Here is a 288,358-nt window from a genome sequence, read left to right on the forward strand (position 1 = left end):
TATGTGTGCAGGGACATCATGGTAATGCATGTGCGACCAGTGATGTGTGATGCACATGGTTGTTGCATGTGTTGAAATGCCGCATGGGGAGCCCTATTCAGATTTTGAACATGAGAGCATGCCAGTCTCTGTACCTGGACATGGGTGGGGGTGAGGGATGGGTGCTGATGCCAGGTACATATATGGTAGCCATGTCTGTGTGCCTGACCTGCGTGTCTGTGACTTGTGCATGCCATGGATGCATGACACATGTGTGTGACAATGCAGAGATTCAGTAAAGCAGCCAAATTACCCTTGTATCCGCTGTGTTTGGTGTGTTTGGGGCCAGATGGATGTGACTGAGGTGAAGTGTGTGCATGTGATGGGCATGAGGCATGATGCATGTGAGTTACATATCATTGAATGTTTCTAGAGTCCATTGGACATGCATGGAAATGTCCATGGCATGCACCATGCCTGTTACTGTGTGTGTTTTGCCTGGACTGACCCATGTGTTGTGGAGGGACATGATGGAAGTGTACTTTGACAGTGGTGCTCATCTGCTATTGCTTCCTGTCTAGGGGACCATTGTACAGTGCCCTGATGCTTGTGTTCTTTGTCTCCCTCTACGCAGCGGCTAGTGAAGAAGAGGGCGGAGACGGCGCTGTGGAGCAAGGCGGCGGGGATGCCCCCACGGCTGCAGCGGAAGGGGTGGGTGAGCCCCCACAGGGGCCTGCTACGGTGGGAGACGGTGAGGAGCCATCCAGGTTGGTGGTTTGCACAGAGGAGGAGGAGGCCGCCACTGGGGCACACATGGGGCCTGGTCGGGGCATCCCTGCTGGTGCAAGTGGTGCAGTCCAGGGCCAGGGGCAGGAGGCAGCACAGGTCACCGTGGAGGGGCCTGTGCATGTCGCTGTCCCTGACCCTGTGAGTGCACCACCATGCACCAGCAGGGATGCCCCGTCCCAGGCCTGTCCGCAGGTAGAGGGGATGTCCATGTCACCTGACTCCCCTCCACCTGCGGACGTGGGAACCCCTGGCCGTGCGGAGAAGGTCCTGATTGGGGTCGCGATGTGCACGGCTGTGATTCGTGATGCCGTGCGTGCTTCCCGGGAGGAGCACGCACGTCATCACGAAGTGCACCGTGCCGACGTGGCCCAATTGGGATCGGCCATGTTCGGGGGTTTCCTGCATGTGTTGGCCAATGTGGCGGCCCTCTCCTCCTCTGTGCAGGCTATCCACCAGTCGTTCTCCTTGCCGTCTTCCAGCCCAGATGCCACCAGGGCCCCCTGTGGACCTGCCCCGACCAATGCAGCCAGCTCGGTGGGGATCCCATCCCTGCCACAGTCGGGAGTCAGAGATCCAGCAGGGGTGGACACCAGAGCAACTGGACCCCAGCAGATGGAGGATGTGACGGCATCATCGGGCAGGGCACGTGCACGACGGCGTCGGTGGTTTCCATCAGCCTGGATGCCGTCGTGCTGGCACAGGCAGTTGCGTTGGAGGCAGCAGCAGGCTCAACGTGGGAGGCATCATGGCTCGGGGCCATCAACATCAGGGGTGCAGGCATCGGCCGGAGGGCAGGAGAACCCTGGAATGGGAGTGGCTTCCGTGTGGGAGAGGTTGTGCCAGCGGATAGGTGCGGAGCGGCAGCGGGCAGAGGAGGAACGGCTCACGATGGTCAGGGGGGAGGACTCCATGCGGAGGGCGCTGAGGCGGGCTGAGTGCCTCGAGGGTCTTCGCACGGAGTTTGAGCTTGACACTGCGTTATCCCTGCGGGACCTCGGGGCCAGGGAACATGCCCGCCTCCAAGCCATTGACCAGGAGTTCGATGATGCCCTGGCCCATGACAACAACCAGTGAGCCGTCCGAATAGCCCGCTGCCTTTGTATATAGTTGTATAGTTAGGGTTAGGTTTCCTTTGTTTTTTTGATTTTTTTTTGGTTGCGATTGGACAATGCACCACTTTTTTGTATATAGTTCACTTTTTAGTTAGTAGTCAGTTAGGTTTAATTTGGTAGGGCTCATGGACCCAGGATGATCTTCTTAATTGGCTTATTTTAATTTTTCACAATTTTTTCTTGGACATTCATCTTGTTTTGTTTGATTTGCTTTGTGTTTTTTCTTATTTCATTTCCATTCTACTTGCTGTTAAATACATATTATTTTTTTAATCTTCAATGTGTCGTATCATCTCATTGCTTTCAGGCATGTCATGTTGGGTGTTTTGTCATTCACTTGCAGCCATTGTGTGTGACAGACATGTGTTAAATTGCATTATTTAAATTGGGGGTGTAACATGTAATTGCCTTTGATATGTGGGTGGGTGTGATAGTTGGTTGGGCCTTTTGGCAGGGGAGGATGGGCATTACGGACATGATTGGGGAATGTTGGGACCCAGGTGCAGGGGGGCATGGATTGGACATGGGTGGGGGCCTGGTGGAGGGTGCCCCTGGTGGCTGGGGCGTGGGGGTGGTGGTAGACATGAGTGGGGGCCTGGTGGAGGGTGACCCTGCACTGCTGGGGTGTGGGGGTGGTGGGTGACATGAGTGGGGGCCTGGTGGAGGGTGACCCTGCACTGCTGGGGTGTGGGGGTGGTGGGTGACATGAGTGGGGGCCTGGTGGAGGGTGACCCTGCACTGCTGGGGTGTGGGGGTGGTGGGTGACATGAGTGGGGGCCTGGTGGAGGGTGCCCCTGGTGGCTGGGGTTTGGGGGTGGTGGGAGACATGAGTGGGGGCCTGGTGGAGGGTGACCCTGCACTGCTGGGGTGTGGGGGTGGTGGGAGACATGAGTGGGGGCCTGGTGGAGGCTGACCCTGGTGGCTGGGGGGTGGGGGTGGTGGGAGACATGAGTGGGGGCCTGGTGGAGGGTGACCCTGCACTGCTGGGGGGTGGGGGGGGTGGGGGACATGAGTTGGACATGGGTGGGGGCCTGCTGGCAGGTGCCCCACAGTGCTGGGGGGTGGGGGTGGTGGGGGACATGAGTTGGACATGGGTGGGGGCCTGCTGGCAGGTGCCCCACAGTGCTGGGGGGTGGGGGTGGTGGGGGACATGAGTTGGACATGGGTGGGGGCCTGCTGGCAGGTGCCCCACAGTGCTGGGGGGTGGGGGTGGTGGGAGACATGAGTTGGACATGGGTGGGGGCCTGCTGGCAGGTGCCCCACAGTGCTGGGGGGTGGGGGTGGTGGGAGACATGAGTGGGGGCCTGGTGGAGGGTGACCCTGCACTGCTGGGGGGTGGGGGTGGTGGGTGACATGAGTGGGGGCCTGGTGGAGGGTGACCCTGCACTGCTGGGGTGTGGGGGTGGTGGGTGACATGAGTGGGGGCCTGGTGGAGGGTGACCCTGCACTGCTGGGGTGTGGGGGTGGTGGGTGACATGAGTGGGGGCCTAGTGGAGGGTGACCCTGCACTGCTGGGGTGTGGGGGTGGTGGGTGACATGAGTGGGGGCCTGGTGGAGGGTGACCCTGCACTGCTGGGGTGTGGGGGTGGTGGGTGACATGAGTGGGGGCCTGGCGAGGGTGACCCACTGCTGGGGTGTGGGGGTGGTGGGTGACATGAGTGGGGGCCTGGTGGAGGGTGACCCTGCACTGCTGGGGTGTGGGGGTGGTGGGTGACATGAGTGGGGGCCTGGTGGAGGGTGCCCCTGGTGGCTGGGGTTTGGGGGTGGTGGGAGACATGAGTGGGGGCCTGGTGGAGGGTGACCCTGCACTGCTGGGGTGTGGGGGTGGTGGGAGACATGAGTGGGGGCCTGGTGGAGGCTGACCCTGGTGGCTGGGGGGTGGGGGTGGTGGGAGACATGAGTGGGGGCCTGGTGGAGGGTGACCCTGCACTGCTGGGGGGTGGGGGGGGTGGGGGACATGAGTTGGACATGGGTGGGGGCCTGCTGGCAGGTGCCCCACAGTGCTGGGGGGTGGGGGGGGTGGGGGACATGAGTTGGACATGGGTGGGGGCCTGCTGGCAGGTGCCCCACAGTGCTGGGGGGTGGGGGTGGTGGGGGACATGAGTTGGACATGGGTGGGGGCCTGCTGGCAGGTGCCCCACAGTGCTGGGGGGTGGGGGTGGTGGGAGACATGAGTTGGACATGGGTGGGGGCCTGCTGGCAGGTGCCCCACAGTGCTGGGGGGTGGGGGTGGTGGGAGACATGAGTGGGGGCCTGGTGGAGGGTGACCCTGCACTGCTGGGGGGTGGGGGTGGTGGGTGACATGAGTGGGGGCCTGGTGGAGGCTGACCCTGCACTGCTGGGGTGTGGGGGTGGTGGGTCACATGAGTGGGGGCCTGGTGGAGGGTGACCCTGCACTGCTGGGGTGTGGGGGTGGTGGGTGACATGAGTGGGGGCCTAGTGGAGGGTGACCCTGCACTGCTGGGGTGTGGGGGTGGTGGGTGACATGAGTGGGGGCCTGGTGGAGGGTGACCCTGCACTGCTGGGGTGTGGGGGTGGTGGGTGACATGAGTGGGGGCCTGGTGGAGGGTGCCCCTGGTGGCTGGGGGGTGGGGGTGGTGGTAGACATGAGTGGGGGCCTGGTGGAGGGTGACCCTGCACTGCTGGGGTGTGGGGGTGGTGGGTGACATGAGTGGGGGCCTGGTGGAGGGTGACCCTGCACTGCTGGGGTGTGGGGGTGGTGGGTGACATGAGTGGGGGCCTGGTGGAGGGTGACCCTGCACTGCTGGGGTGTGGGGGTGGTGGGTGACATGAGTGGGGGCCTGGTGGAGGGTGCCCCTGGTGGCTGGGGTTTGGGGGTGGTGGGAGACATGAGTGGGGGCCTGGTGGAGGGTGACCCTGCACTGCTGGGGTGTGGGGGTGGTGGGAGACATGAGTGGGGGCCTGGTGGAGGCTGACCCTGGTGGCTGGGGGGTGGGGGTGGTGGGAGACATGAGTTGGACATGGGTGGGGGCCTGCTGGCAGGTGCCCCACAGTGCTGGGGGGTGTGGGGGGGGGTGGGGGACATGAGTTGGACATGGGTGGGGGCCTGCTGGCAGGTGCCCCACAGTGCTGGGGGGTGTGGGGGGGGGTGGGGGACATGAGTTGGACATGGGTGGGGGCCTGCTGGCAGGTGCCCCACAGTGCTGGGGGTGGGGGTGCAAGGGGACATGAGTTGGTGTTCATTAGTTCAAGGAGACATGTGCCTTTGCTGGGGGGCATGCCCATGGTGGGTGGGCTGCCTGCGGGACATGACCAGGGATGCAGGGTAGTCCCCTGTGGTGTGGGCTGCCTGCAGGGGCCGTGGAGGGTGTACAGGGTACACCTGGGAGGACCCACACTGTCAAATCACATGTGGAACTTCACGCGCACCCCTGATATACACGCGCCCAGGCTATTCGCGTGTGGAACTTCCCGCGCACCCCTGAAATACACGCGCCCAGGCTATTCGCGTGTGGAACTTCCCGCGCACCCCTGAAATACACGCGCCCAGGCTGTTCGCGTGTGGAACTTCCCGCGCACCCCTGAAATACACGCGCCCAGGCTATTCGCGTGTGGAACTTCCCGCGCACCCCTGAAATACACGCGCCCAGGCTATTCGCGTGTGGAACTTCCCGCGCACCCCTGAAATACACGCGCCCAGGCTGTTCGCGTGTGGAACTTCCCCCGCACCCCTGAAATACACGCGCCGAGGCTATTCGCGTGTGGAACTTCCCGCGCACCCCTGAAATACACGCGCCCAGGCTGTTCGCGTGTGGTACTTCCCGCGCACCCCTGAAATACACGCGCCCAGGCTATTCGCGTGTGGAACTTCCCGCGCACCCCTGAAATACACGCGCCCAGGCTATTCGCGTGTGGAACTTCCCGCGCACCCCTGAAATACACGCGCCCAGGCTATTCGCGTGTGGAACTTCCCGCGCACCCCTGAAATACACGCGCCCAGGCTGTTCGCGTGTGGAACTTCCCCCGCACCCCTGAAATACACGCGCCTAGGCTATTCGCGTGTGGAACTTCCCGCGCACCCCTGAAATACACGCGCCCAGGCTGTTCGCGTGTGGAACTTCACGCGAACCCCTGATATACACGTACCCTGCTGAAATCGCGTGTTAGACTTCCCGCGCACCCCGGTATACACGCACACGTATTTTTTGTCAGCGGGTGTCCGTGTTTGTGGGTACCCCTTTGCACGTCATTTTTCCTGGAGGGCCACAGTATGGGACATTCATCATGGCAGTATATAGGTGCGATTTGTTGGCGCACCTTTTGGCGCACATTTCTTACAGCCGCAGAGACGCTACCGCCTGCTTTCTTGTGGCGGTCGTGTTTGTGCCTGTGCGCTGGTTTGAGCGTGCGCTTTTTTCCCCTATTCTATTCCATGAATACGTGTTGTAGGCGAGCGTGTGGGCGTTCCGCGCACTTGTGCCCTGTACTTCCCCCGTGACGCCCACGTTTTGGCAAGTTGTTCCCCATTCCGAGTGTTACGCCGCGCTATGTGCGATTTTCGCTGTGGCCTGTGCGATTTTCGCAGTGACCTGGCGCACGCTGTTAGATGGCCTGTGCGCCAACGTGCGCCGCGCACTTTTTATCGCACATCCGCTGGTTTTCTCGCGCACGGCCTTCCATGAATCGACGTGCGCTGCTTTTCGTGCGATTTTCGCAATTGCACTGCGATTTTCGCTATTCCACTGCGATTCGCACGTTTTTGCCCACTTGCGCCGCGCTAATTATTCCATGAATCGGCCTCTTAGAGTCTTTAGTCTGGGATTGCACTAATTAATTTCAATCTTCTAGCCCATGCCCTGCTTAAATGTGAGCCAAGGGCAAAGGCAACTCTCACTTCCGAACATATAAGTAGGAAGGTAAGAGTGGGTCTAAAGTGCCTTAACCCACTATCCCAGAGAAGGTTCACCAGCCAGTTCTTTCTGATGTCTGCATATAAGAGACAAAACATAATAAAATGTGCCAGATTTTCTATCGCAGCACAGGGACATCGTTGAGTGGCTCTGCACTTACATCTGCAGGTGTGCAATGCCAACGGCAATACATTTAACTTCATTCTAGTGAGTAGATTCTTATGATATTGGTAAGTCACAAAAGTAAGGTACCCTGGTAGTCCCCTCATGGGTCTGAATGGGAGGGACAATCTGACCTGTGTGCTGACTACCATCTTGTCTTCCCTTTTATCAGATAGATACTGCTTGATCCTTTGCTTTAAGATACTTTTGGTAATCCCAGCCAGCATCTTATGGTTAATAACACAGCTTCTTATGGTTAATGACACAGCTTTCCAGGCCAAACCTATGCAAAAATGACTTGACATAAGTGAGCCAGTCAACCTAACTGAAGCTGCTCAAAGACAGTACATGTGTGACAAGGGACGTGGTTAGGTTTTTCCCACTGTCCGACCAGAGACTATGCCAGAATAAAATAGGAGTGGATTAAATCATGTTTATTAAATGGACCAATCCTATCTCCAGATAGGATGCATAGACTGAGGTGGGCTATGGGACAAAGAGTAATCTTCTTAAGAAGTCATTTTCTGCCATCTGAAGAGGTTTAGACTAGTGTAGCCCCATAGTCTGCAGCCGTATGTCCCGGCCGCCACTGCTTTACCTCTGTAAATGCTCACATTATGTTCATTTGACCGGTACATGATGTTTTTAGCTAATCTAAAAATATCCCCAGTAATCTATATGAGTTTTGTAGCTTATTATGCTACATGGTCCTGCCATGTCAAGTTTGTGTTAAATCTTAGGCCCATGTAGTCGAAATGTGTTGCAGACCTCAAGTGGGTACCTATTTAAACAAATTCTTGGATTGGGCTTCCTGTTTGAGGATACACACATAATTAGGCACTTTCCGGAATGTACTCTTAGCCCTCTAGCGTTCATATATGCCTTTCTATCAAGACAGACATCAATTCTTGTGCATTAGATGGCTGTTCTGTCAAAACTAGAAAAGGGAAAGGTATTAAGAGCACTGTTGGGAACACCAATGGAAATGTAAAGTGTTCCGTTTTCCCCTACCATCCTCTAGTGAGTGATTGGTTTTGTGATGTTTACTGCACTTTTCTTTGCACATGTATAATAACTGTTTGTGTTGATTTACACATACATCATGTTTACTCAGGCAGGGTGCTAATGATTTATCTGCCCTTTATTTGCACAGGTAGCATTTGTCCTGAGACTACATTTTAACAATCCTTTTCATGTTTCATAATGAATAGTACATGAATTTGTTGAGTTTGAATGTGATCCCTCTTCTTCCACTTCTCATTTGTTCTATCTGTTTCCCAGTAGATGAATGGTTTATCAATATTACATTTGATACAATTATACTGAAGTGGTTCTTTCACGTTAGACACCATGTTGTCGTTGTATCATATGTTGTATATACATCAACCAACAGTTGAAGTGATTTTGGTGTGGTTGCCATTAGAACTGCATCATCTGCCTAGTTTAAGACTGGTACTTTCCTGCCATCACACCTCACTGGTGCTAAGACTGCAGTGGAAGAATCTTGTCATTCGTGGTTTTTCTTCCAGAGTATCTTACCGACCAGTGTCAGTGTTTCTCCAAGAGATGTCTGAACATTTCGTGTTTTCTTCCCCTTACCACCACCCCTCCTTTCTCGTCTATCGCTTTGTGTTTGATCATCCCAGCACGTGTAATTTAGGTGGGGTGAATCTAGTATTGATGACCAGCCCAACACTTAGAGAGGAACACAATATGGGCTGGGATGTTCTCGGGTTTTGAGAAGCTGTGGGTAGAGAATACTAACTATGAACCTGAACCTGAGCAATAAATAGTCATATATAGCAAAATGATGAGGCTAACTATTTAAAATAATGAACGTCAATGGTAAAAACAATAATAATCCCGGAAAAAATATCATATCAAGTTAGTCTATCAATTGAATCAGTACAAAGTTATTGCAAAGGAGTGTATCTAAAATACAGTCCTTTTAATGGTCAGCGCACACATAACAAGTTTATGAATTATTAGGTGGGCGGTCAGTCTTGTGGCTTCCCCAGACATGCTTGGCAGTTCTAGATTGCTCTAGTTATTCAGTGTCCCCAAGTCTGATTAATAAATCTATGAAATTAAAGATGAAAATGTCTTGGGCAACCCTGAGGTCCAATTGCATGGAAGGAGTATATTTGGTTTTGTCTCGGGCACAGAATACTTGCTCTTCAAACACACACTTGGGTATGAACCCTGTTTGGATATGATTGCTCCAACTTATGCCCAGGCTCCGTGTATTGCGTTTAGAACTGGTTATTTGAGGGTACTGGCATGGTTGGGAGCGGTGCTCCTCCACTCTTTTAAATTAAGTTTTACTGCTCCTATACTTTTATTTAAAAAATAAACCGTTCCAGAATGGTTTCGTTTTAAAATAACAGTGTAGGAAGAAGTTGAAACTTGGCCATCAGTGCACTGTACTGAACGTTCCCTTAAACAGCAGGCACATATGTTTGGGGGTTTGTATTGTGTGTGGGAGGCGGTGTGCTGGTGGAGTTTGTGGGGAGTGGGTTCAGGCCAGCAGGGGACATAGTTCCACTACTTCTTTTCGTACACTTCCACCACTGAGGACAACTTACTTAAAGTGCTTTGTCCTTGTCCATCCCTCTCCTTTGCTAGCCATGTTACCTTGGCTTATTGTCTTCTCTGTCCTCATCCCTAGCAGCCAACTCCTCATTCTGTAATCATCCTTTGTGGTGGTGCATGGCCCCCAAAACCTGCAGGGTGAAAGAGAGGATCCAAAATAGTTTACTCGTAGCCCCCACCTTGGAAGGAAGACACATTGTTTTCAGAGGAAGAATAAAACTCAGACCAACTAAATATCATAGACATTATTATGAGACAAAACATTTTTTTACGCAAACAATAATACATAATGTGCTCCCAAAGGTGGACAAAATAAGAAAAATCACACATCACATTATATTAATACACACATGAAACAAAATAAAAAGCCCATGCAATGGCTAACACAGCACTAATATTGACAATCACGCTATGGAGATAAAAAACTTCATGATGTATTGCATAAAAACCATAAAATTTTTCAGACCCCTGGGCAGTGAGGTAATTTCTTCAGGGGGAACCAAAGGCAGGCAAGTTTATCTCTGAAAAAAAGGGGGAAAGTTGATTCTTGGAGGACTATGTCATGGTACATTTCTGCCCAGCACGCACCACATTAACACGTAAGTGGGAGTGAAACTAATTTCTCAAAACACCCACTGCATTTGCATGCAGGACTCAGAAAGATACATGGTGTTAAGTATCCAACAGTAGACCATTATTGAAGACATCTACCATTAGTCCATTTAGTTTCCAGTCTTTGTTCCATTTAGCCTTTATGACTATGATATATCCATATGAGAACTTCAAATTTCATATCTCTCTTGGCCATGCACCCAACTCAATTGGTGTTTTGAGAAATTCATTTCTTCATACATTTCTTTCTCATAGAATTCCTCAATCCAAAGGTAAGAGTGTATCTACAAAGTGTTCAGTCCCACTTGTATGTTAATTTAGTGTGTGCTATGCAGGGATGAACCTTTTCATGGTTCCTGATGGATTATTAGCAACATAGCATATCCAAATGCCATATTAACTTGTGTATCCATCGTGGCAATTAGATATGAGCTTGTTTAATCTAAAAAAAGGTGTGTGCCCAGTGGAATCAAATGATGTTATGACATAAAATATTGTTTCTGCCCTGCTTCTCTATGTTCGGAGACTTAAACAGTTTGATTTCAAATGCCTTATGGAGCCATGTGAAGCTATTTTAAATCGCCTTTTTATCACTAGGGAGACTTTCCAAGTTGATCCAACTCTACTTCAAATCATATTGTGGGAACTTGACATGGTTGATACTAGTACTGAATTGAGTACATATTGATTATACAAGGAATTGGGATCCATTGAGAAAAAAATCAGAATGATCTTCATAAATATCTTGTACAGTTCCCCAATGCAAGATACAGAAATAAACACTTTTTGGAACAGAATATTGACTGTTAATTCCCCATCATGGGTGTTCATAGTAGTGAGATTGTTATATGCGGTCTTAGCAAAATATAATTAAACTTGAAGGAAATGGTAAGCACAACAATATATTAATGCAGGATTAACTCTTTTTGTATTCTTCTTTCTAATTTGGGGTAAACGTTTGTGTATTTTAACAAAGGATGCAAAAGTTTTGAACATAATAGAATAGACTAGGGGCCTCATTATAAGGCATGCGCTCCCGTAATGAAGGGGGCTGGTATGGTCCCGTGAGGGGAAGAGGGAGGCAATAACGGGCCAGATGTGGGGGCTGAAATGGGAATGGGGATGTGTTCCTGCAAGGAGATACTACCGGGTCCTCCTATGTCGAAGTAACACGGTAAGTACCTATTGCAGGAACCCAGTAATGGAGCCCGGAACAGAGGCAGCCATGGAGCTGATAGCTCCATGGCTACCTCCATTCCCGTAATGAGGCCCTAAATGTTTTTGTATGTTTATTTTCTCTTTATAAAAAATGGTTTCCTTTTTCGTTTATTTTAATTGTGAAAGGTTTTTAATTGACCATACCACAAATAAATAATTAAAAACGATTACCTTTATATTTGTTTGAGCACACTTACTCGACAAGGGCTCTTTGTGTTTCAGTTAGTCATGTTTTCAAAATTGAAATACATTGGCCCTTTTTCACCATCCATTTAATGATACAATGAATCAATGGACCAGCCTTAGCCAATAAACAACTACTCTCCCACCTTCCTATCACTCAATATGTAGGCTTACATGATAGAATTTGATTTCCTATATCTTAAGAACAACATTTCAACGTGCTCATGAACAGCATAATGGGGGCTGGAAATGTTGGGATAGTTCACAAGATTGAAAAAAAAAAAACTGTCTGAAGTTGAAATGATATTTATGTGTTTAACCACGTAGATTGTATTAATAGCATGAATTTTTTGCCCAGACAAATGTATGTGATATGAAAGAATTGTTGTAATAAGTAGGAGTACGATGAAATATATACTGTATTGCTTCTGTGTTGTTTCATCTACACTGTGATGGAGGAGATGCACAAGAAGTGATTCGCAAGGCCACACCCCTACCTTATCCTAGATGAGAGTGAACATATAGAATAAGAAAAGTTAAAATAGATGTAATTGTGCGCATGACACTGCCATGTAGAATGTAACACAAGCAGGATAGAGTTAGTTTTGCTACACTGTAGGGAGTTAGTTTGCCACATTATATGGAGGGTCAGCTTGCTGAATACACAGGGACAGAAGGTTGTAAATGGTGGTATGCATGCTTAGGTTGGATGCATACATATACTCCCACAGGAACACCTCAAAAGTCTATCATTAAGAATTTTATGTTTGAGTAATGGATTAGACTGACATTTCGAAAGTGATTGCATACCTGTGTCCTCCCAGACTGCAAAGTTTCATAAAGTTTTGTTAAAAAATTTGAAATAATTAAGCATAAAAAAAACATTTTTTTCAAAATTCCGGCCTACTTCCCATTCATTTTCCCATAGACAAACATGGTAAATGTTTGCCAAAGTGCACAGCCCAAACCGCTGCACTGATTTGGACAAGGTCCGAAACAACTTGGGCACTAAGCATTGACTCGCAATCCTTTTATGGTATAGGGTTATTCCATGCAGTAGTTTGTTAAATATTTGATGGAAATGGGAGTGCCCTCTTCCCAAAAATAGGAGATTTACCCAAAACAGGGTGTTTTTAGAAATGAAATGACCACCATGTTGTTTTTCTCTTGATGCAATAGATATTCAAGGTTATAGTCGAGGATATGGGAAAATGGAACGTGGAAAAAAAGCTATTTGCAGGTAAAAAAGATAAAATGCCATCAGGCTAGAGGTGGGGGGTGGGGAGACGACTGGCTAAAGGGCACCAAGTGATATTTGGAGGGGCTCTATGGATTGAGTTTGCACAACAAAGCTTTATGTAGCCTCGGCTATAGCCACGAATAGCCGATACCTCAAAGCAAACTGTGTCTCAAAAACAGCATGTGTTGTGGGGGAAGGGGAGAGGGTAGGGAGAGGGTAGGGGAGTTAAAGAGGCCACTGGGGAGCAGGGGGAGCTGCCACAGATGAGGGGGAACTTGACGAGGCTCTGGGGGCAGGAAAGCATTTTATTTCTGACTGTTTCGCTGATATTCATGGCTGTATCTGAGGCTATTAAGGACTACAAATATCTGCAGGTAGCAGTAGTTCCGTGCCCACGGCTATGTGTGAGTCTTTTTTTTATTTTGGGTGTGTGTTTTTGAAGTTTTGTGTATGTGAGACTTTGGAGAAAAAGAGAAGTAAATAGTTTGACAACATTAATCTAAAATGGAGGAATAATACTCTAATTTTAGATGCCCCATACAATGTATTTTAGGTAGTGTACTCTCACTCATTATATTACATTGTATGGCTGTAAAATGTTTGTTTACCTAGTTTACTGTTATGTATTAGTCTCTGCTTTCTTTATCTTTAACTACTTTACATAAATACATGAGTAGTGTTGTTCTGTATTGATATTTTAAATTGCATTGTAGTATTAACCCTGAAGTGAGCCCCCTTTTAAACCAATTTACGTAACAACAGTTATGATAAAAGTCAATGAAATGTAACTGTGGGTATTATAAAAACACATGTTTTTATTTATGTTATTGCATTTGTGTATTTATATGTCATAAGTGTCCTTAAAAGGACTGTTTTGGGGTACAGTGGGTGTAGTATTTTGCACATCTGGAGTACTATTTTGATGTTCTGAAGGAACACCACATTTCCTTCATCAGTTAGGTGTTTTCTGTCATATCTATAGAAATTGGTCACGTAGAACTGTATGTTGTTGTTCGAAATCCATAATTCGTTGTTGTCTGTCATGAATGCTGAAACTGCTTCATTAACATTTCTGCAGGATTTCTCAATTTTACCATTAAATCTTGTGGTCCATCTCCATTTTTGCCTCTGAGTCAGACTGGAAAATATACCAATGGCGTGAGGTAATAGTTCCATTAATTTATCTGCGGCTATCCAGCAGCCGATCAATGCGCAGCATTGCTACCCGCAGGTAGATCTGATACCCCGTGAAGCCGCGACTATATTGTGGCAAATGGCATGCTGTGTGTTTGTGGACATTTGGTTGCAGCAACTATCTGACATTTTGAGTGGAGTATCATCATAGATGCATTGAGTGTTTTGGGGAATTGGGAGAGACTTACTTCGAGTTTGGAGGAGTGGAAATATATTTTGTAAATCAGAGGCCGCCATTCCGAGATTGGAGGCAGCCATGGCGCTATTAGCGCCATGGCTGCCTCCAATACCAGGTCCGGGTCCGGTCTGGTTCAATGGGGACTTACCGGGTCATTCCGACCCTGGAGGACCCGGTAAATCCCCATTCAACCACCCATTCCCCATTCCCATTGAGCGCCTATAGGGCTCAATGGGAATGGGGAAGGCGCTAATAATGGGCCCGCGAATAGCAGGCCCGTTATTAGCCCCCTGGTCCCTTAGCGGGACGCGTAAAGGATGTGTGGTCAGACGTCCTTTACTGTTCCTGGTAAGGGACCTCAGAATTGGGCAGTAAGGGATTACCGGCACCAGTCTCCTTACCGGTTCCCGGTATCCCTTACCACCCAACTCAGAATGACCCCCATAGTTTTTGTAACTAGCCGTGGCTATGAGTTTTCTATAACCACTTCTATAAAAAAACATGTAATATTTATAGCTACGTATATAAACATACATTTTCTGTACAATAATCATATTGTTATGTGAATGACATAGCACATAATTGTATCTGTGTGTGTGTTGTTTTGTGTGCTTAGGTGTTGTCTTGTCTTATTTGAGGTTTTAAAGGCTGGCTTAGTTGGTTTTTTTAGTTTGTATAAAATGTACGTGTAGCCGCATCTGCAAGTATGCTTTGTAGCTGCATTCAATATCTGCGGCTACTAGTAATGCTGGGCAGGGTTTTGTATTTGTTTCAGTGTTTCTAATTGGCTGGTGTTAATGTTTTAAATGTGTACTTCTTTGTGATAGGTTGCAGTGAATATGTGTCAACCATGTCATTAGTTCTCTTGGAAAATAGACCTCTTTTTCTGGTTTTGATTTTGGAAAGTATGAAACTCCACATTTTGTCTACTTTTCTCATTTTGACTGCAGAACTCACACTGTGCAGTTCACGTTACGTGTGATCAAATATGATTGGCATTAATCAGTTGTTTGTCATAGTTTTGTTGAAAGGTTGTTGATAATGGGGTTCTTGATGTCTTTAGTCTTTTTACTTTTTTCGGCCGAAACATGTTGGGGATGCTTGTGGTCTCGTGCTGGAGGGATGTGACCAAGCAGTTCTGTTGGACTGCCCCTTTTGGGGTTGGACCAACCCTGATTTGCATATGGTCGTTCCCCTTTTGTAATGGCTTCTCAAGCACAAACCAATGGTCTGGAAGTTTGCCCAAAGCAATGCCAGAGGATATGATTAATTCCCAACCTTCCAGCCACCACATCTTTTGTTTTGTGTAAGTCACCACGAGTGGGAGGGGGATGCCCAGACATGGGTCCCGTGCCTTCTGAGCCTAGATACCCAAGCTAATCCTCACTGATGAGGCCCAACTAGGCAGAAACATGTTTGGGGAGGATTGTGGTCTCGTGCAGTAAGGATGTAACCAAGCAGTTTGGGCTTGACTTCCCCTTTTGGGGTGGGACCAACTCTGATTTGCATATGGTCTTTCCTCTTTTGAAATGGCTTGGCAGGTGAAGAACGATGGTCCGGTAGGTTGCCCAGAGCAATGCCAGAGTTTAGCATGAATTCCAAACCATCCAGCCATCACCTCTTTTGTTTTGCGTAAGTCACCCCGAGTGAGATGCGTGTGCCCAGATGTGGGTCCCGTGCCTGCTGAGCCTAGGAACCCAAGCTACTCCTCACTGATGAGGCCCAACTAGGCCGAAACATATTTGGGGATGCTTGTGGTCTTGTGCAGAAGGCAAGTGACCAAGCACTTCAGGGTGGACTGCCCCTTTTGTGGTGGGACAAACCCTGATTTGCATATGAACTCGAGAGCTGCACACATCTCTTGGTCATATTGAAAATAAATGTATTAATGGCCCTTTTTTGATAACACGTGTTTCGGCACACTCCGAGTGCCTTCCTCAGATCAGGGCAATGTCTGTTTACTAAGTATTGATGATACAACATAAAATTAAAAATTGACAAATAGAAAAACATTAACACAGACGACAAAATTACAGAGGAGCACAAGTCATATTGAGTTCATATGTTTCGCAAATTCCCCAAAAACAAAAATAAATAACAGTTAAGACATTCATTTATACACATAAACAACGTAAATTAAGAGCATGGATCCATTTGTAAACCAAAGTAGTTAACACATACCAGTCAGACGTCGGAAAATCATTTGAGGGAGTGTGGAGGTGGGAGTGAAGGGTGGTTGAAAATATAAAAAAGAGAAAAAGAAATAGAAATGTTTGAGTCAATAGTTGAGATCAGGGGATTACATTGATTAACTTATTGGGGAAATCCCAAATGGGTAAATCTAGCTTACCCATCCACTGGTCTGTTCGCTACAGATAACGTGATTGGTAACTGAGTCCCATCAAACTCCAAATGTTTTCTAAAGAAACCGAGGTAGGACATCAGAATCACTCCACTGTATTCATACGTTAATGTTCTATTTAAACATCCTGACATTATCATTAGTTTCCCTTCAACACATTTAAAAATGCTCACATTACGCTACGTTTAAAGTGTTCAATTCTGTGACCTAGGTTAGATCCATATCTTGAGCACATGACCTTGGCAATCAGTGTTTAGCATTTCTGCACGGCAATGGGATTTAAACAGTCCTCATGTCATTTCCCCATAAATCAGCATTTTATCATTGTGTGTCATGGCAATAAAGACCTTATACGCGTGAGGGTGTCGACTACAGGTTTGAACGCGGACCCTTTGTTAATTGGTGCGTTGTTGTGGGGGCTTGACAGCCCCCTAGGGCTTACCTGAAAAGTTCAGTTTTACTGCATCACGCGTCGGGATTCTAAAATGGCAGAAGTCATTCCATGTCATTTGTTTGTTTGTTTGTTTGTTTGTTTATTTATTTATATAGCGCTCTTGACCCAGGGGTATATATGCGCTTTGAACATCAGGTTACAGGTAAAAGACAATAGTACAGTATTGATAGGGCATAGATAATAGTATTCAAACAATATACATAAAATTGGACATTCGGAGTGCATACCTATGTGGTAGGACAGTTATTTGTTGGTTAACCAGGAAATGACCTTGGTTCTGAAGGGTTGGAAAGTAGGTGTAGATTTAATATCCAGTGGGATGGAATTCCAGAGTTGTGATGCCAAAGTTGGGAAGCTGGATCCTCCAGCTCTTTTGAGGGAGTATTTGGGAACTGTTAGTTGTAATGAGTTGGACGATCTGGTGGTTCTAGTGTTCTGTCTTAGTGTAAATTTGTTCGAGAGGTAGGGTGGGGCAAGATGATTGAGGGCTTTGTAAGTAAGGCATATGGTTTTCAAGTCAATTTTCTGTTGGATGGACAACCATTTGCAGGCAGTTCTGGTGGCGGAGATGTGTTCCCTTCTAGGAATATTGAGGGCGGCACGGAGTGCGTTATTTTGTAAAACTTGCAATTTATTGATTACTGTTTTGTTGGCACCTACATAGAGGCTATTACAGTAATCCAGTTTAGATTGAATGAGTGCTCTGGCTAGGATGAGACAGTTGCTAGGGGAGATCAGTGGTCTGCAGGCCCTGATTAGTTTACCGGTGTAGGCAGTGGCTGAGGCGGTCATGTTGATTTGTTTAGCTAGGTTGATGTTCGTGTCTAGGTAGAAACCGAGGGTTTTTACGCTCTTGGCAATGGGTATGGTGTTACCGTCAATAGTGAAGCTAGTGTAGCCGGGACAGAGTTTACTGATAGTGTTTGGTGAGCCGACAAGAAGCAATTCAGTCTTGTCATCATTCAGGCATAGGCCATGTGTGGCCATCCATGCCTGAATGATGGAAAAGACTTCATTGATCCATTTGGCGTCCTTGTTGTAGTTGCCTGATAGGGTGAGGAGTATCTGGGTGTCATCTGCGTAGTTAGTATAGGTGACACCCAGATTGTCCAGCTTGTCGAATAAGGGCTTGGTGAAAATATTGTAAAGGGTAGGTGAGACACAGGATCCTTGTGGGACACCGCAGGTGATGGGATGGGGTCAGCCGCTGCTAGGGGGGAGAAGACCCGCATGGTTCTGTTGTCCAGGAAAGATTGGATCCATGTGACTGCAGAGTGGGAGAAGTGTGCTGCCAGAGACAAATGGTTGCACAGGATTTTATGGTCGACCAGGTCAAAGGCAGCGGAGAGGTCAAGGAGTAGAAGGATGGCAGCCTTGTTTTTGTCTTTGAGTTCGTCTATCTGGCATTTGAGATCAACAAGGGCCGTTTCTGTCCCGTGTTGTGGTCGAAAGCCAGATTGGCGAGTTCCTAGTAGGTGATTGGCCTCAAGGTAGTCCTGGATTTGTAAATAAGCCACTCTATCCAAGATTTTTAGTAGGAATGGGACGGTGGTAATGGGTCTGTAATTCGTGGGGATGTCAGGGTTGAGAGTAGTTTTTTTTAGTAGCGGTAGGACCCAGGACTGTTTCAGATTACTGGGGACCATGTTGTTGGCGAAGGACAGGTTTATTAATTTGGTGATAAATGGGGAGAGATCCCTAGCTGCATCTTTTATGATCTGTGCGGGGCAGCTGTCCCCCTTGCAATTCGATGGTTTAAGGGATGCTATAATTTTCTGAACCTCCAATATGGATACCTTTTTGAAGGTGAAGCCTGAACTAGTGGCAGTAGGTGGAGGGGGCGTGGGGAAGGAGGTGGGATCGAGAGTGAGTTGTTGTCGTTTGTTGTTGATTTTAGTTTGGAGCCCTGAGATTTTGTTAGCTAGGGCATTCTGGATCCCTGTGCACCAGGGTTTATCCTTAGTGCAAGAGTCAGTGGGGGTAATGGGGTTTTCTAATTCCTTTAGTATGTTAAAGAGCTCCTTAGTACTGGAGCTTGCCTGGGAGATCCTAGTATTGAGAGATTCTTTCTTGGCCCGTATAATCTCCTTTTTGTAGAGGGTGGAGATGTTGGTGAGATTGGTTCTGTTATTTATAGAAGGCACTGATTTCCAGAGTGCTTCAAGTTTGTTTTTTTGTTGACGCAGGGTTTTGAGCTCCGGGGTGAACCATGTGTTCAGGTGCGCTTTGGGTATTCCTTTGCGCAGTTTCAGTGGGGCAATGATGTCAATGGCTTTGGCCATGGACTCATTGTAGGCGTTGACCAGTTGGTTCAAGTCCGTTGTGGCGGGTAGTGCGTTTAAAGTAGGGATCACCAGAGGTATTAGGGCTTCCGCTGTGATATTGCTCTTTTTCCTAGTAGGGCAGGCAGGTGCCATGATAGGCCTTTTATGTGCTGAGTTGCTGGTAAGAATGTCAAACGGGAGGAGGTGGTGGTCAGTCCAGATAAGTTGTGTGGGATCTTTCGTAGTAATGTTGCAGTTAAGGGTAGTTATCCAGTCAAGGATTCTGCCTTTCGAGTGGGTGGGTTTGGAGCAAAGTTGTTGGAGGCCATGCTCCTCTAATGCCATGGCCAGGGCAGTGGCTGGGGTGTCTAGGGGGTCGTTAAACCCAAGGTTAAAGTCTCCGAGTATAATCAATTGTGCTGATGGTTTGGAGCTTTCAGCAACTAGTGAAGTGATGTCTTCCTCAAATGAGCCAGGAGGGCCCGGGGGTCGGTAAATTAAGTGCAGCGTAATAGTACTTTTAGGGGAGGTTTGAAATTTGACTGTAATGTGTTCACAGGATTTGAGTGGGGGAGCAGAGGATAGTCTGATGTCAAGCGTGGACTTAAAGATGATAGCTACACCGCCACCTCGAGCGTTCGGTCTATCTGCTCTAAGGATGGTGTAGTTATCAGGTATGGCTAGGGTAAGAGATGGACCTGCAGCATCGTGCAGCCATGTTTCGGTTACCGCAAGGAAGTCCAGGTTGTTTGTTAGAATAATGTCAGCGACTTCTGTGGCATGGGCGACTAATGATCTGACATTTAGGAGAGCTCCTTTAAGACTGGGATGGATAGTGTTGATGGGTGTTACAGTGTGAGGGTTGATCTTATTGAGTGATTTGGTAGGGCCTTTGCTAGGTCTGTGGTGGGTTCTGGCGCCAAGTCTAGAATTCCGATCGGAGGGGATGAGGGTAGTGTTACGGGAGTTGGTTGGGTTAGCTAATGTAGAGGTGTTGTAGTCAATGGTAGGGCAAGATGCTCTCGTGTTGATGGGGTTCTGCTTATAGACAGCTAGGTGTGTGTTAGCTGCGACATGCGGAACGTGTGCATGTCTATGGGTGGGAAGGGCGGACTTGGTATCCGGGGGGAAGGCTGGTGTGGTGGGCAGGAATGGTGTAGGGCAGGTGATCGGGTGGTGTCTTGGGCAGGCGGGTCTGACTAAACCATTATTATAGGCTAGGTAACTGTTGCCAGTGCAGGGTATGTTACTTTGCATGACACAGAAAGGGAACATGATCGCAGTCAGGCAGAGTAGCATGCTGGGGCTAAGGTAATGTACAGGGGAGTGGCGTGAAGGGGGCATAGGCGTTATAGGTAGGGCACAACACAATGCGAATGAGGTCTAGGCGACCATAGGGCACAACACAATGCAAGTGGGGTCTAGGCGACCATAGGGCACAACACAATGCGAATGAGGTCTAAGCGACCATAGGGCACAACACAATGCGAATGAGGTCTAGGCGACCATAGGGCACAACACAATGCGAGTGGGGTCTGGGCGACCATAGGGCACAACACAATGCAAGTGGGGTCTAGGCGACCATAGGGCACAACACAATGCGAATGAGGTCTAAGCGACCATAGGGCACAACACAATGCAAGTGGGGTCTGGGCGACCATAGGGCACAACACAATGCAAGTGGGGTCTAGGCGACCATAGGGCACAACACAATGCAAGTGGGGTCTAGGCGACCATAGGGCACAACACAATGCAAGTGGGGTCTAGGCGACCATAGGGCACAACACAATGCAAGTATGGTCTAAGCGACCATAGGGCACAACACAATGCGAATGAGGTCTGGGCGACCATAGGGCACAACACAGTTGCAGTGGTACGTTGGCGACCATAGGGCACGGCCAAATAGCAGTCATGAGGCATGGAGCACTAAGGGCTAAGGATGCCTGTACTATTAAAGAGGTGGCAGCAGTAATGCATAGAGGCGGCGGCGTTGGAAGCATGAGCGTATGTAGCAAACAGTTAAAGAAACCGAGTTCAAATGTTTATGGGTGCGGAGTAGCAGAGGGCATACCAGAAAGCACAATAGTATAGACTGAGGGTATTCCCACTACTCACAAAAGATTAAAGGTCCGTGGCCCCTGGCTCCTGATGCTCCCAACAGGCTCTCAACAGGCCTTTGTATGGCCTTCGTAGGGCCGCCGGCGCATCCGCCTGCCGGCGGATGTAATGGGCGGGATAAGCGAGGCTTAGCCTCGATGTGGCGCCGCGATGCGCCCGGCATGCGGGGGTCAGGCAGGAAGTTGGACAAGGCCAGGCAGGCCTTCGTTGCAGCTTACCAGCTGTTATGGCGTTGCAGCGATGGGGAAAGGGCTCCTGCCCTCTTCCCTTGGATGGGGCGATGTAGTGAGGCCCAACAGGCTCTCAACAGGCCTTTGTATGGCCTTCGTAGGGCCGCCGGCGCATCCGCCTGCCGGCGGATGTAATGGGCGGGATAAGCGAGGCTTAGCCTCGATGTGGCGCCGCGATGCGCCCGGCATGCGGGGGTCAGGCAGGAAGTTGGACAAGGCCAGGCAGGCCTTCGTTGCAGCTTACCATTAATATTTGTATATAAGATGTTGCCATGGTAATGTTACTTAGTCCTACCTCTGTTTCCGTACTAAGAAAACTGTCGGCCATGTTTTAGTGGTGAGGACTTTGTTATCTGTGGCGGGTTCGTGCGTGTTCTTGGGCCGTTTTAAATTCAAATGAAAACAGTCCTATGCTGCAGTATGAGCTCCATTAGTTAAAGTCTCTCTCCAAACTAGTTTGCATGTGGACCTAGTCCGATGTCCCACCCTGAGGAGTGTTAACTCCTTCAGGTGCATGCTGGGAGATGTAGTCCCTATGACATTCTAAGGGCAGGGCAGGCCTGGGGAAGCCACCCACAAACCCTCTTGCTTTTAAGTCTTGTTTTGGGAGGCAAATCTATTCCTACCTGAAACTTGCATACACTATAAATTAGGGTACATAATGCCAATCTAGGTTTTGAAGATAATCCAACTATATTATGGCCTGCTTCTCAAGCGCTTTTTTCAACACCAATTACAATTTACAAAAGTTCATAAAAAATTCAAGTATGACATTTCCTTGTCTGTATTGAGGCCGTCTTCCACACTCCTGAAGAAATTTATGAGTTTGGCCTCCTCCTGACGTAGCAACAGTTCCTGGTTGCCTCCTCTGCACCCAAATGTCACTTTTTTTAGACCTGGTTAAAAGAATCCAGTCCAGGCTTCAGAAAGTGTGGCACATGTACAATGTGCAAACATGCCACACCTATGACAAACAATTTCAAGGCAGACAATGGACTTCAAATCAAGATACGAGAACAGATAAACTGTAAAAGCAAGCATGTCATATACGCTATCATCTGCACTTGCAAGAAAATCTATATTGGCAGTACGATTCGTGAACTCCGCTTCAGGATCAGGGAACACCTGGCAGTGATTGGAAGCCAGGAAAAGAATCTGCCTCTAGCGGACCACTGGCAGCGCGTCCACCAGATGGACAATAAACAATACATCAAATTCATCGGTCTAAAAAAAGTGACATTGGGGTGCAGAGGAGGCAACCAGGAACTGTTGCTACGTCAGGAGGAGGCCAAACTCATAAATTTCTTCAGGAGTGTAGAAGACGGCCTCAATACAGACAAGGAAATGTCATACTTTTTATGAATTTTTTATGAACTTTTGTAAATTGTAATTGGTGTTGAAAAAAGCGCCTGAGATATAATATAGTTGGATTATCTTCAAAACCTAGATTGGCATTATGTACCCTAATTTATAGTGTATGCAAGTTTCAGGTAGGAATAGATTTGCCTCCCAAAACAAGACTTAAAAGCAAGAGGGTTTGTGGGTGGCTTCCCCAGGCCTGCCCTGCCCTTAGAATGTCATAGGGACTACATCTCCCAGCATGCACCTGAAGGAGTTAACACTCCTCAGGGTGGGACATCGGACTAGGTCCACATGCAAACTAGTTTGGAGAGAGACTTTAACTAATGGAGCTCATACTGCAGCATAGGACTGTTTTCATTTGAATTTAAAACGGCCCAAGAACACGCACGAACCCGCCACAGATAACAAAGTCCTCACCACTAAAACATGGCCGACAGTTTTCTTAGTACGGAAACAGAGGTAGGACTAAGTAACATTACCATGGCAACATCTTATATACAAATGACATGGAATGACTTCTGCCATTTTAGAATCCCGACGCGTGATGCAGTAAAACTGAACTCTTCAGGTAAGCCCTAGGGGGCTGTTAAGCCCCCACAACAACGCACCAATTAACAAAGGGTCCGCGTTCAAACCTGTAGTCGACACCCTCACGCGTATAAGGTCTTTATTGCCATGACACACAATGATAAAATGCTGATTTATGGGGAAATGACATGAGGACTGTTTAAATCCCATTGCCGTGCAGAAATGCTAAACACTGATTGCCAAGGTCATGTGCTCAAGATATGGATCTAACCTAGGTCACAGAATTGAACACTTTAAACGTAGCGTAATGTGAGCATTTTTAAATGTGTTGAAGGGAAACTAATGATAATGTCAGGATGTTTAAATAGAACATTAACGTATGAATACAGTGGAGTGATTCTGATGTCCTACCTCGGTTTCTTTAGAAAACATTTGGAGTCTGATGGGACTCAGTTACCAATCACGTTATCTGTAGCGAACAGACCAGTGGATGGGTAAGCTAGATTTACCCATTTGGGATTTCCCCAATAAGTTAATCAATGTAATCCCCTGATCTCAACTATTGACTCAAACATTTCTATTTCTTTTTCTCTTTTTTATATTTTCAACCACCCTTCACTCCCACCTCCACACTCCCTCAAATGATTTTCCGACGTCTGACTGGTATGTGTTAACTACTTTGGTTTACAAATGGATCCATGCTCTTAATTTACGTTGTTTATGTGTATAAATGAATGTCTTAACTGTTATTTATTTTTGTTTTTGGGGAATTTGCGAAACATATGAACTCAATATGACTTGTGCTCCTCTGTAATTTTGTTGTCTGTGTTAATGTTTTTCTATTTGTCAATTTTTAATTTTATGTTGTATCATCAATACTTAGTAAACAGACATTGCCCTGATCTGAGGAAGGCACTCGGAGTGTGCCGAAACACGTGTTATCAAAAAAGGGCCATTAATAAATTTATTTTCAATATGACCAAGAGTCCGAATTATTGAAATCCACTTGTGGCGCAGTAAAGAGATGTGTGCAGCCCTCGAGTTCATTTTTACAATCGGAGTGGGGGAACTCATTGTCTCCGTTCCTTCTGCACACACCATTGCGACACCAACAAACTTTGGTGTATAGATCTTAAGTCGCGGAGGTCTAAGAGTGGTTTGCCCCAAAAAGTTCCCTATAAATAAACTATACCTCTATTAATCACTCACCACGCAGACTACGGAACTGGCTTCAGAGAACCCAATGGCGGAATACCTACAAAATCGAGAGGAGGAAGCCAACAACTTGTTCACACCGAGAGGGAACAATGCCCATGCATTTGGATCAAGTACACCCAAACGGGAAGACTTGAGATACAAATTCATAAAACTGGAGCGGGTCTCGCGCAAAGAGATAGACAAGTACTGGGAAATTATTTCATTGAAGAACTACCTAAGCAAGAAACAAATTCCTCGAGGCCTAAGAATCCTGATCTTCCCAGACTTCAACAAAGATGATGATAAGGACCTTGCGGAAGATTGGGAAAAAAATGTGGAATCCTGCTCCACGAGAATGCTGGAGATGTTGGTTGAACATGCCACTCGGGAACAGAAGAGAGCCATTGAACAAATAGACATAATAAAAAAAGAAATTGCAGATGCTAAAGCAGTGGAGGCAACCAAGGAAAAAAACTACTTGAAGATGTATGAGGTATTAAAAGAATACCAAGACGAGATTAAACTACGGAAATTATGGAAATTTTTCAGGGATGAGAGAGACTACAGGGAAGACAGGATATATACCTTTCAGGAGAAATATAACAAGTTTACTACCTCTTCATCCAAGGAAAGCACACCTAATACATCACCTGCAAGCTCGGATGCAGAAGAAGTATCGGAAGGAGAACTACTTGTATCAGAAGATGACATCAGAGCAGGAAAAGGCTTCCTCAACCAGATAAGGAGATACAAAAAGGGCAATAGGACCCAAACACCCAACCAAGTCCGTTTTCAGTTAACGAATCTTCCAAACAAGAAACAACCTTTACTCGGAGGAGAGGAAGGAGGGGGTCAGGTAGACACAGGCAACCCAGATGCCTTAGAAGATTATCAGAGATTGACAAGAGCAGGAGCCAGGGCAGTAGCCAAACAGAGCCAATGAATACCCTTGTGATGAACCTATCAGACACAGATTTATCTCAGGATGAAATCTCTCTCCTTAATAAAGGACTATCATTTGCACCAACTGCCTATATGGAACCCGTGCAAGTGCATATCGACCTGTTTAAATTCGTGAGAAAATTAAAACTTAAGAAATTCTTCGCCACTCAAGTAGAGCAAGGGAAACGAACTTCAGATCCAGTAAGAAGAAGCGAAGTTACGATAGAGGAATTGGGCAATATTCATCTATTAAGATCATTACAAGAATCAGATAACTCTCCTATTCATCAAACCATGCAAGAACTATCAATTACACCTATTGGTCTAATCAACAAAGAACTTAAACCTACATCTAAATTCTTACCACAACTACCGCCGGACAATATGATAGATGCCTTCTACAAATCAGTCACAAAAGACCTGTATAATACCCAAGACAGATTGAGGTACAACCGCAGACAGACAGAACGGGGAAATCTTACACTGCAAGAGAAGAATGCACTTCGGAAACTCAAAACCAATCGTCAGTTGGTTATCAAAGAAGCTGATAAAGGTGGAAATATAGTTGTCTTGAACCGCATGGATTACATAAAAATGGCACAAAATCATCTCGACACACCAAACTGTTACCAAACTCTGACAAGTAACCCGATGAACAGAATAGTCCAAGATCTTAAGGATTTAATTGAGGGATGGCACCGACAGGGCCTCATCACAGACAAGGAAAAAAGATTTTTGTTCATCCCCAAACCGACATTACCAACTATTTATTTTCTTCCCAAGGTGCACAAAGATTTTTCCACTATCCCGGAAGGAAGGCCAATCCTGAGTGGAATAGGTTGGGCTACAGAACCACTATCGGAATACATTGATCACATATTAAGACCCAAAGTGAAATTGGTAAAAGCCTACTTAAAAGACACAACTTCTGCAATACATATCATTGAAAACATCCGATGGCAGCCTACATACCATCTTGCTACGTGGGATGTTAAGGCCCTTTCTACGTCCATTGGGCATGATTTGGCACTTGATACTGTTGACTACATCTTTAAGGACGAATCGGCATCACATTTCCCGTTCGTTTGTATGTTAAAAGAAATGCTCATGGCCAGCCTAGACAATAGTATCTTTACCTTTAACAACACCATATACAAACAGAAACGGGGGGTAGCCATGGGGGTAAAATATGCACCAGCATTAGCGAACCTGGTAATGGGCATGTTTGAGGACCTATTAATCTATACCACAGAGGTTTACAACAGACACGTCATCAAATGTACCCGGTACATTGATGACGTTTTGTTAGTATGGAATGGCACACCACAGCAACTAGAAATGTTTAGACTCCAAATTAATAGCAACCAGCTAGGCATTGAGTTCACAGGAATCAGCAGTGAGACAGAGATCAATTTTTTGGATCTGAATGTTTATGTTTCAGGAGAACATCTCAAAACCAGAACATACCGGAAAGAGACAGAAGTAAACTCCACTTTATATGCAACGAGTTGCCACTATGGACCGGTAATTAGGAATATCCCTAAAGGGGAGTACATTAGGGCCAAGAGGAACTGCAATGAACTATCTCACTTTAATGAAGAATGTGAAACACTGTCCAGGAGATTTCAAGCCAGGGGCTACCCAAGGAAGAGTATTGAAACTGCCTATAACAAAGCACAAAAAATCCCGAGGATACAGACTCTGACACAACAGGTTAAACCTAATCCGTCAGACAAGGTGCAATTTATTACCACATACTGTGCAAACAACCATGTTATCAGGAGATCTCTCAGAAAATACTGGCATCCACTTAAATTGGATCCCCATAATGGGTCATATATACATGACCACCCGTCATAGATCTACAGACGAGCCAAAACCTTGAAACAGAGCCTCAGCCCGTCATTACTACCAGAAGAAAAGGAGGAGATAGCAGGGACCTGGTTAAAAGAATCCAGTCCAGGCTTCAGAAAGATGCCACACCTATGACAAACAATTTCAAGGCAGACAATGGACTTCAAATCAAGATACGAGAACAGATAAACTGTAAAAGCAAGCGTGTCATATACGCTATCATCTGCACTTGCAAGAAAATCTATATTGGCAGTACGATTCGTGAACTCCGCTTCAGGATCAGGGAACACCTGGCAGTGATTGGAAGCCAGGACAAGAATCTGCCTCTAGCGGACCACTGGCAGCGCGTCCACCAGATGGACAATAAACAATACATCAAATTCATCGGTCTAAAAAAAGTGACATTGGGGTGCAGAGGAGGCAACCAGGAACTGTTGCTACGTCAGGAGGAGGCCAAACTCATAAATTTCTTCAGGAGTGTAGAAGACGGCCTCAATACAGACAAGGAAATGTCATACTTTTTATGAATTTTTTATGAACTTTTGTAAATTGTAATTGGTGTTGAAAAAAGCGCCTGAGAAGCAGGCCATAATATAGTTGGATTATCTTCAAAACCTAGATTGGCATTATGTACCCTAATTTATAGTGTATGCAAGTTTCAGGTAGGAATAGATTTGCCTCCCAAAACAAGACTTCAAAGCAAGAGGGTTTGTGGGTGGCTTCCCCAGGCCTGCCCTGCCCTTAGAATGTCATAGGGACTACATCTCCCAGCATACACCTGAAGGAGTTAACACTCCTCAGGGTGGGACATCGGACTAGGTCCACATGCAAACTAGTTTGGAGAGAGACTTTAACTAATGGAGCTCATACTGCAGCATAGGACTGTTTTCATTTGAATTTAAAACGGCCCAAGAACACGCACGAACCCGCCACAGATAACAAAGTCCTCACCACTAAAACATGGCCGACAGTTTTCTTAGTACGGAAACAGAGGTAGGACTAAGTAACATTACCATGGCAACATCTTATATACAAATGACATGGAATGACTTCTGCCATTTTAGAATCCCGACGCGTGATGCAGTAAAACTGAACTTTTCAGGTAAGCCCTAGGGGGCTGTTAAGCCCCCACAACAACGCACCAATTAACAAAGGGTCCGCGTTCAAACCTGTAGTCGACACCCTCACGCGTATAAGGTCTTTATTGCCATGACACACAATGATAAAATGCTGATTTATGGGGAAATGACATGAGGACTGTTTAAATCCCATTGCCGTGCAGAAATGCTAAACACTGATTGCCAAGGTCATGTGCTCAAGATATGGATCTAACCTAGGTCACAGAATTGAACACTTTAAACGTAGCGTAATGTGAGCATTTTTAAATGTGTTGAAGGGAAACTAATGATAATGTCAGGATGTTTAAATAGAACATTAACGTATGAATACAGTGGAGTGATTCTGATGTCCTACCTCGGTTTCTTTAGAAAACATTTGGAGTCTGATGGGACTCAGTTACCAATCACGTTATCTGTAGCGAACAGACCAGTGGATGGGTAAGCTAGATTTACCCATTTGGGATTTCCCCAATAAGTTAATCAATGTAATCCCCTGATCTCAACTATTGACTCAAACATTTCTATTTCTTTTTCTCTTTTTTATATTTTCAACCACCCTTCACTCCCACCTCCACACTCCCTCAAATGATTTTCCGACGTCTGACTGGTATGTGTTAACTACTTTGGTTTACAAATGGATCCATGCTCTTAATTTACGTTGTTTATGTGTATAAATGAATGTCTTAACTGTTATTTATTTTTGTTTTTGGGGAATTTGCGAAACATATGAACTCAATATGACTTGTGCTCCTCTGTAATTTTGTCGTCTGTGTTAATGTTTTTCTATTTGTCAATTTTTAATTTTATGTTGTATCATCAATACTTAGTAAACAGACATTGCCCTGATCTGAGGAAGGCACTCGGAGTGTGCCGAAACACGTGTTATCTAAAAAGGGCCATTAATACATTTATTTTCAATATGACCAAGAGTCCGAATTCTTGAAATCCACTTGTGGCGCAGTAAAGAGGTGTGTGCAGCCCTTGAGTTCATTTTTACAATCGGAGTGGGGGAACTCATTGTCTCCGTTCCTTCTGCACACACCATTGCGACACCAACAAACTTTGGTGTATAGATCTTAAGTCGCGGAGGTCTAAGAGTGGTTTGCCCCAAAAAGTTCCCTATAAATAAACTATACCTGATTTGCATATGATCTGTCCCCTTTTGCAATGGATTGGCAGGCGAAGAACGATGGTCTGGAAGGTTGTCCAGAGCAATGCCAGAGTTTAGGAATAATTCAAAACCTTCCAGCCATCACCTCTTTTATTTTTCATAAGTCACCCCGAGTGGGAAAGGTATGCACAGACATGGGTCCCGTGCCTGCTGAGCCTAGCGACCCAACCTACTCCTCCCTGATAAGGCTGAATTTGGACAAAACATGTTTGGGGATGCATGTGGTCTCATGCAGGAGGGATGAGACCAAGCAGTTCGGGCTGGACTGCCTCTTTTTGGGTGGGACCAACCCTGATTTGCACATGGTCTTTCCCGTTTTGGCTTGGCATGTGAAGAACGATGGTCCGGAAGGTTGCCCAGAGCAATGCCAGAGGTTAGGATTAATTCCAAACCTTCCAGCCATCACCTCTTATGCTTAGAAATGAAATGGTCCTGCTGTATATGTAGAACATTGATGGGAACAATTGATTAAAGTTGTTTTTTTAGGAAAGAACATTTATTTAAATGAAATGCATCATGTAGAATCATTAAGCATACTACCTGCACTGAAAATAAAAGAATTATCACAGACTAACTATCTGCTGTATGTACTTGGGAGCAGCCCATGTAACAGGATTTTACACTGAAGGAGAGATGGAAGAACTCTTTGATAAACCCTCTTCATAAGGTATTATACAACTACAGAACAAAAGAAGCAGTATGCGCTCACAGGTTCAATCCCGTGTGTGTGTGGGGGGGGTGTTGGGGGAGTACAGGTTTAATTACACGTGTGTGTGTGCTCTTCAAGATAAGGGAAAGACATGCTAGTGGAGTGTTTAACTCCATGGAAGGAGGTTCTGCTTCCATGCTGTATTGTGCTGGAACTCCTGGTGGGATTTTGATAATGGTACACTGGCATGCAAGCAAAGAATAGCCTGTGAGGCACCCAGAGACTGAAGGAAGACCTTAAGGATCAGAAATCCGTAACCATATAAATGTTTGCTTGATCTTGGTAACAGGCAATGCACAAACCAAAACATTTTCAAATGGTCTGACCCTTAACTGCCTCATTGGGTTCAGTGTTTATACTGTAAAGTCAAGCGCATCACAACATTGAGTGAACTAACAGTTGGCTTGTAAACATTTGTGGTTATATTCTGGCGAGCTGCAGTACCATGCTGTGTTTATACCTGTTTTCAATGGCCACCTACAAAGGCCATTTTGGGCTATTCTTTTATTTTACTTTGAGACAGCTACTATTTAACTTCTTAAGATGTAGAGAGTTTCATCAGAAATAAAAATAGGAGTGCATGTTTAAAGAAGAGTATTAAATGTGTATGGGGCGTTTTCATTCCCCAACATGAAGTTAAAACTGTTCCAGATACACATTTATTTTCCCTTAGGACCTGTTTGTAAAATTCACTTATCTGATTTGCTGATAATGTTTTCAGGAGTTTTAGCAATGCATTGAAAGGGCTCATATAGACTATTGGAGGGCCAGTTGCCAAATCTTGCCTGGTCTATTATAGATGGAAACATGACATTTGGAGTGCGAAAGCTTTGAAGCATCCAACTTAAATCATTATAATATTGTTCTGATTCCTTTTGAACCATTCAAACCCCTAAGGACATGACTTAGCAAAAGATTCAAATGGAGCATTACAATACTTGATTGACCTTGCCTGTGGTTCAAAGTAGTTTATTGCAATTTAAATCATAGACACCTATTGGTAGAAATGCGATTCAGATTAGATTCAAATTGAACAGGCCTTATTATAGAATATAAATAATTAAACATAACTATAAACACAATGAAAGACATGAAGGGAAAACAGAAAGAAGTTGCAAAAGGACTAAGCCGGCCCTCACTGACAGGTTTACTTTTCTATTAGACCTGCTCAAAGTCTGATTCAAATCTTTCAAAACATTCCGGTTTTTCCGCTCCAAATGGTTTACCTTTCAAATTGAATTGAATCCTCATTCTTTAGATATGTTAAATTTGAGCTGGTTCGAACATCCGCACAATTTACTCACTCTGGCTGCCTGTTTCACTCTGGAGATATTTAAGTTTTAAGTTGATATTGATGCAGAGGAAGGTGGGGTGAACCACTGAAGACAACCCCACAACTCTTACCTTCCTTTAACTTCTATTTGAAGAGGGAGAGACATCATACATTTATTCACTTGTGTTCGGTCTGAAATAAGAGAAGGCACCTGAGCCTGTATGATGAAGCATCTGCTTGGGATATTGATTGAGAAAAGATGGAGGGTTATGGAGAATAATCTTTGTACCCCACACTCCCTCCTCGCTAGAGGACTTCGGCAAGACACTGAATTTTGGAAATCAGTAACTGTGTAGAATGTTGGAATCAACTAGAGAATAGATAATGTGAAAATGTGCACAATGTTCGAATATGCCACTTGGAGAGTGGGCACAACACTTAAACTCATAATATAGGTACACCACTTAAACCCATAATACAGTTTGGAGGGCCTACAATTTGGGAGCTGCTGCATACATGTGAAGACCCCAAACCGCTTTTCCAGAGTTCAGCCTCCCTTCTAGAAAGGACACGCTTGCGGAACGATAGGGTAACCAATCGATCAATGCCATTTTATATTGTTCTTGAGGTCACAGTGCAGCACTTTTGACTACAAGTCATGAGCATTAGTTCTGCCTCTGGGAATATGATTGTCCTGTGAGCTGAAGCACACTCCTCGCTTCAATGTTTGCAGTATTCATGTTTTAAACTGTCATTTCCCAACACCATCAGGATCACAATATAGCAAGCAAAGAAGTAGAAGGACCAGCCACCTTCACCAACAGGAAAATGTAGTAAAAACAGACACGCTGACATTTCATGATTATATTTATACAAAGCGATGGTGCCCAAGATCCATAGTCACACCTGGACCCTGCAGATTTCTGCTATGGAGAATTTCAACTTAAACTACAATTCTTTTTGTAATGGGTTAGGGGTCATCCCAGTCCACATGTGCTCTTCACATGTCCTCACATAGCCCTACTCCTAAAATCTGTCGTGCAGGCTTCTATTTAGGCCAAGGCAGAGATTTTGCATAATAATTCACAGTTGTGTTTTTGGAAGTGGGGGAAGCAGTAGAAACTGTGTGACCGTTTTGTCACAGATTGCTCTTTGAAATACCTGTCTGGGCAAACTGGCACCTCTAACTGGCACCTCTAACTGGCACCTCTAACTATGACTGCAACCACGTACCTGATGCTGAGGATGCACATTCCATACTGGGTTACATTGAAATGTGAACATCAAAGGGTTGCATATTTTCACTCGCAAGAAATATTCAAAGAAACATCAGAAAAAAATTCAAATTGACTGCACATTTTGCCCACTTTGCAAACCTTGTTGCTGGATAGCAGGTTTGATTCAGTGCAGACATGCAATGCTCTGGCTTAGTCATGTTTTCACACAAAGGATACATGAAAGGGAACCCAAATGAACAAACTGAACAAGGTCATACCCAGAGTTATACAACTAAAACCAAAGGACCCTTATCAAGTAAGCGTGCTAAAACAAGAATAAGGATAGCACAGCATTTAGCTCTAGCCTATACTATCTTGTTATCAACAATTGAGAAACTTGGAAATAGTCCCTTCATATATTTCTTTTGTCAATCTATCAGTCAGTATTTATTTCGACACCACCATAAACGATTCACAATTTACATTGATACAGTACTTATCATATATACATTTCCAGGAAAATTGTTACACATTTTCTGTCAGTTATAACCTCCTCAGCAAGTTAAAATAACGGATAGAAATTTGCAATTGAATCATAAAATATAACCTTGAAAAGTACAAGAAAGAAGTATATAAGTCATTGATTAAAAATTAATATATACATGAATCAGTACAAGACTCTACATGTTCGTATCTTTATCCCCAAAGTGACTACATGCAGTTCTACCCATCATTGTTCCAAAAGTGACATCAACAGGTTGACTTTTCTTTAGCTATTCATGAGGGGGCTGTCTGCAAATGTTTTCCATTATTCATGGAATAAGATATTATTCATGGAATAAGTGCCACGATTGTCCTCGGGCTGTTGTGCGCTATATAAATACGAATAAAACAAAACAGACAAAACAAATAAAATGACTGCAAATATTAAAGTACCCATTACTATACTATGCAAATGTGTCAAAAGTATAAGGGTTCCATGGGGGGTCTTTCATAGTTAAAAAACTTCAGACAGATAGACTCATTATATGTTTTCCAGTATCCTGCCACCATTACCGGAAGGATAGTGGCAAACTGTACTTACTGTTTCTGCCGCCTGATATCCCAGTATTACTGGGAAATTGCAGGTGGCAGAGAGCTGCTAAGTTTCTATTCTCATGGATTCCAAATGGGACCCCGTGGGATGGGATTCCCTGAATCAACAGCACTGGAATTACCAGTGCCAGTGATTCAGGCATTTCTTTTCCGGTAGGGGTCTTCTCTACAAACAGGTCAAGCCTACAGGAAGATGCGTGGCCCCACCAGCAAACTTAAAGTTTGCCAGTCCAAAGAAATGCCAGAGGCAGAATGAACAGCATTTTTTCCATCATTTTGTCTGTACCAGAAACCCTTAGAGTCTTTAGTCTCGGATTGCACTAATTAATTTCAATCTTCTAGCCCATGCCCTGCTTAAATGTGTGCCAAGGGCAAAGGCAACTCTCACTTCCGAACATATAAGTAGGAAGGTAAGAGTGGGTCTAAAGTGCCTTAACCCACTATCCCAGAGAAGGATCACCAGCCAGTTCTTTCTGATGTCTGCATATAAGAGACAAAACATAATAAAATGTGCCAGATTTTCTATCGCACCACAGGGACATCGTTGAGTGGCTCTGCACTTACATCTGCAGGTGTGCAATGCCAACGGCAATACATTTAACTTCATTCTAGTGAGTAGATTCCTGTGATATTGGTAAGTCACAAAAGTAAGGTACCCTGGTAGTCCCCTCATGGGTCTGAATGGGAGGGACAATCTGACCTGTGTGCTGACTACCATCTTGTCTTCCCTTTTATCAGACAGATACTGCTTGATCCTTTGCTTTAAGATACTTTTGGGAATCCCAGCCAGCATCTTATGGTTAATGACACAGCTTTCCAGGCCAAACTTATGCAAAAATGACTTGACATAAGTGAGCCAGTCAACCTAACTGAAGCTGCTCAAAGACAGTACATGTGTGACAAGGAACGTGGTTAGGTTTTTCCCACTGTCCGACCAGAGACTATGCCAGAATAAAATAGGAGTGGATTAAATCATATTTATTAAATGGACCAATCCTATCTCCAGATAGGATGCATAGACTGAGGTGGGCTATGGGACAAAGAGTAATATTCTTAAGAAGTCATTTTCTGCCATCTGAAGAGGTTTAGACTAGTGTAGCCCCATAGTCTGCAGCCGTATGTCCCGGCCGCCACTGCTTTATCTCTGTAAATGCTCACATTATGTTCATTTGACCGGTACATGATGTTTTTAGCTAATCTAAAAATATCCCCAGTAATCTATATGAGTTTTGTAGCTTATTATGCTACATGGTCCTGCCATGTCAAGTTTGTGTTAAATCTTAGGCCCATGTAGTCGAAATGTGTTGCAGACCTCAAGTGGGTGCCTATTTAAACAAATTCTTGGATTGGGCTTCCTGTTTGAGGAAACACACACAATTAGGCACTTTCTGGAATGTACTCTTAGCCCTCTAGCTTTCATATATGCCTTTCTATCAAGACAGACATCAATTCTTGTGCATTAGATGGCTGTTCTGTCAAAACTAGAAAAGGGAAAGGTATTAAGAGCACTGTTGGGAACACCAATGGGAATGTAAAGTGCTCTGTTTTCCCCTACCATCCTCTAGTGAGTGATTGGTATTGTGATGTTTACTGCACTTTTCTTTGCACATGTATAATAACTGTTTGTGTTGATTTACACATACATCATGTTTACTCAGGCAGGGTGCTAATGATTTATCTGCCCTTTATTTGCACAGGTAGCATTTGTTCTGAGACTACATTTTAACAATCCTTTTCATGTTTCATATTGAATAGTACATGAATTTGTTGAGTTTGAATGTGATCCCTCTTCTTCCACTTCTCATTTGTTCTATCTGTTTCCCAGTAGATGAATGGTTTATCCATATTACATTTGATACAATTATACTGAAGTAGTTCTTTCACGTGCGACACCACGTCGTTGTATCATATGTTGTATATACATCAACCAACAATTGAAGTGATTTTGGTGTGGTTGCCGTTAGAACTGCATCATCTGCCTAGTTTAAGACTGGTACTTTCCTGCCATCACAGCTCAGTGGTGCTAAGACTACAGTGGTAGAATCTTGTCATTCGTGGTTTTTCTTCCAGAGTATCTTACTGACCAGTGTCAGTGTTTCTCCAAGAGATGTCTGAACATTTCGTGTTTTCTTCCCCTTACCACCACCCCTCCTTTCTCGTCTATCGCTTTGTGTTTGACCATCCCAGCACGTGTAATTTAGGTGGGGTGAATCTAGTATTGATGACCAGCCCAACACTTAGAGAGGAACAACATATGGGCTGGGATGTTCTCGGGTTACTGAGAAGCTGTGGGCAGAGAATACTAACTATGAACTTGAACCTAAGTAATAAATAGTCATAGATAGCAACATGATGAGAAAAACTATTTAAAATACTGAACTTAATGGTAAAAACAAGACAAATCCTGGAAACATATCATATCAAGTTAGTCTATCAATTGAATCAGTACAAAGTTATTGCAAAGGAGTGTATCTAAAATACAGTCCTTTCAATGGTCCGCTCACACATAACAAGTTTATGAATTATTAGGTGGGCGGTCAGTCCTGTGGCTTCTCCATACTAAGACATGCTTAGCAGCTCTATATTGCTCTAGTTATTCAGTGTCCCCAAGTCTGATGATCAAATCTATGAAATTAAAGATGAAAAAGGCTTGGGCAACCTTGAGGTCCAATAGCATGGAAGGAGCATATTTGGTTTTGTCTCGGGCACAGAATGCTTGCTCTTCAAACACACTCTTGGGTATGAACCCTGTTTGGATATGATTGCTCCAAATTATGGCCGTGTATTGCATTTAGAACTGGTTATTTGAGTGTACTGGCACATACAGCCAAGTAGAAAAACTAATTTCCCACACGGGCCAGTCTACATGTGCTGCAGTACATCAAACACTGGTAGCCTCAGTGTCTGTGGCACCAAAGGCAAGAGGACAATCAGTGGTCGAAGTGAGCGGGAGCTGTTAAGAGCGGTGCTCCTCTACTTTTTTAAATTAAGTTTTACTGCTCCTATACTTTTATTTAAAAAAGAAACCGTTCCAGAACGGTTTCTTTTTAAAATAACAGTGTAGGAAGCAGTTGAAAGTTAGCCATCAGTGCACTGTACTGAACGTTCCCTTAAACAGCAGGCACATATGTTTTCGGGGTTGTATTGTGTGTGGGAGGCGGTGTGCTGGTGGAGTTTTGGGGAGTGTGTGCAGGCCAGCAGGGAACATAGTTCCACTACCGTACACTTCCACCACTGAGAACAACTGACTTAAAGTGCTTTGCCCTTGTCCATCCCCCTCCTTTGCTAGCCATGTTACCTTGGCTTATTGTCTTCTCTGTCCTCATCCCTAGCAGCCAACTCTTCATTCTGTAATCATCCTTTGTGGTGGTGCATGGCCCCCAAAACCTGCAGGGTGAAAGAGAGGATCCAAAATAGTTTACTCGTAGCCCCCACCTTGGAAGGAAGACACATTGTTTTCAGAGGAAGGAGAAAACTCAGACCACCTAAATATCATAGACATTATTATGATACAAAACATTTTTTTACACAAACAATAATACGCAATGTGCTCCCAAAGGTGGACAAAATAAGAAAAATCACACATCACATTATATTAATACACACATGAAACAAAAAAAAAAGTTCATGCAATGGCTAACACAGCACTAATATTGACAATCACGCTATTGAGATAAAAAACTTCATGATGTATTGCATAAAAACCACAACATTTTTCAGACCCCTGGGCAATGAGGTAATTTCTTCAGGGTGAACCAAAGGCAGACATGTTGATCTCTGAAAAAAGGGGGAAAGTAGATTCTTGGAGGACTATGTCATGGTACATTCCTTCACAGCACACACCCCATTAACAAGAAAGTGGGAGTGAAACTAATTTCTAAAAACACCCACTGCATTTGCATGCAGGTCCTAGAAAGATACATGATGTTAAGTATCCAACAGTAGACCAGTATTGAAGACATCTACCAATAACTTGCTATAGGAATGAGTCCATTCAGTTTTCCAGTCTTTGTTCCATTTAGCATTTATGACTTTGGCATATACTTATGAGAACTTCAAATTTCATATCTCTCTTGGCCATGCACCCAACTCAATTGGTGTTTTGAGAAATTAATTTCTTCATACATTTCTTTCTCATAAAATTCCCCAATCCAAAAGTAAGAATGTATCTACAAAGTGATCAGTCCCACTTCCATGTTAATTTAGTGTGTGCTATGCAGGGATGAACCTTTTTATGGTTCCTGATGGAGTATTTGCAACATAGCATATCCAAATGCCATATTAACTTGTGTATCCATCGTGGCAATTAGATATGAGCTTGTTTAATCTCATAAAAAAAAGTGTGTGCCCAGTGGAATCAAATGATGTTATGACATAAAATATTGTTTCTGCCCTGCTTCTCTATGTTCGGAGACTTAAACAGTTTGATTTCAAACGCCTTATGGAGCACGTGAAGCTATTTTAATTCGCCTTTTTATCACTAGGGAGACTTTCCAAATCATATTGTGGGAACTTGACATGGTCGATACTAGTACTGAATTGAGTAAATATTGATTATACAAGGAATTGGGATCCATTGAGAAAAAAAACTGAATTATCTCCATAAATATCTTGCAAAGTTCCCCAATGCAAGATACAGAAATAGACATTTTTTGGAACAGAATATTGACTGTTAATTCCCCATCATGGGTGTTCATAGTAGTGAGATTGTTATATGCGGTTTTAGCAAAATATAATTAAACTTGAAGGAAATGATAAGCACAACAATATATTAATGCAGGATTAACTCTTGTTGTATTCTTCTTTCTAATTTGGGGTAAACGTCTGTGTTATTTTAACAAAGGATGCAAAAGTTTTGAACGTAATAGAATAGACTAAATGTTTTTGTATGTTTATTTTCTCTTTTATAAAAATGGTTTCCTTTTTCGTTTATATTAATTATGAAAGGTTTTTAATTGACCGTACCACAAAGAAATAATTAAGAACTATTACCTTTATTTTTGTTTAAGCACACTTACTCTCCAAGGGCCCTTTGTGTTTCAGTTCAGTCACAATTGAAATACATTGGCCCTTTTTCACCATCAATCTAATAATACAATGAATCATTGGACCAGCCTTAGCCTATAAACAACTACTCTCCCACCTTCCTATCACTCAATATGTAGGCTTCGTTTTCTCTGATGAGGAAACATTGATATGTACATGATAGAATTTGATTTCCTATATCTTAAGAACAACTTATCAACGTGCTCATGAACAGCATAATGGGGGCTGGAAATGTTCACAAGATTAAAAAAAACATGTCTCATGTTGAAATTATATTTCTGTGTGTAACCACGTAGTTTGTATTAATATAATGAATGTTTTGCCCAGATAAATGTATGTGATATGAAAGAATTGTTTTAATAAGTAGGAGTATGATGAAATATATATTGCAAATAAAGGTAGCAGGCGCTCCTCATATGATGAAATATATATTGTATTGCTTCTGTGTTGTTTCATCTACATTGTGATGGAGGAGATGCACAACCACTGATATGCAAGGCCACACACCTGCCTGATCCCACATGAGAGTGAACATATAGAATAGGAAAAGTTGAAATAGGTGTCATTTTGTGCATGCCACTGCCATGTAGAATGTAACACAAGCAGGATAGAGTTAGTTTTGATACACTGTAGGGAGTTAATTTGCCACATTATAGGGAGGGTCAGCTTGCTGAATACACACAGAGAGAATCTAGTAAATGGTGGTATGCACACTTAGGTTGGATGTATACATATACTCCCATAGTAACATGGCAGTTGGAGGGGATCTAGAGATTGAGTTTGCAAAAAAAAACTTTATGTAGCCTTGGCTATAGCCGCGAATAGCCAATATCTCAAAGCAAATTGTGTCACAAAAACAGTGTGTGTTGTGGGGGCAAGGGAGAGGGTAGGGGAGTTAAGGAGGCCATCTGGGGAGCGGGGGGAGCTGCCACAGATGAGGGGGAACTTGACGAGAGTCTGGAGGCAGGAAAGCATTTTATTTCTGACTGTTTTGCTGATATTCACAGCTATATCTGAGGCTATTAAGGACTACAGATATTTGCAGGTTGCAGCAGTTCCATGCCCACGGCTATTTGTGAGTCTTTTTTATTTTGGATGTGCATTTTTAAAGTTTTGTATATGTGAGACTTTGGAGAAAAAGAGAAGACAATAGTTTGACAACATTAATATAAAATGGAGAAATCATACTCTAGTTTTAAATGCCTCATACAATTTAGTTTAGGTAGTGTACTCTCACTCATTATATTATATTGTGTGGCTATAAAATGTTTGCCTATCTAGTTTACTGTTATGTATTAGTCATTAACTGCTTTACATAAGTACATGAGTAGTGTTGTTCTGCATTGATCTTTTAAGTTGCATTGTAGTATAAAACCTGAAGTGAGCCCCCTTTTTAACCAATTTATGTAACCACAGTTATGATCATTAAATGTAACTGTTGGTATTATAAAAACAAATGTTTTTATTTATGTTATTGCATTTGTGTATTTATATGTCATAAATGTCATCAAAAGGACTGTTTTGGGGAACACCGATTGTAGTATTTTAGCACATCTGGAGTACTATTTCAATGTTTTGAAGGAACAACACATTTCCTTTATCAGTAAGGTGTTCTCTGTCATGTCTATAGAAATTGGCCATGTAGAACTGTGTGTTGTTGTTTGAAATCCATAATTCATTGTGATCTGTCATGAATGCTGAAACTGCTTTATTAACATTTCGCCGGGATTTCTCACTTTTACCATTAAATCTGGTGGTCCATCTCCATTTTTACCTCTGAGTCAGACTGGAAAATGTACCAATGGCGTGAGGTAATAGTTCCATTAGTTCATCTGCAGCTATCCAGCAGACACTCAGTGTGCAGCGTTGCTACCACAAACACAGATCTGATACCCTGTGAAGCCGCAGCTATATTGTGGCTAATGGCACACAGTGTGTTTGTGGACATATGGTAGCCGCTGCTATCCGACATTTTGAGTGGAGTAGCATCATAGATGCAGTTAGTGTTTTGGTGGTTTAGGGGAGACCAGGGGAGTGTAGGAGGCAATGGGAGTGGGGGGGAAGGGGCGGCTGATATGTGTGTTAGGGACACTTGCTTGGAGTTTGGAGGAGTGGAAATACATTTTTAAGTTGTAGATTTTGTGAATATCCGCGGCTATCAGTAAAACGCTAATTTATGGGTTTTCTTTAACCACGTCTATAAAAAACACATGCTTAAACACGTTGACTTTTATTTTTAATTGGTTGTGTCCATAGGTGCAGTTATATTTATAGATGTGTATATAAACATACATTTTCTGTGAAATAATCATATTGTTATGTGAATGGCATAGCACATAATTGTATCTGTGTGTGTGTTGTTTTGTGTGCTTAGGTGTTGTCTTGCCTTATTTGAAGTTTTAAAGGCTGGCTTAGTTGTTTTTTTTTAGTTTAAATAAAAAGTGCGTGTAGCCGCGGCTACAAGTAAGCTTTGTAGGTGCGTTCAATATCCGCGGCTACTAGTAATGCTCAGCAGGGTTTTGTATTTGTTTCAGTGTTTCTAATTTACTGATGTTAATGTTTTAAATGTGTACTTCCTTGTGATAGGTTGCAGTGAATGTGTCAACCATTTTATTAGTTTTCTTAGAATATAGACCTCTTTTTCTGGTTTTGATTTTGGAAAGTATGAAACTCCCTATTTTGTCTACGTTTCTCATTTTGACTGCAGAACTCACACTGTGCAGTTCACGTTACATGTGATAAACTATGATTGCATTAATTGAAGGGATGTGACCAAGCAGTTCGGGCTGGACTGCCCCTTTTGGGTTGGGGCCAACCCTGATTTGCATATGGTCTTTCCCATATTGTAATGGCTTGGCAGGCGAAGAGCGATGGTCTGGAAGGTTGCCCAGAGCAATGCCACAGGTTAGGATTAATTTGAAACCTTCCAGCCAACACTCTTTTGTTTTGTGTAAGTCAACCCGAGTGGGACGAGTATGCCCAGACGTGGGACCCGTGCCTGCTGAGCTAGAGCCCCAAGTCACTCCTCACTGATGATCCCCAATTAGGGCGAAACATGCTTAGGAATGCTTGTGGGCTCATGCAGAAAGAATGTGCCCTTGCACTTCCGGCTGGACTGCCCCTTTTTCCTCTTTTGTAATGGTTTGGCAGGCAAAGAATGATGGTCCAGAAAGTTGCCCAGAGCAATGCCAGAGGTTAGGACTAATTCCAAATATTCCAGCCATCACCTCTTTTGTTTTGTGTAAGTCACCCCGAGTGGGACGGGTATGCCTAGACGTGGTTCCTGTGTCTGCTGAGCCTAGGAACCCAAGCTACTCCTCACTGATGAGGCCCAACTAGGCCGAAACAAGTTTGGGGATGCATGTGGTCTCATGCAGAAGGGAAGTGACCAAGCACTTTGGGGTGACTGCACCTTTTGTGGTTGACCAACCCTGATTTGCATATGATCTTTCCCCTTTTTTAATGGCTTGGCAGGCAAAGAACGATGGTCTGGAAGGTTGCCCAGAGCAATGCAAGAGTTTATGAATAATTCCAAACCTTCCAGCCATCACCTCTTTTGTTTTGCATAAGTCACCCCAGTGGGACAGGTATGCCCAGAAGTGGGTCCCATGCCTGCTAAGCCTAGAGACCCAAGATACTCCTCATTGATGAGGCTCAACTAGGCTGAAACATGTTTGGGGATGCTTGTGGTCTTGTGCAGAAGGGATGTGACCAAACTGTTTGGGCTGGACTGCCGGTTTTAGGGATGGACCAACCCTGATTTGCATATGGTCTTTCCCCTTTTGTAATGGCATGACAGGTGAAGAACATTGGTCTGCAAGGTAGCTCAGAGCAATGAAAGAGGTTAAGATTAATTCCAAACCTTCCAGCCAACACCTCTTTTTTTTGCGTAATCACCACGAGTGGATGGGTATGCCCAGACGAGGGTCCCGTGCCTGCTGAGCCTATAGACCCAAGCTACTCCTCACTGATAAGGCCCAGATAGGCTGAAAAATGTTTGGGGATGCTTGTGGCCTCATGCAGAAGGGAAGTGACCGAGCAGTTCAGGCTGGACAGCCCATTTTGCAGTGGGACCAACCCTGATTTGCATATGGTCTTTCGACTTTTGGCTTGGCAGGTGAAGAACGATGGTCTGGAAGGTTTCCCAGAGCAATGCCAGAGGTTAGGATTAATTCTAAACCTTCCAGCCATCACCTCTTTTGTTTTGCTTAAAAATGAAATGGTCCTGTTGTATATGTAGAAATTGATGGGAATAATTGCTTAAAGTTGTTTATTAGGAAAGAAAATGAATTTAAATGAGATGTGCGATATAGAATCATTAAGTATTCTACCTGCAATGAACAGAAAAAAATGTTTACGGAGCAGTAGAAATGTGATTATATCTACAATGCTTTTATAATCACTTATGGTGTGCGTTGAAGTGCTTTTTGGGGTGATATGTGCTCTTTGTTTTAAAAAGATGTATTGGGTATTCAGTGTTTTGAAAATGTGTGTTCTTTGAAAAAGATTTAGTTTGCTGAAGTGTGTTACTGTGTGGTCATCTATAAGAGAAAATGCATTGTCTTCATCTGTTTATTGCCTTGTGAAACCTAATGTTTAACTTCATGAAAATATATGTGAATGGTTTCATTTTTAAATATGTATCCATAAAGAATATAGGACTGCTATTAGTTGTGCAAAGTGCTATTATGTAATATAGAAATTGATTGGAGTTTCTGGTGCAAATTGCCCTAACAATATGTAGGTGCAGTATGTGCTTAGAAATCCAATTTTACTACACAAATTAGGTTGCAAATTAAGTGTGAGTCTTCTGGAATGATGTGGGAAATTGCACAAGATGGTCTGGCCCATAGTGGTCTGCAGTCTTTTTTGGCTTATATGTGGTCTCATATCTTCACTGTAGCTATGAGCAGCAGTTGTGCATATTCAACCTCCACCATTAAAGTTGCTGCTAGCAACAGCCAGAGTCTTTAAACACTGGCAGCATTGGAACACTCTGTTTGAAGAGTCATTAGAAATGCTAGAGAGGTTCCGATTGGAGGCTTTTTTGTGGTATTGTCTTGTTAGCGTTGTCATTTCTGTTAGTTTAAGTTTTGCTCACCAATTGGACATATGAACATGTCTAACATTGTGCAAGGAAACAGTATGATTATCCCCTTATCATTTTACTTCAGAAAGCATAGGAACATCAATTATGATAAACCATTTGGTTCAGGTTTCCTGGGATGATGTAGATGATGTGTATTGACAACTTCATGAGATGGTCTGGACCATAGTGGGCTGCAGCATTTTTTGGCTTATATGTGGTCCTATATCTTCAGTGTAGCTGTGAGCCCTGGTTGTGCTGAATCAACCTCCATCCATTAAAGGTGCTGCTAGCAATGGCTAGAGTTTTCAAACATATGAAGCATTGGAATGCTCTAGAGTTATTGGAAATGCTAGAAAGGTTCAGAGAGGCTGCTTCATTGTTTGTGGCATTGTCTTATTAGAGTTGTCATTATTGTTATTTCATGTTTGTCACCAGTATGTCATTTGAATATGTCTAACATTGTGTAAGAAAACACTAAGATGTGGCCCTTCTAATGTTCCCTATTTCATTGTTTGAGGCAATGGACCTCATTACGATACCGGCGGTAGCCATGCTGGTAAAACGGGCATGGCTGCCGCGGTATCATTTTTTTTCTGGGACTCAGGAATGGGTAATTACTAGGCCATTATGGCTCCCTCTGACCCAGTAATTGCCCATTCCTGGGCGCCAGAAAGAAATGCTCCCCATTCCCATTTGAGCCCCATAAGGCTCAATGGGAATGGGGAGGCTGGATGCACCGGCACCATTCTTAATGGTGCCGGTGCATCCGACATGGTCTGCTTGCAGGTTCCCGGTCAACTGCCAGGTCAAACCTGGCGGGCGAAAAGGCACCCACAAGCAGAACTCGTAGTTTGCTGGTACAGTAACAATGGTACCAGCAAACTTATTGGTACCGTTGGTAGTGAATCGGCAAACTTCGAATGAGGCCCATTGTCTTTTTTGTGTTGTCATTTTTATACATATTCCTTTTGGTTGGACAGTCCAACATGCCTGATCATAAGAGCACCAGCAGTGATGACATTATCATTTGGTTTCCGAATCCTTCGCCACTGAGGAACAAGGCAACTGGGATGAAAACCACATCTCACAGTTGGCGCTTCTTTAAAGTTAAAAACACTGTTCCAGAAAAAAGGCTGAGGAGGTACTTTGCACATTCTGCAACAAAACTCTACTCTGTGGCCCGTCTCAAAGCCTGGGAACATCTTTCATGATTAATCATCTGAGTCCACTGGGATGACGTTGATGACTGTCGGAAATTGCACAAAAATCACAAAAAAAAAATGCATGGGTCCCATTCCTTGCATATATGGAGATCAGCACCAGCTGCAGTGAACACGTCATTGCGTTTGGGCATACCCGTGTGTATGGGCAGCAGTCTTGAAAAGAGTTATTTTATGATATATTGTGTGTGGTCTTTGTAAACAGTTATGGTAACACTTAAATAACTTTCTATTAATTAACATTACATATAAATATAAACACTTAAAAAAGTTAAGCAAACAAAGGTTTATTTGGGGTGAATGCGGTTACACAATTCTTTTTATATTACTTTGTAGGCATGACACATCGTTTTCATTAGCCCAATTGTCTGTATTATTGATGTCAATTATGTATGGAATAACAAAACCCTTGAAATTCAAGGAAAGAACTTTAATTGCTGGGCCGTTAAGATGAGCACCTAATGCAGCAAAACCCCTGAAATTCAGCTAAATCCACCTTAACTTCTCACCCCCTAACGCTGATCAAAAAAACTCTGCTTATGGTAATCCTCCAGTGTTGATTCCAGAATCCGTCTGTTGCACTGGAAGCTGTGACACGGGCAAGACGGTACAAAGTATCTGCGAACAAAACACAATAAAAATACATTTCAGTAGCCGTTCTTTATTTTAATATAACAAGTTATTGTATAACTCATAACTGTTGGAAACCTAATCGTAAGCACAACACAACCAATATTTAACACACAAATGAAAACAAGGTTTACTACTTCAGACCACGAGTTGCGTTCAATTTGAGTGCTGTGAAGTAGGTATCAATCACAGTGCACACGGACAACGTTTACACCACTGTCAATTATTTATTATGCATACAGCACTCCATCCTATTTGTTTTTAATCCCAATAAAAATGTTATGTAAACTTCGATTTACATAATTTCTGGGAATTCCATGGTTAGATTGTTTCCACGAGCAACCGCTCTGTACGATCTGTCACACACTTTCACACTTGGCAGTATATGTCCAGTCTCAATATAGTCAAAGTTATCTTGTCTTTTTTTCTATTCCTCACAATGTATGTCCTTCGAGCAATTGATGCCTAGTGCTGAAGGCCAAATTACAATATGTCAATTGTCCTATTCAAAGGCAGAGACGTTTAGCTTCAGATTTCGGAAAAGAATGCAGAGGAAATAAAATACATTGAGGTGGGACAGTGTTAGCATATTATTGTGTCTTTCGCAATGTAATTTGTGTGAGTTAGATAGACCTTAGCATCATCTACATGGACAGATGATCCTAGCTTACACATGCTGTAATGAATAGAAAAAAACAATTGTAGACTTCCTCCCCCTATTTAATATTGTTATGTACAGTTTCTTACCAATCAACGGTGCATGTTCAGACACTGTGCGGCTGAACATACCTGGTTGGCAGGGCCATCATAAGCGCTTTTAGGGCCCTGGGCACGGACATCTTTGGTCCCCTCTCCACCAAACCAAATTACTTTAAAACCTTTAAAAAGATTGTAAGTGTGTGTTAGGCAGAATCACGTGCAGTACCCCTTGGGAACACTACATGCAATTAAGACTACAAGTGTCTGTACAAGTTCACCTTTGGTACAAGCCTGTACTACACAGTTATGTGGTAGCAGTGGCTGAGCAGCCAGACTTATCTCAAGAGTTTAGTGAGCAGTACAACAAGTTACACAAATACAGTGGTTCAAACAAACACTTACTCAAGGGTTCTCGGTAAAAGAATATACATTTATTTTCACAGTCAGTTTGAAAACATTACACTAGTAAGAGCAGCTCAATATCATATTCTTAATACACCACAAATACACAACCAATAACTAACTGAACAAGTTCAGTTCACCTGAAATGGGAGCAAAATGGCACTTCAGATACTTTTAAAAGGGGTACAAAGACAAAGTTAGAAGAATCAGTAGCACAAATATTTTAATAGGCAGGGCAAAGGGTTTCAGTAAACTACAACCGGCAATTTGGTTCATAGGCCTGGGCCAAAGTCAATGGTTCAGAGTCTTTGTATAGGATAGCACAGTTCTGGCATTAAACGGTTAAGTCTTTGCCACAGAGTTTAGAAGAATTTGGCTAGGCAAAAAGTTAGACGAATGTTTAGGGAAGGACAAGCCTTCAAAGTTGGGAAAGTTTCACGAACATTTGCGATGGCCGAAAAGATTACCGGACCGCGTGTGCACAGTACCTTTAGATTGAAGAAGAGCTGTAGCTGAGGCAGTTGTTCCTGGCAGTTCGAGCAGATCTTGCAGTTCCTGAGTTTTAGTCATGAGGACAAGAAGGAGGACGTTGGGAGGTTCCTGCACTGCCCAGGGACGAGGCCACAAGCTTAGCAAAACATTGGTTTAAGGTGTGAGTGCCTTAAAGTCCGCAAACTGGTATCCTTCCCACTGGCTATCTGGTTCGACTAGGAGGGGACGTGTCCAGCCGGCTTACGACTCGGTTGTTCCCAACAAACTCAAGGGAAGAAGTTAACCTTGAAGGGCTTCTCTGTTGATGGAGTTTCAGGCAATACAGACCTGCAGCAGGGCTTCACCAGTCATCCAGGAGTTGCAGCAGTCCTCTTCCTTCAGCTCGTCTTCAATTCTTTCATTACAGTGGTCGACTCTGCTTTCCAAGTCCCAGATACCTGCTTTTAAACAGTTTTTCCCCATTCATTCCAGCCTGGCTGTCACTCACACAGCAGGGTGGCTGTCCTTGCCGGACAGCCAGCCGGCCAATCACGCCAGAGTGCATTCAGGTCTCCTAGGAGACTAAGCACACGGAATTTCGGGCACCTCGCTCACATCCTGTCCACTCACGTGCCCAAGGAGGGCTTCAGCACTCAAGCCCGCCAAAGGCCAACGAACAAAGGAACCAAACCTGGTTTGGCACGCAGAGACAAACACAAGAAGGACCTTTCCTAAAAGAAATGGCAAAAAAGTTGACCAGAGTCTGTTTTTACAGATAGGTCTTGGGTGACATATTGAAAAACATGGCTGGCCCGATGTTTAGCTACCGTTGTTCGCGGTTGGGAAAAATCATGGTAGTTTGATCTAAACCACTGCCACCAGCCATTTAAAGCAGGAAAGGGTAACATTTGACTGTTACATGAGTGTTTTGACTAAGGGGAAGCTAGACTACCCCTCTAGCACTCTATAGGAAGATAGTGTGTGCTGGGTCTGTAAATTTAAAGAGACTAGTAAAGTCAATTTAACTTTACATGCTCTGGAAGACAGTAGTCAGTCCCAGAGAATGTGTTTAAACCTTGGGAAGTCTGAAAGACATCCCTGTGCCACTGCACTGCAGGTGCTGTGTGACAAGATGATGCCTATGGAGTATTTTTAAAACTCCATAACCAAAGAACACAATAGTAGAACACACTGAAAATGAAAAGTTCAAAGTCCCAAAATATAGCAAAAGAGCTGGATGGCTCCAAGGTAGAGGTAATTTAGCACTTGTATGAGAATTCTCCCTAACAGTGGGCCATTGTTTTCAAATAGTGTTTCCATTAGAGATCAAGAGCAAAGAAGAACTTTAAAGAGTAGAGCAGACTTTAAAATATGCTTGCCCGAGTCCTGCAGCATCTCGTCCACTTTGTCTCCCACCCCTTCCACTCAAATGGCCTACATAAGAAGAACGATCAAGTAATGGGCTAAACTATGCCCCAGCATGCGAGGAGGCAAACCTTACAGAAGACAATACTGTTATGTACGAGATATTAGATGAAGAGACCAGGAACACTTTATTGTCTGCTGGCAAAGCCAGGATACAATGACAAATGCTCTGGTTCCAAATTTGGATACTACATCAACTCTTGAAGTAACTGTTTATGGTCATCGTTGGAGGTGATTACCTAGGTTTTACAACACTCCATCTGAACAAACCAATTTCTAGATCTTCACCATAAGGATGATATGTTTGTTTTTATCGCAACCCCTATCTGCTGCAGATACATTGCTGTTAATAGCACCTGTTGTGCTGCAAGACCAAGTACATATGCAGGCAGGTTTATAAACATCAGACATAGGAAAGGCTCAGCCAGCCTTACAGGAATGTGCTATTCTAATCTTGCATAGGAACACACATCTCTACAATGAATGCTTAACACACTGAGCTAACTTCTGCACCATTGTGGTGCTCAATTTACCAACAATCATTTCTAAATTGGCTATTGCATATGATCAACATAATCCCCAATATCCCACAGAGAACACACAAAGAATTACATGATGAATTGATGGAGGCAGAATGTACTTGCCAAAACAGACAGGCAAAAGGTTTAGAGCCTCAACGCCATGCCATAAAATATCTCGATGTGTGCTATTTAAGTCTGGTGAACAAAGGAATCTTACTTCTTTAGATCAGGCTGCCTTGTGGGACTCCCCTCCCACATTCAATTCAAATTCACATTGAATTCACCTTGAATTCACATTCAATTCAATATTCAATTCAAGTTTCTTTTGCATTCAAATTAGATTTTTTGGCATTTATGATTTAGCATTGATAACACCTCCAGATGTGAATGTAAACAAATTTTACAGAGAGCTACAAATCATTTAAACCAAGAACTACTCTTTACGACAAGTTCAGATTTTGGAGGACAAGGCTTGTTTGCAATGTTTTGTGTCATTATATGGGTCCTGGAAACAAAATCAGCTTCCAGTCCACGAGTATGCATAGCCAACACAGTCAATGTCAGACCTTTGACAAATTCAAAATCCACTTCCTCATATTTTCTCTTGACCACCCAGTGTTTGCTTCGTTTTGTCAAAGGATTTGTAGTAATGTGGCACCCCTAATTTTCCTGAAGTTCTCGCTTGATCCCTACTGACGTTATTGTTATGGGCCAGTATAGCTAATCTTGTTGTTCGCCTCCATACTGTCTATGCCGAAGTGCAACTTTTTGGGCCTGTACTTTAGGCACATATTATGGAACACCTTCAAATCTCCAGTGTGATAGAAACCGGTGAGTCCCTTCAGGTCCTTGGAAAGTGTTTTATTGTACACAATCTTTTCAAGTGCTTTGTGTGGAGGTGAACATGGCACCAACCACTTCTTCTTCTGTTCCTCTTACCTTGCCAAAGGTCCATGTGCGCATTCATGGAAATCTTGGTTTTCTGTCCATGAGTGTATGTTGGTATAACGGTGCATCAATGAACGCCATTTCTCAAGTAGAATTTCCACAGATCCATCACAAGTTTTGGAGCTCCACCAAAGGTGGTTGCTGATGGACTGACTTTTGTAAGGTTTTCAGAACCTGTCTTTTTCCCAGTAGCTGTAATTTTTTTGATTGATTTAGCAGCGTGCCATACATCAAATTAATGCTGAATATGGGGAAACTGCTCTTGCATGGCCTTCTCTATAGAAACGCGCCTGTTGGTGGCTATCACGTGTATTTGCATTACCCTGGATTGCAGAAGTTGAATGGATTTGATGAAGCCATGTTTTTCCATGGCAACAGACGATGAACATTCAGACACCTTCACCGTGACAGAACTCACAATTTCTTTACTTTCCATGTGGTAAGTGCAGTACTTTACAGAAAATCCTGGACTGTCACACTGTCCATCGCAAGCTAGCCAGAAACGTTTGCCAGAGAATATACTGTCTATTGACATCTGTTCCACATTCCAAGCTTGAATAATAGCAGGGAATAAGAATTCCCTTTGGTATTTGTACTAATCAGATTTAGCAAGGAACTCAAGACCCACAAACTGACAAAAACTGGAAATCTAGCTGAAAATCGATCCACTGAACAGTACAGCTGTTGAACAAAGTAGATTCCCAGCTGGCACTTTGGCGATTCTCGGTTGAGCAGACCATGTGAATGTATTATGGCGGTGGACACAGGTTGCTTGGATTTTCAGGTTGGTGCCTTGTAATACACGAGACACATTGAACAATGGCTCCCTACATATATTGGCCCCAATTGTATGTTCACATTTGAGCATGTGTACAATGTCTATCAGGCAGCAGTCGAACACAATGTACAGGGCCTGAGGGGGCTGGGTTATGTTTGTGGGTTGTGGCCAGTCTACTGATTGTTGGGTGCATGGGTGTGTTATGCTGTGGTAATTGTGAACAACTACTAGAGTCTTAGGTGCATGGCTGGAGTCTATGCAATCTAGAGTTGAAGAGTGTGCTCATAGATTGAAGTACTGTAATGGTATGTGTAGAGAAGTGGATAGGGCCTTAGGTGGCTGGCTTATTGGAGTGATGAATGTGCTGGTGGGTTGCACGTACTGGAATACTGTATGCATAGAAGTGGACAGGCCTTTAGGTGGGTAGCTTATTTCTGTGGGTTGTGGCCAGTGTACTGATTGTTGGGTGTATGGCTGTGTTATGCTGTGGTGATTGTGACCAGGCAGTAGAGTATTGGGTGCATGGCAGAGGTGATGTACTGAAGAGTACATGAGTGTTATCACTGGTTAAAGTACTGTAATGGTATGTGTAGAAAAGTGGACAGGCCCCCGCCGGCTTGCTTATTGGACTCAAGAGTGTGTTGCATGTATTGTAATACTATGGGCCTCATTATGACCCTTGCGGAATGGGTTTACCGGCACCGGTAATGGTGCCGGTGCCAGTAAACCCATTCTGCCCTTTTACGAGGTTCCCTCGTGGGACCCGGAACAGACATCTGGTAAAACCAGTCGTCCTTTCCGGATCCCCTGAGGGGCCCAAGGAGCTAATAACAGGCCCGTTATTAGGTCCATCCCCATTCCCATTGAGCCCTGGGAGGGCTCAATGGGAATGGGGAATGGTTTTGTGAATGAGTGGTTACCGGGTCCTCCAAGGTTGGAATGACCCGGTAATTCCTCATTCGCAGACCACGGACCCGGACACGATTTTGGAGGCAGCAATGGCGCTAATAGCACCATGGCTACCTCCAAAACTCGTAATGAGGCCCTATGTGTACAAAAGTGGACAGGGTCAGAAGTGGATGCATTCGATGTTTGGATTGTGGCCACTGGGCAGATTATTTAGTAGCTTACTGTATTTTGATGCATTGGTTGTGGGCAGTTAGTAGAGTCTTGGTTGCAGAGGCCATGCATCAAAGAGTTTGTCCATTGGCTGGAAGTACCGCAATAATATGCAAACTGAAGTGGATAGCGGCTCAGATGGCTGTGTTATGTATGGGGTTTCTGGTAAGTGGGTAGATGTGTGCATGCATGGCTGTATTATGCTGTAGTGGTTGTGGCCAGGGTCTAGGGTATTGGGTGTATAGCTGGAGGCTGTAGACCGTAGGCTATGCAATCAACAGCGTAGGGCCTGGGTACAAGCACCACAGTATAATATACCCATGCATTCAGCATTGCGATACTGGTATATAGATTGCAGAAATATGTGTACAGATTTCAATTTGCAGATTATAAAGAAGTGTGAAACCAATAATTTTATATTTACTGTTTGTATTGTTGAAGGCCTGTGCAGTTTAAGTGCATGGAAATGTAGGAGTAATCGTTGTTTCATTCTTTGTGATAAAAGAAAACATAACAGGTTAGGGTTGGTACTTTGTGATGTTGTATTGCATTACATTGCAGACATTTGTATACTTTGTGGACCCTCATAATTAGTAATTCATAATTACCATGCTTTAAACAAGTGTACTACGGAAAGTGTGCAGTTCCTGTGCTTCTTTGCATAATCATTGTGTCTGTGAAAAAAAAAGATCCATGCAGGATTTAAAAAGAACTTCTATGTTCATTTGTTGTTATGTTGCACAGTCTGTTTTAGTGACGTGTGTGCTAGTTACAGCAATGTTTAAGGTGCACTGTTGGAGTAGGAGGGATTGCAATGGTGTATGATTTTTCTTTTGGAAGTGGTGGTAGTATGGTTGCAGTTAGATACCAGTTGGCGTATTCTAACTGTTTATCCGTTTCCTCTTTTTAGCAGTATTTCGTTATGCGTTTGGTTGCTGTTGATGTTTTGTAAGTAATGTGGTATTGCACAGTAATATTGCAGAATTGTGGGCGGAGTTAGATACCTGTTGGCGTATTTTAACTGTTGATAGTTTGGAAGTTGTTGAGGATATGTTTGTAGCACTGTGGTTGCTGAAGGTTGAGTTTGGCAGTTTGACTGCTCCAAATAATATCAAAGTATTATGGTTGCAGTTAGATACCAGTTGGCATATTCTAACTGTTTACAGGTTCTCATTTTTGCAAGGTATGTTTTAAAGCATTTTTCACTATTGTGAAATGCCTTTGCAGCACTATGTGTGTAGTTACTAATATATGCATATTTCTTGCATTGGTATGGGCATTGTTAGACAGCTGTTTCCTTATTGTACTAGTTGGTGGTTTCAGAGGTTACTGAGGACAGTTAGTAAACCATCATACTCAGTACTTTTTTTGAAAGTACTATGTAGGAAACAATATTTGTGTGTCTTTTCTAAACTTATTGTTTCTGTGACTATAATCATTGGGTCTTTGGGGAAAACAATTGTATAGTTGGCAAACTGATGTATTTGTTGGACAGTTGCTGTATGCTAAGTTGTTCCAGTTCCACAAAGTAGAAGGTATTTTTTGTTGTTGCAATTATATATATACTGGTGGGTGTTGGGCAGTAGGTTATTCTAATTTTGGAGATCAGTGAGTATATTTTGGTTTCAAGAATATTAAGTAGGCATTTGCAAGATTTGCTGGTAATCTCTGCTTTAGAGTAATGGAAGTATCATTGCATTCAAAACATTCACATTGCTTTGTAATGTTTGCAGTTTAGTAACCTGCACTGGTTGTGGCGCCTGTGTGGTAGATTATGCCTACTGTTGTCAAGGTTTTCATGCCAAGTGATAATTGCCCGGATGTGAAGCTATTAAGCTTTCAGTTGTTTTTGTTACCATATGCATTGTATCTTAAAAGCATTACTATTACATATTGGCTATGTAACGATTATCGGAATTGCAGGAATTGCAAGTAGTACATAATATGCCATGATTTGCATTTTGTACGAGCTACTGAAATGGAATAGATTCACAGTTAGGGATAGGTACATAGACAAAACGCTTGTTAGGGACTTATTCCTGCATCACATGGTTGCAGTGAGTGCATATATGTTTCAACATGTATGAAATCTGGAAGATTTCATTCATAGGTATGTTTTTGCTTTCCAGTACTTGTAGTAAGTACATTAGAAATTCCTGTGGATCTTCTTTTGCGTGTATAGTGAATCTCACCATTACAGCACAGTAGCCCAATTCCTGCCTTATTCCTGAGACACTGAGCCTCAATACAAAGTGGGCGGTATGTGGTTAACGGCGCCGGTAATGGTGCCGGAGCCATTAACCCCTTATCACCCTACTATGAGGTCTCCTCGCGGGACCCGCAAAGGGCACCTGGTAAAACCAGGCGTCCTTAGCGGGTCCCGCGAGGAGACCAGGGAGCTAACAACGGGCCCGTTATTAATGGGCCCGTTGTTAGCTCCCTCCCCATTCCCATTGAGCCCTATGGGGGCTTGAATGGGAATTGGGATGTATCGGGTCCAGGTTCCTCGAATGAGGAATTACCAGGTCCTCCAAGGTTGGAATGGCCCGGTAAATCCTCATTCGAGGAACCCGGACCCGGTATGCGGTAAGGAGGCAACCATGCCACAAATTGCAGGATGGTTACCTCCAACCTCGTAATGAGGCCCACTGTAAGTGTTTGCATGATTGTTTGTTGCATTTCTGTGAAGGAGTAGAAATTGTGAATACAACTAGTCTGAGCCATTTAAGTAAATGTTTTCAACAATTCATGGTAATTGGAATAGAACATTTATTGCTACATTTGCATAGCAACATATATGTGTCAAGACGGAAAAAATCAAAAACAAGTCAGGGGGTGCGGCAAGGGCAGAGGGAGAGGAAGAGGACAAAGAACTCCGGCAGGAAGAAAACCCACCAAGGACAGCGTGGGAGACGGCTTAAAAGTGGATCAACAGAGACAAATGAGCTCTGGGGCCAAACTTTAAAAAATAACACCATGAAACTTTGCCAAATTATTACCCTTTCCTCGCATGTGCTCACAAAACCACAACAATCGCTCCTGTCATTAGGACTTAAATTCTGCCCGACTATGAGTTTTGACGATGTCCAATCACGCCTTGACTTTGATCAATTCTTTCACAAAATAAAGTTTAAAAAGTGTTTTTGCCTCCAATCCAGCTGTAACAAAACCATCAGAAGTACGAACAGGCCGCACTGATCTATGCATTTCAGATGTTCCATCATTAGTGGACTTGGCTTGCCTGGATGATGTTTCCTTTGATCCTTCCTACCTTGACCTATCTGATTTCGACATCAATCCAAACTGGGATGTCTGTACAAAATTAAAAAACAAATCCAGATTTAACCCACAATTTTCTATGGGGGGCTGTATTGAGGCCTTTCATGATCTGTGTGTTGATGATTTAAGATCATTACGTAAGCGATCTGTTTGACTCAAACAAACTCTAACTGCTGCCCAACGTTTAGCGATTGTTGAATTACAAAACTTGTCCAATGTTGTAATTAAACCAGCGATAAAGGCTCTAACAATGTGATTCAAAATCGGAGTGACTATGTATCTGAAGCAAATAGACAACTATGAGATTGTTTGTGTTATTGTGAGCTGCCAACGAATCCATTCTCTGAAATGCAATCTGAATTGGTTTCTCTTTGTGCTAAGTGGGTGGACAATGGCTAACTTGAGGATTATTTAGTTATATTTTTGGCTCCCTATAGCTATGTTATACACACTATCTAGTTTTTACCAAAGACACATAAATCATTGACTCATCCTCCCGGGAGACCAATCGTGACTCTATGTGGCTCACTGTTAGAGCATTTGGCACAGTTCATCAATGAGACTATAATTTAATTTGTTTCAGTGTTACCTTCCTACCTGCGGGATACTAAAGATTTTTTACAGCATATTACTGACACAGCATGGGAGGATGGCTTTATTTTGGCCACACTTGATGTGGTTTCTCTGTATGCTTCGATTGATCACAACATAAGCATGGCAGCTTGTAATCATTTCTTGGGTACCCGATCATCGAATATATTGGGCCATAGTACCATGATCCTTGAAATGTTGTGGTTTTATTTGACCAATAATATTTTCTTGTTTGAATGTTCTTTTTTTCAACAGGTTTGAGGCACTGCTATGGGCAGTACCTTTGCTCCATCTTATGCTAATTTGACCATGGGGCGGTGGGAGGAAACCTTTTTATCTGATTTAATTTCTTTTAGTTTTCCAACACAGATTGTTTCATGGTGGTGGTACATCAATGATATTTTTATAATTTGGAAGGGCACTGAACTTGACTGGTCATCATTTGTCACAAGTATCAACAATATTTGGTTAATCTGTAGTTTATGGAATGCCATAGTTATCATGAAATTGTATATCTTGATGTCATTGTCACTCTTGATACTCTGGGTATCCATACATCTCTGTATAAAAAATCCTCAAACGCTAGCCTTCCATTGTATGCCAGTAGCTGCCTTCCACCATCTTGCAAAAAGATTATTCCGTATGGAAAATTTATTCACATTCGTCGCAATTGCACTCATTAAACAATATGACATGTACTGTGCTCTGGCTGCCATGGACTTTCTAATACAAGGCTATGACAAAAAAAGCCTTGAATCTGCCTATATGAGGGCATGTGGTTTTTCCAGGGATAAACTTTTATATGGCACAGGTCCCAACATATTAACCAACAATGATGATCCTCGTTTGATTGTGACTTATGTCAATGCCTATTCTAAAGTCAGCAGAATTGTGCAGAAACATTGGCGTGTACTCACTTTGGACAAGGATCTGTGTCCTTTACTTTCTTCACGTCCAACATTAACTTTTAAGCAAGTACCCTCTCTCAAGGACAGATTGTTTTCAAGTTTCTTGCCTCCCTTACAAAATAATTCCTTTTCTAACTGGCTGTCTGGTGCACCGTCAGGTTTTACTAAGTGTTATAAATGTAAGGTCTGTGCTCATGCAATGGTGCAAAAGTCTTTTAAACATCCAATTACTGATGTTAACTATGAGATCAAATATTCTATTAATTGCGAAACTACATTTGTAGTTTATGTTCTCTCATGCCCGTGCTTGAAATGGTACGCATGTAGTACCACCTGTAAACTCAAACTGAGAATTCTCCAGCATTTGAGAGCTATAAAAAATTCTGACCCTATGTATTCCATGGCAAAACACTTCAAGCAGGATCATGGCAATGAATTCCGTCTTTAAACCTTTTTTTCGGAGTGGCACATGTTCCCATACACCAAAGAGGCGGCAACCAAATTTTGAATCTAATGCAGTTAGAAAGCAAGTTAATTCTTTATTTTGACACCAAAACTCCTATACCATCCTTGGAGTATAAAGATCTGCTCTCGTCTCACTGTCCTCCTATGCAATAGGCTTATTTTTTAGGTTTATCCTGTGCTTTATGCCCTTTATATTGTTTTTTTTTCTTTTCCTTTTTTGTTTTTTTTTTGGCCTTTTTTTTCCAAAAGGGAAAGACCACATTTCTTTGGGTTGCCATTCCTGGTCAGATATGTGTGGGATCTTTTTTTTATTTTTAATTTTTTGTTGGTTGAAGTTTAGATTGTTACCTTTTTTTCCTTTGGGTTTCCTATATAGTTCTTTTGTGCTTGAGTGCTTAGATGCATATGTTTTGTTACTATAGTATTTCTGTGATGCATTGCTCAAATTGTGCATGACAGGGTTTGTTTTTAAAATCATGAATCACTCCGTAATCCTTAGTGAAGATTGTGAATTCTGTTCAGTTGCTACAGCATCTCAATGAACTACCTTGATGCACTCATGAGATTTTACTGACAGGTACTTATAACGGTTTGCACTTGCATGTCAGTCTGCCTTATTTTAACATGGTTATATATCATTTTAAATATTTTTTTATTGTGATAACTTGCATTTGATTATGGAACTTCTCAATTGTGATGCGCTTGCATTTTATTTTAAAGTCATATGCTTGTGATTTCCCGTTTCCCTTAATTGTGCAATAATTTAATATGCTGCTGTTTTTACTTCTATGCTGCTATACATTAATTCTGATTGTATATTGATTTAGCATCTCATTTTGAATGCTGTCTGTGGTGTGATGTTACTATGCACTATGCACTTTATTATGCTACACTTCTAAAATAATACTATGCGGTCTTTTTAAAAGCAATGATTGCACTGATGCACTATACTGCACTTTATCATGTATGCTGTTAGTCTCAAAACACTAACAAATTTGCACTTTATTTTGAAATGCTGCTCTCCACAATTTATACAAGCTTGTGGATGTATTTGGAAACCCGTATGGATTTGATGCTGTGTTGTAACTGTTTTGGGCTCTGGGAAATGACTAACATTTTTGGACAATTGTGGGTGTTTAGCCAGTCAACACATTGCAAAGAAGGGTTTTGTTTGAATACATTTTGTATTCTATGTATATTATTACTCAAATAGAATATTGAATTGCCTTTATTCTACTCTGCACTGTGTTATCAATTGGTATTATACTATACTGGCGTCTCCAGTTCCAAGATCTCAGCTGAATTGTCCACATTGAAACTTCTTTGCTGTTGTCTTCTGTGGATACAGTAGTAGGACTACTGCTGGGCTTTTTAACACGGCTCTCTATCCTGATCCCTCACACATGAACAAGCGCCTAGTGTAGCGCGTAACACATTTTGTGCAGGAAGATATGCCCCATAGCTTCCTGCCTCTGTTGTTATTGTTGCTGTCCAACTGTTTGACAAATATTTTTTAACAATAAAAGTTTGTAATTTATTACGACGTGAGTCAGGTTTTTTTATTTTCTGACTCAATACAGTGAAGATTGCTCCTCGCCTGGAGTGCGGTTTGGATTTCTTCCTTTTTTGTATATATATATATATATATCAAAAGGCAAGAGGAGAAGGTGAACCGCACTCCCGCGGGCCAGGCGTGAAAAACGCACTCCAAAATACCAGACAAAACTTACAAAGACACTGCCTAGAAAACAGATGTCTTTAATGTTTTTTTTATAAAATTTGCATTGTGCAAAATGATTGACAACACATAAACAGCAGCAAGCAGACAGACAAAAAGCAGGACACCAAGGTAAGCAGCCTGCAAAACAACGCGTTTCGCGCTAACTCAGCGCTTGATCACGTAAGGGGAGAAGGGATGAGCCGGTACATATAAACAATGGAAAAGCAGTCCTACAACTATGTCTGTGACATTGCAAAGTAAAGGATATAGGAGGAAAAGAAGGCGGCCATTATAGAAAGGAGTAGAATACATGGAGAAATATAGTGCAGATGAATATAAGCACTTAAACACACCCCTGATATATATATTCACTACAAAAAAAAACTTTGTTGAGGGGGCGTTATGGTTAAGTTGCCCTAACAAAAACCTGTACACTTCACTAAAAAAAAAACGTTCCACCTCCCCTTTATGCTTCAAATTAAAACTGAAAAACCCCTGAAATTTGACAGTCATGGTCAACTAAGCCCCCAACCCTGCCACCACCCCTGTGCACTGCTAACACTGACACCCAGATCATGAAAGATGTCATCTCACATGTCAATGATGCCATCAATGACAACATCACTTGTTTAGCCCCTTTTTTTCCCTTCCCTGCCATAATTATATATGTACATTCAGTAAAATGATTTCACTAAAGGAATGTTACACTTCACAGTGCAACCAAACACCACTGCACATTCCCGCTTTATAGTAAGCTAAGCAACCATACCTCGCACCATCTACATGCATTGCTAAGACTAACACCCAGGACATCAAAGAGGACATCACAAATAACATTGATTATGTTCGACCTATCCGCAAGCAATGGAATGTGGGTGCTGTCTAATGCCAAGTAAGACAGATGTGATGTGTGACTGCACCATCTTTTCAAAAAGTGCGTACATAAACAGAAAGGGGTGTCCAAAGGATATACTACCTTGGCGTACCTCTTGGAAACGAGATAATACATGGTTGTAGAACACACAAGATGTCCGGAATGGGTGTAAATGAGTAAAAAGGGAGCCTGTGAAGGACAGTATAGTGGTCCATATTGGGCGCAGTCAAAATGGCGCCTTCTGTAGAACAGGCACGGTGGCCGGCAAGTTCGTAGGCAAACAAAATGGAGTTTTCCTAAGGACACTGGAACTGTCCGTACAGTGAACATAGCATGCGTGCACATGCGCAGTACAAAGGAAAGGATTGCCAACATTGCACCAGTTCCTAACTGCCCGTCTCACTTGTGTCGCACTTTGTAGTAGTTTTGAGAACCCGAACACTGTCCGTAAGACACTTGTGTGCATGCGCATGTTTGATTCTTTGCATTTGCTATCCAGGGGACTTTCATTAAGGGGGCGGATGTGTTGAGGACGTCATCTTGTGACCGCACCTACGCTGCGCGTGGGGACTAGTTTCCGCGGTTTGTGTGCTTCCACAACACTAATAATGAACTTGTAGACACAAGGCAAAGTATTGAGGAGTGTAAAAATGTAATTTCAGACATCCCAAAGAATAGGCCACCTCAGGAGTTGCTGTGTAAAATGTGTGTACCGCTTTGTAGGGATGAAGACGGTCGAGGCACACCCCTGCACCCCTTCAAAAGGCCACATCCCCGAGTGCATCTTCATTGTCCTTCTAGCTATAGCAGATAGAGGTGCATTGACTTTACTGCTGTAGTGACGAAAAGGAAACTAATCGGTATGGCTTCCATGGCTGCTGTTGGGTTATTAGCCTCTGCACCACCCCCAAACCCGCCACCATCACCACCTCACCAAGGGCCTGCAGAGAGATATATGGGTGAGGATGTAGAGATTGAGGAAGAAGAAGAGGAAGAGAATGAAGTAGAGGAACTCCGCACTAGGAGCACTCGGCAGGAGTCGTGGGTGTGGCAGTTGTTTTCCATTCATGGGAACGAACCAAAAGCACGTACGAACCTGGTGAAGTGTAACCAGTGCAATGTGGTGTTGAGTCGCGGGAGATTTGGAGCGTACAGTTTTGGTACGACAACCATGAAGCGACACCTCACTTTGTTCCACACTGCGGACATTCGCAAGGTGGTGCCATGTGAAGAGCGTAGTCGTTTGAGTTCCTCCACAGCATCCTCGGAATCCGCTCCTCCCACCACAAAAGACACTCCTGTGGGGAAGCGCCTCCCTCCAGCTGCTTCACAAGCCATTCGCAATGCTGTGGAACCTTACCTTTCAAAGGTGACAGTAGTGTGCGCATATTGTGAAGCAGTACTCTGCAGGGGGGAGAGTCTTCGCAGTGCTTTTGAGGCTGCAGTCACCTAGCACCAGAAGATTTACTCCTTACCTAAATAAATCACCCGTAATATTTGTCTGTTGAGTTGCCCTTTCTTATCCCCGTGGCTGGTGTCCCTTCCTTACCCTCCTTTCGCCTCTTCTCCTAGTGTGTCGAGTGCTGTTAATTAATGAACGTAAAAACAACAAAAATGACAGAAAAGGCTCTTTTCCTTTTCAGAGCCGCCTTTCTCAGTCTAAAAATAGAACTATGAAGTGAAGGCCGTAGACCCCTGCGGAGTACAGCAAAAGTTTGCAGACAGTCGTAGAGGGGGAAAAGGGAGGGTGCAAGCGGCGCAAATGCAATAAAGTGTACGTTGGGAATAAGTAAGTGACGGCTCTGAAAAGAGCCTTTTGTTGGTGTATTGTGTGGGTCAAAAACAGTGGATTGGGGAAAACGGATTGTCAGATAGGTTAGTGTGATTGCAAAAGAGGGCGCAATGCATTTTGTAAATTGTGAAGAAACATCTGATTACTAGCATATGTGAGGTGAACTCCACCTCTGTGGAAAATTGAATTGCTACGAAACAAAATGTTTTCATTGTGGAAAGAGGACATGCCAACATCTCTTAAAAAGGCACACCCCGCCTTATTCACAATGCATCTCGCTTTGTCCATTTGTGGGCCAAATGCAGAAGAACGCAACAATTTTTGTCTTTGGGCAATACGGTAAAAAGTAAAAAAGTATTTGACAATTTGGAAACATGTCCATGAGCTTCGGGAGTCCTTCCTTCATGGCAAATTGTAAAGAAATGCCAGATACATGGCCTAAACTATTTCCTCCACAATGAATGATGAGTATATCTGGAGGACGCTCTGTCTGTAAAGTAACACAAACAGGTACCAAGTCCACCCATCTCATGCCACGCACGCCATGCAAGTGCACTTCTGCATGTGGAAATCCGAGACTTGTAGATAAACTGCAGCTTTCTTCATGCTTCTTCAACCAATGTATCCATGAATCTCCCACAATCCAGATAATCTGTTTTCGAGCATGGAAAGCCATGGCTGTGTGGTGTCCTGTGAGGGAGAAGACAGTCTTACTAAAGTACGTCAGTCAGAACACACCTACTGAACTTTATGGACCAATCCCTAGTTCCACTCATTCTCATTTACATGCGGCTCCACTCTTCAATCCCTGGTGATGATATGTGCTGGCTGCTAACTACCGCCATGTTTGCGGACATGTACAAGATCAGAGCGTGACAAAGGTACATTAAAGTACTATTCCCCTTTTTCCCCTTTAAGGTAGGCTCTGACAAGAGCCGTTTTTTTTTAATTTTGGGCCACATATCGTACAGACATGTGGTATTTTATGTATTTTATTGTATTTTTTGTACTTGCTTTACTCGTGCAAACATTACATAACGTTCTCTAAAGCAAGTCTTATGTTCCAAAAAAACATTGCATTTCCCAAAGAGGATAGCGCAACACCATCTCCTTCAAAGTACTGTGCATTGCTTGGAGCAATGTTATCATGGCTACAAAAAAACATACTAACTCATAGCATGAATGCACGCATGCTGCGATTGATGATGCACCTCCAGATGCTTTGATCTGGACAGAAAACAGAAGTGTTGTTCCATTGCACTCTCGCGAGCAAAGCAGAAAAAATAACTTTCGATGTTGGGAAGATGGCCATGAGTGCTTCAACCAACTGTGCCAAATCTGCCAACAAAGTACGTGAAGTCGGGTATCCCAAGTGGCAAGCACCGTAGTGCAAAATTAACGCATGAGGAGTGGTCAGTCAACGCATGTCTCTGCAAACTTGCAGAATTGCCACAGCATTGGCATCAGTGTTAGCACTCCAAACCACCTCCACTCCTCGCACATCAAAATGGTGTGCCACATGCATACTCTCGGCATAGTGTCGTAAGCCTTGCACAAAAAATTCTCCAAGCAGCAAAACCTTGACCCTCTGCACCTCTGTCATTGTCAGTGTGCACACCGTCTTTCGACGCAAAATACTAATGTGAACATCTGATTGGCTGATGCCTACAGTCGTCTTTCCATGCAGGATTTGCTGTAGAAACCTGTATGTGACACGCCCTACCAGCGGACAAGCGGTGCCTACGTGCGGCCCGTAACTCTTACCCAGTCCTTCCACCCTTTCTACAGTGGTACCAAAGCGAGTCCCTCATTGGGCACAACTAAGCGGGTGCACAATCATCCACCAATCACATAGAACATCGCTAATTTTAACTCCGTCATCAACATTGCACACTTCAAAATTACTGTTGATGATTCTTAATTAAAATCGCATACCAATGCAAAGCACCTACTTCACAAGTGACTGTGCAAGGTTGCGAATTTCTACGTACAGCTACATGCATGTGCACATGCATCAGTATAGAGTACAGGTATGTACATTTTAATCAGAGTACATGTGGAACCCTTATGATTTAAAATAGACAAAATAATGGCGGTAAATTTCCATAGGGAACACATAACAGCGCTCACCCTTTTAAAGTGCAACAATGCCGATTTGTCATTAACAAAGGGCCCGACCGCTTACTGGCCCTCATTACGACCCTTGCGGAAATCGACTGACCGGAGCGCCACAGCGTAAATAGCGTTTCCGCCATTGCACGAAGGAGCAAAGTGCGGCCCATTCCGACCCATCGGGCACGAGCACCACGGCATGGCGGAAGTGCAAAGTCCGCGATGGCGGAAATGACCCCAAAACGGCCCACACCGCCGCCGTACGGCGCCCCAGGTGCAATACCGCCACCCCTCTTAGCGGTCACCGCAGTGTGCGCCTACCGGAAAGTACGGTGGCCGGAAATATACGGAAACGGAAGTTAAAACACGGGCCCGGAACGGGAAACATCCCGGCGTACACCTATAAATACACTAAAACCACACAACCACTAAAAACACTACCCTGAGACACACCCCACCCCGTCAACCACCCTAGCGAAACCAAGAAAAATGGGAAAAGTAGCGAAGAAAGCGTGCGACCGCAAGCGGCAGGTCCACTTCTCCCGTGAGGAACTCACCGTGCTAACAGAGACCCTCCAGGAGAATGCTACCGTGGTCTTCTCCACGCAAATGACCAGGACGGCACTTGCAAACAAGAAGGCCATATGGGCTCTGGTGGCACAGCGGGTAAGTGCGGTGGGGACCGCACCCCGCACCCCACAGCAATGCCGCAAGCGATGGGACGACCTGCGGATACGCGTCCGCAGCATACTCTCTGCCAACCGCAACATTGCCACAGCCACCGGGGGAGGTCCTGAATCACCCATCAAGTTGACCCCCTGGGAAGAAATCTGTGCCTCCACCATCGGAATGGAGAGCATTGAGGGAGTCGGAGGGATGGAGAAAGGAGTGCAGACATCCGAAGATTCAGGTAGGTGGGCCAGATAAAACAATCCACACAGTCCATCCATGTGAAGTACCATGCGTCCACATAGTGCAACAGAAACACATGTCCAGGAGAACGTCCACACACATCGGCCTGATAGCGCACGTTAAAAACCACAATAAATACATAAATAATTAAAAACCCCTAAAACACGCACTACACGTGCAGCAGGCACACCCTAACTGCAGGCTGCCAAACAACTGCACCCTCACTCCACACACAAATCAAAGCACCTCCAAGGCCCCGACCCAAAACACCCTCAGGTACCACCCCAAAGCATGTGATACAATGCCATTCCAATTCCCACAGACCCATCAATAACCCTCGCTCTCCTTTACTCCACCACAGGGTCCGATCCAAACGACCAGCAACAGGACACCCCTACCAGCACACCTGCAAAGAGGGCCAAGACCAACGGCCAGAGACCCTCCACCTCAGCTGCACGCATCAAGACACGGCAGCAGCACAAATCAGGTGGCAGCACACAGGAGGGAACATCAACAGGCACCCCAGCAGCCAGCATGCCCACAACACCACCACCACAGGTCCCCCCAATGGATGCCACAGAAGGCACTGCCTCTGGTGGCAGCAGCACCATAGGTGACACCCCATTGATGGCAGCATGCTCGGACACAGAAAACGGGGATGCCGAAGTCAGATCCATCCATGACCTGTCCCAATCCCCCTGTCTGTCCCATCCCGTACAACATGAGGATACCACGCAGGGGCACCCACAAGACGACGACTGGCCATCCCCCCCAAGCCCTGTGGGAAGGCAACATGAGGTCAACAGCCCCTCTGCGACACCCCCGCAAATGGCCATGGCCCAGCAGAGGCAACAGTCCCTCGACCAGTTGATCGAACAACAGCAGCAACTGGCCACACTCCTCAAGGACCATGCCGATGAATGTGGGGGCACCAAGGCAGACATAGAAACATCAACTGAGACACTTAGGGCAGAAATGGAGAGAGGCACAGAGACGCTAAGGTCACAAATTGAGAGAAGCACCGAGAGCCTGAGGGGGGAACTGCATGCGACGTCCAAAGACGTATGTGCCGAACTTGCCGCAGTGCGCCGTGTGCTCACTGAGCTCTCGCAAACCCTTAGGGACATGCATGGACGTGAGCAGGCAGACACATCATCCGTTGCAAGTTCCGTCCAGGGCAGCCCCCAACGTAGATCTGGGAGGACCCGGCGCTCCACAGGCAGGGGTGCCCCTGATACCCGCAGAGGGGGCATGCAATAGCGACAGCCCACTGACAATGAGCATCTTTGGACACTGGTGTTCGGGGGGGAGGTAGGAGGGTGGAGGGGGTGTGTTGGGCTCACTTGGGTGGCGGGTCGATAGGGTGTACAACATGATATCACATATGCCATAAACAGTGCACGGTCAACCAATGAGATGTGTGGACATTGATCTTTGTGTACTAGGCCATCATAGGCGTACAGTCCATTTTGTGCATGTTCCAGACACACACAGTGCCACGTGTCCCGTGTCCATGTATCAGCCACCAGGCATGAGTGCTAGAAGCATACATCAATGAGATGCTGACGAATGTCACGGGCCTCCGGTGCCTCGCAGACTCCTTGAGGTGCTGCCACATCCCCACCCTCATCATGACCATCATCCGGTGCTTGCAGTTCTGCGTCAGGGGGCATGGGCACATTTCTACGTACGCACATGTTGTGGAGCATGACACATGCCATCACCATCTTTGCAACCTTCTCATGGCGGTACAGGAGTGCCCCGCCAGACCTGCTGAGGCAGCGGAAACGGCCCTTCAGTAGGCCGAATGCCTGCTCAATGACTACACGGGTACGTGAGTGGGCATGGTTGTAGTCCTCCTCATGCTGGTCCCGTGGGTTCCGGACTGGTGTGAGGAGCCATCTCTTCAGTGGATATCCAGCATCACCTGTATGTGGACGAGAAACGTAGGATGTGGAATGCCATTGATACGTACGCACACCCCCCCCCCTTCCTGCCAGTACATTGCCAAATCACATGCCCCACATCATCATGCATGCAATGAGACTCACCGAGTAGCCAGGATCTGTTCCCTGCGTGTCGCTCCATGTAGCGTGGTATGGTAGAGTTCCTCAAGACCATGGAATCATGGGTTGATCCAGGGAATCGGGCACAACAATGCGTAAAGATCCTGTTGGAGTCACACACCATTTGTACATTCAGGGAATGAAATTGTTTTCGGTTGCGGTACTGGGCCTCCATGGCATGTGGCACGACCAATTCAACATGGGTGCAGTCGATGGCACCAATGCAACCCGGTATGCCGGCAAGTGCATGGAATCCCACTTTTGTGTTGGTTATTTCCTGCTCCGAGCGTGGTAGGGAGATGTAGTCGTCTGCGTGCTGCAGGAGGGCATCGAGCACTTGGAATAGTGTCCGTGAGAACAGTGGCTGAGAAATGCCATGCAACTGTCCGACTGTGTGCTGGTAGGTGCCTGTGGCCAGGAAGTGGAGTACAGACACCACCTTCAGTAGGGGTGGGATGGCGGTTGGGCTATCTATCATGCTGACTAGGTCAGCCTGTGTCATGTCCACAATGGCGGCTATGGTGTCCCGGTCCAGACGGTAGAGGGTGTGGATCTGCTCATCAGTGAGGTTGAACGGATGTGCTCGGAGGCGTGGGATTGCGGGCTGCCTGCGTGGTGGTAGTGGCTGTGCTGCTGGGCCTTGCTGGCCCTGCCTTGGCCTCCTCCTCCTCCTGCGTCTCCTCCGTGCGGCTGGTTGTAGTTGTTGTTCGTCTTCTTCTTGGAGTCGGAGCACTTGCAGTGCTCTCAGGTCCCCCAGGGCCAACATCGCGAGTCCTGCCGGTAGCATTTCGCTGTGGTTGTGGGAGGAGACTGGCTGTGCAATTTATGTGTTTTCAGGCTGTATGGCCTCCACCTGTGGTGATTGATTCCACCTGTGCAAACTGCTCTCCCCTTTGGCCGAGCACGTCCCGCGCACAACGCTGCAATTCGGGGAATGGTATCTTGCTATTGCAATCATGTATTTGTACCCGATGGGCGTGTAAGATTGGTTGATATGTTCATTCTGCTGTGGTCCCATTGTTTCCCATACTATCTGTGCAGTCGCGAACGGACTTGTGAAGGGTCAGTGGAACGTAGTACTCGAGTAACGGTGGGCCCTCATGCATCACTGTACCGAGTTGCAACGACGGGCGGGGCGTCCCATTTGTGGGTGAAGGCAGTTGCCATTTTCACACACAGCCGCACTCGATGGAATAATTAGTGATTTCAAACGGCCACAGATGCCTTTTCGACGTGATGTTGCAAATGAGGAATTCGAAGGGCGGCGCTTTCGGTTTCCAGCTAGCGGCGAGGAGATGCCCACAGGTCTGACTGCAAATATAACGTTCTATTGTTCTATGTCCTTGAGACAGGGCCCATGGCGAGGGAGCAATGATTGATATGAATAGTTTGGGATGCGCAATAGCTACGTGGGCGATGAGGCCGGCCATTCCCAAATACATGTTACTTCACAACACTGGATTTACGGGCTGGGGCACTGTGGATTTAGCAGGCTGCATTACGCACAGACTCAATGGACGTTTCTAATGTCATGTGAGTAATTATTCAGGCGTTTTGATCCCGGGATGAGGGAATGATGGATGGATGCATGGGCAGGTGATTTGATGCAGAGTTTGCCATGTACAGGGCTTCTTGGGATCTATCCGCCTCCCCTACGCTATGTGATGCAGGGCTGCCATAGTGGGACCATCGTCTATCTGGCCTTGTTGAGCCCTCCCTGTCTCGACGCGCCCTCAGACACTTGTGTCCATGCACGTTAACATTCCCATCTGATGGATTCTGTTTTGGCAGACGCATGCACAGGTACACTCGTTCGTGATGGTGTTTACACCTAGGTATAGATGGTTATGAGTCGCAAGTGGCTTTGGGGTGGTGATGATCCTTTGGAGTGGGCTAGCATGCATATGGCTGTGGATTTCGTGTGCTCATTGGAGTGAGTTGTTCGAATGTAGTTCTGATGGCCATTCTGTTCTTGTTCTTTTCTTTTGGTTGACAGGTATCTCCTCCCCTTTTGCCACTGCCATCTGTATGCCACTCCTGCAGATGGATTTTACTCCCGACACCTGCTGCTTCGTGTTAATCGGTGGAGCAGCATTACGATCTTATGGGACGATCGCCAGTGGCCCACATGCCCTTACGCAGTACTGGTGGCTCGGAGCAACATTTCAGCCTTTCAGCTGGACTAGTGCCTCCCCATTGGGACGGCCCTGCGGTTGTGTGCGCTTCCTTGTTGCCTTTTCGTACGTGATTGTGGCTCTGTGTACCATGATGGGACAGGGCGTCACACAAGTAGTGGCTGGTCATTTCTTGCGGATGCAGCCCACAATGGTGAAATGTGTTTTGGAGTTCATGGCCTGATGGCTGTATGGGCTTGGTGATTTTGTTGTGCATTAAATTTCTATTCTGATTTGGCCCGTGTAGCGTTTTTCTTTGCAAGTGATGTGGCATGTGCCTATTTGTGGGGCGATGTATTGTGAGGAGATCTGCATTGGGTTCCTGCTTCGGGGTTTAGTTGCGTGGTACTGTGCTGGGCGCGTTTGCCTACTGAGCCCGTGAGGTCAGGGATGGGGGCTGCCTATATGACAGTTTGGATGTTGTCATGCTCAGGGGCGGGGGATTGGGTTTTGTGTAACAGATGGCGGTCAGCCAGGTGGACTGGTGGAATGATGTGATTTTCGGAATGTTGCTGGGCACAGGTGCCTGTGTTTGCGTGCGTTTCTTGGTGGGGGACTGTGGTCATGTCCATTGGGATGGCTTCTGTATTCGTGCCATCTGTGCCCTGCAGCTCCCATTGGCCCCTCTTGTGTTGCTTTTGTTCGTTGGCATGCATGGGTGCTTTGTACATTTCAATGGTTGCATTGTGACTTCATTGCACCTACAGGGAGTTGTACTTTGTGGGCAGGGAGCGGTGTACTGGCACTCAGTGGGGCCGTTTACGGTTGATTCGCGATGCCGTACTTCTCGCCATGGCGGAATGGTCCATTCCGCCATGCCTGATGGCGTTAGGTACATGTCCGCTAGGGTCGGAATTGGCGTACCGTTGCACCATGGTGGTGTTTGCGGTTTGGCATGGAGCGCGCGCGCGTGCTTAGTGCAGTTAGCGTTGGCGTTCACTACGGTGTCGCTAATGGCTTCGTACTTTGCGGTGACGGGTCATAGTCGCACCGAGCGCTATTCGATGGCGGTATTGCATTTCCGCCATCGTTTTCCCCTTTCCGCCAGGGTCGTAATGAGGGCCACTGTCTTCTGCATAACCTGTACATACGTTGCAAGCATGCCTATTTAGGCATAGCTCTCAACAATTTTTGTCTTAAAGGCGGGTGAAATCAGCCGATTTTGTTTTTGGCGGGTGTGACGCCCATTGGATTGAATGGCCGTGCAGGAGTCTTGGCGGGTGAGTCTGCCCTTTACAAGGCGGGTAACACCCGCCAAAAGCGTGTGAGTTGAGAAGTAGAATTTAGGGCAGACCTCAATTTTGTATGTGAAAATGTCAGAGTTCTGTACTCTGTACTGCCTACAGTAATACTACTTGCAATGTGATCATATGAGAATAGTAATCGCTCCCGATTGTGGTGCTCACATGTCCTTCGGAGGGTCTCCCGATTTTGGACATCATGCTTTTCATTAACACGTACAAAATGTTTGCCCATGTAGTACTTTCCCCTATCGCTTACAAACCTCTCTCCTATGCATACTACACTTTGTAAAGAACAAGGCATTTCCAAACCCTTAAAAATATAGCTATTTTGAAGGACTTTCAAGTACCATATTGAAAGTAGTATGGAAAGACTGCACAGAAATAAGTGAAATGTGTACGTGGTCTGGGTTGAAATATGAAAGTTAAATCCTCTGACGAAAGGAATGCAAGTAAAGTCTGCAGTATCATGACGGCTGCAAACACACAAAGTAATTGATATTGTTTTTTAATTCACAGTGAAGACTACTGTCCTGAGAATCAACAGCATTTACACTGCAGACGACATATCCGAAGAAACCTGGTCATCTTGTACAAAAAAGTAAGAACCGTACAACCTTCATATTGTAACTACTCCTTAAAGAGGCTGCGTGGGTTATTTGTTTATTTTGGGCACCAAAGCAAGCATTCATTGGTAAACCATTCTACCTACAAATATCCATTTATTGAACAAAGATTAACAGTTGGAATGGCTGACAAATCCCTGTGTGTTTGGTACTGAAATAACATAGGGAATCCTTAGAAGGTTAGATTGTGAAAGTAAGTTGTGGTAGCAATTTTTTGGCATTTCGGTTATTAATAATGGTTCTTGTCACAAGTAGGGCACTTTGTACTCTCATCTAAAGCACATTGTACTAGTATACAAACAGTAAAGTAGCCTTACCAAATGATAGTTAGAGGTCACTGTGCGTTGACCATGGCAAAGAGCTTCCCCATCACACTTATGAACACATGCACACAGCACACATACATTGGACAACAGACAAAAGTATACTTTTTTTTCTCAACAGACACCAAAGAATGCCTACCAAAAAGCAGCTCCATAGAAAGGAATGCAGAATTAGAGCAAATAAAAATAAAGGTGCCCAATGTAAGCATCCACCTGTTGTAGAGTTAGTGGAGAATCTTGGTACAAACCACCTAATGCAGTTGGGTAACATATAGTAACATAATAAAAGAAGCCTCAACTACCAAAACTGTACCTCCTCCATTAAAGTGTCACAAAACACAGAAATGTTGTAAAAAAAAAAAACGGATGCCAGTACAGCTAACAATGTTCCTAATAATCCTGATAGTGTAAGAAGAACCCATAGTAAAAAAAGAATTTTAGCAAACATGTTTCATCACATAGTCCTTCAGAATCTACTAAGAAGACGACCAAAATCATCCTCGCCCCTTAAAATGTACCATAGAAAGTTAATTCTACAAGCACTTGTGGACAATGCAATCCTTCTCAAAAGGAAGTTGTTCATATTAGTGTTGAAAAGGATGAAAGCATTAACAAAACAAAACTAAGCACCAAACTACAAACGAAACTCAGCAATAAACGGAATGTGAACAAAAATAATTGTTTGCATGTTTGTGGTGGTGAATGGAGTCACACAACAACCACAGAGCCATATTTTAATGAAGAAGCATACAAACAAAATCAAACAAACACAATTGTCATCCATAGCAGTGGATGAGGGTATGAGAAAATCAATACTACCATCATGAAACAAGAAACACTGCTTCCAAAACTGTCTTCTGAAAACTCAGAATTACCTCTTGATTTAGCAGAAACACACAGTCCAGTATACACATGGCCGTGAACATCAATGTGTGCCATTGCAAACAAAGCTTTCAAATCTTTACGTCAGTTCCTCAATCAATATGTAAAAGGTAAAGACAAAAGCAAAATGAAAGTGCTGCAAAATATGGATATTTGTGTAGTGCGGAAAATCACAGGACTAAAAGGACATTCATTAGCCTGCATTTCTGGCCCTATTTGCAAAAATACCTTCCATGATATCAAAAGAATAGCAGTACATCATTCCAAAGTAATAAATACATTTAGTGTATATAATATACTGTGCAAAAAGTCCAGCTTCAGAATTAGGCAATTTAAATACCACTCTTCTGCATGGTACACCCAAATACTTACAAGAAGAAATGGACCGTATTCAGAAAAAGTATTTTGGAAGTGAAAGCCACATAGAAAATGCAACAGTTTTAGAGCAAAGTAGCAACAATTCTGCACATAGCACCTTCTATTACACACATACAGAAAAGAAATACTAAAATTTAAAAGGTCATCGGCTGAAGTACCAAACCATGTGTGTGTATGTTGCTACTTTTTACAAAAGGAACACACAAAATGTTGACATAGCACATAAAATAGAAAACAATGAAGACTCTAAATGGTTTGAATTAGCTTTGTACCTTTTAGCTGAAAGCAAATGTGAAATAACTGAACGCCTAATATGTTGCAGTTACTGTACTGCAAAGTTAGATAACAACCACACTCCTTCACGTGCAATTACAAATAATTTGGAATTGTTTCCATTACCAAAAATCCTGCAACAGCTCAATTTGTATGAGAGCATAATAATTCAAACAGTTCACCCATTTCAAGCAATTAAACACCTTCATCCAAAAACAGCAAATGTACCTTCCTCTGAATTGGTGAAAGGCATTCGTGGCAAAGTAGTTTACTTGCCATTAGATCTAACGGAAAATGTGCACACTCTAGGAGTGGAACGTTCAATAGAGCATTCTTTAATAGTCTTGGTAAATGGAGTACCAACAAAGGACAAAAAATGTTGGCAACAATTAGTGGACTTACACAAAGTTAGACAAGCATTGCAATATCTAAAAGACAACAATGAGAGCTACAAGGAAATAAATATTGATGAAAGCTTAAGGCAAACAACTGAAATAATTCAAAAGCCATCAGAAACTGGACAATTCGAACTTCTGGATCCAGCTACAGTATCCACTCTTTTGGACCATTACACAATTCATCCATTGCATTCCAATGAAAGCATAGATGATGCACTAGAAACTTACCAAATGCTACAAACCAAAGGGTCACCAATGAGTGTTTGGGAAAAAAGTATAGAAGCACATGCTTTTCCACTGCTATTTCCTACTGGCAAAGGTGGGAGATACGATGATAGACCCACTGAGATTGGGGCATCAGAATACCGCTCATTATGAATGTATTCCAGATTTAGAGAAAATGTGGAATACATATTCCACCTACTCTATGAAAGTGAAGTAGCAACACTATGTTATGGAGTTGCACACATTCTTAAATCTGGAACGCACTTTAAAAATATGTCAGCTACGCAGTTAATACAAAAAGTACAAGAAAAAGTTGAGGTTTTACAATCAAGTATAACAAATTTGTTTGCAAACATGCGTGGTACAAAGGAATACGGGTTTCGACGGCACATAGACGTGCGTTGCATGATCAGAAACCTTAGACCACCAACTTGGTTTGCTACGCTAAGCTGTGCAGAATATGCATAGGAAGATTTACATGAGTTCCTACGCATAGCAAACAGCAACAAAAACAACATAGATATATTAACACCTGGAGAACTTTGCTCTCTAGATCCAGTTAATATCTCAAGATATTTCCATCATCATTTCATTGCAATGCTACACTTTATTTGCAATAAAACTGTTCCTCCCCTTGGAGAAGTGCAACACTTCTTTTGGAGAAAAGAATATCAAGCGAGAGGAGCACCACATATTCACATGCTGTTATGGTTCAAAGGAGCACCGAAATTTGGGCACGACAGTGATAGCACTGTTTTGCAGTTTATCCAAAAATATGTCACATGTGAAATCCCTTCACAACAGACACATAGTGAGCTGCATGGGCATATTTTACAATTTCAAAGACACAAATGTGGCAAATATTGTCGCCGTAAATACAAAAACAAAGATAAATACTACACCAAATGATGCTTTGGTTTCCCTAGACCAGTTACAGAAATAGGTGAAGTAAACAACTTCATGTCTTTAGTTCGACATAGTGTTAAAGGTAAATCACCTAAAAACACGTATTACATAAAAAGAAGGGAAGAATCAAAATATATCAATGATTACAATGCAATCATTGCCCTATTATGGAATGCAAACATAGATGTGCAGTACATTGCAGACAATTCAACTGCTGTTGCACGATATGTTACAGCCTACATAACAAAAGCAGAGAAAACAGAGCTTCAAGACCTCTGGGATGACCTTGCATCAGACAAAACATTATCACAGAAATTCTACAGACTAGGCATAAAAATGCACTCTCGTAGAGAATGTGGGGCCTATGAAGCAGCAGATCGTTTAACCAGCACTGCTTTGTCTGGAAAATCAGACAACATAGTATGGCTCAGTCTTGGTCCTGCAAAATCAAGAAAAAGAGTGCTAAAATCAAATGAGGACATAGAAACAATTGCCAGAAATGATCCCAACAGCCAAGACATTCTAAAAAACAATGTACTGGACACATACTATCGAACAGGAGTACCACTCTGGAAAGCATGTGTCTATACCACATAGCTCAAAACTTTGCATACAAAAATAATGTAAAACCCGATGAAAGCAAACGTAGATATAGAGTGACCGATTGTGAAGGGAGCGTAGTGAAACTTAACAAACAAAGCTTAATTAATCGTGTGAAATTGTCATTATAAACTCCTTAACAGAATGAACTATATTACATGTCTCTGTTACAACTTTTCAAACCATGGAGAAAAGAGGAAGACATACTAGATAATTATGTGTGCTATGAAGATGCTTTCAATGCAAATGAAGGCACTGTCACCGATGTTAACTTTACGCAGTACACAACAATGTTACGCAATGAGCAGCAACAGGAAGAAGAAATTCAGGCCCAACTAGATAAAGACTCTTCAGACAGTAGTCATCTTTCTGTAACAGGAAGTCAAGAACCAATCGGACAACTACTAATAAGAAATGAGGCTGAAGATGCGATGGTAGAAGTAGAAAATACCATGTATCAGTATCAAGAAGATACAGAAGACTTAACTGTACAACAAGCAAAACTTAACAACGATCAACGCACCATTTTTGAAGACATAACAAAACAAATTGTGCATGGCATACAACACGAAAATAAAGAATGTACCTGCCAAAATTACAAACCTATACTGCTGTATGTCAGTGGTGAAGCTGGATCAGGGAAAACATTCTTAATCAAAATGATCAGCAAGTTCCTTCAACAATTGACAAACAACAAACTGGCAGCTGTTGTATCAGCCCCCACAGGTTTAGCTGCCTACAACAGAGGCGGTGTGACTTTACACCGATTACTACTGCTTCCAGTAGAGCATCAAAATAAATTAGACTACTACAAACTTTCTGCAGAAGCTGCAATGGACTTATGTAGAGTAATGAAACAAATGAAAATGCTACTAATAGATGAAGTGAGTATGGTCTCCAATCTTATGTTAGCTTTGATTCATCTCAGATTGCAAGAAGTACTTAAAAGTAATAACGAAGAACTCTTTGCAGGGAAAACACATAATCGTTTTCGGAGATCTTCTACAATTGACAACAGAAAAAACGGAAAATGCACTCAGATACAGAACTTGCTGGCCCATTCAAATTTACAAATTAAAGTGGGGTAAGTTGCTATGCAAATGTAGCAATGAATATTCTATTTCAATTCCCACCAATTGTTAACAATATTTACCTGCACAGCACAGACCAATTGTGTTTGCAATGTTAGTGCTGCATAGAAATGCAACAAGCAATCCTGACAACACATACAATGTTCATGGAGTAAGGCAACAATTAGACAACTGTGCTGGAATGGTGAGATTCACTATGAACTCACAAGAAGATCCACAAGAATTTCTAATGTACATACTATTAGTATTGGAAAACAAAAGTATACCTGTAAATTAAATCTTCCAAATTTTGTACATGTGGAAACATACATGCACTCTCTGTAACAAAGTGATACAGGAAGAAATCACAAATGCGCGTTTTGTGTATATTTCCATAACAAATTGTGAGAGAATTCCTTTTCAGCAAATTGTACAAAATGCAAACCATGGCAGATTATGCAGTATTTGCAATTCAGACAATCGCTCTACCTTACTTATACAATCACAGAGTGCCTACATAATTGTTATGCTTCTATGTTATAATGCAGATGGCACCAAAAACAACTGCAAACTAACTGGATTTACACAAGGTCAAGTGTCACTTGGAAAGAAAATCTTTACAACAGTAGGATTAATCTACCATGCAGGAGCTACAACCAATGCAGGTCACTACACTGCATACATTAAAAAAGAATTCTGGATGGTTTGAATGTAATGATAGCACCATTACTCTAAAGCAGAGGTTGCCAGCTAACCTAACAAATGCATATTTAATGTTCTTGAAGCCAAAATTTACGTAATAAGATGTACTTCAAAATTGTCAACAAAGTATGTAAAAGACTACAAACTGTTAGAATACACCCACAGGTATCTAACTACCCAACAGGATGGAAGAATGACACAAATAAATGATTATCAAATATCGTTGGAAACAAATGCACAGGCAGAATACACCTATCTGGGGGTGGGGGTGCTGTTGTTAAAAATCGGCAGAAAGGCAACAAAGAAAACATTAATGGGAAAGATAAAGGAAACAAGATATGTCAACGACCCAAAATGAATGAGTAGCACAAATCTGTACGAACAAATGCACAGTTAGAGTACGCCTACAGGTATCTAACTACCCAACAGGATGGAAGAATGACACAAATAAATGATAATCACAGATCGTTGGAAACAAATGCACAGGTAGAATATGCCTATAGGTATCTAGGTGTTGGTAAATATCGGCAGGAAGGCAACAAAGAAAAAATTAATGGGAAAGATGATGGAAACAGGATGTAACAACAACGCAAGTGAATGAGTATCAAAAATCTGTAGGAACAAATGCTCAGTTAGAATACACCTACAGGTATCTAACTTTTGTTAAAAATGGGCAGGAAGGCAACAAACAATAACATTGATTAGAAAAATGAAGAAAACACTGAAACGAAAAAATGAAGTACTTAGTTGCATAAGAAATGAAGGGTTTTTTAAAACCGACAAGGATTTTTTTCCCCAGACCCAAGGATTTGAAAAGAAAACACAGAAACTGCAAACTTTCTGCAGAAGCTGCAATGGAATTATGTAGAGTATTGAAACAAATGAAAATGCTACTAATAGATGAAGTGAGCATGGTCTCCAATCTAATGTTAGGTTTGATTCATCTCAGATTGCAAGAAGTACTTAAAAGTAATAACGAAGAACTCTTTGCAGAGAAACACATTATCGTTTTCGGAGATCTTCTACAATTGACACCAGTGAAAGGTGAACCGATTTTTAAAAGCTTAGGCCACAAACTCTGTTAACCTTTGGCAACATTTCCAATACAGAACATTAACTGAGAACAGGCAGCAATCTGCAGGTCTCACTTATGCCAACATCATAAAAAGTATTAGAGTTGGTGTATTATCGCAAGAAGCACAAGCTGTATTGAAAAAGCGACATATACATGCACTTTATGGTGATAATGCATGTGCAACTGATGTTATGGAACAAATAGCGCACAAAAATGTCAATTGTATGGCCGTAATGCCAACTCTTGCAAGCTGTTTCAAATTCAATGAAACAATGTTAAAGAAAGAACTGCAAGCAATAATAGAAATTAGCGCCACAGACAAACTAGACGTACATGGTTTGACAGTACCCATGTGTGAGCAAGCCACAACAAGACTAACTGGCTGATTCATGGAATTAATGTGCGCTGTAAATTCTGGCGCAGAGGTGCCAAAACGTGGGAATCGCAGAGCAAGTGCGAAAATGGCAGGGAAACCAGTGCACATCGATTCATGGAAGTCCGTGCGCGAGAAAAATATTAGATGTGTGCTGAAAAAGTGCGCGGCGCACACCAGCGCACAGGTCATCCAACGGCGTGCGCCACGGCCACAGCAAAATCGCACATAGCGCGGCGCACATAACAATAGTAGGCGTAACACGGGGCGTAACACTGTAATGGGGAACAATGCGTAAAAATATGGGCGTCACGGGGGAAGTACAGGAGGCAAGTGCGCGGAACGCCCACATGCTCGCCTACAACTCGTATTCATGGAATCGAATAGGGCAAACCAGCGCACAGGCAAAGACGCGCACAGGGCCAAACAAGTCGGCCACAAGTAAGCAGGCGGTAGCGTCCCTGCGCCTGAAATAAATGTGCGCTAACAAAAAGCACCTATATACAGCTATGATGAATGATCCATACTGTGGCCCTCTAGGACAAATGAGGTGCAAAGGGGTACGCGACAAACACGGACACCCGCTGTGTGAAAAATAGCGGGTGCGTGTATTTCGGGGTACGCGGGAAGTTCCACACACAATTGACCTTGGTACGTGTATTCCGGGGTGCCCGTGAAGTTTCACACGATTTCAGCAGGGTACGTGTATTCCAAGGTGCGTTTGCAGGGTACGTGTATTTCGGGGTGCGCGTGATGTTCCACACGCGATTTCAGCAGGGTACGTGCACTTTGGGTGCGCGGGAAGTTCCACACGCGAATCCAGCAGCCTACGTGTATTTCGGGGGTGCCGGGGAGTACTACACGTGAATTGGCCGTGTGGGTCCTCCCAGGTGTTCCCTCTACACCCTCCACGGCCCCTGCAGGCAGCCCACACCACAGGGGACTACCCTGCACCCCTGCACATGTCCCACAGAGAGCCCATCCACCATGGCCATGTCCCCCAGCCAACCCACATGTCACCTTGCACTACTGCCCACCAACGCATGTCTCCCAGCACCCCCACCCCCCAGCAGTCAGGGGCACCCTCCACCAGGCCCCCACTCATGTCCCCCTGCACCCCCACCCCCCAGCATACAGGGGCACCCTCCACCAGGCCCCCACTCATGTCTCCCAGCATCCCCACCATTCAGGGGCACCCTCCACCAGGCCCCCACTCATGTCTCCCAGCACCCCCACCCCCAGCATCCAGGGGCACCTTCCACCAGGCCCCCACACATGTCTCCCAGCACCCCCCCAGCATCCAGGGGCACCCTCCACCAGGCCTCCACACATGTTTCCCAGCACCCCCACCCCCCAGCATCCAGGGGCACCCTCCACCAGGCCCCCACTCATGTCTCCCTGCACCCCCACCCCTCAGCATCCAGGGGCACCCTCCACCATGCCCCCACTCATGTCCAACGCATTTCCCCCTGCACCCCCACCCCCCAGCATCCAGGGACACCCTCCACCAGGCCCCCACTCATGTCCCCCCGCACCCCCACCCCCCAGCATCCAGGGGCACCCTCCACCAGGCCCCCACTCATGTCCCCTGCACCCCCATCCCCCAGCATCCAGGGGCACCCTCCACCAGGCCCCCACTCATGTCCAACTCATGTCGCCCTGCACCCCCACCCCCCAGCAGTCAGGGGCACCCTCCACCAGGCCCCCACTCATGTCCAACTCATGTCTCCCTGCACCCCCACCCCCCCAGCAGTCAGGGGCACCCTCCACCAGGCCCCCACTCATGTCTCCCTGCACCCCCACCCCCCAGCAGTCAGGGTCACCCTCCACCAGGCCCCCACGCATGTCTCCCTGCACCCCCAGCCCCCAGCATCCAGGGGCACCCTCCACCAGGCCCCCACTCATGTCCAACTCATGTCCCCCTGCACCCCCACCCCCCAGCATCCAGGGGCACCCTCCACCAGGCCCCCACTCATGTCCCCCTGCACCCCCACCCCCCAACATCCAGGGGCACCCTCCACCAGGCCCCCTCTCATGTCCCCCTGCACCCCCACCCCCCAGCATCCAGGGGCACCCTCCACCAGGCCCCCACTCATGTCCAACTCATGTCTCCCTGCACCCCCACCCCCAGCAGTCAGGGGCACCCTCCACCAGGCCCCCACTCATGTCCAACTCATGTCTCCCTGCACCCCCACCCCCCAGCAGTCAGGGGCACCCTCCACCAGGCCCCCACCCATGTCCCCCTGCACCCCCATCCCCCAGCATCCAGGGGCACCTGCCAGCAGGCCCCCACTCATGTCCAACTCATGTCCCCCTGCACCCCCACCCCCCAGCAGTCAGGGGCACCCTCCACCAGGTCCCCACTCATGTCTCCCAGCACCCCCACCACCCAGCACTGCGATTGGCCTGGGTACGTGTATTTCAGGGGTGTGCCGGTAGTTTCACACGCGATTACAGCAGGGTACATGTATTACGGGTTCGCGGGAACTTCCACACGCGATATCAGCAGGGTATGTGTATTTCGGGGTGCGCGTGAAGTTCCACACGCGATTCCAGCAGCCTACGTTTATTTCGGGGGTGCCGGGAGTACTACACGTGAATTGGCCATGTGGGTCCTCCCAGGTGTTCCCTCTACACCCTCCACGGCCCCTGCAGGCAGCCCACACCACAGGGGACTACCCTGCACCTCTGCACATGTCCCGCAGGCAGCCCATCCACAATGGCCATGCCCTCCAGCCAACCCACATGTCACCTTGCACTACTGCCCACCAACGCATGTCTCCCAGCACCCCCACCCCCAGCAGTCAGGGGCACCCTCCACCAGGCTCCCACTCATGTCCCCCTGCACCCCCACCCCCCAGCATCCAGGGGCACCCTCCACCAGGCCCTCTCATGTCCCCCTGTACCCCCACCCCCCAGCATCCAGGAGCACCCTCCACCAGGCCCCCATTCATGTCTCCCAGCACCCCCACCCCCCAGCAGTCAGGGGCACCCTCCACCAGGCTCCCACTCATGTCCCCCTGCACCCCCACCCCCCAGCATCCAGGGGCACCCTCCACCAGGCCCCCACTCATGTCTCCCAGCACCCCCAACCCCCAGCATCCAGGGGCACCCTCCACCAGGCCCCCACTCATGTCCCCCTGCACCCCCACCCCCCAGCATCCAGGGGCACCCTCCACCAGGCCCCCACTCATGTCCCCCTGCACCCCCACCCCCCAGCATCCAGGGGCACCCTCCACCAGGCCCCCACTCATGTCTCCCAGCACCCCCAACCCCCAGCATCCAGGGGCACCCTCCACCAGGCCCCCACTCATGTCCCCCTGCACCCCCACCCCCCCAGCATCCAGGGGCACCCTCCACCAGGCCCCCACTCATGTCCCCCTGCACCCCCGAACCCCAGCGGTCAGGGGCACCCTCCACCAGGCCCCCACTCATGTCTCCCAGCACCCCCACCCCCCAGCAGTGCGATTGGCCTGGGTACGTGTATTTCAGGGGTGCGTGGGTATTTTTACATGCGATTACAGCAGGGTACGTGTATTACGGGTTCGCGTGAACTTCCACACGCGATATCAGCAGGGTACGTGTATCACGGGGTTCACGTGAACTTCCACACGCGACATCAGCAGGGTACGTGTATTACGGGGTTCGCGTGAACTTCCACACACGATATCAGCAGGGTACATGTATTACGGGGTTCACGTGAACTTCCACACGTGACTGGGCCTGGGAGAGTGGGGTACGTGTATTCCTGGGGTGGGCGGGAAGATTTACACGTGACTGGGCCTGGGAGAGCGTGTTACGTGTATTCCTGGGGTGGGCGGGAAGATTTACATGGTCGCCTACAACGCGCCAAAAAAGACGGTCTAATCCGGAAACACGTACGGCAGCATGAAGCAGGCGTACGTCGACCCGTGCTGCATAAAAGTGTACACAAACAACAAACAAGCTCAGACGCCAGGATGAATATACCGTTCCTAGCAGCAGTGGCCGTGGGATACCGCAGGAGGAGGAGGAGGATAGTCATGGCCAGAATCTTTACACCCAGAACCAGCCTTTTTTTTTTTTTTTTTTTTTTTTTACGAGTGTATAATCACCATGGTGATTTTTACAAGAAGATGAACGAAAAACAAAAAAAAACACTCCCCAGTTCTAACAATTGTCTGTCAGACTGTCTAACTGTGGCCAGGCCCGTTAAGACGGGGGTACATGTGCGAAGATCTGATCCAAAATTTTTGTGGCTGCAATAGACCAAGATGTTCTCAAGCCTCCTATTAGGCGCTCCCACCAGAGCTCTTCCTCCCTGAGATAGGAGTTTTTTAAGTGATGAAGAATGTATGGTGATCTATATTTGTCAGTACCTGGACATAGTAGTAAAAGGTGCCGTAATGTTTCGCTTTGTTCGATGTTATTACAAAAGCGGCAAGTATTTGTTGTTGAAAGGCCCCTTGTGTACAGAATCTCATTTGTAGGTAGCAAATTTAGCCTCGCACGGAGTAGAGTGTTCCTAGTTTTTTTATCTGGGTGCTTTGTCAGGAAGGGTTGGAGTACATTCAGTTTTCTGTTTGTTGGTGGAAGGTGGCTAGTTAACTTGTACTCAGATGCCTTTTCCAATGTATTTATCCAGTCCCATTCTTCTAGTCGGGTTTTAGTTCTTGTCGGGTTCCCCAGAAGTTCTTCAATCAAGCTGCCGCAGATATCAAGTTGCTGTAAACACATTTGCTCCCATTTGGACGATAACATGGATTTGCTTGAATTCATCTCTTCATGGACCATCTGGAAAATTGCAGAGGAAGAAGGATCTATTATTTTCCGATATAACATAACTGACGCTCTTTTCACGATTGACTCTAAGGAGGAGAGGGAAAGTTCACGTCTAATCAGAGCAATCGGAGTAGAAGATGGCATGTTCAGTACTGAGCGCCAGAACTGACTCTCCAGTCTGGCCCATATGAAGTGAGGTAAAGATGGCATGGCCTCCGCTCCATAGGTGATGGCCGGGATAACTTTGTCCCTGTAGAATTTAGGTAGAGGCAACAATGAAAAACGTCCGTATTTGTTGTCCAGTATTTTTGCTTGCGAGGCTAGAGTTTTCATTTTTCCAGAAAGATGGTGCTGCATCGCTGAGTCATTGGCCGTGGAGTCAATGAGGACTCCAAGATATTTAAATTCAGCCACTTGTTCGATTTTGTTAGTGGCCAGATACCACGAAATATTCTTCATCTTTATCTTTTTTTGATTCTTTCCAATTACCATTATCTTCGTTTTCTGTTTGTTTACCTCTAGGTCGTTGGCGGCTGTATATGTGGTCAATGCAGACAGCTGCCGTTGTAAACCAATTGGAGTCTGGTCCAATTGAATGAGGTCGTCTGCATACAGGAGTCTCGGGATCTTCTCTTTACCCAGTTCTGGGGGGAATACTCGTTTGCTGATTAGAGAATCTTTATAGTCCCCAAAATAGGACAGAAAAAGGGCTGGTGCTAGTGGGCAGCCTTGTTTGACCCCTCTGTCTGTTGTTATGGATGTCGAGAGTAGGCCACTGGTGTTCAGTCGTACCTGCATTGATGTGGCAGCGTGCAGGGCCTTGATGGGGTTCAGGATCTCCTGAGGGCAGTCCCAACTGGAAAGTTTTCCCCAGAGCTTCCTTCGGTTGACCAAGTCGAAGGCCTGGGACAGATCTATAAATGCCAAAAACAGGTTCCGATTTTTTTCGCGAGCTTTTGCTTTTAAGAGGCTGAGTATAAAGATGTTTATACTAGTTCCTACTCCTTTTTTAAACCCCGATTGGAGAGGGTCATTACAGGGCGCACTTTTTGCCCACTGATTAAAGTGATCCAACAGAAGGGAACCATAAACTTTCCCTATCACATCTAGGAGGGCCACCGGGCGAAAATTTCTAGGGTCGTCCTTCCTTCCTTTTTTGAATATAGGAATAATGACTCCTGAGGTCCAAGTGGGCGGGATTGAGCGGGAGGTAGTGCATTTGTAGAAAATTATGCTCAGCAGGTTTGCCCATTCTTCTGGCGCGGATTTCAAGTTCTCGTTTGACAGACCGTCAGGCCCTGGAGCCCTTGATTTCTTTAGCTTGAGTATTTTGTCCAGGATTTCAGCTCTGTCCGAAAGGTCGACCCACCGAGCTGTCGTCTGGGGATATAAAGGTCCTTCCTCAGAGTCTGGAGATTTGAAAAGTGATGAGTAGAACCCAGTCCATGCTGGTTCCGATATACTGTTTAGCATCATTGTAGATGCCTCCTTAGCTCGTGGGTTAACCAGACTCCAAAAATCTCTAGAGTTGGATTTTCCAATTTGTTCCAGCATGTTTTCAGAGTCTTGTTGGTGTAGTTTTAAACGGTAGCCCCGTAGCCAGTTTTTATAGGCTCTTGTTGTCTCCTTCATGTAAGCCCTAGTAGCGGGCGAGTTATTTCTTGCAGCCATTCTTTTAGCTCTGCGGAGGATGTTTCGCTGTGCCACCAAAAGTGAGTCAAAAGTATGTGCATGGTAGGTCTGGGTTGTATTGGGCCCCTTCGATCTTTTTAACGAGGCTCTATAAGGTTCCAAAAATGGTCTGTAATCCACCTTTGCGGCCTCCTTGCTGCTTCCATACAAACAAGTAATTTCTTGAATGTTGATCCGTGAGATCCTTACCCGGTTGCCTTTTCCTACCGGTTCGATTCTTTCAGAGTAATGATCTGTATCTGGTTTTGTGGAGGCCCATTTAATGGCCAGCAGGTTGTGGTCGCTTTGCTGTGACTGGCAAATGTTGAAATCTATCAACCGGGCTAACAGCAATTCAGAGACGAATATGTAGTCTATTGTTGAGCTAGTCAAACCTCTTTTCCATGTTGGTAGAGAGATAGAATCAAGAAATGTAGTTGCAGAGTTGAAAAGATGTCTGGCCGTCATCAGCTTCTGCCAGGCTAAGCCTTGTTTACAAGGCTTACTCTGTGCGGGGTCTGTGGTGCTATTATTAACCAATGGGCACTTGATGTTTAAGTCTCCACATATTATAACATCGCATACCCCAAACTCTAAGTAGACTGAGTCCAATGTGGAGGTTACTATATCAAACAGTGAGGTCTGTTGAATCCCTTTGTGGTTCCAATAAATCGACATCACCAACAGGGGGGTGCATGTTTGATGTTCTTCCCCAGCCTCCTTTCGTTGCCACGAGATGAGTACCGCGATGGCGTATGGGTCTTCAAGACGGTTTTAATTATTTCTAAACCCACACCCATCCGGACTGCGACGATTAGGCCTGATGATGGTCTTCCTTTCGGGCCCGCTAATGCTTCTGAAAAGGCAATCTCAAAACCATCCAATGTTGGTTTGGTTTGTAACCAGACTTCTTGGAGGCATAAGATGTCATAGTCCCCTAAGTTGATGTCTCCAGAAGTTGTCAAATGTAAAAACCCTCTTGTGTTCCATGTTGCCAGAGTCAGTTGATGTTGGTCTTGGTCAGTTTTTGAAGATTCTGATGGCTATTTCTGGAGGCGTGTGGATAAAGCTTTTGGTAGCCAGGCCCATGAAGACGATTCAAAGGACGATCTGGTCTGAGTCACTTTTTGGGTCTCTTCTAAGGTTGTGGGAGCCTTTGTGTTAGAAGAGCTACTAGGGGAATTTGCTTTCCCCTGAGGAATAGAGTCGATCGTATTGGACTTGAGAGTAGCTGCTGGTTTCTTTACGGAATTTTCCTTTGAGTTAGTGGACTGACATTCTTCGTTTGATCTTTCCTCCATTGTACAATCCTTTGTCTTGTCATTATCTGTTCTAGATGGTCTGGTTATTGTTAGCTCAAACCCTTGTTTGAATAGTACTTCCTCTGCTGCTAATAGTGCTGTAGTCACATCAGCTGATGATGTGTATAGCAGACAATATGCAGTATGGTCCTTGTGGAAAGGTTCCACCGTTGTAAGGTCCTCTGATTTTAAATTTCTTAAAGAGGAGATACTATGTAGCAGTCTCAACACCGTACGTCTATTTAGTACCAGATATTTTTGGTTCCCAGACCGTTGTCGTATTTTGACCGCTGGATTCTTGTTGTGATGTTTCAAGTCTTGGTGCGACTTCTTCGTATGATGGAATCTACGATCCCCATTCTCATGTTGTTTATATTCTTGAGGTCCCTTTCTCTTGTGAAAATACGTCAAGTCTTTAGAATTATCCGGTAGATCAGGTTTTGTTTGAGTGTGAACTCTTGATCTATACGTCACTTGAGGCCGATGAGAAGGTGAGACCACTTCACAATTTTGTTCAGGACACTTTTCAGTAAGTTTCCTGAATTGATCCCCTTGAGTGCTACGTAGAGATTTGAAGCGCTCATCCAGTGAACTGAAGCCTGAAAGGTTTCTCGTGACTGACTGCTGGTTGTATGTCATCTTAGTTAGATGAGAGTTCGCCCCTTTCTGTGTGTCCGGGGAGTCGTCAAAGTGTTGACTTATGTCCATCAAGTCTTTTTGCATAAGAAAATCTTCTAGTGTTTTTGGTGACTGCGATGGGACTTCTGGATGTGCCTCTGTGTCTGTCACTTTTGTTGTCACTGGTTTCATCCCTCCCCAGTTTTGGGGCGTCTTTGGTAAGGGATCTTTTTGTTGGAGATCACATTGCGGCGTTACTGGAGATGCTTTAAACAAAGGAGCCGTCTTGAGGCATGTGTGCGTTTTGAGAGTCTGTTGCTTTGGTCTCATGTCCAAATTCCCCTCACAACACGGCCCTGGGTTTATTGGTTTGTGGCCTGGGCCTTGGGTGAGTTTCGATCCTAAGTGGTCTTTCTGTGGGAGGATGGCGTCTAAACAAATTACATCGTTTACGCTCAGATTGTTAGATGTCAGATTTGCTCTGATTGGCAGTGTGTTGAGAGAGCCTGACATGGAGGTTGAGCCCGTTTTTGGCCTTGTCCCACAATTAGTGGAGGATACGTCGCTGCACGGAGTGACTGGTGCTGTTGTTTGGGTACTTACATCCATCCCCAGGCTATCTTTGTTGGTTTTTCTTAAGCTTGATAGGGCTTCCATGAACTCAACTTGTTGGGGCTGCAAAACACCAATTGGGTCAGTTTTTCTTTTCTCTAAAGCGTTGATGTAACCTTCTAAGTAAATGAGCTTAGAGTTCATCATCGCGAAGATAGAAGTATGGTCTTTCAAAGAGTCGTTTATTGCCTCATAGAGTTTGCAAAAAGGTGCTAGAGCGATGGTTACAGCAGACATGATGTACATGAAATCCGCTTTTTTTGACGGAGTCTCCTTAGGGATAGTGTAAGAAGCCTCACTTGATCTTCTATTAGATGCGGAACTCACAGGTGTTGAAGGCGGCCATAGCCGCGGCAGTTCCTTTGATTTCTGTTGGGAGGTCGTCAACCTTGGGATGGAGCCCTCTCGGGGGTCCAGCAGGACCTCTTTGTTTCCATTTTCCTCGTGTGCTTCCCTGGCCGGAGGAGCCACCGAAGGGGTGGGCTTGTGTCCCGAGTTGCTTTTCTCAAAAGGGTACTCCGTCAGACTTGGACTGTCAACTAGCCCCAAACTGTTTAAATCCGGTGACACTGGTAAAGGTGGTATTGATCCTGTACTGTCTGACTGGGGTAAGAAATTCTTACTTCCCAGTAGAGGTTCAATTAAAGGCTCAGCCTCCAAGACAGTTGGGGCTTCCCTGTGAGACTCCTGGACTTCACCACAAGGCTCATTATGCACTAGTGATGGTGGTGGAGTTACCGATTTCTCTATCCCAGTTTTTTGTAGTTCCAAGATAGTTGGTGAGCCTGATGGTCCAAAGTTAGGAGTATCTATTGGATGCGCCTTTGTATGAGTTGATGGAGCCATAAACCCACTGCTGGAGGAATTCTTCTGAGAGCCCGATGATACAGTGAGTAGAGGTTCTAGGAGAGCTTCCAAAAGATCTGCGTCAGAAATTTCCCCAAGCCCTGCATGGTGCAATTTCTTTATGGCTTGTCTGTGAAAAAGCGTTTTTAGTGAGTTTTCCAAACGCTGACTCGCCATTGGTGTTGCTAATCTCGAAGGTTTTTTTGCAGCTGTTCGCTTGGTAGACTTTGGAAGGTCAAAATTTTTCTTAGAAAGTAGTCTAAATGGGATTCCATGTAATTGGCGAGTTGGATCCCCCTGTTTGCTACCCCTCCTCAAGTCTATAGATTTGACAACCTCAGGTTCGATGGGCTCAAGACTTATGGGGGCCAAAGGAGAGAAGGTTAGTGCGGGCGAGGTTGAAATCGTCTCAACTGAGTGTTCAAGGGTCTTGTCCCCTCCCTCTGGCGATTTTAGGCCATTTCTTTCATAAATGGACAATTCCGCACGTTCTGCTGGTGGTGAAGGAAGTTTGTTGTGGACTTGAGCCTTTGTTAGAAATTGTAGTGGGGGCTCTGTCACAATATCCGTGTCCGCCTGGTGGCGCTGTGGGGCAGCTAAACCAGGAGAAGTCAAGTTTAAGGGCTTCTCTGCCCCACAGACTCTGGTTTCCTCATCCGGATGCTGGAGTGTGCACGAAGCTCCCTTAAGTGCAACAGGACCTGTGCAGCCCAGCCGCGGCTCCCCCCGGTCCACGACCCGGGAGGCCTCCCCTCCTCCGAGGGACGGCTCCTCCGAGTCATCCACCGGGACCGGACACCGGGCCTCAGCCTGGCCAGCTCCTGTGCGAATCCGTCCGCGCTCGGCCCCAGCCTCAAACAGCTGTTCAAACGAGGCTCTCCCGCAGCTCCGCTGATCCGGGGAGCCGCGGGCAGCCCCGCCGCCAGCCCTGCTCGTGAGCTCCTCGCCGACGCCATCCGACCCCAGCCCCACCCGGTCTCCAGCCCGGGAGGCCTCCCCTCCTACGAGGGGGGGACCCCCCACGCCGTCCACCGATGCAGCCGGGGGTCACGGCACCGCGGCTCCTCTGGGGCTGGAGCCCATCACCGGCTCCAAGGTGAAAATGCTACATTGCTCCAGTCGCCTCGATCCGCCAGCGGCGTCCCCAGCCGTGGGGAAACCAGAGGTATGTTCGATCCACTCCTCTGGTAGTCGTTGTTGTTCGTGCTTCTGTATGGAGATGTTGTTTTTAATGGCATGCTGTTGCACAGTTGATTGCACATTTGGTTTGAGTAACTTCTTTGATGGGACGTTTTGTAGTTTGCCTCCTGATCTTTTCAAAGAGCCTGCACAGGCTAGAGTGTTAGAAAGCAGGGTAGAGTGAATTTCTCTAGAAGGTGAGGGAGCCAACAAAAGGGCAGACGAACTGTTGGCACTCCGCAGTCTTCGTGGAGCATCCTCCTCTTCAGAGATGTTGTGTCTCAGGTCCAGGGTCTCTCCCCCATCCGCCCTAGACGCCATTAGACTGCCGCAGACTGCCCACTCTCACACCACTCCGCTCCGCTTCGCTGCTGCCTTCTGGTTTTGAAGGAAAAAAGGCGCCAAAAATGTCTCTGTAGCCACTGTAGAAAGACTGAGAGGGACTGCCGCAGACTGCCCACTCTCACAAACCAGCCTTTTAGGTATGCCTGATGACCAGGTGTATGGGAGGTACAGGTTTCCACCTCACATAATACTCGACCTGGTCAGTGAGTGGGAGGATGACCTCACATCACCCACCCTGTACTCCCAAGCACTCAGCCCCCTGGAGAAGGTCCTCAATGTACTGCACTTCTTGGCTACCGGGTCATTTCAGCGGACAAGTGCCATAGTGGGGGGGGTGTCACAGGCCACGCAGTCACGGTGCCTACACCAGGTGTTGGCCATCATCACTGCACGCCCATCAGTCCGCAGGCACATATACCTGCCCAGAACACCTGCAGAAAGGCAGGCTGTCATCCAGGATTTCTACGGGGTGGCACAATTCCCCAAAGTGCTAGGTGCCATTGATTGCACCCATGTGGCTCTCCGTCCCCCCAGGGCATCTAAACACATCTATAGAAACCGCAAGCACTGGCATTCCATCAACGTCCAGGTAGTATGTGATGCCAAGGGAATCATCACCTCAGTATATGCCAACTATCCAGGGTCCACCCACGACAGCTTCATTTATAGGATGTCAACCCTAAACCGGGACATGGAAGCTGGGCAGCATGGCGATGCATGGCTGCTTGGTGAGTATAAATGCCACAGCACACACATGCATGTCAGATACAGAGTAATGTCACTACCCCAGTAATGATACCCATCACCACATCCCCAGGGGACAGTGCCTACCCTCTGAGCACCCACATGATGACGCCAATTCGGAACCCCATCATGCCTCCCGAGGTAAGATACAACACAGCCCATATTGCAACCCGGGGCATAGTGGAGCGCACATTCGGAGTGCTCAAGTCATGCTTTCGCTCCCTTGACCGTTCTGGCGGGCAGCTGCTATACGCTCCCCCAGTAGTGTGCAGGATCATAGTGGCAGCATGTGTCCTGCACAATGTTGCAACACGCCGGGGCCTGGCCGTGGACATGGTGGTGCCCCCACATCCCCAACCACATGCACGCCCGCTGCGCATGGGAAGGGAAAGGGCACGGGGTGAGGCAGCCCGTACGCAGCTGGTGGCTAATTACTTCACATAGAAATCACACCCCTGTGGAGTGCACACAGCCCTGGCACATACCATCTTACAATCAATGATGACTCAATCCGACAATTATGATGAATGAAGGGACAGTCAACTGTCAGAACCATAGAAGCCTGAGATTGTTAACCTGGAAGTGTCACAATGTGTGCATCCCTACCTACACAAACACCACCAATGCAGTGTCATCAAAAGACACACTTCTATGCAGCAGAAATTAATACCCACTTGCAAAATACAACATGAGAACACCGCACCGCCACACAACACACCATGGCATGTCATGCTATGTGAGAGCAAACAAAGTAATCCCCACAACATGACACAAGTGTCACAAAGTACAGTGTCTCTAATGGAAACTGGCCACACATTAAATGCTCACAGTAATGCAGGACCAACAACACACATTACGAAATATTTAGCAATAATACAAATCACCTACACAACCTCAAACCTACCATAAACATGGCAATACGGATTAAAAAAATTGGTAGTCTCACTACCTGATAATGCCAGCACTTCGACCACTTCAAACTGTACAGTGTTAGCGCCACGCAAATGTGTAGGTGCACTGCTTACAACATGGACTCCATTTCCAAAGTAGACCGCCTTGTGAAGACATGAGGAATGGACCTGCAAATTAGGAGGATGAGATGGATCCAGAAGGCACATATCAATACACCATGCAGTGTACAATACAACAACAATATGCACTAGGAATGTATACACAGTATTGACTACAGACTGCCCACACATCAAATGGGAGTGCAACGACACTGTGTAAGTCAATGTCACTTGGGCACACCCTTTGCAAGCCCATGGAAGCGGGAAGCAGGAGGGGTGTGTGTCACACAAACCCAAGCATCTAACCCAAATTCAGGACAAGCCTGCATGTGCCCAGCCACAATACAGCGTATGCCCACGGGAGCCACACAAGGCAACACACTGTAAAAAAAAATCAAAAATCAAAAATCAGAAATGGTCATGTATGCATGTATGTGCCAGGGGGGTGGGGGAGGCCACCCAGGAGGTCCGAGGACAAAAAAACACCTCCATGGGCTCATGGCCTGCACGGCTACTCTTTTGTGAGAGAATCGCTGCTGTCGCTCTCCTTACCCTCTGCAGCTGCATCAGGAGGTGGTGGTACTATGGGAGGCAGCCCACGCCAAGCCCTAGTCTGGTCCTTCATGGCAGCAAGCATGCGGGTGTGGAAGGTCTGGTTCTGGAGGATAATCGTGCGGAGGTCCCCATACAACAACTCACAGGATGCCCGGACCTCCTCCCGAGTTGCCTGCATCTCAGCTGAGAGCGTACGTGTGAGCCGCTCCAGCTGCTGTTCTGTCCTCGTGTCAGTTGAAGCCGCAAGCTCAACAAGAGTCACCCTGAGCTGACGGAGTTCCACCCTCAGGGCTTCCCTGTGGCCCTGGGACTCAATATAAATGGCTTCCCGCAGAGTCTCCAGTGCCGCCCGTCTGTCCATGTTGGATGCCAACATGTCCTCCCTGTATGACTGGCAAATGGAGTCTGTTGCCTGCTGTAGTTGTTCCATCAGCCTTTCTTGGGGGACAATGGAAGTGTCCACCCTATCCATGGCCTGAGCCATCATCTCAGATGATGCTGCCTGTTGGTTTGCCATACCGTATATGGATTGCTCCCATGCGGTATTGCCAGGTGGCGTACAGCCACCGCGTCGGCGGGCACCATACCTGTCTGGGGCAAGGCGAACTGCGCCTTGCTGTGCCGGCACTGCCTGGGGCTGCAGAACTGCATTCCCCCTCTGATCTGCTGGCCCAGGAACAGGATCAGATGTTGCGGAGTGTGACCCTGCATCCGTAACCACCAAAGGCAGACCTACCAACACTGACATCCCCATTGAGGGTTCTACCCCTGGTGCAGGTGGGTTGGACTGTACAGAATCCCTCCCAGAAACACTTACCTGTGACGGCACATAGGTCTCATCATCCGAATCAACACCTGAATAGAGCTCGGGGGAGGTGCACCCAGAGACACCCCTTGAGAGAAGGGTCTGCAGCAAGTGTGGGTTCTCACCCACCACCACACCATGTCCCTCACTGGTGCCCGGTCGGGCCTGAGACCCCTGCTGGGTCTGCACCATCTCCACAACCCCAGCAGTATCAAGTGCGTCATCCCCTGCAAAGACATGAAAGAAAAGAAATGGGAACAGGCATTAGCACCATGGCACACAATTAGGGATGAGAAGCAACAGAACCAGTACTTCATTGACACATGTCCCACATGACTATAACCCTCCCATGCATGCACAGTCACTGCGTATGAAGGGGAGGCAAATGGCACACATTGATGACACCAAGATGGAAGACCAACACATTTGCTGCATGCTGGCTAGCAGTGCCATCACACATTGGCCTGTGATTGGCAAGTCCGATACACATACATGACACATGCCATCACACAGATGGCATGTACCATAGCCATTTCACACATGTGACAATAGGACTGAGAAATGCCTAGTGAAAGTGGTGCTATGCAAACAATCAGCCTGAATGAACACAGACTAATACGCAACAATGTTGTGGCAAAATGACACTTCAAGGGCAACTGGCGTGAGGTTGGGCTAAATGTCTACTGTTGCCAGAAGGGATACTGCAATACCCAAATCCTGGTGCGCAGAATGTATTGGATGAAGCACATGGGTGACCCAAACCACTCAGGCACACACACCCTCACCTGGCACTCAATCAGAAGCCCTCACACACACACCATGCACATGCACTCACCAGACAATGCCTCGTAATCTGGCAGGTCTCACACGCCTTGGATCTGTCCCTCGTGACGTAGGTCCCAGCAACATACTCATGTGGAGTGAGTTCAATGTCCTCTGCTGGAGGCCCACCTCCAGTCACTAGAGTAGCGGCATGACTTGAGGCCAGCTTTTTCTTTGCCCTGCGCTTCAGGTCATTCCAGCGCTTGTAGCAATCATTAGCTGTGCGCCTCACGAATCCAAGGGCACTTATGATGTCCGCGATGGTCTGCCAGTGTGCCAGACGTTGTGCAGGTGTGGTCTTGCATCCTGCAGTAATCACCATTTCGCTGTCATGTGTGGACACATACTCCACAAGTGCATCAAGTTCGGCCTGATTGAAGCTGGGCTTCCTTGGCGGGCCGGACTGTGTAGCCGTGTCTGGGGCATCAGCCTGTACCGGACGTGCACTCTTCCTCTTCCGCTTGGAAGGTGGTCGGGATCCTGAGTGTCTACGCCGCTCTGACACTAGGGGCAGGAGCCTTGGTGGACTGTGGACTAGGAGTGTGGGAATGAACACTCACCATGGGACTTGGTGCAGGCATTAGCTGAAGTGTGATGTAGTCAGGGGGAACGTCAGCAGGATGGACTGGGACCGACACTGTCCTGGCTGGGAGACTCAGAGCTGGGGTGGATGGAGCTGCAGCTGCCCCTGCAGCCTCCCCACCCTGCCTACTCGGGGCAGCAGATGACCTAGCTGCCGCTGATCCACGTGGCCTGGTGACACCAACGTGCACCGCCACACGTGGCCTAGACCTGCTGACCTCGAAGTCAGCCATGGAGTCACCCTGTGCAAGGTCTGGTGCCACAATGGGCTGGTCCAACAAGGGCTGAGCAGGGATGGTGTCAGCCACGTTACCCTCAAACAGGGGGGGCATGGGTGTCCCTGACTGGTCACCCACACATGGGGGTCTAGGGGCACCCAGCAAGTCCCGGCCACGTCCCCTACCGTATCCACCACGCCCACCTCTTGAGGCTCGGCCACCTTTGCCACCCTTACCGTGTGCTCACCTCCCAACCATGGCACTGATGTTGTTGTGCGTATGGGAGTTGCAGTAAACTATTGTCCTGGGCAATTGGGGGTCAAAGGGGTAGGGTACTAGATGGAATTCGTAACCTAGTGCTATAGCAAGGCTGTATGTGACCCCTGGGAGAGGATGACGGGTCACGCAACGCACAGGCACCCCAGAAAAGGGAGATAATGTGCATGCAACCCCTCCTAGACCACGTGCATGGAAAAATAAACCTGCACTATGCTGTGGCACCCAGAAACACAAAAATGAACGTATGCGTGTCACACGCAGCCTAGAATGACCTCTGAAGGGGTACGCGACACACGGGGCAAGCACAGAGTTTAAATACGTGCGCGACTCACCGTCTGCCTGGAAAAATAGCGTGAAAAAGACGCGCGTGTGCGCGTTGGCAACGCCCCCGCCAAAAGAAGAATTGTACTCTGTCTGAGGAGACAGGACAACAGAAGAAGTGAACGCTGTTTGAGGAAACAGGCCCAGGAAAAAGACAAAAAGAGAAAAAGCTGTCAGAGGTAACAGGGAGTACGAACTTGGAACGCCGTGAAGTAACGCCGTGTGAACTGATAAGAAGTACAGATTTCACCCACTTGCTCTCCACGAAAAGCACGTACAAGGAAATGGCGTTCTACATGTACCTTTTAAACATGCCCACATGTCCAGCGTCACTTCCGCGTGTACGCGCTAAGGCCCTATCCTCCAATTACACAAGCTGACACTCTGACGTGCAATCATTGGACGTGTAACATGCACCCGTGTACAGGGAAATACCTGCGCATGCACGTCACAGACGTGCATATGTGCAGAGGCCCTTTCCACCAATTACATGCTATGACACTCTGACGTGCTTATTTTTTCTACGCGCCATGGAAAACACACATGCGCGTAACGTCATAGATGCGCCTACACGCTGGGGGCCTTTGGGCCAATGAATTCACGTACGTGTGCTGACACGCTGACGCGCTAAGGCCCTTTCCTCGAATTACTCGCAGATGTGCTGGATTTTCACGTGCCAAATCACTCTGTATCAAGCTGGCCACGCGTAATCACATGGAAGAACACGCTCCTGCCCAGAAGGCCGAATTACTGCCCCCAGAGCCCCGAGCACGCTCCCACCTGCCATCTGCTGCTTCCTGACTGCCTGCTGCCCACGTGCCCTGCCATTTGCTGCCTGCACATCAGCCAGGGGTGCTGTTGCTGTGACCACCCTTGCTGGAACCGAAGACTCCCGACTGGGATCCCATCGCTCCACAGACCAGCCCCAGGACCCAGTTGCCCACCCACTCCTGCCTCTGGGGTTGCCATGTCGGGCACTGCAACATCTGGCACCACTGGCAACCCCCGGCCAGAGAGGCAGAGGGGCACCAGCTTCACTGCCACCGAAGTTGGTGTCCTGGTGGAGCAAGTCCTGGGGCAGTATGATGCCCTCTTCGGAAGTTTGCGCGCCGACAAGGAAGGACGGACTCGGATCTAGACAGACATGGTGACTGCCATCAACGCGGAGGGGGTGGCAGTCTGACTATTCCATCATGTCACGAAGCGCTGGGAGGACTTCAGGTCCAGGACCCTCAACAAGGCCCGGCGCCTCTTGAAGGCAGCGGATGCCAAAGGGCGCCGGGGCCACTTGTCGGAAGATCAGATAAGGGTCCTGGAACACATATCCCCAGCGCTCCACGTCCAGGTCCTTGAGAGGCAGACCCGTCTGGAGTCGAGCGGTAAGTGTACATGCATCCTTATTGTAAGCTGTGCATGTGGTGGTGTGCCAGTAGTGTGCAGGTTGCACATGTGTTTTTATAGGGCCAAGTATGGGGGGGTGTACAGGGCCGTGAGGCTAACACATGCGAGGGCTCTCATGTGTGAGACATGGATGGTGCTTGTGTGTGTAGGCTTGCATGCCAAATGCAGATGTGTGGGCACACATGTTTGAATGAATGTGTATGTAAGTAGGCATGTTCGTGATGTCACACATGGATGTTGGTTTCATCTGCATGTATCTGCACTGTGTGCATGTGCATGTGTGTGTATTTGACAAGGGGGCAACAGTGATGCAACATGGACGCATGTGACACCGGGATGTGGAAGACTGATTGGCAGATGTGACATGGATGCCGATCTCAACACTGCAACAGTTGGCAGAGGTGTACACATGCATGCAAGTGTGGTGGTGTGTGTGCATGTGTAGTGCACTCCCTGTGTTGCATGTGATGTCTGGCTCACCTTTGCCTGCTCATGCTGTTATATGTATATGGATGGTGCTGGCTGTTGCAATATGGCTGTGGTATGTGTGCGAGTTGAAATGACATGTGTGTTGGGGATTGTGATGCCATGTCTGAGGTTTGACAATGCCACTCATGTACAACTGTCATGTGTGTATGTGTCCATTGTACAGTTCCCTGATGAGTGTGTTTTATTTCTCCCTGTCTGCAGCGTCAACTGATGAAGAGGGCGGAGAAGGTGCTGTGGAGCACAGCGGCAGCGATCGCACCGCCAGCTGGAGACGCAAGGCCCGGCTCCCCTCCCGGGCTGTCATCTCGTCTGGGATTGAGGAGTCCATTGCCGCATCCCAGGCCGCAGCTGGCGGGGGGAGGTCCAAGAGGCAGAGGTCGGAGTTGGACTCCTCGGCAGCAGGAGGGGCAGCTGGGACCCCACAGGGCCCAACGGGGGAAGATGGCACGGAGTCATCCAGGTTGGTGGGGGGTTTGGTGGAGGAGGAGGCCGTGCAAGTGACAGAGACGGGATCTGGAGGTGGGGATTCCACTGGTGCTAGTTAGTGGTGCAGTGCAGGACCAGGGACAGCAGGCAGCACAGGCCGCCGCGGAGGTGTCTGTGTGCAATCCTGTCCCTGATCCTGTCACTGCATCATCTTGCACCAGCAGGGATGCCTACATCCAGACCTGTTTTCAGGCAGGGGATGAGCTTACAACAACTGGCCTTCCTCTGCCTGCGGATGTGGCTATCCAGGTACAGGTTGAGCCTGTCCTGACTGGTGTGGCGTTGCGTCAACGGGCCATGCGTGGTGACCTGCAGTCTTTTCATGAGGAGACTGCACGTCATCTAGAATAGCTCGTTGACTGCATCGGCCTACTGGGACAGGTCACCCAGGCCGGATTCCTCCGTTTGCTGGAGCTTGTTCCGACCCCCTCCTCAACTGAACACCCTATGCGCCAGTCGTCCTCCGTGTCATCTTTCCACCCATTTGTCACCTGGGTGCCCTGTGGAGCTGCCTCTGACGGTGCGGCCAGGCTGGTGGAGGACACATCCCTGCCACAGTCGGGAGTCGGACGTCCAGCAGGGGTGGCCACATCAACGACTACACCCCGGCCGGTGGAGGATGTGCAGGCAGCAGGAGCCAGAGCATGGGCACAGGCACAGCAGCAGCAGCAATGAGGTGGGAGCCATGATGGCTCGGGGCCTTTGACATCGGAGGGGCAGGCATCGGCCGGAGGGCAGGAGGACCCAGGACGGGAAGTGTCTTCCATATAGCAGCGGTTGGGCCATGCCATAGATGCGGAGCGGCAGCGGGCGGAAGAGGCACGGCTCACGATGGTCAGGGCGGAGAACTCCATGCAGAGGGCCCTGAGGCGGGCCGAGTGCCTCGAGGCAATCCGCAGGGAGTTGGAGGAGAACATGTCGTCATCCCTGCGGACCCAAGAGGACCGCCTCTGGGACATTGAGCAGGAGTTCGATGATGCCCTGGCCCGGAACATCCAGAAGTGAGCCGTTGGACTAGCCCGCTGCCCTTGTAAATAGTTCTTTAGTGTTAAGTTTCCTTTCGGTTTTGTTTTGTTTTGGGGCACTTGGACGATGCCCCACCTTTTTGTATATAGTTCTTCATTAGGTAGGATTTTATTTTATAGGTTTCATTTAAAGTATTGGGCACATGGACCCTGGATGTTCACTTTGTACATAGTTTGACAATGGATTATTGATTTTTTTTTCCCCATGGATCAATGTTTTTTATTATTGTTGCACCTTGGATTTATTTTCTCAGACTGACACTTTGGAGACTTGCTTTTGAATTGCTTTTCATTTGGATTTCATGCGTCTTTTTCATTTATTGGACATGCTGGATTTCATTTATTATTTCCATTTTCTTCTGTTCCATTTCATTGCTTTGCTTTTCTGTTCAATACATTATCATTTGGTACTTCAATGTGTGGTATTCTCTCTTTGGTTTCATGCATGTCGCAATGTGTGTTTTATCACTCACATGCTTTCATTGTGTGGGTTTGACGGTTATATGTTGATGTGCAGACTAGCCATTTGGGATGCATCATGTGCTGGTGATTTCTTTGTGGGGTGGATGTCATACCTGGTTGTGTGTTCGGACTGGGGTGGCGTAGGTAGTGTATTGAGGGGGTGTGGGGGCCATGATTATGGATCGCGATGAGGTGTTGGGGGCACGTGTATGGGGGCCTGCTGGCAGGTGCCCTGCACTGCTGGGGGTGGTGGTGCAGGGGGACATGTGTGGGCCCTGGTGGAGGGTGCCCTGCACTGCTGGGGGCTGGGGGTGCAGGGGCACATGAGTGGGAGCCAGGTGGAGGGTGCCCTGCACTGCTGGGGGTTAGGGGTGCAGGGAGACATGTGTGGGGGCCTGGTGGAGGGTGCCCCTGACTGCTGGGGGTTGGGGATGCTGGGGGACATGAGTTGGACATGAGTGGGGGCCTGGTGGAGGGTGCCCCTGACTGCTCGGGGGTGGGGATGACGCGGGACATGAGTTGGACATGAGTGGGGGCTGGTGGAGGGTGCCCCTGGATGCTGGGGGTGGTGGTGCAGGGGGACATGAGTGGGGGCCTGGTGGAGGGTGCCCTGCACTCCTGGGGGGTGGGGGTGCAGGGAGACATGAGTGGGGGCCTGGTGGAGGGTGCCCCTGCACTGCTGGGGGGTGGGGGTGCTGGGAGACATGTGTGGGGGCCTGGTGGAGGGTGCCCCTGACTGCTGGGGGGTGGAGATGCAGGAGGACATGAGTTGGACCTGAGTGGGGGCCTGGTGGAGGGTGCCCCTGACTGCTGGGGGGTGGGGGTGCTGTGAGACATGTGTGGGGGCCTGGTGGAGGGTGCCCCTGACTGCTGGGGGGTGGGGATGCAGAGGGGCATGAGTTGGACATGAGTGGAGGCCTGGTGGAGGGTGCCCCTGGATGCTGGGGGGTGGGGGTGCAGGGAGACATGAGTGGGGGCCTGGTGGAGGGTTCCCCTGCACCGCTGGGGGTTGGGGTGCTGGGAGACATGTGTGGGGGCCTGGTGGAGGGTGCCCCTGACTGCTGGGGGGTGGAGATGCAGGGGGACATGAGTTGGACATGAGTGGGGGCCTGGTGGAGGGTGCCCTTGACTGCTGGGGGTGGGGGTGCTGGGAGATATGTGTGGGGGCCTGGTGGAGGGTGCCCCTGACTGCTGGGGGGTGGGGATGCAGGGGGACATGAGTTGGACATGAGTGGGGGCCTGGTGGAGGGTGCCCCTGACTGCTGGGGGGTGGGGGTGCTGTGTGACATGTGTGGGGGCCTGGTGGAGGGTGCCCCTGACTGCTGGGGGGTGGGGATGCAGGGGGACATGAGTTGGACATGAGTGGGGGCCTGGTGGAGGGTGCCCCTGGATGCTGGGTGGTGGGGGTGCAGGGAGACATGAGTGGGGGCCTGGTGGACGGTGTCCCTGCACTGCTGGGGGGTGGGGGTGCTGGGAGACATGTGTGGGGGCCTGGTGGAGGGTGCCCCTGACTACTGGGGGATGGTGATGCAGGGGGACATGAGTTGGACATGAGTGGGGGCCTGGTGGAGGGTGCACCTGACTGCTGGGGGGTGGGGGTGCTGTGTGACATGTGTGGGGGCCTGGTGGAGGGTGCCCCTGACTGCTGGGGGGTGGGGATGCAGGGGGACATGAGTTGGACATGAGTGGGGTCCTGGTGGAGGGTGCCCCTGGATGCTCGGGGTGGTGGTGCAAGGGGACATGAGTGGCGGCCTGCTGGCAGGTGCCCTGCACTGCTGGGACGTGGGGGTGCAGGGGGACATGAGTGGGGGCCTGGTGGAGGGTGCCCCTGGATGCTGGGGGGTGGGGGTGCAGGGGGACATGAGTTGGACATGAGTGGGGGCCTGCTGGCAGGTGCCCCACAGTGCTGGGAGGTGGGGGTGCTGGGAGACATGCGTTGTTGATCAGTAGTGCAAGGTGACATGTGGCTAGGCTGGGGGGCATGCCTATGGTGGATGGGCTACCTGCGGGACATGAGCAGGGGTGCAGGGTAGTCCCCTGTGGTGTGGGCTGCCTGCAGGTGCCGTGGAGGGTGTAGAGGGAACACCTGGGAGGACCCACACGGCCAATTCACGTGTAGTACTCCCCAGAACCCCTGAAATACACGTACCCTGCTGAAATCGCGTGTGAGACTTCCCGCGCACCCCGAAATACACATACCCAGGGCAATCGCGTGTGGAACTTCCCGCGCACCCCTGAAATACATGTGCCCTGATGAAATCGCGTCTGAAACTTCACGCACACCCCTGAAATACACCTACCCAGGACAATCACGTGTGGAACTTCCCGCGCACCCCTGAAATACACGTACCTTGCTGAATTTGCATGTGAAACTTCCCGCGCACCCCGAAATACACGTACCCTGCAGGATTCGCGTGTGGAACTTCATGCGCACCCAGAAATACAAGTACCCAGGGCAAACGCGTGTGGAACTTCCCGCGCACCCCTGAAATACACATACCCTGCTGAATTTGCGTGTGAAACTTCCCGTGCACCCCGAAATACACGTACCCTGCAGGATTCACGTGTGAAACTTCACAAGCACCCCGAAATACACGTACCCAGGCCAATCGCATGTGGAACTTTCCGCACGCCCCTGAAATACATGTACCCTGCTGAATTCACATATGGAAATTCCCATGCACCTTGAGATACACGTACCCTGCTGGAATCGTGTGTGAAAATTCACGCGCACCCCGAAATACATGTACCCAGGCCAATCGCGTGTGGATCTTCACGCGCACCCCTGAAATACACGTACCCTGTTGGGATCGCGTGTGTAACTTCCCGCAAACCCCTGAAATACACGTTCCCTGCTTGGCGTTTGCTGTTTGGCAGCCCTGTAAACTGGTCCAGGGTTAGCGCAGACATTTGCGATGAATTGGGGATTTTGATGGATTTTCCTTGCGCAAGGGCGTTCTTGGGGACGTAACTGGCGCTGCTGCAGGGTCGCTGCGCCACTCTGCGCCACGTCTGGTTTTGTAGGCTAAAATCCATGAATACGCTGTGCCATGAAATGGATTTCACTGTGCGCCAGCCGCGTGCGCCACTTTTGTGCGAAATTCTATGAATTACCCTGTGTATAGTTTAAAAATTCAATCTCCAACTCAGCTGGGTTGGAAAAAATATTTAAATTATCATTAAATTGTAGAGTAATGCTTAAATGTAACCTTGACGTAGAGCAAGGGCTAGTTAATGGAGCACTGGGCACAGTTGTTGGCTTTCAATCATACCCACGTGATAGCAGCATTCAGTTTGTAAATATTCACTTTGATAAAGTTTCAGAAGTGAAAAGGATAGGGCGCTCAATGGCTCGATTTCTTCTCTTCAAAGACATGTATGTACGTAGAGAGCAATTTTCTCTAACTCTTGCATATGCAGTTACCATTCATAAATCCCAAGGTCTTACCCTAGAGAAAGCATTGATAGATATAGGAAAGACAGGAAGGCATGAGCTACGTAGCATTTTCACACTTACGTACACTTGACGGTCTATTGCTAATAAACTTTGATTCAAGTCAAGTCAAAGCTGATATTCCTTGCATTCTAGAATACAGTAGATTGTGTTCGCTGTACACCCCTCATCCGAAACAAAACCCTGTTCCAGATAAAGTGAAATGTGGTAAAAGAAAAGTAAATAAAACAGAAATTCAACAGAATGCAACAGGAAATTCCAAAAAAAAAGAAAAGAAGCTAAAGTTTCATCAATTGCCGCAAACATAGAAGAACCTATTAGGGAATGTAAACCCGGCACGTCGGCAAAGAAGCAACAGAAAAAACGGAAAATGCACTCAGATACAGAACTTGCTGGCCCATTCAAATTTACAAATTAAAGTGGGGTAAGTTGCTATGCAAATGTAGCAATGAATATTCTATTTCAATTGCCACCAATTGTTAACAATATTTACCTGCACAGCACAGACCAATTGTGTTTGCAAATGTTAGTGCTGCATAGAAATGCAACAAGCAATCCTAACAACACATACCGTGTTCATGGAGTAAGGCAACAATTGGACGACTGTGCTGGAATGGTGAGATTCACTATGAACTCTCAAGAAGATCCACAAGAATTTCTAATGTACATACTATTAGTATTGGAAAACAAAAGCATACCTGTAAATGACATTTTCCAAATTTTGTACATGTGGAAACATACATGCACTCTCTGTAACAAAGTGATACAGGTAGAAATCACAAATGAGCGATTTGTGTATATTTCCATACCAAATTGTGAGAGAATTCAATTTCAGCAACTTGTACAAAATGCAAACCATGGCAGATTTTGTAGTATTTGCAATTCAGACAATCGCTCTACCTTACGTATACAATCACATAGTGCCTACATAATAGTTATGCTTCTATGTTATAATGCAGATGGCACCAAAAACAACTGCAAACTAACTGGATTTACACAAGGTCAAGTGTCACTTTGAAAGAAAATCTTTACAACAGTAGGAATAATCTACCATGCAGGAGCTACAACCAATGCAGGTCACTACACTGCATACATTAAAAAAGAATTCTGGGTGGTTTGAATGTAATGATAGCACCATTACTCTAAAGCAGAGGTTGCCAGCTAACCTAACAAATGCGTATTTAATGCTCTTGAAGCCAAAATCTACGTAATAAACTGTACTTCAAAATTGCCAACAAAGTATGTGAAAGACTACAAACAGTTAGAATCTAACTACCCAAAAGGATGGAAGAATGACACAAATAAATGATTATCACAGATCGTTGGAAACGAAAGCACAGGCAGAATACGCCTAAACATATCTGTTGTTAAAAATCAGCAGAAAGGCAACAAATAAAACATTAATGGGAAAGATAAAGGAAACAGGATATGCCAATGACACAAATGAATGAGTAGCACAAATCTGTAGGAACAAATGCACAGTTAGAATACACCTACAGGTATCTAACTATCCAACAGGATGGAAGAATGACACAAATAAATGATGATCACAGATCGTTGGAAACAAATGCACAGGTAGAATATGCCTATATGTATCTGTTGTTAAAAATCAGCAGAAAGGCAACAAATAAAACATTAATGGGAAAGATGAAGGAAACAGGATGTAACAACAACACAAGTGAATGAGTATCAAAAATCTGTAGGAACAAATGCTCAGTTAGAATACGCCTACAGGTATGTAACTTTTGTTAAAAATGGGCAGAAAGGCAACAAGCATAACATTGATTAGAAAAATCAAGAAAACACTGAAAGGAAAGAATGAAGTACTTAGTTGCATAAGAAATGAAGGGTTTTTTAAATCTGACAAGGATTTCTTTCCCCAGACCCAAGGATTAGAAAAGCAAACACCGAAACTGAGCGCAATGCACAGTACACTGGTTTGTAAACTAAATATGAGGCTCTTAAAAAAAGTTAACTGTCTACTATGCAATGTTTCAAATGTGGAAAAACTGCAAACATTAACACACCTTTTTCTTTCATCACAGAAATGGAAAAAGTAATACTTCCGCCAAGTACGATAACCAATTTAAAAAAAATGTATGGATTCTGAACAAAGTAAGGAGTAAGTATATTGGCAGGCATTTTGTACACATGTGAATCAACTCGTCTAATCTATGGTAGTAATATGCTGCAGTGCCCGTAGGCTGGCCTTTCGTCTGCGGTAAGTAACCTACCACCTACGCCTTACAACCAAGTTTCAAGGAGTACAGTTCCTATACACAACCATCGCTGCATATGTAAAACATGGTCCTTGTAAATTAGCTGCTTCTAAATGTACTTTGCGGACCATCGTCTGCAGCCATGAAGTGAAGAAACTAGGGCATTAACACAACGACCACAATCCACCACACCCATATTAACTTGTAACTCCACTGCTTATGACTTCAGTCTTGCGTGCATGGGGTTTAGCCATGCACCCAAGACTCCAAGGTCTCCCCACAACTACCTCAGTGATGTGTGGTAGTGGGGGTTATTCTATTTGTGTGTTATCGTTAAGTACCTCTACCCAGAGGCTTCCCTCCTAGGTGTGTGTCTGTAGATCTTACATGGGATGGGTGTGCAGTGTCTCTAGTACTTACCACTTTGTTCTTGGTTGCATGGCAACCAAGAACAATGCAACACAAGGGGTGTATGCATGGGTGCCACATGCGGCACTGGTTGTGGCCAGGGCCTACAGCCTTCGGCCGACGGCCATGCGTCCAAGACTCTAGACCATGGCCACAACCACCTTAGGATGAGCCAACCATGGCAGCGTACAAATGAATATAATAATAGCCATTGGAAACAGTAATGTACCTGTCCTTACAAATCTAAGAACTCCCCAGTGCACTGCACGGGCTGAAATACTGGCCTTATTGGACCCCTCATTTTCTGTGCGTACAAGGAAGCCACAGAAAATACGTCATGAAGTAGGTATAAGTGCAGGATCTCCCCACAACTTGCCAATGAAAATGCAACACAAGGGGTGTATGCATGGGTGCCACATGCAACGGTGGTTGTGGCCAGGGCCTAGAGTTTTGGAAGTAAGGCCTTCGGCCTTCGGCCGACAGCCATGCACCCAAGACTCTATGCCCCGGCCACAACCACCGTAGCATGTGCCAACAATGGGAGCGTACTAATGAATATAATAATAGCCATTGTAAATCATAATGTATTCACATCATGTAGGCAATTTCAATGTTCCCTAACACCACACGGGCCCTTACAAATGTAACAACTCCCCCATGCAGTGCACGGGCTCAAATACTGCCATTATTGGACCTCTCCTTTTCTGTTTGTACAAGGAGGCCATAGAACATACGTCATTAAGTAGGTATAAGAGTACTGTGGGTACAAGATGTCCATACACATTACATCATGACGACCGACCCCCAGAACCAGTGCATTAATTACCATATGTTAAGACTGTAGCCCCTGGCCAGTACCACTGTAGCATGTGCCACCCATGGCGGTGTGCTAATGAATATTAGGAGAAATAATACGTTCCCAGCATGTTGTCAATTTCAATGTTGCCTACCTATACCTGTGTGCTTTCATGTGTTACAAATTTCCTGTCTAATAAATGGATTGAAGTGTTACAAATTTCCTACCCACTACATGGACTGAAGTGCTATTGTTATTACCCCCCACATTTACTGTACGTACAAGGTGTCCATAGACATTACATCATGACGGCCGAAGAACAAATGCATAGATCACCCATTTCTTACTGTCTGAACCTTTCCCAATGCTCTGTGACACAGCAAAATAGGTTAATGAAAAAAGCATGTGCACGCTGGTTGTTGCTCCGCTTTCCGCGGAACCAAGATGTCGGGCGCATCCAAACCATCTGATGCAGAACACGTCTCGCAGCAGCCAATGGGCAGAGACATTGCATGTACGCGATCATGACGGCAGCCCCTTAGTCAATCGTTTTCTTGTTCGTCGACCAAACAGGGAAGTGTGACCGTGGAGCGAACATACATATCACTAATTATTTCAGACCTACTTTTTCATAATTATAAATAAACGTACTGCACGTATGGTGACAAAATTTACAAAAGCACGCTTTCTGGACCAAGCCCTTGTACCTGCCACAGATTTCGTCAAAATCTGTCCAGCGGTTTCACCTGTAGCCATGTGCAAAGTTTTGCCCCCATTCAGTGTATGGGAAAAAAAGACATTTTGGGACCCCCCCTATAACTCCGCTCCCCCTGAACGAATTCTCACCAAAGATTACAAAAACATTCAGAGTGGCCCATATACTTTGTTTGCAAGTTATAAGCCGCCCAAAAAGTGCTCTTCCTATGGAAACAGCAACTTAACCATAACTACATGGCCACTAGCGTGGCCATGTAATATATATATATATCTCCAAGGGAAGGAGGATAAGGCGAACCGCACTCCCGCGGGCCAGGCACTAGTAGCAGCTCCAAAATCACGGACAAAAACAGAGAAACACCGTGTAGTAAACACGGATGTTTTTAATGTTTTAAAAAAAGATTGTACAAAAACAATTATTAGGCACAACAAGCAGCAACAAAAAGACAAACAGAGGCAGAACGCCATGGTACACGACCTGCAAAACAATGCGTTTCGCGCTACACTGAGCGCTTGATCACGTAATGGGAGAAATGGTTGGCTGGTAGAAATACAAACAGTAAGGACAGTCCTATTACTCTGTCAGTTGACTCTGTAAGCCATGGCTATAGGTGGAAACACTGGCGGCCATGATGGAATGGGGTCATGAGCATGTATAAGCAAAGGAAGCTGAAATACAGTCTAAGCAAATATAACATAAGGTGCAGAACCACAGACAAAGCGCATAGTGCACATAGACTGCTATATGTGTACAACAATACGGCAAAATATAAATTAATAAATCGGTATAAAGTCAACTAACATGTCTGAATGCAATATATTCATAAATATATATACACAATCAGCAATAAAAGCAGATATAAAACAGAATGTGGCAAAAAAAAAAACAACATATATCAGCATTATGAATGGCAAGAGAAGCACAATGGTTAAGAAAGCACAGTATTGTGGTTTAAATAGACCGATAGGGATTTCTTGTTGGTTTATGGGGATGTCCAGATAGCCGAAAGTGCCAAGGCTGAGAAAAAGAGAGGATAGCTGACATTTCACTAGCAGGCCTTTTTCATGGTTCCAGTTTAGATAAGTAACAATTAAGTTAGTTTTGTAGCTAGCACACAGAAATATGTAAAGTTTAATTGCCAGGTGCACGCAGTAACATTCCCAATAACACACTAGCAAGAAATACCCAGAGCACCTCCAAATGGTGAAAGCAGCTTAACGCACACTCGAAGAACACATTAACAGGTTGAATAAATTGAAGGCAAAGGGTCTCGTTCACTGGCTTCAAAGTGCAATGAATACGCTGTGCACATCATGACCCAATTAGATCCAACACCTGCAAGCAGAGGTATGTATCAGAAGGGAGTACAGAACAAGCTGTCCAAGGTTGAGCAGAATGTTTGGGAGATTGGGGCCTGGTGTGGAAAGTGAGATGGAAGTGAGTTTTTGGCCAGGGAAATTTTTCAATCGCTCCTTTCCCACCAGAAGTGAATTGGACTTTTGTGGATAAGTATAACATCCAAGGCCACATCAGTAAAAGACACCCGAATTGTAACAATGTCTGCATGTTGTGGTTCCAACCAATTAGAGCACTTTCCGATTATGCTGGAACATGATGTCTTATATAGTAGGTGGGACCCTGGGGAGGCTCAAAGATAATGGTTATCCAATAAGAAGTGATGTACAGAAAAATATAGGTGATTCTATACTAACAACCAATGGTAGCTTGTGAATATTGTTTTTTATGAATATGATGATGCAACTTGTATAGTTTATAACCCCTGGGTTACCAAGAATTAATTGAGAATGTCTGTGGCCCTTTTACCAACCGAAAGGAGTAAATAAAGCTGGTTTCCTCATACACCTTGGTTTGCTCCCTTATTTTGGTTGGTGTGGTTGATTGGGAGCTCATTTACATCCATAATATGCATCATATACACTTTGGTCATGGCACATTCACAAGGGCTTTCAAATTGTTTTGCCCTCACTTTTAATGAGTGGTCCCAGCCTCCCCCTATAACCGTTTCCATTGGACCTGTCATACCCCATTCCTGGCCAATGCATACTCTTTCCCCCATATCTATCTATATATCCAATATGTATCAGCAATCCTTTTACCACAACCATACTTTATACTATAAATATAGGCGCAGTGCAAAATCATATGTTTGCAATTTCTTTTTTTTAAATTGTATTTGGTTTATACAAATCTTTACAAAGCACAAACAAATGTAAATTACTTTCTTAAATTACACTTAAATCAGACCTCTAAATATAAAACATTTGCATAAAAATGCACAGGTTTCTAAAGAAACAAAATAAAAAATAAAAATGTCATGTGTATCAAAGTATTATGATAAAAATCCATTTAACATTTAACCATGTCACCAAACCATACCTAAAATTCATAAATAAGTACACACAAATAGAAGCTGACCAATCTAACAGTAAATACAATAGATTAATTTAAAGTGCAACAGTGCAAAGCTTATAGAATCCTGCCAGGTTATATTCCATGAGGAAATAGCAACCAGTTAAGATCGGGTTCCTGCTGATAGCTCCCTTCCCTCAATGTATTAAATTCCAAATGTTTTACAAAGCCTGCGACAGCAAGACCAATGGAGGTAGAGCTAACACTGCAGTATTATCTACAAATAAAATCACTATCCACACATCTTAGATCCATACCCAATTTCTTAATATAACTCATTCTCAATATTTACAGTGCCGGACACTCCATTAACAAATGTGTCAGTGTTCCAACTCCGTCCACTGCTTGACAAAATGGGAGGCTCTACTTGAAAAAACAGACAAAGAACCAAGAGAAGTGGGGAAAGTCTTTGTTAACACTTTTTCTAATTTGTCGTATAAAATCAAGACCATTATCAGTAAAACGTGGAAAAAAGTGTATACCAATAAAGATATACTACCCCCTTTGGTGGCCTATAAGAAGAATCAGAACTTGCGAAATATTCTTATCAGAAATGATGTAACTATAAAACCAAGTGTACCTGTGAAAACAAACTACTTGGTGGGGTTTACCTTCGGTTATAGGACATTTTCCTTGTGGCCAATGTGTTATGTGTGAATTCACAAACGCAACCAAGTCAGTACAGATCAAATCCACAGCTTTGTTCAGAATGAGACTTAAGACTCTCCTGTTCAGATAGATTGGATGGATTAAGCTTCGATCTCTGACCTTGGCGTTGGGTAGCCTTCTGTAATAATTTCTGTAACCCTCTGATCTCCTAGTCTTTCTGTTTGTCCATTTGGTGTGCCCTTAAGCCTCTGGTCAGTGGTGCCTGATATAAATATACATACATACATCCAGACCCTGGGGATTGATCTGTGCAGGAGGATCACCTGTGGGAGGGGTCTTCAAGAAGTGGGGGTGAGGCAACCAATGGTGAGACACGGTATTCCCTCATATTTTGTATATCCAACCCATCCTATTTTTTAGGATTCACAAAGTCCCAATTGCCCTCCACCTTTGTACACAAACACCAGACCGACAAAGAGGGTGACTGAGAGTAACAACACTAACTTTCACACATCATATTGGAACTGTCCCACTAATTGGTTCAGGCAAAGTCAGGCACTTGATTCTAGGTGCATTCGACTGATTCTAATTAGCTCTCCTGAAATGAGTAGCATGCAGAACCCCGAGACACGCTCTGAGCAAAGCAGAACACGAGTATGAGCAGAACTTCCAAGATTAGGGCAAATCTACTGGAGCAGATCGATGGACCAAGGGGCAAGAGCAGCGGGTGGAAAACCCCAAGAGTTCCCTACCAGAGGTCATTGTCTCCAACAGGACATGGAAAACACATGGAGAAGTTCAGGTCCCACAAGTGAACACTACATTGTGTTTCAAGGATGCCAGAGACCCTCCCAGGTGAATGGCAGCATTGGGGAGGTGAGGTTAAGACTGTGGTACTAACCTTGACTCGTGAAGTGGATATCACAAAACCAAGAAAGAGATGCACACAACCGGTGTCTTGGCAAGTGACCTGAGAGACCAGTGTTTGTTGAAGTGGAAGTAGCAACATTATATTGCAAGTGAAGGCTGCACGCTTGTAAATGAGAAGCGAGGAAAGGCAGACCTGTGAATGGACTTTGAACTACAAGACGGTGGTGAAATCAGCGGTACTGATTAACGGAGTGATCCAGTGAAAGCAAGTAGCTCACTCGAAAGTCTCTGTGAAAGGTACATTGTTAGAAGAGATAAAGCGAATGAACAGCAAGAGTGAAATAAAGATGTTTAGCTGCTAGAGAAGGGGAAAGTGACATTTGAATTATAAACTTTGAGTTGAAGTGGTCCTGCTGTGGTCTGAAAAGTAAACCACGCACATTCAAAAGTCTTTGACATCCAAAAGTGGTTCAAGTCCGACAGAGGGAGACCCAAAATGAAATAAGCTTAGGGAAGGGAGCTCCCCTTGCAAGTTTGTGTTGAACTTTATTTTGAGAGGTCTGAGCCCGGCAGAGGGGGAGCTACAAGAACTGTTTAGTGAAAAATCTGAGACTGACTGAGGGGGACCTTTGTGAACTTTTTGGTTGAACTATTATCTTGGGAACTAGAGAAAAGAGACTTAAATGTGGAAGGCCAGACGGGCCTCTATCCATGCTCTGGAACTGTTTATTGTATTGGAAGTGAAGCCAGAATGTGTCATCCTGCCTACAGGGACAGCCCTACTCTGTAAGGTCTAACGTGGGGAGGGGAGTGGGTTCAACCACACTTCTTTATTTTGAACACTAATTTTTCGTTTGCGTACATTTCTCCTTTTTATAGTTTTTTTGTACAAGGGATAGGCCAAGCATTAGGTTTTGAAAGCATAGGTCATTTTGATTTGACAGATTTCACTAGAACTGCATTAGTTATTATTTGATGGTCGAGACTACTCCCACCTTAGTTATAGGGCAAAATAGGAGTTTCTCCAATTCCAATGATTTCAATAATGGTTTTACAAAACCTTTATTGTGTCAATGTCATACTGTTGATACCATGCCTCCCCTACATATGGTGTCAGTAGTGGAATGCGACTCAATTGAGAGAAATTGGGGGACCCTAAAATTCTAAAAACTTATTCACAGAGCCTCAGACCCCTCTACCACCATGAACAAATCCATAGGCTTTGATATGTGTAGCAGCAGAGAAGGCAATATCCTACCTGGGAAAAGGGGGATGATCCCCACAGACTTAGTCCTAATACCTCCTGTGGCTTGTAATATAGGATTGGCCCAAAATCTGGCCTGGCCTGTAAGTTTGGTCTAGATGTCCTAGCAGGCATCATAGATCAAGACTTTCAGGGAGACATAAAGGTTCTACCACAGACCATGGCAAAACTCCATTTGAAATACACCTTGGGGAAAAGCTTGCAGAGGGAATTCTTAAGACGGCTCTGTTTCCCCCATTTTAAGGAAGAAAGTGAACCAGAGGAAACTGAGAGAGGTTGCTTAGTCTTTGGAGAGGCTGATGAAATACAAAGAGGGAAGAAGAAACTACCATCCTTCCTGATCTAGCCTTCACCCAGTGAAATGATCCAGCACTCATAGAGGCTCTCTTACAAGTTATTCCTGAGGGAGAAGGATAAGAAAAGGGGAGACCCTGTCTTCCTGAAACAGGGATTACTATATAGAAAGGAAACCTCCAAAGAAGGCCTAAGTAAAACTCAGTAATATCCAAAACCAATCGCAAGATTGATTAACGTCCAACTACGTGCCACATTGCACAATGGTTTACTGCCATACATTCTATTTTCATTGTCTTAAACGCTGTCCTAAGAAATCTCTCACATCATGGTAGATAGCATAGAAGGGCACTTAAAAAATGCAGCGTAACAACACGCACATAGGCTGTTGCTTCAGAAAAGGCATTGGCATTGAAGTAAGCACAATGCAAAAGCCGACATGACTCTAACCCTAAAGTTAATAAACGATGCATCTACAAACCGTGGCGGCGCCGTAACACACAAGGTATCTGATGACACTTACCATCAGTAAAGTGAATCGCCGACTGCATCTGTAGAAAAACACACACGCGAGTAGCAAGCGCGAGCAATGAAGAGAGTCTCAGGCTTCCTGAATAAACAATAGCTAGCGGTATAGAAAGAGGACTGTGACCATAGAGGAAACAAACCAAAGTCTTGATCCAAATGCAGTGCCATATTGGATGTAACAATGACGGCGCTGTAACAGTGTGAAGTACACTGTAAGCAAATGTGGCATCCTACGGTGCTCAATATTGAAGGAATCTCACCAGCATCTTATTAAGAAATATTAAATAATTCAGAATTCTGCAAGTGAATTCTTCTTCAAATAAATTTCCAAAAATATTTTCATTTCACAATGCATAGTCAAATATTCATTCATTGGTATGTCAAAATATTTGATACTGGAAAAGAGGAATGACAACAGTTGAAATTCTAAACAAATACAAGAGTGATATAATCTATCCTTTGACAAATTCTTCTTCAAATGAATTTTCAAAAAAATACATTTTCATGTCACAATTCATAGTCAAATATTCATTCATTGGTATGTCGAAATTTTTGATACAAGAAAAGAGGAGTGACAAAAGTTGAAATTCTAAACAGATTCAAGGGAAATATAGTCTATCCTTTGACAAGACTTCAAAGCCGTTCACATAGGACCCCCTCTCTCTCTTCTTGGAGTTCACATACTGGTTAGGGAGGTCATTGCAACCAAGCCATCTCAAAGATGAACTTGGTACCAGTCCACACTCTCATTAAGGCCCACAATATGGCTTTGTAGTTTAAAATGTAACTACTTCTGGTCAATTTCATTTTTACTGTTACCTTCAATTATTTTCAAAATCACCCAGCTGAAGTTAGTATAATCATGTTCCTTGTCTATAAAATGTTTCTCCATAGGGGCTGTCAGAACCTTATTTTTGATACAGCTATGATGTTCAACCAAACTAATCTGACATTTTAAATTGGTTTTACAAATGTAATGTAACCCACATGGGCATGTGATCATATAGACAACATTCTGTATATTGCAGTTGCTCATTCCACTCATTTTCCACAACACATCAGAATTGATCTGTGCTGACTTGGTTGCTTTTGTGAATTCACACATAACACATTGGCCACAAGGAAAATGTCCTATAACCGAAGGTAAACCCCACAAAATAGTTTTTTTCACAGGTACACTTTGTTTTATAGTTACATCATTTCTGATAAGAATATTTCGCAAGTTCTGACTCTTCTTATAGGCCACCAAAGGGGGTAGTATATATTTATTGTTATACACTTTTTTCCACGTTTTACTGATAATGGTCTTGATTTTATATGACAAATTGGAAATAGTGTTAACAAAGACTGTCCCCACTTCTCTTCGTTCTTTGTCTGTTTTTTCAAGTAGAGCCTCACTGTTAATGTTATAGGCCCTTTCTGAAGAGTTTTTACCAGCTTGGAAGGATAGCCCTTGGCTAACAGTTTTTGAGAAAGGACATTAGCACTTTGACTAAAATCTTCTTTTAGACTGCTATTTCGTTTTAACCTTAGGAACTGTCCGAAGGGTAAATTGGATTTCAGATGGTTGGCATGATGGCTGTTAAAGTGTAGCAAGGCATTCTTGTCGGTCTTCTTACTAAAAGGTTTCACTTTTAGGACCCCCAAATGATGAAATATAGTGAAGTCCAAAAAGTTGATTTGTTGTTCTTCTATTACCCGAGTGAAATTGAGAAACCCGTTTTGTTGGTTCAGCCAATTGACAAAATCATTCGCCAGTTCTAGTGATCCGTCCCAAATTATAAGGACATCATCTACGTACCTTAGCCATTTTCTCAAGAACTGTTTGAACAGATTATTTGTGAAATAGATCACACTTTTCTCAAAGAATTCCACATATAAATTGACAAGGTAAGGTGCCATTGCTGCACCCATAGCGGTACCTTCTATTTGTTGATAGAAGGTACCTTGAAATTGGAAAGAATTCTTGGTCAAAGCCAATTCCATGCACCATAGGATAAATCCATTACTTACTGGGTGGCCATCTCCTCTGTTAAGTAGTATTTCTAACACCACTTCTAAGGTCGCTCGCTGTGGAATCATTATGTATAGAGATTGAGGGGCCGATTCATGGAACAAATGTGGCCGAAACTCTCAGGGCAAGCTGGCACAAGTGTGAAAAAGCAAGCGCACGCGTGCGGTTCAAGGAAGGGCCTGCGTGTGTTTTCCCCAGAATGTGTGCCAAATCCGTGCATGGCGCACACGGGCGCACACACCATTGCAACATCCTGAACGCTGTACACGACGCACACAGGTAATGTGCACAACGTCGGCGCACAAACCAAAAAGGGGGCGGGACACAGGGTGTAACACGCAGAATGGGGAACAACGCTCTGAAAAAGAAGGCGTAACTGGGGAAGTACTTCAGGGAAATACACGGAGCGCCCACACGCACACGAACAACACATATTCATGGAATCGAGTATGGGAAACCCGCGCACGCCAAAAGACGCGCATAGGCGTCAACACGTCCGCCACACGAAGGCAGGCAGAAGTGTCTCCACGCACAGTATAAAAGTGCGCGCAAACAACAAACACGTATATCCAGCTACGAAGAATGCCCCATCTGTCACAGCACTGATCGTGGGGCACCCCAGGAATACATGTACCTCTCTTGCGGCAGCAAAACGCATGTAAAACTCCCCACGCACCCCCGAAATACAAGTATCCTGCTCGCACAAGGCCTATCGCGTGTGATACTTCACGCGCACCCCCCAAATACACACAGGCACCCCATCCAGCCCACGCCACAGGGGGGGTGCTTTTTCTACGCTATTTACCTGGCGCGAGCAGGGTACGTGTATTCAGAGGGGTGCGCAGGGAGTTTTACATGTGTTTTCACTGCCGCAGGAGGGGTACGTGTATTCTGGGGCATGCGCGGGAAGTTTTACACGGGTTTTCATGGTTGGGGGGCTGTATGCTGGTCCACTGGCCTTTGCGCCATGTACAGGATTGTGTGCTGGTCATGGCGTACAGGGCGGGGTTGGGGGCTTAACTGGAGCTGCTGCAGGGTCGCTGTGCCACTCTGCGCCACGGCTGCTTATGGATGTTGAAATCCATGAATACGCTGTGCACTGAAATGGGTTTTGGTGCACGCGGCTGGCGCAGACTGTGCGCCACTTGTGCGCCGAATTCTATGAATTACCCGTGAATGTCTAAACTAATAAGCAATGTTTCTCCTGATTTGAAAGGTAGATTTTCTATTTTGTTTATAGCGTCCATGGTGTCTCTAAGATAGCTTGCCATTTTGAGAACAAAAGGTCTGAGATAGAAATCTGCAAACTTGGAAAGTGGCTCTAAAATTGAGCTCACCCCTGATACGATGGGACTGCCAGGGGGATTAGTGGTATGATTGTGTACTTTCGGAAGTATGTAAAATACAGGAAGTCTTCCATGTTCCCTAATTAGAAAATCCAATTCTTTTTTGCATATCATCTCAGATTCAAATGCTCTCAAAACTTTCTCTTTGATTACTTGAATCAATTCGGGAGTAGGATCACACTGTAAGCATGCATAACCATTACAACGTGTGTGTTTTTCGACCGATGCAGTCGGCTATTCACTTTAATTATGGTAAGTGTCATCAGATACCTTGTGTGTTATGGCGCCGCCGTGGTTTGTGGATGCATGGTTTATTAACTTTAGGGTTAGAGCCCGGTCGGCTGTTGCATTGTGCTTAATTCAATGCCAATGCCTTTTCAGAAGCAACAGCCTATGCGCGTGTTGTTACGCGCCATTTTTTAAGTGTCCTTCTATGCTATCTACCATGATGTGAGAGATTTCCGATGACAGCGTTTAAGACAAGGAAAATAGAATGTATGGCAGTAAACAATTGTGCAATGTGGCACATAGTTGGACGTGAATCCGTGATATTGTGCAACATCTGCGAGTGTATCTGTGCCTTTATCCCCCTTTTTTTGACAACTTTGTTGTGTCATTACAGATAGTGCTTTATAAACAATGGAGTATTAAGCTGGCAGCGTTTTTTTGAACACCTTACCTTTGGGATTCCAATTTATGGTGCACAACAGGTATTTTTTTACATTAAACTGAAAGTTAGTGATGTAAAATGATTTTATTCCATGTATAGGTGACCAGTGATGTGTCTATTTCCCTATAGATTATTGCATTTTGGACCCCTGTCCAGGTGATAAAGAAGGATTATGAATATGTTGATGAAATTATTGCTGTATTGAAATACACGTTTCTGAGAGTCTACACTTTTTTGGAGATTACTCGGGTATCTAGTATTTTGAGATATGTACAATTTTAGATGTGACTTTGAGATTGTGTTTTGTATGTGGTTTCCACTTTCTTTAATTCCTCTGGTGACTCATGCACCCATTAGATGAATACGACCTTGATTAAAGGGGTTATGCAAACCTACTTATTGATGGATCGCAGTATATGAAGTAGCAATTAATGGCTCTTTATTTTCTGAAATTGATTTGCAGTTCAAGGGTGATTTACTAGACGCTTGATTTTTCTGTCGTGGTGACGGGTGGTGGCTTCTTCTCACTGTTTAGGCCTTTGTCCTTTACAGGTGGTGAAGGTAGTAACTTGTGTACTTAATGGTACTTCTGGGAACTTAAGGTTTGCCGTTTCTTTGCTTTACATGCTTTTACGACATCCGTTGGTGGATGTTCTTAGGACCCCTACCGCACGATGTTGAAGGAATTTTAAAAGAATACGATTTGTTTCCTCTGAAGAAAGTTCAGCCACACAAGGGCATAGAAAACTGAAACATGTTACATGTAGGGAATATATGTTTTTGTGACACATTTGTTTTGTGATGTTGTGATATGTTGCCATTTTGTGTCTATGTATTTACTTGAGTTTGGATTTTTATGAAAATATAGCAATATATATGTATTGAACATAATCAATTTCCGTGTTAGTTTAGGGTCTGAAAAATTTAAAATGTCAGTATATTTATAATAAATTATATTTTTGGATACATTTTGTTATGTGTTGCACTATATCTATTCTTTCTATCCTTATTAAGGGCATGGCTACCGCCAAATTCGCTACCGGCCCTGGCACCCACAAATGGATCATTACTGGCCCATTACTAGATGAATGGGCCGGTAATTGCCCATTTGCAGGTGCCGGTATCGCCAGCCTCCCGATACCCATTCTGCCCTATAGGGCAGAATGGGGGTCGGGAGCATGGTTGCACCAGCACCGTTCATAACGGTGCCGGTGCAATCACGAGTTCTGCTCGCGGGTGCCGGTCCGCATGCCTGGTCAGACCACGGGTGCAGTCTGGCACCGGCAAGTAGAACTCGTAATGTGGCGGAGAGGGAACAATGGTGCCGGTAGCACTACCGGCGCAGTTGTTGCCTTTCCGTCACATTCGTAATGAGGCCCAGTGTCTTTGCTGCAGGAAAGCTGATTTTTTGGTGCAGAGCCAAAGATCACCACCTGTCTTTTGCTTCCAGTTGAAAATGCCTAATTAAAATTGAATCGCTGCAAGAGGAATACAATTGGGTACTCTGTACACTTTCCTCCAAATAATTGCTTCAGTTTTGTCCAAATATTCATACAGTCAGTATCCCCACAGCTCTGTCCCATACAGCAATTTCTGTCAAACTTTTCCTTCATAGTACTAACACAGGCATGACAGAAAACCAACCATATTTACGATTGATTGCCAACATTTTACAAACTAAGAACAGAGCTTCATGCTTAAACTGGAGATGAACTGTTTCTTCTGCGCTGACTAAAAACCATAACACTCAAGTATAGAATGCTCTTTTCATGACTCAAGGGTTCATCGTTAATCCATTTTCGTTTGCAAAGACTTCAAAGGCCAGCAGTAAACGTTGCAAACCAATTTGTGTCTTATCAAAAAGAAAAATGTCATCTGCATACACTACACACAGTGTACACATAGTTCCAATTTTTATCACAATAAAAGCAGAATGGGCTAGATAGACATTTACATCCAACAAGCAAAGATTAAAAAGCCAGGGGTCTAAGACACAGCCGTGCCTAAAACCAGTCACATGTTCTATCCTCCTGAAATTTCACCTTCTATATTCAACCATGTATTTTGTGTTTTTAGGCACCCAGCACTTGTGTTCAGCCTTGTCCCTGAGCCTCGCTTTTGCCATGTATTTTCGTCTTTTAGACCCGCCAGCCCCCATATGCAGCCTTGTCCCTGAGCCTCATTTTTGCCACGTATTTTGTGTTTTTAGGCCCCTCGAGCCCCCATGTGCATCCTTGTCCCTGAGCCTCGTTTTTGCCACGTATTTTGTGTTTTAGCCCCCCCCCAACCCCTGTGTGCAGCCTCGTCCCTGAGCCTCGTTTTTGCCAAGTAAGTTCCCCTGCTCCCTCTTCCCGACTCCCGGCCCTCCACCCACCCCTGATAGGGCAAATCCGTCTTGATTGCCGGTGTAGTCTCTGGCAACTCTACCTGTGCACCTCTTTGGTCCCAGGCGCTGCAGGTGAACTGGCCCTTGCTCCGACCCCATAGCCTCATTTTTGCTTGTATTTTGTGTTTTTAGGCCCCCCGTGTGCAGCCTCGTCCCTGGCCTCATTTTTGCCAAGTATTTTGTGTTTTTAGGCACCTCCTGCCCCTGTGTGCAGCCTCGTCCCTTCGCTTCCCCCTGCTCCCTCTTCCCACCTTTTTTTCCTTCCTGGTACCCCTGAGCCCTCCTCCCCACCCGCCTACCGTTACTGATTGGCTAGACCACCAGCCTTAAGCAACCCTCCCTGGGCAGCCCTCTGCCCAGCAGCCCCTTCGTCCAAGGTCCCCAAGGCAAAGGGTGGCTCCTAACGAGGCGGATGCAGAAAGTGTCACCAGGTGGACACACCAGGAGAAGCCAGTGGCCAGCAGTCAACCAGCACCAACCCAAAGGTAAGTGTGGCATGGGTGGGGAGTAGAGCAAGTACTCTACTACCGAAAACCATGCCACTCAACATTAGCTTACCTCAGAAATGTGAATGTTAGCAATGCCATTAGATTTGTTAAACACCTAGTTAGATTTGTAAACAGTAGCCTGCATCACCTCCGAATAGGATTGTGAATGTTAGCAATGCACACTTAGTTAGAACTGTGAATATTAGCCTGAATCACCACCAGATAATAATGTGAATGTTAGCAATGCCACACTTAGTTAGAACTGTAAAGAGTAGCCTGCATCACCTCCAGGTAGGATTGTGAATGTTAGCAATACCACACTTAGTTAGAACTGTGAATATTAGCCTGCATCACCTCCAGATAGGATAGTGAATGTTAGCAATGCCACACTTAGTTAGAACTGTGAATATTAGTCTACATCACCTCCAGATAAGATTGTGAATGTTAGCAATGCCACACTCAGTTAGAATTGTGAACTTTAGCCAGCGCTGGACTCTAAAGGGATTGTGAATATTGGCAATGCCACACTTCATTACAGTTGTGAACATTAGCCTGTGCCAGCCCCATACATATGATATTATATGGCATTTATAACGCGCCTATACACAGGTGTATCAAGGCACGACGAGGCAAGAGAGGGGGAGCAAAGGGAGGACAGACAACAATCTTACTAGGCCAGGTGCATTCAGATCGCGCAAGTGCATGGGATGGGGGAAGGGGAAAAGTGCGTGGGGAAGGGACAGTACAGTACATGGGAATAGAATAATAACAACAAGTAAAGTAACGGCCAGCAGGTGCCAAGTGCAAGGTAAGTGCAGACATCAGGTGTCAAGTGCTGATAGTGGGACTGTAGGGATACAGAAACAGTCTCCGAGTGTGTAGATTGCCAGACAGGCAGTGCAGGTGTGCGTGACTGGCAATGGAGGGACCTGGCCCCGAGATCAGAGGGTGGCCAGGTAACCAGTGCAGTTTCAATTTCAACCAGGAGGTCAGCAGGGGAAAGGAGGAGAAAAAGCAGCAGAAGCAAAGAGAAAGGTTTTGAGGTGTCTCCGGAACCGGAGATGGTTCTCCTCAAGTTTCAGGGAGGCAGGGAGGCTGTTCCAGAGGGAGGCCCCAGCCGAAGAAAGAGATCTACCACCAACTCGTTGCTTGGAGAAGCGACTGACCCTGAGGGAGTTGGAGGCAGATGAGCGAAGAGCTTGAGAAGAAAGATATTTAGGAAGAGAGAGTTGAAGGTATTGAGGCCCCAGACCCCAGAAGGACTTGGGACAATGCAAAGGGTTTTGAACTTAATCCTCGTAGCCACTGGGAGCGAGTGCAGAGAATTCAGTCCTGGAGAGATACGATCCCTGTCCTTGAGGCCAAGGACAAGTCTTGCAGTCCTGTTTTGGATGAGTTGCAGAGGGCGGAGAGTAGAAGCAGGCAGATTTAGAAAGAGGCTGTTGCAATAGTCCAGCCTAGAGAGAACCAGAGCCCTGGAGACAGTGAGCTTCTGGGGAAAGGAGAGGAAAAGAAGAATACGGAGAGAAGTAAAGTGTGTAGTCGACCCTGAGGTTTTCAGCCTCACAGGTCACAGGTCGGAGCAGGAGGAGGGCCAAGAGAGGCCAGCCAGCCAGAGAGTGACAGGAAAGGAGGGAGCGGGTGTGCCGATGAGGAGAATCTCAGTCTTACTGGCATTAAGGCAGAGGTCATTGGCAACACGCCAATCCTGGATAGCAGACAGACAGTCAGTGATGAGGGACGCAGAAGAGGTGGCTGAGGGAGCATGAAAATGAGCTTAGTGTTGTCCGCATAGCACTGAAAGTTGGGGCAGAGAGCGGCAATGGGGTAGGAAAGAAGTGACAGGTATTGTTTGAACAGCCAGGGTGAGAGGTTAGACCCCTGGGGGACACCACAGGTAGATAAAAAGGTAGCAGAGAGGAAGGACCCAAGTTGGACCTGGGAGGGTCGGTCGGAGAGGAAAGAGGTCAGCCAAGTCAGGGCCTGACCGGTGGTACCCAAGTTATCACAGAGACATTTGAGCAGGATGACATGGTTCACTCTGTCAAAGGCAGAGGAGAGATCAAGCAAGATGAGGACACAGGGGGTGTTAGAAACAAGGTTGGAGAGCAGGTCTTCAGGGATGTTCAGGAGAGCAGTTTCCATGCTTCTGGCAGCTCTGATGCCAGACTTATGGTTATGAAGACAACCAACAGATTCAGGGGTCGATTCATGGAACAAATGTGCGCTGAAAATCCCAGCGCAAGCAGGCGCAAGGAGGCGCAAGCATGAGAAATCAAGCGCACGTGTGCGATACAAGGAAGGCGCTGCGCTAGTTTCCCACTGGTCGTGCGCCAAATCCATGCATGTCGCACACGGGCTCACACATCATCAAACAGCGTGCGCTACGCGCATGCAAAAGCACACATAGCGTGGCGCACACAACAAAAGTGGGTGGAACAGTGGGCGTAACACAAGGAATGGGGAACAACGCGTGAAAAAGAAGGCGTAACTGGGGAAGTACTGCAGGGAACTACACGGAACGCCCACACGCACGCGAACAACCCGTATTCATGGATTCGAATACGGGAAACCCGTGCATGGCAAAAGACACGCAAAGGCGTCAACGCGTCCGCCACACGAAGGCAGGCGGAAGCGTCCCCGTGCACAATACAAAAGTGCGTGCAAACAACAAACACGCATATACAGCTACGATGAATGCCCCATTTGTCGCAGCACTGATCGTGGGACACCGCAGGAGCAGGAGACTAGCCAGGGCACGCATATTCTCACCACGGACAAGCCTTTCTGGGATGCCTGATGACCAGGTCTACGGCAGGTATAGGTTTCCACCCCACATCATCCTAGACCTGGTCAGGGAGTGGGAAGATGACCTTACATCACCCACCCTTTGCTCCCAAGCATTGAGCCCCTTGGAGAAGGTGCTCAATGCCCTGCATTCTTTGGCCATTTCAGTGGACCACTGCCATAGTGGGGGGGGGGTCTCACAGGCCACGCAGTCACACTGCCTACACCAGGTCTTGGCAATCATGACAGCGTGCCCCTCAGTCCGTAGGCACATATACATGCCCAGAACACCTGCAGAAAGGCAGGCCGTGGTCTTGGATTTTTACAGGGTGGCACACTTCCCTAAAGTGCTCGGTGCCATAGATTGTACCCATGTGGCCCTACGTCCACCTAGGGCCACTGAGCACATCTACCGAAACCGCAAGCACTGGCATTCCATCAACGTACAGGTGGTATGCGATGCAAAGGGAATCATCACCTCTGTCTATGCAAACTACCCTGGCTCCACCCATGACAGTTTCATATACAGAATGTCCGCCCTGAGCTGGGCCCTTGAAGCTGGGCGGCATGGTGACACATGGCTCCTAGGCTCCTAGGTGAGTACAAATGCCTGTGCACATGCATGCAAGTCACACACAGACAAATAGGGGAAGGGGAGGGGGGAGTGCAGTACAGGGTAAGCAGAATAAAAATTAAATAGGCCAGCTGGTGGCAAGTGCAAAGGTAAGTGCAGACAAGTGCTGTGAAGGGGGGGCTGTAGGGATACAGAGACAGTCCCGCAGTGCAGGGGTTGCCAGGGAGGCAGTGCAAGTGGAGAGAGCCTGGGCCAGGGACCGAGGTCGGTGAGAGTGGCCCAGTTGCAGATTCAGTGCAGTTTCAGTGAAGAAATTAGCAAGGGAGAGGGAGAGAGAAAGCAGAAGCAAAGAGGAAGGTGTTGAGGTGCTTCCTGAAGTGGAGATGGTTCTCCTCAAGTTACAGGGAGGCAGGAAGGCCGTTCCAGAGGGTGGCCCCTGCCGCGGAGAGAGATCTACCCCCAGCTTGTTGCTCCCAGAAGCGGCTGACCCTGACATGCAAGGTGTGAATCACACACACCTGCAAAACAGGCCATGACCATCACTGTTATGTCACTCAAACCCTCTCAAACCACAACATGACATGGCAAGCAATAGCCATACACCAACACAGTACCAATAAGGTACACATTTCCATGTGAAAAATGTAAATTGGCATCAGACAATGATGCCTGACATGGAATCAGATGAAATGACTGACCAACAACCTCCCACCCAAAATAAGTAATTCCCAAATGCATCACAAAAGTAGTAGCCGCAACATAACAAAGAATGCCTGTCTACATGCACATTGTGCATTGCAAAATCAACACTGCAGCTTCTGTGTGCTGTGTCCAACTCCTGCAACACACTGCTCAGCGCACAGCACAGTGAACAGCCATTGTGTGTGATGCACACCCTGAGCATCACATCTAAGTGACAAACCATATCAAAAAGCAAAATAGGCATGTACAGGATCCATAATTGGTCACAGAACATGTGCTACAGGGACACAGTGGGCAGCAGAAGGCAAACAGAGTGTACATGTGGATATCGAAGGGTGGTTGTACATGTAGTGCATCATAGTGCGAGTGTGCCGGTCAGCAAGGACATGCACTCAACATATGCATGTGCTATCAATTGACCATCAGTGTCCTCTACACATCACATGTGAACATTCACCATGTGTACACCCCAGCATGTCAAACCACAACGATTCACTCACACCTGAAAGGTAAATACAACACATGAACATGCATTGATCAGCAGAACACATCATGTACATAGGATACCACAATTACAATGTCAGGGTTCCCATCACACTGCAGGGCAAGGCAACTATCAACAACAAAACACCCCCTATCCCTCACAAATGACCATGACCCACTGAACAACTGCACCTGGGTCATGGAGCCTTCAACCCTCAATTTCACCTGGCCACAGGATCACCATTCCCCTTCATCACCATCTCCCACCTTGTGTGTCAAAAGTTGCTTGCACCCTCAGAGTTCACCTTCATTTGCAAAGACACAAAATCCAAGGCAGAAAAACGAACCTGAACAGCCTCCAGTAGATGACTTGAAGTAGAAGTACCTCACAAAGTCCAAGTACTTCCACAATGATGTAACAACCAAGATAGCACAGCAAAACAATGTCACAACAGGATGTGAGCCATGTGTGGTACATAACATACAATGATGCACCACGAATGGATGTGTACTGTCACAGCTCCCTTGTACAGGCACAGGGGTGGCACGAAACAACCAACCCCACCGTGGCCTGGGTGCCTGCAAGGTCAAACTCACACAGGCCATCGAGACCCTGGTGGGGAAGGAGGGTCAGGGATATGCAGTTGGGACAGCCGTTGGCATACTAGATAACTGGAATGAGGGGCAGGAGAGTGGAGTATGAATGACACGTGAAAGTAGGGAATACACTAAAATGGAGTACTTGCATCAAACATACACAATCATAACAAACTTGTACATCATTGTCTGGGCCTTCCGGAGTCCAGGCGCAGGAGTGGCACGAACCACCACCCCCTCTAGGGTTTTGGCACCTGCAAGCTTGGGGCTTACACAGGCATCCGCAACCCCAGCGGGGAAAGAGGGTTAGGGAACGTTGGTTGGATAGGTACGGGAAGCAGGAACACCGGGTAAAGGGTACAGGGTTTAGAATTGGATAGGACTCGAGGTGATTATGGAAAAAAAAACATACCAAATTGAATTACACATTCATCCATGCAACAGTGCACCCCCCAGCAGGCCTATGTAGAGAAGTTTGAAAGAAAAACAACAAGACACTCAGCTCTGGTTTTGAGTGCTGGCCTCCTGCCTGCGCACTCTCAGGTCCGGTTACAGGAGGACTTCAATGCTGCAAAGAGAGCCACAGTTAATAATCTGTGCGTGCCCATAACACACAAACACACCACCAAATATGCCCCATTGCAACAAACTACTCTACAAACAGACAATCTGGTGTGGATGCTTCGTACCCATACGTAACATTCCCCCTGTGATGGTCCATACACAGTCAATGCAGTAAGCCAGGCGCCGGTGGGTGCGTGGCAAATGGAACACCAATGTGTCACGATTCACACAACATACAATGTTCCCTGGGTAAGAACACAGACGCATATAGCAAGGTATGACTTCTGAAAAAGACGTGTCCCACCATGACGGTACCCGAGTCTGTCCCTTGCTGTATGTCCCTGTGAGCTGCTCCTTTCCATGTCTCGGAAGGCAGCATGGGTGATACGAGTGCATCAATGGGCCATGGTGGACCAGAGGGTATGTGCCACTGCCCCTGCAGGTGCCCCAGACATCCTTACAATCAACTAGCCATCAGTCCACCAACACATCTGAGCTGTATTGTGTGCTTCAACACCAATATTCCTCCAAGCTCACCCTCAGTCCCTGTGCCTCTGCTTGCACACACATGTGCATGTGGACACCAACAAATGTTTCTAGAATCCAGAAGTCCAATGGGCCATGTCTGCTGGCAAAGGTGGTCTGGAGGCTCAAACCCCTGCAGAAAGGGCATGAAACACATGATTAATGCTTTATAGTCATCTGTGTGTGTCTCTTCAGGCATCTCATTACTGGACCATGTCAGAGACGTACAGCAGAAATCACACCATCAGTCCGTCTTTCACATCCAAAGTGTGGAACACACTATCTATGGCATGAATTGCAACAAGCATGTGTACAGTAAAGATAAGAAACATACTACACAATGCATAGCAATGAATGTACACATTAATCATGAAACACCCCATCTACCAAAAGCAGAACAGTGTTCAATAACACTGCAATCATCCCCACTAGGGGTGTTAACACAAGTTACACAGCACCAGACATGCCACAGATATGACAGTCCAAAGTCCTTGTGTAATAGGCTGTTACACGGAACCATCCTTGCGAGCCCATGGATAAGGGAGGCAGGAGTGGCATATGTGAGTCAAGGACCCCAAGCAGCAAACACATACACAAGATAAGCCTGAAGGGCCCAGCTGGAACAGACAGTGGATGCTTTCAAAAGCCACAAAGCACCGCACCATCACATGAAAGCACAATAGACAAGCAATTTTAAACTATATTAACTAATTACACTAACTATGAAAAACCTACATTACCTAATTAAACTAACTATCAAACAGAAACTTAACTAACTAAACTAAAAGAAAAATCAAAAATGGCCACATACGACCCGGGGCGGAGGGGAGGCACCCAGGAGGGGGGAGGTACAGGGTGCTGCTCAACACCCACATGCGATGATGCTGAGCCAAATAAAAACCTCCATGGGCTCAACGCCTTCACAGCACGACCTATGTGGGAGATAGATGGTCGTCCAAGTCTGGCTCATCCTGGAAAGGAGGACGTGGCACAGTAGCCTGGCCACGCCTAGCCGCAGCTTGCCCCTCGACTGCAGCAAGCCTGCCAGACGGGTGAGCCTGGTTCTATGTGGCAATGTGACGTAGGTCTGCATGCAGAACCTCACGTGATACACGTGCTTCCTCTTGCAAGGTATCACGTGTAACACAGAGTTCCTCCTGCAAGGCCTGGCTGGACAACCGCTGCACCTCCCGGCAAGCCTGTAGCTCAGCCGAGATGGTACGCTCAAGCTGTGCAAACCTCTCCTCTGCCCGCTGCCTCTGGGACATCAAAGGGACACCCAGAGTGGATTTGAGGGAAGCATACTCCTCCCTCAGGGCATCCATGTGTGCCTCTGCGTGAGCAGCAATTGCTTGATGCAGAGACGACATTTCAGCCTGGCGTGCCCTGTCTGAGTCCGCCATGCCCAGCCTGAGCGAGCGGGCCATGGACCGTGCCACCTGCTGCTGGAGAAGCACCTGCCTAGCAGGGGGGAGCACAGATCGGGCCACACGCTCCATGCTCTCAGCGATGTTCTCCATTGCTGCCCTCTGCCATTCTGAATTGGCAGTCTAGTCTTGCTCCAACTCAGTATACTGTGGTTGCGCGCGGGCGACCGCGTTGCTGGGCTTGACCCCTGCGGGACCCAAGGACCGGGTGTCCTCGCAGTGTTGGCACCGCCCGCGGCTGCATGACTACATGCACCCGTCGACGTGATGGCCCAGGCACATCAGTGACTGGTGTGGAGGGTGACCCTGCGTATCGATCCACCGCGGGCGGAGGAACCAAGATTGTCTGACTCCTCAGTGCAGGTGTCGCGGACAGAGGAGTGTCCACATCAGAATCACTCACCCCTGACACATGGACTTGATGCTTATCCAACTCGACATGGACGTCAGAGTCGTCATCAGGGCTGGACTCATAGGCAGCCAGAGACAAGATGGACTGTAGCACTTGGGGGTTTTCGTGGCCTACCACCCCACGACCCCCACTTGTGCCGGGTTGATGTAGTGGTAACAACCCTGTGTCTGGCATGACAACACCATCCTCCGCCTCCATTGCATCATCACCTGAAAAATAGAGAGAAAAAAGGTCACTACACATGTCAGAAGCACACAACACACACACACACCGACAACAAACACATCATGCAGACATGTGACACACAAAATAGAACCTGGCATGCATGCTGGGTCAACTTTGAATTGCTTCTGTGATCAGACCTGTTGAAAGGTGGCAGTTTGCATAGAAGTGGGTCTATGCAGTGCAGCAAATGTGTATGTCACTCACTACCTACATGTACAAGGACTCCATGGGGTGTGTCAGGAAATGTGAAGGCATTGCAAGGTCAAATTCAGGCATCACGTGCACTGTGCATTCAATGGGTAGCATATCTACAAGCAAAGCACCCCTCCACCCAAGTACAAAGCAGGGATGCCTAGCATGGTATCAAAAGGCAGACCATAGACCTGTGTATTGACAGGCAGTGTTGACTGGCATCAACAGCTTAATGTGATTCAAGTGACAACACTGCAATTGATGATGGGACAGTAAGCAGGACACATGATGAAAACTCTGGAGGCTGCCCACGTGTGAAGAAGACACTACAACAGTCGGACAGAGTCATTGGCCATTAAACAGGCTGAGGCCTGTGACCCACACATATTGTCAGACCTTAAACATGTGTGCAACGGAGTACTGAGCCACAGTTGACATGGGAAGGCTGATGAGATGCCATGCAATGTATGTCACCCAGGACTTGTATTACAGTGATCATCCAGTCAAGGACACATAGGGGCATGCGTGCACTGCACATGGAGCATGAATCGGCACTCATGTCCCTGCGGGGCATCTGACCTATGCACAGTACAAGTGAGATACCCTGCATCAAGTACTAAGGCTGTACCACACAGCATATGTCTGGCAGATTGTACGCTGGACGTTAGCATGTACACAGGACGCATGAACTGGAAAGTACACAATGGCAAGATTGAAGCAGACCAGTGCAAAGGTGGAACTGGGGTGCAGAGTGGCGGAGGAGGGGCAAGGGAGCATGCCTACATGGAGTACCCGCATGCAGGCAGAGGATACATGCACGTCAGTCATGCTATGACATTGTGCCTGGGCTGAGAGGAAGGTCACCCCACGCCACATGCAGAAGGGCCAGTGAGCTGGAACATGGACCGGAGTGGTATACTGGTAACCAGCTTGTGAGTAGGGTGCAATAGTGGTGATGCGGACAGTCCCTGTCTGCTCCACATGTCCACCATCCAGCAGAGCCGACATGCATCACGGAAGCATTGCATTACTTACACATCAGAACCATGTACACGTCACATGTAGTGGCAATCATGCACAACACATCCCACAAGTAAAACGCACACGTCCTCAACAAACACGCATCAACACTCACTGGACTGGGCATCAAAGTCCAGCATCTCTCCCACTCCTTCGACCGATTCAGGTGGTATGAACTCCGCAACGAGTGACTCATGCGGAGTGAGCTCTTCCTCCTCTGGTGCAGGCCCACCGCCAGTCACCAGAGTCAAGTTGTAATTTGAGGCACGCTTAGCCTTAGCGCTGCGTATGAGGTCATTCCAATGCTTTTTGCACTCTTGCGCCGTTCGCACCTCATGGCCGAAAGAACTGACATGTTCTGCAACATGCTTCCAGTGGGTATCACGGTGGGCAGCCGTAGTCTGACTATTGGCACCCACTATCATGTCACGGCTGTGGCCCGCACGTAGTCCAGGAGGAAGTCCAGTTCCTGCTTGCAGAAAGGCTTCTTCCTCGACGTGCAGGAGGTCGTGGCTGTGTGTGGGGTCCCAGTCTGTGCTGCAGGTGCAACCTTCCTCTTCTTGGACTGTGGCGCAGACCCTGGCTGGCTAATGCCGCCCTGACCAGTATAGCCAGTGGGTTCGGTGGATTGAGCCAAGGGAATGGCAGGTGGAGGGATGACCAAAGGCTTGACTTGTGTCAGTGGCAGCTGGGTGCCCTCTAATGGACCCTGCACAGCAACATCCGCTGTGGCAGGGTCATTGACCGCAACGGTCCTGGTTGGCAGACTCACAACCGGGGTGTTGTTGGGTGAATCTGCCCCTGCACTATCCAACACCCGTCTGTTCGGAGCAGCAGATGACATAACTGCCCCAGGGACACCTGTCTTGGTCAGAGCAGCTCTGCATGCCCCTACGGTATCCCTCCAGACCTCTTGTAAATCTTCCAAGGGCTCCTCAAGTGCCAACGCAGCCTGCGCTGGCAGACCCTGAGCCTGGGTGGCGGTGTCCACAGCTGCACCTGCAGCTACCACTACCCTTGGGCCCGTGGCAGTCGATGGAATGGACTGCCGGGACACACGGGCATCAGTGCCAGATGCAGAAGCTGCATCTCTGGGAACCACAGGGGGTGGTGGCATGACTGCACCGACACATGGCACAACATTGTGCTCAAGTGGCGCACCCCTGCCTTTTCCCCCTCTGTGGCCGCCCTGGACATCCTGGAGTCCCCCTACTCCCTGGTCACCACGGCCACATCCCCGACCACGCCCACCACGAGGAGTATGCCCAGCTGAGGCGCCCCTCACCTTTGCTGGCCTCCCAACCATAGCACAGATGGAGTAGTGCCGGCACAGATGGAGTAGTGCCAATGGGAGGTGTACAGCACAATTGACCTGGGCAATTGGGGTGAAGGGGGTGGGAATCAAGATGTTAACAGCCCCCCTGCACCTGCAAGGCTGTATGTGACCCCGGTGATGTAGTGACGGGTCACGCAACGCTCAGGCACCCCAAAAGTGCAGTAAAATCGTGCACGCAACACTGCAGCCTACGTGCGTGGAATCAACCTCCCGCAGTAACACGAATAACGCGTACGCGTGGGACACGCAGGCTACTATGACCTCGAAAATGGGTGCGATACACAGGGGCACCCATAGTGGGAAAAATAACGTGTGCGACTCACCATCTGACTAGCGTGATGCAGAAAAACACGCGTAGCCAATACCTCCGCCAAAAGAAGAGATACGTCCTTGATAGCTGTGAAGTTGTGATGGCGCGCGAAACAACAGGAAGCAGCAACACACGTCGGTCTCCACGAAAGGCACGTACAGCGAACTGCTGGCCCCGCTCACCTTTAACCCGTGCTGAGGGAAACGCCTACGCGCATCACGTCACTTACGCGCATGGGCCCTTTCCTCGGATTACACGCATTCACACGCGGACGTGCAGTTTTTCATGCGCGAAACAGCCACGCACGCCCACGCGCATCAAGTCACACAGGCGCTTACGCTTGAAGGGCCTTTGGTCCAATGAAAGTGCGTGCGAGTGCTGACGCGCTTACACACTAGGGGCCTTTCCTCGAATCACACGCTGACGTGCACATTTTTCATGTGCCAAATCACTCTGTATCAAGCTGGCCAGGCGTTCACACACGGAAGACCACGCTCCTGCCCAAAAGGCCAAATCACTGCCCCTCAGAGCCTGGAGCACGCTCCCACCTGCCATCTGCTGCTGCCTGACTGCCTGCTGCCCACGTGCCCTGCTATTTGCTGCCTGCACATCAGCCAGGGGTGCAGTTGCTGTGACCACCCCTGCAGGAACAAAAGACTCCCGACTGGGATACCATCGCTCCACAGCCCAGCCCCAGGACCCAGTTGCCCACCCACTCCTGCCTCTGGGGTTGCCATGTCTGGCACTACACCATCTGGCACCACTGGCAACCCCCAGCCAGAGAGGCAGAGGGGCACCAGCTTAACTGCCACCGAAGTTGGTGTCCTGGTGGAGCAAGTCCTGGGGCAGTATGATGCCCTCTTCGGAAGTTCCCGCGCCGACAAGGAAGGACGGACTCGGATCTGGACGGACATCGTGACTGCCATCAATGCGGAGGGGGTGGCAGTCCGTGACTTCCAACATATCAAGAAGCGCTGGGAGGACTTCAGGTCCAGGACCCTCAACAAGCCCCGGCGCCTCTTGAAGGCAGTGGATGCTAAGGGGCGCCGGGGCCACCTGTCGGAACATCAGATGAGGGTCCTGGAACGCATATGCCCAGCGCTCCACATCCAGGTCCTTGAGAGGCAGACCCGTCTGGAGTCGAGCGGTAAGTGTACATGCATACTGATTGGAAGCTGTGCGGGTGGTGGTGTGCCAGTAGTGTGCAGGTTGTACATGTGTTATTCTAGGGCCATGTATGGATGTGTATGTACAGGGCTGTGAGGCAGACACATGTAAGTCCTTTCATGTGTGAGACACATGGATGGTGTATGTGTGGGTAAGCATGCAAGTCAAATGCAGATGTGTGAGCACACATGTTTGGATTACTGTGTATGTCAGTTGGCATGGTTGTGGTGTCACACATGGATGTTGGTTCCAGCTGCATGTATGTGCACCGTGTACATGTGCATGTGTGTCTATGCAACATGGATGCATGTGACCCTATGTGGAAAACTGATTTGCAGATGTGACATGAATGCCGATCTCAACACTGCGACAGTTGGCGGAGGTGTACACATGCATGTAAGTTTGGTGTTGTGTGTGCATGTGTAGTGTGCTCCCTGTGTTTCATGTGGCTGCTCATGCTGTTGTATGTGTATGGATGGTGCTGGCTGTTGCAATATGGCTGTGGAATAGCTCATGTGTGTGAGTCAAAATGACATGTGTGTTGGGGATTGTGATGCCATGTCTGAAGTTTGACAATGCCACTCATGTGGAACTGCCATGTGTGTATGAGTCCATTGTACAGTGCCCTGATGCCTGTGTTTTATTTCTCCCTGTCTGCAGCGTCAACTGATGAAGAGGGCGGAGAAGGTGCTGTGGAGCACAGCGGCAGGGATCGCACTGCCAGCAGGAGACGCAAGGCCCAGCTCCCCTCCCAGGTAGTCATCTCATCGGGGAATGAGGAGTCCGGTGCCGCGTCTCAGGCCACAGCTGCCGAGGGGAGGTCCAAGAGGCGGAGGTCGGAGTTGGACTCCTCGGCAGCAAAAGTGGCAGCTGAGACCACACAGGGCCCAACGGCGGAAGATGGCATGGAGTCATCCAGGTTGGTGGGGGGTTTGGTGGAGGAGGAGGCTGTGCAAGGGACAGAGACAGGGTCTGGAGGTGGGGATTCCACTGGTGCTTGTGGTGCAGTGCAGGACCAGGGACAGGAGGCAGCACAGGCCGCCGCAGAGGTGCCTGTGTGCAATCCTGTCCCTGATCCTGTCACTGCATCATCTTGCACCAGCAGGGATGCCTACGTCCAGACCCGTTCTCAGGGAGGGGATTGGCTTACACAAACTGGCCTTCCTCTCCCTGCGGATGTGGCTATCCGGCACCAGGTTAAGCCTGTCCTGGGTGGGGTGGCGTTGCGTCAACATGCCATGCGAGGTGACCTGCAGTCTTTTCATGAGGAGACTGCACGTCTTCTCGCATGGCTCGTTGACCATGGTAACCCACTGGGACAGCTCACCAGGGCCGGATTCCTCCGTTTCCTGGACCTTGTTCTGACCCCCTCCTCAACTGAACCCCCTATGCCCCAGTCTTCCTCCATGCCATCTTCCCACCCATGTATCACCTGGGTGCCCTGTGGAGCTGCCTCTGACCCTGCGGCCAGGCTGGTGGACAACAGATCCCTGCCACAGTCGGGAGTCGGACGTCCAGCAGGGGTGGCCACCTCCACAACTGCACCGCAGCTGGAGGAGGATGTGCAGGCAGCAGGAGCAAGGGCACAGGCAGCAGCACACAGCAGCAGCAACAAGGTGGGAGCCATGATGGCTCGGGGCCTTCATCATCGGAGGGACAGGCGTCGGCCAGAGGGCAGGAGGACCCACGACGGAAAGTGTCTTCCGTGTGGCAGCAGTTAGGCCATGTGATAGATGCGGAGCGGCAGCAGGCGGAAGAGGCACGGCTCACGATGGTCAGGGTGGAGAACTCCATGCGTAGGGCCCTGAGGCGGGCCGAGTGCCTCGAGGCCATTCGCAGGGACCTGGAGTTCCAGATGTCATCATCCCTGCAAACCCTCAGGGCCGTGGAAGAGGACCCCCTTCGGGACATTGAGCAGGAGTTCGATGATGCCCTGGCCCGGGACATCCAAAAGTGAGCCGTCAGACTAGCCCACTGCCCTTGTAAATAGTTAGATAGTGTTAGGTTTCCTTTGGTTTTTTCTTTATTTTGGACCTTTAGGACAATGGACCACATTTTGTATATAGTTTTTTTTATTAGGTAGGAGTTTTTGATATGTTTCATTTCTTCAGTTGGGATCATGGACCCTGGATTGTTCATCTGTATATAGTTGACTGTTGGATTCTACTTTTTTCTTTGGATTTCCCCATGGAGCAATGGTTGTCACTTTTGCTTTGCCCTTGGATTTCATTTTTGGAACTGTGACTTTGGACACCTTTCCTTTGGATTTTGTTGTTTTTCATTATTTTACAGACATACAGCTTTTCTTTTTTAATTTCCATTGACGTTTGTTTGATTTTAATTCCATTCATGTTGCTTTTAATACATTTTTTTCATCAAACTTCGATGTGTGGTATCATCTCATTGGTTTCATGCATTTCATGATATGGGTTTTGACATTCACTTGCACCCCTTGTGTGTATGTGACGGACATGTGTTCATTTAGATACTTGCCATTGGGGTTGTATCATGTATTTGGCATTTCTAAGTGGGTGAATGCAATACTTGGATGGGTGTTTGGCATGTGGAGGCTGCCCATAAGGGCCAGGGATCTAGATTGTGATGACGTGTTGGCTGGGGGACATGTGTCGGGGCCTGCTGGCAGGTGCTCTGCACTGCTGGGGGGTGGGGTTGCAAGGGGACATGAGTGGGACATGAGTGGGGGCCTGCTGGCAGGTGCCCTGCACTGCTGGGGGGTGGGGGTGCAAGGGTACATGAGTGGGGGCCTGCTGGCAGGTGCCCCGCACTGCTGGGGGGGTGGGGGTGCAAGGGGACATGAGTGGGACATGAGTGTGGGCCTGCTGGCAGGTGCCCTGCACTGCTGGGGGGTGGGTGTGCAAGGGGACATGAGTGGGGGCCTGCTGGCAGGTGCCCTGCACTGCAGAGGGGTGGGTGTGCAAGGGGACATGAGTGGGGGCTTGCTGGCAGGTGCCCCGCACTGTTGGGGGGTGGGGGTGCAAGGGGACATGAGTGGGGGCCTGCTGGCAGGTGCCCTGCACTGCTGGGGGGTGGGGGTGCATGGGGACATGAGTGGGGGCATGCTGGCAGGTGCCCCGCACTGCTGGGGGGTGGGGGTGCAAGGGGACATGAGTGGGATATGAGTGGGGGCCTGCTGGCAGGTGCCCTACACTGCTGGGGGGTGGGTGTGCAAGGGGACATGAGTGGAGGGCTGCTGGCAGGTGCCCTGCACTGCTGGGGGGTGGGGGTGCAAGGGGACATGAGTGGGGGCCTGCTGGCAGGTACCCCGCACTGCTGGGGGGTGGGGGTGCAAGGGGACATGAGTGGGGGCCTGCTGGAAGGTGCCCTGCACTGCTGGGGGGTGAGGGTGCAAGGGGACATGAGTGGGGGCCTGCTGGCAGGTGCCCCGCACTGCTGGTGGGTGGGGGTGCAAGGGGACATGAGTGGGACAGGAGTGGGGGCCTGCTGGCAGGTGCCCTGCACTGCTGGGGGGTGGGTGTGCAAGGGGACATGAGTGGGGGCCTGCTGGCAGGTGCCCTGCACTGCTGGGGGTGCAAGGGGACATGAGTGGTGGCCTGCTGGCAGGTGCCCCGCACTGCTGGTGGAGTGGGGGTGCAAGGGGACATGAGTGGGACCTGAGTGGGGGCCTGCTGGGAGGTGCCCTGCACTGCTGGGGGTGGGGGTGCAAGGGGACATGAGTGGGACATGAGTGGGGGCCTGCTGGCAGGTGCCCTGCACTGCTGGGGGTGTGCAAGGGGACATGAGTGGGGGCCTGCTGGCAGGTGCCCCACACTGCTGGGGTGTGGGGGTGCAAGGGGACATGAGTGGGGGCCTGCTGGCAGGTGCCCTGCACTGCTGGGGGGTGGGGGTGCAAGGGGATATGAGTGGGGGCCTGCTGGCAGGTGCCCCGCACTGCTGGGGGTGGGGGTGCAAGGGGACATGAGTGGGACATGAGTGGGGGCCTGCTGGCAGGTGCCCTGCACTGCTGGGGGGTCTGCAAGGGGACATGAGTGGGGGCCTGCTGGCAGGTGCCCGACACTGCTGGGGTGTTTGGGTGCAAGGGGACATGAGTGGGGGCCTGCTGGCAGGTGCCCTGCACTGCTGGGGGGTGGGGGTGCAAGGGGACATGAGTGGGGGCCTGCTGGCAGGTGCCCCGCACTGCTGGGGGGTGGGGGTGCAAGGGGACATGAGTGGGACATGAGTGGGGGCCTGCTGGCAGGTGCCCTGCACTGCTGGGGGTGGGTGTGCAAGGGGACATGAGTGGGGGCCTGCTGGCAGGTGCCGTGCACTGCTGGGGAGTGGGGGTGCAAGGGGACATGAGTGGGGGCCTGCTGGCAGGTGCCCTGCACTGCTGGGGGGTGGGGGTGCAAGGGGACATGAGTGGGACATGAGTGGGGGCCTGCTGGCAGGTGCCCTGCACAACTGGGGGGTGGGTGTGCAAGGGGACATGAGTTGGGGCCTGCTGGCAGGTGCCCTGCACTGCTGGGGGTTGGGGGTGCAAGGAGACATGAGTGGGCGCCTGCTGGCAGTTGCCCTGCACTGCTGGGGGTGCAAGGGGACATGAGTGGGGGCCTGCTGGCAGGTGCCGCACACTGCTGGGCATTGGGGGTGCAAGGGGACATGAGTGGGACATGAGTGGGGGCCTGCAGGCAGGTGCCCTGCACTGCGGGGGTGTGGGTGTGAAAGGGGACATGAGTGGGGGCCTGCTGGCAGGTGCCCCGCACTGCTGGGGGGTGGGGGTGCAAGGGGACATGAGTGGGACATGAGTGGGGGCCTGCTGGCAGGTGCCCTGCACTGCTGGGGGGTGGGGGTGTAAGGGGACATGAGTGGGGGCCTGCTGGCAGGTGCCCCACACTGCTGGGGGGTGAGGGTGCAAGGGGACATGAGTGGGGGCCTGCTGGCAGGTGCCCTGCACTGCTGGGGGGTGGGGGTGCAAAGGGACATGAGTGGGGGCCTGTTGGCAGGTGCCCCACACTGCTGGGGGTGGGGGTGCAAGGGGACATGGGTGGGACATGAGTGGGGGCCTGCTGGCAGGTGCCCTGCACTGCTGGGGGGTGGGGGTGCAAAGGGACATGAGTGGGGGCCTGTTGGCAGGTGCCCCACACTGCTGGGGGGTGGGGGTATAAGGGGACATGAGTGGGGGCCTGCTGGCAGGTGCCCCGCACTGCTGGGGGGTGGGGGTGCAAGGGGACATGAGTGGGACATGAGTGGGGGCCTGCTGGCAGGTGCCCTGCACTGCTGGGGGGTGGGGACGCAAGGGGACATGAGTGGGGGCCTGCTGGCAGGTGCCGCGCACTGCTGGGTGGTGGGGTGCAAGGGGACATGAGTGGGACATGAGTGGGGGCCTGCTGGCAGGTGCCCTGCACTGCTGGGGGGTGGGTGTGCAAGGGAACATTAGTGGGGGCCTGCTGGTAGGTGCCTCGCACTGCTGGGGGTGGGAGTGCAAGGGGACATGAGTGGGACATGAGTGGGGGCCTGCTGGCAGGTGTCCTGCACTGCTGGGGGGTGGGGGTGCAAGGGGACATGAGTTGGTGATCAGTAGTGCATGGAGACATGTGTCTTTGCTGGGGGGCATGCCCATGTTGGGTGGGCTACCTGCGGGACATGACCAGGGGTGCAGGGTAGTCCCCTGGGATGTGGGCTGCCTGCAGGGGCCATGGAGGGTGGACAGGGAACACCTGGGAGGACCCACACTGCCAAATCACGTGTAGGACTCCCCGGCACCCCTGAAATACACGTACCCTGCTGAAATCACGTGTGATATGTCCTGCGCACCCCTGTAATACACGTACCCTGCTGAAATTGCGTGTGAAACTTCCTGCGCACCCCTGTAATACACGTACCCTGCTGAAATCGCATGTGAAACTTCCTGCGCACCCATGATATACACGTACCCTGCTCGCACAGGGCCAATCGTGTGTGAAACTTCCCCCGAACCCCTGACATACATGTACCCCACTCGCACAGGGCCAATCGCGTGTGAAACTTCCCGTGAACCCCTGAAATACACGTACCCCGCTCGCACAGGGCCAATCGCGTGTGAAACTTCCCGCGAATCCCAGTAATACGCGTACCCTGCTGATATCGCGTGTGAAACTTGCCGCGCACCCCTGAAATACACGTACCCTGCTGAAATCGCGTGTGAAACTTCCCGCGCACCCCTGAAATACACGTACCCTGCTGAAATCGCATGTGAAACTTCCCGCGCACCCCTGAAATACACGTACCCTGCTGAAATCGCGTGTGAAACTTCCCACGCACCCCTGAAATACACGTACCCTGCTGAAATCGCGTGTGAAACTTCCCGCGCACCCCTGAAATACATGTACCCTGCTGAAATCGCGTGCAAAACTTCCCGCGCACCCCTGAAATACACGTACCCTGCTGAAATTGCGTGTGAAACTTCCCGCAAACCCCAGTAATACACGTACCCTGCTGAAATAGCGTGTGAAACTTCCCGGCACCCCTGAAATACACGTACCCTGCTGAAATCGCGTGTGATACTTCCCGCGCACCCCTTTAATACACGTACCCCGATCGCACAGGGCCAGTCGCGTGTGAAACTTCCCGCGAACCCCTGATATACACGTACCCCGCTCACACAGGGCCAATCGTGTGTGAAACTTCCCGCGAACCCCAGTAATACACGTACCCCACTTGCCGTGCTGGTACAGGGTTAGCGCAGCCCTTCGCGCTGGATTGGGGATTTTGATGGTTTTTGCCTGTGCGAGTGGCGTTCTTGGGGGTGTAACTGGCGCTGCTGGAGGGTCGCTGCGCCACTGTGCGCCACGGCTGGTTTTGGCAGCTGAAATCCATGAATACGCTGTGCGCGGAAATGGATTTTAGCACACGCGGCTGGCGCAGAGATTCACTTGCGCACACTGTGCGCCAGCCGCGTGCGCCACTTGTGCGCTAAATTCTATGAATTACCCCCTGTGTGTGGAGATTAAGCTGGGAGATGTCTAGCTTTTCTAGGAGTTTGCCCAGGAAGGGAGTGATCGAGATTGGGCGATAGTTAGCTGGGAAGGAGGGGTCGGCAGAGGGTTTCTTAAGAAGAGGGTGCACAAGGGAGTGCTTCAGGGGGATGGAAAGACTCCTGTGGCGAAGGAGTGGTTGCAGAAGTTAGCCAGGGCAGGGTCCAGGGAGTCGATGTGTTCCTTGATGGTTTTGGAGGAACAGGGGTGAATCTGTTTAGACGAGACTTTCATAGATCAGACCTGTCTAGAAACCTCATCTGCCGAGAACAGGGGAAAGGCAGAGAAGGGGGTAGGAGAGGTGGCTGCAGAAGGGCCTGAGGAAGAGCAGGCAGTAGAGGGAGCGGAGAGGAGGAGAGTGAGGACAGGATGTCCTGAGTTTTAGAGATGAAGTGAGAAGCCAGTGCCGTACAGAGGGCATGGGAAGGGACAGGTGAGGTAGAGACTGCGGCAGGATTGGCCAGTTCCTTGCAAATTTTAAAGAGTTCAGCCGAGTTGTTAGATGCTGCAGAGATGCGGGCTTGGATATGAGCTCTCTTCTTGGAGAGGACAGAGAGCCAGTATTGCCTTTGGTGCCGGCAGCAGGCCAGTTTGTCAGAGGATGTACGTGAAGCACACCATTTCCTCTCGGCAACCCTGCACTTGCCTTGGGGGGGTGAGAAAGTGGCGGTGAAAGGCTCAACTGACACGCGCTCATTGGGTCGGATGACCGAGAAGGTGGGTGGCAGTAATGGAAGTGGCTTGGCCTGGGGGGTAGAGAGGGAGAGATGGGAGAAAAGGAGAAGTGATCACTTCAGGAGAGAGGTGTGGTGAGAGAGACAGAAATGGGAAGGTCTGGTGAGATCATAACATCCAGAGTGTGCCCTGCAGAGTGTGTTGGGCCAGAGAAAGAATAGATTGAGTGCTAGCAATGCCGCACTTGGTTGGAATTGTGAACATTAGCCTATGCCAAACCTGGACAGGATTATGATTGTTAGCAATGCTGCACTTAGTTGGAACTGTGAACTTTGGCCTACGCTAGACCTGGACAGGATTGTGAATGTTAACAATGCCATACTTCCGCACTTAGTTCGAATTTTGAACATTAAACTGCCCCAGACAATACTAGATTGTGAAAGTTGGCCACACTTGCTGAATTGTGAACATTAACCGACGCCGAACCTGGACAGGACTGTGAATGGTGGCAACATCGCACTCGGTTAGAAGTGTGAACATTAGCCTGCGCCAGACACTGACAGGATTGTGAACGTTAGCCTGAGTCGCTTCTTGATAGAAATGCAAATGTTGGCATGTCCCACATTTTGGTGGATACTGTGAACATTAGTCTGAATTGCATCTGGATAGAAATGGGAATGTAAATGGTAACATGCCCCACATGTGTACAACTGTTTACCCTGCTTTCCTGCTTCCCATGCTGTTGCTATATATCCGTACCCCCCCTCCTGTGACTGTAAACTCAGCCCCATGTCTCTATGTGTGCATGTGTCGCCCTGTTCCCTGCCATCCTGTTCACGTGCCTGGTCTTGGGCGCTTTAAAGATAACCATCATATCACATCACTATACTTACTCTCTACTTTACACCATCATTCATCTAGAACACAGCTATACCCCTGACCAATTCGGCCTAGCTGTTCACATACGAATACGACCCCACTAAAACACTGTTAGCCGAGCACATTCCGGCCTAGTTGCTCACATATGCGTCCGTCAGGCCTAACGCAGCCAGAGCCCAGTTTGGGTGTCCACACACCAGAGTGCACACATCCAACTGATATCTTCAACACCACACCTAACACTAGGATGCAGCTACCATCCAGCAATTACATCATCTGCACAAATATTTGGTGCACCCATGCACCCTACGTCACTATCTCACTCTACTGACCAGAACTAGGGTTCCCGAGGGCGTTCAGCCTACCAGCTCTTTGAGGTCATACCAATGAAATATAGAGCACTATATACATGCCAAGTAACATAACATAACATAACAACATAACATAACTAATCCTTATTCCGGATCCATTATGGATGACTATAATTAATTTCAGAAGACCTTACGAAACTCCCCAATTCACTAGATTAGCCCACAATCAAGGTTGTGCTACAAAATTGAAGCCTGCAGAAAGATCAGTCAAGGCAGCAAATGTCTGACCCTGTATCTCCACCTAAGCCTGTTCCTGTATGTAATGTACAACAAAAACCATTTACATTTGTAACATGCCCTTTATGAAATCCAGTTTGGAACACATTTAGCCTATCATTTGTCTTCACCCACTCTTCGAAATGTAACAATAAAAGGGACATAAAGACTTTACTATCCGCATCCATTATTATTATGGTGCAATATTTTCTGAGGTCAGTATTCACGCACCTTATAAAAATGGGCACCACAAAAGCTGTACGCCAAGAATCAGAAAATTATTCAGTCAGTATAATGTCATTGAACAGAATTGTTAATAGACAGCTCAACCACCTGTATTACTCTTAAATATACTGTTAGTAAGTTTATTAGGCACCGCTTCCCTAGAGCTACTGCATTTTTTATTCTATGACAAGACCAGAGGCGAGCATTATGCTTTTACTCCTTTAATACTGCCAATCACAGCGTTTCAAAACTTATAAAATCAAAACATATCTTTCTCATTTTTTTTTTAACTCTACAAAAAAAATTGAACTTAAACCAGTAGTGTTGTACATAAGTCGTTCTGTAGTCAACCTACAACTCCCAAGAGGCTCCAGGGGTTCAGTAGTCCTAGCCTCGTTCTCATCCTCCAATGAGTAAGCCCCTGAAAGTATAAGACAGTCTAAACTCCCTCTTCTTTTTTGCTGCCATACATAGCTAAGTACCTCACATTTATAGTGCTTTTTTAGGCTTAATAGCGTTATGTTTCACTGTGTTTTCGGTAGTTTATAAGATATATAGATATATTTTATACAATATCTGAAGTAACATGCAAGCGCATTGTGTAAAATAAGCGCGTAGGTGAACGGCGCGCGTGCACTCATAGTATCATTTATTAGAATCCCAACATGTTTAGTATGTAGTAAAAAGGACCCGCTAGCGTTATCGCTCGCATTTGGGTTCCGTGTAGATAGGACGTTTTATATTATTTACGGCCTGTCAGCAGCATCTGAAGACGGCTGTGGCTACAGGGGCACATCGATATGAGCATGCGCGCACATGCACATTGGATTTGGAGTCTCCTAACGGTCGCGAGTGGAATAGAAGTTACAGAGCTTTACAGAGGCACTAAAGACTGCAGAAGCGTCGTTTTCAGGCGATTTCTGCACATAAAGACGGGCGAAACATTTTTTGTTCTTACCTTCCCATTGCGCGCGGGGGAAACAGCTTGAGGACACTTGCCCCTTGTCTGGACAGCATAGGCTTTTAAGCGCAAATGTTTCTGCTTGGGATATACAGTTCTCCTGACAAAGACAGAAATGGCCTCAGACAGAGGTGAGAAATACTGGGAAGAATATGAGGAACAGGATGCAGAGTTCCAAGAAGAAGAGAGGGCCCTCTCTCTTAGTTTTAAGAAAGTCTTAGGGGACTCCCTGGTTAAAGCTGTGGCACAGGGGGTTCAACCAATTCAAGAGAGACTGCAAGTTCTCGAGAACCTTTTGGGCAGAAGGGCTGGCTTACTTGACGACCCAGGTGAGGGGACCTCCACCAACACTATTGAAAAAATTAATAGGGGGTGTAAAGCTGCCTGAAAGCACTCTTCTACCCCCCCAGGCTCTATAAAGGGGATAAGAGAGAAGCCCCAGGAGGCAGCTGATGCGTTCCTGAGACTGAAGGAAGCTTTCTTATCCAAATCAGCAGTGCCCAGCCTCCCACACCCGACCCCAGGGGCGAATAATATGGGGGAAACAGTCTCATCATCAGATGAGTTTTATCAAGAGGAGGAGGATTATGAGAGTTTAAGTATTGATAATGTTCCTAATAAACGAACATGTACAGAAAAAGCCAGCATAGTGGAGAGTACCCCTGAAGATGACGATATGTCAGATATGTTCGAGCTGGAGGCGATCAGACATCCTCGGTACATGGAGTGGATACCATCACCAAGAGTTGCGGCGTATATGGCTCAAAGAATTAGGAAACCCTTAGAGAAAGGCCAGAGCTCAATGGCAAAGTATCTGAGACTCCGGACCTGGACCCAAAGATGTTATCATTAATTTCCAAAGCAAGCAAAGACTTACGGAAAGGCATGGACGCTCTTGGCGATCTTGCCAAGATAAGGTACTTGTTGTGACAGGTCCTATAGCGAAAATAATGCTAATTCAGCCATTTCAGCAGAGCGGAGGAGGTCAATGCTCCTCAAGATTGACGCCAAACTAAGCGATCTAGCCTGTTATGAGGCGGGAGAGGGTGCCCAAGGTCTACTCTTCGGGGACACCTTCGTAAAGGAAATGAGCAGATTTGTGGGAACGTATACAGCTTTGGAGAAGGCTCAAGCCTCAATCAAGAAAGTGTTTCCCGGGCGAGTTTTTCCGGGGCCGGTCGATTCAAAAGCCGTTCGACCGGCTTCTTCAATATAAATAGAAGGCCACAAGGACCTAGAGCTCAGTATTGGGAGTCGCGCTTACAAGATGCATTTTTCCCGAACAGAGGCAGGAACTTCAGAGGGAGAAGAGGAAGAGGCTACTTCAGGCATCAGAAAACCAATGCAGGGGAGAGAGTGCAGTGTGTTATATCCACCAGTGGGGGGCAGAACCTTACAATTCATAGACAATTGGCGTGAGCTTTCATCAGATGTTGGGTACTTCAGACAGCCCAGGGCTGTCAGCTAGACTTTCTAGGGCCTCCTTCACAGATAAAACCGCCCCCAAGCATGTGTTGTTCAGAGGAAGAGAGGAGTCTCTTAGACAATGAAATGCAGGCGTTAGCAGACAAGCAGACGATAGAGAGAGCGCACCCGCATTCAATAGGTTTCTTGAGCAACATGTTTTTAGTGCACAGGAAAGGAAAAGTGCGACCAGTGATAAACTTGAAAGAGTTGAATAGCTGGGTAATATACAGACACTTCAAGATGGAAGGAATCCATCTACTAGCGGATCTTCTCAGGAAAGAGGACTGGCTAGCTCGATTAGACGTGGAGGATGCCTATCTGACAATACCCATTGCCCAACAATATCGTCATTTCCTACAATTCAATTGGAAAGGACAAAGATGGCAATTCAAGACCCTACCTTTCGGTCTAACATCAGCCCCGTGGGTATTTACCAAGCTAATGAGACCGCTGGCAGCAGTCTTAAGAGAAGAAGGTTGCAGGATGATCATATACCTAGACGATATCCTGCTTATGGCAGAAGACTGGGACAGGTTGCAGCAACAAATACAACGAGCAGTGTCACTGATAGTAGGACTAGGATTTTTAATCAACACAGAGAAGTCAGCTCTAATACCATGCAAGAGAATAGAATTCCTAGGTTTTATAATAGACACAAAGAAAGCCACGTTAGAACTTCCCATGTGGAAAATCAGAGCGATAAAAAGAGACCTGAAACCAGCCCTGAAGAGACCAGTTATATCGCTTCGGAATCTAGCCAGGATATTTGGCCTGCTAGCAGCATCGATTCAGGTGATATTTCCAGGTCCCCTTCATTATTGAGCACTACAAAGGCTCAAGGTACAATATTTACAAAAGGGATGGAGATATCACCACCAAGTTCCGCTAGATCAGGAGAGCAGATCGGAGATCGAATGGTAGCTCAGCAATATGGAAGCCTGGAACGGCTGCACCATATTTGGGGACTCACCAGAGATCGTCATAGAGTCAGACGCCAGCAGATCAGGCTGGGCAGCGAGATGTGGGCTCATAGAGACAGGGGGAAAATGGCTGCAAGAGGAGCTGGAATTGCATATCAACTGTCTAGAGCTCTTAGCAGGATCTTTTGCAGTTCAGGCATTTACCAAGGATCGAGCGAAATGTTGCATCCTGCTAAGGATGGACAACATTTCAGCAGTGAAATATATCAACAAACTGGGAGGCACTCGATCCAAGATGTTAGCGGAGTTAGCCAAAGATTTCTAGCACGATTGCTTGTCGAAAGAAATAACAGTAAAATCGGAATATCTTCCGGGAATGAGCAACTCAGTAGCGGATTGGAACTCCAGGTATCTGACAGACTCGAGCGACTGGATGCTGCATGCATCTGTATTCGAGAAGTTACAGCAGAAGTGGGGTCCGTTCGACACGGATCTTTTCGCTTCGAGACTAAACACCCAACTGCCAAAGTACTTCAGTTGGAGACAGGATCCAGGAGCAGCAGGAACAGATGCGTTTCTCCACAGTTGGGAAGCCCACACTCATTACGCTTTTCCCCCATTCGCGATGCTGGCGAGGGCACTAGCAAAGGTCCACAGAGAGAAAGCAGACATAGTCTTAGTGACACCAGAGTGGAAATCTCAAGCCTGGTTTCCAGTTCTGCTGGAACTTTCTATGGATTTTCCTCAGAGGATTGAGAACAGACCAGACCTGCTAGTAGATCCGAAAGGCAATCCTCACCCTCTGATTCAGAGCAACACCCTGAACCTGATAGCTTGCAGAATTTCAGGTGCAGATTGTGTCTGCCAGGCCTTTCAGAGGAAACTACAGAACTCATTAAAGTATCATGGGCCCCATCTACAGTCAGGAGCTATAATTCCACTTGGCAAGCCTGGGAGCTGGGTGCAGAGAGAGGGGTGTTTCTTCCATTTCAGCACCTATAGAGCACATATTGAATTTCTTGGCATCCCTAACTTCGAGCGGGAAAGCATTCAGAACAGTGGGAGTGTATAGGTCAGCCATTTCAGCCGGGCATGAACTTGTAGAGTGAGTTCCAGTAGGAGAGCACCCAGCAGTCTCCAGACTGCTTAAAGGGATCAAAGTCACAAAACCCCCACTTCCTAAATATTTAGTCCTCTGGGACGTAAACAAGATATTACAACTTTTCAAACAATGGCCTAGGAACGACCTATTGTCAGGAAAACAATTATCAGGGAAACTGGCGACTTTACTCTGCTTAGTTTCATGTAGAAGAGTGTCAGATGTGAAAGCGCTAGAAATCAACAGAAAGATTGTCTACCCAGAAGGTGTAGCATTTAACATTGCGCAGCATACTAAAACAAATTCCAAAGTGATTTCTTATCCCTACTTCCAAGATAATGACAACCTATGTGTAGCGAAATGTATTAAATGTTATGAAGCAGCTACAGCAGGTGTTCAACCTCATAATGTAACACAATTGCTTATAGTGCGCAGGAGACCTTTTAAAGCGGTCGCATCTGCCACCATAGCAAGATGGGTGAAAGAGATCATGGAACAAGCTGGCATAGATAATTCTGTTTTTGGAGCTCACTCACCCAGAGGATCTATTGCTTCTGGAGCTTTTGCAGACGGTTTTCCGCTGCAGGAGATCTTGAAGGCGGCAGACTGGTCCAGTGACTCAGTTTTCAGAACCTTCTCTTTTAAGCCATTGGCAAATATGGCAAGGGCAATCGTGCAAAGCTTTGAACAAGCATAATGCTCGCCTCCGGTCTTGTCATAGAATGAAGATTGCCAAAGCGCATAGTGCAGGAAGTCTTGATTCTATTAAAGACACGGAGGCGAGCATTCTCCCACCCAAAAGAATCTCGCTGTGAAGAAAGAATTTGTCTGATTAGGTGATTTTGTATGTGCACTCAATGCTACAGAGTTCAGCGAATTCCCACCCTAATGATATGGTTTTCTTTGATTAAGGTGAAGATCAGAAGAACTCCAGGGAATGAGAAAAAGACAGACAGGAACAACAGGTGTTCAACCAATTCAAGAGAGACTTAAAGGCAGAGAAGTTAACATTTTCACAAAAAGAAGAGGAAGGGACCCGGAGTTTAGACTGTCTTATACTTTCAGGCGCTTACTCATTGGAGGATGAGAACGAGGCTAGGTCTAGGACTACTGAACCCCTGTAGCCTCTTGGGAGTTGTAGGTTGACTACAGAATAGGGCGGTCAAAAAGAGTGGAGAAGCAAGAGGGGGAGAGCGAATACAATAGCAGAGGTCAGTAGTCAGACCTAGTACGGTAGTCGCCTGTCTGTTTCCATTTCCTTCCCACTCTCCCCCTCCCTTCCTTATCTATGTCTTAGCACTTGCACTATCTGAAATGTCGTCAGGCCGAGTACGATAGTTAATTTCACATCCTTACTGTTCATGGCATGTAAGAATGTCGTTGTATTTTCACTTGTTCCCTCCCTTGCCTTGAAGCGCTTTGAAACACATTGTGTATAGGCGCTATATAAATAAGCTATCATATCATATCATATCACTACACATTCCACAATTATTTTCAAGAATCAATCAAGGTCGCACACCTTTCTATACCAGTACACATTTATCACAAGCAGAGGACATTGCTCACTCGCTCACTCTCTCTACCAAGAAATATTTTAACCCCTAGAATGCTGAATGCAAGGTGAGGTACCACAGAAACCCTCAATTCTTGGCATGACCTTATTGCCACAATTAGTCCATCATAAGATCAACCCCCTAAATTAGGTTTGGCCTCTTGGGAGAAGACAACATATACACTCCATACAGAGGGCTAAGCCATGTTTCTTGTCAAAAGACACCATTAAACTGTTTTAATTACAACATAGCTGTTGAACTGTTAAACAGATGGAAACTGCCCCTCCTGTTCCAAAATGCACACTTTATTCCAATCTCCTGGCTAAAGGGAGTTTTTGTCACCAGATCATGGCTTAAACAATGCAGACCCCCAGCCAGTACCTGTCAACTTGTGTGGAAATTTCAATCACACCAGTATTCCTCACATCCACCACACGCCCCAAGCCAAAAGGTGGCTGTAAAATGCACTAGCAGAGGTACTCTCAACCTGTGGCTGTGAATGTAGTCAAGTCCCTACTACTCAATACAGCCCCACAGGGACAAAACCCCTCCCCTCTCTTTTCTGTTGCAATTTCATAAAAGGCAGCAGTCCCTCCTCCGGTGTTGATTTTTCAAAACCTATGTTATGCAGCATTGCTTTTACCCTTAATATAAGTTCCCTCACAAACCATAAACCAAAATGTAGAAAACAACTATCGGTCCTCGGACCATCTGCAAATACAACACAATCTAAATCCAAAGAAGAGACTGCCCTAAGATTTGGTATTTCTCCAAAATTAATATCAGATTAGATCGATTTAAGCAAATCGGCAGAGTTATTTTCCAAAGACTTCTTTTCTTAAAACAGTTCCTCAGTGGGGCACCCCTTGCACACATGGTTGTATTCCCAATCTTCATATGGACTCCCTTATCCAACCTTCCTTGTTCCCCCAATCAGCATAGTTATCCCCACTTAGGTCATTTTTCAACAGGCTATAAGTTTCCCTCTGAGGCGGAAGTTCATCTTCATGACACCTTCCCTTTTCCATTACTGTCACAGAATTGTCAATTGTTTGCTGCAATTTAGACGGTGGATCCCAATGACCAACCTTACACCATGGCCTGTTACCTTTATCAACCTTTTGTTTAGACTGAACAGACTAATAAAATAAGTTTGCAATCGATTTTCGCACCAGGGAAAATGTATTCCGTATTGATAGAATATTGCCCTGCTATGCACTGAAAGAGCATGTTGCTTGCACCAAAGGCATGTTTGCTTTATCGTTAATTGTGCAAATGTGAACAGTTTCTGTAGTATTGTCCTGTTTTTGCTGTTTGCAACCATGCTCATAATGATGTTCCATATTAACTGTGCATGAACTCCCTGCCTATCAATGTAGAAGTAGGCGGTTGCCAGATACTGAATGCCTTTTTTTTTCTACCGGTTCTGATTTAGTTTATTGCCCTTTCCCCCTTAGGTTAATGTTACCCTTGTAAGTCACCTGTTCATTTGAATATACCTTTTTCTGTTTCCTTTGTCATCGGTATATGCCCGTCTTTTTAATACCCTCATAAACTGGCTCACCACGTACCTTTGTACTGACACTCTTTGTGGGAATGTCTGTGCCATCTGTAAATGTGTTTTTTGTAGTTCATTTCTGTTCAAAATTGACATCCCTGTTCTTTAATAAAAAATACAAACCCAAACAAAAATACAAATATCCAAACTGGATGACAAAGGCATAGACGTCAATTGTGAAAGGTCTTGCTTCTACGCTATGCCAGGCTCCAAATATGTCTAAACACACAACAAAAAAACTAAAAAACAATCCTCTCTCTCTCTCTCTCTCTCTCTCTCTCTCTCTTCTCTCTCTCTCTCTCTCTCTCTCTTCTCTCTCTCTCTCTCTCTCTCTCTCTCTCTCTCTCTCTCTCTCTCTCTCTCTCTCTCTCTCTCTCTCTCTCTCTCTCTCTCTCTCTCTCTCTCTCTCTCTCTCTCTCTCTCTCTCTCTCTCTCTCTCTCTCTCTCTCTCTCTCTCTCTCTCTCTCTCTCTCTCTCTCTCTCTCTCTCTCTCTCTCTCTCTCTCTCTCTCTCGCTCTCTCTCTCGCTCTCTCTCTCTCTTTCTCTCTCTCTCTCTCTTCTGGAACAATACATCTTAGCAGCTTTTTCATTGTCATGGGATGGATTAGTTATGTTTTATCACGTGGGCTGTTCCAGTGCTTCTTGGAATAATTCAAGAAATACCTTCTGTTGAAAGACAATTAAGCTCCCAAGAGCTGCTGGTGGAGGTTTGTTTTGAGGTTTATAATTAATAGATGGCGGAATCAGAAGGCGCATGAAATGAAAACATTTCCACGTTTTAGTATAAAAAGCTCGCCCATGTCCAATTCCTCGCCACCAGGCCTTCATCAGATTCTGTCTGAAACGCCACCTGGCTGCCCACCCTAACGGTTGTTTTCTCTCACCCCTTACCTATGGGAATGCTCATCTGTAAAGGGCAATTTGCAGTAGTCCCGAGCAGATCCCTGGATGACGTTTTTTCTAAGAATTTCCACAAGATTTTGTTTTGTAGAAACAGTTCCTAGAGACACAGCGGCCTCCTCGCTTCCAAAAACAACAGACTTTTCACTTCCAGCCTCCCCAATCACTCACCATTTTAAGGGTATGGCGGGACCCATAAACTTGCCTGCCGCTCCTTTTTAAACACTGTCAAATAGAGCATGTGCTGTAAAGATTAACCTATGTGTTCTCTGTTTTCATTTGCTGTTTCCTCCCCCTTTGTTGACACTTGTCTCTTCTTCTTGCATGTCGTCAAGCGCAATGCTCTTTACATTACTGGCACTTTGCACGATTGGAGATTGTGAATGTGCACTTGCAGGCACAATGCCAAGACTCACTCATATCAAATTCCATTTGATATCAGTAGTAGTAATATACGGTATTCTGACTTCACCATTAGTAACTTCACTCTTTACAGATTTAAAATCCCAAAATAAAAATGATCCAAGTTTTCTTGTAAAAAATGTTTTTCTTGTACCAATGCAGACTTCACAATGAAAATGTTTACTCCATATATACTTACTAATATTAAAAAGCAAATTATGTCATCTCTGAGAGTTAATGTCAAATCAGATGTCTTTTTGAATATATATATATATTTTACACGGCTTTACCGTGTAAAATATATATATATATTCAAAAAGACATCTGATTTGACATTAACTCTCAGAGATGACATATGGTTAAGTTGCTAAATTCAGAGGAAGAGCACTTTTTCGGCGGCTTATAACTTCGCTCTCCCTGGAGGAATCATCAGCAAACTTTGCAAAAAAAAGTATATGGCCAGCTCTGAATTCTTTCACCAAGTTGGGTGAGGTTTCGTGCAGGTGGGGCAAAGTAATAGGGGGGTCCCACATTTGTTTTTCTCCATAGACTGAATGGGGAAAAACTTTGCGCACGGCTACAGGTCAAACGGCTGGACGGATTTTCACCAAATTTGTGGCAGGAGTGGGGCCTTGGGGAAGAAAGCATGCCTTTGTGTGTTTGGTGGAAATCCGACCGTTACTTTTGTTGGAAAGAACTGAAATACAGTGATATATGTGTCTGCTCCGCTGACCCATTTCCCTGTTCGCTCCACAGACAGAAGTGTCATTGGCTTGCGTACAGCGTTCTTTCAGAGAACTATGGACACGGCTGGTGGTTGGCTGGAGGGAAGCGTCCTGTGCATCAACAATTTTTCAGAAACGCTGCCATGGTGTATCGGAAAACAGTGCGGCGGTGGAAGGGTCTGGAAAATGTACCGTACAGAATGTATTGGCGGCAAGAAGGGAGGGAACGGGTGGTGGAGTGAGAAATGGTCCATGCGTCATATGTACATAGGTGGAAGAAGACAGAGGAGTGTCTTCAGTATTCGTGCTTATTGTACCAATTCACGGGTACCTAGACAGTCCAGTACTTTGTGTGGTGATTCAAGGCAGCTGTTGTAACTGCCCGATAGCTTCTGCCGTGACCTGTTTGCAGCAACCTCTTTTAGTGGTGAGTGGTGGCAGGTGAATTTTAGAAGGGGAGTGAATTGCACATGACATAGGTTGGGTGGGAGCGGGAGTGGCTGTGCTCTGCGGATGGAATGCGGTAGTTGGGCACATGGTGGCATGAATGGGTGAATGAAGTAGCAGTGGGTCTGTGGAAGTATTAGACTATTGGGTGCTTGGCCGAATGCGTAGGGCTTCAGCATACCCACCGCAGCAACGCATCTCTGACTCTGCAGAGGGTGGTGCTTGCATAGTGTGGTGTGTGCAGATTGGTTGAGTAGGGTCGGTGTTGCGAACAGAATATGGGTAGGTTGGCAGTGACACAATACTTTGTGAATGGAAGTAGTTACACCCATAGTATGTGAATGAAAGTGCACAGGGGAGCAGGAGAGAGTGTTTTCTTTCTACAATATGGTAACTGTTGCAATTTGTTACTGCATAGCTCCATGGCGGTGCACAGGTTGGATACGAGTGCTGGTAGCAGTGGTGTGTATGTGGATTGTCATAGTTGGTTACATGGTGACATGCAGGGTGGCATTACGTTGCAGTGGGTGTGTTGAATGCCTAGACAATTGGGTGCATGGCCGAAGGTCATAGGCCATGCACTGAAGAGCCTAGAACTGCCATAGAGCAGCAGAAGTGAGCTGCCATGCGTGTATGTTTGGTTTTGCAGGTGAGGTCACTGTTACAACATGGTACATTTTTTGTGGTTGGAGATGGTGTAGTGAAAAGTCATGCAGTGTGGGCACAGAGTGCACTGTTTGCATACTGTCAGTATGGAAAAGGGTATGGTTGAAGTGCGGCTTATATGTGCTTGGTTACTATGTTGTGTGCAGATTTGTTGAAGTAGGCACAATGTTGTGAAAATGTTGTAGTTAGGTTGGCAGTGACACACTACTTTGTGAATGGCAGTGGTGGACGTGGTGGTATGTTTGTGGATTCTGCTAATTGCAACCTGTTTCCGTGAATGGGTGTTTCATGGTGTGGGGGAGTTGGGGTGAAGTGCTGCTACCTACGTTTGTCACGTTTGTGCATAATGGTAGCTGCCCACATCGGCGCATGCATGGATCCTTAGTGTTGTGATGGGTGTGGGCAAGGGTGGACTGTTGTATGCATGGCCAAAGGTGTGCTAGGTGTGCCTCAGGATGTTTGTGGATGCTGAAATAGTGCATCTTTTAGCAGAAGTTTCTGGTGGAGGGGCTTTGGAAGCAAAGGCACTGTGCACTGAGAGTGTTTAACAGTAAATATGGAGTGGTGTACAGAAATTATAGTGTGCAATGCAGAGGTTCAGTATGTGGTTGGTGCATGCGTGTTTGAACATTTTACAGCAGTCAATGAGGGAGTGTTGAAAAAATGCCAGTGCAAAGTGAAGAAGTATTGTGTCTGCTTTACTGGGGCGTGGCCCTTGCTGTAGGTTGGAAAGCGCACGTGCCAAATCCTGCCCTTCTGAGCATGGAGCCTTCGCAAATGGAACTTTGGGGATTCTCCAATGAGGTGTCAAGGGTGTGTTTCACAGGAAGGAGCTGTGACATATTTACCCAAACTTCGATGCAGTGAGGTTGACAGAGATGGTAAGATGCTGAGTGCTGATAATGGGTGATACCTTTGTACGTGATTTGCACAGGTATGCCGTGGAAAGAGGCTTTGATAATGACTTTCAGTTTGAAGGAGTGCAGGCTTTTTGGGGCACAGTGTGTGAGTAGGGTTTCAGGTGCATTGATTTCCTTTGCACATGTGCAGCCTCTGTCAGTACTGTTGATATGGTGGTCATGCATTTTGGAGCACTACATTTGGGGTATATGTTGTGCTCATATTTGCTCAGCAGCAGTGATGCAGATGTTTCTCATTGCCAAGGTGATTTTCTCATCGATAACACCAAGAGGAGCATGTGACCATGCTGGTGTAATTTGTCCACAGCCAGAGGTCGGGAGATGTTGGATAAACAGAAGCATGTGTGACTTTATGTTCAGTGCTGGGATGTTCTGCACCGACTATGAAAGCATTGATAACCAGCAAGATTTCCAGTAGTTCTGAGGAAATGGTATGTGTTTTCCTCCATTGGCAATGGTGTTTTGTTTGCCACTCTAAATGAAGCGTTGCAGAGAATCCTGAAGCAAATTAAGAGAAGCGTTCATCTTCAGTCGAGAGAAATGTCAGGAGGAGAAGCAATCAGCAAGTGAGAGAACACACACAAAAAATGTATGCACGCACGTACATAACAAAAACACGACAAAATAAAAACTTTAAAAAATAAGTGTTTTTAGAGACAGTACTAAAGACACAATCCCCTACCCTGTTTATCGTTAAGCACCCCCCATCCCCTTCCACTCCTAGCACGGTAACTCGGCGGATTCCGCAGTACTTTGAGGATTAGACGTGCCACATCAGGCTCTATTCAGGATGGCAGATATGGCATTGGCGCTGTGGAGGGTAAGCCGTTGCGCAATGTGGTTGCTGGTTGGGCTGTGTACACAAACACTGTGGCAGAAGGTCTGTTTGTACAGAGAAATGTAGGAGGCTTTGGTGAAAGTATGCAAGGTAAGGGGCAGGCATCCTGTTTGCATGCATGCACTACACAAGCTTAACATTGCTAACATACATTCTGTGCTGCTTTTGTGGGAGCACTTTTCTGACATTTGTAGTACATGCATTACAGTGGAAAACCATTTTGGGAAGTCTGCAAGGTATGTGGCAGGCATCCTGTTGTCATGAATGCAGTGTGTGTATCATATGATATGATGTGATATGGTATTCTGTGGCATTTGTACGGCACCTACAAACAAGTATGTGAAGGCGTAACGAGGAAAGGTAGGCGGAACAGAGGCCACACAGAGATATTTATCCCACTAGGTCAGGTGACACAGAGTGTGCAAATGAATGGGAAGAGGGGGCAAAGTGGAGTAAATGGGAACAACAAAAAATAGCAGTATGTGCAAGTACAGCTGGTGCTGGCAAGTGGAAGGATAATTATAGCCATCAAGTGGTGGCTGGACTGTTAAGGTTGCAGAAAACAGTCCCCAAGTATGGGGGTTGGCAGAAAGCCAGTGCCGGGGTGGAACTGTCGGGAGGGAGGTGGCTTGGGGCACATATTACTGGGTGGGTAGGAAACCAGTGCACAATCATTTTTAGGCAGGAAGTAAGCAGAGGAGAGGAGGGGAAAAAGAAGAAGCACATGGAAAGGTTTTGAGGTGCTTCCAGACCCTAAGATGGTTCTCCTCAAGTTCCGGGGAGGCCTCAGCAGAAGAAAGACATCTACCACCAACTGGTTGAGTGCAAAAGCAACTGACCCTGAGGGAGTTGGAGGCGGATGAGGGAAGAGCTGGAGCAAGCAGATATTTAGGAAGTTAGAGTGCAAGGTATTGAGGTCCCAGGGACCAGAAAGCCTTCTGCATAATGCACAGGGCTTTCATTTGATTCTTCACTGCCACTGGGAGCTATTGTAGACATTTTAGTGCAGCAGAGATACAATCCCTGGCGTTCTGGCCAAGGAAACGTTGTGCAGTCCTCTTATGGATGAGTTGCTGAGGGCGGAGAGTGGAAGCTGGCAGATTTAAAAAGAGGCTGTGGCATTAGTGCAGCATACAAAGAACCACAGCCGTGCACACACTGACCTTCTGGGAACTGAATTTTGGTTGGTAAAATACAATCAGTGGTGGCTTTGGTGTCAGCTTTTTATGATTTATGTAGGAGGTGGGTTAGTGGAGAACACATTTCATAGCATTGTCGGTAATACACTGTATGATATGGGTAAATGAAAACACTGCAAGCAAATACCATTAAATTGTCACTTCATGGTGGGAGGAAAACCAGTATGCTTTTCAAACACTTAATGGACGCTTAGAGGCACATATTGTGCACTTATAACAGAGTTGTAAACATACTGCCAAAACAATGTTCATACCTTTCTTTTGTGGTGATGGGTGCTCATGTGGATGAATGTGCATGCACAAATTGTGCAATGTTTGACTGAACTTTCCACTGGACGTGCATTCCAATAACAGCACACTTGCAGGCTGATATTGTAATGGTACATATGACGTCTTGTGGAGAACTGACTGTGTTAGATGCTGACGTCTTGGATGGCATTGGTAGATGCGTGTGTGACTACTTAACAATATCCAATAAGGGCGTGGTGGGAAGAGGAAAGTGGAAAGGGAAGAAGGAGTGTTTGTGCATTACTGGGGTGCAGCCCTCATAATACTCAGGGAAGGGCACATGCCACAATCTGTGCTTTTCACCATACTGGCCAATGGAAATGGCACTGTGGGGATTATCCAATCAGGTACTGACCTTGTGGGTCACAGGAAGGGGTGATAACACTGTTATTCTTTACTCTGCATAGTGAGGCTGGCTGACATGGAGAAACACATTGTGTTGACTTTGGGTGATGCCTTTGTGATAGATCTGCACAAGTATGCCCAGGAAAGAAACTTTCATGGCAGTTCTGGTTTGGAAGAAGTGGACACTTTGTGGTGGACTGTCGATGACCTCAGTTTAGCTGATATGCATGCACTTTATAGAGAACCGGCCAGTTCTGCTACTGTGCATGTTGTCGTCATGCACTGTGGCGGGTTGCAATTGGGTTACGTGTCTTGTTTACGTTTGCTCCGTCGACTCAAGAAGCTGATGAATGCAGTGAAGAGGCTTTTTCCCACTGCCCAGGTGGTTTTGTCCGCCATGCCACCAACAACAGTATGGATCACTCATATTGGCTGTTTTACCCAGCCAGCAGCAGGAAGGTGTCTGATTAACAGAAGCATGTCTGATTTTATGTCCGCTCATGACATGTTTTTTTGTAACAATGACATCATTAGTCATTGCAAATGCAGAGTTATTCCACGGAAATGGCATTTCGTTGTCGTCCTTTGGTAATGCTGTTTTCTTCCCTCATCTCCAAGATGCACTCAAAAGGTTTCTGAGGACGAAAAGAAAACACACAGAGGAATCGCCTTTGTTACTGTAGCAGTCTAAACCAAAGAATATCTGTATCTGTGGCCTTGTTGTGTGCTGTGTGCCAGCGCTGGGAGTTTCCTCGAACTTGCGCTATCTGTTCGGCCGCTCGCTTCCTGGAGGAGGCGGAGCTTCGGGCCGATCACGTGATCGCTCACGTGACTTCAGACGGGCACAAAAGCACTCTCAGTGCAGCCGAGCGGCGAGAGGAATCGCCTTTGTTACTGTAGCAGTCTAAACCAAAGAATATCTGTATCTGTGGCCTTGTTGTGTGCTGTGTGCCAGCGCTGGGAGTTTCCTCGAACTCGCGCTATCTGTTCGGCCGCTCGCTTCCTGGAGGAGGCGGAGCTTCGGGCCGATCACGTGATCGCTCACGTGACTTCAGACGGGCACAAAAGCACTCTCAGTGTACCCTCGCGGCGTTAAGCCCCGCAGGGTAAAGCCCGGAGTCTGACTGTTAAGCGGCTGTTAGGCGCGGAGGCGCTCAAGACAGGTAACTTTTAATTCCTCATTTTCCTTGGTTTGGGGGGATCTTACTAAATTCCTCCATCACTAATCTAGAAAGAAAATCAACAAATGAGACTCCGAAGCTCACCTCTACTGGAAGAGATGGTTGATCAAGAAGGTTCATACCTCGGGGGGGAGGGCAGTACAACTACTGATATCTTACCTCCTTCTCTACCAGGAATATCTCACCAACCCACCCAGTCTAGCCAAAACATTACCCAAGCGTCTTGCCATCTGGCCCCTGAAGCACAAGTGTCTCCTCCACTTATTCAGGAAGGGTGGAAAAGAGGACTGGAGTACACTCTAACAACAAAAAAAATACAAAGTAGGATTAATGACCACTTTGTACGAAAAAGAAATAAAAGTACCAACGATCTAGCAGACCCAAGGGTCATAGCTGGCCAGACTACCAGTACAATTCAGGAGAGTGATGTCATTCCTCCAACACTTATGGCTACTGACTGTGTTTATCAAACTGAACCATTACTGTTCAAAAACGGCCCAGCTTCTGCAGTTTCACAGGATGATCTTGAATTACAGGAAGTGCCCCCTACAACTAGTGAGAACACGCTCACAGCACTGAGCTTTGTTTTGAACTCTCTGGTCTCTGTATTCGAACTTTTGAAAGCAGAGGTTCAAACACAAGCAGGCATTTTGTTAGAACTTGTAAATAAAGTATCAAAGAATGAGTCAACAACAACGGCACTCACTAATATCATGAATACGACTTTGATCCCTACAATAAAAGACTTACAAATTGAGGGAGTAAAACAAGGCTTGGATCTCACTCAAATATACTCCTTGCTGAAAGAAGAAGCTAAGAACAATCTCACAACTCAAGAATTCATAAGAAACCTATCCACGGAAACTCGAGACATCACAAATAAGAACCATCCGCAGACAGAAGAGGATCCTGTGGACTGCTTTGATGATACACCATTATCAAATTCAGTCCTGGAAGAATTTCGAAGACTAGCAAACGTTGAAATAGAGCCTACAATAGAGATCCTGGAGAGTCCAAACAAAAACACAGCTGTAGACGTCCAAGACTCCCCTCAAATTAAAGCTAATTTAGATCTGGTTACGTCACGTCATCCCAAAAGAAGAAGAAAAAATAAGCAGAAAGAGAGGTTTTTTATCAATTGACCCTCATTGTCATTCACAAATTGAGAAAACACACAACTGTATGAAACCGAAAATGCACTCTTTGTGTGGAAGCAGATAATAACAAAAAAAACAAGAAAAAAAACACAATGGCTCATTTCAGAGCCACCCCTACAAATGAAAGCCTTTACCCTGGTTGACATTTCTTCCCCCACGCACACACACAGCACGAAAGCCTCATCCAGGGATTTTCAGGCCGTTGGCCATGGAAATGGGACTGTGCAGGCTGAGGGATTGCGCAACGTTTCTGGGTTTGGTGTGTATGCAGGGGACTGTTGTACAGAACTGCTAGTGTTACATGAAGAGCGCACATGCCACAATCTGTGTTTCTCAGCATGCTGGCCAATGGAAATGCGATTGTGCAAATTGTCCAATCAGGTGGTTAGAGTGTGCATCACAGGAAAGGGAAGCCATATTTAGTTTCATTACTCTGTGCAGTGAGGCTGGCAGAGATGGCGAGACGCACAATTTTCATAGTGGGTGATCCCTTTGTGCTAGATCTGCTCCAGTATGCCGTGGAAAGAGGCTTTAATGGCAATTTGAATTTGGAGGAAGTGGACGCTTTGTGAGGCGGTGTTGCTGTCCGTACTTTCGACCATTTGCTTGTAGAATGTTGATGAGTGGACACATTCACTACTGTACACGTTGTGGTACTGCACTATGGAGCATTGCTTTTGGGTTCCATAGCTTGTTCAAGTCTGTACCATCAACTCAAAAAGATGATGAAAGCAGTGAAGCACATTTTTCCACTGCAAAGGTGCTTTTCTCATGTATACCATCAAGTCCAGTACGCAACTATTCCAATGAATGTTGTCGGCAGCCAGAGGTCGGAAGGCGTCTTATCAACCGTAGCATGTGTAACTTCTTGCTTGCTGCTGGGATGCACTCCTTGGAGAATGACAACATTGGTTATCGATATGTGCACCTTCCCAATGGAAATGGCATTTCATTGTCACCCAGTGGCAATGACATTTTGTTTTCCAATCTACACGTTGCACTGAAGACGCTATTGTAAGAATGTGAGGCTAAGTACAACAATCAAAAACACTTATAAAAACCCGGAAAAAATGGTTTCTATGGAAGCACCTTTAAAAAAAAATACAAAACGGCTATTTTGAGAGCCACCACTACAAACGATACCTCCTACTCTGGTTGACATGTATTCCCCTGCTCATGCCCGCAAACACTTGGAAAAGTCAGCGGACATTGCGACAGTTGCAGGGTTGCACGTGTGACATATGCCCCTTTTGCACATGGCCACCATACATTTGGGCCTGTGGAGGACACGGGATTGGTCAATAAGGTTTCTGGGTGTGGAGTGCATGCACAGACTGTGGTATACAGTATATTTGTCAAGCAAAATGCAGAGGGTGTACTTATGGCTGTCTGTTGCACGAGCCAAAGCATATGCTTTGTGGGGGAGTTCTACATACATTACTTCACAGTGAATGGAAAACAGAGTCCAGTGGGAACTCATTGTGGATTGTATCATGTGCATTTGTATGCATATGGAGTACCTACAATGAAGTGATTGATTTTGGTTTGTCTGTGTGAGACTTTGGTGACGCGTGATGACAATATTATTGTTGTTCATTGTGGAGGGAAAATTGCACAACATGTAACATGATTTTCAGTGCCGTTTGCGCTGAAGGAGGCACTTGGCCAGGGCATGTGTTTGTTTCCAATCTCCTGCATAATTTTTTATCCCATTATGCAGACACCCATGTTGGCGTGTTATTTTTCATTTGATCCGGAAATGGAGAAAGCGCGGCACATTGTGAAGAAGTTTATATGTGCCTTTTTATGACTTGTACCAATGTCGTACTTTCCAAATGGGAATCTGACGGTTCACAGCACAAAGAGATTTCCCCAGAAATAGCGTTCCTCTTAACATTACTGCATTTCCATTTCCTGCATGGCCTACAGAAATTGCGTTGCTGCCCTTTTTTGAAGTATAAGAAAAATGTTTGTGGTAGGTGTTGCTCACTTATGCTCCTGAAAACGCACTGCAATAGCTAAAACCATCTCTTTCAACAGCAACCCATGTCTACCTGTTTCCACTGAGTGTTTTCCACAGTACCACGGTTCCATCTATTTAGCACACAATCTGTGGAGCATGTACGATGTGCGGCACCCTACCTCCCTTTATTGGCACTTACATAGTTGCACTCTGAAAGGAGCTTTCTTTACTTACCTTTTCTCCTTTCCCACTTCATTACTATTTCTTTTTGTCTTGTAACACCCGCCACCGAAGGACCGAAAGGCAAGGGCCGGTACGGAAGGGCCACCACCTACAGAGATTTTGTAGGGGACATTCACAGAGAGGATAATGTTATGTGGTCCTCACTTAAATAGCCGCCACTCATTGTCATGCTCCCGGACGCACTCTTCCCAGGCACTTCAAAGTAGCTTCCCTCTGAAGAGTATGGGTTGCAGTACATGCGCACTACAATGCCCTTTGGAAGGTAAGGATCATTAGCGCTGAATATGGTGTACAATGGTCTTTTAACGCTCCGGTGCTGTACAGGAGTGCCCCTGTTGTAGGCCGCATTCTATGTGGAGAATGCTGTACATGAAATTACCCAACTGCATTTTCGGCAGTGTAGTACCCTGCCAACTGGTCCCTTATGCTTGCATTGCTGTTCTCGTCACATGTGGTATGGACAGTTCATGGTCCGCCATTAGCCGTAGGACTAGAAAGAACGGAGACGAATGAATTGTGAAATTCAACAATGCTTACAGCAAGGAGAAACGCAGCTTCAGTATGTGCAGGAGGAAGATATTTATTAAGCATTATTTTGTAGGACTAAGAGAACTGCGGTTATGGGAAAACTGTTTTTTTTTAAGAGAGAGTTAAAACAATGTTATTAATACTAGCAAAAGTGGAATTTTACAGCTACAGGGAGGTGGGGGTAATAGGTGTGGCCGAAGGAAATGGCTACTGGATTACTTTAAGGAACTGAATGGTGCAATATGGAAAGTGGATATGGCCGAAGAACATGGCTAGTGGGCCCCAACGAAACCTTTCAGGGAATCACTTCAAGGGTTGCAATATGGAAAGTGGACATGGCCAAAGGCCATGCCTAGTGTGCCTAAAAGGGACCTAGTGGTGTGGCCACGGCTGAAGGCATGGCTAGTGGGCCCATTTAGGACACCTATAGGAGCAATATGTAGAGGGGCCATAGCTGAAGGCCGTGGCCACCTAGTGGGTCCAACAGACACATATTGGTGGAACATGAACAGTGGACATGGCCGAAGGACGGGGCCACTGGCCATGGCTAAAGGCCATGGATAGTGGCCTGGAAGTGTTTTAAAATATACAGTGGGCACGGCCGAAGTCTATCGCTAGTGGGCCTGAAAGAGATGCATAGTGGCCACAGATGAAGGCAATGACCACCTAGTGGGTCTAAAAGAAGCATATTGAGGGAACATTTACAGTGGACATGCTGAAGGCCCTGGCTTGTGGCCTGGTAGTGTCTGAAAATGTATTCTGGGGTGGCCAAAGGCGGTTCTCACTCGATGTGGCCAAAGATCCTGGCTAGTGGGACCGAATGAAATGTGGTTGAGGCCACCTTGTGTGTCCCAAAGAAGATGTACAGTGGACACAGCAAAAGGCCATCGTAGTGTTTTAAAATATACAGTGGGCACAGCCGAAGACTGTCCTCACTGGCCAGGGTCAGAGGCCATGCCTAGTGCGCTGACAGACGTATATATTGGGCACAACCAAAGGCTGTGTCCACCTGGTGGGTCCAAAAGACACTTATTGTAGGAACATGTAAAGTGGACATGGACAAAGCGGCACACAAAGCAATGAGTGATGGAGGGCTCGGGAGGTAAAAAGCAATTGAATGAAGTCAGAGGACCTGGGAAAAAGAAGAGGTACATTTGGTGAGTGCCAGTGAGGATGTGGAAGACTCCTTTTTTCCCATTATTGCGAGAATCTGTGAAACGCTACACTACCACAGGAATTTCTGTTAATGGAAATTATTACTGTGGAATTATCACTGGGAGTAAGGAGCTATAAAAAAAAAGGTTTAACATCTGAAGTGCCTACAACTACTGGGCAGAGGGGAATGAGTGTTTGTTAACAAATTATTGCTTTCACATGGTCAATGGCCATGGGCAGTGGGCCCAAAAGAAAGATATTGGTGCAATGCGCACAGAGACCACAGCCGAAGGACATAGCTAGTGAGACCTGGACTTGAGCGGACTGGGGGGAGCAAAGCAAGAGGATGGGGGACTTGTTGAGTGCCTGGGAGGTCAGGAAAGTGTTGTGTATTGTGTCCACTTTTTACAGATAACCGTGGTTATTGGCAGTCTTTTATGGATAACCATGGTTATTTGTAGTACATTGCTAATATAACCCAGGTTAATTGAAAAATAAAATTTAAAAAGAGAAACTGAAAATAATTAGATGAGTACAAAAAAGTGGATTTTACAGCTACAGTGAGGTGGGGTTAATTGGTGTAGCTAAAGGATATGGCTACTGGGGTACTTTAAGGAACCGAAAGATGCAATATGGAAAGTGGACACAGCCAAAGGTCATGGCTAGTGGGCCCCAATTAAATTTATAGAGGACACATATCAAGGTTTGCAATATGAAAAGCAGACACGCGTCAAGCCTGTGACCCTTGACCATGGCCTAAGTCCCTGGCTGGTGCCCACAATTAACCTAGTGGTTTGGCCAAGGCTAATGGACCCATTTAGGAAGCCTATTGGAGCAATATGTAGAGTTGCCACAGCTGAAGGACGTGGCCACTTAGTGGGTCCAAAAGTGATATATTGTGGGAACATGTACAGAGGACATGGACAAAGGCTGTGGACACTGGCCATGGCAAATGGCTAGTGGTCCGATAGTTTTTTAAAAATATGTAGTGGACACGGCCAAAGCTCACTGTCTCCAGAGCTCTGGTTTTCTCTAGGCTGGACTACGGCAACAGCCTCTTTCTAAATCTGCCTGCCTCTACTCTCCACCCTCTGCAACATCAGATACAGGACTGCAAGACTTGTCTTTGGCCTCAAACCCAGGGATCGTATCTCTCCAGGACTGAAATCACTACACTGGCTACCAGTGGCGGTGAGGATTATGTTCAAGCACCTCATGACCTTCCTCTTTGCTTCTGCTTTCTCTCCTCCTCTACCCTGCTGATCCCCTGGCTGAACCTGAAGCTGCACTGGTTACCCGGCTACCCTCTGATCTTGGGCCCATGTCCTGTCCCCACCAGTTGCACACCTGCACTGCCCCCCTGGAAACCCTTGCACTCTGGGACTTTTTCCTTATCCCTACAGACCCCTATCAGCACTTGACACCTGATGTCTGCACATTCACCTGCACTTGCCACACTTTTATTTATTTATTGTCTTATTTATCTATTGTTTATCCTATGAACTGCCCCCTCCCCTTTCTCCCTGCACTTATCCACCTTCCCCCTCCCCTGCACATGCGCAATCTCAATGTCACCTGGCCTAGTAAGATCGGTGTCTCTGTCTTCCCTCCGTTCCTCCTCCTGTAAGCGATATTCAATCAACACTACAGCTAAGTCAATGCCTAGTCTGGGATGCTGAGGAAAACCCTTATTGATGTATTTTTATATCCAGTTCAGTACTCTGGATGACAACCCTTGTATAACACCCCCCTCTTAGAACCCCCCCTGGCCCCACTGAGTCAAGAAGTAGGTTTGTTTTGCAAATTAAAAGGTTTATTTGAAAATGTAAACAATATATATATATATATATATATCACACTTTATAATAAATTAATATCTGATAGTACACTTAGACATATGATGTTGATCAACAATGGGTAATCTGGCACTAGCACACTTCTTTACAATCAATGAGGAGTTAGTATAGGATGGATAAAGTAGCAAAAATACTTTTATGGTTTCAAGGGAAAAGCAATGAGGAATAAAATGCAGTACAGAAATACTTGATATGATTTTAGCAAAAGATAAGATAATCACTTTTTCTCTGGCAATTCACCCCCCTCCCCTATGCAATGTAAGAAATGGAAGTAGATGGAAAGAGGAGCACACAGTTCTCAGGAATGCAATCAAATACAATACGAAATTCAGTTCCGCCCCAGCAAGCTTAGAGGAAACAGGTAGGAGTTTGAAACACAGGCCCAAAATGCTTTTTAAATGTGATGGCAATGGATGGGAAAATGTGCCAACTGATTTTAATTCCCTCTAGAGATTCAGGGTGAGTGGGAGATGCGTGTTGGTATTAGTTCAGGCTCACTTTAGCAATGCTCTATGAGTTATTACCAAGTTGCAAACGGAATTTAACAAAAGAAAGAATGGAGCTGCTATTTTGACAAGTGGAGAAATTGAGCCAAAATCGCGAATCGCGGTAAATTTCGCGAGTGCGTAAATCTTTATTGCAAAAGTATAAGGAGTAGGAAGTCGGTTCTAGGTTCGTTGGAAATTACGTTCCTAGCCCACACGGTTCCAGAGATACGGACAATTTAATAAAGGTAGATTTTCGGACTTAAAGTAAAACTCAAAATGACAGGTGACAGCTTGCAGCTGCAGAATTGACCGGTGACAGTTGTGCAGCTTTAAAAATGACAGATGACACGATTTCTAGGAGGCTGTTCTACTTAGGTTAAAATAGTTTGGATTGGATTATTTTAACTAAGAGATTGGTTCTCCACAGTTCTGCTAGGTACTCACAATATCAATTTGAAATAGGCCTCGTCACGGTCTGGTCAGGTTGGACGGGACTTCCGGCGGGTGGTTCTGAAGTCCCGGCTATCTGGGTCAGCTCTGCTCTATGGGTCTGTCAAGCACCAGATCTGCTCACAACGGTCTGGTTTGTGGGTCTCTCGGGTTCCGGATAATGCACTGCTTTCTGGATACTGCTACAGGTTCTTGCAAAAATTCGTGGCAAAAATTCAAACAGCTTGCTCGGCTGTTGAATAGTTTGGTTGGTTTTGAGGCCTGCTGAAGAGTATTCAGCTGGTGGATTCAGGCCTCTCTGCTACAAATTCTGGAGTTAATTTCTGCTACAGGTTCTGGAGATTGATGGATTTGAAGTCTGGATATCTGGATGTGAAGTCGTCGGTCAGCATGCTCCGCAGCAAATGGAATTGAATGTCCTTACCTGTCCCAGCAGTCTCTTTTTATGTGTTTTGAAAATGGGTGTGTGCGTGGCATAACTGAGCCTGCCACTCTCTACTTGTCATTGGCCAGTTCCTCCTCTCTTCTTTGATTGGGGGAAAGAAATGGAGTGTCAGAGTGATTCTGTAGGTTTTATGGTCCGAGGAACCTCCCCTTGTCAAATTGCACACAAATCTATTTCTGACCCAAAAACATTTTTACCTATGTACCATTTTTATAATATTATAGGTCCAGTTAACATATTTTCTGTAGCACCAAACCATCCGATCCCTGTCTTTGTACGATGTTGTGTCCACTGATGACAGAATTCTCCCCTTTTCATCCAGATAATGACCTCTAAACCTTTCCAGATTTTACACAAATGTGCACCAGGGATATGGGTTACAGAAGATAAAGTGTCAGATTTTTAACATGCATACATTTGGAGTAACAACCTTTTTTCCGCTACTATCCCCAGGAACATACCACAGGGTCCTAACACCTCTTAAAATGTGCACAGAAAAATCACAAGAATAATGATATTATTTATATAATTTTGACAGGTCTGCACTATGAATTATCCATCTTTTTAAAAGTATGCCCTGGTCTGGTCAAAAAGGGGTGTGGCTTCCCACATCACATGGTGGAATAACTGGTTTATCCACTTCCCCCAAGCCAGCTTGTTCACAGAGGCACAGCTGCCCCCCAGTTTCTCCCAAGAGGAAGCTATTTTACGACGCCCCCAATATAACATTTGCCTGAGTCAAGGAAGTTGCATTGTTCTGTCCTTTCCAGTTCCCAGGTGCTCTACACCTAATCTAATCAGAGAGGTGTCAACTACTTTTGGTGGGGAAGCAGGATGCAGCCAGGCCTGGGAAGAGTGGCTGAGCAGGTTTCTCCTGTCGCGGGTAGTTGTCAGGCAGAATTCAGCTAAATGTCACTTTAGTTCCCAGTTTTCTACATTCAATTCCAACTTACATGCAGCTATTTTTTATATATAGATTAAATAATTACTTCCTTCAAGTCATTTCAGAATATAGTTTTACATTGTAACCACCTCTTAGCAAGTCTTTCCTTGGTCTGGTTTTGTTTCATTTGCTCAGTTTTACACAAAAGTCTGGTGGTTTTAAAACGCCGGTTTTCTGATAGTGGTGAGTACCGGTATTGCAACCATCTTTGGGATTAAGAAAATGAATTCCCCTCAGTTCTGAGTTGCTTTTTGGCAATCAGCATTGCCATTCCCAATGGTTTCAGGCTACTGTGTGTGTAGCCCAATGGTGGTTTTAGGCAGTGCCCTCCTGTGCTCACAACATAGGCAACAATGGGTGGCAGCCTATTCTTCATGTTTTCCCTGTGCACTCTCTGGGGAGTTCTGGCCATCATGATGGTTTCCATGCCAGTACTGCACAGTTTTATGGTAGCGCTTGGATGCATGGGTAAAAACATCCCACAAGCCCCCCCCTCTTGCGATGGCCATTCTGTCCTTTCACTGATGGAACTCGCAAGATCTGGGATGTTCGCCTCCTCTTCTTCCAATTCCATAGATTGCACAGTTCAGCATCTTTTCCTCCCTCCAGTCGATCAATCAGTTCTCCTTGCTGGTCCTGATGGGAGGATTGGGCGGTACCCCGGGCCCCTCGGGTCTCTGCTCCCGGTCCCCAGTCGTCCTCCTTGGTCAGTCTCCATGGTTTCATCTCTCCTAGGATGATAAAGCAAAGCGGCAATACACATTTCTTCCCCACCATTGATATGGTGGGGTGGCATATACATTTTATAGTCAAAACATTTGCGTTCTTATTTTAACCAAAACAAGATACAATTATAAGACATTTTTTTTCCAAATCATAATATTTTAGAGACTATATGTGGGATATTTTAGGGTTGGAATTGAATTACTCTGGAGCGGTCCCCTCTGGTATTGCAGAGGACTCCTCCAGTTGTTGCAGAGTGTGCCTGGGATGGCAACACTTTAGCTGATTTATATGTACCCACTTGTCTTCCCCTTCCGCCAAACCGCCTTTGGGGATGCGGATCTTGTAGGCCACAGGGGAGATTTTGTCTATAATTTCAAACGGTCCCTTCCATGTAGGCAAACATTTTCGCTGTTTGGCCTGGTTCCTTTGGAAATTGTATAGATAGACCCGGTCCCCCACAGTATATTCCTTCCTGGTGGTCTTTAGGTCGTAGTGGGTTTTCATGCTATCGGCTGATCTTTCTAGATTCCGCTGAGCATAGGCAAACGCATGCTGAAGGTGTTTCCTTAAATTCTCCACATACTCATGAGTTGTGGAGGCATTTATCAGTGTCTGCTCTTGAGTCCTGTAGAGCAAATGCTGGGGAAGCACCATCTTGCGTCCAGTCATCAACTCAAATGGTGACATGTTAGTTGCAGATGAAGGGGTAGATCTGATGGCCATTAGGACCAGAGGTAATCGGATATCTCAACTTGGTCCAGAATCTGCCACAAACTTTTTTAATATGCTCACAATGGTTTGGTTGTATCTCTTCACTGCTCCAGAAGAAGCTGGCCTGTAAGCAATGTGTAGCTTCCTTTTAACCCCCAGTATCTCCCACATCTTTGTCATTACTTCACTGGTGAAGTGGCTACCTCTGTCTGACTCAATCCTTTGAGGTAGACCAAAACTGGAAAAGATGTGGTTAATCATCAGGGCAGCTGCTGTTTCTGCCTTGCAGTTTGGGGCTGGGAGACATTCCACCCACTTGGTAAACAAGCATGTAACGGTCAACATGTACTTGTTTCCTCTAGACGAGCGAATTACAGGGCCTACAAAGTCGATTTTCAAATCTGACCATGGCAGTGTCATCCCCCTCTTTTGGAGAGGTGCACGGTGCGTGAGGGATGATGGCTGAAATTGTGCATACACAAGACACCCCTTCAAGTATTGGTCGAGGTCCTGCCCCATGTGTGGCCAGTATGCAAGTAGGAACCAACCACTGATCGTGGCCAGCTTTGGATTTCCTTACCAGCAAACCGTCTTGGATTCGGGACATTTTTGGACATTTCATCAACACTCTTAGGTCCTCTTTCCCAATGTAATCGGTATCCGTCAGGGGAAAGTTCTCAGGGTCCTCAAGGTGTTGGTGAAACTTACCAATAATTGGATCCCCCTTCTGAGCTGTAATTAAATCAGCATCAGGGGTCTCCTTACTCCATTGGGCAGTTGAAAGATCATTGTGGGCATTTGTCTGGGACCTAGTGATAGCAGTGACCTGGATTTCCCCCAACAGGGACTCTATTTCGATTAGATCCCCTTGGATGGCCCTGGTTTTGGCCAGCTGATCAGCTAAGTCATTTCCAGTTTTGTCTGGTCCCTCTACTTTGGAATGACCCTTGATCTTCTTCAAGTAGATGGTCACCCCATTCGAGGTGACCAGATAATCAATGTTTTGGATTAACTTCCATGTTTCAAGGGTTTGTTATTAGCACATAACATGCCTCTGGTTTTCCAATTAACCAGGTGCTCCACGAACCCGTTCCGTACATAATCCGAGTCTGTGATTATGACCAGTTCGTGGAGTTGATGTTGGACAGCAGTGAGGATGGCCTGATGCACAGCCATCAATTCTGCCACCTGACTACTTCGGGGACCAATTTTGTATCCAGCGGAGGGTTCTGGAAACTCCCTCACCCATGCATTCCCTACGCCGGCCACCAGTTCTTTCTCCCCATTGTTGTCAACATGGTAAGAGCATCCATCCACATAGACAGTGGGCATTCCCTCACACTTGTCTTCTTCAAAGACTTTGTGTGGGGAATTAAGGTATGCCTCCATGTTGTCCTTGGTTTTTAGACTTTCGTCCTCGAGACAGTTTTCTCTGGCACAATCATGCAAGTCAGCCAGACCTTGCGCGAGGGGACTCTTCTTGTTTTGGCCATATCTGACCTCTACAGGAAAGCCTTGCATTGACAGAATCCAGGAAGTAATTCGGGAATTACTCACATTTCTGGCCCGGATTCTGTCACTTTGGAGGTATTGCAGAGGCTGGTGTGGAGTCTCCACTATGATGTGTTCCCCCTGGATAAACGGGCGGTAATTCTTCAATGCCCACACCGTTGCCAGGAGTGCCTTCTCACAATCGTTGAATTTTTCCTCCACAGAGGATAAAGTTTTGCTCGCATAGGAGATTACTTTATTGACCTTGTCATGCTTTTGGTATAATACTGCCGTCAAGCACGTATTAGAGAACCCTGTCTCCAGGAAGAACTCCTTGTTTCTGACAGGGTAAGCTAGGCAAGGCGCTTGTGATAGGCTTATTTTGAGTTGTCTTACTACCTCGGATTGTTCTGGACCCCATTCCCACTTGACCCCCCCCTTCAGGAGATGAATCAGGGGTCTAGTGATCTCTGCGTAGCCCTCAATGAATTTTCTGCTGTAATTAGTCAGTCCAAGGAGGCTCCTTAGTTCCCGCAGAGTTGTGGGATCCTTCAGTTTCTGTAGTGCTTCCACTTTCTTTTCTTGGGGACAGAGACCCTGAGGAGTAATCTCATTCCCCAAGAAATTAACACGGGTTTTACACCACTGTGCTTTCTGGAAGGAAAGTTTTGCTCCGGCGGCCCTCAACTGTGTCAGAACATAACGGATCTCTGCTATGTGTTCTTCCACAGATGAACTTTTGATGAGGACATCATCTACATAAGCCAGGTTACCCCTCGCACCCAGGTCGGGCATGGCCTTATGTAGAAAAATGTTGAATTCATTGCCGGAGTTGAGGTATCCGAAGGGATTCCGGGTCCATGTGTACTGCTGGCCCCCAAAGGTAAAAGCCAGTTTGTATTGGTCCTTCCTACTGACAGGCACGGTCCAGTATCCATTGGTCAGGTCTATTGCAGTGAATACCTGTGACCCCTGGATCTGGGCCAGCCCTTGGTCAATGTAGGGAAGAGGCCATCGGGAAGTTTGGACCCGTTTGTTGAGCTCCCTAAGGTCGGCGCAGAGTCTCCACTGGCTGTTTGGCTTCAACATTCCCAGCACCGGATTATTGAAGGTGCTGTGTACTGGACGGATTATTCCCCGGGACTCAAGGTTCTTAATTATTTCAGTAAGGGACTCCATGGATGCGAGAGGCAAACGATATTGCTTCACAAACACTGGAGTCATTCCAGGGTCTGTGGGAATTGTTGTTGTGTGGATGTCGGTGCGACCACAGTCATATGAGTCTACCGCAAAGAGATCTTGGAAATCCAAGAAAACTTGTTTCAACTTTTGCTTCTGTTCCAGAGTCACACATGCATCAGCTAGGTAGACTCTCTCTTCCACCATCTGCCTGAAGCCTGGAAAGACTTGGTTATCTCAGCGGCCTCCTCCAGCTGGGTGGAGAAGTCTCTGGTCAGAAAGCTGATTTGGACTGGAGGCTTCAGGTGGGAAAGGCAGCCCTCATGGACCTGGAAAATCACCTCATCCCTCCTGAAGTCACAAGTCACATCTTCCTTACCATCTTCCTTACCATAAGGGCAAGAAGTGTACACCAGGAAGTTCCCCCCATGCCGGGTGAAAATCCTGTTTGGTGTTGTGTCGTCATCACTGTCACTGTCAAAACAGTCCTTGGGGATTGGTCCTAACAGTTCATTTCCTAGATCAATGGAAAATGTTGGTCATCAACCGCCATTCCAATGATGGTGCCTGCGGCTAGAGTGATACTCTGTACGTCGCTGTTATCCACCTCTATTGGAATGGTGTCATGTTCTATGTTGACTAATGGTGTTGGGTTTACCCCCAACCCTTGCTGTTGGAGAGAAGCACTTAAATGAATATAAGCATCAGGGTTTTTCAATGTTTGTCCTCTTTTAACTTTCACTTCCAGGGAGAATTGTTGGGTCCTTTCTGGGATGGTGACTTCCTCTTTGATCTGAATTTCAACTGCATAAGGTAGCAATTGAGCTGACCTAAATGCTTTTTCTGGATCATCAAAGCCCATGGGATTATCCGCTAATCGGGACCAAGCTTTGAAGTTTATTAGGTCCAAACTAATGGCAAAGCGATTGAGAATGTCACTGCCTAAGTAAAAGGTGGCAGTGACGTCTCGCACGACCCAATAATTATGGACTATGCTCTTGTTGCCAATGGAGATTTTGGCATACACCTGCTTGGCAGGAGATGTTTGGAATTAGGTGCTTCCAGGTCCATTTCCCATTTGTCTATCAGTTTGAATTTGGGAATGGCTGGATCTTTTGGGAGTTGGTGGAACATGGCTTCGCTGATGAAGCTCTTACCGTTGTTCACACACACTCGAGCGAGAACAGAGTCCTTCCCATCATTTAACTGAACAGGGATGAACAACTGCTCTCCAATTTGCTGAATATCAGCCAGGCTCTGAGCTGATTTCACATCTTTCTGGACTATAGTAGTGAGAGTTTCTGATTGTGGATTAGTAAAGAATTTCGGGGTGTTTCCTTCCAGTGTGGAATACCACCTTAAACTGGAAGGAAGGTTGATTTTCAGAAATAGAGAGGACCCCCCATCACCAGTCCGTTGTCCTACTGCTATTAATGTCACATCTGGAATCTGGCTATTCTAGAAGTGAAATTCTACTTGGTCAGATTTTTGTTCAACCATGTGGCAGGTGCCATTTAAACTAACATGGTTGCCACTCTGTTTTAATTTTATTGGTCGGCTAGTCTGGGTCCAGAGGACCTTGTTTACGTAATCTATTAGGGGTGACAACCTTCTCAGGAGGTCATTCCCTTGTAAACAAGGGGTGCCCTCTGGAGTCACTACTATGACCGGGTGTTTCACCTTGTGTCGCCCAATTTTGATGTCCAAATCTGCAGTCCCCTCGACAGGAATTTCCTTCCCGTCAAAGTTCTGCAGTTGTCCAGGAAGAGAGGTGAGAGGAATACGGTAATTCTCCCCCCTTCCTGCATTTAGTTCATCAAAGGCCCTTTTGGACAGAAGAGTAGCTTGAGATCCAGTGTCCACCAGCGCTGAAATTGTACCCTGCCCCTGTACTTGTACCGGGGCATAATATCTCCCCTCCTTCTCCTCAAGGGGCACAGATAATGCACATTTTTGGACAACTGGTGGGCAGTCATCAGGATGGGTTTGACCCATGGGATTTTGGTATTGTCGGTTCTGGGATGAGATGATGGGCGGCGGTAGCTCAGTATCCACATCTCCCCAGTCTGAATTGGCATCCCTTGGGACCCATTTTTCCTTGGAGGAGTTCCCCCATCTCTGAAGGAGAAGATCCTTTTCCCAGGATCTTCTGAGGATCCCTCTCCCTCAAATTGGAAGACCTGTACCTCCTCCACAAAGTGGGTCTGTTTGGGTCCTTTGTTTCTCCTACCCCCCCTCTGCTCCTTGGGAGGCAGGCTTTCAGGGGCAGGAGATTTTGTTTCTGGTTCCTGGTTTTCCAGGGGCTGTTTACAAGTTGGGAAGGAAGCTTCCTCCAAGGCTTTACACCCCCCTTCCCCTTGTGCCTCCTCTTTGGGAACCGGTGGGTTATCGGGGTGCTGCCCCCGTCATTGTTCTTGAGCACCAGGTCCAGAGTTTGGGGCATTCTGCGGTGGCATGCTCATCTGAGGGTTCTGTTGAGCCCTCAGTATGTGACCCACATCCCGTGCCATATTTTGGACCTGGCGCTCAAGTTGTGAAACCCGCTCAGGCTGATACGGGGCTCTATTTTCTCCCCTGGGCTGATCACGGGAAGGGTAGCTATGCCTTCTCTGGTAGTACCCCTGGTTGGGACGATTTTGGTACCCCTCCACCCTTGGCCTCCCCTCTCCTGGATTAGGTTGTCTGGGCTCAGGGAATTGGGGAAAGAAGGATGGATGATTTTGGGGCTGGAAATTGGGTGGATACCTGGGGAAAAAGTTCTGCCCAGGATTTGGAGAATTTCTGCCCTCCTGTGGGAAGTTGGGAGGGAAGTTCCCTGGGTAAGGTGCTTGGCTGGATCCCCCCCCTTGGGCTGGAGGAGTCCACATATAACCCAGGATTGGTCAGTTTCCCTTGTAGCGGGGACTTACATAGTCAGGGGAGCGGGGGACCCCATTTGTGGGACTACCCCCTCGACTCCCTGTCTGTGACTGGCCCGAGGGCCTTCTGGGATGTGAATTATTTGGTGCAGGCAGGTTTTTAGGCCCCCCCATCTCCAAATCTAAAACGGGGGCAACCTTTACCTCTGCCACCCTGGCAGCAGCAGGGGTGCTGTTGGTTTTGGGGTTTTTCAGCGCATTATTTTTATTTTCGATGGGCTTCTGCACCTCATAGATCCGGGTAGCCTGTTCAATGACCCAGTCTAAAGATCTTTTCTCATGAAAATCTCTCACGAGCTGGGTCATTATGTATTTGGGTAAGGCATGGAAAAACGTATTGATAACTTCTCTGCTATCCGTGCGCACCCTTCTGGTGGTCTGCGCAAAAGCACGCTTTAATTCTTGCACAAACTCTTGTGGGGCCTGATCCTCGCCACATTGCAAATTGTAGGCTGCCTTGCGAGCCTCTTGAGGATTTCTGTGCACAGAAATTTTTTTCAAGATGGCCGCCCTTTATGTGGACCACCTTGAATGGTTTTGGTCCTCCAGCCCTGCAAATAAACTGGAGTATTCTGGTGAGAAGGTCCATTTGACGTACTGGATGCAGCTACTGCTGTCCTTCAAATGGAAAGTCTCCATCATTTGCTCATAGAGCTCCAAGTGTTCCCAAACAGAATACTTGGCGTTCTTATGATAAGGCGTGATGACACTCCTTATTGCCTTTATTTGTTTCAATGGGTCCTTAAGCAAGGCCCTTTTTGCTTTATTGGCCTTTTTGGTTCGGGTAACCGTGGTCCATTTATCCTCCGACTCAGAAGCGCTGAGGTTTTCCCGGATTCTGCGAGCCTGGGAATGGCTGGCAGAATGTGGGGACCTGGTCTCCTGTGTCCTGTGACACTCAGAGGAGTCTTCAGATCCCTCCTTGCTACCAGGATTTGCTGGGTATCCCCCCACTGACCTAACTCGGCAGAGTTTTTCAGGATGCCCTTAGTGGGCCTACTCTCCTGGGGTTCCCCACTAAATTGCACTGTGCTTGGGTGCCCATACTCGGATGCCCGCCCCTCCATTCCTGGGTGGTACTGGCCTATGAGCCCTATACTTTTAGCTGGATAGTAATCTGCCATCACTGTGGCCCCGTGCTCATGTGCGCCAGGGAACATGGGGGTGGCAGAGTCCAGGGACTGGTAGAGGTGAAGGCCTCTGGCACTAGGGCTCCTGAGGTTATGCTCAGGAGTTTCTCTTTCCCAGGGAACCTCATCTCTATCCGCCCCTGCTCCCTGTTGCAATGCAAGAGCCTGCGCTTTCAGTTCCTCAGTTAAGGCCTTTCTAGACTCTATCAGTCTCTCCTGCATCGCTACCTGTTGCTGGAGCCTATCATTGTGCTGGCAGAGAGCGTCATTCTCTCTCTGTGCCTCCTGATTGGTCCTGGAGTACTGGGCAAGTCTCTGCTGCAGGAGGGTTACCTCCTCTGTCCCATCCCTACTGGCCTGCTCCTTTCTTGCCAGAGCCTCCTCCACCCTCCTGGTGTGATCTAGCAAGCCCTGATGCTCTTTTTGGAGGTCACCCAGAAGTGATTTTCTTCAATTTTTCTTTTTAAATGGCAGACTTCCTGGCCTAAGGTATCCCTTTCCTGACCAAGAGCCTGCATTTGTGATGCCAGGTCGTCCCTCTACCTTTGAAAGTCACCAGCTTTCTGGCGTTCCTCATCAAACTCTGCCTGGGTATCCAGGTCTTTCAAAATCAATGTATTGCTTTCCTCTTTCTCTCTGTCTAGTTGGATTTGCAGGGTGGCTACCTGCTCTGTGCATGCCCTGTTGAAATTGATCTGTTGCTCCAGCTTTTTCTGGCTCTGCAGTAAGGAGTCCAAACTGTCTTGGTGCTCCTTCTGCAAAGCCAGAATTCTGGTATCCTGGTCTGTCTTTTCCTGTTGCAGTATATCCATGTCCTCTTTTGTTTTAATGATATACTGCCTACTATCATTTTCTGACTCCTGGCTCCTCTGCAGCCTCTGCTCAGAAGAGACCAGGTCAGATTGGGCCTTTTCTAACGCCATCTGTTGCCTATTTGCCAGATCTTGGCCTTCCGCACATTTGTCCTGCATGGCTCCCATATATAGATACAAATATGCCGCTATCCTGGCAATCTTATTGTGTTCATCTTTGGCCTTAGAAGCCATATATAATTCACTCAGGGCCACATGTAATGGACCCTGATCTCTCCATGTATCTGACCCTGTTTCAGTGACCTGTTGCGCGATTGCCTGCAACCAGACCGTTTGGTCCTGATGAGTCCACTCACCTCTCACAAATAGTTTATGTAAGAAGTGCCCTCTGGCTATTTTCATATCTACCAAGGTCGTCATTCTGGAATTTGAGTTCCTTCCTGACTTACAGAAGTTTGTATTTTATTTTGCAAAACAGACCGTTTCCTTAGAGCGTTCCTTTGAGGGATGCTTTCACAGTGTAAAACAGCGTGGTGATCATGGTGATCTAACCGGATATGTGTATCTGGTCAGTTGGCACATTGTATTAATCTGCACAAGTGGTAAAACTAACCCAGCATATCCCGGCTCCGAGCCCCCACTTCTTTAAGTGATATTCAATCAACACTACAGCTAAGTCAATGCCTAGTCTGGGATGCTGAGGAAAACCCTTATTGATGTATTTTTATATCCAGTTTAGTACTCTGGATGACAACCCTTGTATAACACCCCCCTCTTAGAATCCCCCTGACCCCACTGAGCCAAGAAGTAGGTTTGTTTTGCAAATTAAAAGGTTTATTTGAAAATGCAAACAATATGGGGTCGATTCATGGAATTAATGTGCGCCAAAAATTCCCGCGCATAGGTGCCAAAACGTGCGAATCGCAGGAAAAGTGCGAAAATCGCAGTGCAAGTGCGAAAATAGCAGGAAAACCAGCGCACAGCGATTCATGGAAGTCCGTGCGCGAGAAAAACATTGGATGTGCGCTAAAAATGTGCGCCGCGCACGCCGGCGTACAGGTCATCCAACAGCGTGCGCCACGGCCACTGCGAAATCGCACATAGCGCGGCGCACATCACAAAAGTAGGTGGAACACGGGGCATAACACTCGGAATGGGGAACAACGCGTGAAAATATGGGTGTCAAGGGGGAAGTACAGGAGGCAAGTGAACAGAACCCCCACACGCTCGCCTACAACCCGTATTCATGGAATCGAATAGGGCAAACCAGCGCACGGTCAAAGATGCGCACAGGGCCAAACAAGTACGCCACAAGAAAGCAGGCGGTAGTGCCCCTGCGACTGAAAAAAATGTGCGCCAAAATGTGCGCTAACAAAAAGCACCCATATACAGCCATGATGAATTGGCCCATACAGTGGCCCTGTAGGACAAATGAGGTGCAAAGGGGCACCGACAAACACGGACACCCGCTGTGTGAAAAATAGTGTGTGCGCGTGTTCCTGGGTGCGCAGGAAGTTCCACACGCGATTAGCCTGGGTACGTGTACTTCGGGGTGCGCGGGAAGTTCCACACGCGATTGGCCTGGGTAGGTGGCGGTGCGTGGGAAGTTCCACACGAGATTGGCCTATGTATGTGTACTACTTGGTGCGCGGGAAGTTCCACACGCGATTGGCCTGGCTAGGTGGAGGTGCGCGGGAAGTTCCACACGCGATTGGCCTGGGTACGTGTATTCCGATGTGCGCGGAAGATTCACACGCGATTTCTGCAGGGTACATTTATTTCGGTGGTGCCGGGGAATGCTACACGTGATTTGGCCATGTGGGTCCCCCCAGGTGTTCCCTCTACACCCTCCACGGCCCCTGCAGGCAGCCCACACCACAGGGTACTACCCTGCACCCCTGCTCATGTCCCACAGGCAACCCATCCACCATGGCCATGCCCACCAGCCAACCCACATGTCACCTTGCACTACTGATCACCAACACATGTCTCCCACCACCCCCACCCCCCAGCCACCAGGGGCAGACTCCACCAGGCCCCCACTCATGTCCCCTATTACCCCCACCCCCCAGCAGTGCAGGGGCAGCATCCACCAGGCCCCCACTCATGTCTCCCACCACCCCCATCCCACAGCCACCAGGGGCAGCCTCCACCAGGCCCCCACTCATGTCTCCCACCACCCCCACCCCCCAGCAGTGCAGGGGCAGCCTCCACCAGGCCTCCACTCATGTCTACCACCACCCCCATCCCCCAGCAGTGCAGGGGCAGCCTCCACCAGGCCCCCACTCATGTCCCCTATTACCCCCACCCCCCAGCAGTGCAGGGGCAGCCTCCACCAGGCCCCCACTCATGTCCAACTCATGTCTCCCACCACCCTCACCCCCCAGCCACCAAGGGCAGCCTCCACCAAGCCCCCACTCATGTCTCCCACTACCCCCACCCCCCAGCATTGCAGGGGCAGCCTCCACCAGGCCCCCACTCATGTCTCCCACCACCCCCACTCCCCAGCAGTGCAGGGGCAGCCTCCACCAGGCCCCCACCCATGTCTACCACCACCCCCACCCCCCAGCCACCAGGGGCACCATCCACCAGGCCCCCGCTCATGTCTCCCACCACCCCCCAGCAGTGCAGGGGCAGCCTCCACCAGGCCCCCACTCATGTCTACCAGTACCCCCACCCCCCAGCCACTAGGGGCAGCCTCACCAGGCCCCTACTCATGTCTCCCACCACCCCCACCCCCCAGCAGTGCAGGGGCAGCCTCCACCAGGCCCCCACTCATGTCTCCCACCACCCCCACCCCCCAGCAGTGCAGGGGCAGCCTCCACCAGGCCCCCACTCATGTCCCCTATTACCCCCACCCCCCCGCAGTGCAGGGGCAGCCTCCACCAGGCCCCCACTCATGTCTACCACCACCCCCAGCCCCCAGCCACCAGGGGCAGCCTCCACCAGGCCCCCACTCATGTCCCCTATTACCCCCACCCCCCAGAAGTGCAGGGGCAGCCTCCACCAGGCGCCCACTCATGTCTCCCACCACCCCCATCCCACAGCCACCAGGGGCAGCCTCCACCAGGCCCCCACTCATGTCTCCCACCACCCCCAACCCCAGCAGTGCAGGGGCAGCCTCCACCAGGCCCCCACTCATGTCCCCTATTACCCCCACCCCCCAGCAGTGCAAGGGCAGCCTCCACCAGGCCCCCACCCATGTCTACCACCACCCCCACCCCCCAGCCACCAGGGGAACCCTCCACCAGGCCCCCACTCATGTCTCCCACCACCCCCACCCCCCAGCAGTGCAGGGGCAGCCTCCACCAGGCCCCCACTCATGTCCCCTATTACCCCCATCCCCCAGCAGTTTAGGGGCAGACTCCACCAGGCCCCCACCCATGTCTACCACCACCCCCACCCCCCAGCCACCAGGGGCACCCTCCACCAGGCCCCCACTCATGTCTTCCACCACCCCCACCCCCCAGCAGTGCAGGGACAGCCTCCACCAGGCCCCCACTCATGTCCCCTATTACCCCCACCCCCCAGCAGTGCAGGGGCAGCCTCCACCAGGCCCCCACCCATGTCTACCACCACCCCCACCCCCCAGCAGTGCAGGGGCAGCCTCCACCAGGCCCCCACTCATGTCTACCACCACCCCCACCCCCCAGCCACTAGGGACAGCCTCCACCAGGCCCCCACTCATGTCTCCCACCACCCCCACCCCCCAGCAGTGCAGGGGCAGCCTCCACCAGGCCCCCACTCATGTCCCCTATTACCCCCACCCCCCCGCAGTGCAGGGGCAGCCTCCACCAGGCCCCCACTCATGTCTACCACCACCCCCAGCCCCCAGCCACCAGGGGCAGCCTCCACCAGGCCCCCACTCATGTGCCCTATTGCCCCCACCCCCCAGCAGTGCAGGGGCAGCCTCCACCAGGCGCCCACTCATGTCTCCCACCACCCCATCCCACAGCCACCAGGGGCAGCCTCCACCAGGCCCCCACTCATGTCTCCCACCACCCCCACCCCCCAGCAGTGCAGGGGCAGCCTCCACCAGGCCCCCACTCATGTCCCCTATTACCCCCACCCCCCAGCAGTGCAAGGGCAGCCTCCACCAGGCCCCCACCCATGTCTACCACCACCCCCACCCCCCAGCCACCAGGGGAACCCTCCACCAGGCCCCCACTCATGTCTCCCACCACCCCCACCCCCCAGCAGTGCAGGGGCAGCCTCCACCAGGCCCCCACTCATGTCCCCTATTACCCCCACCCCCAAGCAGTTCAGGGGCAGCCTCCACCAGGCCCCCACCCATGTCTACCACCACCCCCAGCCCCCAGCCACCAGGGGCAGACTCCACCAGGCCCCCACTCATGTCCCCTATTACCCCCACCCCCCAGCAGTGCAGGGGCAGCCTCCACCAGGCGCCCACTCATGTCTCCCACCACCCCATCCCACAGCCACCAGGGGCAGCCTCCACTAGGCCCCCACTCATGTCTCCCACCGCCCCCACCCCCCAGCAGTGCAGGGGCAGCCTCCACCAGGCCCCCACTCATGTCCCCTATTTCCCCCACCCCCCAGCAGTGCAAGGGAAGCCTCCACCAGGCCCCCACCCATGTCTACCACCGCCCCCACCCCCCAGCCACCAGGGGAACCCTCCACCAGGCCCCCACTCATGTCTCCCACCACCCCCACCCCCCAGCAGTGCAGGGGCAGCCTCCACCAGGCCCCCACTCATGTCCCCTATTACCCCCACCCCCAAGCAGTTCAGGGGCAGCCTCCACCAGGCCCCCACCCATGTCTACCACCACCCCCACCCCCCAGCCACCAGGGGCACCCTCCACCAGGCCCCCACTCATGTCTCCCACCACCCCCACCCCCCAGCAGTGCAGGGACAGCCTCCACCAGGCCCCCACTCATGTCCCCTATTACCCCCACCCTCCAGCAGTGCAGGGGCAGCCTCCACCAGGCCCCCACCCATGTCTACCACCACCCCCCACCCCCCAGCAGTCAGGGGCACCCTCCACCAGGCCCTCACTCATGTCCAACTCATGTCTCCCACACCCCCACCCCCCAGCCGTGCGATTTGCCTGGGTACGTTTACATCGGTGTGCGTGGGAAGTTCCACATGCGATTGGCCTGGGTATGTGTACCTCAGGGTGCGCGGGAAGTTCCACACGCGATTGGCCTGGGCATGTGTACCTCGGGGTGCGCGGGAAGTTCCACACGCGATTAGCCTGGGTACGTGTACTTCGGGGTGCGCGTGAACTTCCACACGCGATTTGCCTGGGTACGTGTACTATGGGGTGCGCGGGAAGTTCCACACGCGATTAGCCTGGGTACCTGTACTTCGGGGTGCGCGTGAACTTCCACACGCGATTTGCCTGGGTACGTGTACTGCGGGGTGCGCAGGAAGTTCCACACGCGATTAGCTTGGGTACGTGTACTTCGGGGTGCGCGGGAAGTCCCACACGCAATTGGCCTGGGTACGTGTACTTCGGGGTGCGCGTGAACTTCCACACGCGATTGGGCCTGTGAGAGTGGGTTACATGTATTCCAGGGGTGGGCGGGAATATTTACCCGCGACTGTGCCTGTGAGAGCGTGCTACGTGTATTCCTGGGGTGGGCGGGAAGATTCACACGTTCGCCTACGACGTGCCGAAAAATGGTCCAATCCTGAGACACGTACGCCAGCATGAAGCAGGCGTAGACCCGCGCAGCATAAAAGTGCACGCAAGCAACAAACAAGCTCATACGCCAGGAAGAATATACCATTCCTAGCAGCAGTGGCCGTGGGTTACCAAAGGAGGAGGAGGATAGAGAGGGCCCGAATTTTCACTCCCAGAACCAGCCTTTTTGGGATGCCTGATGACCAGGTGTATGGGAGGTACAGGTTTCCCCCACACATAATACTGGACCTGGTCAGTGAGTGAGAGGATGACCTCACATCACCCACCTTGTGCTCCCAAGCACTCAGCCCCCTGGAGAAGGTCCTCAATGTACTGCACTTCTTGGCCACAGGATCATTTCAGCGGACAAGTGCCATAGTGGGTGGGGTGTCACAGGCCACGTAGTCACGCTGCCTACACCAGGTCTTGAACATCATCACTGCACGCCCATCAGTCCGTAGGCACATATACCTGCCCAGGACACCTGCAGAAAGGCAGGCTGCCACCCTCGATTTCTACGGTGTGGCACAATTCCCAAAAGTGCTCGGTGCCATTGACTGCACCCATGTGGCACTACGTCCCCCCAGGGCATCTGAGCACATCTATAAGAACCGCAAGCACTGGCATTCCATCAACGTGCAGGTAGTATGTAATGCTAAGGGAATCATCACCTCAGTATATGCCAACTATCCAGGGTCCACCCACGACAGCTTCATTTACCGAATGTCTACCCTAAGCCGGGACCTAGAAGCTGGGCGGCATGGCGATACATGGCTGCTTGGTGAGTATGAATGCCACTGCACATGCATGCATGTCAGATGCAGAGTTATGTCACTACCCCACTAATGATACCCATCACCTCCTCACCAGGGGACAGTGCCTACCCTCTGAGCACCCACATGATGACGCCAATTCGGAACCCCATCACGCCTCTAGAGGTAAGATACAACACAGCCCATATTGCAACCCGGGGCATAGTGGAGCGCACATTCGGAGTGCTCAAGTCACGCTTTCGCTCCCTTGACCGTTCTGGCGGGCAGCTGTTATATGCGCCCCCAGTAGTGTGCAGGATCATAGTGGCAGCATGTGTCCTGCACAATGTTGCAACACGCCGGGGCCTGGCCGTGGACATGGTGGTGCCCCCACATCCCCAACCACATGCACGCCCGCTGCGCATGGGAGGGGAGAGGGCACGGGGTGAGGCAGCCCGTACGCAGCTGGTGACTAATTACTTCACATAGAAATCACACCCCAGTGGAGTGCACACAGGCCTGGCACATACCATCTGATAAGTAATAATGACTCGACCTGACAATTAAGACGAACAAAGGGACTGTCAACTGTCAGAACCATAGCAGCCTTAGATTGTTCATGTGGAAGTGTCACAATGTGTGCATCCCTACTTACACAAACACCACCAATGCAGTGTCATGAAAAGACACTTCCATGCTGCAGAAATGAATACCCACTTGCAAAATACTACATGAAAACAGTGCCATGTCACCCACCCCCTCCCCGGCACGGCCACACAACACACCATGGCATGTCATGCAATGTGAGAGGAAATAAATGAATCCCCACAACATGCCCCAAGTGTCAGCAGCTACAGTGTCCCTAATGGAAACATGTCCACACATGAAATGCTCACAGTAATGCAGGACCTACAACCCACATCACCAAATACTTACCAAGAATACCAATCACCTACACAACCTCCAACCTACCTTAAACATGACATTACAGACTTAAAAATTAGCTAGCCTCACCACCTGATGATGACAGCCCTCTGAACACTTCCAAGTATACAGTGTTAGCGCCACGCAAGAGTGTAGGTGCACTGCTTACAACATGGACTCCAGTTCCAAGGTGGACCGCATTGTGAAGACATGAGGAATGGACCTGCAAATATGGAGGATGAGATGAATGCAGAGGCACATATCAATACACCACGCAGTGTACAATACAACAACAATATGCACTATGAATGTATACACAGTATTGACTACAGACTGGCCACACAGCTCATGGGAGTCCAATGTCACCATGTACGTCAATGTCACTTGGGCACACCCTTTGCAAGCCCATGGAAACGGGAAGCAGGAGGGGTGTGTGTGACAAAAACCCAAGCATCTGAACCAAATCCATGACAAGCCTGCATGTGCCCAGCCACAATGCAGCATATGCCCACGGGAGCCACACAAGGCAACACACTGTCCCAAAAAAAAAAAAAAAAAAAAATCTAAAATGGCCATTAATGGGCCCAGGGGGGTTGGGGAGGCCACCCAGGAGGTCCGAGGACAGGGTGCACACCAAAACCCACCTGTGTGGATCTTGCGAAAAAAAAAACACCTCCATGGGCTCATGGCCTACACGGCTACCCTATTGTGGGAGTATCACTGCTGTCGCTATCCTCACCCTCTGCAGCTGCATCCGGAGGTGGTGGCACTATGGGAGGCAGCCCACGCAAAGCCCTAGTCTGTTCCTCCATGGCTGCAAGCATGCGGGTGTGGTAGGTCTCTTTCTGGAGGATAAGTGTGCGGAGGTCCCCATGCAACAACTCACGGGATGCCCGGACCTCCGCCCTAGTTGCCTCCATCTCAGCTGAGAGCGTACGGGTGAGACGCTCCAGCTGCTGTTCTGTCCTTCGGTTTGTTGAAGCCTCAAGCTCAACAAGAGTCGTCCTGAGGTGAAGGAGTTCCAGCCTCAGGGCTTCCCTGTGGCCCTGGGACTTTATGGAGATGGCTTCCTGCAGAGTCGCCAGTGCCGCCCGCCTGTCCCTGTCGGATGCCAACATGTCCTCCCTGTGGGACTGGCAGATGGAGTCGGTTGCCTGCTGTAGTCGCTCCATCAGCCTTTCGGGGGGGACAATGGAAGTGGCCACCCTATCCATGGCCTGAGCCATCATCTCTGATGATGCTGCCTGTTGGGTTGCCATACCGTAAATGGATTGCTCCCATGCGGTATTGCCAGGTGGCGTACGGCCACCACGTCGGCGGGCACCACACCTGTCTGGGGCAAGGCGAACTGTGCCTTGCTGTGCCGGCACTGCCTGAGACTCCAGGACTGCATTCCCCCTCTGATCTGCTGGCCCAGGAACAGGATCAGATGTCGCGGAGTGTGACCCTGCATCCGTAACCACCAAAGGCGTACCTGCCAACACTGACATCCCCATTGAGGGTTCTAACCCTGGTGCAGGTGGGTCGGACAGAACAGAATCCCTCCCAGGAACACTCACCTGCGACGGCACGTAGGTCTCATCATCCGAATCAAAACCTGAGTGCAGCTCGGGGGAGGTGCAGCCAGAGACACCCCTTGAGAGCACGACCTGCAGCAGTTGTGGGTTCTCACCCACCACCACACCACGTCCCTCACTGGTGGTCGGTCGGCCCTCAGACCCCTCCTGTGTCTGCACCATCTCCACAACCCCAGCAGTATCAGGTGCGTCTTCCCCTGCAATGACATAAAAGAAAACAAATGGAAACAGGCATTAGCACTATGGCACACAATGAGGGCTGAGAGGCTACAGAAACAGTACTCGATTGACACATGTCCCACATGACTAAAACACTCCCATGCATGCACCGTCACTGCGTGTGATGGGGAGGCAGATGGCACACATTGATGACACCAAGATGGAAGATTAACACATTTGCTGCATGCTGCCTAGCAGTGGCATCACACATTGGCCAGTGATTGGCAGGTCAAATACACATGCCATCACACAGATGGCATGTACCCTAGCCATGAAGTGAAGAGGGAGAGGAGGTCACCAATTGTTCATTCAGTCCAGTTTGTTCATATGATTGATTATTTTCATTGTAATGGTTCAAATGTTTAAATGCAGCTGCCAGTCAAAAATGGTCCTATAGCACAGGGACATGTCCAAACTAATCATGTCCCCGAAACTGAGCCAGTCCACTGTACCATAGCCATGTCAGACATGTGACAATAGGACTGAGAAATCCCGAGTAAAAGTGGTGGTATGCAAACAATCTGCCTGAATAAACAGAGGTAAATAAGCAACAGTGTAGTGGCAAGATGACACTCCAAGGGCAACTGGCTTGGTGTTGGGCTGGATGTCTAATGTTGGCCGAAGGGATGCTGCTATACCCAAATCCTGTTGCCAAGAATGTTTAGGAAGAGGCACATGGGTGAGCCGAACCACTCAGGCACACACACCCTCCCCTGGCACCCAAACAGAAGCCCTCCCACACACACCATGCACATGGATGAAACACACATGCATGTTCACTCACCGGACAATGCCTCGTAATCTGCCACTTCTCCCACGCCTTGTATCTGTTCCTCCGTGACGTAGGTCCCAGCAACCTGCTCATGTGGAGTGAGTTCTATGTCATCTGCTGGAGACCCACCTCCAGTCACTAGAGTTGCGGCATGACTTGAGGCCAGCTTATTCTTTGCCCTGCGCTTCAGGTCATTCCAGCGCTTGTATCATTCATTAGCTGTGCGCCTCACGATTCCAAGGGCACTTATGATGTCCGCAATGGTCTGCCAGTGTGCCTGACGTTGTGCAGGTGTGGTCTTGGATCCTGCAACAATCACCATTTCGCGGTCATGTGCGGACACATACTCTACAAGTGCATTCAGTTCGGCCTCATTGAAGCTGGGCTTCCTTGATGGGCCGGACTGTGTAGCTGTGTCTGGGGCATCAGCCTCTACTGGATGAGCACTCTTCCTCTTCCGCTTGGAAGGTGGTGGGGATCCGGAGTGTCCTGCGCCGCTCTGGACACTAGGGGCAGGAGCATGGGATTTCACACTCAGCATGGGAGTTGGTGCAGGCATTATCTCAAGTGTGATGGTGTCAGGGGGAATGTCAGCATGATGGATTTGGACCGACACTGTCCTGGATGGGTGTGTGAGAGGTGGGGTGGATGGAGCCACAGCTGCCCTGCAGCCTCCCCAGCCTGCCTACGCGGGGCAGCAGATGACCTAGCTGCCCCTGAACCACGTGGCCTGATGACACCAACGTTCACCGGCGCACGTGGCCTAGACCTGCTGACCTGGAAGTCAGCCATGGAGTCACCCTGTGCCAGGTCTGGTTCCACAGTGGGCTGGTCCAACAAGTGCTGAGCATGGATGGTGTCAGCCACGGTAACCTCAACCGGGGGGGGGGCATGGGTGTCCCTGACTGCTCCTCCACACATGGGGGGCTAGGGGCACCCTGCAAGTCACGGCCACGTCCCCTATCGGATCCACCACGGCCACCACTTGTGGCTCGGCCACCTTTGCCACCCTTACGGCTTGTTCGCCTCCCAGCCTCCCAGCCTCCCAGCCATGGCACTGATGTTATTGTGCGATGCTAGAGGCGAGGTAGAGGCAGTCATCGGCAGTCTCTCTACCCTCTCTATTCTTACAGCAGTGGGTGGACCCACTTATACCTGTGTGCAGAGCGGAGCAGCGAGCGGAGCTAGAGGCGAGGTAGAGGCAGTCATCGGCAGTCCGCGGTCATGTCTGCGGTTCACGCGGTTCATGACCCGCCGCCACCAACAGTGAAACACCTCGCTTCCAGTGAAAAATTTACCACCTTTACACTTCAACACTCGCAAGTTTTGCAAAAAGTGCTTTTAGAATCCACACCAGAGCAAAGGCTCCTTAGAAGCAATTTTAAAATCCCTGATGTGACGACGATGGCAAAGCCACCTGGTACGAAACCAAAAGTCTCAAGGATTATTACGCTGACTCCGGTGGCTAGTGGAACCCCTGGCAGCACCACGCTACCTCGGGAAACACGCTTTGACTTTGACTTGGTCTTGGAAAACCCCTATAGCGGTAGTAACCACCCACCTCGCCTTTTCCCGGGGTCTTTAACGGACCGGGTTGGCAGCATTACAAAGGCTACCAAAGCTACCAAAGCAGACGATTCTCTACCTAATCCACCTAATCCTCGGCTCGACGTAAAAAACCAAGAGGCATCTACCTTGGAGGCCCGCGCAACACCGGCTGAGAGGAGCGGCGATGGGGACGGCTGTGTGGCTCCGTCGGATCGCCGGGCTGTGGGTCATCGTGCGGCCTCCTTGCTCTCTCCCTCGGTGGGCGCTGTTTTCCCCTCCCCTTCCCGTGCCGACGCTCAGTCTGTCCAGCCTCCCCGCCTGGCTACGGCGAGAGATGCGGTCTCTACGGCGGTCGGAGGACCGCCGGAGCCTGCACCTGTGCTCGCGGGCTGGGTGATCGGCCGGGAGGGGGCGGAGCATGAGGGTTCCCAGTCAGGCGACGGAGGCAATGCCGGGAGCGAGACCACGGACACAGGGGCACAGACGCGGGGAAGACTGCGGACGCCTTCGCCCCCTGGTGGCTCCCCGCCTCCAGCAGCGGCAGCACTCGCTATAGCTGGCGAGCAAATGATCGATTTAACAGACCCCGGTAAGAGTCCGAAAAAAACTATGGAAATGTACGACATGCATCGGTCTCCGGTTTCAATTCTAGCCCAAATCCATGCCATCAATGATTCATCCCCTACAAAGACCCAACAGAATGAAAATAAGGTTGACACTCATTCAGGTCCCAAGAATCCTTCGGTGCATGGTACTTTCAGATCCCTCAATGCCAATGCTGCGATGGAACACATCGAGGAAATAGTGGAAGAACTGGAAGAACTGTCCCCGGAACTTCTAACACCGAAACCAATCGCCAAGACATCATATCGTGAGGACCAATCTAAAAAAACAACAAACCTTAAAAAGAAATATAAAAAAAAGATGCAGGAAAAAAAGGCTTGCCCCGTCCACTGCTATCATCAGCGTTAAAAGATTTCTTTAAAAAACAATGCAAAAGAAAATTGGACGAAGTCAACAAACTATCGGATGCAGAAATTTTGGAAGCAATACAAGACCTTCCCCCGGCCACTAAAGCAAGAAAAACTTCCTTGTTTGTCAAAAAAACAACGGATCCTCTAGATACCACCAATAAAGATCTACACTTAGACAACTCCCAAAATAAAAAATCTACTTCTGCAAAATCCAAAGTAGGAATTATTCAAACAAACGCAAATGCAAGCACCCAAAATCCCATTTTAAATCTAGGGAAACCAGCGGAAATACAACTACTAATGTCGACTAATTTAGGGCAAATGGAGGCATTAAAAAACACCAAAGCTTCTATATCTTTGAATGAAAAAGATCAAACTGGTGGTTTGCCCCCCCAACCCATTGACCGATCTCCGGAAAAAAATCTCGACTATGGAAAGGCTTCTCCCTCTTGTCGAGATCTATCCAATCAACATCTTTTGGAGCCACAATCAGAGTCACAGCCGTCGAGAGAAAAACAAACACAAAAAAACCAAGATCAATTTACGCAAACTGACGAATGTATATCCTCTTCGGAACAACTTTCATCCCTATCCCCACGTCCTCGCTCACCACCAAGGAATAGGAGGCTTAGCGAAATAACTCCCCCTAACTCAAAGGACTCTCCCCCAAAAAAAAACGATCTAGCAACCATTATGTCGGCGATTACAATATCTTTGGCTCCCTTTGGGAAGCTCTACGAAAATATAAATGATTCACTAAAAGACAGCACTACGGTGTCGGCAATGATGCACACAAAATTGATTTTCATAGAAGGATTTATCACCGCCTTGGAGCAAACTAACAAGATTCATAGAGAAACCTGGGATTCTAAGTTATCAATCTTGGAAGAAAAATTGAGGTTGTTACAAGCTACAAATCCTGGAAAAAGTCCTCTGGCCGAGAAAGAAGGTTCGATTTCACCGCAAATACATCCTACAAAAATAGCCCCGCTTTTTGTTAACGAAAAATCCAATTGTTCTCTCAGAAAAGCTAATCCACCCAAAACAGTGTCGGCAAAAACAAATCCGAAAAAAATGTCATCTTTATCTTGCTCCCAACCTCTCCTGAAGTTAACAAAAACCTCATCACCAGACTGTTCCGAGAGCCACATTGAATCCACAACAGATCAAACATCACTCGCCAAGGAACCCCCTAAACAGACAAAAATCAAAACAATAGACAAAGAAATGGAATACGAAAAGGGTCTCACTGACCTAGTACAGCCCATTCAATCGCCTCGCTCCGTTGAGGAGTTCATCTGTCAAAGTTCATTGATAGACGTTTCTCAGCATGATGACTCATTAGAAATCTTTGAACCGGATACTACGAAGGGAGAATCCAACAGCCATCCCGATAAAACCAGTTCCCCACCAAAAAAGGAAGAAAGAAACTTACCTACACTTAGCCATGCTGGCAAAGGTGAAACGGATGTAAAACAGGTGGGGGATTTGAGTATTGATCAATTGTATGAAAAATTAAAATCTACCAACTCTTCCGTCTCAAACAGATCCCGCCCGAATAAGGAAAAACTGGCCAAATCTATACATCAACAGGAAACCTTTGCAAGAGCTAATGAAAAGACTCTAGACTCAGTGCGGCTCTTCAAGATTGAACAAAAATCAGCTGAGGATTACTATACGATCTTGAACAGGAGAACCGTCCTTAAAATTTTGAAAAGGGTCGACATACTAAACTCATTGAAATCTGATGATTTCGTCCTCATTGAGCCGTACCATAGAAATAACCAAGCAAAGGCCTACCTCCACATCAGGAACTCAGCTCTTCTAGCTGTCCCACAAGAGGCTTACGCAAAGGTGGCACAAGAAGGTTTTATCCTTTCGGAGATTACGCCTCAAAAAACCATCAAGAGCCAGTTGGAAAACACCGAAACCCCGGCAGCAAAAATAAAAACATATAGATATAAATCACAGACGGAGGATCTTTATAGATCGAAAATACGGGAACGTACACCTTCCCGCTGGGAAAAACCAGCTACCCACGAATCTAGAACGTCGAGGCCAGCACAATCAAGATCCGCCCATTCAAGGAATTATCGATACATAAACGAAGGAAAGGCGGACAGAAAAGATCTAAAATATTGGAACGATCACAGAAGATCAACCCCACCACCAGATATAGCGCGCCGACGAAACCAACGACCTGCTTCCCCACCAGACATTCCAAGAGTTAAACAAGATGCCGTCCAGTCTGCTTCACATCGGCACGGTACACCCATAAAGGATACGTGGTCTTGGCTGCGTAATGCCTTTAATCCGGGACATAAGAAATAGCAGCAAATAAGGGAAGTCTCTCAGTTCCATCGGCGACCCGACCTCACAAACCAAGATCAAATAAATGACAGAATATCTATAGCGTCCTGGAATACGAGAGGCCATACGCACCTTACTAAGATCGGCAGCTACAATCTGGGAACCCATGATATCATTTGCCTTCAGGAAACGTGGCTCTTGAACAAACCGGCACTTGACGGTTACACGATTGCGATCTCGCCGGCGCTACAGGGCCCCTTTGGCAGACCGTCCTCGGGCCTCCTAACAGCCATCCGGTCTGGATCCAATCTTCAACTTCTTAAGATAATTGCAGCTACCTATGCCTTTTTGGGAGTGCTTGTAAGAATAACCCACGGAAACGACGCTGAGATTTGGGCAATTGTCAATACATACTGGAACCCTCAAAGAATGTCCACTGATAAATTTTGTGATGAAGCCACAAAGATCATCGACGGAATTATGATAGAACATAAAACCTCTAACATCCTCATCTGTGGTGATCTGAACTGCAATTGCCAAAAAGAATCTGAGTCAACGCCTGCAGCTAAAAGAGGTTCGAAGTGGCTCGACCTAATGAACTCCAAAAATCTACGCAATGCGGCGAACTCGACAAACCAGTCCATAATTCCTACTTGGGAGCGGGAACAATCGTCAGCAACTCTGGACTATATTTTTGTTGCAGAAAATATCGATGCAAGTATTACGACCTTTGAAGTAACTAGAACGGAAAAAAGCGATCACAACCTGCTACATCTTATATGTAGAACGAAGAGAGGAGTCCAGCAATTTTACACGACAAAACTTGAATCAAACGCCCAACGCTCTCGTTTGCGTATGACGGCAAACGACGTCAAATATCTGAGCAAGGAATATGAAGCACTCATTAGAGATACCGAAGCAAATGAAGAAACATCTAAGAGCAGCTACATTCCGTTACTTTTGCAATTTAAAAAACCTGGGAAAAAAGTGACCAACAGACCTGAAAATGTAAACCACACTTATAACAGGGCCTTAGTGCTTAGACGGCGTAACCTAAGGAAACTAAAAAAAGAGGCATCGATGACGAACTCTATTAACATATGGGAGGCATACCAAACGGAGCTCAGATCCTATAGACAGTGGCTTAGAAGCAATAGAGCTTTACTCTATCAAGCCGATGCAGAACACATGATGACAACTATGGCCAACAAAAGATCAAGGGAATTTTGGAAACTGATTAACGACATGAATCACCATTCGAACTCGTTAATGATAAACGCTGTGCCGGAAGAAAGCTGGTTCAAACATTTCTACAAACTGTTTGATTACCCTCCTTCTGATATTGAGAGGGTACACCGGCCATTTAAATCTAAAGCCAACTGGGTGGACCTATCCGATATAGACGACATAAAGGCAATTATTACGAAATTGAAACCTTCACGGGCCCCGGGACCGGACGGGCTGGCAAACACCGATCTGAAGCAACATCCAGAAGAATGGGCAGCAGCCCTGAGCCTGATTTTCAACCACTGCATGGAACGAAGGATAATCCCCACCTCCTGGACGCGAGCTATTATCGTTCCGATATTCAAAAAGGGTATGAGGGAAGATCCCTCTAACTACCGCCCAATTGCCTTACTGGACGTTATTGGAAAAGTCTTCGCCACTTGCTTGTTGAAACATTTTCGGATCTGGACAACAACATCTCCGGCCATGGACATACTGCAAACAGGTTTCCAAAAAAATGCCAGCACTGCAGTTAACTTAATGATTCTTAACATCTTAAAAGAAAAAGTTCTACGTGGTTCGCCGAAAATCTACCTTGCATTTGTTGACCTGTCTCTAGCTTTTGACAGAGTAGACAGAGACAAACTGTGGGTTAAGCTAAACAAGTGGAACTGCCCCAGCCAGATTCTCGATCCCATCAGGGCTTTGCACACGGATACTGAAATATTGGTCAGGCTAAACAACAATGGCCTACTCTCCAACCCAATAACTTCAAACCGAGGAGTCAAACAAGGCTGTCCTTTGGCTCCAGCCCTCTTTATCTCCTTTCTTGGAGACTTTCAAACAACACAAAATTCTATCAGATCGTTTCCTCCAAAAATAGGAAATACTACGATTCCGAGACTATTGTACGCAGATGATCTTATTATTCTAGATCAGACGAAGGTGGGTCTCCAACGTCAACTGGACAACTTGCAAAAATATATGGGAAAAAACAACCTGGAGATAAATAACAATAAAACGAAAATTCTGATCCTCCAAAAGCAAGGACGTAAGAAAAAAGATTTGTCAAAGTGGGTGTTGAACCAATCACAAATTGAAGTAGTATCCTCATTTAAATATTTGGGAATAACCATTGACAGCTCAAAAAAATCTCTCAGTATGCAAAAAATTCTGTGGACCAAAACTAAAAACTTAACAGCCCAATTACTTGCAGTGGACAGAAAGTACGGTAAATTCAGTCTTCTCCCTGCAATTCAATTCTACAGGTCCAAAATAGTCCCAGCATTGACATACGGCATGGACGCGAACCTCTCCATTCCAGCGACCCTTTGGGTTAAGCTAGAAGGCTTTATTTGGAGAACAACTCTAGGTCTGCCCAAATCAACAGCTATGGCGCCGATAAGACGTGAACTCGGGCTGCTCTCTTTGGAGGCGGTTGTTGCACAGTCCGCGATTCAGCTTTATAGAAAACTGCAGAACAAAGACAGCTTGGAAATATACAAAGTGATCTCTGAAGAAATATCAAAGGGAACTAACAAATCCCTCATCGATTGGGCAGAGAAACAAAAGCATACGCTACAAGAAATAGCCTGCTCAGAAGAGGAGCTAATTCAGAACCCAATGCGAATAAAATCAAAAATGGAATGGCTAGATTGGATAAGGACAAATGACAGCGCAACTGCGAATAAATTACTAGCCCATCTGCCGCCAATCTGCAACAAATTAAAACAACCAATGGAGTATTGTTTGAAATACCCGAACAAACGTCATATGAGAACTCTACTTAAAGCCCGCATAAATGTTCTGCCGACACAAGAAGTCTTGGCAATTCGGTTCGTATCGAAAGAAAAATCTTGCAGACTCTGTAAAGATCCTAAAACAACAGAAACCATTAAACATCTTTTGATGGCGTGTCCAGCTATTGATCACGAAAGAAAAGCTTTCCTCGGACACATAGTCAAATCACCTTCCTATGTTATTGACTATAATACATGGTGGAACCGTCTGATTACGGGTGCTAAAACAAGCTGGTTAATAACTGCATCCACACTAATAGATATAGCTTTGGAGAAAATTCGGCTAAGACAAGAAACTGAAACTGAAACTGTTTGACCCTCATGTCGTTGCGGTTTGAACATTTCCTTAGACATAGGAGATTGGTTGACTAAATTCTGTAGTAGTTGACTAACTAAGAAAGAATGTTCCTGTTCGACTTTTGTAAAAATCTAATTTTGATTACATACAAATAATAAAAAAAAAAAAAAAAAAAAAAAAATTGTGCGATGTGAACTATTGTCCTGGGCAATTGGGGGTCAAAGGGGTTGGGTACCAGATGGTAATCGTACCCTAGTGCTCTAGTAAGGCTGTATGTCACCCCTGGGGAAAGATGACGGGTCACGCAACGCACAGGCACCCCAAAAAAGCGAAGTAAGGTGCCCGCAACCCTTCCTAGACCACGTGCGTGGAAAAATAAACCTGCACTACGCTGTGGCACCCAGGAACACAAGAATGAACATATGCGTGTCACACGCAGCCTAGAATGGCCTCTGAAGGGGTACGCGACACACGGGGTAAGCACAGATGTTAAATACGTGCGCGACTCACCGTCCGCCAGGAACAAAAGCGTGAAAAATATGCGCGTGTGCGCGTTGGCAACACCCCCGCCAAAGGAAGAATTGTACGCTGTCTGAGGAGACAGGACAACAGTAGTAGGGAACGCTGTTTGAGGAAACAGGCCCAGGAAAAAGAGGAAAAGAGAAAAAGTTGTCAGAGGTAACAGGGAGTACGAACTGGAAACGCCGTGAAGTAAATCGTGTGTGAACCGACAAGAAGTACAGATTTCACCCACTCGCTCTCCACGAAAAGCACGTACATGGAAATGGCGTTCTACACGTACCTTTTATACACACGTCACAGACGCGCATACGCAATGAGGCCATTTCCACCAATTACGCGCTTTCACACTCGGACGTGTATCTCTTCATTTTTACACGTGCCATTCTCCACGGCCATGCGCGTGACATCACAGCTGCGCATGTTGGCCTTTGGGCCAATGAAATCGCATATGCGAGCACACGTGGTAAAACTGCACGTCCGAGTGTCATCGCGTGTAATCGGAGGGAAGTGAGCGTACACGCGATTGGCCTGGGTACGTGTATTGCTGGGGTGCGCAGGAAGTTCCACACGTGATTGGTGGAAATCCACGTGTGCTCTGTCATCACGTGTAATGAGGGAAACACCCGCGCGCCTCACGTCACAGACGCGCTCACGCGCTAAGGGCCTTTGGTCCAATGAAATCGCATATGCGTGCTGACGTGCATACGCGCTAAGGGCCTTTCCTCGATTTACACACAGACGTGCAGGATTTTCACGTGCCAAATCACTCCGTAACAAGCTGGCCACGCGTAAGCACACGGAAGACCACGCTCCTGCCCAAAAGGCCAAATTACTGCCCCCCAGATCCCCGAGCAGCCTTCCACGAGCCATTGGCTGCTGCCTGCCTGCCTGCCTGCTGCCACCGTGCCCTGCCATTTGGTGCCTGCACATCAGCCATCTGCAGGGGTCCATCTGCTGTGTCCACCCCTGCTGGAACAGAAGACTCCCGACTGGGATACCATCACTCCACAGCCCAGCCCCAGGACCCAGTTGCCCACCCACTCCTGCCTCTGGGGTTGCCATGTCGGGCACTGCAACATCTGGCACCACTGGCAACCCCCGGCCAGAGAGGCAGAGGGGCACCAGCTTCACTGCCACCGAAGTTGGTGTCCTGGTGGAGCAAGTCCTGGGGCAGTATGATGCCCTCTTCGGAAGTAAGCACGCCAACAAGGAAGGACGGACTCGGATCTGGACGGAAATCGTGACTGCCATCAACGCGGAGGGGGTGGCAGTCCGTGACTACCAACATGTCAAGAAGCGCTGGGATGACTGCAGGTCCAGGACCCTCTTGAAGGCCCGGCGCCTCGTGGAGGGGGCCCGGGGCCGCATGAGTACCATCCAGATGAGGGTCCTGGAACGCGTAGGCCCAGCGCTCCACGCCCAGATCCTTTAGAGGCAGACCCGTCTGGAGTTGAGCGGTAAGTGGCCAAGCATTGCTGTGTGAGACAGGGCATGTCGCAGTGTGCTGGTTGTCTGATACTTGCCTGTATGTGTGACATAGGCCATGTATGCATGTGTGTGTGCAGGGACGTCATGCATGTGAGACCAGTAATGTGTGAACCACATGGTTGGTGCATGTGTTCAAATGCAACATGGGTTGCCCTATGCGGAATGGCCGCATGCCAGTCTATGTTCCTGGACATGGGTGAGGGATGGGTGCTGATGCCATGTACATGTATGCTGTCCATGTCTGTGTGTCTGACCTGCGTGTCTGTGACTTGTGAATGCCAGGGATGCATGACACATGTCTGTCGCAATGTTCAGGTTCACTGATGCAGCCTAGTCATCCTTGTATCCACTGTGTCTGTGGTGTACGAGGCCAGATGGATGAAACTAGGGTGAAGTGTGTGCATGTGATAGGCATGGCACATGATGCATGTGAGTTCCAAAACAACAGTGTATGTTTCAAGAATCACTTGGACATGTATGCTAATGTCCATAGCATGCGCCATGCCTGTTACCGCATGTGTTTTACCTGCACTGAGCCATGTGTTGTGGAGGGACATGATGGAAGTGATCTTTGACAGTGCCACTCATCTGCTATTGCTTCCTGTCTAGGGGACCATTGTACAGTACCCTGATGCTTGTGTTCTATGTCTCCCTCTACACAGCGCCACGTGAAGAAGAGGGCGGAGACGGCTCTGTGGAGCAAAGCGGCGGGGATGCCCCCACGGCTGCAGCGGAAGGGGTGGGTGAGCCCCCACAGGGGCTTGCAACGGTGGAAGACGGGGTGGAGCCATCCAGGTTGGTGGTTTCCACAGAGGAGGAGGAGGCCGCTACTGAGGCGCACATGGGGCCTGGTGGGGGCATCCCTGCTGGTGCAAGTGTTGCAGTCCAGGGGCAGGAGGCAGCACAGGTCGCCGTGGAGGGGCCTGTGCATGTCACTGGCCCTGACACTGTGACTGCACCACCATGCACCAGCAGGGATGCCCCATCCCAGGCCCGTCTGCAGGTAGGGGGGATGTCCATGTCATCTGACTCCCCTCCACCTGCGTACGAGGGGACGCCTGGCCGTATGGAAAAGGTCCTGATTGGTGTCGCGTTGCGCACAGGTGCAATTCGTGATGAGGTGCGTGCTTCCCGGGAGGAACATGCACGTCATCACGGAGAGCACCGTGCCGACGTGGCCCAGTTGGGAACGGCCATGGTCGGGGGATTCCTACATGTGTCAGCCAATCTGGCGACCCTCTCCTCCTCTGTGGAGACTATGCACCAGTCGTTCTCCATGCCGTCTTCCGGCCCAGATGCCACCAGGGCCCCCTGTGGACCTGCCCCGACCAATGCAGCCGGCTCGGTGGGGATCCCATCCCTGCCACAGTCGGGAGTCAGAGGTCCAGCAGGGGTGGACATACCAGCAACTGGACCCCAGCAGATGGAGGACGTGACGGCATCATCGGGCAGGGCACGTGCACGACGGCGTCGGTCGATACCATCAACCTGGATGCCGTCGTGCTGGCACAGGCAGTTGCGTCGGAGGCAGCGGCAGGCTCGACGTGGGAGGCATCATGGCTCGGGGCCATCAACATCAGGGGTGCAGGCATCGGCCGGAGGGCAGGAGAACCCTGGAATGGGAGTGGCTTCCGTGTTGGAGCGGTTGGGCCAGCAGATAGGTGCGGAGCGGCAGTGGGCAGAGGAGGAACGGCTCACAATGGTCAGGGCGGAGAACTCCATGCAGACATGCGGAGGGTGCTGAGGCGGGCTGAGTGCCTCGAGGGTCTTCACAGGGAGTTGGAGCTGGACACTGCTTTATCCCTGCGAGACCTCGGGGCCAGGGAACATGCCCGCCTCCAAGCCATTGAACAGGAGTCCGATGATGCCCTGGCCCATGACAACATCCAGTGAGCCGTTGGACTAGCCCGCTGCCCATGTAAATAGTTATGTAGTTAGTGTTAGGTTTCCTTTGTTTTTGCATTTTCTTTGGACCTTTTGGACAATGGGCCACATTTTTGTATATAGTTATTTTTTATTAGGTAGTGTTGTTAGATAGGTTTAATTTCTTTTGTTGGGATCATGGACCCTGGCTTGTTCACCTGTACATAGTTCACTGTTAGATTTTCTTTTCTTTTTACTATTTACTCATGGAGCAATGGCTTTCAATTATAATTTCCCATTGGATTTTCTTTTCTGGACTTTGACTTTGGACACCATTCCTTTGGATTCTGATTTTTGGTTTTGCATTTTTACATGGACATGCTTCTTTTGACTTTTTTTACATTCCCATTTCTGTTAGTTTATTTTTGATTCAATTCATGTTTTCTTTAATACATATTTGTTGATCAAACTTCAATGTGTAGTATCATCTCATTGGTTTCATGCATATCATGATATGGGTTTTGAGATTCACTGACACCCATTGGGTGTATGTGAGGGACATGTGTTCGTTTCCAAACTTGCAATTGCAGTTCTATCATGTTATTGCCATTTCTGAGTGGGTGGATGCAATACTCGGGTGGGTGTTTTGCATTTGGAGGCTGACCATAGGGACCGGGGATCTAGATTGTGATGACATGTTGGCTGGGGAACATGAGTTGGGCATGAGTGGGGGCCTGCTGGCAGGTGCCCCACAGTGCTGGGGGGTGGGGGTGCAGGGGAACATGAGTTGGACATGAGTGGGGGCCTGCTGGCAGGTGCCCCACAGTGCTGGGGGGTGGGGGTGCAGGGGAACATGAGTGGGGGCCTGCTGGCAGGTGCCCCACGGTGCTGGGGGGTGGGGGTGCAGGGGAACATGAGTTGGACATGAGTGGGGGCCTGCTGGCAGGTGCCCCACAGTGCTGGGGGGTGGGGGTGCAGGGGAACATGAGTTGGACATGAGTGGGGGCCTGGTGGAATCTGCCCCTGGTGGCTGGGGGGTGGGGGTGGTGGTAGACATGAGTGGGGGCCTGGTGGAGGGTGCCCCTGACTGCTGGGGGTAGGGGGTGGTGGAAGACATGAGTGGGGGCCTGGTGGAGGCTGCCCCTGCACTGCTGGGGGGTGGAGGTGGTGGGAGACATGAGTGGGGGCCTGGTGGAGGCTGCCCCTGGTGGCTGGGGGGTGGGGGTGGTGGTAGACATGGGTAGGGGCCTGGTGGAGGCTGCCCCTGCACTGCTGGGGGGTGGGGGTGGTGGGAGACATGAGTGGGGGCCTGTTGGATGGTGCCCCTGGTGGCTGGGGGGTGGGGGTGGTGGTAGACATGAGTGGGGGCCTGGTGGAGGCTGCCCTGCACTGCTGGGGGCTGGGGTGGTGGGAGACATGAGTGGGGGCCTGGTGGAGGCTGCCCCTGCACTGCTGGGGGGTGGGGTGGTGGGAGACATGAGTGGGGGCCTGGTGGAGGGTGCCCCTGGTGGCTGGGGGGTGGGGGTGGTGGTAGACATGGGTGGGGGCCTGGTGGAGGCTGCCCCTGCACTGCTGGGGGGTGGGGGCGGTGGGAGACATGAGTGGGGGCCTGGTGGAGGCTGCCCCTGGTGGCTGGGGGTGGGGGTGGTGGTAGACATGGGTGGGGGCCTGGTGGAGGTTGCCCCTGCACTGCTGGGGGGTGGGGGTGCAGGGTGACATGACTGGGGGCCTGGTGGAGGCTTCCCCTGCACTGCTGGGGGGTGGGGGTGGTGGGAGACATGAATGGGGGCCGGGTGGAGGCTGCCCCTGGTGGCTGGGGGGTGGGGGTGGTGGTAGACATGGTTGGGGGCCTGGTGGAGGCTGCCCCTGCACTGCTGGGGGGTGGGGGTGGTGGGAGACATGCATTGTTGATCAGTAGTGCAAGGTGACATGTGGGTTGGCTGGGGGGCATGCCCATGGTGGATGGGCTGCCTGCGGGACATGAGCAGGGGTGCAGGGTAGTCCCCCGTGGTGTGGGCTGCCTGCAGGGGCCGTGGAGGTTGTAGAGCGAACACCTGGGAGGACCCACACGGCCAATTCACGTGTAGTACTCCCCAGAACCCCTGAAATACACGTACCCTGCTGAAATCGCGTGTGGAACTTTCCGCGCACCCCTGAAATACACGTACCGTGCTCGCACGGGGCCAATCGCGTGTGGAACTTCCCGCGCACCCCTGAAATATACGTACTCTGCTGAAACCGCGTGTGGGACTTCCCGCGCACCCCTGATATACACGTACCCTGCTGAAATCGCGTGTGGAACTTCCCGCGCACCCCTGCAATACACGTACCCTGCTGAAATTGCGTGTGGGACTTCCCGCGCACCCCTGGACTACACGTACCCTGCTCATACGGGGCCAATCGCGTGTGGAACTTCCCGCGCACCCCTGAAATACACGTACCCTGATGGAATCGCGTGTGGAACTTCCCACGCACCCCTGAAATACACGTACCCTGCTGAAATCACGTGTGGAACTTCCCGCGCACCCCTGAAATACACGTACCCTGCTCGCACGGGGCCAATCGCGTGTGGAACTTCCCGCGCACCCCTGAAATACACGTACCCTGCTGTAATCGCGTGTGGAACTTCCCGCGCACCCCTGAAATACACGTACCCTGCTGAAATTGCGTGTGGAACTTCCCGCGCACCCCTGGAATACACGTACCCTGCTCGCACGGGGCCAATCGCGTGTGGAACTTCCCGTGCACCCCTGAAATACACGTACCCTGCTCGCACGGGGCCGATCGCGTGTGGAAATTCCTGCGCACCACTTAAATACACGCACACTGCTGAAATTGCGTGTGGAACTTCCCGCTCACCCCTGTAATACACATACCCTGCTGGAATCGCGTGTGATACTACCCGCGCACCCCTGAAATACAAGTACCCTGCTGAAATCGCGTGTGGAACTTCACGCGCACCCCTGTAATACACGTACCCTGCTGGAATCGCGTGTGATACTTCCCGCGCACCCCTGAAATACACGTACCCTGCTGGAATCGTGTGTGATACTTCCCGCGCACCCCTGAAATACACGTACCCTGCTGATTTTGCGTGTGATACTTCCCGCGCACCCCTGATGCACACGTACACAGGACAATCGCATGTGGAACTTCCCGCGAACCACTGAAATACACATTCCCCGCTTGGCGTTTGCTGTTTGCCAGCCCTGTGAACTGGTCCAGGGTTAGCACAGCCCTTTGCGATTATTTGGGGATTTTGAAGGCTTTTCCTTGCGCGAGGGCGTTCTTGGGGGCCTAACTGGCGCTGCTGCAGGGTCGCTGCGCCACGCTGCGCCACGGCTGGTTTTGGATGCGAAAATCCATGAAAACGCTGTGCGCGGAAATCGACTTTAGCGCACGCGGCTGGCGCAGACTTTCGCACGGGCATGCTGTGCGCCAGTCGCGTGCACCACTTTTGTGCGAATTTCTATGAATTACCCTGAGAATATATATCACACTTCATAATAAATTAATATCTGATAGTACACTTAGACATATGATGTTGATCAACAATGGGTAATCTGGCACTAGCACACTTCTTTACAATCAATGAGGAGTTAGTATAGGATGGATAAAGTAGCAAAAATACTTTTATGGTTTCAAGGGAAAAGCAATGAGGAATAAAATGCAGTACAGACATACTTGATATGATTTTAGCAAAAGATAAGATAATCACTTTTTCTTTGGCAATTCACCCTCCTCCCCTATGCAATGTAAGAAATGGAAGGAGATGGAAAGGGGAGCACACAGTTCTCAGGAATGCAATCAAATACAATACGAAATTCAATTCCCCCCCAGCAAGCTTAGAGGAAACAGGTAGGAGTTTGAAACACAGGCCCAAAATGCTTTTTAAATGTGATGGCAATGGATGGGAAAATGTGCCAACTGATTTTAATTCCCTCTAGAGATTCAGGGTGAGTGGGAGATGCGTGTTGGTATTAGTTCAGGCTCACTTTAGCAATGCTCTATGAGTTATTACCAAGTTGCAAACAGATTTTAACTAAAGAAAGAATGGAGCTGCTATTTTGACAAGTGGAGAAATTTAGCCAAAATCGCAAATCGCAGTAAATTTCGCAAGTGCGTAAATCGTGATTGCAAAAGTAGAAGGAGCCTAGAAGCCTAGAATCACAGCTTTAAAATGAAAGTTAAATTTCGTTCCTAGCCCAAACGGTTCCAGAGATACGGACGATTTAATAAAGGTAGATTTTCGGATTTAAAGTAAAACTCAAAATGACAGGTGACAGCTTGCAGCTGCAGAATGGACCGGTGACAGTTGTGCAGCTTTAAAAATGACAGATGACACGATTTCTAGGAGGCTGTTCTACTTAGGTTAAAATAGTTTGGATTAGATTATTTTAACTAAGAGATTGGTTCTGCACAGTTCTGCTAGGTACTCACAATATCAATTTGAAATAGGCCTCGTCACGGTCTGGTCAGGTTGGACGGGACTTCCGGCGGGTGGTTCTGAAGTCCCGGCTATCTGGGTCAGCTCTGCTCTCTGGGTCTGTCAAGCACCGGATCTGCTCACAACGGTCTGGTTTGTGGTTCTCTCGGGTTCCGGATACAGCACTGCTTTCTGGATACTGCTACAGGTTCTTGCAAAAATTCTTGGCAAAAATTCAAACAGCTCGCCCGGCTGTTGAATAGTTTGGTTGGTTTTGAGGCCTGCTGAAGAGGATTCAGCTGGTGGATTCAGGCCTCTCTGCTACAAATTCTGGAGTTAATTTCTGCTACAGGTTCTGGAGATTGATGGATTTGAAGTCTGGATCTCTGGATGTGAAGTCTTCGGTCAGCATGCTCCGCAGCAAATGGAATTGAATGTCCCTACCTGTCCCAGCAGTCTCTTTTTATGTGTTTTGAAAATGGGTGTGTGCGTGGCATAACTGAGCCTGCCCCTCTCTACTTGTCATTGGCCAGTTCCTCCTCTCTCCTTTGATTGGGGGAAAGAAATGGAGTGTCAGAGTGATGCTGTAGGTTTTATGGTCCGAGGAACCTCCCCTTGTCAAATTGCACACAAATCTATTTCTGACCCAAATACATATTTACCTATGTACCATTTTTCTAAAATTATAGGTCCAGTTAACATATTTTCTGTAGCACCAAACCATCCGATCCCTGTCTTTGTATGATGTCGTGTCCACTGATGACAGAATTCTCCCCTTTTCATCCAGATAACGACCTCTAAACCTTTCCAGATTTTACACAAATGTGCACCAGGGATATGGGTTACAGATGATAAAGTGTCAGATTTTTAACATGCATACATTTGGAGTAACAACCTTTTTTCCGCTACTATCCCCAGGAACATACCACAGGGTCCTAACACCTCTTAAAATGTGCACAGAAAAATCACAAGAATAATGATATTATTTATATAATTTTGACAGGTCCGTACTATGAATTATCCATCTTTTTAAAAGTATGCCCTGGTCAAAAAGGGGTGTGGCTTCCCACATCACATGGTGGAATAACTGGTTTATCCACTTCCCCCAAGCCAGCTTGTTCACAGAGGCACAGCTGCCCCCCAGTTTCTCCCAAGAGGAAGCTATTTTACGATGCCCCCAATATAACATTTGCCTGAGTCAAGGAAGTTGCATTGTTCTGTCCTTTCCAGTTCCCAGGTGCTCCACCCCTAATCTAATCTACTTTTGGTGGGGAAGCAGGATCCAGCCAGGCCTGGGAAGAGTGGCTGAGCAGGTTTCTCCTGTCGGGGGTAGTTGTCAGGCAGAATTCAGCTAAATGTCACTTTAGTTCCCAGTTTTCTACATTCAATTCCAACTTACATGCAGCTATTCTTTATATATACATTAAATAATTACTTCCTTCAAGTCATTTCAGAATATAGTTTTACATTGTATCCACCTCTTAGCAAGTCTTTCCTTGGTCTGGTTTTGTTTCATTTGTTCAGTTTTACACAAAAGTCTGGTGGTTTTAAAACGCTGGCTTTCTGATAGTGGTGAGTACCGGTATTGCAACGATTTTTGGGATTAAGAAAATGAATTCCCCACAGTTCTGAGTTGCTTTTTGGCAATCAGCATTGCCATTCCCAATGGTTTCAGGCTACTGTGTGTGTAGCCCAATGGTGGTTTTAGGCAGTGCCCTCCTGTGCTCACAACATAGGCAAAAATGGGTGGCAGCCTATTCTCCATGTTTTCCCTGTGCACTCTCTGGGGAGTTCTGGCCATCATGATGTTTTCCATGCCAGTACTGCACAGTTTTATGGTAGGGCTTGGATGCATGGGTAAAAACATCCCACACTCCCTTGCCTCGTCACGCCTTGAAACACTTGTGTATAGGTACAGTATGAAGCAAGGCCACAAAGTAATCTATCTTGCTAAGTTACTTTACCATCAGGCCTCAGAATTCCCACGCTTTCAACCAAGGGTTATTATCTTATGTGATTTAGAAACACCATTGAAAGAGGTAAGAGACACTTGCCAATCCACAGGAAATGTTAGTGCTGGTGGGAGTTTAATGTTATTGGTTGTTGCTCCTAACTCTGTAATGTTCACGCTCGACCCCACGTTCTCCTTTGCTCTGACACAGACTATAAGGTTTTGTATACATGGGTCTGATTTGGGTCTCCTTGTTTAGGGATTCACTATCCCTTGATTTGATGCAGTAATTCTATCCTTACCATCCTTGCCAGGCTACTCAGATCCAACCGAAGTCCCTCGAAGGCAGTCTTGCACCAATGTTGTGTCTAACACTCTTTGTAGTTACCCTAGCTACCCCTCGCTAGCAACAACCTCTCCTTTGCCCTCTTCCCCCATTGCCTGCAAGGTGGTTATCAGTAATTTAAATAAACAGAACCTGGGGCAACAAAGGAGGGAAGGCTGTGTTTGTCTCCTGTGGATACATAGAGGCTAAATCTAAAGCTGACTAACAATCCTTGATACTAAGTATCCGTCGAGGAGTCTTTTCTGTCATTTGCATACATTAAATTAAATTATTCTTGTTACTCACTATTCTTAAACACAGAAACGCGATCAAGGTTTCTATTATTGTTTTATGTTTATTGTTTTTATTTTATATGTTCCAGCAAAAAAGCCAATTGGTTTTTATGACTTCATTCAGTTCAATTATTTTAACAAAATTGTTAACACTCTGTGACATCGAATGTGAAGGTTTATAGGCCACTATCAAGTTATGTAATTTGGTCACCAATGTACATATATCTCATGCTTGCATCTGATCTGCTATTATCCATGTGGTTAGATGCATTCCGTAGGCACAGTAGCTTGTTGTCTTTCGGTTGGCAATGTATGGATACTATGAAACGTATCACAACATTTCTCCGTCCATTGCTTATGGGGGAATAGTGTCATACGGAAGCAGCAGGTAGATGCTAAACCAGGCTACGGGAGTAAACGTGTGTCAAGGCTGGGACAGGCCCAGATAGCACATTGAACCCTTGCTGTCATGCATGCCTTTGTTTCCTAATTGCAAAATCACCTCATCCGTATACAGCCTTCTAAAGTATTACAAACAGCTGCCACCGACCAGTAAGTACACACGGGGAGTTGAGCATGGAGACTTAGTTTTGATAAAAGACCACTGTGTGCCCTTGGGGTGTCCTGACCTGGGGGATCCCAGTGACCCATAGACTGATTTGCATTGCCAGGTACTTTACCTTGGATATTTGTATTGTGCAGGCCATGGATAGGTAGGCATAAGGGCGCAACAGACATAAAATACAAACAGAGAAATACACAAGCGGAGGAGCTATAAACCAGATTCTTAACTATTGGGGGCAGCTTCAAGTAAACAGAAGAGTTTTTAATGTCCTCTTAAAAAGATCTGTCGATTTTAGACACCTAAGTTCCAGACGTAAAACATTCCAGGCCTTAGGGGCTGCAAAATGAAACGGTCTCTTTGAGGCCTTAACAGTCCTACTCCTGGGGATAATCAATTGTTCCTGGCTGTTAGATCTAAGTGCTCTCCTTTGAGTGTATTCTATTAAAAAATCCTGGTGGTAGGCCAGCATATCTCCTAGTCTACATTTGTGTGTGATCATTAACATACGGAACCAGATTCTTGACTCAATAGGGAGCCAGTGCAGAGCCTGTCTCTCAGCCGAGACATGGGGCCTCATTACGACCCAGGCGGTAAGGGGTTAATGGCGCCGTAAAAGGTGGCGCCGCCGTTAACCCCTTACCGCCTAATTACGAGGTCCCTTTGCAGGTTCCTTACCAGCCGTTAAGGATTGGACCCACAAAGGGACCTTGGAGGTAATTACGGTACCGCAATATGTGGTACCGTAACTACCGCCTTCCCCATTTCCATTGAGCACTATGGGGGCAAAAATGGGAATGGGGAAGGGCCAATGGTGATTGGGGAATTACCGCCCCGCCAACCTTGGAATGGGGCGGTAATTCCGCCATTCACCATGGCGGAATCGGTAAAATACCGGCGGAAACCATGGCGCTACTAGCGCCATGGTTACCGCACGGGTCGTAATGTGGCCTTCTTCCACGTCCCACCACCACACGTACTGCCCCATTCTGGACAACCTGGAGCCTATTGCAGTCAGTTTTAGTGATACCCATCAATAGGCGGCTACAATAGTCCAGTTTGGCGACCACAATTGCTCTCGCAATGGTTTTGGCATTGGATTTGTAGATAAAAGGTCAAAGATGGGAAAGGAGCTTAATGTAATAGGCAGATGATGATACCAAGCTTCCAAAATGAGCTTTCAAGCTAAGATATTGATCAAAAATAACACTGAGTGTCTTGACCTTTTTGTGCAGAACTATTTTTGAGTCACCAATATAAAAACCTTCATAAGCAGGGCCCAATTTCTTGATCATATTAGGAGCTCCTACAATCATCAGCTCGGTCTTATTTCTGTTAAAGGCCAGATTATTAAGTACCATCCAGTTCTCAACAATGGTATAGATCCTATTAAGCTGAGATTCAATGATATTATGAATCCCGGAGATGGGGTTGACACACTGCGTGTCATCCGCATAGTTTATAAACATCATCCCCTCTTGAACCAGGAGGGCAAAGAATGGGTCAGTTAAGATATTATACAGGAATGGGGAAATGCATGCACCTTGTGGAACTCCATATTTCAGGGTTAATGGTGGTGCTACTGCTTCCGCAAAGAAGACTCTACTCTCCCTGTTACTGAGGAATAATGGTGTCCACTGAGCTGCTGCCAGCGAGAAGTTAGCAACATCCCTCAACCGGGTGAACAAGATGGTATGGTCCACCAGGTCGAAGTCCAGCAGCATCAGCATAGAAGCTTTGTTCTTATCCATCTGGTCCAGGAGCCTAGCTTTGAGTTCAAGCAGCACAGTCTCTGTTCCAAACACTTCTCTGAAGCCAGATGGGTATTTATTAAGGATGTGGAACTTGTTAAGATGCTTTGCAATTTGAATATACGCCAGCACGAGTGGGGTATTGGTGATAGGCCTGTCATTAAGTGGGGAGTCGGCAGATAGCTAAGTTTTTTTTTAGAATCAGAGTTATCCAGTCCTTCTTGAGGTCTTGGGGCACTGAAGCTTTCATGAAGGATGAATTTACAAATTTGCTAAATGCTTCAGGTAGCCTAGGAGGACAGGTTTTAATAATAACTGATGAGCAGGGATCGCCCATACACTTAGTGACCTTCAGATGTTCCACTATGGTACCCAATCCAGTGACTGTTATAGCAGAAAAGCTAAATTGGGGAATAGCTGGGCATATCCCTGCAAGGTCCTTTCCAGATTTTGTAGTTTGCTCCTCTGTATTTTTGGTAATATCAGCCATAATATGATTCAACTTGCCCTTCATGGCATCCTAGATAATGGAGCAACAGTCAACATCCTTCACTAACTGGGAGGATTCAGGAGAATTTGTGTTGTTTTGCTCTTTTAGAATCCAAAACAGTTCTTGAACATTTGACCGACATTCTGTACTCTATCATTAAAAGAGTTTTTCTTAGCTTCGACTATCGCCGGCATGTAGGATCTGGCTGCTCCTTTATAGGCTCACCATTTTGTCTCCATTCATTTGACTGAGGCACCTTTTCTACAGATGTCATGTCCCGCCCAACATTTTCAGTAAAGTTACTCCACTGACATGAACAACCCTATTGGTCCAATGTACTTCCACATTCAAAATCCTGATGATGGTCGAAAGAGAATATATGGTTTGTGTTTGCCAACACTTTAATGTTAGGATGAGATTCAAGCATGCAACACTTTAATCAAAGTCATATTTATCAAATATAAAGATCTGTGGTAATTCTTATTTTCCCCCAAAACGTTTGTAATGTTACTCAAAGCAGACACACACCGTCATTATTGCTTTTTTTCCCCTTCCCTTTTCCAATAGGGTTATTGCAAACAAAATAGTATAACATATGTTATCTTTAGAAAGGAACATTGTGACATTTAAAAAATACTCAATTGGCAATGTTAGCAAAATTACATAGTTTTATTTTTATAGCTTATTTTAGTGAGAATACACCCGATTGGCTACCTCAAAATATTTTTTCTTTGTCATAAGGGTTGCACTCCGTTTGAAACCAATGAACTGCATCTTCTTTCAGTACCAAGGCATTGTTTATGTTTGCATATGGGACATTGATTGGTGGGTAGTACCGTTGAAGCTGATCATGTGTTACACCATGCGCAAACACTAATAATCTCCAAAGTCTTTCAGATCTCCAGAAGGCCCACACACCCCCTCAGAGGCTATTTGCATCCTTCTCATCTACCACTATAGAAGATATCCCGGCATTGTGATGGTGACATTGTTGCAAGACACACACAATGGCAGAGCATGTCTCTGAATATGTGGCTGACCACAGCCTTGAGGGATGCCTCTGTCACTGCTGGTCTCATTCTAATTTTAACAATAAAATAATCAGCACACCGTCCTGATTCAAGATATCAAGCGAACAGGAGCAAGCAAGAAATGTGTTGGGGAAAGAGGGATATGAGGAGGAGGGGTTGCAAGGGATCTGCAGAAACCACCCATCCCCACCATGGAACCCTGATGAGAACTAGCACTTTGGATTACTGCTCCGAGTGCCTCTCTGCTGGCACATATCCCTATATACCAGGACAAAAAAATCATGCACTAGAACGTTTTTTAATTTAGTTCAATTCAATAGCCCTTTAATGCTATTACTTGCAGTTTTGTGATTATTAGCTTGCATCACATGTTGAGTGATTTGTAATTATTAGATTGTGTCACATCTAGACAGAATTGTAGTTATTAGCTTGCGCCACATCTAGACAAATTTGTAATTATTAGCCTGCGTCACTTCTAGACAAAATTGTAGTTATTACCTTGCGTCACATCTAGGCAGATTTGTGGTTATTGTCCTGCGTCACACAGAGCCAGGAGTATGAATGTTAGCTTGCATCACATCTAGATAGAAATGTCAACATCTACCTTGCAGCATACCTATATAGTAATCAGTGGCGTAGCCAGGATTGTCTAACGAGTGGGGCCTGAAGCTAATCTACTTGAGCCCACCGCTGTTACATTAACTTCTGTACATGTCCACACAGCGCTGCTGAGTGAGCATGTACCGGATAATCAAGGATGTTAAGCACAGAAATGCAAAGACTCTAAAACCTCAACTTTCCTCATACATTTGCCATACAGGAACTCACACAACCACATCTCTGCACAGCAATGCGCACATACTTCACCACACTACAACAACAGATTAACAACACATAACCCCTCACAACAACACATGGGTAGTCACCCCTACCCGGAATCTGCACTTAAGCTCAGCGAACAGTGCAAACCGAACTGAAGCTGCCACCAAGAAATCCGAACTCTCACTTTCCTATTCCCACTAGACCCTACTAATCCAGTTACTCTCCCCCTTTTTTCACAACCTCCTTTGCAGATCCGCCAGAGCGCCTGGGGACCACTCTGGTGGTGACAGTGCACGGTACAAATACCTTTAACATTAACATTAACTTATGTTCCCCTTCCCTTTTCCAATAGGGTTATGCATAGAATACAGTAGAGCATATTTTCTCATAATTACAATAATTACATATTTTTTTGTAGGATATTTAAGCGAGAATACACACAATTGGGAACCTCAAACCTCAAAATGTCCTTCCTTTGTGATAAGGGTTGCACTCAGTTTGAAAAATTATGACATTTCAAACTAGAGAGACATCTATGTCTGACTCTGCTGCCACTCACTACTGAGCCTTAGTCCTCCTTTTGTTTTGGAAGCCACTGTCCAAATGTAATACTACATATTTTTGGCCTGCATCAGTGTTTGATTTGAACAATCACACCCTACATGTACAACCTGGCCTCAACCTTTCCAAAAGTCTGCAAGGCTGCTTATTTCACATCTCAAACAACAAATGATCACTTAAACACAGCAAGGCTCTCTGGATAGATGCATCCTCCTACGCTTCACATCCCAGGATGCCTTCAGTTTTTGAGGATGGGGGAGGTCAGCGAAGCTCTCACACCTAAGGAGAGACTGAAGGAGAGGAACAGCTAAGGATATTGAGTGAGAGGGGAGGGGAATATGTAGAGACGTCAGTAGATCAGCATAGGAAATTCATGTCCAGCTAGTAATAATAGTTGGCGTTCTTATATCACACTTCATGCCAGCTCCGTCCCACTTTTTTATATGTATTTAAAGCTATTACCCAATTAAATGATAATTAATGTATCGATCTTGTAAGGCTAAAGAGTTTCCCCTGTCTGGATTCCAACCTGCAAAGTTCGAGCTTGCAACATGTCAAAAGTGAGCCCTTAAACCATGAGCTATCTACCATTTGGTTTATACGTGAGAAGAAGGAAAGACAGTATTTCAGACAAAGGATCGTCTTGCTAATGCATATTGTGTAGAAGTACACACTGAGTCTTTCCGTGATTTCCCACCCGAGAACATGCGGTCAATCTTAACATTGCTATTTTTTTGAAGCTCACTTTCAAATGGAGCAGCACATAACTCTTTAACACCTAAACTGTCTGACTCAGATAGCACCAGAGAGATTCTTAGATCCTAAAATAAATGCTTACTTTACTTACCTTCTTCAAAAGGCTAAATGGTTTGCTCTAGAATTATGGAAATGAGTGCCCAGTAAGGGGATCAGAGGGCTTTCCAGCCAATCAGGGTGCTCTGAATACAGGCTATACCTCATGGTATTAGCCACTTTACACGCCTCCTCTGAAGTGGGTGGTCGCCATCTTCCCAACCTGGCAGGTGAGTCCTTAGTACTTGTGTGCCCTTCCCCCAGCCACTCCCAATTTCCACTGATCCCACCCACTACCCTCCCCACCTCATCCATGGCCTCCCCCTTACTTAGGGCTGCCTTCTCCCTCAGTGGTCCTGTACCACTCACTGTTCTGGGGCTTCCTCTCTGCAGCATTGGCCATCATGGAAAGGGAGAAGGGGCTAAATGTTGTTACCTTATCCCTATGTTCATGGCAGCCATTTTGTTTTGCAGTTTTGTATACAGAAAACAGCATCCACGACATTTCTACAATAAAAAAGAAAACAATCTCGTCACCCCGGTTAGCATGCGAGGGTGCTAATGGGAATAAACCCTGATGTGGGATGGCATTACTGGTCACTTCTATGGATCCTGTAACTCTGGCCCAGGGCCATTACCTGACCAGTAATGCCCTCTTATGTCGGCATATATTGCTTAATACACTAGAGATACAGGTCTATGAAGAGAATGTGATGACCCTCATATTCACGCCATTCAGAATAAGGTTATCAAGTGCAACTTGCATTCTTGTTTGAAGCCTGACATGACTGAATGCAAGACAACTAACTCAAGTTACACACCAGAAAAATTGAGGTCTAATTTTGGAAATTGATTTTGAAAAAGGTATCTGAAAACACACCTGCAACATGCATCGCTGCTCTGTCCACAGCAGACAAGCACAACAGCTGCACATACTCCGGACCTATTGGTTTTGCAAATGCTCCATATTATTTGCAGTCAATTCCTGCTTCAATTCGACAAAGATGTTAGAAGTTATTGTGAACAAGTATTTGGCACCAATCATTTAATAAAACAGTAGCTACTACTAGAAAGACCAGGACTTGTTTACAGAATGTTTTGCACAGTGCAAATGCACTTTTCACCAAAAACTATATCCTCTGATTTACAGATCTGACTTTGCGCTGATCCCTGGCCCATTGCGCAATGTTCGCGCCCCTTGCACGAGGTGTGAGGGAATGGTCAGTGCAAAGAAGAAGGCAGCGGCGGAATATGCAAATGTCCTAATAAAAATAGGGAAATGAGGCAAAACATGGGCGTGGGGAAGGAAGCACCGTGCAAATATATGAACAAGCCCCATGAAGTGCAAACAGACTCATATTTACAGATTCAACTGTACATCGGTGCAGACTGTAAAGGACTAGATGTTATGACCACCTATGCCCAGTCACAAAGTAGGACTGTGCCATGCAATCCTAAATTTAAAAAAAGACATGCAATCCTAAATTAAAAAAAAACACCATGCAATCGTAGAGAATCTTTGCGACCATGCCCGTTCCTGCATTGCTCGCATACGTACTGCTTCATGGAAGGAGGAGGAGGTGGAGGGCCAGAATCTACCATACACGCACAACAATATTGGACATGCTTGATGAGGAAGTATATGGCACATACTGTTTCCCCCCATGTCATCCCTGAATTGGTCAGGACATGGGAGAATGACCTGCTGTCCCCAACCATGTGCTCACAGCCAATGCCACTCTTGGTGAAATTCGTAACTGCCCTTCACTTTCTGCGGACTGGCACATTCCAATGCACCACAGCCATTTTCAGGGGTATTTCACAGCCTACACAATCACGCTGCATCAAACAGGTCATAAACTGCATTATAACACGTGTGCAGCCACATAGACATGCCATGCAATGTGAAAGCAAGGCAAAGAGGGGCTCAAGAATTCTGCAGTTGCCCACTTCCCACGGGTACTTGGTGCAATTGATTGCACACATGTTGCACTACCTCCCCCACCAGCCACAGAACATATATATCCGAATCAAAAGAATTGGCATTCGCTGAACGTGCAGGCCATTTGTGACGCTAAGGGTCACATCATGCATGTGAACACAAACTACCCTGGATACACCCACGATAGCGATATCTCGGGAGGATAGCTCAGGGGCAACATGCTCGCCTTTTGAAGCAAGACGATACATAGCAACAAAGGTTTGAACCCCGGGTCCGCGCTTAGAAACCTCTGGGTATTAAGCGCATTATAAATAACCATTCATATCATATCATAAGCCATTCCCCCATCCACCAAGCACTGGCATCAGGAACGTTCAGCAACAAGTGGCTTATTGGTGAGTATCAGCTAGCACACACCCCAAAACACACTGATTGGGGGTCACATCCAATACAAATCACTATAGAATTACATACCAGAACAATATTTAATGATCGGCATTTACAGGGGACAGTGCTTACACACTGTCAATATTCCTGATGATGCCTATTTGAAATCCTACCACACTAGCGGAGGCCTGCTACAATGCAGCCCACATTTCCACAGAGGCATAGTCGAGTGCACATTTGGAGTGCTGAAAGTTCCGCTGCCTGGACCATTCAGGTGGGGTACTGGTATATGCACCAGCTGTGCCATGCAAAATCGTATTGGCATGTTGCATCTTACATAATATAGACACATGCCGCGGCATACCAATAGACGTGCATGAGGGTTTGCGGCCAGAGCCACAGGCAGTACCCATACCATTAGCAGGCCAAGGGGTGAGGGGCCACACATACGCAAACAGCTCATCCAGACATACTTCACATGAATAACATCCAGTGTTAATGAAACATGGCAAGTATAATTGGGCCATAAACAACAACCTGAGAATGGTAGTCCAGTTTGGACATGTGGTGTGTGCCTCATTCTCAAAAAACACACATATCCTCTATCTGCATCCTTCACATGAAAACCTGAAAACATGGGTAGTCCTTAGTATTACATACTGCATTCCCCAAGTCACTTACCCAGGCATACAAATACATATACCAGGGTCACTGGACTACACAGAGCAACCAATAAAGTAATATGGACATGACCCATTAAACAATGTCAAACAGAGAGCATGACACACCATCCCATATTGAGCCACATCCATTACCTGTTAGCGACGCTTGAATCTCCAATACGTACATTGTATTTGACTCTCTACCTAATAATACACACGTACCATTTAAATGCTACTGAAAGCGGGCACCCTGCCCTGGTGGGGAGGCCACAGGGATGGGCGGGGTCAGAGGTGCCAGGGCAGCAGGAGGACTGGCAGCTACAGGCAGCATCCACCCAAGACTGGCTCGGGGCAGCAAGCAGGCCGCTCCAGCACAACAATGTGTGCACAGTGGGCAGACTGGTGGGTGTGGCCCAGCTTCTCATCATACTGGATGGCCTGGGGTTCATCGGCAGGTTCACATAAGTCGGCTGTCCAAGGACCAGGTCTTTGGGCTCGGCACAGTGGTATTTTGCCCTCCAGTGAGGGCAGTGGCACCTGAGGACTGGAGGTGGGTTAGCTCACCCTGCATCGTAGGATAGTGCCCACAGGGCTGGGTTCTTGTGGGGTGCAGACCTGGGACATCAGTGCCTGCCTTGTGGACCCCTGTCCAGGACCCAGGTCCCACCATGACTGCCTTCACCACGCCTGTGCATTCAGCTCCTGGGCTACGTTGGGATTCATATTCCACACTGGCCCTTGGGTACCATTTGATGGATGTCTGGTGCTCAGGGCTGACAATTCAGTGTGTCCTGGTCCACCTCACAGAGCTCTGCCAGCTCTTCCGCTGGGACCCCTGCGAGGGCCCAGGTCCCACATGGCCCACAGCCTTTGGCCTCCCTTCAGCCTTGCTCTGGGCTCAGTGCCATTGGGCGAAGACTGCACTGGGGTTGCATTGCTGTCTCCCTGGTGCAAATGTACAGGTGCATGGGGGGCATCCAACCACTGCGCCACACAGGTGCTAGCTTAGGTGGACACTTCCCATTCACCGTTATGCCCCCACAGAGTGGGGGCCGAAGATATCAGGCCAGAGACAAATGTATGTGTCAGCCATATGTCCTATGTTTCAATTTGGGGGGATGCGTGGGTGCGGAGTCAAGAGGTTTTGGGGTGCCTCTTGTGGGTGCTTGTACTTTGTGGGGGATGTGTGGGTGCAGTGTTATGTTCGTGGGGTGCAAATTGGTGCCTGTACAGCGAGTAGGAATATTGGGCATAGGTGCAATTCACATTTGGCAGGCGCGGATTTGTAACACTACTGAGACTGAATGGTTGGAATAAGTAATGGTGATTACTTGTGAGTAATCATCCTGCAATATTGGATTATTTTTACGGCATCTATTGACACAGTTCACATTGCGCGCAAAACGGTCTATTTCAGTGGGTGCGTGGTTGCACTGGTGTTGTGGGTGTGTCTGGTGCAAACTTGTTTTCTCTGCATTGCAGGTCCCTGCTTGCACGTATTTCTGTAATCCGCCTCCTCGTGCGTTGCATTAACACCACGCGCAAACAGTTTTGCACACATTTAACACTTTTTCCTGTAAATCAGGACCTCCTGCTGAACTGAATTAGGAGTTGCAACACATAATCGTGTTTGCCATCAATATTATAGGAAGTCATTTATGAAATGAACCATGCCTCTTGGACAGCCAGACATGTAGTGAGTCAGACAGCCATGCTATCTGGATGTGCAGGAAGTGATTCTCTTGAAGACCGCCTCATGCAAGAGGGGTCAGATTATCCGCCATGACTCACCTAGCCTTTACTGGGAACGCGAAGACATATGACGAAACCTGAGGTCATCTGAACATTTTTCATACATTACCACGTTAAAGTGCGTCATATATTGTATGTCTTGGCCTAGAGAAATTATTGCAAATTTAGTTCATTCGCAATATTAGTAATAATGATTTTTTTTTAATTAAGGATGTTGTTTTTGGAATAAGGTACATTACATTTTCTTTAGCTTGGCACGTATTACCAAATAAAAGAACCTGACCAGTATTACAGTTGGTTTTTGGAAGCTGCATTTCATGTCGCTAAAACGTCTAATGTCAAATGTGTTTAGCACGATGCCATTTAATTGTACAGCGATGTGTTTGTTGCCGCACGTTGTCAGGATACATGTTTGTTCAAATTGAAATGCACAAAAAGGGTCAATTTGCATGTCCATTTGCGGCAACACCCTCATGCAATCTAGGTGTTGTCAGAGTAATATGATTGTATGTATGCATGCGTTAATGACAGTTTTTTTGGCAAGTGGAAGACAAACTCATGGCCCTTCATTCATTGTGTGAGCCAACAAAAAAAAACAGTTTCAATCGTGTCCCAGGTTTTGATGAGGAACTTAAAATGCGCCCTCCTATTTCCATGCAAATCGCAGGTCATGCCATAAAGGTCTTTAGGGGGATCGCAGGTCATGCCATAAAGGTCTTAAGGGGGATCGCAGGTCATGCCATAAAGGTGTTTAGGGGGATTAGTACGCACACAATTCATTTCAGAAGTTGAAAATACGGACAATGCAATGTATTGTTTGTTCTTTTTTTCTTTTTATTTGTATATGGTTCTGTTGTGAACCTTTACAAAAGCTCATTACACGGTAGGCGGTAAGGGTTAACGGTCACCGGTAAGGGTACCGGTGACCGTTAACCCTTACCGCCTAATTACGAGGTCCCTTTGCGGGTTGGTACTTTAACGCCTGCTTTTAGCAGGCGTTAAAAAACGAACCCGCAAAGGGACCAGGGTGCTAATTAAGGTACCGCAATTTGCGATACTGTATTTAGCACCTTCCCCATTCCCATTATGCCCTATGGGGCAAAAATGTGAATGGGGAAGGGCAATGGAGGAAGGGGGAATTACCGCCCTGCCAACCTTGGAATAGGGCGGTAATTCCCCTTTCCTCCATGGCGGTACTGGTAATTTACCGGCATGGACCAAGGTGCTATTAGCACCTTGGTTTACTGCCTTCCGTGTAATGAGGTCCAACGTCTCAAACGGAGATCTCAAATTATACATCTAAAAAAACCCAGACAAAACACATGTCGAACAACCTAAAAAGAGAGAAAATACATTTTTCCAAAGTACATAAATGATTCTAAAACAAGATTTCACCAGTCTAGTGTATTGTAAGGTGGTTCTGGCATTGTGTAGTCCTCACTGTGTGTGTGGCTCTGTAAGACAAGTTGGGTGTTGGATTATTAGTGGAGTAAAAGGGAGCTGCGAACCCTGGGGTGTTAGTGAGTGTAGGCTGAAAATACCCAATTCTTGGGTGTCACGCTGGCCCTGTTTTTTTGGCAGTGGCACTTTGGTATGTGCTTGTGTGGAGAGAAGAGCCGACTATCTGATAAAGTATAGCCTTGTGAGTCTGGGTTAGCTGCCTTTTGTCTGCGTGTGTGATAGAGCTTAAGAAGTGAGTCTTGTCATAGCTCCCTACATGTTGATGGGGTACAGATCAGCATGAGGTCATCATGTTTGATAGGGAATTGTAAGTGTGGTGTAAGGGGTAGGATATTTTAGAAGTAGGTCAGTTAGTTGGCGAGGGGAGGGTAGTGGACAGGCAATTCGGTGTGGCGCATACATGCATTAAGAACCATCCAGAAGTGAGATAGAAGGCATCACCCCACAACATAAAAACAATTGCCCTTTATGTGTTTGCAACAGTAATGCTTCAATCACTTTAAGTCTAATCGGAGCTTAATTAAAATGAGTGTCCTCTCCATCAGTCCTTTGCTGATGAGTTTCTTATGGATTTATGGTAAGGTGGGTTTGCATTATGTTAGTATAACACAATCTAAGATACTGGAGTGGGTACCTGTGGGCGGAGATTGTAGTACTGGTCTCATGCTGCCATTAGTTTAATAGCCAGGTTTATAGTGTGAGCTTCTTTTGTGTGAACGTCTTTGGGCAGAGAGTTTCAGAATGTGGCTAAGAGCATGGAGAAGGACAGTCCATTGTAGTGTTTTTTGATTGAAGCTTGGCACTGGTTTTAAAGCATCACAGTCCTTTTAATGCTTTGTGGCATATTCATTTCCCAGTGATGCATTCTTGGGCACTACCATGAAATGAGCAATGGGAAACGCACATTGTTTTGAATTGAATCCTCTTCTTGATCAGAAGAAAGTGGCATGTCCGGAAGGCTTTGTGAAGGGTCTGTGTCTTTTAAGTGTTAGAAACAGTATGGCTACATCATTTTGGACTCTTTGTAGCCTGCAGAGTATGTAGACAAGAAACTGCAGGTAAAGGATGTTAGCTTATTCTATTCTTGAAACAGCTATTGATATGACTTCCGTGGTTCTGTACGTGAAGATCGGTCATGGCATTTTGCGTTTGATCATTCTGAGCTGGAAGAAGCAACTCTTGCAATGGCTTTAAACCGTGACTCCATTGTGAGGTTACTGTCCAACACAAGTCTGAGGTTTCTGACCATTGTCATAGGCAGAGGACAATTTCCCATTTCTCTGGGCCACTGGATTGATGGGATTTGGTAGTGTGGTTTCAAATGGTTTCAAATGGTTTGCGATTTTGTCAATTTGTAGACCAGGTGCGACTCATGTGCCGAGAACAGGTGTTTTCATTGTACAGTCGTTTGTGCACTTGTATGTGATTTGGGTATCATCTGTTTAGTTGAACCATGTGAAGCCTAACTCCATAATACGTCAGAGGAGCAGGGTCATGTCAATTTTGAATAGTCTAGGCAAGAGACTGCTTGCTGAAGATACACCGCTTGTCAGCTTGAGGTGATGTGACCTATAAGTCTCCATGTCATCTGTTTGGATGCACGTTCAGATCCCAGCCCCTCCCCCCCGTAACGATTCCGACTGCAGAAAATATACTAACATGTGGGAAATGTACATGTAGAGGAGGAGCAAAAAGCCTCTACTAGAAGTCATGCCCCTAACTTGCCTATATGTTGGGAATCAGAAATAGTGACACCTTTAATGATGCCTAAAACACGAGCTGCCTTCGAGGCAATGCATCCAATAAGAAGACTATTCTTTATATATCCACAAATGCTGACAGCCTCTTGGGAAAGATCCCTGAGGAGCACGTGAAGACAGATGAAAGAAGAGAGCGGTGACGTCACATGAAGTAAAGTGACACGCCTAAGAAGATGTGATAAGAGAGACGGTGGATAGACCATATAGAATCTGATGATGAAGTTAAGAACCAAGTAAAGTTTTATATGCGGAATGAAGATCACACATGTAAAAGCATGGAAGAAAATTAAAACCATTTTATACTTGTACAGATGCAGTAACGCAAGTAGATTAAGTATTCTTGAAGGCTGACTGTATGTAGTGAATAGTGCAGGTGTTACTGCCAAGGTATATATGTATGCATAGGAATCTGGAAGTTTCACATCATATTTTAGCAAACTGAAAATCCTGTGAATGGAAGGAAGTTAAGTGTGGCACAGCAGAATAAGCCCGGCTGGAGATGGACGGAGGAACAAGAAGGTGCTCCTGTCCCAGTGTCAAGGATTGGGCAGCCAAGAAACTGTTTATCTATCGTGGAAAGATACAATAAACGAGAAGACGAGAGCTGAGCTCCTGTTAAGGTGCGGCGGAAGGACAATGAGTGCCAACTTTGAATCATTAAATGTTATTAAATACAACGAAGGAGCTCAAAAAGTGGTCTCCAGTCACATAGTCAGAAGAAAATAGACTTTGTCTAAGCTACTCGAAGACCAGAAGATAAAGCCATGCTCACACTCTCTTCTATTCCCAGGAGCAGTGATACTTGCAAGGCCAAGTTCAAAAGAGTATTCTCATGGCATACAGCTTGAGTGATGATAGATGATGGACTAATTGGCTGGGGAAGCATGATCAAGACCCACCCACCAGCTCCTGGGGTACCAGCTTGCATGCTGCTAACAAGTGGTATATTCCAGAAGGGTACAAGCGTGCCAGCCAATTATAAAGGGCCACGTATCAAAAAGCCCTATAGTTTAGAGATGCAACAAGTTGTTGTGTATTTGATGACACTCACAATGACTTGCACTAAGGTATACAGAGTTGTCCACCTGACAGTAGAGACCCAATCACAACACCAACCCCCATAGAAAGTATACCTAGATGTTTCCAGTTCCCCAATCACAGTCCCACATAGGATTTCTTAGTTTGCCAGGTAGTATGATGTCAATGATGATGAGTTTTTAGTATATAAGTGTGTTTTTAGTGAAATACTCTTACTGCATGACAGCCGATGATGTCCATTGTAATCCCTGTAAAATTGTTAATAAAAAAGCTAACATCTTTGCCAACTTCCTGAGTCGGTTTTATTATTGATGTTTGAGTATTTATCTACATCCCCATTCACCCTATAGAGTGTTACCTCATCTTAAAGGACCTGTGGATTCACTCGGCAGAAGAGGGGGATGGTTTAAAAGGCCCTTCGATAAGTATGTCTTTGGAGTAGTCGGAACATCGGACACCCTCCACCATCCAGCCGGAGGACCGCAAAGTTTCCTGTGGAGAATGGCCGATATAGAAAACTTGCAAGTAAAGAAGCTATACGTGCGACAGGCCCCTCTTTGATGAAATCCCTCTTGGTTTCCACAGGCGCTGAGCAGACCAAAGGTCACAGTGGACAGTTGGAGGAGGGGGCGATCCCGAGAGTGCGGAGCCGAAAGGTGAATGGTTAGTCGATTCAGGAAACTGGCAAGCTATGTGAACGGGACTGTGGTACCACATAAATAAGTAACAGGGGTTGGTTAAAATTAGACGAGGAGCTTCGGGGGAAAAATAAGTGTTTTGGACGAGGAGCGTTCCATAAGAAGCCCAGAGTCCTAATTTAAGATATTTTAGAAGGAGTCATCTCAAAACTCAAGTGGGTAAACTAGGCTGTTCACAGATAGCTCTGTGAGAGGAGACGATTCAAACTCCTATTGGAGTAGCTTAGGGACTGAAAGAAAAGGTGTATATATCGTGGTGTGCATGTAAAGAGTAGACTAGTTGTTTGTTTGCTTTTATATTAAAGGTATTAGAAAAGTGTCGAAGAATGTCAAAAATAGATTGTGTTATGTAGGTTTTTGTTGGGGCCGACCATAGAATAGATTGAGATCATTGGAAACTAGAGGCACTTGAGCGGCGAGTGTTGGAGCGTGCTCATAGTTGTTATTTTTCTGAAATGTATTTTGTGTAAAATCACTGGTAACTATAGACATTCAATTGAGACTTGTCATAATGGGAGAAGTTACACCACTGATGCACAGGTGCAAAACACTACCGAAACATATGCCCAAGATCAAACAGTACAGTGGAGAATGGGTAAAAGGTACAGCAGATAAGATGTTCATGCCGTGACTACAAGAGGGATCATTGGCAAAAGCAGTGTTACAAAACAAGACCACATAATTGCACACAGCGTACACAGGAAAGAAATAGAAGAAAAAGGTATTTATTGTAGAGCTTTGGAAAATGTACCAGGAGGAGCGGGAAGATCCGCCCGTGAGGAATGGATGCTTAACCAGAGCAGGGAGGAAGGTGTTGAGCCTTCTGCTCCCCTTACTCTGCTGGAAGTAAATGCCAATAGTATGGAAGATGCAGGATTGTATCCATTAAAGGATCTGAAAGCAGCGACAGGGTATAGTACCCCAACATATGAACCACCTGCTTATGGTAGTGACGATAGTCAAGATGAGGCTAAAAGAAAGGAAGAGATCTTTAAGGTCTTGCAGGGCAAGGAAGAGAAAAGTGAACAATCGAATATAACCACAGATATAGAACGGGAGATTAAAAGATGGAAAGGAGAAAAGGAGAACGCTGACAAGATTACGCTCATGCAGAATGAATGAATGGGTGGACAGATTTTGCTTAAACTCGATGAGAAGATTATTGAGGAAGTAAGGCAAGACGAACAAGATAGAAAAGACAGGAAACGTGAGAAAAGATTGAAAGAGAATGAGCAGAAAAGAAAGAATAGACAAAGACAAGAGCAGATGTATCCGGAGGAACAACAAAGAAAGGAAGAAAATACAGAAGATAAAGAAAGTATGACAACAGGCAGAGAGCAGTCGAAGAAGAAGACAGGCTACAAAAGTAGAGAGAAGTGGAAGAGGCTCACGAATAAAGGATAAAAGAATGCAAAGACGGAAAGAAGAGGAAATGCATAGAGCAAATGATTGAAGGGAAGAAAAAAGACAAGAAGAGGAATGGGTTAGCTGGGAAGCGAAGAAACAAAGGGAATTAGACTAAGAAATTTAGCGTAAAAGGATACAGAGGGCATATGACATTGATTGCATTGAGAAAGAGTTTTTGGGCTTGTGCATTTGATATATATACAGGAGAGACAGAATGAATGACAATGTAAAAGGATCCGGATCATTGTATTTTCATTAATGCGTTTTGGCCTTTGAAACAAAACATTATTGCATGTTTTGCATTTCAAATTATAGGACCAAACTTAAGTAGGGTGCTTTTAGGTGGTGCTTTTGAGAACTGTCTGTTTCTGTGCCAGGAAAACAGTTTACTTTGCATATGTGCACTGGGCTGCCTGTTTGAACACACACAAAACCCACCCACACACACAAACACACACATGCACACATATTGACATTTTTTTTTTATCACTACTTTGGGGGAGCAGAAACAAATTGTGGTGCTGCAGACATTGTTGTGATCACTTGTAGTGGGGATTAGGAACAGATTAATTGGCTGTTGATTTAATTTGAGAAATGTCACTTTGCCTGCCAGGCACCTCAAGGTTTTACTTTGCATACATGACCTGAGGCTGCTTCATTGAACACATGCCCACAGAATACTTTTCATATATTTACTGTGGCTGTTTCATTTAACACATGTGCACCCAAAACAAATTGTATTGAATTTACAAAACTTGGGGGGAACAGAACTTTATTTGGGAAGCTGGGAAAATTGTTGTAGGTGGTGGTGGGCAGCTATTGGGTGCGTGATGCAACCCACAACCTGCCTGAGCATTTTGTGAGCCATGGGCTGGAGGAGGAATTTGTGCTGGGCCGAAGTTTTTGAACAGGCACACTCACATAGAAAACAAAAAGTTGAATTGCTTTGGTATAAGACATTGGGATTAGAATCTATTTGCATATCCGCTGAGCCATCACTTATCTTTGTTTCAAGAAAGATGGCTGCCTTCTTAGGTTGAGCAAGAGTACCTTGACCTCCCCTCAAAATTCCAACCTCTGCAGCATGCATTGAGGCCCCCCCCGGACTTCAGAGACATTCCGCCATAGATTCCCTCTAGTATCTCCAACTTCAAAATGGTCTGAACCATGGCTTGAGTCTGGTGCGGTTGGGTTGTCTCTTTGCCTCCATAAAAGCCACAACTAGCTGCTCTAAAGCTGACACTCATTGGTCACATAGGTAGATGTGACAGGATAGATAATCCCACCACTCAGTCGTGAGCGACATCTGTATTGGGGTCTAACTTCATCTCACTTCTGACACCACGTGTCATAGAACAAACAGAAAACACTCATGGGTTCAAGGGTTTTTATTACATTCTTTGTAGGGCCTTTGACCATCCCTCTCTGTCTCCCCTTCCCACTAACCTCTTTCCCAATCCTGACGTCTATAGCCCCTGGTTGGTTCTATCATTTTTTGACTACTGGTGTCTAATAGCTGCTTTATACAAATGAGGTTCTGCCTAAAAGCAGGCTCACTAATTCCCTCAAGGAATTCCTGACTTTCCCCACTCTCACTGCTGTTTAGTGTTCTAATGAGAAAATATGATTTCTGCCTTGCAGCTATTCTGTAGGTTTTACCTGGTTCCACTCATATTCACATTTACCTCAAGCTTCTATTCTACCTACCCTTCCCTTCTCTCTTCCCTACCAACTTCCTGTCCCTCCGATGCTTCACTCCTCCTCTGTCCTGCCTCTGCCCTTCAATATTAAACATTTCTTACTCCTCCTACTGCCACTACTGTCTCCTCCTGGCCTACTACTACTCATCTTCCCACTCTACACACTACTCATCCTCCTCCCACACTACTACTACAACTCCTTCTCCCACACTACTCCTTCTCCCAAACTTCCACTCCTCCTCCCACACTACTACTACTCTCACTGTACTACACTTCTCATACTACTACTTAGTCACCCTCCATCCACCCAGTACCGGTCTTCTCACATTCATACCTTACACTGTCCCTCCTGCACAAATGCATCTTAAAAACGCACACACTCATACTACAGAACCACTATCACTCCTAAGTGAATGAATCACCTGCTCCAAAACCCTTCTCCATAAACAACGTGTTCCCTCTGTCCTCTTGCTTGTCTCTTGAGCGCCGTCCATTTCCTCCTCTGAACTCGCTTCATACACCCGCACTTTCTTCCCCTTGTTTATTGATCGCTTTCCTGAGGAGGGTTGGCTTGCTGTCCCAAATCAATCTCCTACGTTCCTTCTCATACTCGTTTGTGTATGTGTGCCAAAAGGATTAAAAGCAGTTCTTAGCCCCACCTACTTTCTCTATGCATGCTTGCCGCCCAGGGAACCTTCCCCTTGAAAGTCCATGGGGCTCTAGTGGATGGTTTGTCATTGCACGACTACCAGCAGGCTTTTCTGTTCATGGTTTTGGTGTGGCCACTCCATGCTGTCACACAGTTGCTCTGCGCTGCAGTGCGGCTGGGGTTGACGTATCTCTTTCATCATCCTCTCCACTGTGTTGATCAGGTCCAGACAGCATTGCAGGTTCAACACATAAATTGATGGGTCTGAAGAGATCCTCTGTGCCACAATTTTAAAGCCATGTAGTAGATTTAAATGTTATTCTTTTTAGACTTCGTAGAATGATATGACAAAATAAAGAAGGGGCAATTGCTCAAATTGCAGAACATGATGGGAAGAGGTTCAACTTGATACTTCTGAAAACATTCTTCCATCTCCATGCATAGCAGTGGTAAGGTGATCCCAATCAATAATCAATAACTAAACATACTCAAGAAAATTGAGTAACTACAAGTGCACAAGAGCACCCAGCGTTACTCAAACATGAACGGCTGGAAACACGTAAAAGCATTCTCAATCACTATTATACGAAATGCAAGCTTTACTATTAAATAGATGTCTTGAATGGTGTCCTGGTTAGTGGTAAGAAACACTTGTATTGCCTCATCCTATTGCTTAGTAAAATATAACACCTCTATGTTCTATAGGCAAAAGCTACTGTTATTGGATATTCTTTAACTGATAACTCTGCCTAAGTTTGTCCTACTAAACAATGTGACATTTCATACTTTCATTTCATTGGTTGGCTCTATACTATGGTAGTCAACCTGCAGTATGAGGTTCTAATTGGTTAACAGTTTGCTCATTCAACCTTAATCGCTTTAATATGATGCCAAGATGTGTGGTGAAGAAAGAGACATGAACGGGCTGCTGTTGTCCAAGTTGAAAACGTTACTCCCATCTCGTTCCCAAGCCTGAGACTTTATCTGGCAATTTGTTTGTGGCCTTGGCATGTTGTCCCTGTGTCTCGATATACCAAGGTAGTAGAAGGTGCACTATCTAGCTGATCCTGGAATACATTAGCACTGCTCTGATCACTTGGTCGACAACCACTGTTCGGAGATCATTTAGATCTATTTATTTAGCTTTTTGCTATTCTAACCCGTGTGTTGTTCCTCCTGAACCATTGAGGGCATTATGTGTCTGTTCATCATACAGTCGTTTGGCATGATAGCTGTTTGCACCTGGAGATCAAGGTTATCTGTACTTTCTCACTGCTACCAATAAAGACTAATTAACATTATAATTTCCTATTGTGTTCTAGCAGGGAATGTAACCAGTGCGATATGATTTACCGCCAGGACTCCCTTCCTTTCACTAACTTTGATGCTTGATTGATGCCTGGGCAGTGTGTGCATAGTAGTTTTGAGTCAGGATTCAGTATTTCAGAATAGATGCCTTTCAGAATGATATCTGTAAAATGGCGATACTCTGGCTCTTTTCACAGCAATATTAATTTTTTGTTAATGTTCTTTTTGTCTTCTACATTGCATACTGCCATACATTATACCCTGCCCATGTATCCTGCAACCTAACCCTACCTATGCCCACATCTGTTCTGCTTGTACAACCCTATCTGTGTATTTTGCAGCCTTTCCCTATTCTTGTAAATGCACTTCATCTCTTTACCTTACTTGTGTGGTGCGACCTACTCTACTCTTTATGTCTTTGAAGTGATACAGCACTGAGTAGCACCGTACTTAGACTGTAGACACCACAGCATGAAGCAAGAAACCCTTGAAAACTCACTGTTGAAAACGTCATCCCTTCCCTCAACCAAACTCTAGAAACACATGTAGTCATTAGCAATGATCCAAGTGTCATTGCCAAGAACTACCATAGATGCCTCACCCTTAGTATTGACAAAGTAGCACCTATTGCAACCAAAACGCGGTGCTCCAATAAAACAAGACACTACTGGTTCAAAGAAGAACTAGTCTCCCTAAGAAGGATAAAACGCCCGCTTGAACATACCCACAACGAACACCCACAACAAGCATCCCACCCCCGAACCTGCCAAAGCCTTTAAGGAATCCAACAAAATGTATAAAACAAACATGATCTCCCATAAAGCTAACGCCTACAACTTACACATCAGTAATGCAGCATCAGATTCCAAGGAACTCTTCTCTATCCTAAGAGAATTAGAAAACCCCATACCCATTGTGACCTCCGCCAACACCAATAAAGCATGGTGCACCACCATACAAGATGCTCTTGCCTCCAAAATTGGCCTGCTACAAAACAAAATCACCACTAAAAGATTGCTACTAGCTGATAAAAAAGTTTTCTACCCCAATACCCTCATCACGACCAATGATAATTCAAAATCTCTCTTCCATTTCAACCCAGTCACGCAAGAACTAGTGTTTGATACCATTTCCAAATTAAAAGTCTCCAATTGTAAAGTGGACAGCGTCCCAGCTAAACTAGTCAAAGCATGCTCTTCCACCCTTACCCCTATTATCACCAATTTTGTCAGTTCCTCTTTCAACACTAACACAGTCCCAGCAAGCATCAAAGAAGCTTGTGTCACCCCACTTCTCAAAAAACCTACACTGCGCCCCACTATACTGACCAATTACGGTCCAATTACTACGGTCCAATTTTTACTCAACTCATAGATAAAATAGCATACACTCAAATCCAAACACACCTAGAACAGCACTAACTCCTTGGAACTAGACAATCGGGTTTCAGGCCTAATCATAGAATGAAAACAGCTCTTCTGGATCTTAAAATTCAGATGGACGCTATCAGAGACTCAGGTAAACTGTGCATGCTCCTGCTGTTAGATCTCTCCACTGCATTTTACCTCGCAGACCATGACAAACTATGCACGTCACTCGCTAAGGATTTCAACTTCTTGAATAATGCCACTTTGTGGGTGAAATCTTTCCTAGCAGATCGTACTTCCAGAGTCGCCATAGGCAAAGAAGCGGCTGATCCTATCCCAGTACCCATCGGGGTAACCCAAGGCTCATGCATCTCCCCCACACTCTGCAAGGCCTACACAAAGCTCCGCTTCTCGGCCTTAGACAATATGGGTTTCATCTTCACCAATTTTGCAGATGACACCCAAATCCTCATACCCATCTCAGGCAACTATAATCAGGACACTGTGACCATTAATAAAATATATGCCAGCATCCAAAACTGGATGGCATTGAAAAGTCTCTGTCTTAACGATGAGAAGACAGAAGTCCTCATTGTGGGATCCCCTTCTAAAATAGCTGCCCTCCACCCAGTGAAAACATTAGGCGTATACCTAGATGCGAATCTCACCATATCCAAACACATTGGGGGTCATTACGACCTGGGCGCAAAGGGATACCGGGCACCGGAAAATGACACTGGTGCCAGTAATCCCTTTGCGCCCTATTCGGAGGTCCCTTTGCGGGTCCTTCCCTTAACGCCTGGTTTTAGCAGGCATTAAGGACGGGACCCGCAAAGGGATACCGGGGTCAATAACGGTACAGCAACTTGCGGTACCGTTATTGCCGCCTTCCCCCTTCCCATTGAGCCCTATGGGGGCTCAAATGGGAATGGGGAATGGCTCTGGTGAATGGCGAACTACCGGTCCCGCCGACCTCAGACTGGACCGGTAATTACTCCCTCCACCAGACCGGAGTCGGACTGATTTTGGAGGCAGCCTCCAAACTCGGAATGAGGGCCATTAATACACTGTCTTCATCCACGGCTTATACGTCTAAGCTTATCGCGCTAAGTCGCCAATTTCTGTCCCCACCAGTTGCCTAACCTTAGCCAGGGCGTTGGGACTATCTAAACTAGATTACTGCAATGTACTACTGCTAGGAACCTCCACCTCCAGCCTCATCAAATTACAGCTCATGCAAAACAAAGTATTAAAGGCAGCATTAGGGTTAGAAAAGTCTGATCACATCTCTAAGACTAGGAAGGATGCCCACTGGCTACCCATCAAAGCTAGACTTATCTTTAAAACACTCTGTATCACTCATAAATGCCTTGCCAAAAAAGCCCCGATCTAGCTCATCAATGCCATACAGAAAAAATAATCCACTAGAACACAGAGATTTAATGACAACCTACTCTAATGTCTCTGCACTACAATACTACCAAAGTGGGGGTCAGGAGTTTCAGTGTGCTAGCCCTTAAACACTGGAACACACTCCCCCTCAACATTAAAAAAGAGACCTCCTTCACTTGGCTTTAAGAAAGAAGGTAAACACCTGGTTATTTAACCAATAATAGCATTATAATCTGCTAATCCATGTCATCCCAAGATCACCAACTGAACCTGTAAATAATGTCCATGTATGTACTGTATGATTTCTTGTTTTGATAACGTTTTCTCACTGTAGAAATGTAAATGTATGACTAATGAATGCCAAAGCTGTCTGTATCCACGCTGTGATACCCCAGGGTCTGGGCGTGTGACAAATAAATAAAATAAATAAATACTACATGTACATACATAGGTGTAATGATGTTTAACACAAAGGGAGGTGACAGGCCATTTCATCTGCTAAATGAATGATGTAGGGAAAAATCTTCACTGTCAGTATAATCAGAAATAAACAACACATTTGAAAACTTTACATAGATGTCAAGTCAGGAACTTCTCTAAATCACACCAGCAGAAAAAAAACAAAAATCTTTTCAGCTCTCTAGTCCTGGTGTACTCCTCCGGTGTATAATCTTTGTTTAAACTGTAGGGGTTCATTCCGAGTTTGCCAGGAAGCCACCGGTAGTACCGGCTGCTTATGGGTAAACTCAGTTTACCAGTCCGCCGCTCGATATCCTGGTATTACCCTTATATTACAGGTGGTGGAGTAACGTAAAGTTCCCTTTCCCAGGGAGACTGATTGGACACCATAGGATGGGAACCCCTGAATCACCAGCACTGCTGTTAACATCCCCACTGATTCAAATGTAAATGTTGTTACTGGCACCTTATTTCCGGACCGGTATACTCATAATGACCCTGATGTGTATTGATACGGGGTGATCACTAATACTTGCTCAGTGACTTTTTCTATTGCTCCTGCACAAGTATGCACAGCAGATGTCAAGGAAGGGGCGTATGTATAGTACGTGTAGTGAAAAACATATAGCTATATCTGCCGAGTTTATGGCTACAGTTTCTCTACACTAGGAGTTTCGAAGTCTAGTCCTCCAAAGACCCAACCACACCATGTTTTCTGGATAACCACTGACTGCATACATTTAGTTTAATGGTATTCAAATAATTGTTGCATCCTGGAAATATGGAGTGGCTTATTCTTTTGGGGCTGGACATGGAGACCCCATTCTAAACATTGGTTTGAACAGGAACAGTATTGGGATCAAGGTTCTGCTCCATTTTCTACAACTTTCTCTATTATGTCCATTAGCAGCTCCATCCTAATGGTATCCATTGCAACCTTGGCGGCAGCAGAAAAGTTGTCCATATAGAAGATGTAGCAAATGATAGCCATGACAGAAGGTTTGTGAATACTCACACCATGAGGAACAATAGTAGGTCCCTAAAAGGTATAGTGAGCCAACTGTAGAGCCATAGTAGGCCTTTCCAGACAGTAACACACCATCAGGAGAAGAAGCATGAGTGCTAGTACACTATGTACATTACTTATTATATTATGCTAGTACATCATTTCAGTTGTTAGAAGCGTTGACTAATGTAGTGAGATTATAATAGTCAATAGTATGAAGAGTGGTCAGCTGTGGCATGGATTGCTATGTCAATGACTATTTGATAGATGGACCAAATATTTCATAGGATTCAGCCATAGTCTACAGGGAAGAATTCCAGAGGTTGAGCAGGAGCCATTATAGAGCAGTCTATCAACCTGAAGGGCAACTGTTTAAATTTGAGGTGCTCTCCTATACTTCACATGCAGAACACGTGCATGGTGAATATGATGAAATCCCATGCCACTAACGTGCACATTTGTCAGATAGGGCAAAGATTAATTCAATGGATCTCCAGTTTTCTGGCTGTATTTAGGTATTGCCAGACCTACATGCCATTCAAAAGCCATATAACTGGCTTTAGCCATACGTGCATACATTGTGATATATGCTAAACAATTCAATAGAGCCATGGTCTATTGTGTGACACATCATATCAGGGAATTTGCTGCTCCTATGTGATGAGAAAGTGAGTATTCAGTGTACCATTCCTGAATGGAATTATCACTTGCAGTGAGATCTGTGTGAGCTTAGTATAGTGATTGTTGGGATGAATGTTTATTTTTCAGTATGTTCACAAGAAGAAAGGATAATCAAAAGAAGTATCCCATGTTATCTGTCAGAGATTAGTTCTAGTCCAGTTGTGTTATTACTTTAAGATGGGCTTTAGGTGTGCTCAAGAGTTCCTAGGATTTGTGGGCTTACTATCCAGATAGTCATTTTGGATTCCTCCTGCTGATAGCCTGGGTGGGATCTGGTAATGAGGATCCCACATATGAATGTGACAGATCCAGTAAATGTCTGTGTGCGTAATGAGTGCTCAGGGATACAAAAGGAGAGTTTCACTAAAGGATTTCTGCCATGCTGAACGTAGCAGATTGATCTTGGGTACAGAAGAGAGAATGAGTTTTGCCGTTTTATGTAGTAAATTACTAAATAAATCAATGGCATTCAGTATGAGAGGGTTCAATTGAGGGAATGTTGCAAAATAATGATAGCGTAGCTTGGTCAAATGAGACATTCACCCATGTCATGACAGCTCTGAAGACTGTAGAAGCCCCCAACCTGACAACACTCCAACAATTAGATTCAAGTATGCATGTAAGGAATTTATAAAGCACATACCTAGATGGGCAGCAATGGAGCACTGTACAAAGGTGACACACCCAGAGGTTACAAGTAGGTTGCCCGGGTGGCAAATAGGTAGGAGGGGGGCACAAGTGAAAGAGAAAGGTTTGAAGGGAACAATCAGTGATTGGAGAGACATTCTTTGAAGAGTAGAGTTATTGGGTTCTTCCTGAATTGTAGGATGGATGTTGCAATGATAACTTGTTGCATAGGCATAGCAAGATATGGTCTGAGTCCTCTTTTTACCCTCTCTTGCACTTCTTTGTATTTGTATTTTATTGAAATCTATAAAAAAAATTTGCCAAAGCGCTGCACATGATTAAAGAACATTGTGCAGAAAATAGGAACTCATGTAAAAACCAAATTAATGACAAGTGGATTTTAGGCCAGGGCAAGGGAGTGTCACGGTATTGGTTTTATGGCGGTGTGATAATCTTCTTGCCAAATGACTGTATATCATGGTTATCGTGGTATAGCAGGTGAAGTTAACTGATCTTAACAAATATTTTCTTAAAGGTCATAAATTGTCAGCATTTTGAAAGTTATCTCTGCACATTTTTAGCTGATCCTCCGGGAATCTAAGGCGACTGCAGATTTGGTCTTTCATGGCGCTCACTCGTCTACCGCCTTGAATGAAAGAGTGACTAGTGGAAGTGTAAGTGTTAAAATGCAATGAGCTTGCTGCTCAGTCACAGGTCATCACTTTGACAAACAGCCTCAACCTGCATTATTTTGGATACACATGGCATGGGCATCATGATCCCTCGCTGCGTTCAGTTTTAAAAGTTTGTTTTGGTAACGCTTTATCCCATTAAAGGGAGAAAAGTCACTTGTGAGGTCTGAAAGCCCATGTAATTGTGTTTCTTTTGTCAAAATGTCATAGCCAACACACACTCACCAAAAGGTTGCATATTGATCAAATCACTATACATTGTTTACCATCTGCCTGGTGCATTATAAAGGTCTGATGTTGAAGTCACCACTGACCATGTAATCCTAACAGGACAACGTTCACTGGGCACTGTCGATTTCTTGATTATTGCAATACATGTTCTTTCTTAAAGATAGTGCTACAAAAACGACAAAGTTAAAATACATATCGGCACAAATATGGCCTGGATCACCACCTCACCGCAGCCCCATCATTACCATTTTACCCAGGTCTGAGCTCATTAGGACCCTTGTCATGTGAGTTGAGACGGAGGAATGCTTTCATGGGTGGTGTCACAAATCGAGGATAGACCTGAGAAATATCTCACCCCCATTGCTCTTGATACTTCAAATTGAATGTAGAATCTGTCCTGCCTGCTTGAGTCCAGTGCCACATGCAGAAGGCAGGTGAAGGATCAAGCAAAGCAACAACTCTACTGCCAATGTGCAATTCTACAAAGAGGACAGTGGGAGAGGTGGGGTTTATATACTAGCACAAAGCACTGATGTGCCCAGTGTTCATAAATTCTACAGAGCTAAAGATTTTTTTGTGGACATGCATCAGAAAGGTATCCAGTTCATTCCCCCCTATGAATTCTGGGATGTGTAGTTCCCATCTTTCAAATTGGTGGGAAAACTACAAATCGGCTGATCGTTTACCCGACTCTACTGATCACAGAGAAAGAGCGGTCACAGCATCAAAGCTGCGTTTACTAATGTGGCCTCACTTTCCCTATGCTCTTCTCTGCAAATCAAGGCCCCCTTGGCAGACGCCACATCCCACAGTGCAAGATCCAGACTGCACAGCACTTGCTTACTGCAGTCTTTCCAAATCAGATTGAAAAGCTCACTTAATAGCTGCAGGCTCTAAAACGGTATACCAGTATAAGCAACATGACGGTTATTAAGTTGTTCACGGAATCTATAACGGTATAACGGTACACCGTTACACCTCTAGTGAGGAGAGGATGGGGTTTTAGCCAGGGACATCATTTCACCAAAATGCCAGGGGTAGTGGAAGTAACATCACACGACCCTTGACCCCTGATGACATCACAGGAAGTGATGTCATTTGACCCCACCCCAAAGTGATATCGCAGGAAGCGATGGAACACAACCTTTCACCCGTTGACAAAACAGGAAGTGGTATCACACAGCATTGTACACTCCGAAAAATATGATTATGATATCACTATAATGCCATATGTATTGTTAAGATCAGTGTACATAGGCCCATATTACCAAATTACTGTAAATGCAAGCATACGTCCATTACCAAATGATAACGATGTGTTATATATAGCACTTACGCTTAAGCGCTTTATATAGAAAAAATAGACATCCAATATCACCCAACCACTGTTGGTGCTCATTTATTGACCTCAGAAGGATGAAAGGCTGATTTGAGGCGTTTAAGGACAGACTAAATCAGTGACTCACCCCCTGAAGTGTGCCTGAAATAATCATTTAATGAGTCCAGCAAATATTGTTTAGAATTCCAGAAAGACACATTATTTGGTATTCATATTCTTTCTTATTTAGGGTCAGTGCTGAAAGTGTTAGACTTGTGGCACTCCTGTTTTTATTTTTCTTCTTTCTTTTAAGGGGCTTGAACAAGAAAGCCAGCCACTACAGAAGTAAAGATCCACATGGTGCTGGCCACAGCCCATGAGCTGGAATTACAAAAAAAACCCTTTTTTAAGGATTTTTTTTAGAGGTCGCAAGGTAGACCACAGAGGTCGCAAGGGAGACCTCAGAGGTCGCAGTTGCGACCACTGGCAACCCCTAAATGACGTCCCTGGTTTTAGCGAGTATGAAAGATGTGGAGGGAAAGGGACAAATGACTATCTTGAAGCAAAGAGTTCCAGAGTTGGGGGTCTATGAGGGAAAAAGAGCTAAAGCAAGAGGGGATACAAGTAGATTTAGAATGCAATATTATTGTTATTTATTCTGTATACAACGCTAGCTCACCCCTGTATTATTCTCAAAGCGCACAAACCCTGATGGAGTTAAGGTGCATTAAGGTCAGCACAGGGACAGCAGGACCTTAGTCTGTTTAGGATGCGTTGACTGGAAAAAAGGTGACTAAATGCAACTGGCTAGGGAAAGAAGCCAAGAGATAGCTTTGCAAGGATAACAAGGTTTACTTGTACAAAATACATATATCAGCAAATAACTCTGCTGCTGGAGACAGCTCTGATTTTACTTAATCAAACATGGGGGTGTAAGCACAAAAAGTGTCATTGCTAAATGAGACATTTTGGTGCTCCTGATTGGAGGCACCCTACACATGGGCTTGCTCCATAGGGGATCCAAAGCACTAATTGGCTGCTTCTTCTCCACCGATCTGGCTTCACGTGGGTAAACTGGGCTCATCCTTGTGGTTAAGGTCAGGTCAGACATAAACTACTTTGTGTCCTAGCTCAGCTAAACAACTAAGACAGACTATTCATTCATAATGGCAGGCCCTGGGCGGCACAGGAAAGGGGTTAAGGAGAGGGGAGGATAAAATACAGTCATGCTGACCCATACATTCAGGGCTCCATTGATCCCACTGTCCCCACACCTAATGTCTCCCCTCAGGGGATTCACCTTTGATTTACCCTTCTCTTTATCTCATATTACTTGGACATGTGTTGCTGCTAGGGAGAAATACAGTCATGTAGACTTTAGATCTTTGGTGGGTGCTTTATGGAGGTTAGGACCTGGGGGTCGGGTGCTTATTAGAGACCACGGGACTGGGGGTCAGGTTAGTGATGTGCGGCCGGCATTGGAAGGGCTGGGTGGGGGTCAGAGGTTTGATGATAGTTTATTTTTATTTATTTATTTATAATTTATATAGCGCAAATCCACTGACCATAAGGGTTAAGGGCACTAACAACAAACAGATACAGAAAACACGTTCAAAGAAGAGAAAGGTCACAGCTAGTAAAAAGTTAGACCGGAAGGCAGGAACTCAGACCAGAGGAGGAGGTTAATTAAACAGATAGGTTTTAAGTCCTATCCTGAACACTCTATTAGAACTTTCAGTTCTAAGTTTCAGTGACAGGTTGTTCCATGCGATGGGAGCGGTGGAATAGAAGGCTCCAGTCTTTGTCTGAGATAGTCTGCAGTTTGGAACAACAAGTTGAGAGAGACCATTGGATCTGAGACTATAATTGCTGGTCCTAGGTTTAAGTTCTTCATTAAGGTAGTTGGGACCAGAGCCTATCAAATAGTTGAAGGAGATGGACAAAAGGCGAAATAAAATCCATTCCTTAATGGGAAGCCAATGAAGTTCCCTTCTAGATAGAGAGATATGATCTGATCTATTTTTGTCCATAACAACCCTAACCGCATTATTCTGCACTACCTGTAGTCTGTTCACTTCGCATTTTGGAAGACCGATGAGAAGACTGCTACAATAGTCTATCCTAGAGCTAATCAATGCTCGGGCCAGCGTCTCTCTACTAATTTGAGAGAGGAAAGGACGTGCATAAGAAAGTAGTTTAATGTAATATGAAGATGAGGAAACCAGATTGCTGACCTGGGCTTTCATACTCAAGTTACAGTCCAGACAGATCCCCAGTGTCTTAACTTTTTTCTCAATCTTTATGACACATTTATCAATCACAAGCTGGGAGTATAAATCTGTGAATTTTCGAGTCAGTACCTACAAGCATGAATTCTGTCTTGTTGGTATTAAGGGCCAGTCCATTAGTGCACATCCAACTTTGGATGAGCGAATATATCCGGTTGATTTTAATTTCATCGTCAGCGAAGATGCCCGTAATAGGAATAATACACTGGGTATCATCAGCGTAATTATTGAACTCTATGTCATTACTGTCCAAAAAGTCAAGAAAGGGAACCGTAAAGTTGTTATAGAAAATTGGCGAAAGACAGGCTCCCTACGGGACTCCCTGCGTCAAGTCCATGGGGTTAGCTTCCGCAATGTTACTGCTCACTCGCCATTGGCGCCCCATGAGAAAAGAGGTAACCCAAGCGGCCGCCGAGGTCGAGAAGCCCGCCACCTCCTTCAACCTGGAGACCAAAACTGAGTGGTCTACCAGGTCGAAGGCAGCCGATAAGTCTAGCAAAATCAGCATGCAGGGGCTACTCTGGTCCATATGGCGAAGGAGCCTAGATTTTAAATCCAGTAAAGCAGTCTCAGTGCCACGTTTTTCCCGAAAACCAGATTATCTCTTATTAAGAATGTCATTAGTTCTTAGATGGGTAAGGAGTTGGGTGTACGCAACTCTATCGAGAATTTTAAGCAGAAAAGGTGACTTGGAAATAGGACGATAATTCAAAGGATCGTCAGGAGATAGATCAGGTTTTTTTAATAGAGGAGTTACCCAAGAGTGTTTAATACAGGTAGGAACAACACTGTCTCCGAAGGAAGCGTTAACAAATTTACAGAGAGTAGAGATTAGAGAGGAAGCGCAGGCCTTTATTGTGAGTGCCGGGCATACATCACCCTTACAGTTAGATGGTTTGAGGTTATTAATTAATACTGTAAGGTCGGCATCTGAGATGGGCTTAAATGAGAACAGTTCTTCTTTATTCCAACATTTAGCGGGGGTTGCAGGGACTTTGAAGCCCCTGAGCAATAGAGTGGCTCTGGCTTCGGCTATACCTCTGTTAATTCTGGTGAGTTTAGCATCCAACACCTCTTGTATTTGATTACACCATTTGGTGTCTTTAACAATAGGATCCTGTGTAGTATTAGTGGTTGTTTCCAACTCTCTAAACACTTTGAAAAGCTCCTTTGGTTTGGACTGAGCTTTAGCTATCCTGTCATCAAGATAGGTTCTTTGGCAGTAATCACTGCTTTTTTGTATGCTCTAACATGACCACTGTATGAGTCTCTATCAGCTTCTAAGTGGAGATGAATAGACCCATCCGGGGCCTGGTACTGTCTCATGCTCTGTGTCAGGCACATTCCTGAAGGCGATACTGAGTATTCGCAAAACTGCAGGCACAAGAGGGAAATAAATGGACTTCAGTGGGAACAAGGCTCAAGCGGAGCCTGCATGCTATGTAGGAATTGGGCTCTGTGAATAGGGACCATGAGCAGCATGGGTCTGCGACCTGTCTCGTCTGAGGCCTATTACAAAATGGCGTTGCAGAGTGCGAGCATTCCTAGCATTAACATTCACTTGTATGCACTACGAGGTTTGCATATGGCACCAAGGTATGCAGACTGTTCCCCCCTTGTAGGTTAGATTGCTTCATATGGGTTTCGCCTTATGTGGAAGCGCTTAGGGGGGTTGGATAGGCTCATTTCCATCCCAACACTTGCTGTAACATAAATGTATAGGTAAAGTCTGGGTGTGTGAGAGACTCAAGATGTGCTTGGGCTATCCTAAGTAGATTGTGGGCCTGGTTGACCAGGATCACTCAAAGGGCCAGACAGTTGGCCTCATTACGAGGTTGGAGGTAGCCATGCCGTTTATACCGGCATGGCTACCACCAAACTCGGGTTCGGCGAAAGTGGAATTACCGGGCCATTCCGACCTTGGTGGGCACAGTAAATCCCCTTGCGCGGGACCCGGAGCCGGTACGTCCTCATTCCCATTTGAGTCCCCATAGGCCTCAATGGGAATGGGGAGGATGGTAGCAGCGGTACCGTTCAAACCAGTCTTACCAGGCATGCAGAGCCACACCCGCGAGCAGAACTCGTAATGTGGCGGCATGGTAACAACGGCGGCAGTAGCACTACCGGAGCCGTTGTTGCCTTACCGCCACTATTGTAATGAGGCCCAGTGTCTTTTAAAAGGTGTAGATAAATAGGATGCCCAAGGGCGAGGACAAATGTCCTAATTATATGTTTTGCTTATGAGGAAAATAAATGAAGCCAGTATGAAAGGTTTGGAAGGGATGGTTAACAGCATGGATTTCTTTCATGTGGTCTCTATTTTACAAGAGACCTATTTGGCAAAGCCCATAAATACCCAAAGTCAAAATTTAAACTAGAATAATAGCCTGATTCTACGTATATCTTCCTTCTATCTTTCCCTCCCCTTCAACACATTTGCTGACATTTGCTGACAGTACTTCAGATCAGCCCAAAATCCACAGATGGAAAAAATGTATCTGTTGCAAGAGCTCACTCTTAAATTCAACATATTTTTAAAGTTACTGGAGGCAGGTCTTTTTTAACAACATCTGAAGGTATGAGTGATTGCAGACTGACTGTCTTATTGAAATATAACTTGAATTAAACATGACTATTTGCTTAATACAGCGCCCCAAAACCATGGGGTGCTAAGCGCTATAGAAAATAATATATCACATAAGAGGATGAGATGAAGCAACCAGTAAGCCGGCTCAGCAAACTAAGTGCTTTCATCAGTCTCAGGTCAAAATCCTGCTGTCACTGTCATTTCTTGCCCCCATCGTGCTGTCATTCCTTCCCCTTGTGCTGTCATTCCACCCCCATATGCTGGCATTCCTCCCCCTTTGGGTGTAATTTTTGCCCCTTATGCTGCCATTCCTTCCCCCTTATACTCTCATTGCTCCCAACTGTGTCGTCATTCCTTTACCCCTTGCTCTCACATTCCTAACCCTGGAACTGTAGTTCCTCCCCCTTGTGCTGCCAGTTCCCCCTTCACGGTAATTCCCACCTTGCACTGTGAGTTGTTCCCCCTTTCACTGTCATTCTTCCCCCTTGTACTGACATTCCTCTTTCTTGCACTGGCATTCTTTCCCCCTTGCAATGTCATTCCTTCCCACCTTGTGCTTACATTCCTTCCCCCTTTGTGCTTTCATACTTTCACACCCTGCATGGCCTTCCTTGTACTTTGAGGTGTCCTTCCTCCCCCTTGTACTACCATTTCTCTCCCTTACACTTCCATTCCTCCCCTTGTTCTGTCATTCCACCTCCTTACACTGGCATTCCTCCCCTTTACACGGTCCTTCCTGCCCACACCTGTGCTACCCATATTGTTCCCCCTTTTCACTGTCATTCCTCATTCCTTCACCCTTGCCAATTATATAATGCAATCAATAACTGCAAAGGCCCAAACTATTGCCTTTTCCAATGCTTGTTTAGGAGAGTGATGGAGGTCTACTTCTAGGGTAATTTATTTGCATTCTATGGAATTATTTGGCGTGTTGAGAATGCAGTATTGGATCCTCAAATATATTCTGCATAAGTACCCACAGGAGTGGATCAGCCAATGAGTAGGCTACGAACATGGACTTGCACTCATGGTATAAGCCTGCATTCCTTAGCAATCTCCTACACCACCCTCCATGCTCTGCTCCCTTCCACGCTAGATAACTCTCCCCAACTCCTCTCTCCTATGCCCTTACCTATCCACTCTGATCCCTCTTTGCCACTCCTCTCCGACCCAATGGCTGAAAGCAACATGGAAAATGGGCGTATGTCCCTTTCTACGCAGTGTGGTGGCCATCTTGGTTTTTCTTTTGTCCAATCCGGAATTGGGCTTTCAGTCACACTGAGCATGTGATTCTCTGTGCTAATAAACACTATCAGCACCCTATGAAAGCCCCGGGCGTCCAATAGCATGAAGCACTTAGGAGGGGTTGTGGGCCTGGCTGGTACCGCCCCCAAGCCCTTGCTGCAGATAGTACTATAGGTTACCAGCAAGCCCCCCCCCCCTCCCGTCCTGCTGGTGCTTGATGCTACAATATACTCAATTTCATCCGTTTTCTTTTTTAATAACAATGAACGCTGGGATGGCATAGATGACACTTCCAAACTGGTTCAATGGCACTTTGCATTCTTGGCTAGTAGGAACAAACATATTATTTAACTAGGGAAACTAGAATTATTGCATGGAAATGATGCTAACCAATAAGCTAGGTCTGGACGAACATGAATGTTGAGGTTGGGCCAGTTGGCAACTGTGAATTCACACACCACTAATTACAGACCATTATAGACGTACAACTCTACACAAAGGAAACAAGTATTTGTTTGTGAATATATGCACCATTGAAATGCTGGACTGCATCTTGATCTCGTCCATGGATCCCACTCACTAGGAGGATCGCCCAAGACTACGGCAATTAAAATCTGTAATCTTTAACATTTCTAAGGATGCCATTTTTTAAAACAGTGTTTTAATATGTGTATTTGATATAATGTGATTCAAGTTAATCAACCATTTTGTATAATGTTTACTTAAAAACCAAATCACAATAAATAAATGCAAAAATCAAAAATCTGTAATCACACGAAAAGCAAACTCTTGAACACACCCACTCGTCTTGGGCTCCCCAGAATAAGGTGAATTATGGTGTAAGCTTGCAGTTACACCTGGTGCATTGTTTTTTCTATTACATCTTGTTCTCTGTCTTCTTTCACTCCTTCCTGTATCTTCACTTGCATCCCTGCACGGCTTGCAATGTATGCCTACCATCTGCCTTTGTTCTCCTTATTGACGTGGCCTCTGCACGGAATGTTGTAGTAGTACAACGTTTCACTCTACCTTCCTTTCCATATTCTTACTTTAATCCTTTACTCTGTTTGGTGAATTGCCATGCCTCAATATGGCCTGCGTTGAACCTGCTATTTTACACTTATGCCTATTCCCTCCCTCTCCTTCTGGCATCTCCCTCCTCGCCCTTTCCCCTCTTCATGTTACAGCACTTGCACGACCCGAATTGCCTCATGGCCTACTAGGGAGGTTTATGTCTGTCTTCCTTCCCCCTACGCTTCCTCACTCCCCTTCAAACCCCTGAGCCCTTTTCTTGTTACAGCACTTAGACGACCCAAATCGCCTCATTACCAAGGGGCCGATTCATAGAAAGGTGCGCAGAAATCCCATATGGGCCGCACGCCGAGAAGGACACTGCGCAAGCATGAGCACAAATAAAAAAATGTGTGCCACGCGTATTCATGGAATTTACTGCGCAAAGCAACCATATTCGCAATTTGCACCGGAATGCCCCAACACGCCCCCACGCAGAGCAAAAACAGCCAGAACAGCTACCTTAGCATGCTCCCCCAGGCGTAAATATACCCACCTTTCAAGCAGTGCTTGGAGTCCCCCGTAAGCAGGCCTGCATCTCTGGGACCCTGTGCAGGGTTCCCAGTAACTGTATCCACACCCAAGACAACATGTGCATGAAAAATCGTAACTCAGTTGAAATCTCGAAAAATCTGTGTGCGAACCCGTAAACATTCCTGCTTCCGCTACACTGCATACATGCACCCATATGTTGAAGCAATACCCAAAATCTGACATGCAATCCCACCTCCTGCGCTTTGTTTCCTATGCACAAGTGTACTTCGGGTGGCTGTTAGTATGAAGGACTGGTGTGGCCATTTCCCGGCCGAGAGGTTGCAGGATCGAATCCATGAATATGTCTTGTGCTGCGTGATAGTGGGTGTGCGAGGCACTGCCTACAGGCCGTCCCTCAGAATGCCTGCTTTTTTAGCAAGTTCTTGCCCATTTTTGGTGTTCCACCCCTTGCCAGCCCACTGCGCAAGCCACGCCCATGCTCTGCATGGAGTATCGTGCAAGGCCCTAGAGAGAGATGTGCTGAGCCAGCGCAAACTCCATGCAAGTCAGGAAAAGCACTGTGCATTTGTTTCCATAAATTGACGAATGCAGATTTGTGCGCAGGTTGGCGCGCAAGTACACTAATTTCCCCGCAAATAATTCCATGAATCGGACCCGAAGTAGGGATCTTTTTGTCTGTCCTCCATCCCCCTAACCTTCCTCACTCCCCTTCCTCCTCATCTCCACTCTTCAAGTTACTGCACTTACACGACCCAAATTGGCTCACGGCCTAATAGGGATTTTTTTGTCTGTCCTCCTTCCCCCTACCCATGCTGCCCTCTCCTTCCTCCCCCTCCCCCCTGTTTGCATTCTATTGCACTTGCACGTTCCAAATGCCTCACAACCTAGTAGGAATGTTCTGTCCTGTTTTTCTTCTCCCTCCCTGTCTGCTCCCTTTCCCTCTTTGTCGTGATGTGCCTTAAAACACAATTCTGCTGTATAGTGTGCAATATAAATAACCAATACATGAATAAAATAAATTGCATTTTACACAGTGACTACATGTTTATGATGATGTGTTCGTCTGATTCTTTACAAACCACATCTGAGTTATATGGGATTTCTTGGGTAATTTCATTATCCTTCAGGGATGCCATGTGTGATAACCTCTGGTAGAAACAATCATTGGCAAAACCAACAGTTTTGACTTGTTTATACATAATTAGGTATTTGCCAGGCACTGCTATTATATGCCCATGCACTCGCACCATTTTGAAGATGCAAGAGAATTTATGAGCAGGATTGAGAGGGTAAGTCATACATTGAAAGTGTGAGGGGAAGAACGGGAGGGGGTAGAGTTGTATTAGAGAGGGCTATGGTGAATTGGTTTGGGTTAAGAGAGAGCGAAGGTTGAGTAGAGAGTGGGTGGGGGTAGAGAGTGTGGAGGTTGGTTAGATGAGGCAGATGGTGTGTATGTAGAGAGAGTTGGTGTGGGTGAGTGGGAGTAGATAGACTGGGGTAGGGTGAGTGGGGGGAAAGATAATGAGGGTAGGGTGATTGAGCATCAAGAGTGGGGGTATGGTGGGTGAGTGGGGTCAGAGATTGAGGGTATGGTAGATAGACTTGGGATATGAAGAGTAGGGGTAGGGTGGGTATGTGGGAGTAGAGAATGTATGCGTAGAGAGATTGAGGGTGTTAGAGAGAGTGAGAGTAGGGTAGAGACTGGGGATAGAGAGAGTGCCGATAGGGTGGGGGAGAGAGAGAGGTTGGGTGAGTGCAGAGAAAGTGGTAAATGGGTGGGTGGGAAATTCAGTTGGTATGTAGATAGAGTGGGGGAGATTTAGTTGCGGTAGGGTGGCTTAGTGGGGGTAGGGTGGGTGGCTGGTTAGAGAGAGTAGGGGTACAGTAGGTGGGTGGACGAAGAGTGGGGTAGATGACAGGTAGAGAGAGTGGTGGTGGGTGGTGGTAGAAAGAGCGGTGGTGGAATGTGTGATGAAAACTTCTGACTTCATGATCATAGACACATCTAGGCAGATGGGGATATGTCAAGGTGAGACAGACAGTGATCAGAGAATGCAGGTGGGGTGGATTAATTAATATAAATGTGAGCATTGATGAATCTATGTGAGTGAGGGAAGATGTGCAAATAGAGCATTAAAAGGATAGATGATGGGTTAAGCTCATGATGCTGGATGAATGAATGAACAATTTTGAAGAACTTTAGAGTAGCATGGTTTACGATCCAGGCAGGGTATGTGAGCAAAAAGATGGTTCGAGATAGTAAAAACTACCAGACGTGGGCATGAACTCAAATGAATTTGCTCTGCTCAGAAGTGATGTTGAACATCACTGGGAACTAATTAAGACCAGAAGTGACACTTGCTATCTACATTTAAATTCCCGAAACTACTAGTTACTCTGGTGTAAATGCCTGGGAATAGCAAACAGACACCCGGAAATTGGTATTAGGAGCCCAGTTCATCTGGATCCAGGCACTGCTTTAAAATAAACTGTGCACTGATTCACTTCATGCCTTTTTAGTGTCCCTCACAAGAGGCCGTGGTAGGTGTGGGACTATCGTTGCTGTACAGTTTGTGTTAGGGAGACTTGCACTATCCATGTTCTTTGTGAGATGAGGTGCCACTGTCCAGGCTGTGCCTGTGGTGCTTTATGGAGAATTGCATGGTCCATGCTGTGTCTGCCCAGTGCCGGGAAGGCTTGCAGTGTGCATTCATACTTGTAGAGTTGAACTGGTGCTTGCACTGCCGATATAGTAACAGTTCTGTGTGATAAAACTGAGCATTGCTCAGTACAGAGCTGTTTTGTGCAAGCACAGGTTACCCTGCCCGCGCTGCATTGGACTTTATTTCTGTACAGCGAAAGCTTGAACTGTCCCTGATACATTTAGGGTGGTGGTTAGCTCATACCATGCATGTTTTTGCATGGAGGGACACTGGCACTGCCCGTATGCCACTCTTATTTAAAAATAAAAAGGGATGTAGCACTACCATTACCCTCTGACTCAATTTTGCAGAGCAAATGAGGCATGAAACCCTGTTTGGACAAGTAATGATAGACAATAGAGTCCATGGCATCATATGAGAGGGAGAGAAGGAGTAGGAGCTCATAAAATGGCAGATGGGATCTGAGAGAAAGAAAAATTGACAGGGCTAATGTGTACCAAGTGCTACCGTCATATTTTATCACCATTAGTGCCCACCATTGATCTGCAGAAAAAAAGCTCCCACATCTCCCTGAAAATGAAAGCTTTAAACTATTAATATGTCCCTGCAGTAACCCTAAAAGAGCACAAGATGTAGCCACAAATTGGTGAAATGTGTTAAACCCTTACATAGCCTTCCTTGTGAGGTGTTACCCATTGTGATCAATATAGTCCTTTTATTCTACCATTAACTTTACAAAATTGGCCTGGTTTTTGATCTTGGAAAATCTGGTCATCCTATCCTCACAACACCAAGCCACAAGAAACATGGTTGGGCGCACAGCCCATCTCCCCAAAGTAGACCTCATTTTCTGTGAACCAGATGCTTTCTTCTGGAGTCAAGTAGTGTGAATGTGCATACGAGAAATTTTCTCTGAAGTGAAAGCTCATCTCTAGGGATGCTGGGCCTGTGGGCATAATATGGCACAGTCAACATTGCTTACTTTTCACTTTTTTAACCCCCATTTCCCCATCACTAAGCCACAGTGGGGTGTTTAAAGCTTGCCACATGAGACATTGTAAATGACGGGAGTAAGCACGTAAGTATTATTTTTTACTTTTCCCGGAATGCAAAGGCACTGTGGTAATCTTCCCTGCAATGAGACAACATGAGGCCCCTGCATTGGTTGTGGGAGCGCACTGAGGGATGGCGTTGTAGCATTTCATATTTTTAAAATACGGCTATAAGGGTCCAATAGATCCCCATCTGTTGGTTTAGTTCCATCTTTTGGTTTGCTGGTAATGCAAATCACACCCTTCAAAAGATGAGATGCAGTCTACCTAACAATGTGGGTGGCTCTGGCGACTGGGCTGCATGGCAACAACCAGGAGGCCTCACAGTCTTAATAATTTAGTTCCAGTGAACAAACCCGTCCCGCACATCTAGAGGGAAATACTGAGGATACAAACTACATTCTTCCTTGATCAGAATGCATGAGCCATTAGAACAGATATAAATTAAAGATCTGATCTATGTGCATAGAAGTGCTAAGTTATGTGTGTTTCCTGAGACATGCAAAGCACGTTAGGACACCATATGAGGCAGAGTTTAAGATGCATGCCTGGTTATATATTAAGAAGTACCTCCCAGCGTGTTTCGTCTTTACCATGGGTGCTTTGTGACATTTTTGCAGGAGTGCAGTTTTTGTACAGTGGTAGCATTAAAGCCTATGGGAGGCATTGTACTTAGTGAAAGGCTGTCATAGCAGATTCCAAAGGGGTTGACACCTCCTATCCTTCGTCCATTTTAGTCAGAAACAGCATGGCGATAGTGAGTGCATGCATGATGTAACAAAATCAATATCATTAGCTCTCTCTTTAAATGCTGAAAGAAAATTACTGCATTGGGGAAACAAACACAGCCTGGAGACCCAATCACATCCTACTGACATCACAAAAATGCAGATCCAATCAGGTACTACTTAAAACACAACAGACTAGAACAACACCCATCACCCATGAATAAGTACATGGACATTTTCAGAGACATTTTAGAACAAAACGGAACTATAACAGTAACTTTTTTTATTATTAATACAAAAACATTAAAATATTTAACAAATGAAAAGCAACAGTTAATATTTTTTAAAGCATTCATCACATCAAATTACTTTTTATTAACATTAACATATTGCAGCCTCCATTTTGTGAGTAAAAATGGCTGGCAAATTCAGCACAAAATACCCATGCAGTTAAATAGTGCAAAAGGGGTGTAGTTTTGTGTGGAGATGGGTGGGAATGGGCGTAAATTCATAGAGATTGGACTTAGAGATGGGTGTTAAATGGGTGGGACACATAGATAAACAACATAAATCTATCCTCATATGTCATCTGCATTGAAAAGCGTTACAGTCCCTTATTCAAAGCTCCTATTTGAAGCTCTGATGTTCAAGCTCTTATTTAATTGACAATAATTCCAGCTTAAAGTCTTCAGCGCAATCTAACAGCCAAATCTACAAACAGGAACATTGCCATAAAATCATTACATAGTCCTTCTCCATGAAATAACCTTCAGAACAGGCACCATCCACATGTCTGGTTAGCATTCTAATATCAACAAACATGATCTGGTCGTCAGTCCATAACGGCTGAATTGTCTTGTTTTCAAAGTGGACTAGGATTTCAATCAAACTGTAAGAATAAATGTGCTGGATTTTTAAAAATAATGTATTGCTATCATGTTGAAAGTGGAACAAGGTTGTTGCACTCCTGTGTCACTCCGGATGGCAGTGTTAATGAAAAGATGTGCTTTCTGAATTATGAAATCAACAAAGCCACACATTTGGTGTAACAGTTGACATGCTTACTTCAGGGAAACACCAATGTGTTCCTAAAGTTGTTGAACAATATTTAAGTGAATATTTTATATATGTATGTTTTGTCTCACACATAAACACATAAACAAATAACAATATGTACTAAAAGATTACCATGCAATTTAGTAGCAAACCCAGCACTAATGCAAAAAGACAGAGGCCCTCATTACGACCCTGGCGGAAAGCGACTGACCGGAGCGCCACAGCGTAAATAGCGTTTCCGCCATTGTACGAAGGAGCAAAGTGCGGCCCATTCCGACCCATCGGGCACGAGCACCACGCCACGGCGGAAGTGCAAAGTCCGCGATGGCGGAAATGACCCCAAAACGGCCCACACCGCCGCCGTACGGCGCCCTAGGTGCAATACCGCCACCCCACTTAGCGGTCACCGCAGTGTGCGCCTACCGGAAAGTACGGTGGCCGGAAATATACGGAAACGGAAGTTAAAACATGGGCCCGGAACGGGAAACATCCCGGCGTACACCTATAAAAACACCAAAACCACACAACCACTAAAATCACTACCCTGAAACACACCCCAACCCGTCAACCACCCTAGCGAAACCACGAAAAATGGGAAAAGTAGCGAAGAAAGCGTGCGACCGCAAGCGGCAGGTCCACTTCTCCCGTGAGGAACTCACCGTGCTAACAGAGACCCTACAGGAGAATGCAGCCGTCGTCTTCTCCACGCAAATGACCAGGACGGCACTTGCAAACAAGAAGGCCATATGGGCTCTGGTGGCACAGCGGGTAAGTGCGGTGGGGACCGCACCCCGCACCCCACAGCAATGCCGCAAGCGATGGGACGACCTGCGGATACGCGTCCGCAGCATACTCTCTGCCAACCGCAACATTGCCACAGCCACCGGGGGAGGTCCTGAATCACCCATCAAGTTGACCCCCTGGGAAGAAATCTGTGCCTCCACCATCGGAATGGAGAGCATAGAGGGAGTCGGAGGGATGGAGAAAGGAGTGCAGACATCCGAAGATTCAGGTAGGAGGGCCAGATAAAACAATGCCAAATCCACAAAGTCCAACCATGTGAAGTACCATGCGTCCACATAGTGCAACAGAAACACATGTCCAGGAGAACGTCCACACACATCGGCCTGAAAGCGCACGTCAAAACCCACAATAAATACATGAATAATTAAAAACCCCTAATACACGCACTACACGTGCAGCAGGCACACCCTAACTGCAGGCTGCCAAACAACTGCACCCTCACTCCACACACAAATCAAAGCACCTCCAAGACCCCGACCCAAATCACCCTCAGGTACCACCCCAATGCATGTGATACAATGCCATTCCAATTCCCACTGACCCATCAATAACCCTCGCCCTCCTTTACTCCACCACAGGGTCCGATCCAAACGACGAGCTACAGGACACCCCTACCAGCACACCTGCAAAGAGGGCCAAGACCAACGGCCAGAGACCCTCCACCTCAGCTGCACGCATCAAGACACGGCAGCAGCACAAATCAGGTGGCAGCACAGAGGAGGGAACATCAACAGGCACCCCAGCAGCCAGCATGGCCACAACACCACCACCACAGGTCCCTCCAATGGATGCCACAGAAGGCACTGCCTCTGGTGGCAGCAGCACCATAGGTGACACCCCATTGATGGCAGCATGCTCGGACACAGAAGACGGGGATGTCGAGGTCAGATCCATCCATGACCTGTCCCAATCCCCCTGTCTGTCCCCTCCCGTACAACATGAGGATACCACGCAGGTGCAGCCACAAGACGACGACTGGCCATCCCCCACAAGCCCTGTGGCAAGGCAACATGAGGACAACAGCCCCTCTGTGACACCACCGCAAATGGCCATGGCCCAGCAGAGGCAACAGTCCCTCGACAAGTTAATCGTCCAACAGCAGCAAATGGCCACACTCCTCAAGGGCCATGCCGATGAATGTGGGGGCACCAAGGCAGACATAGAAACATCAACAGAGACACTTAGGGCAGAAATGGAGAGAGGTACAGAGACGCTAAGGGCACAAATTGAGAGTAGCACCGAGAGCCTGAGAGTCCAAATGGAGAGTAGCACCGATAGCCTGAGGGGGGAACTGCATGCGACGTCCAAAGACGTATGTGCCGAACTTGCCGCAGTGCGCCGTGTGCTCACTGAGCTCTCGCAAACCCTTAGGGACATGCATGGACGTGAGCAGGCAGACACATCATCCGTTGCAAGTTCCGTCCAGGGCAGCCCCCAACGTAGATCTGGAAGGAACCTGCGCTCCACAGGCAGGGGTGCCCCTGATACCCGCAGAGGGGGCATGCAATAGCGACAGCCCACTGACAATGAGCATCTTTGGACACTGGTGTTCGGGTGGGAGGTAGGAGGGTGGAGGGGGTGTGTTGGGCTCACTTGGGTGGCGGGTCGATAGGGTGTTCAACATGATATCACATATGCCATAAAAAGTGCACGATCAACCAATGAGAAGTGTGGACATTGATCCTTGTGTACTAGGCCATCATAGGCGTACAGTCCATATTGTGCATGTCCCAGACACACGCAGTGCCACGAGTCCCGTGTCCATGCATCAGCCACCAGGCGTGAGTGCTAGAAGCATACATCAATGAGATGCTGACGAATGTCACGGCCCTCCGGTGCCTCGCAGACTCCATGAGGTGCTGCCACATCCCCACCCTCATCATGACCATCATCAGGTGCTTGCAGTTCTGCGTCAGGGGGCATGGGCACATTTCTACGTACGCACATGTTGTGGAGCATGACACATGCCATCACCATCTTTGCAACCTTCTCATGGCGGTACAGGAGTGCCCCGCCAGACCTGCTGAGGCAGCGGAAACGAGTCTTCAGTAGCCCGAATGCCTGTTCTATGACTACACGGGTACGTGAGTGGGCATGGTTGTAGTCCTCCTCATGCTGGTCCCGTGGGTTCCGGACTGGTGTGAGGAGCCATCTCTTCAGTGGATATCCAGCATCACCTGTATGTGGACGAGAAACGTATGATGTGGAATGCCATTGATACGTACGCACACCCCCCCCCCTTCCTGGCAGTTCATTGCCAATTCACATACCCCACATCATCATGCATGTAATGAGACTCACCGAGTAGCCAGGATCTGTTCCCTGCGTGTCGTTCCATGTAGCGTGGTATTGTAGAGTTCCTCAAGACCATAGAATCATGGGTTGATCCAGGGAATCGGGCACAACAATGTGTAATGATCCTGTTGGAGTCACACACCATCTGTACATTCAGGGAATGAAATTGTTTTCGGTTGCGGTACTGGGCCTCCATGGCATGTGGGACGACCAATTCCACATGGGTGCAGTCGATGGCACCAATGCAACCCGGTATGCCGGCAAGTGCATGGAATCCCACTTTTGTGTTGGTAATTTCCTGCTCTGACCGTGGTAGAGAGATGTAGTCGTCTGCGTGCTTCAGGAGGGCATCGAGCACTTGCAATAGTGTCCGTGAGAACAGTGGCTGAGAAATGCCATGCAACTGTCCGACTGTGTGCTGGTAGGTGCCTGTGGCCAGGAAGTGGAGTACAGACACCACCTTCAGTAGGGGTGGGATGGCGGTTGGGCTATCTATCATGCTGACAAGGTCAGCCTGTGTCATGTCCACAATGGCGGCTATGGTGTCCCGGTCCAGACGGTAGAGGGTGTGGATCTGCTCATCAGTGAGGTTGAACGGATGTGCTCGGAGGCGTTGAATTGCGGGCTGCCTGCGTGGTGGTAGTGGCTGTGCTGGTGGGCCTTGCTGGCCCTGCCTTGGCCTCCTCCTCCTCCTGCGTCTCCTCCGTGCGGCTGGTTGTAGTTGGTGTTCGTCTACTTCTTGGAGTCGGAGCACTTGCAGTGCTATCAGGTCCCCCAGGGCCAACATCGCGAGTCCTGCCGGTAGCATTTCGGTGTGGTTGTGGGAGGAGACTGGCTGTGCAATTTATGTGTTTTCAGGCTGTATGGCCTCCACCTGTGGTGATTGATTCCACCTGTGCAAACTGCTCTCCCCTTTGGCCGAGCACGTCCCGCGCACAACGCTGCAATTCGGGGAATTGTATCTTGCTATTGCAATCATGTATTAGTACCCGATGGCCGTGTAAGATTGGTTGATATGTTCATTCTGCTGTGGTCCCATTGTTTCACATACTATCTGTGCAGTCGCGAACAGACTTGTGAGGGGTCAGTGGGACGTAGTACTCGAGTAACGGTGGGCCCTCATGCATCACTGTACCGAGTTGCAACGACGGGCGGGGCGTCCCATTCGTGGGTGAAGGCAGTTGCCATTTTCACACACAGCCGCACTCGATGGGATAATTAGTGATTTCAAACGGCCACAGATGCCTTTTCGACGTGATGTTGCAAATGAGGAATTCGAAGGGCGGCGCTTTCGGTTTCCAGCTAGCGGCGAGGAGATGCCCACAGGTCTGACTGCAAATATAACGTTCTATTGTTCAATGTCCTTGAGACAGGGCCCATGGCGAGGGAGCAATGATTGATATGAATAGTTTGGGATGCGCAATAGCTACGTGGGCGATGAGGCCGTCCGTTCCCAAATACATGTTACTTCACAACACTGGAATTACGGGCTGGGGCACTGTGGATTTAGCAGGCTGCATAACGCACAGACTCAATGGATGTTTCTAATGTCATGTGAGTAATTATTCAGGCATTTTGATCCCGGGATGAGGGAATGATGGATGGATGCATGGGCAGGTGATTTGATACAGAGTTTGCCATGTACAGGGCTTCTTGGGATCTATCCGCCTCCCCTACGCTATGTGATGCAGGGCTGCCATAGTGGGACCATCGTCCATCTGGCCTTGTTGAGCCCTCCCTGTCTCGAGGCGCCCTCAGACACTCGTTTGCGATGGTGTTTGCACCTCGATATAGATGGTTATGAGTCGCAAGTGGTTTTGGGGTGGTGATGTTCCTTTGGAGTGGGCTAGCATGCATATGGCTGTGGATTTCGTGTGATCATTGAAGTGAGTTGTTGGTATGTAGTTCTGATGGCCATTCTGTTCTTTTTCTTTTCTTTTGGTTGACAGGTATCTCCTCCCCTTTTGCCACTGCCATCTGTATGCCACTCCTGCAGATGGATTTTACTCCCGACACCTGCTGCTTCGTGTTAATCAGTGGAGCAGCATTACGATCTTATGGGACGATCGCCAATGGCCCACATGCCCTTACGCAGTACTGGTGGCTCGGAGCAACATTTCGGCCTTTCAGCTGGACTAGTGCCTCCCCATTGGGACGGCCCTGCGGTTCTGTGCGCTTCCATGTTGCCTTTTCGGACGTGAATGTGGCTCTGTGTACCATGGGGGAACAGGCCGACACACAGGTAGTGGCTGGTCATTTCTTGCGGAAGCAGCACACATTGGTGATTGGTGTTTTGGATTTCATGGCCTGATGGCTGTATGTGCTTGGTGATTTTGATGTGCATAAATATCTATTCTGATTTGGCCCGTGTAGCGTTTTTCTTTGCAAGTGATGTGGCATATGCCTATTTGGGGGGCGATGTATTGTGAGGAGATCTGCATTGGGTTCCAGCTTCGGGGTTTAGTTGCGTGGTACTGTGCTGTGCGCGTTTGCCTACGAAGCCCAGTGAGGTCAGGGATGGGGGCTGCCAATATGCCAGTTTGAATGTTGTCATGCTCAGGGGCGGGGGATTGGGTTTTGTGTAACAGATGCCGGTCAGCCAGGTGGACTGGTTGAATGATGTGGTTTTCGGTATATTGCTGGTCACAGGTGCCTGTGTTTGCGTGCGTTTCTTGGTGGGGGACTGTGGTCATGTCCATTGGGATGGCTTCTGTATTCGTGCCATCTGTGCCCTGCAGCTCCCATTGGCCCCTGTTGTGTTTCTTTTGTTCGTTGGCATGCATGGGTGACTTGTACATTTCAATGGTTGCATTGTGGCTTCATTGCACCTACGGGGAGTTGTACTTTGTGGGCAGGGAGCGGTGTACAGGCACTCAGTGGGGCCGTTTACGGTTGATTCGCGATGCCGTACTTCTCGCCATGGCGGAATGGTACATTCCGCCATGCCTGATGGCGTTAGGTACATGTCCGCTAGGGTCGGAATTGGCGTACCGTTGCACCATGGTGGTGTTTGCGGTTTGGCATGGCGCGCGCGCGCGTGCTTGGTGCAGTTAGCGTTGGCGTTCACTACGGTGTCGCTAATGGCTTCGTACTTTGCGGTGACGGGTCATAGTCGCACCGAGCGCTATTCGATGGCGGTATTGCATTTCCGCCATCGTTTTTCGATTTCCGCCAGGGTCGTAATGAGGGCCAGAGAAACACCTTCTAGGGTGACCTGATTTTCAAAATAATAAAGTTGGCAAGAAAATTGCACAGTAAGACACTGCAGTATCCTCTGCATATACAGTAGACATCACCTCTAAAGTATGGACATTCAAAATGAGCCATGAATTAAAAAACAACAAAAAAAGCCCTGAAATGTTAGTTACGCTTGTCATCTCTCTACTAATGGAATTTGTAATGAAGAATGTGCAGTCACCTTTTTTGGTTAACTGCTGATCTGTGCACACGTTCATGTTTAGTTTGAGCAAAAGCCCAAACTATTGCATTCAAGTACAGATTCATGCACACATAGGGATGAATGGCATAGGACAAGGGACACAGAGGAATGACAGGGGGGATGGACACACTATTATTTAGTTTTGAGCCCACCCATTGCCTGCCCATAGCCATGCCACTCTCTATGGCTATTCCCACCCATTCCTGCCTCAAAACTCCTTCTCCTGGGAACTCTTTGAGCTCGCATTTTAAAGAATGGTAGATATAATTATATATAATGTTCAGAAAGAGAAATGGTGGAGTTGTGTATGATTTCACATGTTTTTGTTAACTATTTGCTAGTTGTCTTTCATTACAATCTCTAATTACATTAACTTTCCCAATGTCACGTAAAATTGTAGGTTTGTAGTAAACATTAATATTGGCTAAAGCATCTCTGCTTTTCAAGGGTTACGTAATTTGTGGTTTCAGTTGCATATTACGGTGTGCTCTTTCTGTTGTCTGTGCACCCCATATTGGAAACAATACATTTTAAGATGGTGACTACGTGTAGTCTCCGGTCCTGTGCCACACCATCCCAGAATGCCACCAATGAGAAATGAACAGGTCGTAGAACCAAAGGGGGAGTCGGTTCATCTCAAAATGCCATCAAGAGGTGGAAAGAAGGGCTGCTTGAGAAAGTAATTAGCTGGGGGAGCAGCACAGGAGAATATGTAATGCTCCCCTTGACTCTCTAAATTTTTGTGTGACTTCTGTTTCTGGAAGATTACATCTGACTGAGAGGCTGAAACTGACTGACACAGTCAACCTGTGAACAAATTACTGTGACTGGAAAAACATAAATGGTCTGGACATGGATTGGCCTCCTGAAGATTTCACAGGCCAAATGTTAGATGCTAAATATGATCAGCCTCTGAACCTTTAAAAGCTCTGCTGATGGTACAAGAAGCTATAAACATGTTTTTGCGTGAGATGCTCAACACTCGTATTTAAAAAGAAATAAAGCCTAACATTGCGATTAAATGCATCGTGCTCTGCAGTTCGGATATGCTTTAGATCTGTATGCAGGCAGATTGAGCGCTTAGCCAGAGCATCTGAAGACAAGCACTAGCAAAGCCAATAGTTTCAGCATTTACAGTACCTTTGAGCCAGTGGTGCAAATTGAAAAAAGGAACAAGTGTAACTCTGGCTGCATCCAAAAAGCAGGGAGTGAGTGGCTGCATTGGAGGCGTGTGGTCTGCAATTTTCAATGGATCTTTTGTATTGTGGCAGTACTAGACATTGAATAGATTCATCCCTGACAGAAATATAAATACAATACATTCATAAATAAAAATATTTTATACCACTGTGTTTGCATATTAAACAACATACTAATTGACACACATCTTTTTAAAACCTGTTTATTGTTATCTGTAAATAATTGTGTACAGTAAAACACACAATTACAAATACAGTTGAAACATATTTTATTCGGCAATAAAATGTTAACTGTGAAGGGCTATGTACACTGTCAGTAGGAACAAATGTATTATTCCTGCATGAATAGTGCAGGAAGTTAATTCATCTATCACAAGTGACAGTTTAATGTTAATTTTTAGTTACTGTATCATTTCTCTTAATGAATACTTTTATTTGTAAGTATCAATAATTGAGCAAAACGGAAATTCTGTAGTTTGAGTCCATTCATGTACCGTTAACTCAATATAGTTGGAAGTTGCCAGTGATCATCTGGATGCAGTCACTTCAACTGAATCCAAAGATGTGGCTTTTGTTTAGGAATGTGATAGGCATTTGCCAGGCACTGCCATAACGGTTTCCATGTGTTAATACTCCCGCAAAAATATTGCGAAACAAAACTATTGCCATATGTTTGTGGCGATATTGACCCATGGACCCTGCGAGGGACACCCTCGCAAATCCTGCATTATTTTAAAGTGTGCGGGGGACACCCCCACAACCTCCACTCCCACAAATGATCCCCTCCAAAAATATCGCTATGGCGAGACAAACAGCCATATGTTTGGCAATATTTTTGGTAGGCCAAAACTGTTAACTTTTTTAACATTTGTTTAGGTAGGACCGCAATGCAAGGAACATATATAAATCAAGTGGTTGAAGGCATTATTTTAAACCAGCCTCACTTTTGCAGCTGCATTTAAGCTATTAACTCCTAAATCTCAGCAGACTACTTAGAAGTCCAATGACAGGCCAAGGTTTGATGTTACTGCTTGACAAATCTAGCTCAACGACATCACAGGAGTATGAGTTTTGGCAGGAGGGTCATACCGATAGTGGGTGGGAATAATCATGGGGACCAAAATGGCAGTGGGCAATCAATGGGTTTGTAAATAACTAGATCACACCGGCAAATTTGTTGTCCCTCCTCTCATGTCCTCTCCTTCCTAGCTTTAGTCCAGTGCAATACTTTCACAATATAAGCATTGTCTAATAGTCAATACTAAAAATTGACTGAAGTAAAACTACAGTGCAAGCAAAGTTCTATGGTTAGGTTTCCATCTGGTCATTGCACCTTTGTTCCTTGCCTCGTCTGGAAAGTAACTCTCCTCTGGTTTCTATTTTCTATGTGTGGTTTCTGTTTAAAGTAAACTTTGAAAGCCTTGAATTCCCACTCTTGCATGGTGTGCCAATGCAATCAAGTTTCCCAGTTATCTGAGACGGATATCGTAACAATAGCTGCTTCAAAATCACTCTAACCCCCACCCTAACTGAAAATTCATTGTGCCACACCACCTGAGCACCAAAACATCAAACGTTACACAATGGAACATACACCATCTAAACGAATGCATATGCACTACATTTCCCTAAACACCAAATTAACCCACCACAGATACAACAACACAGGTCCACACACTCCTAAAGCACCACTCTGGCAGACCCACACAAACAAGTATCTTGGTAACCTGGAGTGCCATAAATTATTCCTCCAGACAGCTCACAAAATAGTTAAAACATACACTCTATAGAGCCGCATATTCGGATCTGCGTATAACAACATTGTAACATAGCAATGTTGCCCTGGTCCCCTGCTACTGCATCAGTCTCCAGCCCCACTACTTGCAGATCCTGAAGCTCCTAGAAAGTTGTAAAATGGCAGTAGGTGTGCCATACAAAATGCAATAAAATAGCATAACAGAACATATCAAAGAGTTTCACTCATTCTCCTGTAGGGTAGTACACTTCATGACCCAAGCAATTTATGTGACTGTCAGCAACAGGAGAGAAAGCTAATGTTGGTTCTGCCACAGTTAGTGTACCAAAGATTCTAGTGTAGCGGTCTGACTGGATGCTAAGACTATACTAATACTGAGGGTGATTCCCACCCCAATCTTGCCCAAACCCTGGCTCATGGGAACTCTTTTAGAGCATATTATTCTAGGCTTACTATCAAACTTTGCATTTGAAGTGCCTGCCAGTGTTTTTTCAAAACAGTCTTCTGAGAGTTAATTATTTAACTGGAGCTGTAAACCCACTACTGATGTGATAAAAATGTCTTAACCAGGGTGCCTTCAGCCACTCACTATATAAGCACTCTGCTTGTCCTCACCAATGTCCTGTTAAAACAAGCACTGGCAAAGCCAACAGTTTTGTCTGGTGTATAGGTATTAGGCATTTTTCAGGCATTGCCATTAGATGCCCAGGTACTACCACCCCTGTGCACCTGCTACCATCAATGTCCAGTGAATACCAGTACAGCAGTGCCACACAAATGCCTTTCCCATGCCTACACAAAAGCCCACACTGTTGGCATTGCCAATGCTTGTTTTAACTGTGTGGTTGAGATGTCTGTTAGTGCTTGCCAGTTTTGACATAGTATGCCAAAATATATATACATATATTGGGGTGGAAAGGGCACTCATGTGAGGACTCTAGGGGAAACAAGTGAGCCCAACTTTTACTTGTCCCCTTCTTCTACACAAAGGGATCTGCCCACTGTCATTTCTATGCAGAGCTTCTGTTAACTCATAGGACCAGCAACATTCCTGTTCTGCACGAGTTATCCGCCTTGGGTTGTTTTTAGGCACAGCAATACAAGGAAGGGTAGACAGAGGGAGAAAAAAACAATCGATCTTACTCGGCCTTGTGTCATTCAGATCGTGCAAGTGCGAGGGTGAGGGAAGAGGATAAGTGCCATGGGGTGAGGGGTGGTGGAGAGTGCAGTTGTGTGACGAGGTACGTGCTGCCAGGGTGGTGGCCCCAGTAAGTGCAGAGAGGCAGGAGACTGTAGGGTTGCAGATACAGTCCCTAAGTGGGTGGGAGGCCCAGATGCAGTGCAAGGGCTCCTGGCCATGCAGGAGCCTGGTGCCTGTGAGGGTCAGTGGGTGGCCAGGTAACCGGTTAGCTCAGCGAACAGGAGAATCAGCAGGGGAGTGAGAGATAAAGCAGAAGCAAAATGGGAGGTCTTGATTTGCTTCCGCAACCTTAGGTGGTCCTGCTCAAGTTTGAGAGAGGCAGGGATGCCGTTCCAGAGGGAGGCTCCAGCCGAGGATAAAGATCTACCCCCACTCTCTTCCTGGATATGTGTCTGACCCTCTGAGAGTAGGATATATATGAGCTGAGGGCTCATGAAGGAAGATGCTTAGGAAGAGAGAGGTGGATGTAGTATGGTCCCTGGCCACAGAAAGCCTTGTGGACAATGCAGAGGGTCTTGAACTTGATCCTCGCAGCCAGCGGGAGCCAATGGAGATATTCATTTTGCAAACACTTTCCAGCTTGTACAATCACCACTTGCTGTTCCCATCCTCAGGCCTGAATCACCTTTGGGATTAAGACCCTCAAAACAAGCATCTGCCATGATATATACAATATTGGTGAAGATCAAGGACCCCTACCCTAATCCTAGCCAACAAAGACTCCCTTGCTGCCTTCCCCTTTGCACTCAACTCTGCCAAATCCTTCTACTTCATAATCTAATCGCCTCTTCCATGCCTTCTTGCAATTTGAAAATGTCCTGCCCTTATTGAAGAAGCCTTCTGCAGACCAAAACATACCAGAAAACTATCATCCAGTTCCCACCTTCCCCATTACTCAAAGGTCCCTGTTTGATGATTTTTAAGATATATTTTTGATTGTGTAAAGTAGAGTTGTTTTAACCATACCACAATAACATACGTTTTTTTTAAAAGTTCCTTAAAAAAGAAGACCTCAACCAGATCACTAAATTCCTTAAGGATAATGGCCTTGGAGATCCACATCAATCTGGCTTTATTTATTTATTTAAATTTTTGTAACGCGCCAACATGCCCGCGGGCCTCAGGGCGCACACAGAACAAAACAGGACAAACATAACGGACAAGAATGCAGAAGGAAAGAGGAGTCAGAGGAATTATTCCAAGTTGAAGAAGTGAGTCTTTATAGCACGTTTGAAGAGGGTATAGCTTTGGATCTGCCGTATCCTTCTGGAAGTGTGTTCCAAAGAAGGGGACCCTGAGCATCAAGGGTAGTACCCCCAAATTTGGCTGTCTTGAATGGATGTTTGAGAATGATCGCAGAGGAAGAGTGAAGGTTCCTAACATTGGGTTTGGTGCTAATGCGGGATGACAGATAGATGGGGCAGTTTAGACTGAGGCATTTGTATGTCATGGTAAGCATATTATGTGTTATGCAGTGTTTGACAGGAAGCCAGTGGAGTTTTTTCCTGAAGGTGGAAATGTGTGTGCGACAAGACTGACTGAAAATGTTACGCACTGCATTATTCTGCGCCACTTGTAGAGATTGGATAATAGAGACTGAGGTGCCCGCCAAGAGACTGTTACAATAGTCCAATCTAGAATTAACCAGGGCAGTGGACAAAAGAGCACAGTTCTCTTCTGAGATGAATGGTCGAATATATCTTATTCTCTTGTTTATGAGACAACAGCTAGATTTAATGCTGGAAACATGGGATTTCATGGAGAGTTCTTCATCAAGAACTACTCCTAATGTCTTAACTTTCTTTTGAACGATAATGGTATTGTTGGCTATGTGGCAACTGTCGTAGTTAGAATCAAGTTTCGCCGGAGTGTTTTTAGATGCCACGATAAGGAGTTCGGTTTTTTTATCGTTCAGGGGAAGAGAATTGCAGGCCATCCAATCTTGTATGGCTTTGTATATTTTGTTGATGGTTTCCATGTCACTGCTATATGAGCCACTCAACTGTATAACAACCTGCGTATCATCGGCGTAATTTGTATATTGCACTCCTAATTTGTTCAAGAGGTCAAGAAGGGGCCGGATGTAAAGATTGAAGAGCAGCGATGACAGACAGGAGCCCTGTGGAACTCCACAAGTCTGAGAGATTGGAGAAGATTGATTATCACCAAAGCAAACCCTTACCATTCTGGGACCCAGAAAAGAAGGAATCGATTTGGATGCAATCGCAGATCAGTTGGCGACCTCTCCGAGTCTTGACACCAGTAAACTGTGATCAACCAGGTCAAAGGCTGCAGAGAGGTCCAATAGCATGAGCAAAGCAGCTTGGTTTTTATCAGCTATGCTGGCAAGTGTAGATTTGAGATCCAACATAGCAGTCTCAGTCCCGTGACGAGCTCTGTATCCCGACTGACGGGTGCCCAAGATGTTGTGTTTTTCGACATGGGCCTGTAGCTGTATGTAGGCAAGTTTGTCAAGTATCTTAAGCACATAGGGCACGTTGGTTATGGACCTATAGTTGTCATTGTTGGCTGGATCAAGGTTTTCCTTTTTCAGTAGAGGAGTGATCCATGCCGACTTTAGCATGTCCGGCACCATACCCTCATCAAAGGAAAGGTTGACCAGTTTGGTGATCCATGGAACCAGGGAGTCCAAGGGCTCCTTAAGAATACTAGTGGGGCAGTCGTCAGCAGGACAGGACGTGGCTTTAAGGTCCTGTATGATTTTGAATACTTCGTCTTCCGTATAGTGCGTGAATGAAAATTGAGGGATAATATTCTCAAGGGTGTTAAGTGAAATGGTATCAGTCAGAGATTGTGTGGAAGTTACGTTGCCTAAGGCTTTACTGATTTTTTCTTTGTGAGAATCAATCTTGAGAAGAAAGGCATCATGAATGCCCTGACACCACTTGTTATCCTTGATAATGTTATTAGTGGGTGGAGGCTCATTTTGAAATTCCGCTAAGATTTTAAAAAGCTCCCCAGTGCTAGATTTAGCATTCACTATTCTTTCGTTATAGTGTGTTGCCTTAGCTTCTATGATGAGTTTTTTATATTTGAGAATGGATTTTTTATATTTAGATGGGGTGTTTTCATTAGGGTCGTTCCTCCAGGCTCTTTCAAGAGCTCTCTTGTCTGGCAGTAAGAATTTCATTATTGAACCAAGTGTTCTTTGCGGTTTCGGTCTTAATTGCCTTCATTTTCAATGGAGCGAGATGGCTAACCGCTTCCTTGATGTTAGTAGAGAAATGGTTTATGAGTTTTGAGGAATCAGCAAAATTATCTAGGGGTAGAAGCTTGGTAGACAGTAGTGCGGCAAATGTGGGGGCTGTAAAATTCTTTAGATTACGGGACATTTTTTGTATACGTGGATTAGTGTTAAGTTTGGGAGGAGAAGGTGGTAGTGAGATCTTGGCTTGAATGAGAAAATGGTCGGACCAGATACATGGCGTGACCAGGATGTCAGAGTTGTTAGTGTTTTGGGACAGGAGCCAGTCAAGAGTGTGACCCTTACTATGCGTGGGAGACTCCATCCACTGGGTAAGCCCAAAGGAGGTAATGGTATCCATAAAATCGGTACCTGCTTTGTCCTGTTGGTCGTTGGCCCAGCAGTTAAAATCTCCCATCACAATAACGGGGCCCTTAGTGGTACTGATCTGGGCCAGTAGATCACTAAGGTGTTCTTCAAAGAGGGGTGTGATTTTGGGTGGGCGATAAATCGTGAGTGTGTTTAATGTGGTGTGTGGGGAAGTTTTTATTTTCACCCATAAACTCTCACAGCCTTCCGGCGAAGTGTGGGGAATTTCATAGCATTCAAGACTTGGCTTGCACATCATTGCCACTCCACCACCTTTTCCTAACAAACGATCTGCTCTGAAGAGAGTGTAGTCGTCAGGCAATGATAGTGTGGCCTGAGTGGGAAGGTCGTGGTTGAGCCAGGTTTCGGTTATGCCAAAAAAGTCAGGCTTGAGCTCGTTGGTAAGGTCAGCGATTTCCACACCATGCTTATATAGCGAGCGTGTATTAAGAAGGGAGAGAGATAGAACTAGCAATGGCGCAATCCTGGGTCCATTCATGTTGGACTGGCTTGGTGTTTTCTTCAAACACATAACGAAGCAGAAACAAGAAGCATGTGAGACTTATTTTAAAGTGGGAAACAAAAGTGTGAGCCGGTTAGTTACGGACCTTGCAGGAGCAGGGATTTCCAGCAAGCCCGCGAGCTGCGGCGATGACCGGTGAAGACCGGCGCAACCCAGAAGCGCCGGCACTGAAGCGCCTGAACACAGGAAATATACCCTAAGGGGTTCTGGGAAATGTAGTTCAGAGAAACTACTTTCCGTTTTTTGCAATCCTTAACAACACACAATGAGAGTGCTTTGCTCTCTGCCACTCACACAACCAATCATGCAAGTAAGTGCCTGGATACTCGTATCTAACAGACAATGAAATGCTTCAATAGAAAAAGTTCAATGGGGAAAAATGAAAGTAAAGCTTGCGAACGTGTACGATGTATCTACACGTGCAAAAATGAAAATGCTTTCCCAGAACAAACAGCAGAGCAGCAATACCTGTAAGGAAATAGATTCAATACAAAACACATTCTACAGAACTGCACTTAGGCACATCTCCAATTTTCTCTCTGATTACCACTCAAAACTGTCTTCTATATGACCACTCCTCTTTTCTCCTCACTCGCCTCACATTAGGATTGCCTACTAGCTGTCTGAAAAATTCTTTAAACTTTTCCGTAGCTCACCAACCTCTAACTCCACCCCTCTCCCTTTGGGCATCCCCGGATCATTCCTTAGACCCCTGCTCTTCACCCTCTATAACTCCGCCATAGGAAGGCTTATATTATCCTTTGGCTTTCTTTATCATCTATCATCATATTTCTCTCCTTTTCCTTCTTCACCACATCCATGTTGGAAAGGATTAGCAAATGACTAACTGAAATGTGTCACTGGACAGCTCTCCAATGACTCATGATGCACTCTTCAAAAATGGAAGTCATTTTCTCCCAGAGTTCAATGTCATCCCTCCAATCCCCTCTCTTCCTGCATGACTTTCTTGCTCCCACACATATGGATTGCTACCTTAGAACTCTTTGATAGCGACCGTCGACTGCAAAAATGTATCACTATCACTACCTCTGCTGCTCATATTTACCTCCTTGATATAAGCACTCTTTGAAAATTCTAATTTCCACTCTCATGGTCACGAAACATGACTGCTACTCAAGCAAACTACCTTCCTCTCAACTCCTGTCTCCCTCTAGACATACCCTCAAATGTTCTAGCCTCACTTTCTACCGATCACCAACATGCTGGTTGACTGTCTATGCACAACTGCCTCCTTTCCAAGTCTCTTCTCCTAGTCTACAAAGCTATCAATTGTAATGCTCTTCAGTAGCTGCCTGATTGTATCTCTTTTTACTCACAATGTTGTTCCATACACACCTTCTTTGCCCTTAGCCTCACTCTTCCAGTCTCCCTGTCTGCATCCTTTGGCTTCCCTTTCTTCCTATTAGCCAAATCCACTGTAACCCAGTGCCCATCACAATCAAAGCCAGCCCAATTGTGAAGCTCTTCAAGGCTTGGCTAAACCTTCACTAATTTGCTAAAAAGAGAGCTCCCACTGCCTTCTTCTGCATTCTCCCTACCTGACCACACCAATCCCTCCAGTGACATGTAATAATGGATTTATTTATATTTCTTTAGCACTCCTCTTTAGTTGGGAGTATTGCCCTGTTTGGATAATATTACCACTGTAAGCCAAAGTCTCTTATACATTGTTGTTCTTTTTGTTTTGTTTTGTTCCTTGTGTACATCCCAGTGCTATTCTACAGGCACCCTTCGGGGATGTGCTTCCACCATCTGTAATTGAGTTATTGTAAGTCATTTTTGATCAAAATTGAATCTCTGTTATTTAAATAAATACAAATGCGATACAAATAATCAACAATGCCACTCCATTTGCCACTAACCACTATAATGTTCTCTCATCTTCTTTAGAACATATCACTGTTCAGCTTCGCACACCAACCCCTCTTCCTATTGTTCTCTTCCACGCCACCCTGGCTCCCTCAACATTTTACATGATCTTGAATTTCTCTTCAAATCTCTTCCGACTGATGTCTCAGCTATACTCAAAGAGGACATGCCGAGAGCCCACCAACTAGCTCTGTCCTACACTCGCTCAGGTCTCCCTCCATAACTTGTTAACCAACATCGTAACAATGCACGTGATCTCATAATTTTCTTTCTTCTACCACTCCCTCTCTGTCCCCTTCACTCTCTCCAATATCACTAAATATAATAAACAAACATGATTCTACAACCCCCATCCTAGACCAAATAAGGACTGTTATTTCTATTATTATTATTATTATTATTATTATTATTATTATTGTTATTATTATTATGTTCATTCAGCACAGCCCGATATCACGAAATAATAGAATACTTAGCAATCACATGATGAAGAACACTGAGTGAGGGAAGAAGACAAACAAGGGAGAGTGGATCAATCAACAGAGGAGGGGGAGAGAGGGAAATGTGGCAGCAAGGGATCTACAAGCAGCCAGGGGAATAAACAGTGGGGAGCAGATCACCCAGTCACATGTAGGGTGGGGAGCCGAGGGTGTGCTGAGCTAGATATTAGGGAAGGATCATTCCTCGAAGAGGAGAGCCTCAAGCTTTTTTCTGACCTGTAAAAAGCAAGGGAGTGAGTCTGATGTTGACAAGGAGGAGGTTCCAGAGTCTTGGGGTATATACAGTGAAGGATTGTCTTCTGAATGTTTCCTGCCTGCACCACCATAGTTCAAGCATACACATTTCTTATTTATTTGTATTGTTCTGGAGGCAGAGATGCTCATGCTTATCCCTTGCATGAAGCAGATCGTAGAGGAGTTGTGGTAGAGTCAAGCGCAGTCTTGGCAGTCTGTGCTGGCGTGCATAAGGACCCGGTGACCACACTAAACAAGCATGGACCTGAGACACCTATGGAAAATGCAACCGGAGTGTGGTGAATTGTGGTGAATTGTAAGTACATTCTATATTGCTTTTGGGAGTGCGCAGGAGTGTCACCACCAGCGGAGAGGTGTTGTGGCCATAGCCTGCTGCAGCCCAACGCGAGGTGCATTGGCCACAATTCAATGCTCCGTTTCAAACATATTGAGTCTTTGTGGATTTGTAATCGTTCACCAAAGTTTTTGCTGGTGTTGCCTTTGTCCCAGCCTTATAATCTCCTTTTTAATACAATCATTTCATTTAAAAATAGAACATGCAGTCTTTTTAACAACTCTATGCAACCAGTTTTAATTGGAGTCATTTGTATTGTTCTCATCTTTTTAAATCTACTGCATTTTAAAGAGGTCTAAGAAACGTAACCATTTCTTTACTATGCCGGGAAAGTACAGTTTGAGATCTGACCTGCAACTGTCAATAAATAGTGACCCCCACCCTAAATCACAAGTTGTGGTGGAGCCTGGGAACGAGCCAAACTAAATAAAAGAACCTATTCCGAAAGCTGCATCACAAGCTCTCTCAGTGGCCAGCATGATAAGGAAAGAGGGGCTGGCACTATAGATTCTTACTTTCTGTCATAGGCTGACGACCCCTATCCAATTTTCTGCTATCCCGGTAACTAATTAACTTATTGACACTGATCCTCCAGAGCACAAGCTACGGGCTCTGATTTTTCCTTCTTGGCTCTGGATAATAACCATTCCTTGTGTGCACTGGGTTATTCTTTACGTGACTCTTTGGCACCTGATTCTGAGGTGTACCAATTGCCACTAGCACAGAATGTGCTGGAAGAACAGGGTGTCTTGCGTCCTGCAATTTACGCATTGGCCAGACCCCCTCCACTGTGCCTTGACAATGAACATAGACTGTCGGCATCCCCAACCTGCACGCCTATTGCAGGATGAGGAGAATGACAACGGCACTAAACCTGAACAAGATCAACAACAGACCGAGACTCATTCTCAACCTTTTCTTTTACATTTTGCAATGAAAGTGGTATTGAAAATGTGTGGGAAGATTTTGGAGGAGGTGACAGTTCTGTCAAATACCAGGTCTTCCAAAGTGGATGATAAGGAATTAGATGGTCTTATTGCTGCAGCGGCGCCATATACTTCTGTGAATATGCAAACTAATTCCTCATTGGCAGAAGTAGTAAATGGTGTGCAGTCATAATGTCGAAAAAAAAATGTCGACAGACAAAAATGTCGACAAAAAAATGTCGAAAAAAAAAATGTCGACTTTCTCTTTTTTTAATTATATATTTATTTTAGGGGTTTGGGAGCTAAAAAAAAGGGAAAAATTAAAAAAAAAAATTAAAAAAGGGGGGTTGGGGCAACCCCCCCCATATAAAAAAAAATGCATTGAAAAAAAAGTCGACATTTTATTTTTTGACATTTTTTTTTCGACATTTTGACTGTCGACATTTTGACTGTCGACATTATGACTATAAACCGCAACATCACTGATGTTGATCCTCTGACTTCTGAGTCTGAAGAGGTGGACAAACACGCTAGTGAGACATCGACTATCTCTCTGACCAGAAAAAAACCTATACAACAAAAAGACCCACATATTTTTGTGAACGATAATGTGCTCCCCACTGTCAAAGCGCAACCTAACAAATTGAAAAGTCCAATGTGAAATCTGAAAAGGAGGATAGGCCTATAGGGACTTTAAACAACTGGGTAGTGAATGAAGGGGCCCCTCTACCTGAAGAGATGGAGGCGTCTGCAAATATCACCAGGCCGATCCCACATTACTGCCCCTAATATCCCTATATCTCACCCCATGTCACACTTTCAACACATAATCCTGACTACCCAGGCTCCCTCTATTCTGAGCAATCCTCATCAGGGAGTACATTCTATCTCTGAAAAAACGATAGAGGAAGCTTGATCTGAAATCCCCAGTATTACTATCAAGAAACGTACTCATGGGAAATCCAGAGCAGAGCCACATATTAACAGGGCAGACATTTTGTTGCTAACCCGGAAAATACTCCCACTAAGAATACTGGACACCCAGGACTTTGATTTTATTGTACCCATTGAAAATCCAAAGCATCAGTTTAGTAGAATACAGTGTGGCATGAAGGAAACTGTGTGAATGATTAGATCATATAAAGAACGATACTACGAGCTTGGATATGATCTCGATGCAGTTGTGGAGGTTGCTATGCAGAAACCCTCCGGCCTGAACACAGTTGCAGAAAAAAAAGGACGCTATTGGTAATAATCCACTAATGCCTGTACTTTACAATCAAATATTTTGAGTATTTTGAATTGGCTTGTTTTTAACCACACACACGTCTTGGAAGGATAGCTCAGAGGCAGCGTGCTCGATTTGGAAGCAAGACGACACAGAGCACCACAGGTTCGATCCCTGGGTCCGTGCTTAGAATCTCTGGGTATTAAGTGCGTTATAAACAACCTATCATATCACATAACTACACAATTAAGCAGAAATTGAGGTTTTGTCATCTCTTCTTGGAACACACAAGGTTTCTCACATTTACTTGAGGCTGGTGGGTCCATAGAGCTTTTGCTGCAGAATGACATATTCCTTTTACAGGAAGTATGGTTACTATCTGAACTGCTAGCTGACAGATTCCAAATGTTCCAAATTCTTGCTAATAAAGGGCCAAGATGCCTCCCAAATGGGGGCCTCATAATAGGTGCTAAAAACATTTAAATGCAGTGAGAATAATGACCTGCACAGATAACCCCAACGTTCTCGCTGCCAGAATATGTCATGAGAAATGAGTTGGAGTTATTAATATCATAAATGTACACGACACTCCAGGCTCTAGCAAAACTGAGGACATTGTTGAGACCATAATAGAATTGATCTCTAATATCAAGAATGTAGCAGAGGAGGATTTGATTTATTTTGGTCGTACTTCAATACAACCTGTGAGTTCCCTAATTAAATTCAGGAGACTGATTTCGTGCAATGTAAATCAGAGATAAATAAAACAGGCCAAATGGGTCAATCTACTTAATGAATGGGATTGCTGCCTGTTGAATGGAAGCCTTACTGGGGATATACCAAGGGGGTGCACCTGGAGATCGGGAACTAAAACCTCGACCCTTGAGTATTTTTATTGTAACTCCCAGGCCCTTCCATTGTCAGGAAGTTAGAATTATGAACACATGTCACGGAGATCATGCAGTTCTCACGCTGTAGTGTAGAAATTGAGCACTATGCACTGGTTGTTGCCATAGAAGTGTGTTCATCTGGCAGTAGAATCCGCTGGACTGACGGAAGCATTAAGAATTGCCGGGAAGTACTTTGTCACGCATGGTAGCAGTTTGTTGACAACTTTGGCTAATCTATCTGCTGACGGCACTGAGGCGCTAGTAAAGGACTACACCTCATCCTTGGGGGTACAAAAGACACCTAGGGCCTGATTCAAAGAGTGCTTTCCTATGGGATTGCGCCATTATAAACTGCTTCTGTGAATCAGGCCCATAGTGTTCTACTTGATCCTCCATCTAAATGGTGCTGATATGATAAAACTATCCGGGAAGAAAAAAAGCAACTCAGGTGAGATCTGACTGTTTACAAAAAGTTATTGTTCTTATTCGGAAAGGTCAATTGCAATATGTTATGCAAAAAAAAAAGGAATGGGTAGTTTCCATTGTATTACTCAGTGTTCCAAATGGGCTTCAGGGCTGGGTCGGGAAAATTACACATTTTGTCTTTGGTTGTTTGATACCCTCACCAAAGCGGTGAAGGTTAGGGAGCCATCTGGCCTTTATGTGGCAATGATAGACTTTCGAGCAGCCTTCGATATGGTGAACATGAGCAAACTATGGTCTAAATGAATTCCCTTTTCTGCCCACGAGATCTACTGCTAACCATAATGGGTTTCTACTAGGACACCTCGGTCCAAATCAGGTTAGATAGTAGTGGACTAGTCTGTGCACCATTCAAAACTAATGCACCCCTGCTTTTCAACATATATATTGCTGAAATACCGGAAGTGCTTGAATCCATAAATACCTGCCCTCATATGCAGATGACCTTGTCTTATTTGACCACACCTTTGCAGACCTAAAGAGGTCTCTTGATGAGGTGCAGAGATTTGCAAAGGAGCATGACCTTAGATCATGCACTTCTCACACAGGGCCTCATCACGAGTTTGGCGGTAACCCTTAAATCCGGCGGTCGCGCAATTACCGCTGGATTTAAGGGTCCGCCAAATCAGGGCTTTGGCGGATTTCTCCCCAGCTCTGAGCTGGGGGGAAATCCGCTTTATATTCGTGCTCATACCGCCGGCGGGAAATCCGCCGGCGGTATGAGCGCGAAAATTCCCCATTGAGCCCAATGGGGAATAGGGCATTCCCGAATGGGCTCAGTGGGGAATGGGGAATTCCATTACCGCCAAACCCGTGATCCGGCGCTAATAGCGCCGGGGGTTTGGCGGTAGGGCAGATAGCGCCGGCGCTACCTCCCAACTCGTGATGAGGCCCACAGACCGGTATCTTTTCCCAAGTTCGTTTTTGACGGAAATACCATTGAGCATGTCACTTTTTACAGATATTTGGGTGTGGAATTCACTACTAGGACAGGTTATAGAAAATTGATTAACATTAGGAAACAGAATGCAGTTTCTAAAATATGCATGATGTATGATGTACAGCTGTGTGAGAGCAGCCTTTGGCTACAGCTATGAAGGCATTATCACTCTTTACAAGCAATGCTTTTGTACTTCCGTTCTATATGGCTTAGAATGACGTGGCATGAAAGAACTCTCTTGGCTAGAGATGCTAGAAGGAGAATTCTGGCGAAAAATGCTGGTGTCCCTGTAGAAATCATCCGTCTGGAGCTAGGCCTTATTTCATTGTCAACTATGGCATTAAGATGAAGGACAGTAATGTTTCTTAAATCCTGTAAAATGCCTAGGTGTCCTCTTCTGCACAAGTTGGTTCACAAGCCTAAAGGGCACACTATGAATCAATGACTTCCCTGGCACTTGAGAATATAGAAAAACTGAGGTGGAAACCAGTTTGGGAGGATAGTCTACATGAATTAATCAAGAAATTAACCAGGACGCTCGAACAACAGGACTGGTGTGCAAACTACTCCCATCTTGCAACCCAGATGAGTTATTGTTTACATATCGGCCAGGTAGACTATAAATATAAGTCTCTATAAGGGTACATAAAGCTATATCCCTCTCCTGAATTACATTGGGCCTCATTACGACCCAGGCGGAAAACCATGGTGCTAATAGCACCATGGTCCATGCCGGTAACTTACCGACTCCGCCATGGAGAAAGGGGGAATTACCACCCCATTACAAGGTTGGCGGGGCGGTAATTCCCCCTTCCTCCATGGCCCTTTCCCATTCCCATTTTTAACCCATGGAGCTCAATGGGAATGGGGAAGGCGCCAAGTACGGTACCGCAAATTGCGGTACCGTACTTAGGACCAAGGTCCCTTTGCGGGTCCCTACTTTAACGGCTGGTGTAAATCAGACCTCGTAATCAGGCGCTAATGGGTTAACAGCGCCGCAGCCTTTTATGGTGCCGTTAACCCGTTAGCGCCAGGGTCGTAATGAGGCCCATAGGGTTGTGCTATTGCTGTGAATGGGCAAACTTCCGGTAATGGCATCTGTTGGTCCTGAGTTTCAGTGTCCCTAAAGAGAGCAGATTCTGCCGCTCATGTGGGCTCCCTTGGGAAACTTGAGACTGCTCAATATGTGCTGAAGAGGTGCCACGCATATTGGCCACTATAAATGAATCTGATGGGGCTTTATGTACACAATTACAGCCGCATCAAGAGAGAGGCCTTTTGGCGGTACTGCCTTACTACAGGAAATAATTCTGTACACATTGCATTGTTTAACAGCTGGATGGCAATATACACGCTGGGAAAGGTGGGAAAAGAGATCTAAATTATCGGAGGTTTTCTTGGGCATGAATGTGAGTTATTAGATGGCATGCACTGACATTCTTACTTGAGGAAAGGAATTGAAATTGACAGATTGTGTCCTGTACATGGATTGATTGCTCTGCTCTTATTGCACTCTCCATGACCATCCCTTTCTTTCTTCTTTTCTTTCTTCTCTTTTCTCTCTTCTCTTTCTCTTCCTTCCTTTTTAGTTAACTAAAGTGAATCAATTAATTGAGTATATAAATTCATTCATATGTATTGTCTTTAAATGAAATGTTATATGCATTGTAGTTTTTGTATTATGATAAAGCTCGTTTGAGTTATAAACATAATAAAACATTACATTCATTTAAAGTGTAAACCTTTTCTAGAGCAGCGGAGCATTGTGCAGAGTGTGGGTACTTGGCATTTGGACTGGCATCTTTTAAGTAGCTCAGTACTGTGAGGTCTGTGCGTTGGTATGTGTGTCCATTGGAATTAACCCTGGGTCAGGTGTTATTGAAAGAGCCATGTTTTGAGAAATGTTTGAATATAAAGAATTGTGGTAGCATTCCGAGCCAACAACAGGATTGAGTTCCAGAGGGTGGGTCCATGACAAGAGAAGGATTGTTTGCGGATCCTCTTTTTGCAGACGAGTTGTGATTCAAGCCATTTGGTTGATTTTCTGCACGGGGAGCCTGTGCCACCAACTATGTGGAGTTTTATCCACCTAGTACACTGGCGTGCTACTAGTGACTGCTTTGTAGATGATATATGCAGTCTTGGAGAGTTATCCTGGCTTGAGATGGAAGCCAATGTAGTTTGCGTAGGATGGGGGTAATTCGGTCATACCGTTGTGGACTGCTTTTAGGAGAGCATTTCCCCAATTGATGTGCAAGTCCACAAGGACCTGCACTACGGTCCATAAGTCCTGTGGCCGAATGACGGGTTTGATTTTTCAAAGAGTATCTATTCTGTGCCAGGCTATTTGGGCCTTCTTGGCTATGTGTTTCTGGAATTACAGATGGTTGTCAATGGTTAAACCTAAGGGTTTTGCTTAATCTGAGAGTTGTGAATCAAATCCTTCTGTCTTCTATACAACATTGCTTGATGCCTAACTATCCTAAAATGGAATCAATCTTTTTCCCTGCCATGAACCTTCTTCTGTATCCTGACCTCACTTCCTGACCCACTAGGGATTTGCCCTGACAGCAACCTGAAATTTCATCACTTCATCACAGCCATTGCTATGACTGCGAGGTATAACCTGCCGAACTTTCAAAAGATGTCTCCTAAAATCACCCTTCACTCTGACAAAACATGCATCACCATATTGCTCCTCAGTTGCCTAGATTACTAGTCTGATCTTCTCATGCACACCACCTCCTATTCTCCTCTCAAGAAATGATTACAATATGTTACCTTCACCTTCAATAGTTTTGCTGCTCATCACTTCATTTCGGCAACCCCCTTCCTGCATTGTGGTTATCTATACAAAATCTCTGGCTAATCAAATTCCTTTGTTTTTGTTTAAGTATAATCGTGGGATAGCCCACACCCTACTTGCCAGAGTGCATCTCCCGATAACACTACCTCACATTTTATATGTCTAAGCTCTCCTCAGTCTAACTATCCATCATTTTAAGTATCTCACTACTTTATGCTACTGGATCTCCAACACTGATCACCAATATCTGTCCCCCTGAAGTCAAGATCACTCCAGATCATCCTTAAACATCACCTTGTCTCCCAAGAGTGGCCCCTCCAGAGTTTTACTGTGCTTTTATGTTCTCCAACCACCATCATCACTGTTGTGCATTTCTCCGTGTGTTTGTAATTACTGAATATATATATTTAAAGTTTGTTTTGTGCTAACCCCATTTACTGTTTCCAGCAAAGCACTTTACATTTTCAATTATTATATATAAAATACAAAAACAAAGATTGGTGTATTTGGACAATGCGAGCTTGCAGTGAGGTGTCACAATACATGCCACTACTCACTATGAAATCCACTGAAGCACCAAGTATCTGCTGAGGCGAAATAGCATCCCTCTTATTTATGTGAGAACAAATGTTTCCTGTTTCCTATTAGTATGACAGAAAGAAAGTGCATTGCAGTCAATGTGGTGGAATTGCATTTTTGTTTTGTTTTGTTTTTTTAAAGATATTTTTTATTGCCATTTGTTAAACATCCCCCCTCCAGACCAGATATGACAGATACAGAAAGGCTAATGGGATGAGTTTTTGATGAAAGTATGTTCTAGTATAGTTGATGTGTCTGTGGGCATCTAACTACAAATATATAAATGAAGGCCTTTATATATTCCAAGACGTCACCAATCAGTCTGTCTTTGTCAATACCAGTGAAGATGTTGAAATCACCGACAACAAAGTCTTGGTGGCCTGATGGAATTCCTTCAAAGGAAATCAAGAAGATTGTCAGAGGTAGCAGATAATGATGGCACTGATAATGGAAGGAAGACCGGCCTGGCTTCATAATGGGAATGAAGAATGAGGTCTCTCAGGAAGCATCCAAAGTGATCCAGTAAGATAGAAGAAAAACACTTCTTGTTTGTCCGATCCATAATCCCATGTAATGAGAAAGGCATGATGAAGTAGATCATATTTTGCAACATGGTCAATTACTCTAAGCCTGTCTCTGATAGACACCGACATCCTCAGGAAAAACGAATGAACAAATCCCAAACTCAAATGTTAGCTAACTAATATCTGACAATCAGTAAGTCACCGGGTATTTCAAGATACATCAGCACAAATATTAAAAAGCTACCCTCAACACATGCTTTCAACAAAACAATTAAGACACTGTGGCCATCTAAAACCATTACAATCACAAATTCAGGTAGTATAAAGCCTTTATTACCATTTAACTTACATACAAGTAAAGCAGTTATCTACATTGCCTTGCAATATACAGTCTCAAAAGACATATTGGGCTCAGCCAGCTTGTTTATTTTCACCTTAAGCAGGGGGGGGCACTCATGCAACTGCTCACCTCTCTGAGAGCTCCTGTCTCACTCTCGCTCCTTCCTCGGGCACACGCTTGTGCCGCCTGATTACGTTATTACAGCCAGACAGTGAGGTCATTTCACCAAAATGCCAGGGCTACCAGAAGTGACATCACACAACCCTTGACCTCTGATGACATCACAGCAAGTGATGTCAGTTGGCCCCGCCCCAAGTGACATCCCAGGAAGTGATGGCACACAACCTTTCACCCCGTGACAAAACAGGAAGCAGCATCACATAGCATTGTTTCTCAGTACACTAAGAAAAATATGGTTATGATATCACTGTAATATGATATACATTTCATACAAGAATGGGTCACAATTTGTAGCATTAATATCAGTGTGTATGGGCCCATATTACCAAATTACTGTGAATGTAAGCAGACATCCAACACAACAACCTGGATTATTGTACATCACTCGGGCTAAAGAGTAAACAAAGCATCTCAAAGAGGCCTAGACCCAAAAGCGCAGACATCCAGTGCCTGCCAAGTGTCGGGCCACAGACTGGAAACAGCAACTGGCCAACACAAGCCCAAGTAGAAGACAATCAGAGGATGTACCATTTCATGCTTTTGCACTTGGACAATGCGCGCAGGGATTTTCCTTGTCAATAGTATACTCCGTCAAAAGCTTTAAGTGTCTGGCAGCCACTCCCACCCTCCAACACCTTATTCCTCCAATGCATTTTTCCAGCACCTTCAAGTTTCTCAGTGCCACCTACCAGCAACTAAAGTCTCCAGCATTCTCCAACACCATCAACCTCAAACAAACTAGCAACTTAAGTCTCCAGTACCCTTCTTCAACACCCCAAAATTGTGAGTCTCAATTACCCCCAAACATCTTATATCTGCATTCAATGCATTTCACTCTCTTACAACACATTGCGTCTCAAACACTCTCTCCCAACATCTGTTAGTCATTAGCACAACATCTTAGGTCTCCAATACCAGCCTATATAACATTGTGCCTCAAGCATACACTTCAAACCCTCAGCTGTGCCATTGGTTATGAATGATTTGAAACCATCACCTTTCTGTTGTGTGTTGTGCTTATTTGGTAAGTAACCCAGAGGTTTTTGTTTGTTAGATGGGAAATAGAGGAGAAGGATGTTTTTGAGGTAACAATAAATGCAGTTTTTTGTATTTTTTATTTTGAAATGCAAACAGCAGCAGCTCCATGACATCACCCCTAGAAAAGGCACATTTTATTATTTTCTTTGGTCCTTTATATATTGCTTACTGCCAGCTTCATCCAACATTGGAGCAGGAACTGAACCCATGTTGCACTGCATCCTCTTGTTCCCAAAGCAAGTGTCTTGCTCCTGAGCTATCCTTCCAAATACATAGTTTCTTTGTTTGAGGAAGCAACAGATGGTTTACTTCAAAGGTAGAGGACAACTTAATGTACATGAATTATCTCACCTTGCATCTATCTACAGTGTGCCCATGATGCAGGTCTGGCAGATCTAGGTCAGGTCACACAATGCCCAGTAAGGATTGGTGGTAGAAGCTGCTGGGGCACACCCCTTTCATCACAGTACCAGTGGCTCACTGGATGTGCAAAGCAGACAATGAGAAACACTGATGAGATTTGCGTTCATGCTGTGCTGTCACTGAGTACTGCAGGCTAGTTAGACCTAGTCACCATTACATTCCTTTTGATACAGTACTCGGTTTGAGCTGCACCGACAGCCCTGCCTCTGAACACAAACTTTCAGGCATTCTTCACTTATGGACTGCAAACCTGTTAGTGATGGTAGCTTCATGGATTTTCATGCATTTCTGTTATTTCTCCAGCTAATGAGATCTAGATTCCAGGTGAAAAAAGCTGTGGCAAATTTAGCTGCATTTAGAATGGCCTTTTTCAGACGCAAAACAGAATTCTTCTCTTAGCACTGCCAGGGACATATCTAAGGGTAGCAGAGGGGGCGCCAGGGGTAGCAGCTTCCAAATGACGTACCTGCATCTGGAGCCCTCTTGTGAGACTAGCACTCCACATTTTCTTGAGAGACAAGATGTCCTTATTCCATTACATAATCCTCATACATCATTGGCTTCCATATCACCCACTCTGGATGGTCACTCTCCCTCACTTTAGTGGGTTTGCGTTCTTCATTCACCCTTTCTGTGTGTGTCATAACACTCGGCTCCAACTGATTATCCCAGAGACCCCTTGCTTCGACTTCTCTGTTCATCGGTTCACCATCCAGTCCTTATTCTTATCTTTCACTGCTCTGTACTCTTTGTGACAATCTTCTTTTGCTTGGTTGGGTTATAATGCACTGCTTGTTCCCACAGTACCTTTTGCAAACCCTGCCACTCGCTCTAAATTCCATTCCTCGTTTGCCATCTTGTGTGCATTCATGATTTGTGCCCTCGTCAAAACCTTGATGGGTTTGCTGTCCTGAACCCTTTCACCCTGTCCTTGTTATGTGGTCTGACCTTTAGCATATCTCCTTCCTTTGCCTCTTTTCGTTGAACTCCCCTGCAGTTGGCATGCCACTACTTCATGCAATCCTTACCTTTCGTGATCCTCCACACCACTTCTTCTATGTTCACAGTGTCATCCTCCCTTACTCTGGACAGCCATTGGGGCACTAATGTAGATGCAGCTCTCCTGCCTCTCAACATGTGGAAGCGTGACCATGGAGGTACCATTGAAGTGAGCCTGTGAGCAGCCATTCCTTCCTTCACTGTCTTATGTAGGTCCATACCTGACACCATGGCTAACTGCATTGCCCCCTTTATGAAATGATGTGCTCTTTCCACCAGCCCATTGGCTTGAGTGTGATATAGGGCTACCTTGATCTGCTGAAAGTTGTTGTCACATATGAATTTGTCCATCCCAGTTGGCGACAATTGGACAGCATTATCGGTTACTATCGCTTTGGATAGCCCTTCTCTTTGAAACAGTGACTTGAGGACATCAATCATTGTCCACACAGGTATATCAGGGGCACATTCCATCTTTGCCCAGTGTAATAGATAGTCTAGATTGACTATTCCATACCTGTGGTCTGCCATCATGGCATCCAACTATGAAGTCCAACCTCAACTTCTGCCTTACTCCTTGCGGGAATTCAGTGGGGACAAGAGCTACCTGCCTCACTTTCAACCTTTTGTCACTGTGTATTTTCTTGTGACATCTTTCCATCATATTTCTTATGTCCTAGTCTATGCATGGCCACCAGCATAATTCCCTTAAATTCCATTATTGTGCGTCTTGTCATGTTGCTTCATAAGTGCCCTCCATGAGCCCTGCATACTAAAATTGTCCTTAACACCATGGTGGTATCACTCGGTCACCCCTAAATAGTAAGCCATGTTGTCAACTTTTGCACCGCTTCATCTTTGCCTACTCATCTAGCCAATGTCACTCACTCATTTCCATGAACTCTTTACTCCTTAAATCAATGACTGCCACCACTACACACTCGGCTTGCAGAACATGTTGTCTTTGTTGTTTTGCACAAGTAGACATGACATGCAATCAGTCTGCGGGTTCATCTATCCCAGTATGTGCATTTTTCATACATGTATTCCTGTAGTTTCGCTACTATATGTGTAAGCTGTGAAGTGTATCTCTTTGTGCCTCCTGCGTAAGCATGTGCACCAGGGGCTTCTGATCAGTGACCTGATAAAACTTGGTTCCGCGCACATAAGTCATTAAATACTCCACTGACCACACACATGTGAGCATCTCTTTCTCTATAGTAGAATCGTTTTTCTCAGCCTCGGACAATGCCATGGATGCATATCGGTGGTGATGTATGTCTTTCACATCGGGTTGAAAGGTCAAAGGCATGGGGCTTCTACTATCATTTGTTCCACATATTCAAATACAGCATTCTGCTCCGTTCTCCATGAGTACTCCACTGCCTTATTCAGCAGTTCCCTCATGAGGGCGCAGTTATCTCCAAGAAGCTTGGTACACATTGTACCGAGTATTCCGCCAGAACTGTGAACAACCTCAACTCTTCTTCGGAGGTCCGTGCTGGCACCGTGATAATCGCTTTTCTTGGGAAAAATGTCCTCATGTGATGTCCATTATCCCAGAAATTCCACCTCCTTTGCCTCAGTCCTGCACTTCTCATACTACAACATCCATCCGGCATCCTGCAGTTTACTCAACAAATTCCTCAGGACTACACCATAGGTCTCTTCATCTTCCGCATAAATGAGGATGTCATCCTGGAAGTTTGAAACATTTCTTATTTTTTGCCGTAAAGATGCCATCATCCTCTGAAACACTGAAGCAGCCGATGAAAGGCTGAGTGGTATTCTGGTATAGTGGTACTTGCCAAATTTAGTGATAAATGATGCATGCGACCTCAACTATTTATGCAGACTTGTTTGATGATATGCATCACGCATGTCCAATTTAGAAAAAATACTTTGCCTCCTTCATCTTCAAGCTCAATTAATTGATACTTGGCATTGGGTAGGTATCTGTGATTAACTCAAAATTGAGGCTGCACAGGTCAGTGCAGGTCCTGATGTCAGTGGATTGCTGTTTTTTGTTAAAAGTGCCATTCTGATGATCAACCCTCCTCAATCGTGCCCTCTTTTATCATTTTGAGGAGCTGACTCTGTAATGCTGCTGCCTACTAGACCTTGCGACATTCAAAGCGTGAAGTGTAGAGCGGGTGGGGTGAGAGGAGGGTGGGCAAGTGTGAGGGACCCGCATTTGGGGAAGTGCCATAGAGCCCATTGTGATAAGCCATAGGTAAGTGCGAGGCAGAAACAGCCCAGTGAGCGGATGCAATCCGCCAAATTAAATAAGTGCTAGACTATGGCAGCACTGTAGGTAGGTGAGAGCCCAAAGTGAAGTTTAAGGGGGTGTAGAGGAGCAGCTGCTTGCCTCTGCAGGAAACCCTGCCCTCTTACCTCCCATATGTCGGAGACCTGAAATCGTGCCGTGTTTGACACCTGCAGTAGTGCCAATACCGCATTGTATGTTCGAGAGAAGATACCCATTGAGACAAAGCTACCAAATGTATCCCCAAAGGGATGACAACTTAAGGGACGAACTCCCTGAAGGAATACAAGAAGGAGCAGAGAAAAGAAGCAAGTGACGTCACAAAAGAGCATGTACAACGTTATGAGATACTGGCTGAAGAAGATGTATAGATCCTGAAGAGACTAATGACAAAGTAAAGACTCAAATGAACTTTTAAATATAAAAAAGATTACAAGTGCCCGAAGTAAACCATTCAATAATGGTACAGATGCTGAAACGCAAGGTGGACTAAGTCATCATATAAGCTTGCTATATGTAGTGTTAGGGTGCAGGCAAAGCTGCCATTGTATAGAAGCTGGACATCAGCATCATGAATTTAGTAAACCAAGACATGTGAAGCAGGAAGGGAGAACTGTGTCGCAGCAAAAAAATGCTGAATCTGGAGCTGCATGTCGAGGTTGTCTGGCATGGAGTCAAGACTGAAGCAGTCAAGATCAGCGTTCTATTCTGGAAAGGAGCGAATGTGTGAAGGATGAATCATCCCTTGTTAAGGTGACAAGAAAGAACACCAAGAGTGTGAAGTTTCATTCATTTAAAGCATTTAAAACTTGCAAAATCAACCAAATCATGGTCGCCTGTCACGTGAGCCAGGAAGAAAATAGAATTTGAAATTGGAGTCCCAGAACACGATAGTGAGTGCTCTCATGCCCATGTATTCCAAGGACAAGGATACTTTTGTAAGGCCATGTTTGAAGATAATCTTCATCGCCAAAGGCATGGGCGATGAGAGATGCGGGGGATGTAGTGCCATGTCCCACCTCCCTGCACCTGGGTCTGGGCTTACGTGCTGCTAAGTGAACCAAATTTTCTGGACTGGCACATGCATGCCAACCAATTGTCATGCCAAATCATATAAAAAAGGACCTTATGGTTGGAAAAGCAGTGAGAAACTGTGTATCTAATGTTTCTGAAGATTACATGTTTTAGAGGTAGGAATATTTTGTCCACCTGACAGTGGGCAGCCAATCACAATCCCTGTTCCTATAGAAAGCATATTTAGATATTCCCCTTAAACCATTCCCAACCCTTGGTAGGTTTTTCATTATTGCTGCATAGTTTGACACCATCTCTGATGTATTTTTTATATAAAAGCTATGATTTGTGTGAAGATCGCTTAGAGAACCTGAGTGTCCATCTGTTGATGTTCATTGTAAACTCCCTGTTTTAGATAATTGTTAATAAAACAGTACTTTGCCATCTTCCTGAGTTGGTTCGGTTATTAGGATTCAGAGTTATTCTTTGTGATCCCATCCATTAAATATGCACGTTCCAAAAGGTCTGTAAGCTCATGTGGTAGCGGTGCGGATGGTTTAAAGATCCAAACTCGTTCAGCTCCATATTTTCAGACGATCGGGCATCCTCCGCCATTAGCTGGAAGAACGTAGTTTCCTGTGGAAAGCGTCCAGATTGAAATAAACTTGCAAGAAGAACCCAGAAGGTGTGCAGGTTCCCCTTTGAAGAAATCCCTGCTCAATTTCCAAGAGTCGATACCGAACGCCTCGAGTCGATTAACGAATGGTGAGTAGACTAAGGAGAATGGCAAATAAAGGGACAGGATTGTGATAATGTTGAATAACAGGGACATGTTGTGAAGATAAAGAGATACCATTTAGGAGTCATAATTCAAGGGAATTAGAAGGAGACATTTCAAACACCAGTGGGAGTAGAGAGAAATATAAAATGCACAGGATTGGCGGTGGGGGGTGTTCCAAACAAAGGAGCCTGCAGAGGAAAGAGATCTGCCATCAGCTCTCTGTTTGGCAAAGTCTTTGACCAGCAGAGAGCTGGAGCCGGAGAATGGTAGGGATATAGAAGGAAAATATTTATTAAGAACAAGTTGCAGATAGCGTAGCCTCAGGCCTCAGACAAGCCGTTTGGATGATGCAGAGGGATTTTAAATTGGCCTTTGCAGCTACCCGGAAGCCTTGAGACATGAGGGCTGGTGAGATATGGTCCCTGGGCTTTAGCCCACGGATAAATTGTGCAGTCCTATTCTGGATTAGTTGTAGAGGGTGGGAAGAAGATGAAGGTAGATTAAGGAAGAGGCTTTGCAGTTGTCCAGCCTGGAGAGAATCAGAGCTCTAGAGACATTAAGCTTCTGGGGAACAGTGAGGAAAGGGAGAATACCTTTTTGCATGTACTTGTCATGCACCTTCCTGCTGTTGGTGAGCATTACCAGCATATCACATATCATATTCTTTGTGTTTTCCACATAGATGTCCACATACTCACATAATGCTGCCATTTCTCACAGACTTGTGAGGTAGTGGTCTACAGGCTGCATTCTCCTGCTTCCTGGTGTAATATTATATTCTATGTAGCACGGTGTTCTCCTTGTTGGAGAATCTCTTGACTATCCTCCTGATGTCTTCCTTATATACATCATTTCCCTCATCTTCCACTGGATCAGGGTTTAGTCCAGCAAAAATGTTCTGCCTTTCCAAACCATATCATTCAGCAGCATAGCCTTCTTCCTTCCTGGGGAGTAATCTTCCCCTCTCAAGGTGTCCACTGAATAGTGGTACCCACTGGGACCATGAAATCACTGGCCTACCTGGTGTCTTCAAGAACGCAGGGGGTGGAGTTGCTCCTTGCAATGTCCTTCAGCAGCTATCAGTGTGCTGACTGGTCATTTTTCATCCTTTTAGCCAAATATGTTGTGGCATGTGTGATGAACTGAGGAAACTCAGCACTTCTCGTGAAGGGGGAGTCCTTTCCTGTGAGGCTAGGGCGGTGATCCCGCTCTGCTACGTCCTCCTTAGGGGCTGGGTCAAGTGGGACAAAGACTCCCCTTCCTGTGAGGAACTCCCGAAGCCAAACCATGCAATGGCATATATGAGGCTGTCTCTGATATCCAATGCTTCCAATTTTCTAGACTTGTAAAAGGAGCAACATAAAACATGTTACGCACAATAAAAAAGTACAGCTTGTTCTTTTGCTCTTTAAGTGAAAAGCCTAGATCCACTGGGATGAGTGAATTTCGGGAACAGTATTTGTTAACTCTGCAGAAGGAAGAGAGAGAGATTGGAGAGAGGATAGTGTGGTGAAGCAGGGGAGGTCCCTTGGTGGTAATGTTATGCTAGCTGGGGCTGGGGCAGTGGACGAGTGCAGAGCCTGCGAAGTCAAAACTTGCTGGGAGCCAGCAACAGAGAAGCTATCCACTTTGAGGCTGAAGGAAATGAGACTCTGACCGGAGCAGGAGTAGTGATGGTGGCATGACCACGAGATTCCAGTGGTGGGTAGGCTGCCTGTGTAACGACACTGAGATCACAGAGGAGAAGTTGATACAGCTGACATGGTCCCCTAGTGAGGAATAACTAAGCCGGTGAGAAGATGAGCCACGTCAGGAAATGATGTGGGCGAGGAGAGGTATGAAGAGGAGAGAACGTCCAGAGGTACCTGGACCATAAGCAACGCTGAGTTGTTTCCACCTGAAAGCGAAGGTAACAGAAAAGACAGGACGAACTGGAACCGAGCCAGTGATAATTATAGGAACATTGAAACTCATCCCAGTAGAAAGGAGAAACATGAGAAAATAAATCTGAGAAACATGAACTGTAAAAATGAAAGAAAGATAAGCAAAACCCACCATGAGATGGGGAACCGATAGAGTTGGAAGAGAAACAGATGATGTGTTGCAAAATATGAACTACCTAAATGACCGAGAAAGAATGCTAACTAATCCTGAGGAGAGAGAAAGAGACTTCTAAGAAAGTTTAAAACATATTTCAAGGGAAGTGAGAGAGGATGATAAACAACTTATGAGGAAACAAACACTATCCTGGAAAGAAGGGAAGGTTAACCCTGAGTATGGAATGAATGAATGAATGGTATATAAGAAAGACAGAAAACAAGGAGCAGAAGGCGCAAGACACCTTCATGAGAAATAACTGTCAACATGGGCCAAACTCAAGGTAAGTTGCTGTGCCAAAGAAAGGGAGCAGCAAGAGCCTTGAGAGAGAGTTTCATGAGCTAATGGGGGAGTCACACAAGACTACTTGAAAAATGTATATTAAGCTGGAGTTTAAAGACTAAAAAACAGTCTAAAAATCATGTGCAAGGAGAAAGGAAAAATTATGCCGACTGTATACTTTTTGGTTCAAATTAGTGGTAGGATCAGATAATATTCATTTTTGGATGGTCGACTGTCAGGCATGGGAAGTTGCAAACGGGTTTTCGTGTGCCTTCAGCAGCAAGACAAGGCAAACAAAGGAAAGCGCTGGTACAACGGCATTTGGTTGCCAGAAACGCTACCCGTGGTGGAGCCTAGAGGTTTCCATGAAAGCTTGGTGACACGTTACTAAGGAGGGGTAACGTTCGTGAACGATCACGACGTTGATCAGTTGATCCTGGGTATTTAGCCCCTCCTCCTTAGTTGCTCAGCGCTTCTGATTGAGCATTTTGGCGTTTTGTTTCTTGTCTTGTATTTCTACGGCTTTCCTCATGTTTTGACCTGGAATTGTACTTGTTTTTGGCTTTTGGATTACCCTACTGTTCTGGCGACTTCTCCTCATAGCTTTTCATGGTTTCTTGATCTCTGGCTTCTGTGACCTGGATTACGTTTTTGCAATTTCCTTGACTGTTTGTTTGGTGCCCGCAAGGTGTTCTTGGACTCGGACCGGTTTATGGATTGACCTTTTGGATTCTGTATTTACATCTCGTGTGTTTTGTAACGTCCTAGTACGTTGTGCTGACTTTCATATTCACTTGGATTAATTAGTGACTCACAAGTTTTTTCCTGCGCCGTCGGATAGACTCCGCTGCGCCGTGGGACAGCCTCCGCTGCGCAGTGGGACAGCCTCTGCTGCACCGTGGGACAGCCTCCGCTGCAACGCAGGAATACGAACTCTTGGAAGAACTGTTCCCCGCGCCGTGAGATTACCGTTTGTTATCACGGATTGCTGAAGGTGGCTCATGTCATCCATTCTACGGATTCACTCCTGGATATTCCCTGGTAAGAAAATTCTTGTGGTATATGCTCATTAGCTCGGTATTCTTATTTCTTAGGCACATAGTGGTTACTCATAGTGAATATTGTTTTGCAGAACTTCTCTGGGCTCTCTTCTTAACCTGATCGTGGTAGTACATTCCATCCTATTCAGTTCACTCAGGTTAGTGTTATTGGGTTTAGATTAGAGTTGTGATTTTCAATCATCAGTCATTTGGTACTAATTGTGTTATATTTCCTCTACAGCCACATGGTCTCGGTGGGATATCCATTCTTTCAATTAATTGATTCCTTTGCACTGTGTATAACTTACATTCAAAGGAGTACATTGGTGGGAAGAATTCTTCTTCTACACACATGTTCAATTCTGTGAAGAGGAATTCTGACAGAGACTCACTCTTTTTGGACATTACAAGGCGACTGACAAGCACCTTAGTAAAATAGGTAGGGAATGTGCCATACCGATAGGGACAGTCAGGTTTTAACACTATCATTTAATAAAGTCATTCTAAAGATGCCCTCTGAGAATCTGCGTCCTTCTTCTGATCCGCCACACCTGGCAAGGAGAGCCTGCACTGAGTAGTGTATTAGGAGGCCTTTAATACCATATATATTAACTAAAAGAAAATGATTTGAAATATATAACGCCTAAAGGCAGCATGGGGCTGAGCCAATTCGTATTTTTTGATCTTGAGCAGGGGGTTACCTCTCTGTGAGCTCCACTCTCACTCTCTTTCCTCGGCCCCGGCTTGTGCCGGCTGAAGTCCCGAGAGAGTACAACTGGAGATGCTCTCACAAGACTAGCAAACTGCAGACACACTTTAGGGCATACCTGTCCCAATCCGGGTGGCTTGGACATAACAAAAGAGATGTTCACAGGATGTGATGAGCCCTTTGCACCAAAAATCCTGTATCCATCAGTAGTGGTCTATGTGTTGTACTATAGCACTCCCTGAAATGGTATTACAAATGCTTAGTAATTTAATCAATCGTAAAATTTGAAACACATAATTAAAATGTACGGTTCACTATTGATAGGAATACATATTGTACTAATATATCTATACAAATAAGGGTGAAAAGTGATTCAGATCAAATGCAACTAAATGCTTCTCTGCTATCCCCACACCCTACTTCTGACGTACACCATGTTCTTCAGCGAGGGAGACGTTTTGTAAATACCATACTTGCATAGATAGGTACGAACAACACTTAATCCTCCTGAAGACTCTTGCAGAGTAAGCAGCAGTATGGGGCATTTATTATAGTGTGCCCATTAAGGTTTAAAACTGAATTTTTGAAATGTCTGTCTTATTAAATGCAGTAGAATAAGTGTGGTGTGTATTTGCATTTGAACCGGACTGGAATATTGCACAGCCATTCCTCAATATGAACTGGGAACAGCTGGGAAATATTCTCACAGGGAGCTTGCTGTACATGTGCCTGAAAGTAGGTTATCAGCATGATCTTAACCCACTTTTATTACAGTCTGTTTTCGTTCAAGCGAAAAGGGATTTGTCCAAGAAAAAAAAACACAGCAGAGTAAAATGAACTACTCTAGAAAGTAAAACAAATACATCTTTTATTTTCTCAATGCTTCATTTAATTTAGAGAGTCACTGACCAATATATGCAATTTCAGTTTGTACAGAATCACTCAATGGCCTGCATTTTAGACAGAACTGGTATAAACAATCCCCTTTCCTGAAGCTGGTTCAATTGGGCCATAGGCGCATACTAATGTAATTATCAAAGTCAGCGGGGGATTGGCTGAGCACTAGAATCCAATTTTTCACGTATTTAACATATACATTCAATGAACTGTGAACTCTCAAAAACATTTGGAACTATATTGAATCAGCAGTACGTTCATTATGTATGTTGCCTTTTCATTTAGAGCAGGAAACATGGATAGTGGAACCACACACAGTTATATTTTTTACTGAAAATCACTCAAATTATCTTAGTGTAAATACATGAAGGTGGTTAGAGGCATGGTCCCATTCCATCTTTATTATATCGAAACACCTAAGCAAATTGTGTGCTGTTCGTTTCTTGAAGTGTTTAAAGGTGAAATGGATGCTTGATTAGATAGGGATCATTCAACTGGACATGCTATTGCATAATGCAGTGTGCAGATTGTGTCCCATCAGTCTGCACATTGTGAGGTTTTCAGCTTTATGGTCCATTGATTTGTCTGGCAAGTTGTGGCAGGGTAACGGCAGACATTCAATCCTATTGCAGCGTAGCTGAAGTCATGATTCAAGGATCGCCTGGTAAGAGAAGGGTCAATCTAATACGTGCATAGTCTTTCTACCATATCTACTTCAGGTTGCAGCTGACTAGAATGTCTACTTTCTTACTTCTAGGCATAGGTGGAAGTAGTCATTCAATGATGTCTCACAAGATCAGAGACAGCGAGTGAACCTGAGCAGTCTGAGGTAATTTTGGGATGCACCATGAAGGTTTTACAATGTTAAACACCAATCTTTGAATTGGCCTGCAGGCCTTTTTAAACAATAAGCTTTGCATTGACCTGCAGGCTTTGAACAATGGCCTTGGTATACAGACACATTGTGAAACGGTTAGGGTTTTTGGTAAATAGCAGTTTCCCTCAAGATTCCAGTCATATGGAGTTTAAATAATGTGTTTGCCCATGCCTCATTATCGTCACACTCTCTGAATAAACAGTATCACCTGAAAGATTCAGAACCATAATAAGCACTTGTTCTGTGCCTTCATCTACGGTGGTTGGACAGTACTACAATCTCCAGTTCCCTAATTCCTCATCCCAGTCTTCATCCCAACAAGGTCCTACAGTCAAGAGCAAAAGGAGGGTGCAACAAGACAGTGGGATGTGACCATGGCATCATTTCCATAGTGTGTTGTCGTTGCAGAAGGCGAATGTTAAAATAATAGACTAGACATTTTAAATTATAGGTAAGACATTTTGGATTACATGCTCAACAATAACTGCTCTGTCAGCATTCTAACACAGTCTTGTGCTCTTAATCTCATCATTGGTCATTGCTGCCCACAAGAATGTCCTGCTTTGTTGGCATGGTGTACAGCATACCAAAGACTTCCCCTGTCACGCTTAGAGATCGGATACTATTCATCAACAATACACAATTGCTTTTCTATTGTATACATTTCCTTTATGGAAGCTGTGTTGTTACAAAGTTCCTGTCCAAGTGTTCATAGATGCATTGCCTTAGTGGAATTAGCCTACATTTTTGGGGTATTTTGTCCTTTAATTGTACATCTCAATATTATCAACATCTGGATATTTTTGAATTACACAAATTGTACTGACAAAGCTTTAGGCAACCCTTTGATCCAAAATGTTTAGCCTTGCATGCCATTACTAAAGTGGTAAAACCATTTAAAAATCAGGCTTGGTCAACCCCTTGATGGTAGCTCTGTTCTAATAAAGCTCCTGTCTAAGTGCTCATAGTTGCGTTGTGTTAGGTAGAACTTCCATCTTGTGTGTAATTCTCCCCACTTTGTGAGTATCCCAGCATTTTTGCTTGACTACTGGATTTTTGGTGCGATTCCTCTGAGTGAGTGGGAACCTTTTTCCACACTCACTCTCAATTTGCTCTGTCCCTGGGATCGCAACAGACTGCTTTAGAGAGGTGTAAAACAGTACAGATGCATAACAGAGCACTTTTCAGATGTAACAACTGAACAGATACACAGAGGGGGTTAGTATACAGACGGGCACAGAGAACGGGTTCAGCTGTGAAGTGTGGCAGGGAGGAGAGGGGCGAATGGCGTCAATCGAGTCAGGTGGGGCAGGGCGATGTGATGGCCTAGGTGTTAAGGAGGAGAGACTCCTTGAACAGGTGAGTGTTTCTTTCTTTTCTGAATTGGAGGAGCATGGGGGCAAGTCTGATGCTGACAGAGAGGAGGCTCCATAGTCCTGGGGCATAGGCAGCCAAGGCTTTGGTCCTTTCCTTTTTGCAGCAATGGATTACAAGTTTGTTGAGTGCTGAGGGGAAACATTGTCTCCCTTTTCTCACACGTTTCCAGTAACTTTGAGTTACTGATCCAAGCTCATCTGACAGGCTAGTGACAGTGTTCCTTTCTACATGACTCTGTGTGGGCGTTTTATGCAGGCTGCTGTCACAGCTGCAGTAAGGGACACGTGTCACCATTATCCTAAAATGGTGACTGTACTTTTCTAAGCCATATTCAGGATGACTTGGTTCATCTTGGGTCTTCTCATACCTTCCTGGCTGGGGAGCTTTCTGGGCCTTTTGTCTTTGGCGGATTTTCCGTGGAAAGCCTGCCAAGTCTCTCTGAGTTCCTGAAAGGACAGGAAGCAGGGGAGGTGCCGGAAACTCCTCTGGCCTTGTAGTCTGCCTGCGCGGAAACAGTTCTGACTGGGAGGCTGGCTGTCCCCCTTGGACAGCCACCCCTAATAGCCCAAATAAATGAATGCCTGGTGAGTGGTTGACTCAACTAGTTTTCTGCATACAAGGTGAGCGTCATGGAACTCAGAGTCAACCACTGGACCTGAATATCCAAAAACAAATTTAAAGAAGGACATCCCCAGCAACCTCTAACGAGCGCAAGTGCTGTTGAGTGATCTGGCACTGAATTCTGAGCAACAGGAAAGAGCTGTTGAAGTAAGGTTCCTCCCTTGGTCTGGTGGACCTAACCAGCCTTGAGACCAATTGCAATTTGTACCATCCTACAAGGAGCTGCAACCTTCCAGGATTGCAAAACCCCAATACCCTGTGACCTCAGCCAATTTGTGGTGCATCATCTCCCGAATCGTGGTTCTTGCTGGATCCTTTAGGGCCTGCAGAGACACTTTCCTGCTATAAGACATCCCCTTAGCCAAGTCATGGCTGAGAACCGGAGAATAGTCTTCCCACCACCAACTGTCACTGTCACGAAGCCTGTGAAGAGCTCCAACACACTTGTACTGAGAAAATCCGCTGATAGAGTGCCACCATGTGCTCATGCCAAAGTTCAGTCTTCAGCCACCAATGCCCAAGAAACCCAATCTGGAATCAGCGGTCACCTGACATTGGGGACTGTCTTGGTGCATCACCTTCATCACCAAAAGGTACTGTCTCACGCCCTGGTACTTATCTTGGGCTTGCTGTGCTGCTTCATCACTTCTGTGGGCGGCATTCAGCTGCTTCTTGCACCTCTCCAGAGCTTGCCCCGAGTCCCATTGGGGAGGACGACCCTTTGAGCTTGCCTGTGCTTTAGGACCTTAATCCTTGGGGCAACCCTGGCAAGGAATCCTCCTTGTCCCTGTGAAACCTGCCTTCAGCCGAAAGCGTTCCTGCTGGACACTTCCCTCTGAGACTTTGTGCTTTGCTCTCCTATTCTACAGTCTTAGACACTGATGTCCCATTACCCTCCCTCCTTTGACTATAAGAAACTGTCCTAGGCAGGGTTGGACATTCTAAGATAGGCCAAAAAGTGTTTCAGTTTCTGAAGTGAACTGCTTGGTTTTACAACTGTTTATTGTACCTGATTTATTTTACCTGTGTGAATATGTCTAATGTTATTCTAAACCATTCACTGTGGGATTGTACCGACCTTTATTCAAGTATAAGCCTTATTTTATATACAAAATATATCATTATTCATATATAACTTTCTAATGTGTAAGTGTTTCTTTGAACAAGTGCATGCTCAGAGTTCTGTGTGCCACCACAGTACAGCCATCTTCCCTCCTACACTAAGCTTGACTGTTCAGACATTGCTGGCATTACCTTTGGATAGTTCAGGCTAAACCTAAGGAGTGTCACTGTGCTCACCCATGGTGGGATTTTGTAAGTCGTATGCTAGATAGTCTAGCAAACCCCCCTAACACATTGCCTTAGTGCAAATTGCCTAAATATTATTATATATTTGGGAAAAAAGTCTTTTTACTCCCGGCTATCTTGTTTGGAAAATCCGAAATAAATATTTGTAAGTGTCCTCTTGAGAGTAGGGGAGCGCCGCCCAGGACGCCAGAAAGAGCATGCAGGGCCCAACAGGAGCCAAGAATACCTTAAGGACACTTACAACAGAACCCCACTGAGGGTACACAGCAAATAATTCTTGCCTTGAGAAAGACCTTATGGGTCAAAACACGTGTCGGCTGACCAAACTTGTACACCAAGTCCTAAATAATGTTTCTTAAAACACAAATATACCTATGGAATGAACCACCCAAGAAGAACACCAATAATAAAGGATTATTTCGTACTAACCAGAGTGTTACAAATATTTATTTCGGATTTTCCAAACAAGATAGCCGGGAGTAAAAATACTTTTTTCCTACTTACCAAACTGGGGCTCAGGCTAAACCCCAAAAACCACTCCTGTGATCTTGCTAAAAGTCACAATCACAATGCAAATGGAGCTTAGCACAGGCAGGTTCCATTCCTAGAGCCTAAACCTACCTTATTA

The sequence above is a fragment of the Ambystoma mexicanum genome, chromosome 5q, assembly GCF_040938575.1.
Source record: "Ambystoma mexicanum isolate Mex_15411 chromosome 5q, UKY_AmexF1_1, whole genome shotgun sequence".
NCBI lineage: Eukaryota > Metazoa > Chordata > Amphibia > Caudata > Ambystomatidae > Ambystoma > Ambystoma mexicanum.